Here is a 214,814-nt window from a genome sequence, read left to right as displayed (position 1 = left end):
CTTGAGCCAGGCTGCCCTGGATCACGACAGGCTGGGTGTGGGTCAGAGGAGGCAGCTTGGCTGGGAGACTGCCTGGAGACTGAACGAACCCTGGGCCCTGTGGACTGAGGACAGAGCTAGGTGGCACGGGTGGGGGGAGGGTGTCCCACTGAGGTGGCTAGAGATCAACTAGAACATGTGAGTATCTGAAACTGGAAAGGGAGTGAGTTCCTTGTCCCTGGAACTATGCAAGCAGAGAAAGATACTCCTGGTGCCGGACAGACAAGGAGATCCATCACAAGTGGGACCCCCAGTCTCTCCTAGCCCCTGACATCAGTAAGTCATGCCATCCTAAATACTGTCTTGCCCAGACTCCAGATATAGCCTGTCTGGCCACTCCTTCTGAGGGAGTAAAATTAGTGGTGCACTTTAGAAGGGGGGTGCCCTGGCTGGAAGAGGACTTGAGGCCCAAGTCCCAAGGGATCAGCCCATATATGCAGCTCTTTGTTCCCCTCCTAGAAGTGGCTGCTGTGGAAAATTACTCAGAGGAGGGGCGGCCAGGAGCTGTGGGGGTCTCCAAACCACATCTCCCCCACCACCCAAGTGGCCCTGCTCTGGGATCCACCCAGGGATCCAGAAGAACTTCTCTGGGAGAGCACAGAGGGATCTGGCTTCTTTCATCCTATCCCCCACCCCAGACCCTACCTACCACCCAAGCAGGAGACAAGCACCCAGGAGGCCTTGAGAATCTGGTGACTTCCCTAAAAATCCTAACATCCCTTCCCAGAGAGAGGATTGGGGAGAGGAGCGGGTGCTGAGGAAAGCCTCTAAAGATCACTTTTTCCAAAGTCAGAAAGTTGGTCTGGTTTTTCACCTGCTTGCTTTGTGACCTGGAACCCATTCACTTCACTTTTCTGAGTCTCAGCTACCGGATTGTAAAAGGAGAATAAACCTTCCTGCAGTCACTCTGCAGAGGCAGGTAAGGTGTGTTGGAGTCATCATCACAACAGACCTGCCTCACTATTCTTTCAGTGAGTTCACCATATATGTAAAGAGCATGATTCAACAAATATGCATGCCATAAACTGCAGGAGTGAGGGGAAAGAGAGTAAGGCAAGGTCAACAGACTTGCAGCCCACACTAGAAATGCCAATTGAAACTGAAGCCTGGGCAGCCCAGGTGGCTCAGAGGTTTAGCGCCGGCTTTAGCCCAGGGTGTGATCCTGGAGACCCGGGATCTGGGATCGAGTCCCACGTCTGGCTCCCTGCATGGGGCCGGCTTCTCCCTTTGCCTGTGTCTCTGCCTCTCTGTGTCTCTCATGAATAAATACAATCTTAAAAAACAAAGAAACCTGAAGCCTGGCGGAAGCCCCTCGGTGGGGCATAGTTGGGGTGAGGTGAGGTGTGTTTTAAATCTTTGCAATCAAAGAGACACAACTTTGTTTCTTTCACAGCCGCAGATTATCAGGGCAATTCTCTCTCTCTTTTTTTTTTTTAACCAGGGCAATTCTCAACATCAGAGTGGGGAAGGACGGGATGGAGGCGACAGTTCTTCAGGGAAACCTCTTGGTGGCTCCTCCCCCTAAAGAGCCTGAGACCCCCAAACAAGCCCCCCAGACCCCTCTTGGCTGGGATGATCCGAACCCACAGGAGTGCCAGGGCCCGGTGGTGGGCCCCTCTGCCCTGGAGTGCCCAGGAGGGGGGCAGGGGCCCCGGCCCGGCCAACAGTGATGCTGGCATGCTGTGCCTGCCCTGGCAACCATCTTTGAGCGCTTACCAGAATTAACCCAAGTATTCCTCCCAACAGTCCCAGGAGGACCGGGCTGCTATTCCCATTTTACAGATGAGAATACCGAGGCACGGGGAGGCAAGGCGACTTGCCCACGACCTCACGGCGCTGTTGCCCCTGATTTCGCCAGGGTCTGGGCTGCCGGAGGAGAGGCGCTGGCTCCTCACCCGGGCCGGGCAGCGGCCGAGACCCAGGGGAGTTGGGGCGAGGAGCCAGACAAGTCCCGCCCCCGCGGACCGCGGCGCAGCCAATGGGCGCCCGGCCCCGAGTGGGGTGACGCGGCGTCAGCGCGAAACTCCCGGGAGCCGGGCCCTGGGTCACATGCGCCGCGCCGGTTCGCCCCGGGGGGCGGGGTGGGGGCGGGCCCGCCTGCGGGCTGGCAGGGTCTCGGCCCCCGGGACCAGTCGGGCATGCTCTTTTCGGCCGGGCCTCCGGGACAGACACCTGGCTGGGAGCGCCGCCAGGTGGGCGTCCAGGCACGGGGGCGGGGCTGACCTGGGACGGCCCCGCCCCCTGCCCGCGGACCCCCGAGCCCTCTGCTCCTGCGACTGTGAGGCACGCCCACTTCCCAGAGGCGGGATTCGACCCAGGTCACCGGACTGGGACATAGGCGTACACGTCTCCCCCCTTGTTTCCCCAGACGTCAGGCATCTGTGGGCTCCGAGACATTTTGGGCAGGTGTCCAGCCCACAGGCGGGCTGGGCCTCTGCGGAGGCTTCTCATCTTGGCGTTGCTCAGGGGTGGGTAGAGGGAAAGGCATAGGGGTTGCCAGGGCTGTTGGCACGAGGCAAGGAGACTGGGCATAGCCAGCCTGGGCATTGCCTAGGAGAATACTGAGACCCCTCCTCATTCCAGGAGTCCCCCTCAACCCTGCCCGCCCCCATTTATCCTTCATTCTTGCAGTAGGTAAGCGAGGACCTGCCCAGGCTATGGCCCAGGAGGCCACATGGCATGGGGCCAGGCTGGAGCCTCACTTCCAACCTCTCTAGGCATAATGGAACCAGATCGCTGTTGACATGGATGATTCTGGTCCTAGATGACCCTGTATTCTCATTCCAGGTTGGCCTCTGCTGTGTGCTAGGCAAATATTTCTAGCCCTCTCTGAAGCTTCTTTGGATCAGCTCTGCCCAAAGAGCCTCACTCATGGTGGTCACCTCCAGGTTCATCAAAGAGTCGGTTCAATAGACCCTCCACCAAATATCTGGTAGGACCACCAGTTCAGCGCTGTGAGGGGAGAAGCTGACAGAAATGAAGAATGAGAGGGGACGTCTGTCCCCTGGGTGCTTACTGGGGTGAGGCCAGGTGTAGACTGAGGAGGAAGAGTCACAGAATGGGGTGGGTTGAATTAGTGGCAGGGAGAATAAGGCCCCCAGACATCACCTGACCTCCAGGGGCCAAATCCAAGTCTACGCGGGCTCTGATTTTGAATTGTCAAATGTAGAAGATTATACCTGAAGGCTAGATTTCTGGCTTTTCCTGAAAAATGGGAGTATTGAGCAACTGATCTCAACAATTGGGTGCCCCTTTAATTGGGGCCGTGAGCATCCCCACGTGTCCCCACCAGTCCCTGGGGACTACACCTCAACCACTTCACTCCTAATGAGTCTAATAAAAAGGCCCGTGGAGGCAGGTTTACCACCCTGATACCACTCTATGGATGGGAAAGTATACACCAGAGAGGTGCAGTGGCTTCTTCAGGGACCTGCAGGGAAGCCTGCCATCCCTGGTAGGGTGCTCTCAGGGTGGACGTGGAGGTGGGGAGGAGGTGGCACCTAGCAGAGGAGTCCACTCAGTTTCCAGAAACATCCCACTGACCCCCGAGTGCTGAGAGCAGAGATATTGCTTCCTCCAGACACGGACGGCCTGGGCTTAGAAGCCCTGGCCAGATTCCTCTGACGACAGGAACTGGCAGGGGCGCCTCTGATATAAACTGGAATTTCTGGGTAACTCCTGCCTATTCAGGTCCTCCTGTTCTGCCCACCTCTGGTCCCTGGGGACCCTAAAGAGACCCTTTTCTTGGGGGAAAAAAAAAGGTGGGTTCGAAGAAGTCTCCTCTTCAAGGTGCTTCAGTGTGGGACCAGCGAGCAGGGGGATGGTGAGCCGCGAGAAGAGTGTGCTGTTCCCACATTGCCCCCTCCAGATCTCTGCGGAAGGCAGCTATGGCCGGGAGGCAGCTCAGGCTCCGGTGAAAGGAGGCAAGCAAACAAAGGTTGATGAGGGGGCACTGAAAGAGGAATCCAGAAGCTTGTCTCTGTCCAAGTGTCCGCCCCTTAGTGTGCACTCTGGTCTCTGGCCCTCTCCAACCACACCCCAGTGACCATCTAATGCCTCCTCAGATTTTTTTTTTTTTTTTAGTTTTACTTTTAAGAGTTACAAACTCCACGGACTGAGCCAGCCAGGTGCCCCACCTCCTCAGCTTTCATCCTCCCTCTGCTAACATTCTGATTTTCCAGAGTGGATTCTGGAACTTTGCTAGAATTACTGAGAAAGCAGTACCCTCTCTCTGCTAGTGGAAAGTCAGCCTGGAGCTGCAGGAAGCCTTCAGTCAACCTTACAGAAGACCCAACCCAGAGAAAAAAGAGTCAAGACCTAGGAAGAGGCAGATTCCTAACCAAATCCCTAAGCACCTGGATCCAGCTATGCCTGAAGCTGACTATCAGAACTTTTCAGTTACAGGAGCCAAGAAACTCCTCTTTTTGTTTTTTAATTAAATCAAATGTCTTGGGGCAGCCCCAGTGGCGCAGCGGTTTAGCGCCACCTGCAGCCTGGGGTGTGATCTTGGAGACCAGGATGGACTCCCACATCCGGCTTCCTGTATGGGGCCCCTTTCTCCCTCTGCCTGTGTCTCTGCCTCTCTCTGTGTGTGTGTGTCTCTATGAATAAATAAAACAAAATCTTTAAAAAAAATCAAATGTCTTTCTACAACAACTAAAAAAGTTCCAACATGGCATCTCTAAAGAAGGAGCTTGGGCCACACACTATCTTTATCTTGGACAAAGAGTTTTTTTTTTTTTTTAATTTTTATTTATTTATGATAGTCACACACAGAGAGAGAGAGAGAGGCAGAGACACAGGCAGAGGGAGAAGCAGGCTCCATGCACCGGGAGCCTGACGTGGGATTCGATCCGGGTCTCCAGGATCGCACCCTGGGCCAAAGGCAGGCACTAAACTGCTGCGCCACCCAGGGATCCCTGGACAAAGAGTTCTTAACACTATGTAACTTTACTTCAGCATTTATCAAACTTCTTTCTCCACAGAACCCTTCCTTTTTAGGAACAGCTGTTAATGTACTAGGGAAACGCACCTTGGCAAGTGCCTGCCAGGGATCTTGAGGTCCCTCCCAGGAGGCTTGTCAGGTCAGATTGCCTCACCACCCTCCCCCTCCTTGCGCTGGCCTGCCCACTGCAACTCCATGCAGCTCAGTTTCTCTGGGCCTTGGCTGCTTCCCCCAGAGCCTCTCTGCCCTGCAAGCTCTGGATGAGGGCTCCAGTGCTTCCTGGCTGTAGCGTGTCCTTGATTCTGGGAACTGCACCAGGCTATGAGCTCTCTGAGGGTAGGACTTAAGCAGCCCCTCCCCCCCAGCAACAACCTGGCACGCAGGAGGCTCTCAGGAACATGTGCTGAACGTGGACACACTGTCCTGGCAAGTCCATGGTGGTTATCTGAGGGCCAAGCCACTCTCTGGGCAGGAACAGAGTTCAGGGCTCTTTGGACACCCACAGTGCCTTGCACAGGGCCAGGGGCAGAGAATGGGCTCAAGGATCCATGGCTTCTATCCACCCACACTGAGACCCCGGGGGTCTCCCACACTCAGAGGCCCACCCCCACACTCCCCCTGGTGTGGGAGCCTCCCTTTCATTCTGATTGGCCAGAAACAGGCAGAGCCTTCACAGAAGTCCCTAGAGCCCATTGAGGTAACTGACTCAAGGGAGCTAGGTGCTGCTGCTTCTGACCTGGGGTGGTGATGGTCCCAGTGTGGCTCCCAATCATGATCCCACCTGCCTCCTGTCTGTAGGCCGGTCACCCCCCTCCTGGGCTACCTTCCCACAGGGCTGTGTTCCCAATGGATGGGACGGCCCCCTTGCTGGCCTAGGAGGCCCAAAGTCTGAGTTGGAGAGCTGGCCCCTGGGCAAACTTAGGGAAAGTGGGTCTTCCCAGCTCTGTCAAGAGACACCTACACACGACAGGCTAGGTAGATGTCTCTGCAATGTTTCCAGGTTCACCTGGGAGCTTGATGAGCCCACTACACCTCAGGTCCATCCTCAAACTCCAGTACGTGTCGGGATAAAGGGCTCCCGGTCTCCACTAAGCCACTCAGAGAAGATGCAGGGGCCATGTGACCCCCACAATGCACCCCTCAAGGACGCCTATGCCTTCTGGCCGCCTGAGACCTCCAGCAAACTCAGGGTGGGCAGCTCCCAGGACAGGAGAAGAGGACAGAAACCTTTCTATTATTTATTTTAAAAATATTTTATTTGAGAGAACACACAAGTGGAGGGGCAGAGGAGAAGCAGACTCTTCACTAAGCAGGGAGCCCCACATGGGGTTCAATCCCAGGCCCCTGAGATCATGACCTGAGCCAAAGGGAGACATTTCAGCAACTGAGCCACCCAGGCACCCTATAAACCTTTTCATTTTTTTAAAGTTTATCTCCACACCCAATATGGGGCTCAAACTCATGACCCCAAGATTGAGTCGCATGTTACACAGACTGAGCGAGCCAGGCACCCCCAGAAAACTTTTTAAAAGGCAGAGGGGGATGGGCAGCCTGGGTGGCTCAGCGGTTTAGAGCCGCCTTCAGCCCAGGGCATAATCCTGGAGTCCTAGGATGGAGTCCCACGTTGGGCTCCCTGAATGGAGCCTGCTTCTCCCTCTGCCTGTATCTCTACACCTCTCTGTCTCTCTGTTTCTCATGAATAAATAAAATCTTTTTTTAAAAATTTTTTTATTTATGATAGTCACAGAGAGAGAGAGAGAGGGAGGCAGAGACATAGGCAGAGGGAGAAGCAGGCTCCATGCACCCAGGGATCCCAATAAATAAAATCTTTAAAAAATAATAATAATAAAAAAAAGAGGCAGAGGGGGGCACCTGGGTGGTTCAGTGGTTGAGTGTCTGCCTTGGGCTCAGGTCGTGATCCCGGGGTCCTGGGATCGAGTCCCACATCAGGCTCCCCCGCATGGAGCTTGCTTCTCCCTCTGCTTGTCTCTGCCTCTGTGTCTCTCATGAATAAATAAATACAATCTTTAAAAAAAAAAGAAAAAAAATTAAATTAAATTTTAAAAAAATGAAAGGGATCCTTGGGTGGCTCAGCAGTTTGGCACCTGCCTTCGGCCTAGGGCCTCATCCTGGAGTCCTGGGATCGAGTCCCACGTTGGGCTCCCTGCATGGAGCCTGCTTCTCCCTCTGCCCGTGTCTCTCATGAACAAATGAATAAAATCTTAAAAAAAAAATAAATAAAAATAAATGAAAAATAAAAGGCAGAGAAGTTTGGAGGGTGTGGGGACACAGGTGTGGGGATGAGTGTGGGGGTCACTGCTTTTTTAGGATGATGGAAATGCTCTAAAATTGTGGTGATGGTCATACAACTCTGTGAATAACTACAAACTACCTTGGGGCATCTGGGGGCCTCAGTCTGCTAAGCATCTGACTCTTCATCTCCGGTCAGGCCTCTCAGGGTTGTAAGTTCAAGCCCCACACTGTGCTCCGTGCTGGGTGTGGAGCCTACTTAAAGAGACAAAAAATAAAAATAAAAGCTACTTAAGGATATACTTTCAATGGGTGCATTGTATGCTTATGTGACTCATAGCTCGATAAAGCCATTCCTAAAAGTGCGAGGTGGCAAGGTGGTTCTTAGAGCAGCAGCTCTCAAATTCAGTGCCCAGCACAAGCTGTACAGATGATTTGGAGGATGCTCAGCCATGTTTGGGGAGCCCAGATGAGGGGGGCTGAGGCAGTGGCGCAGGCCTGCTTGCTTGAGGCCTGGGATGCTTTGGGTGGGGCTGAGTGCCTGGGAGCCTGGATGAGACAGAAGAACCACAGGCCCTGGGAGAGCTCTCAGGCAGGCCATGGCAGGCTTCCAGTGGCTACAACCAACACCCCCAAAACAGGATGGCCAACCCGGGATAGGCATGGGGATTTCTCTCTAGCCCAGACTCCTGTGGCCAGCCAAGGGGCTGCTCAGGCTGCCTGGTGGGGCGGGGAGGGTGGGGGGGACAGGGGGAGCAAGCTTCCCAAGCTGCCCCGAGGCAGCCCCTGCTTAGAGCGAGCAGGTGGCCAGACCTGGCAGGCCCTTTGGACAGTCACAGCCCCTTCCACAGAGATCACAGAGCAACAGTTTGCTTGTTGGTTTATTTATTGTGGAGTATTTTACATGCAAGAACCCAAACTAGAGAGACAATATCCGGAAGGAGAGCCAGTGGGTGGATGGATGTACTCAACCTCGAGTTCACTGACCCACCCTCCAGAACAGGCTCTGCCCGCAGAAACGCACAACAGTGACGAACACCAGACTCCTGGGACAGCAGGACGACAGACACAACACATTTCTCTTTGCGATAGCCCCCAACGATCCTGAGACCCTCACAAATTAAGTGCAAACTTTAGGAAATAAATATCCCCCCCCCGCCCCGTCCTCCAGGAGAGCCTGGAGATTTTACACACAGAAGGAGTGTTAACTCTGGGGTTGACAGCTTCCCCAGGGGCTGGTGGCTGCAGGGAAAGCCAGGCTTGGACCCCCACGGACAGGAAGGGTGGGAGGTGGGCACTGGGAGAGGCAGGTACCACATCAGGAGTCTTCTGGGTGCGTACACACCCTGAGCCAATTGTGGGGAAGCTGGCTGTTCCCCAGGGGGATGGAGAGAGTCCGAACAGCCCGGGGAGGAGGAGGACAGGCTCACAGTGGGCCGGCTGAGAACACAGGACCCGGCACAGTGCTCTTCCCCAGCTAGCCCACGGCCCCCCTCCAACCATCCAGAAGGCAAGGCCTGACCGAGTTAGAAACACATCTATGTGGAGGCAAAGTGGGGTGGGTGGCAGGAAGGAAGAGGAGGAGCAGGAGTGTAGGAGGCCGCAGCTGTCCGCCCCATGACACTGGAGGAGTGCCTGTTGCCACTGGGCCATCGGGAGCCCGGGCCGCCCCTCTTGCGGCTGGGGGCTTGAGTGACGGTACAGGCCCACGGCTCCCCAGGCCCCCTGGCTCCAGCCCCTGGGTGCGCAGGGGAAGGGCAGTGAGCCAAAGCAGGCAGCATGGTCACCCACCCCGATGGGGCTGACGAACAGAAAGACAGGACGACAACAGACGAACAGGCACCTTCCCTCTGGCCCAGGCCAGCAACAAGCCATGTCTGCTCAAGAAGCCCTCATTCTGTGCATGCTGATGAGCAGGGGGGGAGTCACCCCTCGGCCTGGCCCTTGGCCTGCTCGGGCCTGGGCAGGGGGGGTGGTCCTGGACAGGGACTGCTCCAGCGCAGGCTGCCCACCAGCCCACCAGTGCCCTGGGTCACTGCTGCCCACTGGCCACAGAGGCAGGCTGGAAGCAATGGATAGTTTTCTCATCTTTGCACACAATGAACACAGAAAAGGTTCAACACGTCCCCAAGAAAATATTTTGACAAAATAAATATTTTAACCTATAATCAGGTATAATTAGTGCTTATAAGGAATCCCAGCAATAATTTAGTGTAATTAAGTACATACTGTATCTGTGATTTCTAACACTTGCGGAAAGGCTGGTGGCTTGTGAGGGGCTCATTCTCCGGGGGCACAGGCACTGGCCAGCTTTCCTGCCAGAGCTCCACTCTCATCACAGAGCAGGAGCCTGGGGGCTGTGCTCTCCACATGGAAGGGAGCCAGCAGTCCTGGGGCCCAGGGTGCCTGTGGCCTCAGGACAGGAAGGGCTGGGCAGCACCCCCTTACGCCCACCTGGACCCCCACTTGGCTTTCTGTGCCGGCCTGAAGCAAGCCTCATCTCAGCTTCCAGGTAGGGGCAGATGGCCTCTGGACCTAATGTGTGGGTAAGTGGGAGGGGCAGCTCCAGGTCGGGAAGGCAGGTGACACTTCCCTCCATGGGCCAGTGCCTTCCTGCCAGCCCACAGCGTCCAACACCACCCGCCACCCAGGGATGGCCGGGCCTCTCCAAGCCCTGCCTGGAGTTGGGGGGCAGCTCTTGCCCATGGGTAGTAAGAACAGCCATGCTGAGGTCTCCCCAGGCAGACACAGGCTTCAGTTTCACTCACTGCCAGGAGCCTCCTCTCCCCTCACATCTCTGCTCTCATGGGAACTTGCCCTTCCACAAGGCAGGGAGGCTGACTCTTCCCTCAGAGGATGCTGGGCTCGGCTGCTCTGGTGCCATGGCTGCCACAGGACTGCCCCAAGACCCAGCTACAAAGGTGGGCCCCTGGCCCTCACAAATATTCCAGACTGTGCCAAAGGGCTAAGAGCTGGAATACAGCTGGGTACAGCTGGCCCATCCCAGCCACCTTCTCTGCTCATGTTAAGCCAGCTGCCTTCAGATGTTTGAACATCCCAGCAGGCCTCAGGGTGCCCTGCCTGTGAGCAATGTTGAGAAGAGAGGTGCACATCAGCTGTGCGCCAGGGTTGGCGGTGGGGGGGGAGTGGAGGCATGGCACCCACTGCAGGGGGCAGGCAGGGCTGGAGTCAGGCTGGCTGACCTCTGATCTCTGAGGAGCTTCCTGCATGTCCTCTGAACTGGAGTGTGACATCCCCAGCTGGTCCTGCCAGACAGGCCCCCAGCCAGACCCGAGGCTCCTCTCACGGGGGAGCCACTGCATGAGACTGAGCCTGGGGTTCTGGGCCAGGTGGCACTTCGCTCCCCATCAGGGGTGTCCAGGCCTGGTCCCAAGTGCTGCTCCCAGAGCCTGAGGCACTGGTGTCAGCCAGTGTCAAGCCCCGCCTCTCCTCCCTGCTCTGGCTGCTAGGCTGTAAGGGCTGACCACACTATGGCTCACGAACATGTCTGGCCCAGACACCTGGGCAGTGCATACTGGGTCACTGACCCGGGCCCTGGGGACTCAGGGGCTGGCTCGAAGCAGCTGCAACAATGTTTTCCTTCTTTGGGGCAACCGTAGAACAGCGGTGGGTCAGGCTGGACCCGGGCTGGTGCCAAGCCTCGAGCACCTTGCCCACGGCCAGGAGACACACCAGTGACAGGAGCAGGTGTGCTCAGCCCCAGGCTCTGTTAGCTTTCCGGGTCAGCTTGGAGAGAGGATAGAAATTGGTGGCCAAGAAGGGTTTGGGCAGTGGGGAGGAGGGCAGGCTTTTGGGATGGTCTGTGGAAGAAGTTGAGACCCACTCCCTGGGGCAATGCGGGGCCCTTGGTGTCACTCTGGCCCCTGAGTCATTGACTGTCCCAGGACTGTGCAGAGACATCTGCTTCTGGGCCCTGGAGATAGAGGTGCAGAGGCTACCACAGGCCAGGCCAAGCCCCGAGCACAGCACACTCACACACCCACCAAGCCTCCCCACGCAAGCCAGAGAAGTTCTTCCCCAAGCAGGGCCCTCCACAGACAGGGACAACTATGTGGGGGCAGTGTGCAGTGGGCACGCGGCAGTTTGGTTTACGGTAGTGTATCTGCATGAGCTAACCCGTGCGCCTTGGGACCACCATCCACATGTTGTGCACTGTCCTTGCAACCGTCCTTGGCTCTCCGTCCTCACACCAGGAGCCCACAGGTGCATTGGAGACCCCTTGGTCCCAGACTCCACCGGTGAGCCAGCTTGGGTGGGGGCCTGGGCTAGCAGCCAAGCAATGGGGAGAGGGTCAAGAGGATGAGAAGCCTCACACATGGGCACCCACAGAGCCTTCTAAAGTGCCGAGCACGCCAAGTGCCACCAGGTGACACGCGTCAGGGAGCAGCATTCCAGGGAGGGAGACCAAGCCCATAGGTACAGACAAGCCCTTTCTGGAACAGGGGGACAGGCCCATCCAAGAAGACCTGGAGAGCCAGGCAGGGGTGGGGCATGTGGGGGAAGGGCTGGGGTTTGACCCCCTTCTCTGCAGGTGGGGGACTGGAGAAAAGATAGTCCAGGTGTCTTCTCAGGAAATGGTCCCTTGGGGACTGCCCTGCCTGAGGCTGGGTCCTGTGGCCTGCTCTTCTGGGGAGAACATGTAGGCAGAGTGGGCCTGAGGGCAGGAGGGGCGGGGGAGGGAGGAGAGCCTCTGGCTGCGGTGGTGCTGACCCACCACTCAGAGAGAAGGTGGCTAAAGCTGGTCCTGACTAGTGGGACACCTGGGAGCAAACAGGGGGGCATTTCCATGGAGACACAGCAGCACAGGACCGAGTGGGAGGACTCCAGGACTGGAGATGGGAGGGGTGGCCAGTGCCTCGCGTGGACTGGGGGGGAACAGGAGATGACCTGCCGTCTGGGGAGCCGAACCGCAGACCAGCTCACAGGGCAAAGAGGGCGTCCTCTGACCGTTCTGGCTTCTTCCGGCTGGAGGGGTTTGAGGCTGGGGCCGGGGCCTCCCCTGGGGGCGAGGGGAGGCTGGGGACCATTTCAGCAGCTTTGGCTCTTTCTTCGAGGAACTTATCGAATTCTGCAATACAAAACCCAGGCAAGGACCAGGATTGGTTAGGCCTACAGTGAGGCTCCGAGGCTCCAACAACATCCCACCTGTTCCCCTAGAGCCCCCTTCACTCGTGCCAACAGGGATTGACCCCTGGGGTGAGTTCCCACCCTTACCACCCTAGCCTGGGCTGTCTACCAGGGAAGGAGGCAGGGGGGGCAGCCAGCCAGAGCCGGGACTGCTTGAAGGCCCAGCCTTGACTCCCTCCTCTGCCTGCCTCTGGGGCAAGCAGGAAGCCTGGCTGCCAGTGGGTGGTGGAGGGGGAAGAGGTAGTTAGGATTCCTGGCCCACCTCCAGCTTGGCACTTTTCTGTTCTCCAGATCAGCACTGGGGCAGGGCTGGGAAAGCTGGAGGGGCAAGTTCCTACTTCAATTTGACAGAAAACATCCCCCCACGGCCTCTCATCCCTCAAGCCCAGTTCTGCCAGTGGAGGGGGTCTGAGCAGATGGTCTGGCAATGCCGAGGAGAGTGGGGTGGGGATGGGGGTCAGACAGGAGCAGAGGGTGGGAGGTTGGGGCTGCCAGGCAGAAGTAATGGGGGGGGGCTGTAAAGGTGCTGGCCAGGTCATACCTTCACTTGTGACTCCCTCCTCCAGGTCATCGCCCTTCTGTGGGAGGAGCAGAGGGAGCAGCATTAGGGCCCTGCCCTGGTGGCACTGCCTGAGCAAAGCCTCCCATTCCCCATTCCCCAAGTTCTGTGATAGTAAAATACTGCTTGTCTTGTTAGACACACAGAAAACTTTGTTTTTCAAAAAGAAAAAAAAAAAAAAAAAAAAACCAAAACCCCAAACTGAGTAGTTCTAGGCTTTGATTCTCCAGGAAGGCCAGAAAGAAAAATCCAAAAAAAGGCACAGCTTGATCTCTGCGTTGGGCTACAGCAGAACCACAGCAGGCCTTGGCCCTGCTGTTGACATTCTCCCAGAACAAGGGCCACAAGGAGGTGGAGCCCGAAGCATGCCCAGGGCCCCTCAAGGGTTCCTCCACTCAGCAGCCACTCAGATCTGCAAATCCACAGTCCATCCCAGCAGTTGGGAACTGCATGAGGCCTGGAAGGGACAGAGCCATGAAGCCTAGGGCACAGGGCTGATATAGGTGGTATTTGGCGGTAGAGTCTGTCCCGCCAGGAGCCATGTCCTGCAGGCCAGGGGAGCCCAGATTCCATCACCTGCTGCCAGTTTCTGAGAAGCCATGGAAGCTCTGAGAGCTCTTACCAACGCAGTGGATAAGACTTGATTTGTTTGGAGAATGCAGTGGTCACTGGGAACCCAATGCACAGTGACAGGGAAGTAGACCAGGCCTTGGGCTTGGCCAGGAGACCTGGTTTCCTTCCTGGCTCTGCCAGTGACCTGCTGCTGCTCAGCCTTCCTGGATGGGCTCCCCCTACCCGCCTTGTGAGGTGAGAGCCTTGGTCCTTCCTGCTTTGCTTCTTTCTGTGAGAGAAGCTATTTCTTTTCCAGGCATTCCCTTGGGAAACGCATAATGGGGCATTTTCCTCCTCCTCTGGCATGGCAGCTGGGTGTCTGCCTTGCTGGGCAGTGAGTGTCTTCAGAAAGCTTGGCCTTGTGGAGAGGTGGCCCTTTGTGGAGCTGTATCTTAGTGTAGGAGGGGGCCAAGTCAGCAGCCCTCTGGCAGCCAGGACAACCCTGTGGTTAAGGATGGTCTGTTCTGGGGACAGGGTCCCCTGAAGAGGTGACAGCTAGGAACAAGAGATGAGGTGTCTCCAGGACTAAGGGAGAATCTGCCTAGCCCATGACCTTGGGTGAGCTACTTCCCCTCCCAGAGTGTATTTTGTCATCAGCCCCCTGGCCAACAACCTCCACTCTGCCTCCCATACAGCAGCTGCCAGTGAAAGTGCTTTGTAAGCAGCAGAGGGAGGGACCAGCCATGCAGCCCTCCTTTCTTGGGACCTGCTGCCATTTGGAGATGCATGATGTCCTCACCTTCCTGTCCTAGCTCTGTGGATAAAGACAATAGTCTCTAGGGCAAGGGTTCTTTTAAATGCAAGATACCAGGAGATACTAGGGAAGCGGGAATGACAGTAAATTAAAAAAGAAAACCAAAACCAAAACAGCTGACTCTGTATAATTTCACAATGAAAAGGGGAAAAAAAATAAAAATAAACCCCAATAAGATCTCAAAAACCCAAAGCAAAAAAACCCAAGCACACACACACACACCTGCTACAGAAAAGTCATTGGGGACAAGTGTGTGCTCCGGAGCTGGCCAGAGCCCCGCCTGCCAAGGCCTCAGGTGGCCAGGACTCAGGGACTGTGCCGGAAGCAGGTGCTCCGGGGCGAGCAGGAGGGCTGGCAAGCCTGCAGCAGGCCACTCTCGTCCGCCACCCCATGGGGGAGCAGCCCACGGCCCGGGCCCGTCCAGAAGCACTCTGCCTCGCCACACCCCGCACACAAAAGAGAAAAGTCAAGTCTCACCAGGTCCGTCCTGAGCCACACCTCAATGTCGTCCATGACAGAGGGCTGCGCAACGGGGATCTATGGAGGCGGCAAGCGGCGGGCCAGGCAGCCCCACAGCCAGGCGGGGGGAGACAGAACACCGAACAAAGTAAATCATCAAAAGCAACCCCAAAACGAAACCAAAACGTACACAGAGCAAACAAAAAACAAAAACGCATTGGCACAGCAGGCGCGGGCAACATCAGGCAGCCACATATGAAATGGCAGGTGAGGGAAGCAATGAGGTGGCCGGTTCTAGGAAGCAGGGCTGACCGGCAGGTGCGGGGCGGGGAGGGGAGGGCAGCGGTACACGTTCTTGAAATGGATAACTTTTTGACCACTCTCAGCCCGAGGCTGCCCTGCTCCTCCAACTTCATCAGGTTAGTACCCCTGCCTACCGGCCAGTCAGGCCTCAGCCCTGGGGGCAACCAGAGGAGACACCAGCACCCACCCCCCTCTGCCTGCAACAATGTCGTTGGGAGGCCAGGGGGCAGTCGGCCTGGGGCAGGGGTGCAGGTGGCCAGGAGGGCACTGCAAGTGTTTCCGACCGTGTCCCGGTGCATCTCTGAGTGGGAGGAGGGGAGCGCTGGGGCCTGGGTGGGGCCTGGCTGACAGCAGACAGGCCCAGCTCACCGCCAGCACAAATGGGCAGAAGCTAGAGCTTTGATGACCAAAGCGACAGCGGGATTTTAGTGGTGTTTGTCTCTTCGGGGGAGAATCATGAAGCGGGCCTGGAACTTGGTGGCTCCTTTACTCTCACCCCGTCTTCCCAGCTCTCAATGGCTGGTTGGGCTTTGGGAGCCAAAGAAAATGAGTTTGGGAAGAGAATGGAGAACTGGGCAGCAGTGGCCACAGGTTTGTGTGTGTGTGAGTAGGTCCTGAGCAAACGACGACACGCCTCATGGGCAATGAGCGGTCTCTATGCCTGGCCCACCCGTGCCAACACTTTGGGGGCAGTGATTCTGAAACTTGCATTTGGCTCGGACACAATAGTGGCTCACGAGTCCACTATTTCCAGAGAATACATTAGCACTGTGTCTATAGCTGGTTCCCCCCAACATCACAATCTAGGGTAAGAATCCAGTTAAAATAAGCAATGAGAGGACTGCCTTAGCATTTGCCAAATCTCAAAAATAACATGACCTTAACAAAGGAAAAGAACAAAGATTTCCCATGGCTAGCCCTGCCTTGACGGGACAAGCTGGTCCTAGACACGGAAACCTGCTGACGGAGTTCGGGGCGTGAGGTAGTGAGGACTCCTAAGCCTGCCCGAGCCTACTGAGCAGGTGTCTGTGATCCTACAGGAGCTCTGCGTGGGTGCACGCATACACACTCACACACACACCTGGCGGGGCTGGCAGCCCCCTTGCTCCAATTACCTGGAGTAGCTTCACGTGCATCGTGCCTAACTACAGACCCAGCACGGGCCACCCACAGGCATCTTCATAAAGGTGCAAGCCCAACCTTGATCAGGTTGGGAAGATTCTATCTACACTGTCATTTTATTTCTTTGACTCCCTGGGAACTTAATGCTGAAACGAAAAAAATGTCAAGGAGTTCAAATCACCCTGAGAGGACTCCTAGGGACAAGGAACATGTGAGTCTCCCTCTGGAGTGCACAGATGCCTGACATGCATGTGCTAACGGCACCCAAAGCAGTACCCACCACCCCCATCAAAAAAAAAAAAAAAAAAAGCACAGTAGGGTACACAGGGCGTGACCTGCTAATTTTATGCTTGCTGGCAGGGCTTCTTCTTCTTTTTTTTTTTTTTAAGATTTTATTCATGAGAGAGAGAGAGAAAAAGAGAGGCAGAGACCTAGGCAGAGGGAGAAGCAGGCTCCATACAAGGAGCCTGACGTGGGACTTGATCCTTGATCCCGGGATCATGCCCTGAGCCAAAGGCAGATGCTCAACCGTTGAGCCACCCAGCTGTCCCCAGGGCTTCTGTCTTGACATGTTCCCAGGACAGCAGATGCCAATTTTCATTATCTTGATGCTTATATAAGGCAGAATGCCTGGCCTCTGAGACGATGCATGCCACACCAAGTTCTCAGAAACAAAGCCTGGAAAGTTAGCGGCATCTCTAAACAGAAAATATGCCCAAACAGACTTGTTGGGAGCGTGTGCTGGGCTTTTTTATACCTACCCAGCTTTAGTCTATCAAGGAAATGGAGGTTCAAGGGGCAGAGCTTTCCATCATGTGGCAGGAGCTTGAAAAAAAGCCATGAAGGGGTCATGGACCTTAAACCTTCAGACTTGGTTTATAATGTTCTTGTTCAATAGTAAGCCCCTCAAGGCTGGGTATCACGCACCAGTTTTCTTTTTTGAGGATTAATCTTGAAAGCCAGCACACTCAGAAAATAAACATTGACATCTGAGAAACTCATCTCCTCAAAAAATATTTCCCAAAAGCTGGATCATGGAACACTTTTCTTCCTTCTCCTAGACCTCTCCAAATAAGTAGTGTGTTTATGGCAGGGCATCCTCCGGGTGAAACCAGGAGCCAGGGCGCTGGGCAATAGGGTCACTCGGGCTGGGGTTGTCAGATCACTTTTCGAGCAAATCGTTTTTCTCTGGACTTGCTTCTTTACATGAGAGCCCTGAAGTCTCTGTTATCCTAAGAAGCCTCTGCCTTCAGGCAGAGCAGGGATGGGGACAGGGGTTGGGTAATTCCTGGCCTCTGTTCCATTCTCTGTGCAACAGGGTGATGGCTAGGTCATATTTAGTTTTTGCCACTCAGAACTCCCAATCCCTTAACTTCCAGGTGAGGGTTTCTGTTTTCCAATTTTGAAGCCCAGAGATATGGTCCATTACTGGCAAGGACTCCTGGCATTGACTCCTTCCAGTAAGAAAGGCACTTGGCTTCAGGACAGGAACCTCCATGGAGCTAGGGAGAGAGCTAACAGTAAAGCTTATATAACACAGGGCAAGGGTTGACTTGGTTGCGGTTGGACACAATACCTTAGCTATATAAACCTCCCGCCCTGGTGTATCAATGCTTTGAGTACACCACCAGGGTAAAGTTCCTTCTAACGATGCGGGTGCTACCAGAAACAGACTAAACACGCACACTGTTCTCCAAACAGGAACTGCAGAAACTGGGGAGGGAGGAAGAGGAAGCTCCCGCATTCATGCTGACGGAAGGGAAGGGAGAGGCCTTGGCCAGGGAAGAGGGCAATGGACTCTGTCACTGCCCCGTGGCTTTGGGCACGTCACCAGGCCCCTGAGAGGCCTCAGTGTTCTCATCCATCAAATGAGGACTTGCCCAGCTGATCCCTAAGAGACTGTGGCCTCTGCCACACCTTGGTTTTAGCATCTTCTTAGGCAATGATCCAAAGCAGAAGGCTGGTCCAAGGGTCTGAAGAGGAGGGTGTGGGGGGACGGGGACAGAAAGAAAAAGATATGAAGACAGAAAAATAAAGAAGCTAGCACGGGGCCACCCTCCCGTAAAGACCAGCGCCCACCAGGCTGGCTCAGCTGAGGCAATGGGGAGACACGCCCTGCCCATCTTCAGAGTCCAAAGAGAAACCGGCATACGGAGTGCCAGAAGTGTCAGATCTTGCCATGGGTGCTGGGGGAGCTGTGTGCTGACCCTTGCTGGGCTGCAGGTGGGGGCAAGGTGGCACCGCCCGCCCGGCTGCAGCCAGTGCTATAGTGGCTTCAGGCATGCCGTGTCTGGGGGTTCTCCAGGCCTGAGTAGGGCACCCCTTGGGTCCCAGGTCCAAACCTGGGCTTTGGCAGCAGCACACTACTACCAACCTAGTGTTGCTCCTCCTCTTGTTGAGGATTACATTTGTTCCTTGCAGAGTATCCTGACTGCACTCTGCATGCATATGGAGAGGCCAGGGGTGGGGGGAACGGGGTGGGGCAAGCAGCGAACCACGAAACGTGCAGTCTCCAGGCAGGCTGGTGCACAATGCCTCTCAGGGTTCTTCTTGATGGATAATGAATCTGGGATTGTTGGAAATCTTGACACCCAGAGTCCCAGGTGAACAAAGAGCTGTCTCCCATAGTCCCAAATCCACAAGGAAAGCTTAAGAGTCTAATTTACAACGCAACATGAATAGTATTTGAAAAGCTATGGTGTGTTACTTCTAGAGAATTGTGAAATCCTTCCTACGATATGTGCCGCTGCCACCCAAACTTGAGGAGCCATCTAGAAGCCCTTCAGTCTCACTCAATAGCACAAAAAGTTTCCAAGTAAAGAATTTGTACTCGGGGGTTTGGAAAGACTCAGGGTTTCTACACTATGGGAAATAAGGCAAAGCAATTAATACACACTGTTTAAAAGGAAGAAAAAAAAACACTGCAGTCAGGCAGGTGAGATATCAGGTTAGCTGTTAGTTGGGCTTGTTTCTGGGAAGTTAGAGATTGGAGCTCTAGTGGGGACAGGGCGGAGGAGAGTGGCTCTCATGTGGGCAGAGGCAGGTGCCACGACCAGCTGCCAAGGCCACACTCAGGGCAGTTGGTATGAGCAGTATCCTTTTTTGCAGGATTAATAGGCACAAGGACACATGGCTAGATCCTTCCAATTTGGAACTGGCATGGACATGACCTCCAGGAGCCCTGCTCTAAGGCCATCCTACACCATGTGGACCAGAGTCCCAGCCTGTCCCTGAAGAAGTAAATGAGGGCTCCAGGCATCCTAGGTCTCTAAGAATGGCCTCAAGGCCTAGTGCAGAAACAGCAGCATGGAGTGCCTGCTGCTGTGACCTGAGTGTGGCTGTGCAAAGGTCCCTCACTCTAAGCTGGGGTGGCAGATACCCCCACCCCCCACCCCCTTGGTTCTGATGGTTCTGTGTGGCTGGTGTCCTTGCACACTGGCCACACCTTGTTCATGCAGATTATCCCTGCTGAGCTGCCTACAGTCTTAGACTTGCTGGCCTGTCTGAACACTCCTCCCCTGGCCACAACCTGGCACCATTTCCTGGGCTCAGTTATGCTTCCTCCCCGGTTATGTGTCTAGTGTCTGCCCGGCTTCACCCCAGAGGCTGACGCTTCACTGCTTTTATCATATCTTCTGTGCATCCCCTGCTGTTCCAGCCCTACCACATACGCACGCACAGACCTTTGGTCTCTATGTTAGAGGTGCTTGGGGAGGGCTGTGGCTTCATTAGAAATGAAATCATCCCTTCAAGGCAAGCAGCCTGGAACGAGGTCACCCTCTCTCTCTACCAGACTCAGGGCTACCTGATCATATGAGGCAGGAGAGGCCCTCTCAGGTCTCTGTGGCAGAAAAGCTTCACTCCATGAGAACTGTGTTTATGACATTAAACTCCCCTGGCTTTGTCTTCTCTTTATTCTGTTCCTATTGTGTTTGTTTCTTTAGGGTGTCTCAAATTCTTCTGGGAGACGTATAACACCATTATAAAGACCCATCAGCCTAGGACTGCCGAATTCATAGGCTGGAGGGGGCTTCCCCAACCAATCAGATGCTTTTGAATCTGTTCTCTTAGAAACGTCCCCTCCAAAGCAAAAGCCACAGTAACTTGTGCTCTATCCTGGAAAAATGAATACTGCTGAGAGCTCCAGAGACAGTAAAAGGAGGGAAGGGGCCCTCCCCTCACTCCCACAAATGTCCCAGACCCTTAAGGCTTGAGGCACAGACCTCAGCAGAAAATCAGAGGAGGTGTTTCTGGGGCTGGAGGCCTGTGGCTTAAGGAGATTGCACAAATTCAGGAGGGGAAAATTTGGTGCCCAGTCAAAAGGAAAGAATGGCCTTGTACTGTCTGACTCACAAGGGCTCAGCAGGTGACATAGGGAAGCACTGGGGTGAACGGGGGACTCGGCTCAGCTGGTGACCTCTCACCATTCCTTGGGTTATGAGCCAGCTGTCTATGGGCTCCAGGTCAGAGTCCCCACCTTTACCTCTCTTCTGGGCCGAGGACAGAAAAGTCCCAGAAAGAAAAGTCACAGCAAGACCCAGGATAAAGAAAGCAACAGTATATATCATGGAAATAGAAAAGCCACTGTTGAGAGTTGATCTGTTATCAGGTAAGGGGATGGTGGCCCGCTGCCCCCTCCCCCCTCCAGCGTGCCCCCCTTACCTGCTTGAAAAAGAGAAGTTTAGTAATCAAGAGTCCCAACAGGGGACCATATACTTATGCCAACTGTTTTGTACACTTGGAAAATCTCCGTGAGGTCACAGAAAGTTGACCACGGCTGCTTCTCCTGATTAGGGCTCTTGGGATTGGCAAAGGCCATTTTTCAAAGAGCCAGCTTTTACGAAGTCATTTCTACTCTGTTCCTAACTTATTTCTGCTTGTTTCCTCCTTCTCAGTTACCTGTGTGTTTCTTTATCCAAACTCTTAACTTGAACACTGAGTTTAGGTAAGTCACCCTTTTTCAAATGATAAAAAACATTTAAAGTTAAGACTTCTGATGTGGTTGCACTGTGCAGGTGTGGCTATACTGTCTTCTCCCCTTTACTGTGTTCTCCGTTTCTCCTTTGGCCCAGTTTTCATTTCCAGGTCAGCAAAGTTTAGGATATGGAACACCGTGAACTGAAATACTGGCCTGAGGATGCATGTGGGTAAGTGTGTGTGTGCACAGATATACTGAGACACAGAGACACACACAGAGAGATCTACATATACTCTCACACAGACACAGACACACACACACACACACACACAAACACACAGACAACACAAACCCTGCTTCCCCTCTGCCCCCCGCCCCCATTGAGCAGTAAACATGAAAGCAATCTGCCTACCATCAGGTGGAAAACATGCTGGAGTCATCAAGATCTTTGCAAACAGGGAGATGGGCCAAGCCACACACCCAAAGGGTGAAGGGCGGGACCCTGGCCACCTCTCCTGTGCTTGGATCCAGGCCTAGGCACTGATAAGAGAGGTGCAGTAGGACACACCCTGGCATGGATGGGGACAGGCCCTGGAGGCACAGTGGGAAGCAAACCAGGTCCTCCTGGCTGAGGAACGGAGCTGCAGGCCAGGTCAGGTTGGGCCAGGAGGAGGTAATGCCATCTGGAAGGGTGCTGGGGGGCCCTCCTAATGCCCTCTCTGAGTTCAGCAGGAGACATCCCAAGTACTGCGAGGAACAGAGCCGTGGTGACCACTGTGTAGATTTTGGGAGTCCCAGTGCCAGGGGTAGAAAGGCAGGGTGCTGAGACCCAGGGCAGTTGGGCTGGCTCTTCTGTGCCCCCTAGTGGCCAGTGCAGAGGGCCACACAGTCCTCCACCCAAGTCTGAGCCAGGACAGAGGAGCAAGTTCCTTCCCCAGGCCAGTCTTCTGGAAACCAGGCTGTGGCACTACTGCCAGTCAGGCCCATTTGGACAAGGGCTGCAGGAGGCCAAAAACTGTTGTTCTGGAAGCAGACCTCCCTGTCCAGTGGGCAGGTGAGTACTGCTCCTTTCTAGCCCAGCTGGGGGACCCTGGGAGGAGGTCCAGCTGTTCTGGGGGCCACTATCCCCAGAGCCCTCCCCCTACCCCGTCACTGCAAACAGACACTCATTCACACCCTGCCACACACATTTTTTAGCGAAAAGGGGGACGGTCCCATGAGAAGTATTAAGACACAAATCCTTTCCCCTGCAGTGACCTGAAACCTCACGGAATGCACAGCCGCAATCTGGGCCTCTAACAAGCAGTACCCGCCACTTCAAAGCCCCTTTGCCTTCAGCCTTGCTCCTTACCGAGCTGCCCAGAACACCCTCCTGGCTTCTACCCGCAGCTCCCTCCACCTCTCCAGCCCCAGATACCCAGCCAAATCCTGGCCACCCACTGCCTGCTAGTGGCTTGGTACTGCTTCCCTAGGCCCACCACAGATGCTCAGCTCACACGCTACTCAGATGATCATTTCCCTTCCCTGAACAGATCAGTGTTTTGTCAGAGCACTGCCCAGCCCCAGGGCAACATAATGTCTGAGGAGAGACTCTATCTGGCCGTAGGAGACCTCTGCCCTGAGAGCTCGGGGCCCCCAAAGTAGGAAGACAAGGGGCTCTGGAGCTGGACCTCCCAGGACAAATCCCTGCTTGCTGTCTGCAGGGACACTGGTGCCGAGAGCATACTGCCAACTCTCTGGGCCTATCTCTCTGGGGTTCACAGGCAAGATGACTGGGCAACACTCGAGGGGTGGGGTGAGGACTCACAGAGGCAATACAGCGCTCTCATGGCAGTCTTCTCCAGTGGACCCTGCCCTCCATGCAATCCACCGTCTCCTTTACTACCCAGGCAGCTTTACCGCACAGGCTGACTTTCCCTCCAGAGGACTCCAGGCAGAAAAACAGGCTTAAAAACCTACCACTTCAGAGCTCTGTTTCCGACTGTCTAGTGCAGACGCCAGTCCTCCGACAGCCTGAGGGTCCTCGTAGGTTACCCTGGAGACAAGCAGCACAAACCGTCAGTTCCCTGCAGGGGCCCCAGGGAAAGGGGTGGTGACCTATAATCACTTTCTAGCCCTGGCACCTGCCTCAAGCGTACTTGGAAGAACAGTTCCTGAAACCTTGGCATTTAATGGCTCAAGCTGTTGTCTGACTGCAACCAAAGCCAGGAGGCCAGGGTTCCAGCACAGGATGTCAAAAGTGCCCTGAAAACTGCAAATAATATTAATTCTTATTCTAAAAGCAGCAGCCTCAGTGACATTTGATAAGGGAGATAGTCTCATGGTCTGGGGTTGGGGTCTGTCACTAACAGCCTGTCACTAACAGACCCCAACTACGGAGGTTCTCTTCCTCTGTGTTCTGACCCCTTTTGCTATATCCATGTTAAAAGCAACTTGTGCTGGTAAAGAGTGACTGGAGCCTTGGGTTTCTGGTCAACCCATTGATGCCTGAGTGTGGGAACTCCAAGGTGAATGCCTCAAGATGCTGGGCCCCAGGGAAAGGCAGGAAAGTGTTCTTTGCTTGCCTTAAGGTTGAACAAACAGCTCAAAGCATGTTCATGTGTCTCCCTGAGATGCAGAGCATTGTCTATTTTGGGATCAATGTCCCCAATATCATATGGCTCATCCTGGCCAGGGCTGCCATCAGGGAAGTCTCTGCCCACATGCTAGCACAGGAAAACCATGCTGATGAGAACAAATTCATACCCTGTCTGGCTGTACCCCCTAGCTCCCAGCCATCTTTAGCAGCAGTACAGGGAGCAAAGAAAATGCAGAGTGCTCTCTCATGACTGACAGGAGAAATCCAACTACAATCAACCCCAAGGCGGGGGGTGGGGATGGTGTGTGTGGGGTTTGGTGTTCATTCAAAATCTCTGTCTGCCAAGTCCTCAAAGACATATTTCTATGTTCTTGGCAGCCCTGGACCTCGTAAATAAAAGGCGTCTTTGTGTTGGCCTGTGACCAGGCCTGGATCAATCCTCCCCCAATGTCTTCCAAGAGCTGCTGAAATGGTCCCCACATACGTCTTGCGTTGTTCGGCCAAGGAGTTCCCTCTTGTCTGGGCAAACATGTCAAAGCCATCACGGGGATTACACTGCTGGAGTGAACTGAGGGTACCACTGACGCTCTCAGTCCCCAAGTCTGTGGTAACAAAACAAATGAGGGGAGGATGAGAATAAAATGTGGCCCATGGACCTCACCGAGCATCCCCAAGTTCGGAAGCCAGTGGGCACATTATTGGGGGAGGTTGGGCAGCAGGGACACAGGCTTCTCCTCAGCAACCCTACGTGCAGGAAGAGTCACGCTGGGGCCCAGATGGGGGCCAGAACAGCCACGGGCCCCTCCCAACCCCAAGCTGCTCAAGGTGAGCAAGAGTCATTATGAATGAAAGGAAGATGAATGAAAGGGAGATGGCAGCAAAGAGGGACGGACCTGGGGCCGGTGCCCCTGCAGATTTCCCACAACAGTCTTATCAGAATGTTCCTCACTAATGCAGTCAAACTTCTAAGGGCCCAGGTCATGTATTTACTTGGCACCCACTACGTTCAGAGCTTGATCGTGAGCAGACCAAACTGAATCTGATGTGGTCCCTGGCCTCAAGGAATGTATCGAGTAGGTGGGAAACAGACAGACACCACCAGTACCTGGCCTGAGAGTACTGGAAGAGACTCACAACTGACCTCAGAGTGGGGCCTGAAGGACCAGGAGGACTCTTCTATGAGAAGGGGGAGGGACAGGTAACTTGCAGGCACAGAGAAGTGAAGTGAGCAAAGCTCATGGAAACACTGATGAATGACAAGTCTGGAAAGGCAGGTGGGAGGTGGGGTGGTGGGGATGAAAATCCTCAAATGCCAGGTCAAGGAGCTGATGGAAAGGATACTAGACCCTTTAACTGTAAGATTTATTTCCTTATTTTTAGGGACAAAGCGTTTGTGCATGCACATGCGGTGGGAGGAGGGGCAGTGGGGGGGAGAGAGAGAATCTTAAGGAGGCTCCACACCCAGCACAGAGCCTGACTCAGGGCTCGATCTCATGCCTCTGCAATCATGAGCGGAGCTGAAATCAAGAGCTGGACGCTTAGCCAACTGCACCACCCAGGCAACACTAGACCTTTATTTAAGAAGGCAGGCAACAGAATTCAATTTGACTTTCGGGTATCAAATCTGGTGGCCATATGCTGGATGGATTGAAAGCAGAGAAATCTGTTCCAAAAGAAACAGTGGCTACAGATCCATGAGATGCCAAGAAGCCAAAATTATAGCAACTGACAAGCCACTAAATAAAAGCCTGATTCAACTGAAATGGAATGAAGGTATAAAAATAAATGTTAAGAAAAAAAAAAAAAAGGAAAACAGAAAAGCAAGGTAGAAAGAATTTTGTGAGGGCCATGCGTTATTATTTCAATATTCTAATTTTATTTAATATGAACTGGTATCATCTGCTATATATGTAACATCTAGAATCATATACACACTTGCAAAGGGAAATGTGGAAAAGAGGTGAGTTTCTTTTCACTGGTTTCAGACACTGGAGTACTTTAGGTTGATATTAGTTCAAGGAAAGCAAATAGATCAGTGCCATCACTTCCTGCTCCCAAGCCCATGGCAAACATTACCAATCAGCCACAGACTCATCTTCTAAGCCCTAATGTGGCTTCATCATCCTTCTTAGACCTGTGTCCCAATGAGCTGAAACCTATTTGCCATCCTTGGCCTTGTTTATATCGGGAAAACAACCACTTCAACCACATGGAATGTTCCAGATAAAACATAGCAGCTACCTTTCTTTAAAAGCAACCAACTTCTAGTTCCTTGGAACTCCCCCTCCCCCTTCTTTCCAACACAGGCTTATATTTTAAGTTTAGGGACAGAAGTCATCAATGAAAGGTGGTACAATTGGCAGATCTGAGAAATACACTTTCCCATAGATTCCTCAAAAGGCTCTCTTTGGGCTTTCCAACACAGAGAGAGAAAGGGGCCCTCAGTCCAGGACGTGGCCTGCAGAGAAGGCCCCTGATACCTGTGAGACACTTACCCAAGCCCGCAAGCTGAGAGGAGAGAGAAGATGGGGGTGCCGTGTTGCCCACCATTGGGCTCACCACGGCTGGAGACCCTGGCCCCAGGTCTATTAAGTTGTCTTCGGTCACTTCGTTCAGTACCTGCCAGCACATGAGACAGCAGTGAGCCCCAGAGTGCCTGTGTTGGGCTCCTGGGTAAAAGCCAGCGGGCCCTGTGCAGGATGCCTGAGGAAAAGCACCAACACTGCAGCAGTCCAGGAACACGGCAGTTCTCCCTGTCGAGACTTTAGGGGTCCACGGTGGCCTGGGTGTTAGCAAGCCCCTGCCTACTGCTTCCCCCACCTAAAGGTGGTGGGGCTGAAGCAGTCACAGGACAGTTGCTGCCCCAAGAGCTGGGAACTTGGGGTTCGGTTGCCACCCTCCCACCAGGAATGTGCCTGCTAGCTCTTTGGCTGTATCCCATGAACCAGAGCTTGCTCTTTCATTACCTAAGTATTTTTTTTTTTTTTTTACAGTAAACTCAACTCCTAACATGGGACTTGAACTCATGACCCTGAGATCAAGTCACCTGCTCTACAGACTGAGCCAGCCAGGTGTCCTTAATGATCCATACATTTAAGCTTGAGTTAGAAGACCTAGAGGTGAGACCACACTGAGGTAGGTCTCCTAGCACCCACAGATGAGAGAATGCTAAAGGAATACTTACTCCATTACTGGCATTTTGAACCGATCGGCCTGACCTGTATCGTTCAAACCTAACAGGGGAAGGAAAGCAGTTAGTAAGGAGAGGGATGATGTGGCACAGTCATACTCACTGCTCCTGTGACAAGCTTCTGTGGACCGAGGGCCCTGTGAGGCCAGTAGACACTGAGGCTCCAGAAAAGGAAACCAAGGGGGGGCCATTTGGGGGACTAGATTCCCCCCCCCACAACAACTTCACTGCACCTTCCTCTGTGGGTGCTCCCCTGGCAGAGGATCAGCCTCTAGGCTCACCCCAGAGCATACTGAGGTAAAAGAGGAAGGTGTTGGCTGGCACATCCAGGAGGCCACTATAAGTATTCCCAGCTGTCCCCTCCCACTCTGGGTTTAGAGTGCTCCTCTTGCTTGTAGAGCCAGAGGCTGGGACTACCATTCAGATATCTGCAAAGCCAGGCAAGAAGTACAGCCCCCTCCCTATTTCACAGAGCTGTGCTAAGAGTGATTAGCCTGTGTCACTGAAAGGCCCCCACCCAGCTCAATCTGCTGGAGGAACGGGGCTAGGGCACACACAGGGCAGAGAGAGCTAGAGGAAGAAGGCGGACACAGGCCCCTGGCCTGCCCAAGACTCCTCTGCAGCTGTGGATAGGACCTGGCTTGGAGCAACACAGAGAGCGTCTACTCTCCTGTACCCAAATCCCTCTCCCACCAGATAGGGAATACAAGAGCAATGGTAAGGCATGCGTGTGGCTGCCCTTGCATTTCAAAGTTCCAAAATGCCATGGGCAAAGAAGTAGCTAAGAGACTTTCTCCAGCTAGAGGCTGGAGAAACCAGCCTTTACTGAAGTCTGCTGGGGTCAATGCCTGGTGAGTAGTGATTCCCCAGGAGAGACAATCTGGTTAGGTGATGTGTGTCCCCTGTGGTGTCAAGAAACACCTGTGTTTTTATGAGTCACGCCCTAGAAAGAGAAGGAGAATATTAACACACTTGAGAAGTTTCTAATCCTGGAGTACCCTTCCCACACCGTCTTGGAGGGACAATTAAACTTGTCAAAAATGCTCAAGCTAGAAAATTTGTGCTAAGGCCGGGTGTGGCAAACTTGGGAAAATGCTCACATTAGCCCGTCTTCCCATCCTAGGAGGGGCTGAAACAGGTTTAACAGGTGAAAGGCCAAGCCTATTTAAAATGGAGAAACTGGAATCACATGGCAAAATCAAGAGGTCTCGAGCTGGGAATCTGGGAATCGAGGCACCCCAGATCTGCTCCTAATCTCCAATGGACACATAGGGCCCCTGGTGGCTCCACATCCTTACTGCAGAGGTTTCTTTGTCTGCTGGAGAGACACAGGACCACCCATCCCTACTCCACAGCTGAAGCTGAGACAAGGCCCGGGGTCCTAACACCCACAGTGAAATCACCCTCTAAGCCCCCAGGGACAAGAGTCTATCACACTGACATTAACTGATGCCAGATCATCATGCTGGGAGTCAGCACAGGCACCAGGGCCCCAAGTCTCCGAGGGCCAAGGGCCTCAGACTTAGGAGAAGGTTGGCCTGCTCCGGGTGCTTTCTGGTGCCTTTGCTGGGAGAAGCCCAAGGCACATGCACCGGAGTGAGTCCATGGGAGCCGTGCCTGCCATTACCTCCTATTGACAACTTCTTCCCCAGGGGAGGCTTTGGAAAAGGAAAAGAATTTTCAAGTTGGTTACCTCAAATCCAAAAATGATTTGGCTGTAGAAAGAACTCAAATGAACGTGTGCGTGTGTCTGTGTGTGTGTTTCCCTAAGCAGCAGCATCCGGCACTTATACCCTGCCTTCTTCAGAATACTCTAGACACACTGACATTTGCAAAGGGAGGGAAACATCTTTTTTCTTTTTTTAAAGATGGGAAAGAGGAAATCTTTTTTTCCTTAGTAGAGATTTTTTTTCTCCTTTAATCCTTTTCAAACTCAAAGGATCTTCAAAGGAGCAGGTGCAAACCCCTGGGCCCTCCCTCTTGACGGCCTGGGGGAAGTGGAAAAGGCAGGGCAGCCAGAGGCTTGCAAAGGGCAGAGCCTAATTCTGCCTGTCGCCTTCCTGCTGCTCGGTTCCCAGGAGAATGAGAAGCATTTTCCCTGTCAGCCGGGAACAAATTAGCATCTCTGATGAGCATTTTCCAACTCTCCTCTCCCTTTCCCCATTGTTTAAGAGAGAAATCCTACGGTGGGCATGAGTCCCTGGGAGGAATGAGAAAGGACCTCGGCCCCACCTCTCGTAGCGGAGGAAGACGTTGTTGAGGTCATCGTTGACATGAAGCAGCTCCTCGGTGACCTCCTCATTGGACACGCGAGAGATGAGCTCCACGATGCGCTGCTGCATGGCCCGGCAGGTCCTGTTCAGCTCCTAGGGAACACACACGCCTCTGGCTAGCCTGCTGGGGACGTTTTTTTGTCATATTCCACTTCTTTGGCAAATCGTAAGCCAACTCTTAAAAGTCACAAAAGGAGTGCATGCTTGTCCAGAAAGCTGGACATGGGTGAGATGCAAAGTACAAGGCCCCTCTCTCACTGCTTCCTGCTGCCCCAGAGGAAGTCAGCTCTTTTTCAACACACAGAGAAGCGTCCATAGCTATGTACACTCATATGCGTATTGGTACATGTTTGTACAGAATGTTCTTTACATCTAAGAATAGGATTCTTTGCAGCTTGCTTTTTTTCCCTCTTCAACACAATACTCTCAACCACCCTTCCCGCAATGCCTCGTACACCAGCCCCCACCCCTCTGTGCATGGATCAGAGTGTCTCACCGTGCTTCTATTATTGGGCATTTGGCTTGAGGCCTTTTTTTGGCCAACCCAAACAATGCAGCAAGGAACATTCGTACACACACAGGCTCCTGCGTTTGTGCCAGTACTTCCAGAGGACAAGCTCTTAGAAGTGGAATTTCTGGGTGAAAGCATATGTGGTCATTTAGAATACAGGCTGGTAATTGGTAATGGCAGAAGACCCTCCAAAAGATGACAGCAATTCATTTATGCTCCCAGCAACCGAGAGTGTACTTTATGACCACATTTTGGTACATCTTGGTGGCATGTCTGACACACTCAGCAAGCTCTGACATGTCTCCCAGGCTGGCCTAAGAGGACTCTGATGAACCCCCAGTCACCACTGGAGCCCTTTCCACCCTTGGGAGGATTGTCTCCCTGCAGACAGACCCTTACCACTTTATGGCCTGGCATTTGCAGGCTTCCCCGGCTCCAGATGGCAGCCTGACTCATACTCTCATTGAAACTTGCTTGTGGAGCTCCCTTAACTACCTGCCAGGGCTTCTTGCCACCCTATATGCCAAACTGGCACTGTAGCACCCCTGACTACCAGAACAGCTTGGGGAAAAAGCTCCAAGCCCCAATGGGGGTGAAGCAAAGAGGAGATGCTCTCCCCATCCACCTGGATACCAGAAGCCACTGATGACTCAGTGAATGAAGGGGATGAAGGGACAGAGCAGAGATCCTTCTTTCTCACAGTTCAGCCCTAAGACCACTTCCTTGTGAAATGTTTCTGGTAGATGTAACTGCTCTAGACACTGTACACATACATGACCTCTTTTCAGCTCTCTATTTTGTCTCATAATCCAGCTGGCTTGGCTAGAATTAGGTTTCCCCTCCCACTAGATCATAAACTCCACAAGGGAGGTGCCATCACTTCTTGCCCCAGGAATGCCCCCAAGCCCTACAGTAGGCCACACACAGGGAAAAGGCCCAGTCATCACCTGCAGGGTCAACCACAGAGGTGGCTAAACGCACACCAAGGAATCCTGGTGCCCAACAGTGCCCTGCAATACTGCGCTCACCACACAGGGCCATTACAGCTGGGCTCCTTATCTGCCTCCCCCTCTATACTGGGGCTCCTTAAGGGCAGAGCTGGCATCTCTCGTCCCTGTTTCTGCAGTATCCATGACTGACACTTAGGAGATACTCCCTAAATGCTTTGGAGAGAATTAATGAATGAAGGTAAGTTGCATTTCTTCCATCCACATCTTATCCAAGGTACCTAAACAATGTTCCCTTACACAGTTGCATGCACACCCACATACACATGCACAAACACCCCTCCTTCATCACCGGAGGACAGTGAGTGTCCTGGGCTTGATCCTGCAGGTAAGAGCCACGGAGGGATCTTGACAGACCTGCCCATTCCAGAAAAAGTAGATCATGACCAATCAGACAACAAGTGTGGACACTACTTCTGCCGTCACTCCTCCCCTGGCTGCTCAGCCTGTGGGAGGCTCCTTCCCCAAGAGCAGGGGCAGCTGAGGAAAGCAGCCCGACCCACATGGGTCAGCCCAGAATCACCCCACCACAACAGTAGCTGTCAAGACAGAAGGTTTCTAGATTTAGGCAGCTGCATCCAAAATAGTCTGGTGTTCACCGGAAGCAAAAAAGCTTCACTGGCGATTCTCTGGATTGCTGGGCCCTGTCTATCTGGTTATGGAAATACCAGGCTTGTCCTGGTTCTACCCTGTTGCTGGCCCTCTGCACAGCCAGAATGCTGCTGTCAAGTCTCTCTTGGCCATAGGGACAGTATCTGGACCTTCTAGTTTTTTCTATGAACAGATTCCCACTCTTGATTCTCCCAGGACTCCCATTCTGGGTTGGAGAGAACGCAGGGTGATCCTGGAAGGAGAGGGCTGCCAGCAAATCATAGGATAGTCACAATTCTCTCCCTACCCCTGACCTGGTGCCTCCAGGTACCAGCTGTGCCCTGGCCACATCAGCCCCGGTGGAGACTAGAATCCCAACCAGCAGGTGTCACAGAGAAGGGGAGCTCAGAAGCAGGCTGAGGCTGGAGGAAGAAGGATGGAGACCTTAAATCTACAGTGCTCTGAATCCTTGGTCATGCAAACCACCAGCTCCCCACCACTGTCCTTGCTCAGTATCTAGACCACCTTAGCCTTCTTCCTGACCCTCTCTCCACTCAGGTCATGATCCCAGAGTTCTGGGACAGAGAACTGAGGCTTAGGGACTAGGGCTCTCTGCTAAGCAGGGAGCCTGCTTCTTCTTTTCTGACTGTCCCCCTGTGTGTTCACGCACTCTCTCCCTGCAAATAAATAAATATATTTTTAAATTAAAAAAATAACAAATACCAAAAATTAATTGCATAGAACATCATATCCAGTAGAGAGTGAAATATCTCGAAATCTCCACTCTCCACCATTCTGAACAGCTCATACCCCAGGCCAGCCATGAGAGGGATATTTGGGAGCCGGCCTAGAACTTGGAGCCTGGCCAGAACTCTGTGATGGATTGCCACAATAACGGCCATGGGTGCTGGTAGACACTCACAGGTCAAATCCAGTCACTGGAGGGACAGTCATAGTACACAGGAAAGCCAAAGGCCCAGCAGAAACCCTAATTACAGAAACAAGCTATGCTCATGAGTGAAGGCTAAAATGAAAAACGAAACACAAAAGCCCACACAAATGAACTCATGAAAAAAGCAATCACATTAGATCATGGGAAGGATTCCAACAGCCAGGACTGAAGTGAACAATGCAAAAAATCGTAGTATTTATGATACATTGTTAGAGTGCAGGGAGCACCTGTGCTTAGGGCAAGTAAGGGAGCATGGATTTGGATTAACTTTAGAAGGCCAACGCCCATTAACAAAAAAAAAAACAAAAAACAAAAAACAAAACAAAACAAAAACGACATTTGGCCATTCTTGGACAGCAGATCTTGCTTAGTGCTTTGGAAGACACACTGGCAACCAGCCAAAATGTGTGGGAACAGAAGAATGGGAAAAACAGCCTGGGGACACAGGAGGCTGGGTAGTGGACAGCAGGAAGAGGCATGGTGCCTGTCTCTCTGCAGGCTGCCACGATGATCCCTTCCTGGGCCACTCTGAGTGTCACTCTCTCTTCCTGGATGTGCATGTGTCTCGTACAGATGAGACAGACCAGCACTCAAAGTGTCTGCAAAAAAAACTCTGATGAGCAAAAGGATCTTGAGCCCTGGCTACAGGCCACTCCTTCCCACCTCAGCCAGGCCCGGGTCAGGGAAGTGTGGCCTGTCTGGTGTTCGTGACCAAACAGCAAGCCCTGGTTCCCTAGGGCTGGGGAGGCTAAGGTTAGAGGTCAGTGACTTCCTATCCAAACTGCAGGCCAATTCTAAGATGGAAAGAGGTCCTAGGCCACCCTGGCAGAAGCTGGCAGCATCAACTCCCAGGGCCATACGCCTTTTCCAAACATACTTCAGACTTTCTAGAATAGCAGATGGCCTCAGGTACTAGCTCTTACTGCTCAGGAACCCTGAGAAGTCAGCCCTCTGCCTGCCATGTTCCTCTGCTCCTCTTCCATCAAAACAAATTCCTACTCATCCTTCAAGGTCCTGGAATGTTTCCCCACCTCAATGTTCAATCACAAAATTTTCAAATGTAAAGAAAAGATTTTAAAATATTATGGTAGATCCCATGTACCCAATATGATTCCACCTACCATTAACATTTTACAATGCTAGCTTACCATGCAGCTACCCAGCTATCCAACTCTTTGTCCCCCCCAGAATATTTCCTGGGGACTCCCCTCAACCTCTACCTCTTCAAGACTGCCACAGCACTCTGGACATACCTCTACTCATTGCTGCTGCCCCAGGTCACCAGTGCTCCTCCAGCAGAGCCTCTGGCTTATCTTCAATAAATGATGATGAGCCCTTACGCCCCCACCCCAATCAGTGGAAGGCTGGAAAGAAAGAGTAAGATGCATGGAAGTCCCCCAGAGTCAAAGGAAAACCAAACCAGATCCCTCAGAAGACTGCAGGGAGTGTCTCAAAAACATGGCTCCAAATGTCCAAAGCACCAGAACCACTAGCCAGGAAAGGGGAGGGGGCTGCATTCAGTCTCCCCCAGGAGCCCAGGCCCTTCTGGATGCTGGGAACCAAGTGGCAGCCAGCCAGCCAGCAGCCATATCTAGATCCGCTCTCCAGTCCTCCAGCACCCTCTGGGCCTATCTCTCCCTGGGTAGGAAAAGGGGGATCATTCTGCAGAGGGCCAGTGAGGTGCCTCCATGGCATGGGGTTAGGGACACCCCACCCTATGGCAGCCAGGGCAGCTATGCTTTTATCTCTTTTAAACATTGCAGTTCTCTGTAGAATTTTATTTGTGGGGAAAAGGGTCGCACTACTTTACAGAAATGTTTGGAAAGTGCCAGATGATTTCTGCTAGCTCTAACATTATGACTTCAGCGTGGAGGAAGAATGAGACCCCAGGGCACAGAATGTGGTGAGCTCACGGACTATAAGCACCAGAAACATCTGTTTTGTCCTTGCACTTGCTACCTCTTCCCCACAGCCTTTAGCTGGGGCACTGGGTGAGATGACCTCCAATCCCATAGGCACAGCCTCACATGCTCTGATCCCAGAGGGTCATCCAGGGGACTGTAAAAAAAGTTTTGCTTAAACTTTGCTTAAACTTGTCTGGCCTAGAGTTTCCAAATCAAGGATATCCCAGGGTGTCTGCCGAAAGTTTTACCATCTCCTTCCTTCAAGCTTTAAAGTTACCTTTTTTTTTTTTTTAAAGATTTTATTTTAAATAATCTCTACACCCAACATGGGACTCGAACTTATAACCCCAAGATCAAGAGTCTCACATTCCACTGAATGAGCCAGCCAGATGCCCCTAAGTCATCTTCTTAAAAACAAAAAAATCAAACAGTGAGAAAAAAGATAACAAAGAGGAGAGGAGGACCAGAGTGTTGAGATTTTGCCACCAAACACCAGCTGGCTGCCTGCAAGACCTCCATGGGGTTACCCGCAGCCAGATCCATGGTGGGTGCAGTTGGGAGACCTTCCTCAGCCTACCTCCTCCTCTAAACCAGCCACACAGAGCGACTTTCTTCTGGTCCTGAGTCATGAAGGCACACTGCTTACCCCAGTCATCCTTCCCACTGTGCAACAGCCAGGACAGGCATTTCCTACATGCTGAAGATTTCGGCTTTGGCCTCCTCCTAGGTCTAATGGTTCTCAACAGAGGGGAAGAACAGCTGGTTAGCGTTCTTTGTACAAAAGCCCTCCACCGATCAGAACATATTAAAATATCCTCTTTCCATCTAATTAATCCCAATGCCTTTATCTTTTCTTCAAGGGACATTCTCATCCCCACTTCGCAAAACAATCTTTTAATCATGCTTACAGGTTTCCTCTGAACCTTCTCCAAGATCTAAGGAACACAGAATAAGGTCCTGAAGATCTGCTTTCTATAGCTGCAAAGGAATGGGGAAGGAGAAGAAACTCTTTGTGGAAGAGAAGTGGGAATAAGAAAGCTAAACATGTAGAATAAACTAGATTTCTCTAGAGAAAATGGTCCTGGACATCCCTGTTGAAACGAGATGCGAGAAGCAAGAGGGGATATACCATCTGCTACTTGAAGAAACAATGTGGAGGAGAGCTTCTTTTATTATCTGATGGGTGGCCATGCAGGAATGCCCAATTTTGGCATCACTGGATTAATTAAAAGTTACTATTATTTGAAGACAAAGCTCAAGAGGCTAATTTAGGAGAGTACTGGACAACAGCCTCAAGATCTTTCAAGACTTCCAAAACTGGATTCACAGGCTGAAGACATAGATGCAGTCTCAAATTTCAGGCCTGATCTCAAATGCCCACACACAGGAGAGGAAAGATATGGCTTACTAGCCCCATGAGAAAAAAATGAAAGGTTTTAGGTTGATGGAAGCTCTTGATTTTTGTGGCCTCCTGCTGAGAACTGCCAGGTCATCCAAAAAGGTGGGCTGCCAACATAGACTTAGCCCGTGGCAGGCTTATAGCAGTCTTCAAATATTTAAGGACCTACCTTGTGAAAGAGGACTTTGTCTGGTTCTTTTGTTAAAGACAAACCAGGGTAGCAGTTATAGGAAGACAGACTTTAGCTTGCTGTATAGAAGGATGTACCAATAATAATCACAGGAGCTCCAACCTCTGTATGAGCTGCCTGCGCCTGGCACTGTACCAGCCACCCCAAATGGACATTTTTAAAAAAATATTTTATTTATTTATTTTAAGAGAGAGAGTGAGCATGAGCAAGAGGATGGGGAGGGGGAGAGGGAGAGAGGGAATCTCAAACAGACTCTGCCAAGTGCAGGGTCCTATGCAGGGCTTAATCTCATGACCCTGAGACCATGACCTGAGCCGAAATCAAGAGTTGGATGCTTAACTAACTGAGCCACACAGGCACCCCTCAAATGGATGATTTCCATCCTTCCAAGGTGAGTGTGATCACTCTGGGCTGCCCAGTTATCACCCAGCCCATCAGTTGTTGGGCCTGGATGTGAACCCAGAGGTTCTTTCTGCCCTCTTTTGGTGCTTCATAAAGTCTAACCAGGACGTGCATTTCTTTTTGTTTTTTTAAAAGATTTTACTTATTTGAGAGTGAGCCAGAAAGCCTGAGCAGGGTGAGAGGTAGAGGGAGAAAAAGACCCTGTACTGAGCAGGGAGCCTGATGCGGAGCTCAGTCCCAGGACTCCTGAATCATGACCTGAGCCAAAGGCAGATACTTAACCAACTGAGCCACCTAGGTGCCCACAGGACAGGCATTTGGAAAGGGAAGTGCTTCCATGGGCTGAAACAGCCTGTCATGACAAGAAAATGCTAAGTAAAATGAGGTGAGCACACCAGGTAACATGCTGTAGACGGAATCTGAACACGTGTGGAGCTGGACTAGTTGCCTAGGTCTGTCCCAGCTCAGGGAATGGAGGGTTCCGCCTGGCACACAGCATTCCCTCTGGGCACCCTGCCTCAGTTTTCCTCAGGGTCTACAGCTAAGCGGACAGCACAGCACAAGGAGTAGCTCTCCAGCGCCACACCTGAGAGTGCTCTGCGAGGCCCAGGAAGCAATGGGGACATGACCACCTATGATAGTGGTCCGCCACACCGGTGCATCCTGGAGCTGACACCTCCAATTTCCTCTCCTTGCGTTCCTTCCACCTCCTACCCAGCAATTTACACTCGAGTCGGGAGCAGCTTCTGTTGGCGTGAACATTTGGGCTGGTGACAAACAGGTTTATTTCCATGGCCCTGGCCAGCGTGGTGAACTCTGGACAGCTTCTACCCCGAGCAATCTGGCTGCCCTCCAGCTCAACCAAGGGGTTCTTGGGGCACATTCTAATCCCATCGCTTTCTAAGCAGCTTGTATCATCTTCCCATGTGGAAGTCTCGCTGTTTGGGATGGCCCCAGCCCTTGGGAGCCCCTGCTCAGCTGGCCTCCCGCTGGCCAGGAAGACGAGGAGGGAAGATGTCAGAGATGATGGAGGAGCAAGGCCAGGAGCCAGCAGGGCCGTGGCCGTTCACACAGAGCTGCCTGATTCCTGAATCTCCCGTGCTGAAAGGCCAGCCTCCTACTGGCACCCAGAACCATTCTTTCTCTGTTTGATTTATAAGATACCAGGGAGGGCTGGTAGGCTTGGAGTTAGAACAAAACAGAGGGAAGGAAAACGTCATGGGAAGCAACCTATTTTTGAAAACTGTGAGCTGACGCCAGGAGATTAGGTTCTGTTTGTCTTGGCTGATGGGCTTGTTTAAACACATACACACACACACATACACACACATGCACACACACACACAGAGTATGCTTGCTGTCTGGGTCTGCTCTGGCTGTCTGGAAGCATGCTGGCTTTGTTCAGCCCACCCCCTCCTGCCAGGAGCTCAGCTCTGTCCACTGCAAACCCCCTGTCAGCAGGAATTCTGATGCTGACACAGCACAAAGCTGCCTCAAGAGGCCCTCTCAGTTTCTGGATTGTTTCTGGACTGATCTGATTCCTACGTAGCAGCTAATGTCTGGAAGAACTCCCCCTGCAGGCTGGGAACAGGGGTCAGTGGTGCATTAACAGGATGCTGAGTCCCCTAAAGTGTGGCACTTGGGCGCTAGACCCTGCTGAGCAGAGGCAAGACTGGCCTGCTGCAGGTGTTAAGAGTGAGGTCTGGAAAAAAAAAAAAAAGAGTGAGGTCTGGGAGAGGACACTCCGGGCTCCTTATTTGGGCTGGCTGAGGGTACTCAGCTTGGCTTTAAGAGCAACCTGACATCATGGCTTCATGGAGATGAGCTGTTTCCTGTCTGCCTCCTGCACTGGGTTAGGGGCTCCTTTAGAGCCCGACCACACTCCATGTACCTCTGCTTCGCTCTGGGTCAGACCCAGGGCAGGTCTCCACCCACCCTCATTCCTAAGAAGGAAGAGGGCATAACAAGAAGCATTCTGGGACCAGGCATGGTCACTTTGGCTATGTGCAGTGTGTAAGGCTGCGGTCATCAGAGTCGGGCCCTCATAGGCTGCAAGTGTATGCCAATAGCAGGGTGGGAAGTATGGCACTTGGGGGACCGAGACTGAGGACTGTGAATGCCAGACAAGAAGAGCAGCAGCAGGCACATGGCAGTGAGGCACTCTCGCCAGCTCGCCAAGCCAGTCTGGCTCCTGACCTGTTTACTCAAGCATCTTGCCTTCTGCTGAAGAGATCTGGCACTTGCAGCTTATAGCATCCTTTCTCCACCCCCCCAGAAGGTCACTGCTTCTAAAGGCAGTGCTGCTGCCACTCTCTACACATGCCAAAGTCATCTGAGACTGCTATGGGGGAGATCTGGTTGCTAGCTCTCTATCTGGCTGGCCAGGATCCCTGACTCTGGTCTGAGGGTGACCCCATAGGCCAACCCTGCTCCCGGGCCCCTTTCTGCCGTGCCTCCCAGATCTGCAAGGCATCCAGGGTGTGCAGAGGCCTCATAATATGGCCAACCCCAGCCTGGAATCTTCAGTATCCAAGAAAAGAAAAGCTTCTACTTCCTCTCTCAGGACCATCTTGGGGGGTAAAGTGTGGCCACAAGGTCTCCTGCATGCAGGAAAGGTTGACGAGGTCCTGTCATAAATGTTTATGACATAGTGTTGAGAAAGCAAATTGATATGCAAAACTGTACAGATAATAGGACCTCAATTACATTCGAAATGAAAACAAACATGGAAAAAAGTCTGAAAGAAAATGCATCCAAACTTCCACAGTAGTTATCTATTTCTGGGTGCTGGAATCCAAGAAAATGAGTATTTTCTTCTTTATACTTCCTTTTGCTTTTGATAGGCAGGCGTTCTGCAACTGGCCTTTTATAATCAGGGAGAAAAAAAATGTTACAAAGGAAAATAAACAAGAGGGCCTGGTACTGGCTTCTGACCGGTCCCAGGACGCATGAGGCTGAGTGCGAGCCTACAGGGCTCCGGGCCCCACTCCTGCCTCACTGCTGTATCCCCAGGTCCACAGCTTCCACAGGATGAGCATCCCCCATCCCCTCACCTGCAGCAACTCCAGATCAGATGAGTCCTCCTGCCCGGGGACCATTTCTGTTAACATCTCGGACATGACTTTTGTGTTTCCTCGAACAACGTCCAGTTCACTCCGAAGCCTGGCAATCTGTTGGGCGGGGAAGTGAGGAGGAAAGCAGGGAGCAAAGGGTCAATCAAGCTGCACCTGTCTGGTGACAGTCTCATTCACTGCAACATCAAGGTTACGCCTCTAAATGCTCATCTCTAAATGCTTGGCATTAGAAGGCTTATTGTCTAACTCTGGTCTGTGTGTGAGGGTGAGGGAGAGAAGAGAATAGGGCAGCAAGGCCCACCCTACGGGGTGTTGGTTACCAAGAGTTTGTCACAAGTGAATCTGCCAGGAAAGAGTGCTGGGTCTGACATGGACAGAGCTGGTTTGTGGCTCAGCCCTCCCACCACAGAAACTTGAGTGGGGAGTTCATCTCTCTGGCCTCCATCCCTACTTGAACTTTCAAGTGAAAGTGATAGAGCATGTGATCTCCAAGGGCCCTTCCGGGCTGGGGTCTTCATCGGGAACCTCATCATTACAGATGCTGGCCCCAGGGATTTATATTCAAAGCACTATGGTCCTCAGAGGGGCTGGCCTGTGTTCCCTGGACTTCTCTGGTGTGGCAAGAATGAGGGAGAGGGACAAGAGAAGACCTGGGGGAGCTCCCCTCCCACCCCAGCTCCCTACCTGCTCATCCATCAGAGCTCCCCAAAGCCTGGGCCTGGGCCATCTTTCCTGCGGTAGGGACACCATAAGGGATAGATCTTAACCTATCTGAGCCCCAGTCTCCTCAGGTACAGAGAGGGGAAAACGATGCCTACACCTCAGGGTTGCTAGGAATAACTGAAGTGAAGACCCTGCACAGTGCTGGCACCCATGCACCTAGGACTCACCCAATCCCTTTCCTAGTAAATATCCAGAGAGCTGGATTTTGTTATGGCTCTCAATTGCATTTTGACCTGGCTCAAATGACACCTTTTGTCCTCACTGAAGCCTTTTCTGACTCTCCCCTCCCCCTTCTCCGAGGCAGAAACAAGCAGCCCACACACCCCATCCTGTCCCACCTGCCCTGGGGCAAGGACTCTGCTGAGTCCAAGTAGGGACTCTCAGCACAGGGATAGGGACAGGAGGCCTCAATAAATCTGTGCTGGATAGACAAACAGACAAATGGTCAATGAGGGCATTGGGTTAGGTCCCGAGAGACTCTTTTCCCTCTGGTTCTGCCTGGTGAACTCTCAAGTCTTAGACAGAAGAGGTTTCTGGCCCTGGAAGCTCAGGGATGCGACAGAGACCACATGGGCCCAGAAGCCCTTGGGGTCCTCTAGGCTGGGCTGGGTTCCTACTGGCTGTTTCCATCTTCCCCCAGGGGCAGTACCCATGCCTTCTCACCCATTCTAGACCCTTCTGGAGGTCTAGACCATTCTGGCTGCTGGGAGGGCTCTTCCGAGCTCCCATGCAACTGAAGAAGAGTCAGTGGAGGGTCTCAGGGACAGTACAACTCCAAACATGTCAGACTTCCCCTTGAGCAGAAAGGGGGACATTGCTGCCCCTGGAAGCAGAGCTCACAGCCTCTGGAGACCTTCTTCCCCAGGGCTTCCCTTCTGGGGACAGGTCCTGGCCGTTATGAATAATGAGAAAGGGCAGAAAGGGCGAATGAAGCCCACAGTTATGCACCTCCTCAGGGCCAGCAGAGAACGGAAACGTGAGCAGCCCTGGCACAACACTTCTTCATTGACCCTTCCGTTTAAATAAGTTTCTGTAACCCTGACATTGTCACAAATATTAATTAAGGATTTAAAATATATAATCACCAGAACAGGTTTTTTTCCCCCCTAAATGTGGTCAATTCTCAAATCTCAACTACTGGAAATTCTATATAGATTCATCTAAATACTTGACTCTGTGACTCGTCTATAAAAATCTAGTTTGGGGTTAAAACGGCATTGGCCTCTCAGGAAATAACTCGGGGAAGGTAGGCAGTGTTCGAAATAAAGGCAGGAAGGGCGCTTCCTAAGGGCCTCCCGCATCCTGGCCTCTGCCTCCACGTCACCTTGCTGCTCGCGTCACCAGCCTCTGATGGCTGCAGCTCCTGTCAGGATCAATCCAAACCTCTCCGCGTGACTCACAAGGCTGTTCACAATGCAACTCCATCGCTGTGCTTTGGCCTCACCCTTTGTCTCTTAGATCCCACACCTGTACTGATCCTCCAAACCCTCCACCTGCTGTTCCCTTGAACACCTCCCTCCTCCACGCCTCTGGCCCCAGGCCTTCTCAGACAGGCCTCCCTCACCAGCTTCAAGAGCCTCAGCAGCCAGGTCAACCCTCCAGGCAGTACTCAACTCCTGGCTCTTGCTCCTGCAACTCTGCCACCACTGTGCGGACTGTCTCTGTCTCCCCAGTACACGGAGAGCCCTTGGAATGGGGCCTAGGCCCTTCTGTCTGTGCGCCGCTGACACCCTAGCACAGTGCCTGGTCAGGGAAGGTCTCCATATGTCTCCAGAAAGGGTGAACGAGGACAGTCAGCCAACTTGCCTCTGGCCCAGAAGTATGCAAGTACCTGTTCTGAATTGGCCATGATGGGGCCAGTCACGCTCAGAGCCGGGGCCTGTGGAGCAGAGGAGTATGGAGCAGGAGAAGGTGAAGAGTAGGAGCTGGCACTCGTCCTCTGTTGCGACTGGGACCTGGGCATGGTTGTGGCTGGATCCACTTCAGGGACACTCTGGCATGGCAACAACATAAGTCCTCCATTCACTTGGGCTGTCTGTGCAGCTGGGCCTGGCCCCTACCCCAGCCCGGGCAGCACTTCCTGCCACAGCAGCAGGCAGAGGCTCTACTTCTAACCTGTGAGGCTCGAGGAATCCCTCTGCCCCCTCTGCACCCAGTCTCTCCATCCATGAAGGGCGCAACCAAGGGCTCCTCCCTCTACTTACCTCACAGACTATGAAGGCCCTTCAGAAAGGCAGCACTGAGGGCACTCTGGGAGAGCTTTGGCCAGGGTTCCCATTAACAAGACCACCTCAGAATCTGAGCGGAGGGGGCCCGCTATGAAGTTTTGCTCATCATGAATCCCTATTTGGTACCAGAAGATTATATTTTGGCCTTATGAGTAGACTAATATAAATAGTAATTATGCAATTTACCGAATGTTCTTTGTAATTATAGACACAACAACACTGTTCTGGGTCGTTATTAGATGAATAAAACAGGTTACATTGATTCCACAAAGCATAGTAAGTGGTTTGGAAGGATCATAATGAGAATAATGCTTTGCAAAGTATAATTTCTGGTGCTTTCCCTCTGAGCATCTCAGATAGCCTCTTGAACGTTAACTGTGATCCATGCAAGAGACCTGCATAGATATTCTGGATTTCTTGTCCCCATTTCAGAGATAGGCAGATGGGGCCAGCAGGCAGTGTGTGCTGGGACAAGGTACGTCTCCCAGATCCTGAAGCTTCCTGGCTCTCCCTCGGGGCCAGGGGCTGATTCCCAGCCAATAGAGATACTAGTTTCCAGGATGAAGAGTGTCCATCGCTGCATGCTTTTCATTTGGAAGGATAGAGCTGTCCCACCTGGTAAAAGCTTCCATGGTAGGCCCCTAAATGGGCCTTCCCTGGTCTTTGAATTCCAAGGCCGGCAGGGTTCAAGGATGTCTGGATATTGCTGAACACTCATAGCTCAAATAAAATTTAGATCTATTTGACAGTCGAAAAAAACAAAAGCTGCCCTTTGCTCCACGGTCAGTGACATCATCTAGCTCTTCTGTGTTACCAACACTGAGGTGCTCTGGTGCTCTCAGAGGAAGATGCCAGCACCCCCACACCACATTCCTGGGGCCTCTGAAAAGCAGGTGTAGTGGCCCTCATGGGATAGATGGCTCCACCCAAGCAGCCATTTCCACAAAAATGTCGGAACTGATCCCTCTATTATATCCTTCCACAGTCAGATGAAAACAGGGGTGGGGGGAGGGGGACGGGACACTGCTGCCACTTAATCACCAGTCAACCAGCTGTCTCACTCCTGCATTCCCCCTTGTTATTAAAAAGAAATGCCCTCAAGCTTTAAGAAAGCGTGATGACAAGCTGAATAATTCAAATAGAGCAGCAGAAGGGTGGTGGCAGTGGCTTGCCCGTTCTGCAATAGGTCTTTCTAGAAAATGCCAGCTGTAAGCTTACCCGCTGTGGTGTGTGTATGGGAGACAGAGCGTCCAAGTCTGCCATGGGAAACTCGACCCCTTTCCTCTTCAGTTCCTCATATATATGCACAACGCCAGTGAGGTCAGGGCTGCTTCGGAAGGCATCAGCCCATGCCTGTGAGCAAAGAGAGGGCCTGTTAGGAAGCATTTCTCACCAAAGGGAGCCCAGGTGCTCTCTCAGAGGCCAATGCTCTCTGACACTCGAATGCATATCGCGCTGGCCAAACCCACTCTACTCCCGTTCCCCTCACCAGCTCTGCCACGATGCGACTGGTGAAATGTGTGTTTTCAATGGTGCCCTTGAGCATGAACAAAAACACAAAACTTAATCCAGCATGTAGGATTTCCTTGGAGAAGATACGGAGAAATAACACCTAAGCACTGTGGTGCATCCTAAAATGCAGGCAATCACCTGATCACCAGGAAACCAATTCCTTATGATGCTCAGCCGAAGGGCACGAAGACATGGTCTCGTTGCTGCACCCGCAGGACACCACGGGGACCAGAGAGCCACGGCTCTGCTCCATTGAGCTCTCAGGGGCAGAGGCAGGAGCCGTAGGCAAATCGAGCAGAAAGGAAAGGTGAAATTGATGTGTCACGGAAAATAAAGGCTAACATGGGGTTTCCTCGGTGGATAGGAGTGTGCAAAGGCAAAAACTGGAAAGGCCCAGCCAGAGAGGTGAGATGAGGGAGGCCCAGGGGCAGGAGAGCCCAAGCTGCCCACAGTGTCACCGCACATGTGCCCACATGGGAAAAGTAACTGGAGAGCATGGCCACTGAAGTCCCTTCAATGAACACACCATGCAGGGAGGAAAAGAACAAACATTTAATAGATTGTCACTTTTCATGAATTCATGAAACTCAAAATTTTTTAAAAAAATATTTTGTTCTTTGGAAGTGACAAAATCTTTAGAAAGAAAAGAAAAGAAAGAAAAGAAAAGAAAAGAGAAGAAAGAAAAAGATCTCTAAAGGGTTCCTCACCAAATGAAGCTCGTCTCTTCAGAACCATCCTGTTACCATATACATACCCAGAGGAGGAGGCACTGTGTCTGGCGCCCACAGTTCTAGTGCCAATTCTGCTGTTGTCACAAGCCTTTGACTGCCTCCCTGGCTCTAGTCATGCGTTCCAACCAATCCTGAGGCAGCCACGGAAACTCTATCTCTAACCAACAGACCCATTTGAAGTTAAAAGGTCAGTTTCCAAAAAGCTTTGCCCGTTCCGACTGATGTGTCCTGCCACAGACATTCCTGTCAGCCAGGCTTCCTTGATCCACTCATTTGATCTGCACACTCAGGGATTTAATGCCTGCTTGAGGCCGGCCTCTCTTGGCCAACACTTCTTCTGGATGCTGAGTAGGGCCCAAGGTGCCTGCAGAGGGCTGTCTGGAATGCCAGCTGGAGAGCAGCAGCCCCGAGGCCTGCCCCCCTGGGGAATGCCCCAGAGCCCTGTTCCCTACCAGCTGCTTCGGTTGCCACCACCGGATTAAAAATCCAGCTGAGTCTTGGGAGACTAGCTTCAAAATGCAGCTCGCATGTTCGTTTAGGGTCTGAGAGCAGGTTTACAGCCTGCTGTGGGAGGCTGGGGAGAAAAAAGCATCACAGTAGTTCCCTGGTTGCTATGAGAGGAAGAATAACTCCAGAGGACCACTTTTCATTTATTCTGCTCTCCATCTCAGCCAGATCTGAGATAGAAAGAATGGGGATTAAAGAGCCATCACTGTGCTCTCCAGGCAGTGGATACTTCTTGGGGCACCTGCCCCAACAGCAAGCCAACAGACCCCCCTTCTCCTGTATTATGTCTTCTGTGGCAGCAGGAGGGAAATACACATCCCAAGTTGGGCCAGACAGCTTCCCCTCCTCCCTGGAGCTTGGCCCTGAGCTTGGGGAAAGCTGGGCCCCCCTCTTTGGGTAGGTGACGCTGTCCTCTATAGATGCAGGCACTGTGAGGCAGCTGCATGCCCACTGGGGATTGAGGAGCAGAGACAGCCTATGTTGTTGGAAGGTATAGCCGGTGTGCTGAGAGGTACAGCCAAGAGAAGATGTGGAGGGCTTTCCTGATCCCTTCTGTCCCTTTCCCCAGGTCCAGTTACACCCAGGATCCTGGGAAGCCCATCCTTGTCATGACAAACTGTCCTCTACCTAGGCAAGCTGGAATTGGCATTTGTTATCTGCAACCAAGCAGTCTTGGCTAATCTACTCCCTTCCCGATTGTTACTATTTCAACCCCTGTATGGGACCCCTGAGCAGTCAGGGTGAGGTGGCTGTTAACAGAGCATATGTTCATGGCAGCATCCTCTACCGAAAAAGATTCTGATGCCAATGGGGAGCAGGGTGCGGGGGGCGGGGGGGCACCTTTAAAGGAACAGTCCTAGGGACACCTGGGTGGCTCAGCTATTTAGCTCCTGCCTTCAGCTCAGGGCATAATCCTGGAGTCCCAGGATCGAGTCCCACATCAGGCTCCCTGCATGGAGCCTGCTTCTTCCTCTGCCTGTGTCTCTGCCTCTCTCTCTCTCTCTCTCTCTCTCTCTGTGTCTCTCATGAATAAATAAATAAAATCTTAAAAATAAAATAAAATAAAATGGAACAATCCTATATGGAACAGTCCTAAATGGAAACACAGAATTGGGATAAATCCAGAGACGCTGTGCTTCTCTCATCTTCCTGGCACAATGCCCAAATACCTGTGTTCCAGTCTTTTCCCCACTAGGTCATACCTTTGAAGGCACACATTGAGTCCCGCCCTTGCACAGAGAAGGCAGTCAGTCATCAATTGTCAAGTTAGATTGAATTCAGACCTCACAGTTGCTAAGCATCTTTATTGCCCTACTTTGGAGAACACAGGAAGATGGCCAGTTAAGCTGTCCCCAGACTGAGGTGACAGTGACAAAGCAGGAGCCCCTCTGGACAGCTGACCCAGCTGAGATTTGAGAATCTGCTCTAGGGGAGAGATGGCAAACGTCAGGAAGTGTGGTTCACTCTGGGTCCCCAACCTAAAACCAGGGAGCCATAGGGGTGGTGCCGGCAGGCTGCCCTACGGGAAAGTAAAGTGACACAGCAGTGCTGGCACTCTCTGAAGGACCTCTGTCACAGGGCCTGGCTGACTAATAACAGAGTGACCACCTCACTGCTCTTTATGTAACCCTCCTTTTTTCCAAGCATGTCTCCAGTGTTAAGGGGCTGAAAGACTCAGATGAAGGTCTAATAGGGAGAGAAAAAGGAGAATTTCCTGTTTTCTCCTTACTCCTTGGGATTGAACACCAAACCCCAGACTGACACATTATACTAACACGAATCCTATCCTATTTGCTTCTATTTCCCTCAAATTTTCACAAAGTTTTAAATCATCAAATTTCAGATTGATGAATGACTGCTGACTTAGATTATGGGTTCCATTCTTTGGCTCCTGCCATGTTCTGCTTATGCCCCTGGACCAGATTTCCTAGTCCCAGTGACAGGGTCTCCAGGGAGCTTGCCAGTCCACACAGAACCTGGCCAAAGACCAGGACACCAGGTCTCTAACACCTTTCAAGAATACAACACCTCCAGCTCCTCCTGCCCCCACCCCCATCTCAATCAGCTCACTTTCCTCAGTGGAAAGAAAAACCTTCAGTGGAAATAGGGTATTTTTAGACTCTACTGCTAGGAGGCAGGTTAAGAGGCAAGGGGGAGGGAGGCAGGAGAGGCATGACCACCATGAGGTTACCCTACCAGGATGGTATCATATCTGTTTCTGAAAACAACTGCAAGCTGAAAGCTGAAGGATGGCACAGAGTACAAGTGTTCTTGTCTCCTCAACAAATGGGACTTCACATGAAGAAACAGAAAGGCACACAGCTAAAGGCCAGCCAGGGAGCAGGTGAGACGCAGAGCAGGGGCAAAGGTGGCAGGCACTTCAAAGGCTGGGAGGGAGAAAGTGGGCAAGCTGCTCACCAGGCTGCCCTGCTCTCAACGTCTCTTTTCTCTTGCTGCCAGAGAGACCAGCTCCCTTCCTGAAGGACAAACTCCTGCGCAGGGAAACCCACTGGGCCCTCAGACCTGAGTCAAGTAAATGCTTCCAACTGCCCTTCCTCACAGCTTGTGTGCTAGGCTCGGGCTGGGGGAGGAGGGCAGTCTTCCCCAGATGTTCTGAAGCACAGGGCCTCTGGAGTACACAAGCCTAAGGGTGTCTCTTTTGGGCAGTCTGGGGGAGATGGGGCGGCTATGGATGGCTAGAGCACAGCCAAAGGATCCAGATGCTTCCAAGAGAGGAGGGATGGAATGTGTGGACAAGGGATAGGCATCCACTGATTCTCTTCAGAGAATCCCCTAGAGGGCTGCTGATGGCAAACATGTGCCAGTGGAAATGGCCAAGGCCCCTGTGTGGCCAATCTCAGGCTGACAATGCCTTGGATCAGCATCCCAGGAAAGCAATCAGAAGGCACGGTGGGCTAGAAGCCAGGAGGACATGCAAGGACAAGCATCCATTTCCCTCTAGGCACAGAGAGACCTGTCAGAAAAGCTGGTATGGAGACAGACCCCCTCTCTGCTCTTACCATAAGGGAGTAAAATCAAAGGGACAGTGAGCTCAGGCCGATGCCTGGTAATCAGAGCCACAGGTCCCACCTTTAAAGGAGCTCCAACCATGTTTCTTGGGCCAGAGATGGGGGTAAGGGTGGGGAGTGCTTCTCTAATTCCTTGGCCTTAAAATATTTGAGGCTGCCCCTCAAATATTCCAAAGCCAGTTCAAATCCTCCCTGGGTAGGCCCTGGCCCTCTATCAGCTGCAAGCCTGTTTCTCCAAAAAATCACCAACTCCCCAGGGGCAGGGCTGGGACTGGCCTGGTTCCACTTCCTGGCAGCTGGGATCCGAAGAGCACCGAGAAGTATCTGGATGACGAGGATTATGAGGAAGAAGCTGCCATGGCTCTGGCACCCATACATTTAACTGAACCTCTTTTCAGTCTAGCTGCATTTCTCTGATGGCCTGCTGCCTATTCACAGGCTGGCAGGAGGGCCAGGGATCTGTCGCCTCCATCCTCACTCTTGCATCATGGCAGGAATAGCTCCTGCCCTCCCCAGGGGAGTATCAGACTCTTAGGGGAGCCCGCCCAGTTCTTAAAAGTATATTCAACAGGTAAATAAAATCATCCGCTTTCTCCAAAGAGTTAAGAACAGGTTGACAAGATGTAATATGTCCACATACTCATCAGATGAGCTTTCACGAGGATGCGTTGGTGAAAATGTTATGCAACTAAAGTTTTTGTGCGCTGGCAGGAAAGAATGGCAGGTCCTCACTGGTGTAACCAATAAACTGGAGCTTGGCCATGCCCCACCACCCAGCAATTCCACTCCCAGCTATGCGGCTGACCCACATGAAACCACTAATATTTTACCATTATTCACCAACAAAGATGGCAGTGTCATGTATCTGAATTAATACAGATCTAACAGAAATGAATACACATGCTCACCACAAGACACCTCCTAGATGTTCACAGCAGCATTTTTTATAATGGCTTCAAACTGGGAACACCAAGTCCTGAGCATCAGTAGGAAGGATAAACAAACCATGGCACATTCACCCAGAGGGACCTGGGCACAGTGATGTGAACAAGGGGAATGGAAAGCCTATGGCCATACCCAGTGATGACGTGAGGCCTGGAAACAAGGTGCGGCCAGACACACAGACATAACAGAGTGCTCATTGCAGAGTCCACACAGGGCAAGTTCAAGAACAGGAAAAATCCATCCCAGCTGTGAGGCGAGGTGATCCCCCCAGGAGATGGGGGGCTCTTTGGGTGCAGGTCATATTCTGCTTGATGACACAGGGGCTGGTTTAGATGGGTATATTTGGTTTGTAAAATCTTATCACATTGTACATGTGAGTTTAATGTGTGATCTCCTGTACATATATTAGAATTCAATAAAAAGGAAAGAAAAGGCTGAACATCCTATTTGTTCTTTTGTCCAGCCCATTACAGAAGCCATCTGCCAACTCAGAATGCTATCAGCTTTATACTGTTGGGTGGCCATGACCAAAGACAAAAGTTCTTCAGGAAGTTTCAAAACCTGGAGAGGAGAACCCTCCCCGGGCAGGTAAGCAAGGCTACCCAGAACTACCCTTATCCAAAGCTCTTGGTGTTTTCCCAGCCGGACCAGGTGACTGTCCAGTGCATCCTGGTGGGACAGGCCAATCTCAGGCTGACAATGCCTGTGGGACAAGGAGCCTGCAAGGCCCTCAGGGGCCCATCCTGCTCCAGCCCCTGCAGGGGGGCACACATGCTGCTGCCATAGGGGGTAGGAGTAGTTCTCACAACATGGGTACCAACCACTGCAGCCACCATGGGCTGATCTCAGACTCCAGACTGGGAGTAGGGAGCAGGGACACAGGTCTCCACTTTACAGATAAAGAGGTAGAAGCCCAGGGAAGTTAAAATACCTGCTGAAATTACATAGCTGGGAGAAGCAGTGCTGAGAGTAGGCAGTGACCCTGACAGGACAACCATAGCCAGTACACAAGGCTCTCCGTGCCTTCAGCCAGGGAGCCCCCCAGCCAACAGGGGCAGGGCAGATCACAAGCCTAGCCATGGCCGTGCTTGACAGGGGTGGCCAACCACCCACTGGGCCTGGCCCCAGGAAGTGCTCCTTCCAGGGGGAGGAGGAGGTGGTTTGTATCTGTGTGTGTGTGTGTGTGTGTGTGTGTGTGTGTGTGTGTGTGAGAGAGAGAGAGAGAGAGAGAGAGAGAGAGGAAAAGAGGGAGAGACACTGAGACACTCCAGGTTTGTACCCGTGTGTGTGTGTGTGTGTGTGTGTGAGAGAGAGAGAGAGAGAGAGAGAGTGGGTGGGGGCGGGGGGAGAGACATGGAGACACACCAGGTGGGCAGAATGGATAGGGACCACCTAAGGAAACATGGAGGGGCTCTGCTATCACCCATACTCTTCCCCTTAGAGCTTCAGCAAACTACACCCACCCATTTGTTAAGAAAAGCAAATTATTGAACACCTACTCTACACAGCAACTGCTCTAGACCCCAGGGATATAACATCCCTGGACTCTCAGGGAACTCAGAGTGAGGCAAATGACAGAACAGAAGTGGAGAAGACCACAAAAGAAGGTGAAAGGAGAGAGGGAATACTGTAAATCTAGGGGTAGGGAGGTCTCTGGGGGCTGTTGGAATGATGGAGAGGTTTCTCAGATAGAGGACCTAGGAAAGAATAGACAGAGTGAGCTGAGCCCTTGGTAAAGGCCACAACTTTCCTTTCCAGCCTCAGGCGCCACCACCACCTCGAAAGCCCCTATGCTCAGTCCTGATACAGTGCCTTCTGCCTACCCCCTGCCCCACTCCTTGGCGCCTAGGCTCTAGCTGCCCTCCACCATAGGACCACTGTGCTGGTTGACATGTATCACCAGGGGGCTCCATCTGCAGACACCCAGCTCAGAAATGTTCCCCACTGCCTATAGGACAGAGCACCAACTGTCAGTACAAGCCCTTGACCATCCCTCTGGCCTCATCTTCTAGCCCCAGACATTCTTAATTACACAAAATGGTTTTAAAGAATCCTTTTCTGGGGCGCCTGGGTGGCTCAGTCCTTTAAGCATCTGCCTTTGGCTCAGGTCATGATCCCAGTATCCTGGGATCAAGCCCCATGTCAGGCTCCCTTCTCCTGGAGAGCCTGCTTCTCCCTCTGCTCCCCATTCCTGCTGTCACTACCTCTGTCTCTTTCTCTCAAATAAACAAAAACAAAAACAAAAACAAAAAAAAATTTTTTTTTTTTTTTTTAAAAAGCATCTTCTCTTCAAGAGGTGCAGCTTCATTTCCTGACTCTTGAGGCTGGACTCCCTTCTAACAAACAGAATAGGACAGAAAAGATGATGCATAATCTCTCAGACTCAGTCCCCAGAGGCATTGCAGTTTCTCTCCCACTCTCTTTTGGACTGCCTGCTTTAGGGAAAACCTGCTGCCATGTTATAAGGACACTCAAGAGTCTACACAGCAAAAAACCCAGGCCTCCTACCAATAGTCAGCAAGGAACTGGGGCTTCCTGCCAACAGCCCTGTGGCGAGCCACCTGGACGTGGCTCCTCCAGCTCATCGAGCTTGCAGATGAGGCAATTCTGGCTGACGTCTTGCCCACAACCTCCTGAGAGCTCCTGAGCCAGAAGCACTCACTTAAGCTGCTCCTGAATTCCTGACCCACAGAAACAAGGAAGTCATAAACATTTGTTGTGTGAAGCCTCTAAGTTTTGGGGTAATTTGTTACACAGCCATTAAAAATGAACAAATCCCGAATGTGTCAACTGCTGTCTCTGATGCACATGCTAGTCCCTTTGCCTGTGCTACTTCTCACACTCTGACCTTTCCATGCTAGTCCCTTTGCCTGTGCTACTTCTCACACTCTGACCTTTCCATCAAGCTTCTTACCTCCAGGGTCCAGCAGAAATGTCATCTCCTCAGTGAATCACTCCTTAACACCGTCTCCCTGGATCCCACCCCCACCTGCTGCCAAGCTGGCCCTGACCCTATGCCTTGCCAGCCCTGCAAATGGCTCTAGCACAGTCATTCCTACTCCACACTGTCCCTGATGGCTCAGAGGCCTGTGGGGGGGGGGCAATAGAGAGCCAGGCACCCAGAAAACCAGTGAAGGCTCTCTCAACTGGCTTGAGAGCTCCCTCTCAGGCTTTTATTCCAGTGGGATGAGCATAGAAACATAAGCATTTTGCAACAGCTATTTAAACCCAGGAGGGCCTCCATTCTTCCCTCCAAATGATGGGAAAGCACGAGGACCCACTGCTAAGGGGCCCCATCTCAGTGGGTCCCAACAAACTAGACAAGGGGAGCTTACCTACCTGAATCAGAGCAAGCACCTTGTCCTGCACAATGGTGGGAGGGTTGTTCTTGGGAGAGATGATTTTGACCAGGACGCTGTCAATGAAATCCCGGTTGGCCACGAGAATGTGGAAGCGGTGGCCACAGTTCTTCACACACGTCTCCAGCACCTAAGGAGAGGGGAGAGGAAGGAGGGGTCACCACAATGGCAGCTGAGTTTCCACCCTGACCCCACCTCTTCCTTCTTCCACATGGTTCCACCATCTCTTCCAGAGTCACACTGGGATGGCATTGCATCCCTTCACTCTAATTCAGGCATCCCTTGCTGACTAAAGTCGCCTGTGCCTGCACAATAATCAGGCAATTAGTTGGTAATTGAGGCACCAGTTTTGCATGAGAAGGATGCTGGTGTTTTAATGAGATCAAAATGACTGAGCGGTCCCTGAAAATTAGCATTTTAACTCCTCTCTCCCGGCTTCTGGGTGTGAGACGTTAGCCAGTGGGACTCAGACTCTGACACAGAGAGGGCTGCTGTGACAGCCTGAATTGCCCCGTGAATTATTGGCCTTTGTATATGAGTAAGCAAACACACACACACTCACCTTGACACATACACACACACGAACACGTCCCACACAACCCTGCCTCTGCAACTAATATTGGAAATGACTAAGGATTTTCTTCTCTTAATAAATGGTTTGTGGGCCTCAGCTGCCAGTCAGCTTCAAGGTCCATGTTCACACACTCTGCTCGCTCCTCCCTTGTCTAGAAAAATGAAGTAGGCAGGCCTTAGCCACTCAAAAGCACAGCACATGTGGGTTCTGGCCAGATGGCCAGTGTGGGCTTGAATCTCAGCTCTGCCACTTCCTCCCTAAATGGCCCAGGACCAGCTGTCTGAACCTCAGCTTCCTCATCCGTGAAGTGGGCACATGAGTGCCCCCTTGTGGGACCCCAGTAAGGATAAGAAAGTATATTTGAGGCACCTAGCACACTGTCCTGCATGGCGTTGCAGGGCAGTAAATGAGGACTATGATGATATGATTGCCATCTAGGAGGCCGCTGTACACACCCAAGGAAAGGGAAAGGGGAGAGGCCCCCTGGAATTCAGGGGTATCAACTGGAGGGTCTCTCCAGCCTTGAACACAGGTTTCTGAACTTCTCAGCACTCTGTAAACCAACCCATACAATGACCTGGCCCTTCCCACACCAGCATACCCCAGTGCCACAGTCAACTAGTGGGCAATGTCTCCTTGGAATGTGACCAACAACAGGGGACATTTCTGACTGCCTGAGTATTTTCAGTGACCCAAACAACTGACCACTGGTTGTCTTATGCAGGGCTGGGTTCCTACAAGGAGGTATTACCTTGCCAAAGCATGGCAATCAGGAAAGGACCACACTCTTAACGCTAATGGAAAGTGGACTACAAGCCAGCACCATGCAGGAGCCTCCACATTATGTACCATTTCATTCCAGTCTCACAACAAATTAATTCTCTTTAAATAGATCGACCTTCTCTGGACCCCTTGTCTCCTCACCCACAATGAGGCCACAGGGCCACCCCCCCTCCCCAGGTCTCCTCCAAGATCAGCTGGGAGTTCCCTCAGATGACAGGCAACATGTGCCAGATTTCTTGTTCTTCATCTGCTCCTGGAACTAGCCCTGTAAGGTGGATATTATCCCATTTTAGAGTAACAAAGCTGAGGCCTGGAGATGTGACTAATTTCACTGAGGAGGCCACAGCTGGCATGTGCGCCCTGCCTGGCAGCCACAGAGCCAGGCAGTACGGTTCCTTTCCCCACCGCCAGCCTGTACTGTGGGAGGTTCCAGGTTCTACTTGGCTCGCCAAGGGAGACCTTGAAGCTCAGTGTCCTCAGGTCACCAAGGTTTTCCTCAGCCAAGAGGACATTCTCTTAGCCTCTGCATGTGCCTGATTCCAGGTGACCACAAGGCAACCAGCATTCACTCTCACAGTGACCACAGGTGCTGCAGAGAGGATCCAGAGGGGTTCTTCTTGCTCTCTGGGAACTCACAGTTTCCCTTCTTTCTAGGATTCTCTAAAACCCTCTCCTAACTTTGCCTATGCAGGCATTGGGCTGCTAGGGTCAAGGCATGTGGCAGGAAGAATGGTTTATTTTGAGGAGCCAGTGGGAAAGGGAAAGGCAGGAGGAAAAAAGGCATGGTGAGAAAAAACATGGGAAAAAGAAGAGGAGGAAGGCCAACATGGCAGGGCAGCTGTGGCTCTGCCATCATGCTCAGGGCAACAGTGGGCCAGGACACCCAACTCACTTTTGGGGAGCACATCCTGACATCTTCCAAGATGGCAGACTTTAAAGTCAGCAGGGCCCTCCCTGGCTGGCAACGGCTATTTAGCCACTTCAGGGACTCTGCCAAAAATGCCATTGGTAAGTCGGCTCCTATAGGTTCTAGGGCATGAAACACACAGCAGCTTTTTTCCAGCAGTCAAAGCCCATGGGGTACAAAAGGTGCCTCTAAGCAATCAGATATGGCCATTTCAAGTCAATACACTGAGGCCCAAGCAGAGAGCCTCTCCAGAACTCCGACAAACTCCTGTTTGGGGTAATATTAATATCTTTGTGAAAGTCCCACAAGAAACAAGAGGAATGAGAGCAACTAATAGAACAAACGAAGACAAAGACAGAGAAGCCATAAAAGTAGACATAAGACCAGACAATGTGCACCAGGCTGGAGCCTTTGGTGTAGGGACAAGGGATCTGCAGCTGTCAGAAGTCTCCCAAAGGCATCTCTGGATTTGCAAAGACCTGACTACATCAACAAACAAGCAAACAAAAAACAGGAATAAATTTAACCAAAGAGGTGAAAGATCTGTACCCTGAAAATTATAAGACACTGATGAGAGAAATTAAAGGAGCCACAAATAAATGGAAAGATATCTCATGTTCATGGATTAGAAGAATTAATATTATTAAAATGTCCATACTCCCCAAAGCTATCTACAGATTTCACAGAAATAGGAGAAATGATTCTAAAATTCATATGGAACCAGAAAAGACCCTGAATAGCCAAAGCAATCTTGAGATAGAAGAATAAAGGTGGAGACATCATACTTCCTGATTTCAAACCATATTACAGAGGTATAATAATCATAACAGTAAAAAAAAATCATAACAGTATGGTACTGGCAAAAAAAAAAAAAAACAATGGAACAGAATTGAGAGTCCAGAAATAAACACATACGTACATATATGGTCCACTAATATTTGATAAGAGAGGTATGACAATTCAATGGGGGAAAGGACAGTCTCTTTTACAAACAAGTGTTGGGACAACTGGATAATCACACAGAGAAGAATAGAACTGCACTCCTATCTTACACCACTCACAAAAATTAACTCAAAATGGACTAAAGACTTAAATTTAAGACCCTAAACTGTAAAACTGCCAAAAGATGACACAGGAAAAAAATGTCTTGATATTAGTCTTGACAAAGATTTTTTGGATGTGAAACCAAAAGCAAAGGCAACAAAAATGAAAATAAACAAGTGGAACTATGTCAAACTAAAAAAGTTTTGCACAGCAGAAGAAACAATCAGCAAAATAAAAAGGCACTCTACAGAATGAGAAAAAATATTTGCAAACCATGTATCTAATAAGGGGTTAATATCAAAAATATATAAGGACCTTAAACAACTCAAGAGCAAAAAAACTATCCCCAAACAAACCAAAAACCTAAAACCAATCCAATTACAAGTAGGCAAAGGTGGGGCATCTGGCTGGCTCAGTCAGAGCATTCGACTCTTGATCGTGGGGTCATGAGTTTGAGCCCCAAGATGGGTGTAGAAATTTCTAAAAATAAACTTTAAAAAATGGGCAAAGGACTTTAAACAGACATGTTTTCAAGGAAGATGCACAAATGGCCAACAGGCACATGAAAAGATGTTCAACATCACTAATCATCAGGGAAATGCAAATCAAAACCACAATAAGGGATCACTTCACACTTGTTAGAATGGCTATTATTAAAAAGACAAGAGACAAGTGTTGGCAAGGATGTGGAGAAAAGGGAATCCTTGTGCACTGTTGGTGGGAATGTAAATTGGTGCAGCCACTATGGAAAACACTATGGAAGCTCCTAAAAAATTAAAAACGGGCTCCTAAAACAAAACAACATAAAACAAACAAACAAACAAACAAACAAACAAAAACCATGATCCAGCAATCCCACTCTTGGGTATATATCTAAAAGAAATGAAAACAGGGTATCAAAGAGGTATCTGTATCCCTATGTTCACTGTGGCTTTATTCACATAGCCAAGACATGGAAATAGAAGTATCCACTGATGGATAAATGTATAAGATGTCTGATATTTCTTTATCCATGTACACACACACACACACACACACACACACTGAAATAATATTCAGCCATAAAAAGGAAGGAAATCCTGCCTTTTGCGACAACATGGATGGACCTTGAGGTCATTACACTAATTGAAATGAGTCAAATACAGAAAAACAGATACCCAATATGTCACTTAAATGTGGAATCTAAAAAAGCTGAACGCGTAGCAACAGAGAGTAGAATGGTAACTGTAGGAGAGGGGAAATGGGGAAATGTTGGTCAGAAGGTATGAGTTCCCAGCTACAAGGTAAGTAAGCTCTAGGGAGCTAATGTACAGTAGTGTGACTGCAATTAACACTGTAGTATATACTTGACAGTTAAGATATTAGATCTTTTTTTAAAATATTAATTTTAGAGAGAAAGTGAGTGAATGTTTTGAGAAAGAGAGAGAGAGAGAGAGAGAGAGAGAGAGAGAAAGCCTAAGCATGTGCATGTGCGCACAAACCAAGGGAGGGGCAGAGGGAGAGAGAGAAAGAATCCTCAGGCAGACTCCCCTCTGCATGGGGAGCCTGACACAGGGCTTAATCCTAGGACCCTAAGATCCTGACCTGAGCAGAAATCAATAGCTAGACGCTCAACTGAGCCACCCAGGAGTCCCAAGAAATTAGATCTTAAATGCTCTCCCCTCCTTCCCCAACAAAGGTAATCATGTGAGGGGATAGAGGGATTTCCCGACCTTATGGTGGTAATCATTTTGCAATATATGTGTGTATCATCACATTGTATATCTTAAACTTACATATGTTATATGTCAGTATCTCAACAAAGTTGTTGGAATAATAGTAATAATAGCAATAAACCTAACCACCAGGAAAGGCTCAATGATGTTCACCATTTTCTTTCAGAAGGAAGTAAAAACAGAGACCACTTAAGAAAGATTTCCAGGGGCGCCTGAGTGGCTCAGTGGTTTAGCGCCACCTTCAGCTCAGGTTGTGATCCTGGAGACCCGGGATCGAGTCCCACATGGGGCTCCCTGCATGGAGCCTGCTTCTTCTCTGCCTGTGTCCCTGCCTCTCTCTGTGTCTCTCATGAATAAATAAATAAAATTAAAAAAAAAAAAAAAAAGAAAAAGAAAGATTTCAATTCTTGGGGGCCTGGGTAGCTTAGTCAGTTAAACGTCAGACTCTTGGGTTTAGCTCAGGTTGTGATCTCAGGGTCGTGAAATCGAGGCCCACATTGAGCTCCATACTCAGTGTAGAATCTGCTTGAGATTCTCTCCCCCTCCCCCCATTCCCATGTGCACTTGCTCTCAGTCTTTCTAAACTAAATAAATAAAATCTTAAAAAAGAAAAAAGAAAGATTCCATCCAACCAACATGGTTCCCATGAAGTTGGGTGTATAAAGGGGTATGTTTTAGATAACAGGAAAATGCCCTGATATGTTAGTGTTCATTCCCTGGTGATTTCAGTTACTGAAATCAATTCCTTTTGGGCATCACTCTGGGTTTACTAAATGCCATGGATCAAATTCTGAGAAAAAAACCTGAAAGCTTTCAAGTCACTATACCTCAGCTGGTCTTTTTTTTTTTTCTTTATTATTCAAACCCCAATTCCCTGGCAGAGAAGGATCTCAAAATAAGTCTTGGGTTTTCACTTGGGTGAAGAATCCAAACAGTTTCTCTGCTTTAAAAGGAAACATGTTATAGCTGTTTTGGATAAACAACAAACTACTGAAACCTGCAGAGAAGCCCACTGCTGACCTGTTGCAGCTTCCACTATAAGAACTCACCGTGGCCCCGATTTTGCCATATCTGAGTAACTGTTAGCTTTCCAGACAGAAATAACCCTCGGAGCAGTTGTCCCTTTGAGTTTCTTGACATTTTAAGAAAGGGCAAAAATCTGGTCTGTTTCTTCCTGAAAGGAGTCACTAGGCTGGCTTTTTCCAGAACCCCTGCACCAATGACTGCTTTGACTCCATAATCCACAGCTGGACACTCTGAGAACCCCCAGGCCTCTCTCCGCATTGATGGGATGATGAAATCAGTCTGGGAAGGTTACTGTAAGCAATCACTTTAACACCAGAAAAGCTCAGCACAGTCCCAGGCAGGTTCGGGGTGGATGGTAGCAGGTTTGTAAGGAGAGACCAGACACCTAGGAAGGCAGCTAGTATGGCTGTGTCACAGAAGGCCATCCACAGGCAGGCCTTTGACTTCTCTGCTCTGGGCTTCTGTATTAGTCAGTGCTGCCCATGCCTGATCTTCTGCTGGTATGTACCAGCTTGCAGCCCATCCCCTCACTTCAGGGGAAAGCAGGAAAACCCAAAGGCACTGTGGGAAGGCTCTGCTACACTCTGCTGGTGCTTGCACCAAACCGTCCACAGGCCGTGGCTGCTGGAGGCTGTGCCGAGTGGACAGAGGGAAGGCCCTGCCTCTGGGAGTGGGGCAAGGCTGTGAATGTGGATTTCCTCAGCTGCTCTGCCCCCACCCTAACCCCGAGGGCAGCACTCACTGTTAATGCCAGCATGACCTCTCTGTAGTTCCGGTTCCCATTAAGCCGCTTCTTCAGGGCCCGAATGGCATCCTTTGGCCTAGAGAGAAGGACATATTAAAATCCTCACAAGTTCCACTCGGGGCTCTTACCTTACACATTACTCCTATTTGTGTGAACCAGCACATACACAAGGCCATCTGTTATACACAAGATTCTAGGTGGCCATGTTTAGAAGCATAAAAGGCTGCAGACAAAAAAAAATCTTCATCATTGTGAAGCAGGTTAACCTTTAAAAAATTTTTTTTAAGTTTTGTTTTTATTTCTAGTAATCTCTACACCCAACATGGAGCTCGAACTCATGACTCTGAGAGCAAGAGTCACAGGCTCTTCCAACTGAGCTAGCCAGGTGCCCTAAAACAAGTTAATTTAAATCACGCTTATCCACGCAATTGAACACTACATAGCTGTGAGAAAGGATAAAGACACTCCTTACACACCAATATGGAGCAAACTCAAAGAAATGTGAATAGAGTTGTGTGCAGAACAGTGCATAAAGTATGCTACTCTTTGGCTTATAGAAGGACAACATACATACACACATAGTACACATGTTAGCAGAGGGAAGAGCATCTCTGGAAGGAGCCCCAAGAAGCTGGTAACTTTGGCTGCCCCTTAGGAGAGGAATTGGGTGGCAGAGAGGAGCAAGTGAGGTTTTTCACTGGGCTGCTTTTGGCAGGCCTTTTGCATTTGCATCACATGCAAATATCTTTTATTCAGAATGATAACTAAGCCACTGGTGTGGGGGTACACTGAAGAAACAACAGACAGACATAGAAGAAAGAATGGCCAGCTCCTTGCTGAGGCCTGGATGTTCAGCTCCTCCTCAGTTCCATGGAACCCCTTTTTGCCCTGAGAAAACTTAATTAAGTCTCCCCAAAACCCAAAGAATTGTGTTTTTAGGTAGTGAAGCTAATGTAGATTCCCAGAGGCATGTTCATAAGCTGACTGTTTGGGACCTGGAACTCGTTCTTCCTTAAATACCAGTTAGGGTGGGGAGTCAGGGTCCTCAACCAGCCCTCTAGAAGCATCTAGTAGGTGCAGCTCTTGGGTCTAACAAATCATTTAGTTTATTCTAAGCCAGGATCCAACAAAGCTGTGGCACTCATGTCTACCTCTGGCAGGAAACCCCTGCTCCCTGATGCCCCCAGTCCAGCTGCAGGCTGGCCCTCTGCTATCACCAGTGGGCTCCAGCCTTCCCCTGACCAACATATCAGTCTATCTGGGTCTTTCAAAGGCTGACGATTTGTAAGTCAGGGACCTCCTATTCCTCCAGCTCTGAAACATTTATGATCTCTTTACCAAAGGGAAAAGTCCTTTCAAGTACGTGTGAAGAATCTGGGGGGAGGGAGGGTAGATACTCTGCTAATCAGTCTAACCTAGACAAAAATACACAGAAGCAAACTAAGGCTTCCAGAAGACATTTAAATCACCCTGGGTCACCTAGTTCCCATCCCCAACATGAAACGTGGCTGCTTGCATGAATTCTTGGTTTCTGAGCCCAAAGGCTGATGGGACGAGGCTCTCTGGGGAACGGGTCCCTGCCAAGCATGTTTGCAGAATGGCTGCAGTTTCCAAACAGAGATGCTGATTTCTGCAAATATGGGACTTGACAAGCTCCTGGCTTTCAGGACTGTTTGTGGACTTGAGCTGGTGAAGGTCAGTGGCTGCTGGCCAAGAGCGTGGATTGACTTCCTCTCTCTCAAAGGCTCTGCCCAGCCACGGTCAGCCGCGACCCACGGCTGCTATCCCTCTCAATCCAGTTTCGTCCCTCTCCTCTTGAACTTCCAGGGAGCAGAAAAATGGGAACAGCCTCCGAGGGCTGCAATCACTTAGAGCTCACAGAGCAGAGAGTGCACAGAGCTCTCCCAGTGTGGGGGTGATGGTGGTGGTGGAAAATCAGAGAGTCAGCAGGCTCCTGGGTTAGAGTTAAAATGGAAATTCATCGGCGGGAAGTACTGCCTCAGAGTGACTGGGTGAGCACAAAAGCAAGTATTTATCTCTCTCCCCGGGGGAGAAGCTTCAGAAAGGAGGATCAAAGTCATGTCAGAGGAATTGCAAAGTTTCCAGCAGCAGCAGCAGCAGCAGCAGCAGATTAGACAGCAAGGAGCTGGAAACAGGGGGAAAAGGAGAGAAGGAAGAGTCAAGAGCCAAGATGGAGCAGGGAGAAGGAGCAGGAGGGGAAGGGGCCCTGTGAGATGCCCCACTGTCTGGCAGCTTTCAGCAGAAAGCTCAGCACCCCAGGCCTCAGGATCTGGCCTCTGGGCCATCCCCAGCCTCCCCAAGGTCTCCCTCACCCCAGACTCCTGAGAACCTTGCTTTCTAGTCATACTTGAACTCATCTTGTCCTGTGCCCCAGAACTGCTGCTTCTGAGCCGCTTTCTCCTCATTCCCTCCGAGAAGGATATGGCTGCTCCTCCTCCACCACCCCGGGACTCTTCCTCTTCCTTCCCTTTTCTCTGCTGCTACCTTGGTCTGTTGCAGTTATGGGGTGCTCACTCCTCCACACGCCCCCTCCTCCAGCTTAGAGACTGGGCACAAACATTCCAGGAGCAAGGGAAGGTCCATAGGTGGTCATGAAAATGAGCCAGGTCAGCTGATCCTTCTGGAGATACACATCAGAATCACCTGGGGAGCACGTGCCAAATCCACACACCTGGGCCTTAACTAGGAAGGTGCGGGCAAGGCATGGCAAACCGGTTCTAAAACATTGCCGGGAGCAGCAAGGGTGGCTCAGCGGTTTAGCGCCGCCTTCAGCCGGGGTGTGATCCTGGAGACCTGGGATTGAGTCCCACGTCAAGCTTCCTGCATGGAGTCTGCTTCTCTCTCTGCCTGTGTCTCTGCCTCTCTCTGTGTGTCTCTCATGAATAAATAAATAAAATCTTAAAAAAAAACAATAATCACTGGTTATTAATGACCAACGATTCAAGGTATGAGGGATGGCCACGCAAGGCCTTAGGATGGAGGGCATCTCAGCCTTGGACATTTCAGGGAAAGCCCAAGGAGGGACCTATGGGGCAGTTCACCCAATCTGCACCCACCAGGACCACAACCTCCCAGAGGTGAAGCTCTGAATGACTAAGTGTAGGCAGAGCTTTGATGGCTGCAGCCAGGTCAACCTGTGCTTGCATCCTGCCTCTGCCCTTCCTAGACACACTGTGAGACCTCTGGCAAGCGACCAAACCTCTCTGGACCTGTTTCCTCAACATGGGCTGCCCCTACCTTCTAGGGCTGTTGCAGGGCACTGCACAAGCTGGTACAAGCCAGGGCTCCCGTGGCGGCCCAGTATACAAACGGCAAGCACTCAGAGAATGGCAGATAGGGTCAGGGCCATCAGCCCACAGAGGTCATCACCAAGGACTGGACAGATAACACTACCGATGAAAGTGGTGAAGGAAGTCACGTGCAGTTTAAGTCCTTACCACGCAAGTCTTTTTTTTTTTTTTTTTAAGATTTTATTTATTCATGAGAGACACAGAGAGAGAGAGAGGCAGAGACACAGGCAATAGGAGAAGCAGACTCCATGCAGGGAGCCCAACGTGGGACTCGATTCTGGGTCTCCAGGATCAAACTGCTGAGCCACCTGGGATGCCCAACTATGCAAGTCTTTAATGGATAAAGAGCAAATCCCTATGTAGAACACAGACTGGATACATACATAGGCAGACACTTCATAACTATTTACTACTTTAATCCTTACAACGAGCCTATGTGATAGGCAATATTGGTACCCACACTTTGTAAATGAGGACACCGAGGTACAGGGACACATGGCAAGGGAGCAGAGAGCCTAGAATTCTGGTTCCAGGCTCCATGCCCCTAATCCCACTATACTCCTGTTCCTATGTACATGTTGCACACCCTGCCCACCAGCCCAGATGTCCACCTTCCCCCTCTGACATCCACCCACCTCACCTGGCTGATGCCCCCATATGCTGCAAGACTCCACTTGGATGTCACCTCTTCTCAGAAGTCTTTGCTGCTGACAGTCCCAGAGCCAGCCAGCTGCTGTTGCTCTGGGCCCTCTGAGAGGCAGCTTCTCTTGGCACGCTGTGTTATGATTATGTTCTGCATTCCCCATCAGACAGAGTCCGTTAAGGACTTCCTTCTCTATTCTTATTTACCAAACGCTTGTCAAGAGTCAATTACGTGTACACTGTGCTTGGTGTTGGTATAAAATGGTGCGTGAGACAGAGTTCTGCCCTCACGGAGTGCACAGTTGAGGGGGCGCTGTCGGGGGAGATGGCCACTCTCACAAACATCACACCGACATGTACATTTACACGGTGACAGTTGTGGTATAATAGAGGGTACTGTGAAATCACATGGGGGGGATCTGTCCCAATCAGGAAGAGAGGGGTGTCAGGGAAATGAGATTCAAAGTGAATTCCAGTGAGTGACAGAACTGATCAGTGAAAGGGAGAGCTGAGAGGGAAAGAGAAGGATCCAGGACGAAAGCCCTAAAGCAGGAATGAGTTGAAGGGGTGCTGGACCATTAGCTGAACTTGGGAGTTTCTCTCCTGCTTAAGAAGAGATTTGACAATCACCTCACTGTAGAAGCCAAGATAGAAAATCGCCAGGCGTCCTTGAAGGGGTCTCATTCAAAACCCAAGGACCCAGAGCTTGGGCCACTTTAGGAAGAAGGTGAGTAAGTGCTGGGAAAGGAAGGTGACCCACCTCCTAGACCCTGGGAGGTGGAAGCTCCACTTTAATACATATTCGTACATCCCCACATCCGTGGAGAATTGCAAATGGGGTATAGGAAGCATGGAAAGTCCAAGGAACTGAAAGATCAATGGGGCTGGAGGACGATGACAAGGGGAGAGGGCCCCAAGGGGAGCAGCAGAGGGACCAGGTTACCACACAGGATCCACTGAGGATTTGGACCCTGAAAGAAGGCTCCTTAGCAAGGAGCAACTTGATGAGTTTCTAAGAGGCGGTCAGTGGACAAAAGGAAAAGGGGAAATGGTAGAGAGACAACTTGGAGGATACAGCCTGACTCTAGGGATGCCAGAGGAATAAGGCTCTTTACCCCTGACCTGAACCACCATTCCAAATACTCCCTCCCCAAGTAGCACTTCCTCCTCACTCTCCCTGTTCCCCAGATGGCTTGTGTCCCCAACACACTGCCCTTTCACCCTCTCATCTATATATCACCTTCTCTTCCTGCCCTACTGAGGCCCAGCCCAAAGCCTCCCCCTGTGTCTGCTGCAATGGGCACACACCTTGGCCACGGCCTGTCCAGTGCCACCGGCTGAGCCCCTCAAGAGCAGCCAGGGAGCACCTTGGCATTTTAGAACCAGCTGCATCTCCATCTGTGGGGTCAATTAATGTGGCTGGACAACTGGAGAAAGGAGGGCATGAGAGGGGGACATGAGAAAGAAAGGACCCCAGTGACTCTAACATCGGAAACGCACAGCCCCGAACAGCTCTCGACCCGGCTGTGTGCCAGGCACCAAGGTGACCACCTACACTGAGAGGCAATATGCCATCTTTGAGGGAAGATGTCCAAACTTAAACCTCCAGGGCAGGCCCCTGCCCCTAGCTCCATATCCCTCTGCTCCTGGACAGGCAGCATCCCACCTGGGGCCTAGCAGGCAGCTCAGAGCTGACCTTCTGATCTCTGCCCCTCAGCCTGCTCCCTCCCTGCGATACCTCAGCCCTAAACACTGCAGTCCTCCTGACTCTTCTCTGCTCTCACACCCATGTCCACCTCTGCAAACCCCATTGGCTCAACCTTCTAAACTATTCTGAAGCTGATCATTCCTCTCTCCCTCCTCTACTGTCATCCAAGTCGAAACTGCCATCATCCCACATCTCCTAACTGGCTTCCCTCTTTCTACCCTCTGCCCTTCCCATCCCAGGCCAGGCCATTCCAAACACGGAAGCCAGGTGATCTCTTTAAAATGAACCTTAGACTTCGGGCGCCTGGGTTACTCAGTGGGCTGGGTGTCTGCCTTCAGCTTGGGTTGTGATCCCAAGGTCCTAGGAGCGAGCCCTGTATGAGGCTCTCTGTTCAGTGGGGGAGCCTGCTTTTCTCCCTCTGCCCCGCCCCCTGGTCATGCTCTCTCTCTCAAATAAATAAATAAAATCTTTAAATAAATAAAATGAGCATTAGATCATGCCCCTCTCTGCTGAAATCTCCTCCCAAGTCAAGGCCAGAGCCCTCCAAAAATAATTAAAATGAGCATTAGATCATGCCCCTCTCTGCTGAAATCTCCTCCCCTCCAAGTCAAGGCCAGAGCCCTCCATTGTTTTTGGATGGGGACATGTCTGACCCCTCCTCACTCTCTCCACTCTGGCCCCTAGAGCCTCTTGCTAGTCCTCAAACATACCACCCCGCCATCTGTCCCAGGACTGCTGTGCTTGCTGTTCCCTCTGCCTGGAAGGTTCTTCCCTGGTGTCATCCTCACACCTCACCCCCTCATCTCTTTCAAATCATTCTTCAATGTCACCTTCTTAAGTGAGGCTTTCCTTGACTCCTCCACTTAAAATTGCTGACTCCCAGGGGCACCTGGGTGACTCAGTCGGATAAGTGGCTGACTCTGGATTTCAGCACAGGTCATGACCTCAGGATGTGAGATCGAGTCCCGTGTCAGGCTCTATGCTCAGTGCAGGGTCTACTCGGGATTTTCTCCTTCTGCCTTGAGCCTATGCATGCGCTCTCTAAATAAATAAATAAAATCTTTTAAAAATCCTGCTAACTTTCAGGCTTCACCCTCCGTAGCTTCACTTTGCTCCAGACTTGTCACCAGCTGACCATGTAACGTGACCACATAATGTAACACATAATAGCTTCAAGGGCATCTGTCCTGCTCCCTGCCATGCCCTGGGCTCGCACACTAGAGCCCAGCATGAGGTAGTCACTCAGTAAATATCCGTTCACTGAAGGCAGGACCAGCTCCAGATTGTACACAGCAAAGCTGCAAGTGCCAGCACCCAGATGCAAGCCCAGGGTTGCCAGAGTCCGGCCTGTCCTCCTTGGCACTCTGGGGATGGCTGGAGAGGGCTTGGCTACAGTAAATACTGTCCTGTGTGGTGTGGGCAGAGGGCTGAATACAGACAAATCTGGAAAAAATGTAAACAGGACGTAGCCGTAATGCACAAGAACCCACCCGGCAGTGCAGGGATATGAAAGGGATGGCCCCTGCCAGAGACACTTGCTGCTCTGTGCCTCACGTGGACCTTCTCCCTCTATGGACACCGTGGGGCCTCTCCCTCCTGCAGCTCCAGTCCAGCAAAGCAGGACGGAGATAGCCTCAAGTTGGTGAAGGGGAGGCAGAGTCAGGGAGGAGGGCAGGAGGAGGTGATGAGCACTGGGGGACCAAGTAACCAGGAGACTTCATTTTCACTGTGATTCAAAGCAGGTCATTACAAGAGGGCGTCACTGCTGTAAGCCAAGCACTGCTGTTGCAGTGGGACTGGGAGTGGGAGAGGGCAGCATGAGAAAAGATAATGAAGAATGTCCATTTATTAAATGCCAAAACAAACAGCCTGGAAACAAAACAGGAAGTAAAACACCACCACCCTAAAGCCCTGACAGGCTGTGAGTGACCCCCAGGAGCCAACCAGCTTTACGGGAGATGGCAGGGGTGGGGGTGGGGGGCACACATACCCTTCCTCTGTCTCGTTGATAATGTCACAAATCTCCATGTTCAGCGTCCAGTCCTCGCTTTGCAGGGAGCCATCTGTTGCCTTTTCTGTAAAGTCAGAGAGAAGATGGATTTACATTTCTCCCAGAATAAGGGGGCCCTGGCAGGAAACAGGAAGGGACCAGAACCACCATATTCTCCCCACCAAGCGGATGGGCTAAGCCAACAGAGCAGTTCTAGGGGTGCTGCATTCACAAGGGAACATCCAGAGAGAGAAAGAGAGAGAGAGAGAGAGATCTGGCCCTGAGTTTTGCAAGATGAAAAGTTCTGGAGGTTGGCTGCATGACTGTGCAAATGTCCCTAACACTTAAAAAATGGCTAAGATGGCAATTTTTCTGTTATGTGTATTTTCACACAATTAAAATTTTCAAAAATTAAATTTAAAAAACCCTACAACTCCCTTAAGGTAGGCATTATTCCCCTCCACATTTAAAAGGAAGGAAACAGGCTCAGAAAGGTTGGTTATTTGGCCAGGATCTCATCATCTGATTGAAGCTTACTAGCATTCAGTCTCAGGTTGGTCTGTCTCTAAAGCCTAGACAGCTGCATGACACTGCCCCGCCTGCCGGCAAAGCTGGACTTCGGATCTGAAGTTATAGCTCAGACAAATTCTAACCCTGCCCTGTCCTAACTGTACACTTTATGAGAGGGTTAACATCACCACCATTTTGTTCCTATAACCCACACTTCCACTGCTACTCAAATAATAAAACAGATGACCTCCGCATATGCTGGAAGTGTCCTTGTTTTTTTTTTTACATAACATACTAGAACTCACACATCCAAATGAAGGCTGCATTTGTAAGCAGTGACAACATGCTCCAAAAATATAGCTGTTGCTCAAAACATTTGTGCAACAGCTTCGGTCTGCATTTAAAAGCCTCATTGTTTTAATTTTTGCTAAAAAAGACACATCCCCAACTTTTCCACCCCGTTTATTAATCAACCATAGTCCCCAGAGACTCCTGACCCCGCTGGAACAAGGAAACCCACCCACAAATGAGGAGGATCTGCCTCGGGCGAATGCTGGGCATGCAGCAGACTGGGCAGGGCACTGGGAGATTGGAGGAACCCTTCACCAAAGTCCACAATGGTGCCACGCTGGCAGGGCCAGAGGCAGTATTTGGGGGTGTGCCTACAACAAGAGGAGAGCACGTGCAGAGAGGGAGAAGAAGCCATGTCAGAGACTGTTCAAGGCAGACGGGACCCAGAGATGTTGCTCCCCTGCCCCATCCACTGCATGCATGTAGAAAACAGGGGCAACATCAGAAGAGCCACTTTGGGGTTGGGGGGTAGGGACAACAGCCATGGCGGGAAGGGGAGCGGTAGGGATAGGCCTTCAGGAAGAATGGCTCAAAGCCCCAGTGGGCTTGGCCAGGAGAAGCAAAGGCTAAAGGCAGAGGGTACAGGAAGCCTGGGGGGACAGGCACGAGGCAGCACTTGGGACAGACACAGCAGAATGCTCTCTTGGCACTGGGCTTCAGCCAGAGGCGGGGTGCTACAGCCAGCTTCCAGAGTGGGTAAGCGTGTGGGTGACAAGACTTGCGCCTCCAGCCCCTGCTCTCCCTGCCACACGCAGCTGTCCCTGCACAGCCCTCCCCTTCATGGTGTCCGGCCCCAGAAGAGGTGATGGCCAACGAGGTCACTGCACAGCAGGGGAGTGTCCGTGGCCACAAACACAGAGCACATCCTCATGATGAAGCCACTCTGCCTGCGGGTGTGGGCTTTCCACCCTTCTGAGCCAGCCAAGGGGACAGGCCATCTGGCCAAAGGGCCGTTCTGAGCTGGTCATCTGTCCCTGTCACAGCACCGGCTGCAACACGGCCTCACGAGGAAGAAAGTCTGTGACTGCACTTTGGTAGGGCCATAGGGACACTGTCTTGGGAGGCTTAATGGAGGAAATATTAAATCAATGAAACCTCATTTCCAAGTTCGGTTTAGCAGCAGAATCCATTAACCTTATATTCACCCGCTCCCTTCCTCCAATAATACCGGGAAGGGGTTCAAAGGCATGATAACTTATCCTCCGGGTAGCGCGTTCTATTCAATTACTGGGATTCTGAGTTTCCAAGCTAAAAGATATATACTCGTTTTGATTATAAAGAATCAACCCAAAAAAGAATGCTGCTTTCTTTTCATTTTGCTGGAAATGCCACATAAATACAACCGTGGGTATTTGGCTCCGCTGAAACAGATGAGGGAGGTAAGGCTGACAAAGGAGCTCAAATCAGTTCTGATTTTTCTCCCCTCATGAAAGAATTCCCAGCAATGGGAACAAAGTTGTATTTGCCCCTGGAACTGCAGCCACTCAATGCGGGCTTCCTCACTCCATCCGGTCCCAAGGCCAGAGGAAGCAAAATTCAATCTCATTTCTTTTGTCACGTAAATCGTCAAAACCTAAGATAAATCCTGGTGCAAGAGCAGAAACACAATGCTCCAGGGAGCAATGGGGCAAGTCATTCCCACCAGCCAGCCCTTGGGACAGATAAAGATCAAAACGCCAGTGACCCTGGCTGCAAAAGCTGACCTTTCAGAGTTCTCTGGTGAAATGCTAATGGCCAGGAGCTGCAGGACAGGACAGGACAGGGCAGGGCAGGGAGGGCAAGGCTGGGCTGAACAGAGCAGGGCACTGGCAGGGCTGGGCAGGGCTAGACTGGGCAGGGCTGGGCAAGGCAGCGCTGGGCTGGGCAGGGCAGGGCTAGGCTGGGCAGGTCTGGGCAGAGTAGGGCAAGGCAGGGCTAGGCAGGGCTAGACTGGACTGGACTGGGCAGGGCTGGGCAAGGCAGGGCTGGGCAGGGCTAGACTGGACTGGACTGGGCAGGGCTGGGCAAGGCAGGGTTGGGCTGGGCAGGGCAGGCTGAGCGGGGCTGGGCAGGGCTGGGCAGGGCTGGGCAGGGCTAGACTAGGCAGCACAAGGCAGGGTTGGGTAGGGCTGGGCAGGGCTGGGCAAGGCTAGACTAGGCAGGTCTGGGCAGGGCAGGCTGAGCAGAGCAAGGCAAGGCAGGGCAGGGCTGGGCAGGGCTGGGCAGGGCTGCACAGACAAGGCTCCCATTAAACCTTCAGTACAAGACAGTTAATGTTATCCTAATGCTGTTGCCATGGCATTCTCCCCATTCAGAAAAGGCTGCCTCCAGCGTGGAGGAGGCTGGGGATGCCCTGAAGCCTGGACCCTGCCGGCAGTAATAGCACTCTCTCAGGCCTAGTTTCTCTGTGCCCCCACCCCCACCCCTACAGCCTGAAATCCCAGGCAGTCCTGCTGGGAGGAGCCTCACAATCCAGTGGCATGGTTTCTTGGCTGCTGCTGTCTACACTTTGATGTTAAATATAGTGACTTCAGAGCAGCCAGCACCAGAAGGCAAGAGAGGGCTGGCTTCAGCATTTTGTATTCAGCAACATCCTTTCGGTGAGAATGGAGGAAAAAAATGGCCAAATTATCTACCTCCCCAACAATCAAGGGTGTGGGTAGGAGCCCAGAGGCACTGACACAAAGGAAGAACATTCAGGGCGGCTCTATGCCAGGTGTAGGGGAAGAAGCAAAGGGGCTTTAGGTGGGCAGGAAGCTCATCTGATAATATGCACCAATAATGGGAGATGAGCCTTCTGGATTACTATACGCTAGTGAGGCAGGTTGGCATATACCAGTCAGGTGGAAAGAAAAATCAATCCTGACATTCTACACAGAGCCATTATTGTCTATTGCTTCAAATTCCTAACATGCTTTGTGAATGTTAATTGCAGCTGCTCCTCTTCCACTGGAGAGACAAGAGAATGAATTCCAAATACTCATTCCTATTTTATAGGATGTCCTTTTCTCCAACAGCTGTCCCTACTCTTCTGTCACCCCTCTTCAAAGGAAGATAACAGGACAAGAAGGTATACAAAGTATGTCTGCTTAGCCTGTAGACTTTGTGAGGCAGCTTTCCCTGTAACTTAAGGCAAAACAAAACAAAAACAAAAACACCTCAGAGTCCCCATACCCTTTACTCAAGATTGGCAGAGCCTGAGATGTGCCATGCACTGCCCGTGCAGGTGGAGAGAGGGAGATGATTAAGACTCTACCTTAAGAGATCAGCATAATGGGAGAGGCAGATAGGCAGTTGGTTAAGAGACAATCCAGCCTGAGCAGTAACAGAGGAGAGCCACAGCTCTTTGGGGGGCTTGGATACCTGTGCCCTAGATACCGGTACACAGGAGCTCAGAGGAAATTAATGGCACCCCACATGCTTCTCTAAGCAGAACACAAAGGTGGGCAAGATATGCCAGGAAGAACCAGCCAGTGACTGTGTGAAGTCCCAGAGAAAGCTCCTAAGCCTCTGTCTCTCACTCCCCAACTAGAGAAGCACCAAGGGAAGGCATGACGTAGAGCAGTGCTTCCCAAATTGGCTGCAGGTTAGAATCACCAGGAAGCCTTTTTTTTTTTTTAACATTTGTTTATTTAGAGGGGTGTACAGAGGGAGCAAGAGAGAGAAACCCAAGCAGACTCCACACTGAGCACAGAGCCCAACATAGGCTCAATGTCATCACCCTGAGATCATGACCTGAGCCAAAAAGTTAAGAGTCAGACGCTTAACCAATTGCACCATCGAGCAGCCCTTCACCAGGAAGCTTTTTACAAGTATTCCTGCCTTTGAGCACCTGGGTGGCACAGTTAGTTAGGTATCATGATCCCAGAGTCCTGGGATTGAGGCCTATGTCAGGCTCCCTGCTTCTCCCTCTCCCTCTGCTGCTCACCCTGCATGTGCTCTCTTGCTGTTAAATAAATAAAATCTTAAAAAAAAAAAAAAAAAAAGAAGCATTCCTGCCTTGGTCCCATCCCATACCTTCTGATCAGAACCTCTAGGGCACAGGGCCAGTTGCTGACGTGTTCTAATAGCTCCCCAGTGGCTCAACATACACCTAGGGTTGAGAACACAGAGGAAAGGAGTAACACAAGTGGACTGCATGGCTATGAAGTGCCGGACCCTGGGGACAAGTAGAAGGCAAGACAGTCCAGTTTCCGCCCTCATGAAGTTCCTGGCCCACAGGAAGACAGGGAATCAAGTAACCCTGGTTCCAGTCCTGGCTCGGCCTCTGTGATGCTGAGCTCTCAGGACTATTTATGCCTGTTTCTTCTCTGAGCATTAGGTTTCCTGACAAATGAGCTATTGGGCCCAAATGATCTCTGATCCTCACCCTCCTCATCCCCCCAACCCCAACCCCACTCTGATGGCATGTTGGCCAATATATACTTTTTTTCTTTTTTGGCTTTTTTCACTTGGTATAACATTCTCAAGCCTTATCACGTTGTAGCAGGTGTCAAAATTTCATTCCTTTTAAAGGCTGAATAATATTGCATTGCGTGTATATATCACTTTTTGTTCATCTATTCACCTGTGGATGGATGCATGTTTGTTCACAACTTTTGGCTCCTGTGAATGCTGCTAGGAACATGGGTGTACAAAGATCTGTTTGAGTCCCTTCTATTTTTTTGGGTATATACCCAGAAGTGGAATTAGTAGATCATATGGTAATGCCATGTTTAGCTTTTTAAAAACTGCCAAACTGTGTTCCACAGAGGCTGCATCATCTTACATTCTCATCAGCAAGAGATAAGGGTTCCAACTTCTCTATATCCTTGCCAATACCTGTTATTTTATATCTCAGCATGGTTATGATGTGTACTTCCTAATGATATGGTGACACTGAGCACCTTTTCTTTTCTTTTTTTTTTTTTTCTGAGCACCTTTTCATATGTTTATTGGCCATCTATTTATCTTCTTTGGATGAATGTCTATTCAAGTCAATTTTTGAATTAGGTAGTCTTGCTAAATCTGTTTATTGATTCTGACAGGTTTTTTCCTCCCCATGAAATCTCCAGGGTTTTCTACATATAAGGGCATGTCATCTTATTATTGAATTCCAAAAGTTCTTTATATATTCTTTATATATATTCTTATATATTCCTTTATCAGATGTATATTTTACAAATATTTTCTCCCATTCTGTATGTTATCTTTTCACTCTCTTGATAATGTCCTTTGATGCACAAAAGTTCTTAATTTTGATTAAGTACAATTTATTTTTTTCTCTTGTTGCCTATGCTTTTGGTGTGATAGCCAAGAAATCACTGCTAAATCCAATACCATGACACTTTATCCCTGTGTTTTCTTCATTTTTTAAGAAAGATGTTATTTATTTATTTGTTTGTTTGAAAGAGAGAGACTGAGAGAGGGCACCAGTGGAAGGAGGGATAGGGAGAGAATCCTCAGACTCCCCACTGAGCATGGGGCCCAACTCTGGGCTCGATCCCACAACATGAGATCTGGACCTGAGCAGAAACCAAGACTTGGATGCTTAATCGAGTGAGCCTCCCAGGAACCCCTCCCTGTGTTTTCTTCTAAGACTTTTAGAGTTTTATCTCTACCCTTAGGTCTTTGATCTATTTGAATTTTCCTATGGAATAAGGTAAAGGTCCAACTTCATTCTTGTGTGTGTGGGTATCCAATTATCCCAGCACCATCTGTTGAAAAGACTGTCCTTTCCCCAATGAAAGGTCTTGGCACCCTTGTTGAAAATCAATTGACCGTATGTAAGAGGGGTAATTTCTGGGCTTTCTATTCTGTTCCATTGGTCTGTATCTGTCCTTATGCCAGTACCATACTGTTCACTGTTCTGATTACTGTGAGTTTTTGAAATCAGGAAGTGTGAGTCCTCCAACTGCCTTTCCTCTTCAAGATTGTTTTAACTATCTGAAATCCCTTGAGATTCCATAGAATTTTAGGATAAATTTTTCTATTTCTCAAAAAAATGTTGGTGGATTTTGATTGAGGCTACATTGAATCTGTAGATGACTTTAGGTATTCCTGTCATCTTAAAAATATTAAGTCTTCTATCCATGAATATGGGATGTCTTTCTATTTATTTATGTCTTCTTTAATTTCTCTCTGCAATGTTTTCAGTTTTCAGTGTACAAGACTTTTGCCTCTTTGGTAATTCCTAAAGATTTTATTCTTTTTGATGCTACTGTGAATGGAACTGTTTTCTTAATTTCCTTTCCAAATTGTTCATTGTATAGAAACAAATTATTTTTGACAGTTGATCTTGTACTCTTCTACTTCTGAATCTGTGTAAGATCTAACAGTTGGGTTTTTTTCATGAAATCTTTAGGGTTTTCTACACATAAGGTCATGTCATCTACAGAGACAATATTGCTTTTTCCTTTACCATTTGGTGTTTTTTAAATTTTTATTTATTATATTTTATTTTATTTTATTTAAGATTTATTTATTCATTCAGAGAGAGAGAGAGAGAGACACAGAGACACAGGCAGAGGGAGAAGCGGGCTCCATGCAGGAAGCCCGATGCAGGACTCGATCAGGGGTCTCCAGGATCACACCCTGGGCTGCAGGCGGCGCTAAACTGCTGCACCACCGGGGCTGCCCAGTTTTTTTGTTTTTTTTTTTAAAGTAGGTTTCCACACCCAGCATGGAGCCTAATGAAGGGCTTAAACTCACAACCATGAGATCAAGACCTGATGGGATGCCTGGGTGGCTCAATGGTTGAGAGTCTGTCTTTGGCTCAGGGCACTATTCCATGGTCCTGGGATCTAGTCCCATATCAGGCTCCCCACAGAGAGCCTGCTTCTCCCTTTGCCTGTGTGGGTGTCTCTCTCTGTGTGTCTCTCATGAATAATAAATAAAATCTAAAAAAAAAAAAAAAGACCTGAGCTGTGATCAGGGGCACGTGGGTGGCTCAGTGGTTGAGCATCTGCCTTCGGCTCAGGTTGTGATCCCAGGGTCCTGGGACTGAGTCCCACATTGGGCTCCCTGCAGGGAGCCTGATTCTCCCTCTCCTATGTTTCTGCCTCTCTCTGTGTGTCTCTCATGAATAAATAAATAAAGTCTTAAAAAAAAAGCTGTCATCAAGAGTTAGATGCTTAACCAACTGAGCCACCCAGGTACCTCATTTGGATGCCTTTTATTACTTTTTCCTCTCTAATTGCTCTGGCTAGAACTTCCAGTACTATGTTGAAGAGAAGTGGTGAAAGCAGGCATCCTTGGGCTAACATACACTTTTACAAAATCTGATCATACACTGTTAAGAGCAAACATAGCTAAAGAGAAGACTCACTTGAGTCCTCACTGCACTGAAAGTAGGTTATCTGCTGGGGGGAGGGGTGTGTGAAAGCAGGAACTACATCAGGATTGAGAGGACTCAGAAAGCCAAGGGGCCTTGTATCTCTGCTTCCAGCTCCAAGGAAATCACCTTAGACTTCCCTGGTTGGAAAGCCTCACACCAGTCAACCTGCCCATGCTTAGCTCCAATCCAATATCCTCTCCAGAGACTCCTTCTATACCATCTCCAGTTGATGCTCCGTGATAAGTTTTCCAGAACTTGAAGGCATGATCTATGCAAGGATTGAGCTTTCAAGATCATTCTAATACTATTCTAGGAGTTTCTTCCAGGGGTGCCTGGCTGGCTCAGTCGGAGAAGCATGCAACTCTTGATCTTGGGGTCATGAGTTCAAGTCCCATACTGGGTATAAAGGTGACTTAAGGTGTAAATAAAACTCAAAAAAAAAAAAAAAGTTCCTTCCAATCTTATTGGCTTAATGAGCCATGAGTATATTTTTGGCTCCATATTTAAACCTAAAGCTGCATGAAAGCAGAACATCTTCAGTTCCTCAGGAGGGTCCAATCTTATGCTGATGAGGGTCTACTAGAAATAAGATGATGATGGTAACCCTTCATAGGCCCCTGGGTGATAGGCATCAGGCAGCCTAGGTTCCCTGCTGTCCCTGTGTTCTCCCTTTGGACGCAGAAGCAGGAGGAGAGGACATCATGATGGAGAGTATGAACAGGGTCTAAACTCAGACTTTGGGGAGTCCTACTTCTGCCAATTACCATGTGACCCCAGGGCAGTAATTTGACCTGTCCAAGCCCTTCTGTCATCCGTAAAATGTGATCATAATAACAGCCCTTTCCTCACACAGTTGTTGTGAGACTAAACTAAACCACACACAACAAAGCACTTGACAGAGCCTCTAATACAGAGTTACATTCCTCCACAGGCCATGATAATCGCTGTTACTTTTATTATGACTACAGCTCCTGTGAGAGTCTGCCAAGGCTCCCCTGGCTTCCCTTCCTTCAGCATTCCTGTATCACCACTGCCACCTACAGGTGGCACAGCTATCCACAGGCTGTGCCCAGCCATTCCAGAGCCCTAGGATCATGTAAAATATCTCCAGCCTTTCTGAGTCCAGGTTCCTAAGCCTGGAGAGAGCTCCATGTCCAGAAGCCACAAAGGGCTCCCATTCCAGAAGGAAGCCCCCAAATAGCTTGGCCCATCTACAAGGTAAAGAAACAGCCAGAGCACAATTTCCTGAGGAATCCAAATGTTAAAACTCCAAGAGGTGTTAGAGCACGTCTGGTAAGAAGATTCCCCATGAATTGCTCAAAATAGATGTCACATTTCCTGGACCTCTGGAGATGGGGTATGGGGGGTAGGGGATGCATAGGGGGCACAATGTTGCAGCTAGCTTCCCACTGACAGCTTCTTGCCCTCAAAGCTAGCATTGAACAACTGATCTCAAGTCTTCAAGGAACTAGCTCCCCTTTCTTTCACAATTAATTAATTAATTAATTTATTTTTCAAAAAATGGAGAAGCAGAAGGGAGAATGGAAACTGAACTCTGCCAAGCACAACCTTCTGTTTGGGTCAGGTCCCTTACATTACCTTCTATAACCCTCCCTTCCCCTTCCTGGCAGGTTATCCCCATTCTAATAGGTAAAGAATATGAAGCTGAGATTGGTGACTGGCCCAGCAGTACACAGCTGGCAGATAAAAGCACTGCCAACCACATGACCCCCATCTTCCTGGAAGACCTAGACTTGGACTCAGACCCATCCCCAAAAAGAGGATGGTGTGGCAAGGAAGACCCTGGCCTCAAGAGCAGCCAGGTCCAGAGTTCTTGGATGCTGACCCCTCTGACTCTATAGACAGGGCTAAAAGATCTGGGGTCAGAAGGCTAAAACACAGTGCTGACAAAAGGTCAAGTCAAATTAGTTGCTGGATCGGCTTTCTCCCTTGTTCTTCTTTTCTTTTCCTTTTTTTTTTTTTTTTTTAAGATTTTTAAATTTATTTATTCATGAGAGAGAGAGAGAGAGACAGAGAAAGAGAGGCAGAAACACAGGCAGAAGGAGAAGCAGGCTCCATGCAGGGAGCCTGACATGGGACTCGATCCCTGGTCTCCAGGATCACACCCTGGGCTGAAGGCAGCGCTAAACCGCTGAGCCACTGGGGCTGCCCTTCTTTTCTTATTAATAAACTTTCAATACCGGCATAATTTTAGATGTACTGAAAAGTTGCAAAGATCATACAAAGGGTCCCCATATGCCCTTCTCTAGGTTTCTGCTCACGTTCACATCTTACATAACCACTGTTCATTTGTCAAAACTAAAAAAATTACCATTGGTGCAGAACCGTGAACTAAACTCCAGCCTTGACTCGGATTTCTCCAGTTTCTCCACTCACGCCCCTTCTTGTCCACGATCCAGCTTAGAATACCACACTGCCTTTAGTTGACCCTCTTTTTAGTCTTCTGTTTTCTTTAAAGACCAACAGATTCACCAAATCACGTACTTACTCTCCTGTCTGGAAAGCTCAATTCCAAAGGGCAGCTCTGTATGAGCCACAATTCCACACCCTGGCCTAATTAGGACACCACATCCTCCCACTCCCCAAACAAAGGAGTCCTTCAGGCCAGCCAAGCAACAGAGAAAATAGAAGCTTGTTAGCCACACAGGCCCGGGGCTGCTGATCCAAGTTCTTTTTTAACTGGAATTCCCTTGAGAGTGATCCACAGATTTAAAATGCATTTGGGGTGTGTTCTCTAGAAGCAGAGCCACTGGTTTGATGTATTCTCTTCTTTGTACTTACTGGAATATTTTCCGTGTGGAGTAAATGAGCGTGCAAGAGAGGAGCTGGGGGAAGACATGGATTTAGGGCCGGGATGGCACTGGGCAGCTGGGGGATGAGAGGTTTCTGCAGGGGCCAGGCCCAGGCCAGGAGAAGGGTGTGGCAGTGGGTCCGGCCTGGCCAGCCCAGCTGGCTGCTCTCTACCAGCCAGGCAGGTGGGCCAGTCCACTGGGCAGATAAAAGGGCCCCAGGGAGCTGCTGCTCAGGTTAGAGCTGCCTTAAAGCAGAGCTGATATGTTGCCAATCTCTTCTTCCCCAGACTGTCTCTAAGGGGGCTGTTCATCTTGCCCGTGTGCACTGTGCGAGCAGAGAGGCTTATGTGCAAATTTCACCGTGTGCTGCCCAGGCCTGGGCCCTTGCTCTAGCTACTCCTGATTACAGAGATGTACATACTCAGGAGAGATTGCATGCCAGTCCTTGGGGAGTGGGAACGTGCAAGGCCATCCAAGGCTTCCCAGTTTAAGTCAAATAATTGAGAGGCCTCTCCGTGCCAGAGGCTGTGGTAGAGTGGGACAGAAAAATAAGCAAGATGGAGCCCCTGCCCTTAAGGAGCTCACCAGGCAGGAGACCTGAAAACAAGCAGCCAGTACACAATATGATGTGATGAGTGTTTTAATGGAGGAGGGGGGGGGCGAGGAGAAAGACTGATGGGCAAGATGATGGAGGAATAGCTAATCATGCTAGAGAAGGGGGAGGAAGGCTCTGTGAAGGCTAGGGAAAAGACCCAGCAAAATGAAAGCAGAGTTTTGGAGGAGGAGAAGGGATCCTCGCAGCACCAGTGGGCAGTGCAGAGATGGGACGGCCTGCCAAGGCCACGATGGAAAAGGCTGGGATGTGGTGAAGGGAAGCAGGGAGAGGAGACCAGCTGGGAGAGCCCTTTCATTTTCTGTAAGGAGCCTGGGCTTTCTGCAGGAGGCAATGGACAGGGCTTTTCAACAGAAGAGACAAGAATATTTGCGTTTGACACAGATCACTCTGGTAACAGCGTGGGGGCTGTACTGGAGCAGAGAGACTACAGGCAGGAAGCAGGGCCAAGGCACCAGACCTGCTCCATGGAGAAGGGAGAACAGGACAGCCTCTGGTCAAGGGCATGGTCATGAATTTGATGTTCTAGGGGTCAGTCCTGGCTCATTTGATCGGGGGCAAGTTTCTTAAACTCTGTGAACTATACCTTAGTCATCCAGGAAATGGGCCAAACAGCTGTTCCTCCTCAACAGGATGGTCACAAAGATTAAAGGAACAAATGATGCAAAACATGAGATAGGGAACCTGGCACACAGTGAGCGTGTGAAAATATAAACTACAGTTTAGTTTTTAACACGTGCCTTAAGTGGACTGGACCTTGGGGAGGGCAGAAAGAGGGAGTGTCACTGTCTCCCAGGCTTTTACAGCAGCCTTCAGGCAGACAGTCAGGAGGCCACCCTAAGTCCCTCCCAGAGGGACCATGAAAGGGTTGCATTCTGTTGGCAAGGCACCAATCAGCCTAGGAGACCAGCCAGAGACCACAGGCATCACCCTGAGCCAAGCTAAAAAGCTGCCTCAAAGAGCGATTACAAAATTCCAAGCCGGGAGAAAGACTCCCCAAAGTTCCCCCAGGCTCACACCTGCTGTGCTCAGTAAAGCCTGAGTGCTTTGACTAACTCCTGCAAAGAGCTGTCCTTCAGAACTAGGTAAAGAGAAACACTCTCCTGGCCACCATCATAGCATTTGTAGTATTCAAAGGCATTTGTGGGGAGCAGTCAAAAGCAACCCATCAGAGTAAGGCTCAACTATTAGCTGATTTTCCCATCCGGAGGCCTCATCTTAGGAGGAAGAGCAGCTACTAAAAAAATAACCATGGTAAAACAGTAAAGTTAAATTCTTACTCAAAAATTAACACATTTTTAAAAGAATAATACCCACTGCTGGGAAGGCTGATGTGAAACCAGAACATCACATTATTGAATGTAGCATACATCTAAGACCTCTTTGTAGAAACAACTTGGGCCACAGATATCAAAGGATATGCTGTAAAGGTTCTTACCTTTGACCTAATAATCTCTTTAGGACCCTGCTGCTTAAAGAAACATTTCAAAGAAAAAAGCTACACAGCCCAGCAATTCCCCTCATAGATATACATACCCAAGAGACATGAAAATTATAATTAACACAAAAACTTGCACATGAACATTCATAGCAGGGTTATTCTAGCAGCCAAATAGTTGGAACCACCCAAACAGTGGATATCACTCAATGTAGTATGGTACATCCATACGATGGAATAGTATTTGGCAATACCAAAGAATGAAATTCTGATAAGTTCTCCAACACAGATGAACTTTGAAACCACTATGCCAAGTGAAAGAAGCCAAACACAGGAGGACAAATACTGTATGACTGCACTTATGCAAGATATCTAGAGTTGTCAAATTCATAGAGACAGAAAACAGGGGTGGTCGCCAGCAGGGAGTAGAATGGGGAGTTAGTGTTGAATGGGGACAGGGTTTCAGTTTGCCAAGATGAGAAAGTTCTGGACATGGATGGTGGAAGCATCTGTACAATGATATGAATGTACTTAGCATCTCTGAACTATACACTTGAAAATGGTTAAAATGGTAAAGTTTATGCTATATATATATATATTTTTTTAAAGATTTATTTATTCATTCAGAGAGAGCGTGAAAGAGGCAGAGACACAGGCAGAGGGAGAAGCAGGCTCCATGCAGGAAGCCCCATGTGGGACTCGACCCTGGGTCTCCAGGATCACACCCCTGGGCCGCAGGCAGCGCTAAACTGCTGCGCCACCAGGGCTACCCTATATATATATATTTTTAAATTTATTTATGATAGTCACAGAGAGAGAGAGAGAGAGGCAGAGACATAGGCAGAGGGAGAAGCAGGCTCCACGCACCAGGAGCCCGACACGGGACCCGATCCCGGGTCTCCAGGATCGCGCCCTGGGCCAAAGGCAGGCGCCAAACCGCTGCGCCACCCAGGGATCCCATGCTGTATATATTTTATCACAATATTTTTAATGGGAAAAAAAGACCACCGGTTGTATGATTCCATCTATACAAAATGTCCAAAAGAGGCAAATCTATACAGACAGGAAGTAGATCAGCAGTTGCTTAAGGTCGAGGGAGATGAGACGTGATCACTAATGGGTATGGGATGATGAAAATGTTCTAAAATTGGTAGTAGTGATGGCTGCACAACTCTGCAAATACACTAAAAACCATTGATTTGTACACTTTAAATGGGTGAATTGCACGGTATGCAAATTATATCTCACAAAAGCTGTTGAAAAAGGGGGAAAAGGTACACACAGGAGCACGTTCAATATAGTATTATTTAAAGTTCACAAAACTTCTCAAATATGATATGGCAAAATGATGGCTAAGTAAATTTTGGTATGTTTATCAACTCAAATGAATATTACACAGCCATTATTAATATAGAAACATTTTGTGAGGCATAAAGAAACCAAGACACAAAATTTTTTTTTTTTTTTAAAGGATGCACACAGATAATGCCTGGAAAAGAAACAGAAAAAAAATGAAAATAATCAGTGTTCAGTTGAGGCATTTGCCATAGAGGCAAATCTTTAAAAAATTTTTTCTGTTGTTACTGTTTTATTATTTTTATTTTTTTTTTTTGTTACTGTTTTATACACAAATAGGGATATCGTATTGCAGCAGACTAAGAAATAAAATGGCAAACTCGTAACCAAAACTAAAATCCAGCTATTTGAATTCTTCCATCAGAAAGAGCCAGGCACCAGGCAGAAGTCTGTCCTGAACAGAAGTAAGCCTTTTTTATTGACTCTAAAGACTATTTTCCCTGTGAATAAAAGCCCTCTTACCCTAGGATCTTCCAAAAGGCATTTTCATCCTGACCAGGCCTCCCTATTAATATTAACTCCCCTCACCCTCCAGTGGGTTACTCATGATTTGCTTTTTCACCACCTGGTATGGTCCCCAGCTAGTCAAGAAGGAGCAAACCAACAGCCAATCTGGGCTGGCATGGGGCGGTGGGGGGGGGGGGGGGGGGGAGGGAATGCGGACATAATATATACATGTGATTAGCATTCCAAAGACAAATACAACAGGGTTCTGAATCATCTGGGAAATTGCTCCTATCCATCAACATACAAAAATCAGGAATATCAACAGTGAGAACAAACAGGGAGATTACATTTAAATGTAACCATATTTAAATATGAAGAAGAGACCAGACACAGCATGTATTCCTACTTGTACAATATTCAGAGCTAAGAGACTTATCACACACAGGTTGTATAACTTATTAATGACGTGACTTTAAACAGTGGTTCTAACTGGGTCACCTTGAATAATACCAAACAAAGCTTGCCAAGGGAAACATGCAAATAAGATGATCATGTGGGGAATCCAGCAGGGAATGAGCATTTTCCTAGCATCTTGGAATTTTTATTATAGAAAAAGAAACATAGTATCTAGCTTCCTCAGCACTGAAGACACAGCATGATGGCACTTCATTCTTCAATAGAGGGGGGTCCAAAGGGAGAAATGAACCTGACTTTCCCCACACATCACACCAAGGCAAGCTGGTATAGGGACATAGTGGCAGTCACATTTACTCAAGAAAGCCTGAGCAACGGGTGCATAGTACCCACCACCCCATGCAGCACAAATCACACCACACAAGTCCCAGAGGCCCTGGAAAGAGGCCTCACTATCTCCCTCCCTCTCTGAGGCCAGGACCTGCAAGCACAGCACCCTTTTCCTTGAAGAAATTCCAACCTCTAGCAAGTGAAACCTTCCTAGAGTGCACACTGGTGCAAACCACTATTTGGCCTCTTGAGAATGGCCAAATAACGGTGGGAATCCTAAACTTTCAGTTGATGACTAGATATTTTACGATATTAGGAATTTTGGTTAATTTTTCTAGATGTGATAATGAAACTGTGGTGATACTTTTAAAAGTATCCTTATCCTTGCCTTATCCTTTAGGAATACACATGTAGGCATTTATAGGTGAAATTATATGATGTCCGGGGTTCACCGCAAGATAATCCAGGAAAGGAGATGGGATGGGGGGAGGCCGGTATGGATGACCTGAAACATCCGTGGGTTGGTAATTGTTGAAATTTGCTGATAAACACATGCAAATCATCCTAACGGTCTCTTTTTGTACATGGTGGAACTCTTCTATAATAGAAAGAAAAAAAATATTCAGTAGGAAAGGCATGAAACCATTCATAACTTTGACCGAGCAATACCCCCCTAAGGAAATAAGTAAGGGGGAGGGGAGAGCTGATTCTGCAAAGTTGCCTAATTGCAGAAAAACTCTGTTACTCCCAACAAATGAGAGGATGGCTGAGCAACGAGGGTATATCAGTAAGGCAAAAATGCTACGTGGCTTTTTAAGATGATAAATACTTTGGCCTAGTCGCTAAGTGGAAATCGGTATAGGAATACTAAGTGAAAAACAAGGCAGCATAACGTATTATGTGCATACTAATCACCACAAGGTAAAATGCATGCTCGCATAATGGAAAGGGTCCAAAGAGAACACAGGAGGCTCCCTCCTTTCTTTAACTTCCAGTTTCCCTGCCTCCTCTTTCCCAGGCCCTGACACACACACACACACACACACACACACACACACACACACACATGCACGCACACCAGCTGAATTAATTGTGCTCTTCTGGGACCTGCGGTCCTCGCTTACTGACTCTCCTCTAGCCCCTATCACCATGTAGTGACTCCTTCTGGACCCTGCCTTCCCCAGTAGACCTGGAATTCTAACAGCACACAGTAGGTAGTCAATAAGTGCTTGTCCATCGCGATAGAATATCTATCACTGCCCTCTGTGTCTTAAGCTTTGTTTTGTTTTTCTACAGAGCTATTCATAACCCCAGCAACCCTTCAGGAAAGGCATTCCTCAGTGACTACCAGAGAACAAAGCTTCCATTTCTGATTCACAAAGTGCTTCTGCAATTGTGGGCTTGTGGAGAGAGGGGAGGCAAAACAAAATCAAGTGACTTCCGGTCTGGAGCCTCGCTGGACCACAGAGAAAAGCCTCATTTTGTTTTGCAAGGCCGCCAGGAGTCTCATTGGTGTGGTTCCTAATACGAAGTCCGGAGAGACTCCCCAAGTACAGCTTGGGAGAACAGGCCTTTCCTCGGCCACTTGAAAGGGGACTACTACGTGGCTGCTCTCGCTGGCTGGCACAGCAGCAAAGGGCAAGAGCAAGAGCACAGCCGGGAAACATAAAAGCCGTGGCCCACTCAGCAGCCCCAGGCTGGGAGGATGAGAACTGTCCACCCCGGCTGGAGATGGCACTTGAGTTGAAAGGGCTCCGCAGGCGGTTGCCCGGCCAGCCCCACGACCTTCCAGGGCTGGCTCCCACCCAGTTGGAGTGTTTCTCCATCCCTTCTGCTCAGAGCTGCTTTGAGCAGAAGGCTCTGGAGGAAATAGTTTGATGTGGATATTCAAGAACATTGGGAAGAAATCCATAGAAGGTCATTTTTCATAGCAGTGGTTCTTGACTCTTTTTGGATAAAATGTTAGAGGAAGAATATATTCCCTCTGAGAATCTGGTAAGACCTTTCCAGAAAAAGTGCACACACATACACAATTCTGCACAACAGGCTGGACCAGGTCGGATGCCACTCCGACCCTAGAGTGTCTCAGGAGCTTTAGCAGCTGCTGTTAATAAGAATGCTTTAGAAAGCTAACTACCACATGAATTTCCACAACAGCAAGGTGGCTGTGATGTGTGAGGGGCCTTTAGAAAGCTGGATGGAGTGAGCAGCTGTCTGGGAGGACCCTGTGGCTTCATGAAGAACACCAGGAGAGATACACAGAGCCCATGCCTGGGCACACAGAGTAAGGTGACATATAGCTAAGACCCTCCACGCTGGATCTTCAGAAATGAGACTGTACAGCCTGACATCCTCAAGGCCTGTGGACCATGAGACAGCCTCTTTTTATTGGACTGGGGTGTTGATACTCTTACTCATTGTTCAGTGTCATTTTACTGAGGGTTTCTTAAATGCTCCAGAAAGTGGGGTACAGAGAATTGCCAACACACAACTCTAATTCATTTTCCTAATTCCAGCCAAAAAAATTGGCCCAGGTGGTCCTGGGGAATGACCAGGCCAGCAGTCATGAGACTGCTGTGAACATGCAAGAAAAGGTGGTCCAGGCATATGACTTCAAACTTGGCAATGGCCAGGAGGGCTGGGGAGAGCTGCCATAGCAGACACACACCTGGCAGGCCCCTCTTGACACTCTGAGGCCCCTCTGGGCTCCTAGGGTTCCCAGGGACTAATTATATCCGCTGTCCCTAACCTTAATCCTTCCTAGCAGCAGCTCATCAATATGCCACAAAAGTTTTCATCGCTCGGTGTCCTGTTCCAGCTCTTATGACAATGCAATGAGTCAATTTACTTTCTTCTTACTTAGTATTAAAAATATATTTTTTTATTTTTATTTTTATTTTTTTAAAGATTTTATTTATTTATTCATGATAGACATAGGGAGAGAGGCAGAGACACAGGCAGAGGGAGAAGCAGGCTCCATGCAGGGAGCCCGACATAGGACTGGATCCCAGGTCTCCAGGATCACACCCTGGGCCAAAGGCAGGTGCTGAACCGCTGAGCCACCCACGGATCCCAGTATTAAAATATATTTAAAGAATATATCCTGCCTACTTCCAAAAGGAATTTAAGGTAATTTTTAATAATAATTTATACCCAGGGCAAAAAAATAAAAGATTAGAAATCACTTGGAATAAAAAAAATGAATTTTTTACCAAGCACTGGAGAAATGAGGCAGTAATTACAATTAGACAGTATATCAGGGCCTGGCTTCCTGGTAGCCTAGGCAAGAAGGGAAAGTCAAAGAGTTCCACAGTCTTTGCTCTAATTAAAGGCAGACTAGCCGACATTCCACTAGGGAAGATGGTAACTGTTTTTGCTGATACTAAGTTCTGAGATGAAATTATTGCAGTCATCCTTATATGAAGGAATAATGAAGAGCAGAATACCAATTGTCTTCAACAACAGTTTTACATAAAATACAAAATGTGAGGGTCTGCCGCGGAAACAAGATGACAAAGGGGACGTCATCGTTCGGAAAGCGTCGCAATAAGAGGTACACGTTGTGCCACCGCTGTGGCTCTAAGGCCTACCACCTTCAGAAGTCCACCTGCGGCAAGTGTGGCTACCCTGCCAAGCGGAAGAGAAAGTATAACTGGAGTGTCAAGGCTAAAAGACGGAATACCACTGGGACCGGTAGAATGAGGCACCTAAAAATTGTATACCGCAGATTCAGGCATGGATTCTGTGAAGGAGCGACACCTAAGTCCAAGAGGACAGCTGTTGCAGTATCCAGTTCATCTTAAGGATTTCAACGATTAGTCAAAATAAACGTTCTGGTTTAAAAAAAAATAAAATACAAAATGTTCTTCCGATAACTTAAGTCTGGTGCTGAGTACCCTTCATAATCTGTCTGTGACTTTCCCAGCTTCATTTCCTCCCATCCCCACAAGGAACTATCCATTTCAATCCAATAGGCTTCTCATTCCCAGAAGACATCCAACATTCTTCTTACTTTTACTCACCCTAAACTCTTGTGTTTGTTTTTTTCTAAATAGGCTCCGTGCCCAATATGGGGCTTGGACTCAGAACCATGAGATCAAGAGTCGCATGCTCTATTAACTGAGCCAGCCAAGCGCTCTTACCCTAAACTCTTTAGATCCTGCCTCTTGTGCAAAGATTTCCCCCATTCTCTCCATCAAATAAGTCTCCTATCACACTTTCCCCACCCTGCTATCACAGCAGGGTGGAGCACCATAGGAGGAGACACAAAGGTGTGGGCCTGGAGGGCAGGGTCTTTGTGGAGTCAGGTTGATCTGAACTCAAATCTGACGCTATTTATTGGCTGTGACTGTGCACAAGTAACTAGCCCTCTCTGAGCCTCAGTTTCCAAGTCTATAGAACAGAAATACTGACACCTACAGCTTACAAAGCTTTGTATGAACTAAATGAACACCTATAAAGGCCTGCATAGGACCTGGCACACAGCAGCCCTCGGGATGAGGAGGGGTGGCCATGGCTGCTTTTGTAGAGACTCGGGTTTCTGTCTTCTTTCCAGCATTAGGAGAGGAGCTCCTTGAAGGCAACATAGAGAAGCATCTCCCCAAATGTCTTCCACATAAAAGGACCTCAATAACTGTTTTTTGGAAGTCTGTTTAGAATTACATCAGAGATCCTGATACGCGGTGGACTGGTGCCAGACTCAGGTCCAAACAAACACAAAGCTCCTAACTCCTAGGACACACCTTATCCACGCAATGCTGCCAGACCCGTGAGGGTCTCAAGCACTCTGACCTCCTACTGCCCACAGCGAAAACCCTCTTCTCCATCAGAAAGTCATTCTTATCATACAGGTCTCCAAATACCCATGCAAATCCCATTATTACAACCTGAAGTGGCCGCCTTATCCAAAGATCCTATTTGAGGAGAGCTGCTGTGTATTTAATTGTTATGAATGTATAGCGCTGACCAATGCCTTGATGAACTAGAGATAAAATCTATCAGCCCTTGATGGCTAATTTGGTATAACATGAATACTGTGAGTTCTAATAACTCACAGGAGACTACTCTAGCACTTATAAGCTATATGTCTTCCACACTCATAAAACAACCATAATTACCTTTCATGGGTGAGATGTTCTAGTAATTCCTAAGCGACTTAACCCTAGAAAGTCTATGGAAAAAGCGAATTCTAAGAATTTTGTTTCCAAAGCAGAAGACCAAGAACATGTGGGTCCACTTCTTAACAAACATGCCAGAAAGCAGACATCCTGGGGTTATATACACTGCAGTAATGCTCTCTCTTGACAGCAAACAGTATAGAACTGTGTCAAAAACGACTCTGAATTTTCTATTTTGGAAGTTCCTTTCAGAAGCAGTGTGGCTCTGCTGTGGGGGCAAAACCAGGCCTCCCTGGAGCAGGCAAGGGTGGAAGGGCAGGGGGCACACTTCAGAACCAGACAGACCTGTATGTAAAGTTTACTTAAAAATATTGGGATCACTGGGACACCTTGATGGCTCAGCAGTTGAGTATCTGCGTTCAGCTCTGAGTGTGATCCCGGGGTCCCAGGATTGAGGCCCACATCAGGCCTCCTGCAAGGAGCCTGTTTCTCCCTCTGCCTGTGTCTCTGCTTCTCTCTATCTCTCATGAATAAATAAATAATATCTTTTAAAAAAATATTGGGATGCGGGGGGGCGTCTGGGTGGCTCAGTTAAGCATCTGCCTTTGGCTCAGGTCATCATCCCAGGTCCTGGGATCAGGGTCCCTGCTGAGAATGAGGAGCTTCTCCCCTTTCCCTCTCCCTCTACACCCTGCTTGTGCTCTGTCTCTCTCACGCTCTCTCTCAAATAAATAAAATCTTTAAAAAATATAGTGGGATGGGGCACCTGGGTGACACAAAGCAGACTCTTGGTTTCAGCTCAGGTCATGATCTTAGGGTCTTGGGAACCAGCCCTGCATCAGGCTCTGTGATCAGAATGTCAAGATTCTCTCTCCCTCCCTCAGCCCCTCCCGCTCGTTCTTGCTCTCTCAAATAAATAAATCTTAAAAAAAAAAAAAAAAACTAGGATAAGTTGCTTAACCTTTTTGGGCTTCAGTGCTCTCACATATAAAATGGGGATAACAGTATTAATGAATGCAGAAATGATTCTCACATTGTATTGTGCATCAGAATCACTCGGAGAGTTTGCTAAAAATACAGATACGTGAGTCCCATCCCCAAAGATTCTGTTTCGGTGCGTCTGATGCGGGGCCCAGAAATCTGTGGGGATTTAAATTATTTTTCATTTTTAATTACACAATATGTAAATACATTTCCCCCTTGTAAAATATTAAAACATTACCTTATCAGTTATGATTGCATTCAGCTGCAAGCAATTAAAAAAACTAACAGTCGCTTAAACAGATGGGGGGTTATTTTTCTCATGGAACAAGAAGAAATCTAGAAGCAGGCAGTACAGAGCTGGAGCAGCCACTCGAGGATTACACGAAAGACCTGGGATCTTTTTGTTTTCTTGCTCTGCATCCCTGGCCTGGGGCTTCCACGCTTATAAATGTGAGACAGAGGCAGAAGACACAAGGGCCAAGGGCTTTGCCATTTTATCTTTGAAGGGGCACTCTCCCTAGGAGCTTCTACCTCTACCTCATAGGCCAGAACTCTGGCCATTCTTAGCTGTCAGGGAGACTGGCTAAGAGAATGTTTTAGCTAGGCACACTGCCACCCCAAACAAAATCAAGCTTCTGTGAGTAAAGAAGTTAGGCATGGGTGTTAGATAGGAAATGAGTGGTGTCTACTATGATTATAATACCTAGGTCCACGTCCCTTTGACCCCGTTTCCCATTGTCCCAGTGTCAAACAAACAACCACTCATCCTTTTTCCTCCCCCAAAAAGTCACCCAGAGAAACCTAATCTCATTTGCTACAGCCATATCTCAAGTTTGGCTTTGCTCAGCATACAGCACTGGGGTGTGGTGCTTGTTGTAAAAATCAAATCCAGGGGCGTCTGGGTGGCTCAGTGGGTTAAATGTCATATTCTTGATTTTGGCCCAGGTCATGATCTCAGGGCCATAGGATTGAGCCCCACATTGAGCTCCGTGCTTAGCACAGAGTTGGCTTAAGATTCTTTCCCTCTCCCTCTGCCACTCATGCACTCTCCCTTGCTCAACTCTCAAGTAAATAAATAAATCTTAAAAAAAAAAAAAAAAGTATACAGCTATGCAAAAGAAGAAAAGCCTGGAAGGCTAGTTCTAATTGGTAACAGCAGGCAACACCTTATTGGTGAGAGTAATTATGTTTTTATTCCATTTGGCACTTTGTGGGGGTGGGATGGTAACTTTCCAAAAATTTCTACAGACATTTAGTTTTTCATAACCAGATTTATGACTTTTTAAAAAACTTTATTTATTTATTTATTTGAGAGAGAGCATGAGCGAGGGGAGAGGCAGATGGAGAGGGAGAGGTAGAGGTAGACTTCCCTGCTGATCAGGTAGCCCAACGTGGGATCATGACCTGAGCAGACACCGAACTGAGCCACACAGGTGCTCCCAGATTTATGATTTTTATTTATTTTTTTTTAAAAAGATTTTATTTATTTATTCATGAGAGACACAGAGAAAGAGAGACGCAGAGACACAGGCAGAGGGAGAAGCAGGCTCCTCGTAGAGAGCCCAATGTGAAACTCGAACCCAGAGCTCTCAGATCACACCTTGAGCTGAAGGCAGACAATCACTGAGCCACCCAGGCATCCCCAGATTTATGATTTTAAAAAAATGTGTCAACCCATACAGTCACCAAGAATCATAAAATAACTTCTGGAAGGCCTTTGGTGGGTCAGCTCATCTAACTCTATGCTATATCCATCCTCTCCGGTCTTTGTGTAAAATTAAATGGCAAATAAGGACTTTAGCCAAAGCAAGGGCATGACCATGTGTGTAGGACATCATGACAAGGCCGCTGGCTTTAATGGTAGCATTTTAACAATCCACAACTGTTCTGATTTAACAGGGGAAAATACTCCAGAATGAAATACGGGATCAAGGTGCCTGTGACTTCCTAATCGAGAAACTGAAAAGAGAAATGCAGGGTCATTACTCAGCCGCCGTGCTGCACTCAGCTATCCTGCACATAGCAATTAGGGTGGAACTTGAGGTGCCACACACACTGCATACAAAGCCGGCCACCCTCTGGGAGGAACCAAAAGGCTCAAGACCCCACAGCATGGCAAGCATCCAGCTAGTAAGAAAAGTTTTTCCAATCAGGGTATGTTCTTCGCAAACCCCTGCCTGCAATTTCCTCAGGAAGCCTGTGGCTATCAAACGAGCAAGCTAATAAATATATTAATAGGCAAGATCTGCAAGTTGGATGCTGTTCACTTTGGGGAGGCAGCAGAACTGTGAGTCGGATCTGGGGAGGTAAACTTCACACCTAAGGCTCTATTCTCTACTCATCTTTTCCACTCAAACGAATGCTTATGGCCTGCTGGCAATAAACAGCTGTGGCTGGGTTCTTCTGAAACAAAGCTACCCCAGTGACTGAGGACGCCCTGATTTAAATTGAGTTTGCTGCATTCTGGGTCTCTTCCTCCACATCTGATGGCAGAAGTGACCTCTTTCTAGTCAATAGACCCAGGCTTCCTGCACTGTGCCTTCCAATGCCCCTGTCACGGTGCCTGCTTTGGGAACACTGGAGAGAGCCTTGGAAGCCACAATCCTGGTCCCAGGGACTTAGGGCATGGCCTTCCCTTGCTAGATCTGCAAGGGCTCCCATGCAAAACTGAATCCTGTGTCTGACCACACCATCTCAAAGTGTGCAGTGATGGTGCCCTAAAACTCCAAGTGCCTTAGGTCAAAAATGATGAAGAGCAGCCAGCAAATCAACATAGAAGTATCCAACCTTGGTAGGAATTAAAGAAAGGGAAATTTATTTATTTATTTATTTATTTATTTATTTTAAAGATCTAATTTTTATTTTATTTTATTTATGATAGGCACAAAGTGAGAGAGAGAGAAGCAGAGACGCAGGCAGAGGGAGAAGCAGGCTCCATGCACCGGAAGCCCGACGTGGGATTCGATCCCGGGTCTCCAGGATCACGCCCTGGGCCAAAGGCAGGTGCTAAACCGCTGCACCACCCAGGGATCCCAAGAAAGGGAAATTTAGACGAAATGTCCTTTCCCTGCCACTTTAGCAAATTCTGAGAAGTCCCTCTCATGCAGCAGGCCTAACTGGTCTCCCGGAATCCCTTTCTGCCTCTACATAGCAGCCAGAGTGACCTTTCTAGAGTACAAACCCTGTCATGTCACCAGCCTGCTTAAAGCCCAGCCACTTTATGGTTTCCTTCTGCTGTTCGGGTGAAGTTTGCAGTCTGTCACCAGGCCTTGCTGATTCCTGCCCTGCCTTCCTCGCCAGCCCATCACAGAGCACCCTCCCTGTCCTCTGGCCTCAGCTCCTCCAGGCCTATGCTCATTAGCAGCTCTGGGGCATTTGCACATTCTGTTCCCTCTGCCTGGATTTCTAGGTCAGTGTCTCCACATCGTCCCCATTTGCTTCCCCTCAGTTAATGTTCAACACCTTGAGAACATGGCCTAAAAAAAAAAAAAAAAATCTTGAGGAAGTCTTCCCCACCCCCACTCCACATACCTGTCCTTCCATCCCAACTTTATTGGGACCAGGTGCGGCTGGGTCCCAATAAACACTGATCAAATAAAAAGCAGTACAAATTTCTTGGAGTAAGAATCTTAAAAATGAGCATACCCTTTGACATGCTAATTCTCTTTAAAGGAATTTATTACAAGTAAATAATCTAGGGGCGCCAGGCTGGCTCAGTTAGTTGAGCATGTGACTCTTGATCTCAGGGTTGTGAGTTCGAGCCCCACACTGGGCACAGAGCTTAGTTACTCAGACAAAAAATAAATAAAAATTTAAAAATAAATACAAAAAAAAACCCTCGTCCATAAAATTATTTTAAAAATAATAACCTAAAACGCAAAGATTTAAGCCCTACCATGTTTATTGCTGAGTTATTTATAACAGCAAGGACAAAAAAACCCAGAAACAATCTAAATGTTCAACATTAAGGGAATAGTAAATTATAATATATCCATAACAGGGAACATTATGTAGTCACTGTAAAATGATACTTATAAGCTGTGTTTTAATTAAAAATGCTGATTATATGTTAAGTGAAGGAAAAAAAACAGGGCACATAATTGTATTTACAGTATAAGTTCTGCAAAGAGAAATGCATTAACAATACAAGAAGGAAATATGCCAAAATGCATATAAGTAGTGACTTCTGGGTAGTAGGATAATGAATATTTTTCTATCTCTCTATATTTCTTCATGCTTTTAAATTTTCTGGGGAGGAGGAATGCCTGGGTGGCTCAGTGATTGAGCATCTGCCTTCAGTTCAGGTCATGGTCCCAGGGTCTGGGGATCGAATCGCACATCAGGTTCCCCCACAGGGAGCCTGCTTCTTCCTCTGCCTAGGTCTCTGCTTCTTTCTGTGTTGCTCATGAATAAATAAATACTTTAAAAAATTTTATTTTTCCCAGTGGGGTAAAGATGTAAGAGCCTAAATTCAACCTCTCCAATTCCCCCAACTTGCTCGAAAAGCAGCCTTAAACCATGCAGGGTCAGCTAGAGTGAATACCCCTCTTGTCTGCTGCGGTGCTGACCTCCCATGACTCTTCACTCAGAGTCTCCTGACCCACAGCATGTTTTGACAAATATTAGGGAAGCCGAAGGAGGGCTGAGGCCATTGGTCCTTGCACCCCAAAGATAAAGGAGAGCAATGCCTGGCAGATTGTCCCTACTCCGGTAGAACACATTCTCAGAGTTATCTGGTCATTCAAAGCAGACTGTTCAACAGGACCTCCTCCTCCCACAGAGATGCCTAATTTATTGTTCTACTTTTAGAACAAACGTTCTGCTATATAATCCCCTCCAAGGAATACCAGAATTTTTACTGTATTACTTTGAAAAGAGTCAACCAACAAGGAAATGGCAGCCTGGATGTCAACATCCACCCCTGGTCAATGCATGGCATCTGGTCCCATCACATGTGGAATCAGGGATCTGGATGGTGAGGGCCAACGATCATTAGCCAGTGGGGTCTGGTATACACCAACCAAATGAAACAAAGATTCTTTCCTGATTTTTGTGTCACCATCGTGGGAGGGCCTATCCCAGTGATGAAAGAGCCCAAAGCACACAGGCTCTGCATCACTGGCTGGTGTCATGGGCTCTCAGCTCACTGGCAGCTTTCTGAGGCTGACAAACTGCCCGGCATTGACACGCAGCCCACATGCTGCAGTGTCTTTTCCTGCAGGCTGTAGGAATGGGAGAGTGCAAGGATGAATGGCACTAAATAATGCAGGGGTGAGCACCACTCACTCAGGAGCATAACAAAGGACATTTGAGAGAGCTGCTGGGTGGAGGGGGCATGTGTAAAGGTTAACACTCCACACCAGGCTCCAAATCATAGCTCTTAAGTTTAAGGCAGTTCCCACACCAGTCCCCTTCATGTCTCACCAATTCACCTACATCTGGCACTGCTTATTAAAGAATGACACTCCATTCCCGATAAGGTCTCCACCCTTATCCACACAAAGGCAGGGCCACAGGCTGGGTACGTCTGCTTTCAGGGGGCTCTCTCAAGAACACAGTGCCACCAAGAGCAGAGACCATCTCCGTATTACTCCCTCACCCAAGTCACCCTCTTCCATAGCAGCATGGTATCATGGAAAGAGCACCCAGGATTGGCAGATAGAAATAAAAGGGAGGCAGATTCCAGATAAAATGAAGAAAGGCCTTGCTGTTGAATTGGAGAAGAGGCCAACTGTGGTATGAGCTGGGTGTGAGGCAATCAGCTTGCCATCACTGAAAATATACAAGTCTAGGATGGTACTACTTGGCAGGATGTTCTAGAAGGGATGACTGCTTTGCCAGACATGTTGCCCTTGATAACCCACAGGGCTCCTTCTACCTCTGAGACCCTGGGTGCCTTTGATTCCAATGAAGGCTCAAAGCTGCCTTCTTCACTTACAACATAACGTTGACAACAACCATGCCCCTGACTAGATGTTCCGCACAATAGATGCCTGCCAGGAGAGACATCAGGGAAGTCAAGGAGCCACTCTTCCCTTCACTAGGGAGTGGAGGGCAGACTGGCCTGAGACTCAAAGCAGCCAGGAGGTTGCAAATCTCTCCAGATTCCACTTCTACCCACATATACGTGAATGCACAGGGACTCATTCTAGGAGATAGATAACTAAAACACCATCAACTAATCTTCTTGATTTCTTATAATATTCTAGGTGTCATATCTCCTTACTTTAGTTAACCCTTGCCATAACACTAACATGGAGACTTGTTATTCTCACCTGGGAGGTGAGGCTCAGAGAAGCAAAGGGATTTGTCCAGACATAGCAAGCAGCAGGATCTGGACCAGAATCCATCTCTGTGCAACTTCTAAACCCAAGCACTGCCCCAGTAAGTTTTAATGCAGTTACTTACAAATGGGAGGAAAAGGATAAAATGAAGAACCCTGATATGCAGACAGCTTCTAAATGATTTGTTTTCACCCAAAACATAGAAGTATCTTCTGTTTGGGGGCACCTGGCTGGCTCAATCATTAGAGCACTGGAGCTGATCTTGGACTCATGAGTTAGGACCCCACATTGGGTATAGAGATTACTTAAATAAACGTTTAAAAAAAAGAAGTATCGTCCATCTGAGTTAAACCCTTCCCTAGGCGTGCAAAGTAAGGCCAGCCCTCTCTGGGGGGACTGTTCAGTCCTTAAAACTGCCTTCCTGTTGGTGTTGAGACAGATACCAGGTAAATGCTGGCAGCTGGGCGGAGGCCCCTGAGAAAGGCTAACAGCTCACAGCCTCATATCACCACACTGCACTTCTGGCAGACCTCAGAGGAGCCCCTCCCCCCCCAGCTTCCTAACACCCCCTTGGTGCCCTTCCCATTATGCCACACACCAAGTGCCCTCCGAACAACTGAAGGTTGAAGGAAAATCAGAGAGAGCACAGAGTCCATGGTGGGGCCTCTGAGTCAGTGAGACAACTTAATTTTCTTCTCCCAGGGAGGGTTATTTCTTTCTTTCATTTTTTTAAAGATGTATTTATTTTCAGAGGTGTCCAGGTGGTTCAGTGGTTGGACATCTGCCTTTGGCTCAGATCATAATCCCGGGGTCCTGTATCGAGTCCTGCATTGGGGTCTCCGCAGGGAGCCTGCTTCTCCCTCTCCCTATGTCTCTGCTTCTCTTGCTCTGCCTCTCATGAATAAAAAAATAAAATCTTAAAAAAAAAGATATATTTAAGTAATCTCTACACCCAATATGGGGCTCAAACTCACAACCCTGAGATTAGAAGTCCCATCCTCTTGCAACTGAGCCAGCCAGGCACCCCAGGGAAGGCTATTTCTTAATGACCAACCAGTGAGCAAGAATGCTGAAGAGGGGCAAGAATTCATTAATTAGTACTAATTCTTTTTGAAGTCTGTTTTATGCCTAGCCCTGGGAGAGGCATCATGAGAAACAGGCCCTCTAGGTAATTAAAATCCAGTTTGGAAACCATTGTATAATCCCTAAAGAATCAATGGATCTAGGCAGTGATCAACAGTAGCTGCGAACATTGCAAAGAGACAACCTGATTCCAGGAGCGGGGGGGGGGGGGGGGCGGTGTTTGGATATGCAGCACTTCCGAAGTAGTCTTGTCAAAAAATTAAACCTGAATCAGGGGATCCCTGGGTGGCGCAGCGGTTTGGCGCCTGCCTTTGGCCCAGGGCGCGATCCTGGAGACCCGGGATCGAATCCCACGTCGGGCTCCCAGTGCATGGGGCCTGCTTCTCCCTCTGCCTATGTCTCTGCCTCTCTCTCTCTCTGTGTGTGACTATCATAAATAAAAATTAAAAAAAAAAAAAAATTAAAAAATTAAACCTGAATCAGACCGTATATTCAACTTCCAGTTTACATGAAATATGGAAAACAGAAACATGTGAACATGTTCAACAATTCCATGGAGATACAATCAGCAAAATCCAAGCTATGGGAAACTCCATAGGACAAATGACTTGGTTTCTTCCACAAATAAATTGCAACGAAATAAATATAGAGGAGGAGCAAATAGATCAAAAGAGAGATAAAACACATCATACCAACTAACTGCAATGTTGGACCTTATTAGATCCTATTCAAACAAACTTAAAAAAAAAAAAAAAAAAAAAAAAAAAAGACAGTCCGACTCTTGGTTTCAGCTTGGATCTGGTCCTGAGGTGGAGCCCGGAGTCCCTGGGGCTCCATGCTCAGCAGGGAGTCTCTCCCTCTGCCCCTCTCCCACTCATGAACTCACTTTCTTTCACTCTTTAAAATAAATAAGTGAATCTTTTTTTTAAAAAGACATTATGAGACAACTGGAAATTTGAATACTAACTGAATATGCAATCTTCAGGAATATTGATTTTTTTGTACAGTAATGGTATTATGGTTGTTTTTAAAAAGAGTTCATTTCCTTTTCAAGATACATACACACTGAAATATATGACTGAACGAATCTGATTTGAGGGATTTACTCCAAAAATTATGGACCAGGAGGGGAAGTAGATAGGCATACTAACATAATATCATGGACTATGAGTTGAGAATTGTTGAAGTTATATATAGAAAAGGTAAGTGGAGGTTCATTATATTATTGTATTTTTGTATGTGTTTGAAATTTTCTATTTACTTTTTATAAATTCAGGGGAACCTGGCTGGCTCAGTTGGAGGAGTACACGACTCTCGATCTCGGGGTTCTGAGTTTGGGACCCACGCTGGGTGCAGAGATAACTTAAAATTAAAATCTTAAAAAATAAACAGTAAACCCAGATTTGATGGTAAGATTGATACATTAAATATTCTCAGAGAAAAGTTAAAGTTACAGGGCATAGATCATAAATTTCATGGACATTTAGGTAAGTCTGAGACATTCAGACTCAGTAAATATTTATTTAGGGCCTATTACATCATGGGCTCTGCAGCAAGCAATTTTCATCAGCTGTGTAATCTCTGTACCTTGTCTTCCTCCTCTATAAAATAGGGACATTAAGAATTCTGCTTCAGGGCAGCCCGGGTAGCTCAGTGGTTTAGCGCCATCTTCACCCCAGGGTGTGATCCTGGGAACCCGGGGTCAAGTCCCACGTTGGGCTCCCTGCATGGAGCCTGTTTCTTCCTCTGCCTGTGTCTCTGCCTCTCTCTTTCTCTGTGTCTCTCATGAATAAATAAATAAAATCTTAAAAAAAAAAAAAGAATTCTGCTTCATCTGGTCGTTACTAAGATGAGATGAATTTATTATACATATCAAGCCCTAAGAATAGTGCCTGGCCCACAGCAAATAATACTCAATAAATGGTAGCTTTATCTAATGCTACGTAATAAATAGTATTACCCATTATATAGCTGAGGAAATTGAAGCTCAGAAAAGGTACCTTGTCCAGAAGGTCATGCTGCCAAGAAGAGGTAGAGTCTAGATTTCAGAAGCAGGGCTTCTGGCTGGCCTCCTATGAGCATGCCATTGACAAGAAAGAGCCCTGTGACTCCCAGAGAATGTGGAGAATGAAAGTGTCAAGGGAAAAAATGAGCTCTTTGAACAAAGACTAGAAATAAAGTGAGGCTGAAAGAAGTAAGGAAGAAAAACACTCAAGACCCCCAGAAATGCCATTCTGATAAAGTTCGGGGTAAATTCTTCTTCTAATTAAAGACTAGTCTCCACAGCTGTCATTGGGGTGACCTCACTAATTCAAATAAATAGCCACAGGGTTTCAGAGGGAACAATTTTAACTCTGCTTTCCATAATAAGGATTCTGGATTATAGCCCAAAGCTTTAGCTAGTTAAGTGTGTGGGTCAGTCTCATAAATTGTTTTCTTGGCTGAATCCCAAGAAAGCCAGGCTGTCATTTCAGCAATGAGGTGATAGGTTTTGCATTCCTACCCAAAAAGGAGGGAGGTTTCTCCTCGGAGCTTGCAAATCATACCTGTAAGATCTAGCCACTAGGATTCTCAACCTGCCCCTAAAATTGTTCTAGTGATTATTTTCTGGTGGGGTTAACTGCACCATTAAATACGGCTATTCAGACAGGATACCCCAAAACACACTCCCACCCTACCCCACAGAAGACCACTTCTCCAGTAAACAGGTGGACGGACATAGGTCATCTCAGTAGCAAAGCCTTGTATGTTTGTGCCACAACTCCCACCACAGCATGCTAAGCACCCTGGGGGAGAGCCACAGGCCCCCAGAGTTCCTGTTCTGATCTGGGCGATTCTGCTGTTGGTATGCTTGAGGGGGCACTGCTGACAAGCAAGTTCTAGAGGCCTCTGTGATGGTATAGGTCTAAACATGCCATTCAAGTTCCTCGCTCGTCCCTGATGGCTACAGACAACTCACTTATCTGCTTGGCTTCTGTGTTTATGAAGTTGGATAAAGGAGAACCTCATGGCACCGTAAAAATGAAACACATATGTGAAGTCAGACAAAATGTTGACTACTGATGATTATGCTGACTCTCATAAGTCAGAACCAGACCAGATCTTTCAGAGTAGGGATTTTGAGCCAGTGGGTCACCTCGGAGGGCATCCCTCTGTTCCTTGCCTGTGGGTCTGGAATCTGTCTGCCCCAGAGGCAATACGGAACAATGCGACCAGCCAGGCAGTGAGTTAGCCAGGTCTGGGTTTGACTTCTTCCTCTGCCACACTAACTTCATTTTCCATTCTGAGCAATTTTACAGTTGAAATGGATAAATAAGTCCTGTCCACTCCTGTCTTGGCTGATAGGAAAACAAAAATCCACAGATAACCTGTGAACCACATTTTGCCTTTGAGTTTCAGCCCCTTTTCACTCAAATTTAGCACAAAAGCGCTGATGTGAACGTTTTTATGTGAATTTTCTTCCCCACCCTGCTGTTCCCATTATTTCTTTCCAGTGCAGGTGCTGATGAGCACTAACAAGCTCCTAAAATGAGAAGCAGGAAGAAGGCAGGAGATGCGGACAAAAGAGTATAAGGAAAATATGCAACATGCATCATCAGCCTCTATAAAACGAGGACTGGCTTAAAACAGACCAAGGTAAGTACCACATGACCTTGGTGTGCCTGACCCAAGCTCAGCATGTTCTTTTTCACGGGGTTGCAGAGAAAGTTTCTTTTTTTTTTTTTTTAAAGAGGGAGCAAGTGACTGCAGGTGGGGGGGGGTGGGGCGTGCAGAAGGAGATGGAGAGAGATAATTTTTTCTAAAGATTTTATTTATTTATTCATGAGAGAGACACACAGAGAGAGAGAGAGAGAGAGAGAGGGAGAGAGAGAGAGGCAGAGACACAGGCAGAGGGAGAAGCAGGCTCCATGCAGGGAGACTGACCTAGGACTCGATCCCGGGTCTCCAGGATCACCCCCTGGGCTGAAGGCAGCGCTAAACTGTTGAGCCACCCGGGCTGCCCGGAGAGAGATAATCTTTTTTTTTTTTTTTTTAAGATTTTTTATTTATTCATGACGGACAGAGAGAGAGTGGCAGAGACGTAGGCAGAGGGAGAAGCAGCCTCCATGCAGAGAGCCCAATGTGGGACTCAATCCCAGGTCCCTGGAATCACACCCTGGGCCGAAGGCGGCACTAAACCGCTGAGCCACCCAGGCTGCCCCGAGAGAGATAATCTTAAGCAGGTTCCAAGTGGGGCTCAATCTTACAACTGATATCATGACCTGTGCTGAAATTAAGAATTGGATGCTTAACTGATTAAGCCACCTTGGCAACCGATAGCAAGTTTCAATAAAGAGCCACAGTGACAGTGGAGGTCTTGGGCACTGTGAGACCTGTACTCAAACTCTTGGCTCTGCAATTTATCTACCCCAAGACCTCAGGCAAGTTACTTCATCCTGTTGGGTTTTTTCCAAAAGATTTATTTATTTGAGAGAGAGTGTGTATGGGAAAAGAGGGGCAAAGGGAGAGGCAGACAGAGAATCTCAAGCAGACTCCCGGCTGAGCATGGAGCAGGACGCAGGGCTCCATCCCACAACCCATGAGATCATGACCTGAGCCAAAAACGGAGTCAGATTCTTAACTGAATGAGCTACCCAAGCACCCCTAATTCATCTTGGTTTTAAGCCTCTGTCATTTCCTTGGTAAAATGGGGAAGAGTAACTAAAACTTTGCAAGATTGCTATGAGAATCAGAAATAATATCTGAAAAAAAAAAAAAGAAATAATATCTGTATTTAAAGGATGTCTAATATAATAACTACTGTGTATTAAAACTTATGTGCTGATACATGGTCTCATTTCAACCTTAAAACTACCCTATGAGGAAGCTACTACTGTCCCCATTTATTTATTTGATGGAGAAAGCACAAGTAGGCAGAGTGGCAGGCAGAGGGAAAGGGAGAAGCAGGCTCCCTGCTGAGCAGAGAGCTGATGTGGAGCTCCATCCCAGGACCCTGGGGTCATGACCTGAGCTGAAGGCAGATGCTCAACCAACTGAGCCACCTGGGCACCACTGCCCCTATTTTTAAAGGCGAGGACACTGAGGCTCAGACTAAGTAATGTACCCCCAAGACACAGAAGGTGAATGCTGGGGCTGAGGAAGGGTCCTGGGATTGTCTGCTCCCCCAGGCTGTGCTCTTATCCACAGTTCCTGGTGCCTGGCAGGTTGTAAACAAGATATAGCCAGTAAGACCTTTCACAGGCCCTACTCACAACAGTCCTGGATGAGGTTATCGTCATTTCTACTGTACAAGCAACAAGGCTGGGGCTGAGATAGCTCAGACAGTGCAAGAGAAAGCCTTTATCTTAGAGACATATACTCCACTGTTTATGGATAAAATTATATGAGGTCTGGAATCTCAGAATAATGGCGTGGGGGAGGCAGTTAGATTAAACAAGATCGGATGGGCCAGATGTTGAGAACTGTTGGAGCAGAGTCATGGGTACATAGAAGTTCATTCTACTGTTTTCCCTATTCCCATTTATGCTTGAAAATTTCCACAACAAAAAGTACAAAGAAAAAAAAAATCACCTCATTTCCTAGAGAATGTGAAAGGCAGAGGTAGGTGGGTCTCAAACTGAAGTATGTTGTGTGTGTCCCCAAACTGAGTCCTTTCCAACCCACTGTAATAATCACTTTAAAAGGGACAGGCATCGCTCGAGAGCCCCAGTGCTGCAGATCTGAATTGGGGAGCTCCAAGAGGCAGGTAGTCCCCGCTGAAGGTCAAAGAGTGGCAGCCCAAGCTGCTGTGCAGGGGCAAGGGCAGGGGAGCCCTACTTCCTGGTGAGTCCAGAAAAGGCCTCGGAAAAGAAGCAGGACCAGGGCGTGGAGAGCATATGGATGATCTGAAGGAGAACAGAGGATTAAGGAAGAGAGGAAGGAGCAGGGAGTGGCTCAGGCCACCCGCTCAGCTCTCTTGGTGGTTGATCCCACAGCCACAGTCTCCCTTCCTACAGCTACAGCCCGCCATCCACCACTACCCCAACATGGTCTTCCCCAAACAAAAATCTGATCACATGCTCCCCCTGCACATGAAAAACCTCTCTGAACTCCCCCATTAACTCCAGATAATGTCTGTTCTCCTCAACCTGATTCTCAGGGTGACTGTCATTTACCAGCTCTCACTGCTGCCTCCGCCCTCTCCAGGTCCTTATGCAGACAGCAGAGCCTGGGGTCTAGCTGCCCTCCCAACAGTACCTTTTCTCTAATGTCCCCTCTTCCTAGTATACCCCAACCCCTCTTTATAAGCTCCTGCAGGAGACCAGCTCAGATGTCACCCCTTCAAGCTGCCCAGCACAGCCCTGTTATCAGGACACCCCCAGGCTGTACTGGTTTGTGAGCCTGCCTCTTGATGAGAATGCGGGCTCCACAGGAGGGAGAGGACACCACTCTCATTGCTGTATCATTGCATCAATACAGTAGGTGATCAATACAAGGTGGCTATCATCACTAGATGGGTCTTAAAAACCATGGCCCCTGGGCAGATAGGCAGAGGTTATGCCAGCCATCACAGTGCCTGGCACAAAGTGGCTTCTGGAAGTTGCTGCCCAGGGCCCAGACAGGAGAAGACAGCAGGACACTGAGCAGAGAGCCCCTGCCTGACCTTGGCTGAGATAGCCTTGCTGTGGTGCCCTTCATGTGTCTGTAAAGCCCATGGCTGCAGGAGGTTTATTTAGTGCCTAAAAATGCTGTAACGGTTTCCTTCTAAAGGTTCCAGATGAATGGAAAGTGATAACGACAGTTTGACACTCCCCTTACCTCCATGGCTGCAAACTGAAAGAATATTTATGATCCGTGGGCTCAGAGATTTGGTGTCTTAGAAGCCAAGAAAGGTCACAAGATGAACTGACGCAGACCATCTGCTCCTGGGTGGGGACAGACATTCCTGTATTCAGTAATTCCCCCCAGTGCACCAGGCACCTGCTTTTCTTGCGAAAAGCCGGGAGCCGACACCACGATTTTTATTTAACTTGGAATAAAACCGACGTCTCCTACAAGGAGGGGTAAAAAGCTGAACACAAACATGTCGACTCTCAGGGAACTGAGGAACCTTCTGGCAGGGTAACCAGAGACCTCCACACAGGGCCCACAGCCCTCTCAGGAAAAGGGTACTTGTGCTCTCCATATTAAATTCTTAGCGACAAGGCTTAACGGAGAAGAACAAATGCTCCTGGAGATGTTTGCATGATTGCGAACGGAGAAAAACTCGTCAGGGGCTAGCGCTAGAGGAGCTTCCCTCCTCCTACATTTTTCATGGGCCTGCTGCTCCTGCAATTCCCAACACCACGCTTCTGACATTACAGCAGATGCTGCCTGCCTGCCGCCGCCGCCGCCACACTAATCCTTCATCCTTGGGGGCCAATGGAAATGTATGATTTCCCATTAATCAGGGCCATGGACACCAAAATAGCTCATCTGACCTTTGCAAATACCAAAGGGTGGATTTAAAGCAGAAACCAGCAAAAGAGAATGCAAAAGTCTTTAGCTTTCCTTTCAAAGATGATTTTATATCATTAACCAAGAAACAGACTGCCTCTAGGACCAACAAGGTTAAAAATTGGGTAGAAACTGTCACATCGGAAGTGAGGCAGCTACCACTGTTTCAATATATATACATACACATACACACACACACACAGACACACACATTCCTTGGTGAATTATTTAACATATATTAAAAATATATATGGCTCAGAAATCTCTTGGATTGAAAACAATGTCAAACTGGGAACTAGCAGTTCTCTGAGAGAAGACCCACACAAGGAAACAAACACGGATTTCAATTCCCCACACCAGTTGGACTCCATGAGACAATAAAAAGCTAACACTGCTACGACCCACAGATCTGCTATTGATGAAAAGACAGACCCTCTCTTAGGAGAGCCACATTACAGCTCATCAAATTCATTATTAAGCTTCATAACATACATACCCACTTTCTCTCTATTTATAGGCCTGTAAATCCAAATTGGTGGTTGATATTTTAGGCACAAAAGTGACCCCTTAATATTTCATGGGGATTTTCTTTGCATCACTAGCATTCAGCACCACATAAAATTGGATCTCAAGTAATCTTCGTGAAATCCAGGACCCTGGGTTTCTCCACGTAAAAGAAGTAATTACAGAAAACTTGAGGAACAGAGAGAAGAAGGAAAGCCATTCACAGAAGCCTGCCACAACCCTAATTCAATTTTTTTATAGCAGCTTTATTGAGATATAATTCACATACCATAAAATTCACCCTTTGAGGTGGTACAATTCAATGGGTTTTGGTATATTCATAGAGTTGTGCAACCATTACCACCATCTAATTCCAGAATATTCTCCTCAACCCCAAAACAAATACTATACCCATGAGCACTCGGTGCCCACTCCCTCCCTCATCCCAGGCCCCCACAACCACTAATCTGCTTTCTCTCTGTATAAATTGGCCTACCCTGGACATTTCATGTAAGTGGAATCATGTAACATGCAGCCTTTTATGTCTGGCTACTGTTACTTACCATAATATTTTACCTAATTCAATTTTTATTAGCACTTTGTTCCTTCCTATCTTAATTTTTATACACTTAAAGCATAATCTTTTGCTAACTTTGTAAAGTCAAGCCCAGGTTCTTGCTGAACAATGAGTTGCTGACCCTTAGCTGGCCCAGAAGCTGAAGGAAGCCTGTTTGGTCTCTAAATGTGAGCTGACCGTATTGGTCTACTTTTATTTATTTTTAAAGATTTTTATTTATTTTTTTATAATAAATTTATTTTTTATTGGTGTTCAATTTGCCAACATACAGAATAACACCCAGTGCTCACCCGTCAAGTGACCCCCTCAGTGCCCGTCACCCATTTACCCCCACCCCCCGCCCTCCTCCCCTTCCACCACCCTTAGTTCGTTTCCCAGAGTTAGGAGTCTTTATGTTCTGTATCCCTTTCTGATATTTCCCACACATTTATTCATGACAGACACAGAGGGAGTGAGCAGCAGAGACACAGGCAGAAGGAGAAGCAGGCTCCACGGAGGGAGCCCGATGTGGGACTCGACCCTTGGTCTTCAGGATCAGGCCCTGGGCTGAAGGTGGCGCTGAACTGCTGAGCCATCCGGGTTGCCTCTGCCCAGATACTTTCTATTAAAAGTAGACCTGGGCAGCCCCACATCGGGCTCCCTCCGTGGAGCCTGTTTCTTCTTCTGCCTGTGTCTCTGCTGCTCACTCGCTCTCTCTCTCTCTCTCTCTCTCTCTGTCTGTCATGAATAAATAAATAAATTCTTAAAAAAAAAAAAAAAAAAAGAAGGTACCTGGGGGTTAGGAAGATACTGAATAGCCAGCCTACCAGCCCTCAGGAACCACACACACTAGATACAATCTGTGGCAGAGAACAGTAAAGAATTCAAGAACACATGTTAAATAGGAAGAGCTAGCCACCATCCACTGAAGTGTTTTGCAACTGCTATGGGTGAGAGTGTATGTGCACTAATCCCCTGCCCAACACTCCCTGAAATTCCTATGTTGAATGTGACTATAACTGAAGGCAGGTCTTTAAAGAAACGATAAAGGTAAAATGAAGCCACTAGAGTGGGCCCTAATTCAAATTGGTGTCCTTATAAGAGGAAATTTGGACACACCAAGAGATACCAGGGATGTGGACAGAGTTGGGCCATGTGAGGACACAGCAAGAAGGCAGACATCTGTGAGCCAAGGAGAGGCCTGAAGAGAAAGCAGGGACACCTGGGTGGTTCAGCGGTTAAGTGTCTGCCTTCAGCCCAGGGCGCGATCCTGGGGTCCTGGGATTGAGTCTCACATCGGGCTCCCTGCATGGAGCCTGCTTCTCTCTCTGCCTGTGTCTCCACCTCTCTCTCTGTGTCGCTCATGAATAAATAAATAAAATATTTAAAAAAAAAAAAAGAATCACATGCTCCACTGACCAAGCCAGCCAGGAGCCCTCCCAGAAACATTTCTGATGTAGGGAAAGACCATTTAGGGAGTTAAGGGCTTTATATGCATTATCCAACTTGAACCAAGACAAATGTAGTAGTCATAACCAAGGAAACTGAGGCGCAGAGACATTAAATGCCTGTATCCTGGCACTACACCTTTATCTTTCATTAAGTTCCCCAATCTAACAATTTCATTTTGAAAGACCAGCTGAAGTTGATCTGCCAATTTCAGTTTAGTGAAGTAAATTCTATGCATTGATCTTTCATTGAAACTGGCAGCATTGGGCACTCTGGATACCAACATGAATGCCTCCTGGTCCCTACCTAGGAGGAGGTGTAGAGCCCAGCAGGGGAAGGCCACAGCTCTCCAGGGCCACTGCCAGCCCTACTGCCAGCCCATACGGAGCTTTGAACAAAGGAGAAAAAGGCTCCCCATTCTCAGAGCAGGAGCAGCCCCAGATCACAACCTGCACAGCAGCCCTGTTTCTCTCTCTGCCGTTCACACTCTCTGCTCTTGCTAAGATGAGAGGAGCAGAGGATAGAGAGTGATGGAGCATTTGGTTCTCTTTCCCTTGCTGGCCACACAACCTCCCTCCCATACTCCTCTGGACCAAAGCCAGCCAGGCCACGGGATGTGGGCATACTGATGTTGGGGGCAGGGCTGGAGTACAGAGCCAGGCCTATTCACAGTGGGTAGTGGGCAATGCCAGAAAGTGACAGTGCCAAGCAGGGGTCAAAATGCCAGAGGGAGCCACATAAGGAACAGACTGTCCCAAAGATCAGGTGAATGGGGAGCTGGAGCCAGGAAGCCAAAGCAGGCCAAAGCCAAGAGAACATCAGAGCCCCACAGAGGACCTGGCTCTGACACTCTCTGATATCACTAGGACCCTCCCTGCAGGCTTCATGCCATCCATTTCTCACCCAGGTGCCTTCTATCCTAGATAGTTGCCCTTCTCATCTGCCGCTCCGGGTCCCCATGCCCCACCTCTTCCCAATGGTAGATGCTTTCTAGAGTGGAGAGTGGCAGCTGTGGAACGCTGGCCAGGAAGACCCAGCTCACCAGCAACACTGCCTGAACATCTAGAATAGCAGGGAACAATGTAAGGAACGGCACATCCTGACACGTCAGTTCTAACAAGAGCCTGTCCTGGCCCACAGGGGCTCACCGCTGAGTATGAGAATAGATGCTACAAAGCACCCCTTCCCACAGCTTAGAGTCACACAGGATAAACACATAACATATACACGCATGCATGCACACACATGCACACAAACCTAGTCTATAACGTGACCTGTGCCACGATGGATCTATGAAAAACGTAATTGGAGAAATCAGGACATCTGGGATGAAGACGACAGTTGCTCTGCAATCATTGGCCACATCTTAGTGAGTGTGGCACTTGAGCCACACCTTGCAGGTGACCATGAAAGCAAGAGAGGCAGAAAGGAGAATCATTCTGGAGGAGGCAAGGGCAAAAGCAAAGGCTCAGAGACAGGCAGCGTGCCTCAAAAATGGGCACCACCTGGGCTAGCCAGAACCTGGCGGAGCTCTTCCCAAAGAGTGGGATGGACCTCCAGTGCGTGACTTTAAGTAAGCCAGGGATTGAATCAGTCCTCTTTTTTTTTTTTTTTTAAAGATTTTATTTACTTATTCATGAGAGACAGAGAGAGAGAGGCAGGCTCCATGCAGGGAGCCCGACGGGGGACTCGATACTGGGTCTCCAGGATTACGCCCTAGGCTGTAGGCAGCACTTAACCGCTGAGCCACCAGGGCTGCCCTGAATCAGTCCTCTTGAGATTCTTGTGCTTCTGCCCTATTTCGGTTATTCAACGCTACGAAAGCTCCCTGTTCTAACAAGGAGTGGGCCTCAGCTGGGAGCCTTAGGACGGCAACAGGACCCAGCTAGAATAATCTTGTTTTGATCTCACAGTACTTGTTTATTCTTATTATTTTTTGTTAGTTTGGATTACTGCCAAGTGAAACTGGTTTTCAATTTATAGTAGTGATAAAGCTCCTTTAAAAGCAAATTTGCCGGAGGAAAAAAGTGACTGGATTAAAAAAAAAAACAAAACCTATTCTATAAATAGCAGCATAGGTGACTCCTGGATATATGAGAATCATGAACGTGGCCCCCAGGAGTTCATGGAAACCATCTGTGTCTGGGAAACCCCAGGCCAGAGTCTGGACATGCAAGAAAGGGCAGGAGGAGAAGCTGCAGTTGCTTTTTCCAAGCGACCAACAGACTTGAAAGGCCCATCAGGAAAGAGGTCCTAGTTCATCTTTGCCTCCAGGGGAGGATCTCTGGGATGGCGTCTCTTGGGATCTGCTTGGAGCCAACGGGTAAGCAGGGCAAGTGCTTATGGCAAACCTAGGCTCACCTCCCAGCTCTGTCACTTACTCCCTGGGAGGGCTCTGGCATGTGACTCTGCCTCGCTATAAATCAAAGAAAATCACACCACTGCCTTAGAGGTTGCTGCAAGGAGAATGACCAGCAACCTTCAATAAATGGCAGTTCCTCCGTACCCGCTCCCTTTCTAGCTCCCTGGCAGGGACCCAAATCTTCAATCCAGACTTTGACAGTGTTCCTCAGATTTGAAGGAAATAGAATTCTCCTCCTCTGTTCTGCCTCTAATTAGAGGATGTGCAAAACGCCTGACTTTAGTTTATTGTATCAGGTTAGCAACTTGGAGAGAGACCCTGTGGATTCTCAAGGCAAGCATGTCACCAGTTATGTGCAGGGACTGTTGAGTGTGGGCATCAAAGTGGCTACCCTGGAGCGGCAAGTGAGAGATGTGGTCCCTTCATGGCTGGCAGGCAGGCAGGGCAAAGAAGGGGAGGTACTGATATACTTCGTATGAAAGCCAACTAAAAAATGCTGACCATAAGGGCTCTTGCGAGCAAACCCTTCAACAAGAAAAGTAAAGGTCCTTTCTGGCCTGATAGAAGGCAGAGGGAGGCCAAGGAGGCAGGAAGAACAGAGTGTCTCTGCAGCTCAGCCAGCAGGCCCATTCTGTGCATTTCCATATAACGTGGCGCTCAGGAAGGAGTCAGCCAAAGGCCGCAAGCTTTAATGCACACGTCTCAGAGCTGGTTTTCTTCTACGAAGCACAGACCACCAACCAAATGCCTCTGCCCTCCTCAGACATGTAGAAATGCAGGAGATACCCAGCACTGATGAGGGTGCAGGGAAAAGAGCAACTCAGGCTCTGCTGCTGAGAGTCTATGCATAACACCTTTTGCCAGTCTGGCAGGCTCTATCAAAGCTTCAGATGCTTCTAGAGTCTGACCCAGGTTTTTACTTCTGGGAATCTAAACCAAATAAATATATAAGTGTACAAAGATACGGTGCTACAGCATTGTTTATAAGGACAAAAACCTACTGCCTCCTAGTAGGAGCATGGCTGGATAAATTGTATATCCATTCTATGGAGCGCTATGCATAATAAAGTACATCTGAATATGCTGCTGTGGAAAGAGCTCCAAAATATACAATGGCATGACAAAAGCAAGCTGGAGAATGAAACCTAGAGTAGGATCCCATTGTACAAAAGAAACTTCACAGCACAAGGACCACACACTAAGCAGCCAAACAGGGTTACCTTTGGGGAGCCGAGTGGGGGTGGCAAAGTGCGGACCTGTGCTTCATACAGAATACACTTCTTACTAAGTTTTTTTTTTTTTCTTCTTCTTCTTACTAAGTTTTAAACAAGAATGAGCACATGGGTCAATGCCCATTCACTGAAACGCAAACAAACAAACAGCACTGGAAAACAAAGAGCAGGCAGTCCCTGGGCTGGAGGAGCGGTGGAGACCAGGGAAGGCCACCCCGAGGCGCCACTTCCTCCCCTGAGTACACTACAGGAAGGCTGGGAGGGTGTGTGTGCCTTTCCCAAAGGCAGCCTCCCACCTCCACGATGGACCTGCAGTGGGGCTTCTGGGAAACTATAGTCAAAAGGCTGCTCCCCCTCCCCTTACCCGCCTCCATCCTGTCCCTGGTGGGACACGTATCATACATGCCCTGAGGCACGTACCATCTCACCCCCTTCTTCCTAAATCTAGCAAGTTTGAAACCAAGAAGCCCTTGGGATATTCCTCCAACAAAAGCACACATTTGATGAAGTTCAACAACAGGCCCAATGGCTTGTTCTCTCCTATCCCTTCTCTTTCTTTTGGGCCAGCTCTTCTCATCCTTCAAAACCAGGTTCAGGAAAGGTTTCTCAGGAACCTTCCTTCTGTGCTCCTCTGAGTCTCCCCTGGGCCTGTCCCCACTTCTACTGTGGATTCCCCTGGGCACTGAAGTGACGTGTTTATCTCCCTCTCAGTGGAAATTTGCTGAGGGGGGTAACTGCATCTCACCAGCACCAAGCAGGGCAGGCACTCAGAGACACTAGGGGCTGTCCCACTTCCCCTTACCCCATCACACTGCAACCTGACTGTACCCAGGGCAGCGAGTTTCCCCCCAAGATAGGAGGTATCTTCTTCTGGAGGACATGCGTTCACTAGGGACCAACATAATGCTACTAGCCCACTGAGGGCTCTGATTTCCACTGTCACTGAATCCAACAAGGGACCCCTCAGGTCCCTCTGGTCCACCACTGCCTCTAAATCCAGGAAGCAAGGTGGCCACCAACAAAGCAGTTTTGTCTAACAACAACCATATAGGATCATTTAGCAAATACAGCTTGCTGAAAAATGAACATACTCCCCATGGTACTGATGTTTCTACCTTACTCCAGATACACATCCTTCACTTAGGCTCTGCACAATCCCAGATTTATGTGGGTACTTAGTGATAGACCCCCTCAAAAAAGTGTACAACCACCTCACACCTATTAGGATGGCTACTATCAATACAACAACATCAGCAAGGCTGTGGGGACACTGGAGCCATCGGGTGCCATTAGTGGGAATGTAAAACAGTGAGCCACTGTGGGAAATAATATCAAGGCTCCTCAAAAAAAATAAAATAGGGAACCCTGGGTGGTGCAGCAGTTTGGCACCTGCCTTTGGCCCAGGGCGTGATCCTGGAAACCCAGGATCGAATCCCACATCGGGCTCCCAGTGCATGGAGCCTGCTTCTCCCTCTGCCTGTGTCTCTGCCTCTCTCTCTCTGTGTGACTATCATTTAAAAAATAATAATAATAAAATTTAAAAAAATAAAAATAAAAAAATAAAAAATAAAATAGTGGTAACATATCCAGCAATTCTACTTCTTGATATATACTCAAAATAAAAAGGAAGGACACAAATACCTGCACACCCATGTTCATAGCAGCATTATCTACAGATGGATGAATGGAACAAATGTGGTCTATCCATACAACAGAACATTATTCAGCCTCAAAAAGGAAAAAAATTATGAGGTGCCTGGGTGGCTCAGCGTCCAACTCTTAATTTTGGATTGTCATGATCTCAGGGTTGTGGGATCAAGCCCCACATCGAGCCCCACATACGGCTCTGTGCTCAGCAGAGATTCTGGTTGAGATTCTCTCTCTCTCCCTCCCCCTACTCACATGCCTTCTCCCTCCCTCCCTCCCTCTCTCTCAAATAAATAAGTCTTATTCTGACACATGCTCCAAGACAGATGAATCTTCATTATGTCAAGTGAAATAAGCTGGTCACAAAAGGACAAATGCTGTATGATTCTATTCATAAGGGGTACTTACAGACAGCGATGCCAGGGAATGGGGGGGCTCGGGGGGAAATGGAAGTTGTTCAGTTGGTACAGTATTTCAATTTGGCAGGATGAAAAAAGTTCTGGAGTTTGTGTTAGTGATGGCTGCACAATAATGCGAATGTACCTGAACTATACACTTAAAAATGGCTAAGATGATAAATTTTGTTGTTATGTGTATTTTACCACAATTTTTTTAAGATTTACTTATTTACTGTGGGAGGGGAGGGGCAGAGGGAGAGGGAGAGAGAGAATCTTAAGCAGACTCTCCACTGAGCATGGAGCCCAAAGTAGGGCTTGATCCCAGGACCCCAAGATCATGATCTGAGCAGAAATCAAAGAGTCGGAGGCTCAACCAACTGAGCCACACGGGCACCCGTATTTCACTACAAATTTTTTTTAAGTATGCAAAGAGTTGTTCTGTGCCCTTGAGAGTGAATTACTCAGAAACAGCAACTTGGCTTCAGAAGTCCTCCTAAAAACTGCTGGAGACAAGCAGGCAGGCCATGTTCCCCGGCCCCAGCAGGATGAAGAACAGTCCCCCAAAGGGACTCACCATTTATCTGGGTAACAGAAAAGGTCCCAAACAAGGATTAACATGGGGACAGAGGCCTAACATCACCTGGCCTCAAACCAGGAGAAGAATCCCACCTGCCAGCATACGCACAAATAGGGCATAGAGCCAGCCAATTCCTGATCCACTGAGCTGCTCCCACCTTCACCCACCACCACTTGAGCCTGATAGAGGCACTAGGAAGCACATAGGCTGTTGACCTCATGGGTTTTCGGACCTGTAGGCTGTGAGATTCTGAGAAAGTCACCACAGGGATGAAAATGCTCAGCTTACAAGGTCAAGAGAGTTGAAAGGCCCCAGCAAAGTTCCTGGCTCATACAGGTGCTGTGTGCACATCAGTTCCCTTCCCTTCTATCTAGGCCACATGAGGACGCCTCCCTTTGAGCCAGGACACCAAGCTCCCCTCGGGGTAGGTCTAGAACATCATTCATCTCGGAATTCAAAATCCCACCCCACTCTTAGTGGTGCCCTGACATAAAGAGGCACGTAATTATTAAATACATATGAAATACAAGTGCCATGGCAGTTCAGTGGGAACTGGGCCAGCTTTGAGGCAGTGGGAAGACCTAAGTTAGGTCTTGAGCAAGAGAGAAGCAGTGCCACACAGAGGAAGGAGCATGAGGAGCGCAGAGGCCACACACAGAGGTCTGGTAGAGAGTCAACAGGAAGCAGCCGGCCCTATCAGTGAAGCCTTGAATGCCAGGCTGTGTTTATACTTTGTTCACAAGGAGACTGGAGTTCCAGGATGGTTCTGGTAGATCTGTCCCAAGCTGAGTGGTGGCCAGGTACAAACAGAGAAAGAATGAAGGAGACCGCTGGAAGGGATCTGCAATGGCCCAGGCAGGGGCAGGACTGGACTAAGTTAGAGGCCCTGTAAGTGAGAGGGGAAACAAAGCCTAAAGACGTTATCAAGAAAAACAAACAAACAAATCCCCTCCCACTGACAAAGCTCTGCAGCCAAGAGAGGCCTCCAGAACAGCCATCACAGTCTGGCTCTCCAGTCCATCTGCTCGGCCCTTCCGGACCTCCCTTCCTTTTGCTCTTGCTCCCTGGAGCAATCTGCCTTTATGTTCAAAAGTATTTATGAAATTGAAATGAGTGTATCTCATGGGCACCTTGTCAGAAACGTGCCATTACGAGTGACATTTTCGGGTGTCAGAGTTAGTCTCTTTCGTCTGTTGGTAGATCCAATTTGCCCAGTTGACAAGTGAGAAGACTGTGACACCAATAATTATAGAAACAAACCCAACCCAGTATCTGGAAATCAAGCTGTTCTCTCCATGTCTTCCCTCACACTCAACAGATAATACGGTGGCCCACTGGCAGAGGGCCCTCACTTCTCAAACCACAGCAGCTCACGGGGACCAGCAGAACCCCAAACCACATGACCTTTCAAGCCAGCAGCTGGAGAAAAGAATGCATGACTTCACAGGACTAAAGGGAGAAAGCAGAAGATTTCTTCAAAATACCACTGGGGTTCAAACAAAAGAGCACACACTGTACAACTCCACAGGTAGAACTCATCTCTGGTGAAGGACTTCAGATCAGTGGCTATCTCTGCAAGGGATTGTAGGGGAGAGCTGACTGGGTAGGGCAGAGAGAACCTTCTGGGGTGACAGCGAAAGTCTTTATCTTAGCAGGAGTGTGGGTTACAACTGTGGATGCATTTGCACGAATGGTAACAATTAAGATTTGTGCAGTTCATCATAAGTAAATTGTATCTCAAGAAAAAATGTGTGAGAAAATGTGTGTGAGTACACACGTAATACATAAAATTAAAAAACCACACACACATATATAAATTGGATTCAAAAGTAAGTAGAATCTTCTATGAAGGCTAAAGGTCTTACTTTAGAAAAACTAAAGGCCACTTTGATTCAGGCCTTAACCTCTAGGCATGGAAATGAACTCGAAGACTCTTGGTCAATCCACACTCTCCAAATAAATGACTCAAGAGGCAGGATGTGACTACCCACAGTCACCCAGCCAATCAGCCACAGAGTGCTGACCAATCCGAGGCCTCCCAAATGCCAGCCTGAGATTCATTTGTCTGCTCTGGACTGGTGCCAGAAAAAGCCGAAACAATACCAAAAGTGATTTTATGAACTAATTTCATTTCAATCTTCAAACCTAGAGCTAAATAGTCACCCCCACAAAATTATGTGAGTGTAATTAACTTTCAGACAATAAAAAAATATTTGCCTTCATGAGTCTAGGTCAAGAACTGCCCCTTCTGGGTGAACTTGGCTGGCTCAGTACGTGGAGCATATGACTGTTGATCTTGGGGTTGTGAGCTTGAGCCCCACACTGGATGCAGAGATTATTAAAAATAAAATCTTAGGGGGCTGCCTGAGTGGCTCAGCCGTTGAGCATCTGCCTTTGGCTCAGGCCATGATTCTGGTGTCTAGGATTCAGTCCCACATCTGCTCCCTGCTCAGCGGGGAGTCTCCTTCTCCATCTCCCCCACCCACCCCGTTCGTGCCTTCTCTTCCCCTATCTCCCTCACTCAAATAAATAATTTTTTTAAGATTTTATTTACTTATTCATGAGAGACACACACACACAGAGAGAGAGAGAAAGAGAGAGAGAGAGAGAGGCAGAGACACAGGCAAAGGGAGAAGTGGGCTCCATGTAGGGAGCCCGACATGGGACTCGATCCTGGGACTCCAGGATCACGCCCTGGGCCAAAGGCAGGGGCTAAACCGCTGAGCCACCCAGGGATCCCCAAATAAATAAAATCTAAAAAAAATAAAGTTACTTGGCTTAGTGGTAAGTGCATTTTTAAAAAAGGTACTTTCCTTAAATTTCAAGGAACACTGTAGGTTACAACAGCTGTTGGGAGGGAAGGACCTTTCCCACTTTCTTTTTAAGAGCAGATGGGTGGGATGGGCAGCCTAGGTGCCTCAGCGGTTTTAGCGCCTGCCTTTGGCCCACAGTGTGATCCTGGGGTCCCGGGATCGAGTCCCACATCAGGCTCCCTGCAGGGACCCTGCTTCTCCCTCTGCCTGTGTTTCTCTCCTCTCTGTGTCTCTCATGAATAAATAAACAAAATCTTAAAAAAAAAAAAAAATAAGAGCAGATGGGTGGGGTGACTGGGTTGCTCAGTGGTCGAACGTCTGCCTTCGCCTCGGGTTGTGATCCTGAGGTCCTGGGATCGAGTCCCCCATCGGGCTCCCCGCAGGGAGCCTGCTTCTCTGTGTGTCTCTCATAAATGAATAAATGAAATCTTTAAAAAAATTTTTAACATAAAATCTTAGGGGAAAAAAAAGAACTGCCCCTTCATCAAATGGCAAGCTGCTACTTCTTTCCTTAGCCTCCCTGCCTATATACAAATATCCTTAATTGGGCAGGGGGTCTGGGTTAAGAGGAAAGACGTGCCCCCAGTTTTAACACTAAAGCACTGTGGGACCTTGGCAAGTCACCTCAGGGGATATAATAAGAAATATATATTTGATCTTTGTCCCTAGTTCCTGGCACACAACTCCTAAAATCCTTGGACTCCCCAGAGTGCTAAGAGGGTCTTTTGTATGCTGATGGATGGCTGCTGGCTGGGGCCCCTAGATACCTTCCCAATGGGAGCCAACGGGAGCCGGACACCAGAGGATTGGGAACTTTCAGCCTCCACTCTACTTCTCCAATCTCCAGGATGAGAGAGAGGCTGGAGAATAAATTAATCACCAACAGCCAATGATTTAATCAGTTATGTCTACGTAATGGGTTCAAGGAGCTTCCAAATTAGTGAACATACTGAGGTCTTGGGAGGGTGGTGCACCCAGAGAGGGCATGGAAGCTCTGCGCCCCCTCGCCTCATACCTTACCCCGTACATCTCTTCCATTTGGCTGTTCCTGAGCTCTATCCTTTATAATAAACTCATAAATATAAGTAAAGTGTTTCCCTGTGTTTTGTAAGCTTTCCTAGTCAATTCTTGAATCTGAGGGGGGCATCATAGGAACCCCCAATTTACAGCCAGCTGGTGTGAAGTACAGGTGGCAACGTGGAACTAGGGACTAGAGTCTGAACTGGGGACAAGTCTTGTAGGACTGAGCCCTTAACGAGCAGGGTCTGCAACAACTCCAGGTAGTTAGATCAAATTGAATTGAATTGGTATCAGAATCAGTTACTGTCAGAAACCACCACCCCACCCCACCCCACCCCCACGCACTTGGTGTCAGAAGTGTTGTCAGAGTAAAAATATCACAGGCCGAACCCCTGGGCCTCAGCTTCCTCACCTGTAAAAATTAGGGGGTTGGACCAAAAGCTGCTAATGTCCTAGCTTGAATTCAGTGAGTCCTTGAATTGCTGGTTTAAGAATTTCCAGAGTTAACACGAGGGATTCTCACTCTCTGGAAGCCACTAGCAAATTCTGCTTTCCAACGCCAAGCACCATCATATCTCAGGCCTCATTTCCTATTTTGACTAATGACGTGCCAAAACTGTGTGATTTCTCCTTTGAGAAGTGGCAAAAAAACTCAACAGTGTCCTATTACAGGGCCCCGTCCTTGTCCCCAGCTCTCAAAGATGTACAGCCCAATTCTCTGAGATGAAGGAATCGGTCTCTCTCCATTACACTCAGTTTTTAAGCCAAAACCTGAAACAGAATTTTTGACATGCCTTCCAGACTACAAGGCTGGTGCTTCATGAATGATTAAAACAGCAGCTGGTAATGTCTTAAAAGCAAGTTGGTCAGTTAGACAACTTAACATCTGTTTAAATCCCCTCTTCCCCCCCCTTCCAAGACCATAGTTACAAACCAAATCCAAAGAAAGTAAATACACCAGTATATATGGGTCTTCCATGAACAAGGAAAGAGCCTCTCTGAGTTCTAAGAAAGCATATCCTTTAACGGAACTCTCAGAAAATGTGGTGGGAGGATGAGGACACTTGTGTGCTGAATCACATGAGAACTGACCAGGTGAAGATTTTCTAACATGAGGGCACATCTGAATTGGGGGCAACTCCTGCCAGATTTTCAGCCACCGAGATTATTCGGGGGTTCGTTCATGCAATTCCACAAATAATTCCTGAGATCTCCAGCTTAGTGATTATGAGCACAGGCTCTTGCATCCACAGACCTGGGTTCAAGTCCTTGCTCTGCCATTTCTTATACACAGACCTCAGGGAAAGTACTTTAGTCTCTAAGCCTGAGTTCCCTGCTCTAGAAAATGTGAGTGATGGCATCTGCCTCACAGAGCTGCTGTGAGAATGAAAGGAAATGATGCATGTCGGTACTTAGCCCAGTTCCTGGTGAAGAATCATGCTGACTAGTACCACTGGTGTCACTGTTCTGGTCTTGAAGGCACGTGTTAGGCTCTCTGGAAAAATCAGGACATGATGCCATAGGCAACAACAGAAAAAACAGACAAACTGGACTTCATCAAAATTTAAAAATTTCCTGTCTCTGAGGACCCAATCAACAGAGTAAAAAGGCAACACAGAGAATGGGAGAAAATTATTTGCAAATCATGTAGCTGCTAATTAACATCTAACAAATGGGGAGAGCTCCTAAGACTCAACAATAACCATCACAAAAACCAACTCGATTGGGGCACCTGGGTAGCTCAGTGGTTGAGCATCTGCCTTTAGCTCAGGTCATATGTAATTCTGGGGTCCTGGGATCAAGTCCTGCATCGGGCTCCCCACAGGGAGCTTGCCTCTCCCTCTACCAGTGTCTCTGCCTTTGTGTCTCTCGTGAATAAATAAATAAAACCTAAAAAAAAAAAAAAAAAAAAAAAAAAAGCCACCCAATTAAAAACCGGGCAAAGGACTTGAACCTACATTCCTTCAAAGATATACAAATGGCCAATAAGCACATGAAAAGATGCTCACTGTCACTAATGATGAGGGAAACAAATGCAAATCAAAAACACAATGAAATATCACTTCATGCACACAATGGCTACCACAAAGAAAGAAGTCACTAGCAAGTTCTGGTGAAGACGCAGATATTGGGGCCCTACGCACTGCTAGGGAGACTGTAAAATGGTACAACTGCTGTGGAAAATAGTATGGTTGTTCTTCAAAATAGTAATAAGAGAATTCCCATGATCCACTATTTCCACCTCAGGGTATGTATTCAAAACACCTGAGAGAAGGGATGAGAATGGCTATCTGCACACCCACATTCACAGTGGTATTATTCACAACAGCCAACACAAGTGCCCAAAGATGGATGAATGGACAAATAAAAAAGGAGATTCTGAAATGTGCTCCCATGTAAATGTATCTTAAAGATATTATGCTAAGTAAAAGAAGTCAGTTATAAAAAAGACACACACTGTGTGATTCCACTTATATGAGGGAGGGCACCTCAAGTGGTCAAATTCAGAGAGTCAAAGTAGAATGGTTGTTGCCAGGGGTTGGAGGTGAGGAGAAATAGGAGCTATCATTTAATGCATACAGTTTCGGTTAGGCAAAATGAAGAAAGTTCTGGAGATGCATGATGGTGATGGCTGCACACCAATGTGAATGTGCTTTTATGTCACTGAACTTTAAAATGGACAGAAGGGTTAATTTTGGGCTATGTATATTTTACCACAGTTTTTAGAAGGAAATCAATAAATAAGTACAAATAAAGACAGGTGTCCTCATGGAACGTTTAGTCTAGATGATACATGGAAAGAGCTATAACATAATACCATGTTTTTTTTGTTTTATTTTTTAAGATTCTATTTATTTATTCATGAGAGAGAGGCAGAGACACAGGCAGACACAGGCAGAGGGAGAAGCAGGCTCCGGCATGGAGCCCCATGTGGGACTCGAGCCCCACCAGGATCATGACCTGAGCCGAAGGCAGATGCTCAACCCCTGAGCTACCCAGGTGCCCCGCATAATACCATGTTTTGCTCTTATGCACGGTGTCTCATCGATCCTCTGAACAACCTGGTAAGATGTGACAGAGCAAGTATTCTCGTCACATACACACCCCTTCTCTGTTTACAGATCAGGAAGTGAGTAGTACAACAGTTAATGAACCCACACAGGGCAGTCAGGACAGAGATAGAGACAGGACCAACTCCAATTCAAAACAAAAAGTGCCAAATGTTAGAAGGGAACAAAGAGAGGGCAGTGGGCATCCCAACTGCTCTAGAATTCCTTGATGGAACTTCTGCTAGCTTCATGGAATTCCCACATGGAATCAGTTAAGGCCCCTTCTTGTCTAAATGGAAACAGACCATGCTTCCTGTCTGCCAAGGCAAGGGGAAGGAAAGCCCTACAGCTAGACTCCCTGGATATGAAATAGGGCTCAGCCTACCTGAACTACTGAACCTTGGGGAAGTTTCTTAGTTCCCTTAAGCCATTTCTTTGCTAGATAAGAATACCACTGACTTGGTGGAGTTTTCAGAGGAAAAAAAAAGATTTTAATGAGTTAATGTGTATGACAGGAGGTCTGGAGAATGCTAAAGGATCAGTAAATGACGGCCAATATTTTGAGCTTTGAAAGATACTAAAAAGTAAGATTGATAGAAAGGAACCTTTGGAGTGAGCAACCGTGCAGTGTATCTGCCACATTCTGTGACAGTCACAAGGAAGTAGAAAGTATGCATCCTGCCCTGGGGAGCCTCTGGCCTCATACAGGAGGTAAGGCAATAAACAAGACATAAAATAAATAACCTCAGGAAACTGTACCAGGCAGGAAGAAAGCAATCAACAGGTTTGAATATAGTAGTTGAATGCAGGACACTGTGCTAGGGACTTGACATACATTCTCTCATTTAATTTTCATAAAAACCTGGGAAGTTAAGAAATTTTCTATTTTATAGGTGAGGGAAGAGCCAACAGTGATAACCAAACGCTGTGAGTTCAAAGAAGAGATTCAGCACCATAAACAGGGTGGTCTAGGAAAGCTTTCTGGAGGAAGAGGCAGGTGCTGCCAGACACTGGGCATGCTCACTTGGATGGAAAAGATCAACAACATTCTTCTAGGTCAGGAGGATTGGTGAGAGCACTAAAATAGGTACCAAGTCTGAAAATGGTTTTTGAAAGGCCCCTCTCCAGGGCATCTGGGTGGCTCAGTTGGTTAGGCCTCTGCCTTCGGCTCAGAGCATGATTCCAGGATCCTTGGATCAAGCCCTGCATCATCCCACTCTCTGCTCAGTGAGGAGACTGCTTCTTCTCTCTCCTCCCTACTCTACCCCACCCCCCCACATCTCTCTTTCACTCTTGCTCTATCTCAAATAAATAAATAAAATATTTTTTTAAAATATTAAAGGCCTCATTCCTAGGCACAACAGGCTAGTCAGGGAAAAAAAAAAAAAAAAAGGCCTGAACATTATTTATAACTTCTCAGACTACTAGGTTAACCTAAAAATTCTAAGTGATTTATCTGCTAGGTCAAGAGCAACAACCCTTAACTGAAGCTCCTCTGGGTACTTTATATTCTCTTCTTCACTTTATATCTGTCCTCCTTCCCTCCCACCAAGAAAAAACAGGTAGATTACACAGAAATATGTTAAGAGAACTTATACAATATTGCATCTCCAAGAGAAAAGTAGGAGGTGAAATTAACAAGGATGGCACCCATTCCACTTATTATAAAAAACGAGAAGAATCTTCATGAGTTTAAGAGCATTTTATGGTGATTTTTTTTTCTCCTTTGCATTTTTTGTACATTTTTCAATATTTCCCACATGGACAGTGTTTTTTAAGAAACAGTTTTTTTTTTTTTTTTAAAGATTTTATTTATTTATTCATGAGAGACACAAAGAGAGGCACAGGCAGAGGGAGAGAAGCAGGCTCCCTGCATGGACGCAGGACTGTCCCTGACGCGGGACTCGATCCCAGGTCTCCAGGATCAGACCCTGGGCCGAAGGCGGCACCAAACCACCGAGCCACCCGGGCTGCCCAAGAAACAGTTCTATGAGAGTTTTTAGTATTCCAAATAGCCCACTCTAAGCAAGGTCACCCCCCTTCAGTAAAGCCCTTGGCATCTGTGCTCCTGTTCCTGCACATGGAAAGCAGGGCACAAGGAGCAGGCTGCCCCCGACCACGTGACCGGTGTTTCATAAGCTGTCCAGGCAGTTAAGGACAAATGCTCTCAGAACCCCAGGCCTCTTCCTCAGGTGGCCCGCCAACCTGCCTCAGCACTTCTCTCTGGTCAGGGGGCACATAGGAAGGGCTCCGTCCCGGACCTTTAAGGACTTGGCAGAGCCTGCTCCTGACTGCCCTGTAGGAACCCCTGCTCTGTGCGGATGGGGGCTTTGATGCGAAGAGAGAAGAATGACCTTTTGGTGACTCCCAAAAGGAAATCTCCCTGTCTCTGTAATGATATCCTTGCTACTCCCCTCCCTAGAAATACTTCCTGGCTCCTCAGGGCCACAAATGAAAGAACCCCAACTGTTTGGCCAACAGTTGAAGCCCCCCACCATCAGGCCTAACCCTACCTTTCCAGTCTCACCTTCCACCACCAATGCTTGCTAGCCAACAGACCTGGTCCTGTTATGCCCTCCCCCCACCCCCCTTAATTAGCCTTTGCTCAAGCTGCTTGCCATATCTGCCGAGAGTCCTCCAAGCTTCCTTCTCCATCCCTACCCATTGGTCAAAGCTCTGCTCAGCGGCAGCCACAGCCTCCTGAGTCTCCCTTTCTTCCTTCCCAAAATGCTCCTCCTCACTCCTCCCTTACAGAGGGCAGCACAGGATAACAGCACACCAATTCTGGAGCCAGCTCCCTTCCTGAATGTTGTGGGACCTTCTCTCTTTGCCTCAAGGCCCCTGTCTGCAAAATGGAGATCATATAGTACCTTATGGTATTCTTGTGGGGATTAAAGGACCGCAAGATCTAGAAAGCGCCTACTTCAGTCTCCACACTAAACGTTTAGGTATTGTTAACTCTTACTCCTGGAGTAGTGAGTAGTAATAACCCCTTCCAATCTCCACTCTCGTACTTCATTTATCTGTCCAATCTAATGCCCTGCTTTTTTTAAAAAATCATGTCTGATTTAGGTACCTGTCTTAGCTCCCTTACTAAACTGAGAATCCTGGTAAACACTTAGCTTAATATATACAGAGATGCAATACATAGCCACCAAATGAATGACGGATTTCTAAATAACCCCACTCATAGTCTGTCCAGAAGAAAATCCACATTTACTGCTTGAAGAAAGATAAAGAAGAGATTAAAGGGGCAGAACTTTTCATCTAGAGCAGTAGTTCTCAAAGTGTAGTCCCTGGACCAGCAGCAGCATCACTTGGGAACTTAGGAATGCAGAATGCTAGGTCCCAGCTTGTACTGAATCAGAAACTCCAACAGTAGGGCCCAGCAATCTGGTTTTTTGTTTTTTGTTTTAAGATTTTATTTATTTATTCCTGAGAGACACAGAGAGATAGAAAAGCAGAGACACAGGGAGAGGGAGAAGCAGGCTCCATGCAGGGAGCCCGATGTGGGACTCGATCTCAGGACTCCAGGATCACACCCTGAGCTGAAGGCAGACGCTCAGCTGCTGAGCCACCTAGGCGTCCCTCCAGCAATCTGTTTTAACAAGCCCTCCAGGTGATTCTGCTAACTCTGAACCATAAGGACCGCAGAACAAGAAGCAACACGGCAGCATAGAATTGAGCACTGGCTCAGGAGCAGATCCCTGGCTTAACCCTGGGACGAATCTCTGGCATAAGACCTTGCACCAGCCTAACTCCTCAGGGCTGCCTCCTGAGAAGCAACACAGGAGAACAGTAACACCCAGATCATTAAATACTTGTATTACGTGAGATCCCTGTACAGAATCTGCATACAGTAGGTGCTTAATAATTTTAAGCTCTTTTCAGTTGTCTTCCTGTGTATTGCACAGGGCTGTAAACACACAATAAAATGACCAAGGCAAAAGGGCCTGGCAAATAGTCAAGTGCAAGGGCAATCTGAGGGATAACTGATTATTCTGGCAACAGTCGGGCTGCAGAACACCTAGCATTCCCACAGCACTGGGAAGCAGTTTATATCTAACACGATCCAATCCACAAGCACAAAGTCTGCAACAGAGTATCTGCTTCTTAGCCTTTATAAAAGCTGAACCATGCAGAGAAGAGATGGTCCTCCCTGCACCCACCTCACCCCCCACAGTATTCCCATCAGAATTAACTAGCTACTGGCTAAAATTTTGAAATGAGTCCACACTTCACTCTTGGAAAGAAGGATAATCTGAAAACGTTTTCCAGCCAATACAAGGAACTGTCACCACTTGCAGAGCACCCTGGACCTCACTTGGGGGAACTCCTGACATTCCAACCCCCCGTGGTCACAGACAGGTTAGATGAAGACAGTAACCTTCTGAAATTTTTTTCAGAAGAGAAAACCCAGAAATAAAAATACAGACTTTTTCTTCTTCCACACTTCTTAGCCTCTCATCCTACTGCTCATTCTGCTCTAAATCATGCATTCTACTCGGGAACCACCTTTCAAAAGGACAGTGAGGATGGATACAAGAATACACAGCTAACTACATCAGACCATGGGCTTGGCTGCGTGTTCAACCAAATAGCCCAGGTTACAATGTCCTCGTGAGGCCCCAAGCATGAGAGAGAATAGTAATTACCCTACCCCTTTCCAACCTGCGCCCAGCAGAATGGCTCCCACAAAGCAGGTGAGCAGAAGAGCCATTCTGCCAAGAACCAGAGACGGGAAAACACACCATCAACTTCACAAGCGCATCCATGCAGCAGGTTTCAAGAAGCATGCCAGGACACTTCAGACACTCAAAGAGATGCAGAAATATGCCAGGAAAGAGATGAGAACTCCAGGTCTACACACTGACACCAGGCTCAACAAAGCGGTCTGGGAAAATGGAATAAGGAAAATCCTTAAAGAAAATGTAATGAAAATGAAGATCCACCACACAAGCTCTGTATGATCGTTACTTTGGGACCTGACACCACTTTAAAAAATCTACAGACAGTTAATGTGGATGAGAACCAACCAGACTGTCAAATAAAGATCTAAAACCACACACACACACACACAAATAATAAATAATAACCAAGCCTTGAGACTACAACCCTCATTTTTTTGCAGCTCTAGCACACCTTTGGTGAGCAGGGTACCCCTACAGAAGACTCCTGAGAGCACCTTTTAAGTATGTGTACCCCAGAGCCTGGTACCCACAGACACTCAAAACGTTGGGGGGATTGTTTAACTGCAAGCCCCATGCAGCTGTTGAGAGGTGTTATTTAACGAGTGGGTAAAATAAGGAGCAGAGAAACTAAAAGTTGGAGTCAGCTGAAGAATGTCATCTTTGATATCACATCCCCCTCCCCAAGAATAGGGCTTTATCCTGGGCCCACACCCAACCTGCCACTGTTCCCCAGTCACCTTTTCCACTCAGACTGGTGAACACAGATGTGCCCACGCCACCCTCCCTACCTCATGTACCTGTCCCCAGGCATGGGGCAACCTCTTCTCTGCCTGTGAATTCCCAGCCACCCTCGTGAGCAGCCCTTGGACTCCAGAAAGCCACTTCCATCTCCCCAGCTCTTCTGAATTCTTCTGGACTAAGTTCATTGACAATCCCCACTACTCAACTGAGCACTTAACTATGGAGTGGCCTTCGGTTAGTGATTATTCCAAGCATCTCTGCTCTCTCGACACCATAAATCCCTTGAGGACCAGGGCAGCTATGAAATGCCCACTCTCCCTTTTACCAGCTGAGCAGTGGCTTCACTCCTCTGAGGCTCAGTTTCCCCATCTCTAAAATGGGAAGGACAACAAAACTTACTCCACAGAGCAGCTGTAAGAAGCACGTAACATAGAACTGCTTTGTGCAAGCTATAGCTGCTGCTTCTACTCATCAGCCTTGTTGTTTTATTTCTGTATCCCTTCCGTCCTGTCAACCACCTGGCAAGACTTTTAAAAGAATAGTAACAATACTAAATGCCACGAAAATCACTTTTACACTTTGTCACGACAGTACAGAATATACAGAACCTCCTTCTATATAGAACCTCCTTCTATCCTCTAATCATTCATCTGAACTGTGATGTCCGCTGGGTCTTGCCTGTTGACCAATTGTCAATAAGGAGGCTTCATTCTCTTCATGGTCAATGTCTTGTCTAAGGGATGATAAATGCTGGGGGCTGTTCCTTCACAGGTCACAGATGGGCCAGCTGCCCCACGTATCCTTTCCAGACAGCACACTCAACCCTAACTTAACTATTCTGTTAACAATGACAGCTACAATTTAGTGAGCCCCTACTATGTCCCAGGCAACCATCATCCCACTTAATCTGTACTCCTCTGTGAGTATGAATCAATCTCTCCCTCTCAGCAAACTAAAGTTCAGAAGGGTCACACAATTTTCTAGGGTCACACGGCCCAAAAATGGGTAAGGCAAAACTCAACTCAGGCCTCCCTGACAGAAGCATCATGCTCTTTCTACTCACTACATACCCCTATGTCCTTAATATTTGTGTATTTTTAAATGTTCTTAACTTCTACCCCTCACCAGCTCCCCTGGCATTTCCTATTGTAAAGGAGACAGAAAAGAAAATAAATCCCCCAAGTTTACCAGCTCCTTCCAATAACTGTTTGGGATTCAATACTCAACTGAGAAATGAGGTTTTGGGAAAGAAAGAGCGCCTGAGGAAAGGACACGAGGAAGAAAATATAGATACACATGATAGTTCATAAAGGTGGGAAGACGTTCACCCAGGGCCCAGTGTCCATCATCTCTTATCAAAGACCTTACACCACAAAGAAAAGAAAGGCTCCCAAATGCCATTTAGCCAACAGGAGAGGCCTCAATCACTTCCCAGACCCCACTACAAGCTGACAAGTAAGCGGGAAAGTCGTAAGTAAAGCCGGATGTAAACAAATCACTGCTGCCTAAACCAGCCAAGCCCAGAAGGACACCAAAGGTCTTCAGTCATAAAAAGACGTTTTACCAGTCCTTCAACCAACCAGGAGGAGCCCAGTTTTAAAAGAAACCAATCAACATTCTTGGGTAATTACTTGGAGAAAGATCCTATCTTGGATGAAAAGACAAGCTGCTTTTTTTTTAGTAAAGAAATCCCACACAGCAGGGCCATTCTGGTGTTCATTCACCTAGCCTTGGGATTTCCTTACCCAGGATACCCGACATCTCTGGTGCTCTTTTCCAGGTGCCCAGAGCCCCCATATAGGATTAACAGACACTACGGACTGAGTACCCCTCTCTCTTTACACTGTCACTGAAAGACTTCAGCTTTGGGCATATTTAATATAAGAGAGCAGGAGCCAATGTGCGGAAACTATTATCAGATCTATCAAAACTTTAGAACTTGAAGGGACCTACCACACTTCACCTCCACACACACACAGGTCATTTGACAGACAGGGAAAACATCAAACCGGAAAGAGCAGTGACTTGCACAAGGTCATACAGGGAGAGTCACTGGCGAAGCCCCTACTGGATCCCCGGCTTCCTGATTCCCAGTCCAGGGCTCTTATCGTTAAAACACACAGCCTCCCTTCTCTCCCCGAGGCAGTGCAGGGATGCCGTCCCCCTGCCAAAATAATCACCCTCGGGGAACCCTTCCCCCCATCCCAGTCCCTCCTACAGCCTCGCTGAGCTGCAGCTCTAATTAGCAAGTCTCAGAGCAGGGAGTATTCTCTGGGAGGGTGCCCGGTCTGAGGGCTGCTGGTACTGAGGAGACGGACAAGGATGGAGGGAGAAGGGTGCGGGAGCCCTGGGTCCTGGCGGCAGTGGCTGCGAGACCGTCAGCCTGGACGCGGACGCACTCGGTGGCATCCCCAGCAGGCGAGGAGGCAAGCCGACCCCAGCAGCCCGCACCCCCTCTCTGAGCCGGGAGAGGCTGGGCCCGAATCCGGGAGGGCCGCACGGAGCATCTCCGAGTCCACGCTGGCCTTTGGGGCGCCTCCCGCCAGGGTGACACAGGCGCCGCGAGCAGAGGCCCGACGGCAAGGATGCCCGGGCGGCCCGCGGGGTGGCACCGGTGCCCGGCAGAGGCCCGCGGTCCTCACCAGCCCCGTCAGCCGCCGCCGTCGCCCACCCAGATGGCCCACCCTTCGCGCGGCCTTACCGAGGCACTGCCCCACCGGGGTGCTGAACGGGTTCCCCAGGAGGAACTCCATCTTGAGCGGACAGCACGGCAGCGGCCCGGGCCCCCCTGTCAGCCGCCCGGGTCCCCGCTGTCCCCGGTCGCGCTCCCGACCTGACTGACACTTGCCCCCGCCCCACCCTCCGAACGCCGAACGCCCGGCCCCTGACCCCACCCCTTGTCGCGTCCCCATTGGGCAGCGTCTGTCTAGCCCTTCTCCGGATTGGCCCTTACGCCTCCCTTGCGAAGCCCCGCCTACCCCGCGGCAGACGATTGGGCGGAGCGGCGAGCTAGGTCACAGGAATCTCCATCAGGCGTAGCGGCGCCTCCAAAGGCCCGCCTCCGAACGAGAGTCTGAGTGTTGTGATTCATCTATATATTGGTCAATCTAGCGAATCCTTACATTACTGGCCAGGAGACGAGTCAATCACTCAAGTGGGGGCGGGGGAGAGGCGGGACTACTGATATCCCTGCCCATAGACAGTGCTGATTGGAGAAACGTTTGTTTTTTCTACTGCGGGTTGGTCGTAAGAGTATTTCCCCGCCCAAGAAATACTGTCACGTGACCGTCAACTTTCACCCAGGATGTCTACTCGACGACTTCCCCTTAGCAACCGACTGGCGGAGCTTGGTTCCCTTAGTAACCGGGCGAAGCGTCGGCTTGCGTGGAAGCAGTCGGGTGGCAGGCGCTTGAGACGGTGAGACCTTGGAGCGGAGGCTGCGGGAGGACTAGCAGGGGCGGACTTAGCTCTTTCCTCCGGCCTTTTTCTCTGGGAATCGACCCGGCCCTCCTCACCTGTAGATGAGCACACAGTTCTCTGCCAGCCGCTTCACGGCTGCGCCGGGACCCTGGGCTTTCGGGCTTTGGATGAGAAGGAAATAATAAGGACGCCCCCGGGCCTCCTGGCCTGGTCCCTTTTATCGAAACAGAGGTACCCGGTCCACTGATGAGCTCATCACGTATTTAACCCTCAGATCCGACCTCTTGACTGTCATAAAATTGTTTCTGTTCTTTGTATTCTTCACCTGGTGCTCCATAAAGTATTTTGTTTTGGGATATAGCTACCCAAGTTTCATGCCTGTCTCTTCTCAGTAGCTCATGGTCCGACTTTGGACAATTTCCTTCCCCTCCCGGGCCTCAGTTTCTCTCTCTGGGAAATGGGGGAACTAGCACCCCTTTCTCCAGTGACTTCCAGAGCCGACATGGAATTAAGTAATGAAATTGTACTTAGTACCCAGCAAGCACTCAGTAAATCGTTGATTTTCTCTAAGTAATCCACTGCCAGCAGGGGCAATGTTTTTCTGATTCAATTGATCACAAGTTCTTGTTTCACAGGGCTGTCCTGGTTTTGTTTCTCGGTGAGGAGTCTGCTCTATTGGCAGTGGTGTAGAGCCCTCCACTGCTTTCCCCAACCGCTACCTCTGGGCTTCCCCAACACTGTTGTCAGGCAAGTCATCAGGAACCCAGATTGGGTGGTAAATTATTGACAAAAAGTCCCTTAGTGGAGGAGCGGTGGGGCCTTGGCCCTGCCTGGGAATAGCTGTGAGAAACCTCGTGGGTTGTGATAATGAAAATCCACAGTGCCCTGCATACGGTTGTGTCATGGTTAAGAAAATGGGCTCTGGAATCACATCTCCCTGCTTCTGCCATATGCCGTATCGATGTATGAAATTGGTATCTTACTTAACCTTCCTAACCTCATCTGGAAACTGCCAGTGATTAGTCCTACATATTAAAATCCTCGAGATCTCTCACAGCCACATCTTACCACTACCCTGCTCATGACTCTTGCTGTTCTCAGTACGACAGCCAGAGTGAGCCTCTTAAAAGTGAAAGCTGTTCACGTCACTGCCCTTATTAATTAAGCCCCAGGAGCTTCCCAGGAATCCGAAGGTGTTAAGATCCTGCAGGCCCCTCCAGCCGTGCTTCACTGCAGCCCAAATGGAACATGGCTCGTGCACTCCACCTCAGGGCCCTGGCTGTGCCCTTCACTCTTCCATCTTTCCTACTCACCCTTCAGATCTCAGCCCTGTCTCCCCTTGCCAGGCCAGGCACCCCTCACATATGATGTCCCAGTTCCCTACATCTACAAACTTGTCATGGTTTGTAATTAAATATTTGTACAATGATCTGATTCACGTCTGCAGAGGGGAGGAGGTCTGTTTTATTCCCGACACGTAGTAGCTATTCATTACACGTGTGTGGGCTGAATAAATGATCTTAAACAAATGTAGGAGGGAGGACTTATCCATTTTTACAGACAGTAAGTCAAGGGCTCAGAAAGGTGAGGTTCGTTGTCAGAGGATGCCCACCCAGGCTCCAAATCCTACCCTCGTGTGCTTAACAAAAAGCATGCCTAACGACTCTTCCACATTGAATAGTGATTGTGGGCTTGACAGAAGCAAGCCTGATCTGTCCCAGGTGCCAGGCCCCGATGAAGTGGGAGTGATGAGAAGTCAGTTACAGTTTTGAAATCGGAATTAAGAAGCATTTCCCAAAGCACCGCACTTTTCTTTGAGAAAGCACAAACACTTCGCAGGTAACATCTGCCAAATACCGCACGTTAAAATTTCCCCAAAGGCAAGTTGGTGTCAACCAACCTTGTCAGGTTATGGGAAATCTTAGAGAAAAAAGATTGTTTTAAAAGAGTGGGGAGATGGGGGGGAGGGGCGGCTGGAAACGTCTTTGGGAGTTGACTCCTTCCCTCTAAGAAGTTGGAGCCAATGTTGAGACTGGAGAGGGTGGGAGGATGGAGGGCCCAGGTGAGAAGGGGCGTGGGGGGGAGCGCTTGGGGCCAGGAGCAGGGTCCAAGGAGGCTGTGTCTCCTCAGGGGCAGAAGGAAGAGACTCACAATAGTTAAACGCACAAGGCCATTAGATCACAGACAGCCCAGAAATGGAAGATGCAGGTTTATATAAGCTGCGTCCAAGTGGATGGCGGGCAAGGAGGGCAGTGGCAGCCTCTAAGACCAGGTGGCAGGATTGCCAGGCCACCCCAGTTTGCAGTGGACACCATCAACCCAACACCAGCTGTCCCTCCAGTGGTGTTCAGTGGGATAATTCAGGGACTCCCCAGCATCAGGGAAGAGGCCTGGGTGGGGGACCAGGAGGGCAAAGGTAGATGGTGAAGCCAGTGGGGGGAGGGGGAATGGTGGCAAGAAACAGGAGGAAAGAAGGAAGGGCTGAACCTGGGAGCTTCCAAAAGAGTGCGACTTCCTGCAGGGTCCAGCCCTTCTGGATGCTCTCACTCTTAGGCTGGTAATGATGAGAATGAGGTCAGGGGTGCTCAGGCTTCCCAGGGCTGTGGCTCTGTCCAGCCAGGAACAGCAGCCCAAGGTCAGCCTGTGGCTAACCAGCTCCACAGATCTCCCATTTGCCTGCAGAATCTCAGCCAGATCCCTTTGGCCCCTTAGCAGCAGAAACCTCCAGGGGTCAGTTTAAGTAAAATAGAGTTTAATGTGAGAAGCCAGGAAATGCTCATAGGGCCTGGAATTAGGGACATGAGGAGCAGGGAAAGCCAGCAAAGACCATGTCAGTCTGTTGGCCCTTTTGTCTTATTTCTGGATCACCTCAGTTCCCAACTCTTTCTCTTCTCTGTCCATCTGCCTCATCGCCTCTTGTTCTCTCTGCTCAGCCACATGTCTGGATAGCCAGTGACCCCCACAGTTCCTCCCTAGCACCCACAGCCAGCTCTGATGGGACCTCCAGCCTGCTGTCCCCAAGTCCACATTTCTCAGGGGGTGGGGAACAGGGATGGCAGTTTGGGCAAGTGTCCGCCAATATCCACTCACTGAGCAGCTTGTGGTGAGATTGTGGGAGTCTCCCAGAGAAGGGGAGCTGCAGGTTGCTACACCTGGCCGGAGCTGCCAAGGATCCTGGTGGGGTTGGTGGCAAGACATTGAATAAGGCTGGGTCAGGAAAGCCAGAGGCCAAAGATGACGAGGGCCACAAGGAGCACTGAGTTCCAGGGGATCCCTGGGTGGCTCAGCAGTTTCGCACCTGCCTTTGGCCCAGGGTGCGGTCCTGGAGTCCCGGGATCGAGTCCTGCATCGGGCTCCCGGCATGGAGCCTGCTTCTCCCTCCTCCTGTGTCTCTGCTTCTCTCTCTCTCTCTCTCTCTCTCTCATGAATAAATAAATAAATCTTAAAAAAAAAAAAAAAAAGGAGCACTGAGTTCCAGGGGCCAAAGAGACCAGCGAGGACACGGGGGGTGGAGGGGTGCACCCCTGCAGATGGGTGCCAGGCAGCAGGACAAGGGTAGACTTGGTGCAAAAGTACTAGCCCCCAGGTGTAGTGCACCCAAGGAGTGGGAGGGGGCAGCTCCACAAATACCTTAAAGAGACCCCAGCCAGACTCTGTCCTCCGACTAAGGGAGAAGCAGAAGCAGACTGGGGAAGAGGAACATGGTGGGAATTTTTTTTTTTTTTTTTTTTTTAGGGAAAATGCACCGGCTGTACAACTCACTGGAGCCAAGGGTGATGGATGAGGACATGCTCAAGCTGGCTGTGGGAGAACAAGGCCCTCGGGAGGAGGCTGGGCAGCTGGCCAGGCAGGAGGGCATCCTCTTCAAGGATGTCCTGTCACTGCGGCTGGACTTCCAGAGTATGTATGTTGGGCTGGGATGGGGGCACCAAGCAGGACAGCAGCCCCACTCCTGGCCTCTCTGCCCCAGAACTCCACACAGGGCCCATGATCTCAGGACCAGCATCAGCATCTGGGCCTGCCTGGGTTAGAAGGCATAGGAAGGGGACACCTGGGTGGCTCAGTGTTTGAGTGTCTGCCTTCAGCTCAGGGCGTGATCCCAGGATCCTGGGATCAAGTCCCACATCGGGCTCCCCAAAGGGAGCCTGCTTCTCTCTATGTCTCTGCCTCTCTGTGTCTCTCACAAATAAATAAAATAAAAATATTTTTAAAAAAATAAAAGGTTTGGCACAGAGTGTTTTTATTTATTATTTTTATTTTATTTTTTAGAAGATTTTATTTATTCATGAGAGAGGCAGAGACACAGGTAGAGGAAGAAAGAGCCTCCCTGTGGGGAACTCAATGAGGGGCTCAATCCCAAGATGCTGGGTTCACGATCTGAACCAAAGGCAGACGCTCAACTACTGAGCCACTCAGGTGCCCTGCAAAGTGTTTTAAAGCTTAGTACTGCATATCATTAGCATTTGAATATCTACAACACACCTGATCCTGAATAATAGAAAAAGAGATACAGTTCCCCCCTCCAAATCTAAGTGAACCCAAAGGCCACACTGTTTCCATCAGACTCCATGTGGATTCCTTGGCATGGGGTCCCTGGCAGGTGGAACCCAGGAGGGTGGCCCCATGCAGCTCAGAAGAAGCCATGGGGAGGAGGAGGATAGGCACTGGGGCAGGAAGCAGGAGAGGTATGTCAGGAGCAGCAGGACAGCCTAGTGGGAAGATATGGCCCAGGACCAGGTAGGTCCTTAGTGCCGGGTGTCCCCATCTGTAAAATGGGAAGATTACAGTCCATGTCTCAAGTGTTGGTTGGAAGGAAAAAATGAGGCAACATGTGCGTAGTGCCTGGCTCATTCAAGAAGGCCAGTGAGTCAGAATGGAGGGGGTGCAAGAGGAAGCAAGAAGGGTGGGTAGGCCCCTGCAGAGTCACCTGGGCTGATGTGCAGTCCTGCTCTGTCCTGGGTTTCTACACTGGCCTGCTGGGTCTTCCCATAGACAAGGAGGAACAGCGGTCTGCATCAGACCATGGGGCATGGCAGTGGGCAAGGCAGAAATGGCCCTGGCCCAAGCCTCACAAAACCCACAGGCCTCCCCGGAGCACAGTCTCCATGGCCAAGCCGCCAGAGCAGGGAGGGACCCGCCAGAGCAGGGAGGGACCCGGGGCCTCAGCCACCTCAGTGGTGGGAGGGTTAAAGGAATTGCAGAATAGCTGTCACCAGCAGGGGCTTTCACCTCCTTTTGCTAAACCCCTCCCACCTCTAAGGTTCATTCCACCGGTTTTTATCAAATGCCTATTATATGCCAGGTGCTGTTCTAGGCACTAGTGAACGGAAAGGACAAAAAAACCCTGTCCTCCTGGAACTGATGTTCAGGTGATGGGAAAAATAAGGAAAATAATAGCATGTGCTGAAGGTGATATGTGCTGTGGAGGAAAATCAAGAAGATCAAAGGGGTGAGAGTGGGCTTCCATGTTTTATTGGGTGGTCAGAGGCCTCATCAAGAAAGTGACAAATGAGCAAAGACTAGAAGGAAGTGAGCGAAAGGGCCACGTGGAGATCTGGGGAGAGCATTCCAGGCAGAGGGAGCTGCCAGTGCCAAGGCCCTGAGGCAGACAGTCCTGTATGGAGACTGGTCAGAGAGGTGGTAGGGTCAGCTAGCATCAGCTGTGGGGCCAAGAGACAGTGTTTGGCTTTTATAGTGAGATGAGAACCTTTGGAGGGTACTGGGCAGAAGGACAGGATAGGATCTAGGTTTCCACAAGATCCCACTGGCTGTAGGAGGATAAGAGTGTGTGGCCCCAGGGCCGGAGCAGGGAGACTAGTGAGACAGTCACCACTGTGGTCCAGGCAGCAATGACAATGGGCTGAGACCATGTCTATGTTGAAGAATAAATGGACTCTCTGGGCAGTGCTGTCCTGCTGGTAACTCACTTACAGCTGTCAGATACATCCAGGTTTTTGTTGTGCTGTGTTGGCTTTTCCACTTGAACTGCTGATGCCTCAGGAAAAGCCAGCACATAGGTCTGCAAGGAAGAGCACCTAGAGTGAGGGAGCCACCCAAGTGAGTGGCATCTACAGGAAGTAAGCCATAGCCAAGAGCTGTCACTCTGAAACCAGGGCCAGAAAGCCTCCTGGAAAATCCAGACAGGGAAGGGAGCATAGGTGGAGACAGTAGCTGGTATCATTCCGGGAAATCTGGCCTCAGAGAGTTAGGAACAGACACCAGTCCCATGTGACCCTGGGAACCCAGCAGAGGCAGGACCCTGGGTCAGACTAATGCTGTCCACCATTCCAAGACCTGGACCTGGCTTGAGGAGGGTGGGGAGGAAGGGTGCCTGACCTCAACACCCCATTGCAAACCCTGCTCTTCTGAATGAATATTGAAACTACTGCCCCAAATGTGTGGTTATTAAGAGTATTTTTTTAAAGATTTTATTTATTTATTCATGAGAGACACAGAGACATAGGCAAAGGGAAAAGCAGGCTCCCTGTGGGGAGCCCAATGCAGGACTCGATCCTGGGACTCCAGGATCACAACCTGAGCCGAAGGCAGATGCTCAACCACTGAGCCACCCAGGCACCCCTGTTCCAGTTTTTTTAATAATGATATTCTAATTTTATGAGTTTTAGAAATCATTACAGAAGCAAATATAGAAAAAGGGGACATATAAACAACAGGGCTGTTACGGCTCCTAGAAAAAACTGGGGATAAATTTAGGCCTCTAAAATTTTACATACAGAGTGTATAGTTATTTATACTTAAGTATAGTTCAGAACTCCTCTGGCTGTCAGAAGCGGAAACCAAACTCAGCCTGGCAAAAGGAATGAGTTGGCTGTGTGCCTATGAAGGTGGCCTTTAGGGACCACAGATCAGGTGCTTCAGCGACACCAGGAACCTGCCTCTCTTTTGTTTTTTTTTGTTGTTTTTTTTTTTTAATTTTTACTTATTTATGATAGTCACACAGAGAGAGAGAGAGAGAGGCAGAGACACAGGCAGAGGGAGAAGCAGGCTCCATGCACCAGGAGCCCGATGTGGGATTTGATCCCGGGTCTCCAGGATCGCGCCCTGGGCCAAAGGCAGGCACCAAACCACAGAGCCACCCAGGGATCCCCTGCCTCTCTTTTGGATGGGTGATTTATCCCACTCCCCATATATGGACATTTGCCCCCCCCCCCCCATTTTTCTACCTGTCATGTGCCTATAGGTATTTCTTTGGGCAACATACACAAATGTGTCTTTACAGACTCTGAATAGAGAAATTTTTCAGAGTCAAAGGACATGGAAAGTAAATATTTCAGGAAAATTGGCCAAATTGCCCTCCCAAATGACTGACCTAATTGATTGACACTCACCAACAGCACACAAGGGGTGGGTGATACAGGTATGCACCCTGCAGACTTTATTGTATTTGTCACACTAGAAGGAAGGGCACTATCTGTGACCTGTGTCTGGAGGTGTTACAGTCTCCTGGGCAGCACCCAGGCTACACAGAAGCAGCAGGACTGATTCTCATGCCCTGACAGATCCAGTCCACCTTCATAAGGACCCTGTGACACCCATCCCCCCATAGACCTGTAATGTCCTGCTGTGGTCCCAGCCAGCAGCCCTGATCTCTGTCCTCTGTGCATCAATAAAGAGACTCTTGGGCGTTTGGCCCACATCTCCAGGGCACGGTGGTAGAATTGTGGGGTCTTGTACATCGGCTGCCTGGATTCCCCAGTGCATTGGCATTAAACTCTACCCTAACCTGAGGCTGGAACCAGCCAAGGCACCTGCTCCAATTGTTTCAGACATCCTCCGCATAGACAGCCTCTGGGAGTTTGAGAACTTGACAAAGCTCCAGTTGGACAACAACATCATTGAGAAGATCGAGGGCCTGGAGCAACTTGTACACCTGGTCTGGCTGGGTAAGGGCCCTTCCTACATGTGTGTCCACCCTCATCCAAGGGGACACCTGACCAAGGTTAATTGTCTCACAGGCAATTTTCTGCTGCCGGCTCAGCATCAGCCAGGGTGCAGCAGAATGTCCAATTGACTGGAAAAAAGAAAGCCACTCTTTTTTAAAAGCCTGGGGCCTTTGCTGGGCAGAGCCAGCAAAGATGTGCTGGGACACATCACCAGGTGAGAACATTCTGACCCACCTGCCAAACCTCCCCAGCTGGGAGAGGGTCAGGGAAGCAGCCTTGGACTCCTTCTAGTTACTCTAGACTTAGATTGGCAGACAGCTGTAGGCCCTGCCAGCAGTGGGGGGTGGGGGGAGAGGGGGAGGGCAGAGCAAACCAGAAACAATCATCATAGCTACTAGTGAGCTTGGAGCACCTGCTAAGCATAGGCCTTTATGCTTTCCGTGTGAGGCCTGTTAATCCACACAGCATCTCCAGTGTAGGGATGAGCAGAGAGACCACAGTGAGTAATGGGAGCATCAGGCTCCCAGCTGAGCCCAGTCTCCTAGAGCTCTGGCCCACGGCTCTGGCCTCACAGGGTTCTGATGAACAGGAAGAGAGGGCTGGCCAGAGAGCTCTTTACACTGTTGTCTGATTTGGCCCTCAGAGCAATTCTTTTTTTTTTTTTTAATTTTTATTTATTTATGATAGTCACAGAGAGAGAAAGAGAGAGGCAGAGACATAGGCAGAGGGAGAAGCAGGCTCCATGCACCGGAAGCCCGATGTGGGATTCGATCCCGGGTCTCCAGGATCGCGCCCTGGGCCAAAGGCAGGCGCCAAACCGCTGCGCCACCCAGGGATCCCCCTCAGAGCAATTCTGACAGGTGAGCGTTACACTCCCAAAGTGCAGAAGACAAAATGAGACTCTGCGAGGCCAAGGCACTTACCCAAAAGCTCCAGCAGAGCAGGCGTGCAAGCCCATGTCTGCCTGACCCCAGAGCCCACACTCCCTCCCACTCATGAGCAGCCTGCAGCATTGGTGCACCTCCCAATTTGCCAAAATACTCTCATCTACGGTGGTTCTGACAGTCACCAGCCCACAGCAGCCGCATGGACAGGATTACGTTGCCATTTCTCAGATGCAGCAGAGGATGCTGGGAGGCTGATGGGCCTGATGGAGTCATAGGCTACAGGCAGCAGAGGTGGCCTACAGCCAGGTCTTCTGACAGCTAAGTCCTTGTGGCATCCAGCACCCATTAATGCTGAATCTGGGTGTGACAGCGCACCTGCATTGCCAGGAGTCTTTGTCTTTATAGATGAAGGGAAATGATACTGGATCAGCCCAGACCCTGAGCCATGATTCTTCTAGAAAGCCTTCTGGGTTCCAGCTATCTGAATGTCATGCTTTCAGATGACAGCTACTAGGCCCCACTGTCTCTGATGTAAAGTGAGTGCCATAGCTCCTGTAATACCTAGGGTTCCGTAGGCATGAGAGAGTGGAGGGGAAATTTCTAGTAAGAGGTCGGGTGATTCCCCTCAAAGAGTGAGAGGCTGGCCTTTGTCCAGCCATAGTCCCAGTCACCTAGGGACCCAATGACAGCAGGAAGGTCTGGGTCCCTGAGGTGCAGGGGGGCAGGAGAGACAGTGCCTCAGGGTTCAGCCCAGCCCCCAGCTCATGCGAGGCCCTGCTGGTGGCCCACCATGTCAGCTGTCTGAGGGCTGAGGCTGTGCTGGAGCTAGCTAGCACTGGCTCTCCAAAGCTTATGATGCACATCTCATCCCAGCCGTGCATTCAGAGATGTCAGGCTGCTAGCTTGAAATTGGCCACGATGGGAGGATTTACACCACAGAAATGGGTGAGCACTGCAATTCATGGCCTCCCCGGCTTGGCCCACCAACCCCCTTATTAGACCTTTACCAGCATTCAGCCAGTTCCAGTGGGGCAGGGCCAGCCTTCCCAGAACAGAACTGGCTGCATGGTGGGAAGGGGAATGGGCAGCCTTGGCATATGGCAGACCCCGGCTCAAAGCCTAGCTCTGGCCATGTACTGATTTTACACCCATTCCTACAGCCCTCTGAACCTCAGAGGGTTCTTTATGTGTCGGGTGATCTCGGGCATATACTACCAGGCCCCTTGAACCTTGGTTTCCTCATGCATCAAACGTAAACGATGAAACCCTTGTGGGAGTTAAATAAGGTGATGGACTTAAGAGAGAAAGGGATGGGAAGTTAGCATTAGTCTCAACTTTCAGCAGGTGAGCGTCCTCTGGTAGGCCAGGGGGGCTGAATTCAGATGTGGATAAATGGACTTCCCAAACCACTGTTTAAGATTTTATTTTTTATTCATGAGAGACACAGAGGCAGGCTCCCTGCAGGGAGCCCGATGTGGGACTCCATCCCTGGACCCTGGGATCATACCCTGAGCTGAAGGCAGATGCTCAACTGCTGAGCCATCCAGGTGTTCCCAAACCACCGTTTAAATGTGATGGCATGCAGCTATCACGTGCAAATTTCAAAGCTTATGAAAAATTTCCAGTTTAGCCCTGGATAGAGTTGCAGCTCCAGGCTCAACCGACCCCTAAACCCACAGTGGGGGACAAAGCAAATTTTGTTCCCCGGAATGTGAACCTCGGGCTAGAGAGGGCCTAGTGTCTCAGTGGGGATTCGGAGTTGGGGTTTTGGAGGCCCCCAGGTGAGCTGTGATGCAGCTGGAAGATCCTGGCCTGCTATGTGTCCAGGAAGGAGCCCTGGATGAACTCTGGCACCACTGTTAGCTGTGTGGCTTTGAGCAAATCACTGAGCCTGTCTGTGCGTCAGTTTCCCTATAATCAAATGGGAAGAGAAATTCCAGACTGCCACTCAGGGTTATTGTCGGAGGACATACTCATAAGCACCTGATAAACTGGTAAATGCTAAGCAGACAGGCAATATTATTTTTTAAAATTTTTTTTTAATTTTTATTTATTTATGATAGTCACAGAGAGAGAGAGAGAGAGAGAGGCAGAGACATAGGCAGAGGGAGAAGCAAGCTCCATGCACCGGGAGCCCGACGTGGGATTCGATCCCGGCTCTCCAGGATCGCGCCCTGGGTCGAAGGCAGGCGCCAAACTGCTGCATCACCCAGGGATCCCCAATATTATTTTTTTTAAGATTTTATTAAATGGAGAAAGGAGTGAGGCAGAGGGAGAGAGTCTCCAGCAGACTCTGAGTCGAGCCCAGAGCCTGATGTGGTGCTCAATCCCACCACCCCAAGATCATGACCTAAGCCAAAAACAAGAGTCTGACGCTTAGCTGACTGAGCCACCCAGCACCCCAGGAGGTATTATTATTAAAATGCCCATAGGTTTGAGGGAAGGAGGCCCTCCAAACAGTCTCCTCCCACTCCAAGATGTACCGTTTTGGACCTGCCATTCAGCATTTCCATCCAAAACAACCACAGAGCACAAACATGAGTGTTTGCCCATCTGCGCCCAGCCAGGGAGATGAGTGGCAGAAACAGGAGGGGGCAGTCATAGTTGGAAACCATAGGAAAGAATTCATGCCCGGCTTCTAGAAAACCATAAGTAGTCAGACAGTGAGTCAGTTCCTGGCCTGTCAGCTTGCCGCTGTCTCCTAGAGCATGGTAGCCCACTGGGTTTGTTTCACGACAGTCCACCCTCCAGACCCTCATAGCCCTCTTCCTTCCAGACCTGTCTTTCAACAACATTGAGGCCATTGAGGGGCTGGACACGCTGGTGAACCTCGAAGACCTAAGCTTGTTCAACAACCGGATCTCCAAGATTGACTCTCTGGATGCCCTCGTCAAGCTGCAGGTGTTGTCGCTGGGCAACAACCAGATCGGCAACATGATGAATGTGAGTTCTCGGGCACAGCTAGTGCTGGAGACCAGAGTGGCCGCTCCTGCTGGCCTCCTGACCCGGAGCAGAGGGTGGGGCCGGGCACTATAGGTCATCGGAGGAGCTGGGCTGTGGGAGGAGGGTCCGTGGCCAGGGGAAATGGAGACTCGGCCTTCCAGATCACCTCCTTCTCCTAGAAAAGCCAGCAATCCAGATTATTACACAAAGAGATTTGATAGTGTTTAAACACCATGCTTCCCCTGTGCTTAGCCCACCAGTGGATTGCCAGGTCATATGTCTGCCTCTTCCCCTGAGCCCCACACTCATATAACAGACACTTGCTGAGGTGAGAACCTAGTGGATGTGGGGCACTTGGCCTGAGCTCAAAGGTACAGAGACAAACGGAGACTGGTCCCTTTGGGGGTGCTGACCACATACCCACAGAACCAAGATATGAGGTGACAGCCTGTGGCATTGGCATTGTGGGGGAAGGCAGGCTGCACATCCTGAGAGCAGGTGACCTGGGGCTGGGATGTGCTCTCCCCCTCTCTCCCACGGCTCTCAGAGACCTCCGGGTCCCCTGGCTGCTACTCTTTCTCATACCCCATCTATATATTTTCACCGCACTTACCCCCAGACCGTCATGGTTTTACTGACTTTCTAGAACATTCCTGTTCCTTGGCCCTAGAATGTGAAGCCTTTTTTTTTTTTTAAAGATTTTATTTATTTATTCATGAAAGACACACAGAGAGAGAGGCAGAGACACAGGCAGAGGGAGAAGCAGGCTCTATACAGGGAGCCCGATGTGGGACTCAATCCTGGGTCTCCAGGATCATACCCTGGGCTGAAGGCAGCGCTAAACCGCTGAGCCACCCAGGCTGCCCCAAGAATGTGAAGCCTTGATGCAAGGGTAGGGACCATGTGAGCTTTGTTCCCGCTGTATCCCACAGCCTAGCACCTGCCTGAGACCCGTATGTGCTTAATAGCATTTGCAGAACAAATACATATGTGACTGAGAGAAACTCCTTATAAAAAGCGTGCTAGATTTCTTCTCCGTCTTTTGCATAGTACAGCATCTGGGTGTTCAGAAGATGCTGCCAAGTGAAATACCAGCTATGTTATTGACTCCACTGTCCCCCCACCCCGTCCCACTTTACTAAAACAGAGTACAGGAAGAATAAATGGTAGGTAGCGAATGTCCCTCTGTCACCCAGTGAATCCAAGGTTACTGGATGGGGTTCCATTTAATTTAAGAGATCTGGCCCTTGCACAGGGTTTCCAAGGAAAAGGCACGCCGACTCTGACCAGTAGTTAACCACCACCACCACCACCATTTACTGAGCAGGTGAGAGGCCCACCTTTAAATGCTTTCCAGAGCAAATTTCCTTTGGTCTCTCAACACCTATGACACCCATTATAGAACCCTTGTACCCATGTTACAGATGAGGAAACAGGCTCACACGTTAGGCAACTTGCCCAGGGTCCCACAGCTAGCCTGGATCAGGACGGCCGTCCAGCCCGCTCCTCGCTCGGCACTCCACCCAGTGCTTGCCAGTGTCGTGGCCAGGCTGCGGACGCTGGCCGAGGGATGAGGGGAGAGGTCACCAGGGCTGTTTTCGGCTTTGCAGCACCCAGGAAAACAGGCTGCTCTCCCCTCTTCTTCTCAGATCATCTACCTGCGGCGGTTCAAGGACCTGCGGACGCTCAGCCTCTCTGGGAACCCCATCGCAGAGTCAGAGGATTACAAGATGTTCGTCTGTGCCTACCTTCCTGACCTCGTGTACCTGGACTTCCACCGTATCGACGACCACATGGCAAGTGTCTCCCTCCGGGCCTCCCCGGTCTGGGTCAGTCTTCAGGCCTCCCACCCCCACCCCAGGCTTGGGGGCGTGGAGGCCGGGCCTCCTGTGCACACAGGGGAGCTGATGCCTCTGTGGGTAGATTCCTGAGGCTGGCAGTTCCGGACCTGCTCACAGGTGGCCAGGCCCTCCCTGGGTTGCTTCCCGGCACCCCCGCCCCCCTGCTGCCATCCTGCACTGTCTGATTTTCTGGATGCAGAAGTTGGGGAGGGGAGGGCCAGCAGTTAGCCAGCATGAGCGGCTCTCTGCAGAGCCAGGACTCGTCCCTACCCCAGAGCAGCAGTAACCACTGACTGTGGTCCTGCACTTACCTGCCACACACAGGCTGCTATTTCACGTTGCTGTCGCCATGGCCCATGAGGCAGGCCAGCTCTCACCCTCAGCTTGCCACCCAAGGGTCTACACAGTGACGTGCCTCGCTGGGAGCTCACGGCCCAGGGTGGTGGGACCCAGAGCTGGTGCCAGACAGAGCTGGTGAAGGCCTTGCCTCTGGCCGCTGCCGGGTCTGGCCCCTGCCCCCTCTTTCCCATGCCCCTGCTGTGAGCTGCCTCCTGTGGCTTGCTTCTTGCCCCACAGTGTGATCAGTTTATGGGCTTTCCCCACCAGAAGGAAAGAACCTGGCCCAATATGTGAGGCCTTGGTGGTTGGAACAGATGTCCCTCCATGTTGGGTGCTATGGAGACAGAGGACTGTTTGACCTGCCTGCTCCTTCTCACCAGAAGCTGGTGCCTTTCCTGAGAGAAGGGAGCCTGTGCTTGGGAGCATTGAGGTGATGGGGAGCACTCTGGGGAGCCCAGCAGAAGCTGGGAGGACTGGCCAACAGATCTCAGTGCTGACCCTGCCCGGCCTGGACCTCGGAACAGAGCATGGTGCCCAGGTGGACTGTGCCACCTTCCAGATGTGGGGCCCTCTGCTTGCCAGGGCTTCCTTGGGAGGTCCACAGGGATAGGGTGGGGTGGGAGAGTTGCCTCTCCTTGGACTCAAACTCTAATACTCTCAAGTATTTTTTTTCCCATTTATACAATAATTTGAAAGTCAGCATAGGCTCCAGTGCTGGGAATAGGCCAGAGAGCTGTTGAGGTGTGTTTCAAAGCTCATTATAGAACCAGGGGACAACTTAACACTGCACAGTTCTGAAGGCATTCTTTCCTTGGACCCCAAAAGTTTCCATAAAGGGCAGATAGCTGAGTCTGGGCATCCCTTTTACAATTCAGAGACTCAGCTCGAAGCATCAAGATAAATAATAAGTAAGAGGATATCAGAGTAGATTTGTGCAAAGTGGGGGCACATGAAACACCCCTGTCACATTACTTCCTGCCCTCGGGCTGGCCACAACCTGGCCGGAGCCCCTGGCCTCTTGGTGCTGTAGGGCTTGGGCAGCAGGACAGCTGGGCCCGGGCATAGCCCAACCAGGAGAGGGTCCAGGCTGTCTCCCAGGTCTCCGGCTGGAGTCCTGGATGGCTCACCTCAGTGGGACTGTGGGAGGACAGAGGTCCAAAAAGCAAGCTCTTGAGGTGCCTCTCAGCTCTATGGAGCTCTTCTTGAGGGCTCCCCCTGTTTTCATCAGGCCACTTTTAAGTTGAGGCCCTGGCCTCTGCCTGGAGGCTGGCAGTCCCGCCTCAAAGAGCAGAGGACTGTCCCTGCCAACCACGTGGAATGGAAAGGGTAGTGAGCTTGCAGGCTTTGTGTGTGTGTGGGGGGGGCGGGGGGACAGGAAACAGGGTGGGGGCCAAGGCAGCAGGGCCATGTTGGGGTTTAGGGCTTATCCCGGTCAAGGTGGAGGCCTGTGGGGAGACCTGAGCAATTTCCGGAAGAATTTGTGATGTGGTGAGCAGTTCAGGGCCCTGTGAGTGGTGTGGAGAACAGAGGGAGAGATGTGGGACTGCAGGGAGGCAGGGGGAGGCAGAGGGCAGGGCTGTGGGAATGGGAAGGAGAGGAGGGCTCAGATACTTGAGGCTTTTAAATTTTTTAATTTCTGGGGATTCCTGAGTGGCTTAGCGGTTTAGCACCTGCCTTCGGCCCAGGGCATGGTCCTGGAGTCCCGGAATCGAGTCCCACATTGGGCTCCCTGCATGGAGCCTGCTTCTCCCTGCTTCTCTGCCTATTTCTCTGCCTCTCTCTCTCTCTCTGTCTCTCATGAATAAATAAAAATCTTTAAAAATTTTTTTAAATTTCCTTATTAAAGGATAAGTATGTAAGAAAACAATATAAGCACATAGCTGCATGAATAATAGATCTTTAGAAGATGTCACCTCTGCAATATAAACCATTTGCAGCCAAAGCCCAAGGCACAAAACTAGAATGATCCATATACTGCCATCATGTTCAGAAGTGAGGCTGGGAGGGGCTTCAGGCAGCACAGGACAGTGGAAAGAAAGCTCAGGATCTGGAATCAGACCGGACCCCAAGGAAGTACCTACCTTCCTTTGTGGCACCAACATACAGGAAAAAGAGACAATTACATCATCCCACAAATATGTGAAAATGCCAGGAGGCAAGGACACAGGCTGAGATGTGTAAGATGAGGGATGGTGGTTTGGGGGTGGCTTCCCCAAGGAAGTGGTTCTGAGCCAGGATCTGTAGGAAGAGCGGGATTTGGGTGGTGAAGGAATGGCCTGGGCAGGAGGTAGAGCACATGCAAAGGCCTGTGACAGGAGACAGCACGATGAGGGGGCTGGTGCCCAGAGCTCAGAGAGCTAGAGAGGGTGGCAGGCAGGGCCTCACAAGCCATGCTGGGTGCTTGTCATTACCCTACACCCAAGAGGAAGTCATACAAGGTAAGCAAGGGACTGACAAGATTGGGTTTGCATTTAACAGAGATTGCTCTGGCTTTTTGCCAGGGGAGCAGTGGACAGACTAGGTGGGAGGGTAGGATGCATGGGGGAGCCTGGCTAGGAGGCTGAGGCGGGGTCCCGGCCAGACAGGATGGTGAGACGTGAGCAGGAGCCAGCATGGACAGGCCTGGGCACAGCTGGGGTCTGATGGGCAGGGAAGGGTCCAGGCTATCTCCTGGGTCTCCAGCTGGGGGTGCTGAATGGCTGGAGGGCTTCCCACCTCAGTGGGACCACAGAGGTCCATCTTGGACATGGTGAGTTGGCGGTGCTCTCCAGGCAGCAGGGGGAGAGAAGCCTTCAGAAGCTCACTTCTGGCTCTCAGAGGTAGAGTCTGGGCTGAAGGTAAAGACCAGAGTGTCGTCTGAGGGTGGAGCAATCAGATGTGCTTGCACTTGATGCCTTAGTACAGTTGAGATCTCCTGGGGTAGTAGAGTGAGCCAGAAAGGGTGAAGACTGAGCCCCAGGGGCTCCAGCAGTCCCTGGTGGGTGGAAGGGTGTGAGCAGGAGGGGTAGGAGGAGAGCCAGGAGGTGGCAGGCCACAGGGCCAAGGTCCGAGGCCCGTGTGACCAGGTAACCGCCTTTACTGTCTCTCTCTAACAGCCAGAACAGCTGCTATGGAGAGCTGGGGGCACACATCCCTGGGCCCCTGCTCCAGGCCATGCCCCACACATCCTCCATCTGCCTGTGCTGCCTTCTCCCATCCTCTCGGTCCTCCCTAACCTTTAGACTCAGAAAACTTGGAAAAGGCCATGAGGAAGCAAGCCATCCTTGTCCACACAGCCTTCACCAGAGGGCTGTCCACTGCCCCGCATACATACTAGTGGGGCCACAGGACGGCAGAGGCCGGTGTGGCCGGGGGGAGCAGATGTGCCCTGATAATGATGCCACTTCCCACGCCCCCATCAGAAAGAGATGGCGGAGAGTAAGCACCAGTACAGCATCGATGAGCTGAAGCACCGAGAGAACCTGATTCAGTCCCGGCTGGAGGATGAGCAGGCCCAGCAGGAGGAGCTGGAGAAGCACAAGGTACTGTGCTGGGCAGAGCCTGCCAACCCCCTCTCCCTGCCCTGGTTCCAGGGTGCCGGCCACAGGCTGTGGGGCCAGTTTGATGAAAGTCTGTGGGGCCTGGGCCCCCAGATCCTGTCTTGATTGAAAAGGTATGCCACGTGGCATCTCCTGGCTCTGGTGGAGCATGTCCATCATCCACAGGACAGCGCCCTGTCCCCGCCTCACTCTGCTGGCCACCTGCCTGCAGAGCCAGCTCTGTGTCAGCCTGGACATCACCTGTCTCATCTCCACACCAGCGTGCCGAGTTCCAGCACGAGGGCCTGGGGAAACGATCCGATAGGGCTGCTCCTTAAAACCTCTGGCATTTCCACTGCAGCCAGGAAGGTTCAGGTCCTTTCTCAACACAGCCCCGGACCCATTCCTCCTCCCGTAGCCCACACCCCTTCCTCCAGCCCGACTGAGCCATGTGCAACCTTCAAGCATCCCCTCCTCCACTCTCTGCCGAGTGTCCAGTGACCCCAGTGCCCGTGCAGGGCCCTGCCCGCTGAGCCCCAGCCAGGGCCCAAGACGTGAATCAGAGTCCCCTGAGCGCTGCCGTGTTTCTGATTGTAGGCTGCGTTTGTCGAGCACCTGAATGGTTCCTTCCTGTTTGACAGCATGTACACCGAGGACGTGGAGGGCAACAAGCTGGCCTACCTGCCTGGCATCAGCGAGCTCCTTCAGGCATATCCTTCCAAGTTCATGTCCAAGTCCTCTAGCAGAGCCGGGGCCCCACACCACTAGCCTGCAAGGGGCAGGTCCCCCTCTGCTCGGGCCTCAGTTTCCCCATTTTCCCCAAACCCTAGAGCATAAAACCTCTCCTTCACAGCAACAGACCCAAGAGGCAGTGAAGCACTGGGTCAGCTGAGCGGCATGGGGAAATGCTGTCCAGATTTCAGGGGACATGCTGAGTCTCTGATCAGCATGGCACATGGTCTGCTGTGCTTGACAAGCCAGGCTGTCAAGAGGGAAAATTGAAGTGTGTAACTATGGCACTTATCCTTAGTTAAGTATTTACTTAACTATTTACTTGTTTTGCTGTGTGCTCCTGGTACAGTGTTTATAATTTCCCGACCACCCAGGAGATGGGTACTGTGATCCCACTTTATAGTTAGGGAAGCTAGACTTAAGGTGACTTGTCCAAAGTCATGCAGTTAGAAGCTGGGATTTGAGCCCTTGTCTGTGAGGCTAAGAGCCTGCATCCTTTCCCCCATTCAGCTAGTGCCCAGAGGATGTCCTTGGCACTTGTCATCATGGCTCCAGACACAATAGTGCCACCATCACTGATTAGAAAGAAATTCTCTTAAAAACCCAGTATTTTAGAAAAGGTGGGAGAGGGACAGGGAAGATGTGAGGCTAAGCAGAAGGTGACGAGCCAGGGCTCTGGGCCAGCTAGATGGGCTCCCAGCCTGGCTCTGCCACCCACTGGCTGGACGAGCGGAGCTCATATCTGGGCTGTAGTGCCTGCCTGACCTCAAGGACTCCGTGCTGCAGGTGAGGTAGCCGAGGCCCTAGACAGGTAAAGTGGCTTCCCAGGGAAAAGCAGCAACAGAGCCAGGACTTGAACCTGGATCTCTCTGCTTCAAGCCTATGGTCCCCGGACCTCCACAGGCTCCCCTCGGTGCCCTGCAGCCACTGAGCAGGAAGACAGACCCCCAACACCCAACAAAGGTGCCCCCTAGAGAATATGCCAGAGACAGAAATAAAACCACTCGGCTCCCAGCCCCTCCCGGGCCCTTGTAGATCCCCCAGGATGCCAGCCAGCTTCCTTCCCTGAGGCCAGTCCCATTCCTGAATCCTTCAGGCTGGGGATGGAGATGCCCCAGCACAGCATTAGACTCCGAATCTCAACTCCCAGCCCTGCGCCAGGAGCTACCAGCACCTCCATCTCTTATCCTGCCGGCGGCCTGCCCCGAGAAAGCCAGCAGTCTCCTTAATGGCCACTCACCTACAAGGACAAGTTCGTCATCATCTGCCTGAATATTTTCGAATATGGCCTGAAACAGCAGGAGAAGCGGAAATTGGAGCTTGATACGTTCAATGAGTGTGTCCAGGAGGCCATCCAAGAAAACCAGGAGCAGGGCAAACACAGGATTGCCAAGTTTGAGGAGAAACACTTGCTGGTAGGCTCTGGCCCTCCCTGTCCTCTCCCTGCCCCCCTGCTCCGGATGCTGATGCCGCCCCATGGGCCCGGCCCCACTGGTGGGGCTACACGCCATCTACCTCTCTTCACCCCTAAGACCAATAGTCATTGTCCCCATTTGCCAGCAATCACACAGCTCAGTGGCAGACATGAGCTTTAGCTTTCTACTGGTGTGACCAGCCACGACTCCAGCACCATGCTGGGGCTGAGCCCAGGGTGAGGCCTGTGCGTCTCCTTCACCTAAAACACCCTTGGGGTTCAAGGTAGTAGCACCATTACTATTAACAATATTATCTTTGCCACTCTTGTTACAACAGTGACAATAACCACTACTTCTCTTTCGTTCATTCATCCACTTAGCAGACATTTTCTGAGCCACTGCTCCGTACCCGGCCTAGGAAGCCAGACCCCTGCTGGACATGGCTCCTGCCCTTAGCGAGCTCCCACCTGGTATAGGGGGGCAGACCTAGGCCCTCCCCACTGCGGTAGTCAGCACTCTACTGGAGGGGGGCCCAGGGAGTCTGGAGGGTTCCCAGAGGGACCTTAACTCAGGCTGAGGCTCAAAGGACAAGGACAGATGGGCTGGGGATAGGAGATAACAGCATTCCACTTGACAGAGTGGGCCTGTGGGGTTCAGGAGCTGCCAAACCCAGGCCACTTGGCCCAGGCCAAGCAGTGCTCGGCGAGACTTGTTTCTTTTAGTTACCATTATTATTATTGTTAATGTTATTTTAGAGAGAGAAAGCAGGTGCAGGCATGCACAGGGTGATGAGCAAAGGGAGAGAGAGAATCTTAAGCCAGCTCTGCACCCACCAGCACAGAGCCCACCATGGGGCTTAGTCTCACAGCCCTGAGGTCATGACCTGAGCCAAAATCAAGAGTCAGACACTTAACCAAATGAGCTCCCCAGGTCCCCCCATTTAGCGTTATTTTTCAAGACCGATTCTTAACTTATTCTAAATTAAATAACAGATCTTTGTGAGACTATAAGGAAAGCTATGGACCTTTCTCCTAAAAAAACCGTCCACACACACCAAGTCTGAGCACCTGCCTGCAGTGTCAGGGGCTTCAAGGAACCCATAGTCTCCTATGGTTGGGAAGTCTTAATTGTGGGTCTTTTGTTTTGTTTTGTTTTGTTGGGAACTCTTAGTTTTAAAGTCAAGCAGAGGGATGCCTGGGTGGCTCAGTGGTTGAGCATCTGCCTTCAGCTCAGGGTGTGATCCTCAGGGTCCTGGGATCAAGTCCTGCATCGGGCTCACTGCAGGAAGCCCACTTTTCCTCTGCCTGTGGCTCTGCCTCTCTGTGTGTGTCTCTCATGAATAAATAAATAAAATCTTTAAAAAAAATGAAATCAAGCAGACACAATGTTTAAAGTCCAGCTCCTATAGAAGTCCAGTTCCTGGCTGGCGATGGGCTCCCAGGTGCTTCCCGGCCCTCCTCAGGCCCTCCTCAGTCTCCAGTCTCTGTTCTTGTCTCCTTGGCCTCACAGTCCATGTGATTTAACCCTCAGGACCCTCCTCCGCAGGTGATGTGGAGGGGTGTTATTGCATTCAACTGAGAGTTCAAGCCTGTCAGCAGAGGAACACATTTGGCTCACATGTGTGTTTTGTTTGGCCTGCAGAGGGTTTTAAAACGTTTTGAACATCCTGCTGACATTAAAAATGGGCAGATTCCAAAGAAGAATTGTGGTTGCCAGCTTCTCTGGAGGCAGCTGTCCCCTCTGGACAAGCCACATTTCCAGTCCCCTGGTCCCTGTCTGGCACATCCTCCCTGACATCTATCTGGTCCCTATAACCACTGGATTCGGGAGGTGTGGACGCCAGCCAGCTGGTTTCTCCTGGCCCCTCAGCAACAAATCCTCCCCTGGAGAAGCAGGACATGGGCCAGGCTACCGCCAGTGTTGTGCTCCTGCTGGCACCAAGCCTGACTCCCTAACGTGCTGGGTGTAGGTCTTCAGAGCCCCTGAGGCACTGGCCCCTCCCAGATGACTGCTCCTCTTCTGGAGTCTACAGGGACCCTACAAGGTGCTGACACCCCAGCCCAAGGGGGCGCAGCCTGGCACTGGGATTTTCCTGGGCTCCCCATGTGCCTCTAGTGCTCAGCCCAAGTTGAGCTCGCTCTCTGACTTGGAAGCTCGCAGGACCCCATGAGCCAGAGACCCCAGTTCTCTCTCCTCTCAGGGCCTCTCTAAGCGTGTCCTGTACTGCCCCTCCCCCAGCCCCCACTGGCCCAGGGTGCCCTCAGCGCCCCCCTCCAGGTGCCTAGGGGGGCACGGCTTGGGGTCAGAATGCTCATGTCAACCCCTGGCTGTGACTCTGCTACCCTGCGTTTCCTCACTAGAGAAATGGGGGTAACCGCCTCGTAAGACTGTGGTGGGGAGACAGCGGGGAGCAGAGCCAGGGCAGAATTGTGACCAGCAGGCTGTGTGGTCGGAGTCCCTGGACAGGCAGTACATGCATAAGCATGGGCGCAGAGTGACCGCCGTAGACGGGGAATACGGTCGGTCTGCCTCTAGTCTCCATGCGTGTGTGCGTGCGTGTGTGCGTGCACAATGAAAGTGTAGCATGCACTGTTCTGCACTTTGCTGCTTTAATCCATGCAACTTAGAGATCCTTCCAAAACTTGCTTCCTTTTTTATTAGCTTTAAACTCTCTCACTGTGTAGATGAGCCATGACTTATGAAGCCAGTCCCTGTTGACGGACAATTTGTTTTTTTCCCAATCTTTTGCTCTTCCAAACGGTGTTGCAATGGGTGAGTTGGTGCAAGTTTGATCTGCAGGTCGAAAGTCCTAGAAGTAGAACCGTGCATGGCTACTTTTGCTAGTCATTGCTCGGGTGTGCTCTACAGAGGTTGTAGTTTCTGCAGCCCTGCCTGCCCCCAGTCAAACTGGTATTCTCAAGCTTCCTCATGTTTGCCATTCTGGCACACTTGGGGTGTGTATTTTCTCCTAAGTGAGGGCAAGCATTGCATGTTTTGTAAACGTCTGTGTTTCTTATACTGTATAAGAACTATTTGTTCTTATAATATGCCCTAACCCATTTTTTACATTTGGTTTTTGGTCTATATCTCTTTCTATTAAAAAAAAATCATTACTTTGTAGGAGCCCTTTATAGATTGAGAAGTTAGCTCTGGGTCAGTGAAATGAGTTGGAAATATGTTTCCCACTTTGTTGTTTATCTTGTCATTTTTCTGTCTAGGGTGCTTTTGCCACTCAGAATTTTAAAACTTTTATGGAGTATAATTTTTTAAGTTGTTTTTTTTTTAAGATTTTATTTATTTAATCATGAGACACAGAGAGAGAGAGAGAGAGAGGCAGAGGCACAGGCAGAGGGAGAAGCAGGCTCCATGCAGGGAGCCAGATGTGGGACTCGATCCCGGGTCCCCAGGATCATGCCCTGGACTGAAGATGGTGCTAGACCGCTGAGCCACCCAGGCTGCCCTATGGAGTATAATTTATCAAGTCTTTTTTCTGGTTATACTTAGAAAGGACTTCACTTGAGATTATTTCTTAAAATCCACTCATTTTTCTTTCTGGTACTTTTATGGCTTTACTTTATACATTTAAGTCTTCCCTCTGTGGGAAATACATTTTCATGTAAGGTTCAAGGTAGGGATTGAACCTGATTTTTCTCCCTATGAGGTAGCCAAGATTATAAATATTCTTCACACTGAATTGTGGCAAGTTACTCTGTCCTGCTTCCCAACTAATACCATATATCAACAGAAACAAGTTGGTGGTGCATCTGGTAGTAAAGCCCCCAGGACGTTTGCCAGTGAATGGCTGGAATTCAGTGCCAGGCTTGGGCCCCAGGGTACTTTCCAACCCATGAGCACCCTCTCATTACAAACAGTCCAGCTCTGGAGTGTTCCATGGGCCCAACTGGTTTCCTAACAACTATACCTTTATTCCAGTGTCCCTCTACCTGTACCTGCCATGGGCCTTTGATTGGAGACTCTGCTAGCCAAGCCCCTGCTGAGCCCAGAGCTCATACCTAATCTCCAGGACTCTGTGACACACACACTTCTCTCCCCCTTTACGTGAGGAAACCAAAGCTTAGAGAATGAAGGTAGCACACTCCAGGTCACACTGCTTATAAGTTACCCAGACGGGATTCAGATTCAGGTTCACCTGACCCTGAAGCCACTGCTTCTTCCACCCAGCCCAGCCACATCTAATGAAAACCAGAGTTAACAAACCAGTGCCAGCATTTGTGCTGCCTCCAGGCACAGGGAGGGGAAGCAGCTTCTGCAAGCTCACAGAGCCAACAAGTGGCAGAGCTGACACTTGAACTTGGACAGCCCAACCCCAGAGTCTAAGTTCTCACCCACAAAGCCAACTGTCGCCTGTCATTAACTAACTACACTTGGTCATGGATTCCTATAGCACAGGCTTTTGTTTCCAGAGTCTAAATGCCATTCGAGATGAGTCTGAACTGACCAACTTCGAGATGAAGATAGTGGAATATGGCAAGGACATCACGGAGCTGTTCAACGTGCTCATGACACTGGAGATGCAATTGGTAGAGCAGCTGGAGGTGAGGCTGAGTCCCTGGGGCTCAGATGTGGCGTGATCATGCCCTACCAGGCCCGTTTGCAGGAACATGGTGATTCAGCTGCCAAATCATACCCGAGCTGGAGCCTTCCCGAGTGCTCCTCTGCTGGAAATGTCCAGTGCGACTCAGCATGGCAGACTAAAGCTTTCTTTGCTCATCAGCCCGGTGTTTTCTTTTTTTTTTTTTTTTTTTTTTTCCGGTGTTTTCTTTTAATATTGCTTTTAATATATTCCAATTGTTCAGATTGTGATTCTTGTGCAGCATGCGAGCTGAGCTCATTCCTCTGGAATGCACCCCCTAAGAGCCACAGCAGGGAGAGGTTTTTTTATTAGACCCAAGAAGCTGTCTGGGTGCTTGAGAAACATAGTAGGCCCCCTGCTCTAGGATGGAACAAAGGCTCCTCCGCATTGCAGCCTGTATTTGCCACATCTCAGGGCCATGCGAGGAGCCTGCGATTCAGCACAAAGTCGTGGCAGGGCAGCATGCTGCTATCTAGAAGTCCTTATAGCCTGAGTGACTTGTGTTCATGAGGCAGCTAAGGCTGGGAGTCTGAAGGGCCGTGATGAATTGAACCTCATTGGATGCTGCCGTGGCTGGGCCGAGAGATAGCGCCTAATCAATTCCTCACATGTCAAGTGACACCTCCGACATGGATAGATCTCCCCATCACGGCACAGGGCAGATGCTTGCTCCACACTGGGGAATGCTCGAGTGCTGCAAAAAGCAGCTCATGGAGCATCAGGGGAGGCTCAGGCGGCAGTTCCCCGCTGTTAAATGCAGGGAGGGTCCTTTTCCAACAGCCAGAAATTCCCCAGAACCTGTGCATGGTCAGGCATACTAGTATTACCAGTGACTGGAAAGCTGTTAGGTGCAGTCATGCTTTTCAAAGGACTCTATTTTTATTCATCACAACAGTGTTTACACATATTTGAAAAATGTGCAGCTCGGTCTGCAGAGAGTCCTCAGGCTCCTGTAGATTCTCGATGCCCTTCGTGTACCCTGAGGCCCCCTGGGTCCATGGTAGATCAGAGGCATGACCCATCCTGGGGGCTCACAGGGGAGCAGGCCTAACCATCACATCTGCCATGGCTCCCTCACTCAAGTCTCATTCAGGCCTGGGTGCCCAGCTAAGCACTGGGATGCAGCCCCGTGGGGTACATCAGAGGGAGGTAGAAAGCCATCATGCAGCTGCACTTGTGGTGAGTGGTTGGGGGTAATGGCCAGCATTACTGAGGCACCTTGCAAAGCATTTTGGGTGAAGTAAGTAACACATTTAAATTTCACTACTCCAGGGACACCTGGGTGGCTCAGGGGTTGAGTGTCTGCCTTCGGCTCAGGGCATGATCCTGGGGTCAGGGATCAAGTCCCGTGTAGGGCTCCTTGTGGGGAACCTGCTTCTCCAACTCTTCCTGTGTCTCTGCCTCTCTCTGTGCCTCTCATAAATAAATAAAACCTTAAAAATTAAAAAAATAAATAAATTTCACAACTCCATGAGACAGCTACTACAAAGGAAACCCATTTCATAGATGAGGATGTTGAGGCCCAAGGAAGTTACACACAGTGGTGGAGCTGGCATAGTGATCCACATGGTGTGGCTCTTAGCAATTTTCTCCCTTGTTCCTCCAGAGGTGATGGATACATGCCACTAAGAAGCCCAAAGGAGGGAGGTTAGCTCTGTGTGTGGATGAGGGGGGTTGTCGGAGGGTGAGACCAGAACAAGTATTCCTGGCGGAGGGCCCAGCATGTGCAAAGGCCTGGACGAAGCTTTGCACTGAACCTTTGAAGGGTGGTGAGTAAGATGAAGTGGCTGAGAGTGACACAGCCATGAGAAAGAGGTCAGGAGAGAAGGCCAGTTCATAGACATCTACCTGGGAAGGTTAAGGTGGTTGGTCTTTACCCTGAAGGTCTGGGATTAGAGGAGGCACCTGCTAAGTTCTAAGGAACACCTTTTGCTCTGATGCTAGGTCAGTCAGGTTCATGTCTAGGTATTCAGGCTAACTGTGTTCTTTGTCGTTTCCAGGAGACTATAAACATGTTTGAAAGGAACATCATTGACTTGGTGGCACTCTTTATTGAAAATGTGCAAAGCCTATATCCTTTCCTTGATGACCCTCCATGGGGAGGCGCTCCCAGCCTGCCCCGGGGGGGGGGGGGGGAAGCAGGGGGTGGGGGGGGGTTATCCTGGCCCACACCAGGGGAGCCAGGGGAGGCGCTTGCATTTTTAACAAAAGGCAGAGAAGGGTACAGCTCTTTCATGAACTAAACAGGATGCAAATAAGTGTAGTCCCTTTCCAGGTGGCCACCTTTGGGGTCACACCTACCCCCTCCCACTGCCACCAATGTCCTAAACATGTTGGCAGAGATGGGTAAAAAGCCAGTGCTCTATAATCATACTTCACTTTTTCCCAGCAATACCTGAGCCCAGCTGATTTACAGAGAGAGATCTATACTTGCATCAGGATGATATCAGACCCATCATAGGATCCCATTTGGTGGGACCCTCCACCTTTGAGACCAGAGGAATGTAAAACTTCCAGTTTTTCACTGAGGAAAAAGTTCACCTTCAAAAGATGGAGATTTGGCAACCGCTTGGAATGTTCATAGAATGTTCCACAGGGTCTGAGGGAGTTTCCCGACCCTCAGAACAATGATGCCTTTTTAAAGTAAAGGTTTGGATGCCTAGACTGGCTGCTGCGTGGGGCCCTGTTTGCAGTAGAAGCCCTGACATATTTGTTCTCAAATGAGTGATCATGGGGATGTGGGAGGCCACACCCCAGAATCCCTGTAGACCTCCTGGGTTACAAGAACACACGCCCCAGGAGTAGGGCCACATCCATGTTGCAGACACTGACAAATCCTTTATAGTGAGATTGTCGGGGTGAGGAGCCAACATTTGGGTCCTGACCAACCCTTCTGCTACCTGAATTCAGGGCCCTGCCTGGGGGCTGGGAGGGGGCAAACTACTGTGCTGTACCCCAGAAGTAACCTCCTGGTCCTGCCTCCCTGGCCCACATCCCTGCAAGGGGACAGAAGTTATGGAGGCAATAAGTAAGCAGAGGCCAGGGTCCCCTGAGAACCCGAGTGTGGACCTGAGGGACAAGGCAGAAAAGTGGGGAGGACAGCCAGGCAGAAGAGGCAGCCTGTGCAAAGGCCCTGAGGATGTGTCAGAGAGATTCTAAGACGAGGCCTTTAGGCCACAGTAGAGAGTCAGAAGCCCGGGAGAGTGGTGAGCATGGGAGGGATGAGGTCCAGTCTAGGTACGTGTTTAAGAGCACACTGGCTGCTGTGGGGAGAAAGGGCTAGAGCTGGGAGACCAGGTCTCGGTTCGCTGTCCAGTCAGGAGGCGGTGGGAGGGAGAGATGTGGAGGATTGAGGGGCTCTGAGGGGACAGGGCACCAAGGGTCAGCCATGGGCAGTGTGGTGTTGGTGCATGAGGGGTGGACCGGAGTGGTCCTGGGGCTTCCTGTATGTGGATGGCAGGCTGTGAAGGTGGTGAAGCCCTGGCACCTGCGGGTGGACCCTTCTGCCTTTCAGCGGCCCAGCCCTCGGAGGGTCTGCAGGGGCACCTACTCCACCCCTGGCCTTTGCTTAACTTGGCCACACGATGGCTCAGTGCCGGGACCTGGAGAACCACCACCACGAGAAGCTCCTGGAGATCTCCATCAATACTCTCGAGAAGATACTGAAGGGTGATGTCGATGAGGACCTGCCTGATGACTTGCGCCCGGTGAGCACTGTAGGCGGGGCTCGGTCCCCAGTGGGCCGGGTGGTGGGCAGGGTTGGGGGGGGCAAGGCGGGCCGCTGAGGGACAGACAGATGGAAGAACAAAGTCCCCGGGCCCCACCTCCCGTGGCTCTAGTAAGCCTGAAAGCTTCCTGGAGCCTCAGTTTCCTCACCTGCAAAAGGGACAATGACCTCCTTTGCACAGTGCTTGGCAGATGAAATAGGCCAACAAGCTAACACCTGGTGGGCACTCAGTGGGGCCCATCTAAAGAGGGGCTCATGATAATTGAGTTGTTTCAACTTACCAACAGGTTAGTTCCCCAAAGTCTTTTTTTTTTTTTTTAAGATTTTATTTATTCAGGAGACACACACACACACACACACACACACACACACACACACAGAGGCAGAGACACAGGCAGAGGGAGAAGCAGGCTCCATGCAGGGAGCCCAGTGTGGGACTTGATCCCGGTCTCCAGGATCAAGCCCTGGGCCAAAGTCGGCGCTAAACTGCTTGCCCCCACCCCCAAAGTCTTTCTGTGGGGCTTCTGGCAGCCTCTGAGAGAGGCAGCTGCAAACACAGGTTAAGTTCTGAGACTTCACAGGCAGGTCTTCCTGAATGTCTGATAGGCAGCATTACTAGGTTGTTGGAACAGCGGGAGAACCATTTGATTGGCCCATTGCTTCCCACCTTCCACCAGCCCATCCAGGGGTGGGTAGTCCCACAGCAGCAGGGGCCGAGCTCCTGAGGCTGCTCACCGGGGAGGCTGTCCGGGTCTCCTGCATCAGGGTCCAGTGGGGGTGCAGTGGGGTTGTATGTCATGTCTCTAGGGAGGGGCACAGGCCAGATACTTGTCGGGAGCCTTCCTTCCTTCATCACTCATTCCACTCCCCATTTCTCAGCTTCTCTCACCTCCATGTTAGCACCAGACCAAGCCATGTTGTCCTTTCCCTGGACCACTGTCTCCTTACATCCCTTCTATAGGCTGTTCTCCACGCAGCAGCCAGAGATCCTTGGGATCCAAACCTCATCCTTCTGTGACTTTGTACCACACAGTAATGGCCTCCTGTGACCCTTGGATTAAGCACTTCACTTTACTGTAGTCCACCAGACCCTCGAGCCTGGCTTCTTCCCCTCGCCCCAGCCTCGGAGCCCTTCCCCAGGCTCCCAGGCTTGCTCCTTTCATTTGATATTCCACCTAGCAGACAGTCCCCTTCCCTCTGGTCTCCGGGTGTCTCGGTCTTCCTTGTTTGGCTCTCAGCCCAAATGGCAGCTCTTCGGAGAGGCCTTCCCTCATCACTTTCCTGGGAAACCACCATCTCTCTATCACACACACCATTTATCGTTGTCAGGGCATTATTAAAATTACAAGCTATCATGTGTGTGTTGATTTGCTCTATGACTCTTCACACTAAATCCAGGCTCATGGGGAAGGCCGAGATGGCCTCTTCACCACCATGTACCTCGCCGGTGCCAGCAGTGGTGCATGGTACAGCCACAGGGCAACCCAAGTGCCAGGAGTTCATGAAGCCCCACTTGTCAGGTTCTGGCTAAGTCTGGCAGACAGAGACCAGCAGTCCTGTCTGGGGGCTGAGACAGGCACCCAGGGCAGCAGCTTGTTGGCAGGGCCACTGTGTTGCCAGCCCTCCCTCCCTAAACACCTGTCAAATGCTCTTACTAACCAGACACAAGGAGCGGTCACTCCCCCTGAGCCCTGAAATCAGATGTCCCCCAAGAGCCCACTCTGTTAGACCCCAGATGGACCATCGAGGAGTCATGGAGCTCCCTCATGGCACAGTTTCCAGGTCTGTGACACTTAGTGGGCACAGGATTAAAACACCCCTCCCTAATAACCGGGACACAGAAAAATATGGACCCCGAAACTCTGGCAGGCAAGCAGGCTGGACTGGTGCTTCCGGTGGCGAGCCCTCTCTCCTGCCAGGATGACAATGCCTGGCACCATCTGACACCTGTTTCTGTAGCTTCAGGAAGGTTCAGTACCCACTGACTGGGTTGAGGCTGACCACAGTGGCTAGAAACATGGAGCTCCACTCCCTGCAGGCTTGCCATTGTCAAGGCAATGAAGCCTGATGCTCACATATTATCTCCCCCAAAGGGCCCTACAAAGGTGGTACTGTTATCATTCACAATTTACAGATGAGAAAATAGGGTAAGACTTTGTCTCAGAGAAGTCTGTTAAACTGCCCAAGATGACACCATTTGAGAGGACCAGAGTCTGAATTGAGACTCCAGCCTGAGAGATGCCGAGCCTGTGCCCCTCATTGTAGACGATAAGCTGGCGTTTGCCGGCATTCTGGGTTGGCTCATGGCCCCAGGCACTAAGATAATGGGGCTCTGCCTTGGGCTTTCTGGCAGGACTGGTGTTGAGTGCTACCCTCGAGGCCTCATGAGGGCGGCCAGCAAAGCCACTGTACGCCCTGCCCTCTGCAGGCCAGGGAGAGCTTTGGCCTTTGGGAAATGCCTGCAGTTGCATGGAGAGACATCACCAGAACCTTAATACTGTGGTGTAGGTCTCCTTAGTTATTAAGTAGGCTCCATGTCCAGCATGGAGCCCAATGCAGGGCTTGAACCCCCAACTCAGATCAAGACCTGAGCTGAGGGATGCCTGGGTGGCTCAGTGGTTGAGCACCTCCCTTCGGCTCAGGTCATGATTTCAGGGTCCTGGGATCAAGTCCCGCATCAGGTTCCCTGCAGGGAGCCTGCTTCTCCCTCTGCCTATGTCTCTGCCTCTCTCTGTGTCTCTCATAAATAAATAAAATCTTAAAAAAAAAAAAGACAGGCTGAGATCAAGAGTCGGACACTTAACTGACCAAACCACCCAGGCGCCCTAAGTTCTCCTTACACTGAAGCAACAAAGCAGGATATTGTTCTTGGGGCGGGGCAGAGTGGGGGATGCCCTGATTGTAAAAGTAGTAACAACAACAAATAACTAGCATTTACTGAGGGCCTCCTGAGGGCTGTCTGAGAAGCACCGGACACATATTTGCTCTTTTAATTTTTACATCAACACAGTAAAATAGGTACCATTATGGTTCCCTTTTACAGACAAGAAAACTGAGGCACAGAGACCAGAGTAACCCTCACAAGGACACACAGTGTAGGAGTGGTAGAGCTGTGATGTGAACACAGGTGGTTTGACTCAGAGGTCTCACTCATCTGAGTGAATAGGGCCCTCAGTGAAGAAAAAGTCTGGTTTCTCTTATCTGATTATCAATGAGCAGATCTCGATAAAAAAAAAGTCCCACTGAGGAGACTCTTTAAAAGTCCTCTCATTCAGTTGAGTGATTATGATCAGCTCATGCCACAGTTCTGGCCAAATCTGTCTCTTTGAAGTCCTTCCCTGCTTTGGAAGGCAGAGCAGAAGGCACGGGCTCAAGGAGAAAGCCTGGCGCTGGCAGCGAGGGAGGGAGTGGGAGAGGCGCTGGCAGCCACAGCTGCCATGGTAAGGTCAGTGTGGCCGCAGGCGTGGCTGCCACTCCCCCCCACTGGGGCTCAGAGCCATGAGCCTCATGCCGCAGTGAGCAGCGTGCAGGGGGCCAGGGGTCAGACTTACTCCCGGGGTGCTCTGAACAGCCATGTGGCCGTCCAGCTGCGATGGCAGAGCCAGCGCTCAGGCCCAGAGCACAGAGAGGACCTGCAAGTCCCCAGAGTCTGCTCAGGTGACGGTGGACGTGACCCAGGCCAGCAGTCTGTACACAGAGTGGCTGCGGACCTTAAGGCTCCCCCTTGGGCGGGAGCACTGGCAGCACAGGTCCCTGTCTCATCAGCTGAGCAAGGGTGGGATCTCTGCTTGTTTCTCTGTGGTGACGTGGGGTTCAGTGTCACCAGGTGCCCTGGGCAGGTGTGACAGAATGATCTGATCCCATGGGGGCATGGGGCAGCAACTGGGGGCCTAGCATGGTGGCAGTCCTGGGGAGGGGCACCAGCTGTGCCCTTCTCAAAAGGCATCCCAGCCCAAGAAGTTGCTTGGAAATAAATGTGCCTTGAGGGCTGTGTCTTCACCTCTGTGAAGTCCAGCAAGTGACTCAGAGCAGGGGGGTGGCTCGGGAGCCAGGAACTTAGGAAAGCCACTATGACCCTTTTTTTAAAATGAAGAACCAGGACCACCTGGTGATGAGTGGATGTGGCTGTGGCTACCTCTACATCACCAGGACGCACTCCAGAGTAGGCTGCCTGGAGCTCACGGGCAGGCAGGCTATACACGTCTGCGAGCCCTTCCCAGAGTCTGGCCCAGGACCTTCTTGCACAGAAGAAGATTAATGACTTCTTGTCATTTCTCCCATGTGGTCGTGCTTGCTGGCCCCCGGGGTGCCCATTCCCTGCGTCAGCTAGCCTGGCTTTTCTACATGGGATTCTGTGCAAAAACCACCATCCCACAGGCATTACCCTGAAAAGAAGTCTGTGGCCAAATAAACTGGAAAACCAAGAGAGACAAAGTTAAAAGAGTTTATACGTTCCAGAGCCTTCTCATTTTTGTGCCCTGTAAAATTCAGAAGGGGCCTCAGTATGCAAGTCTTTCGCAAATGTATTTGACCAAAGGAAACTTTACAGAAAGAGTAATATCTCAAGATTCCATAGAACAGAGCAGCCAGGGTGGCTCAGCAGTTTAGCGCCACCTTTAGCCCAGAGCGTGATCCTGGAGACCTGGGATCGAATCCTGCATCAGGCTCCCTGCATGGAGCCTACTTCTCCCTCTGCCTTTGTCTCTGCCCCCCCACTCTCTCTCATGAATAAATAAAATCTTAAAAAAAAAAAAAAAAGATTCCATAGAACACATTTTGGAGACTATTAAGTTAATCACTACTATACTAAAGAAAGAAACCAAGTATTTATCTGCTTGCAATCCTCTCTACAATGTAGAACATTCAGGTCCTTTGCCTCACACAAAGTACCTTTCTTCAAAGTGTAAGCAGCCTTGCTCTGCTCTGGGAGGTGATTCCACTTGATTTCCAACTGTGCCAGGTACACCACAGCTATTGTGCAGACACCCGGAACCCAGCCAGGCCTGGTAGAGGGCGGTCATTTTCAACTAATTTTTACAAGGTTGGGAACAAGATGGCAGGAGACCCCAAGTATAATCCAAAGTTCAATGTGGTTAATGGGAGGGGAGAGGTTAATGAGATTTTTTGTTGTTTTATTTTAAAGATTTTACTTATTTATTCATGAGAGACACACAGAGAGAGGCAGAGACATGGGCAGAGCGAGAAGCAGGCTCCATGTAGGAAGCCCGATGCAGGACTCAATCCCAGGACCCCAGGATCACGCCCTGAGCCAAAGCCAGATGCTCAATGGCTGAGCCACCCAGTCGTCCCAAGGGAGAAGTTACTGTTAACAGAGAAAGACAGGGTGGGGTGAGTGGTCATAGCTTCACAGCGCCTTCTGGCCTCAGAGCAGCCTCGAGACCCTCAGCCAGCCTCACACTTACCACCCGACGGGCAGGTTTCAGGCAAATCAGACTTTTTTTTTTTAAAGATTTATTTATTTATTCATTCAGAGAGAGCGAGAGAGAGGCAGAGACACAGGCAGAGGGAGAAGCAGGCTCCATGCAGGAAGCCCGACGTGGGACTCGATCCCGGGTCTCCAGGATCACACCCTGGGCTGCAGATGGCGCTAAACCGCTGCGCCACCGGGGCTGCCCAGGCAAATCAGACTTGAGGGCAAGCAGGAGAGAACCACTGTGGGAACAGCCACCTGCCTTGGCCCTGAAGAAAAGACACTCCCAACTTAGTATTGCAAAGCCAATGCCTGGGTGGGCCCCTTCCCCATAGGGCCTGCTGCAGCTCAGGTCTGGGAGGCGTCTCTAGAAGATGAGCGGTAAGAAACATGCTCTGACACAAAAGTGGGCTCTCCATGGGGGCCTGGCAGCTGCCTCCACCCACAAGGAGACATTCAGCTGTGCCCTTTCTCTTCAGCCCTCTGACCTGGTGCCCAGGGGTGGGGAACAAGACACACACGCATGCCCATTTGATTTTTCTTGCTCACCAGCTTTTTGTTGACAAAGATACGATCTTTAATGCTGTTGGGGCATCGCATGACATCCACCTCCTGAAGATCGACAATCGAGAAGATGAGCTGGTAACCAGGGCCAACTCTTGGTGTACGCACTTAGTAGACACGGTGAGTGAGCGCTACCCTGCTCCAGCAGGCCACCAGCCATGGAGAGTGGGAAGCTTCCCCTGGTGGCCAGTATTCTTGGTGATAAGAAATAAAGTAAAATTAAGGAGGGTAGAATTGCCCGCCAAAGACAGTGTTGACCCTCCAGACTTTAGAACCCACATGCTAACCCACCCTAACTCCCCCTCAAAGACATAGATGCTTAGAACGTGGAGACTTCACAGTACATGAGGGACACGACTATGCAGATTTCACAGACCGACTTCCTTTTCCCCCCAGACTGGACTAGGTGAGAGCATATAAGCCAACTGTCTGACTTAAGGCTTTGGTTTCAACCCCTTAGATCCACAAGAATGAGATCATGAGGAATCGCAGGCGAGTCAAGGAGATCAATCAGTACATTGACCACATGCAGAATGAACTGGACAGCCTAGAATGCAGTGACGTCATAGATTAGGGCCATGTGGCCCAGCCAGTCCTGGGAACACAGCCCTCGGCCCCTGCAGCCCGTGCACATGCCACTCACATCCCTGACCACCTCACGAGCATCACTGGGACTTTCTCAACCCACGACACCTACCCACCCTCAGCACCATTCTTTCCCCGCCCCTGGGAAAACTTAAACACGTAGAGAAAAATAAAAGACTATGTCATCTTTTCTCCATTCTTTTTTAAGATTTATTTATTTTAGAGCGAGCGCAAGTGGGGGGAGGAACAGAGGGAGAGAAGCAGGCTCCCCACTGAACACGGAACCCAATGGGAGCTTGATCTCACGACCCCGAGAACATGACCAGAGCTGAAATGAGGAGTCGGTTGCTTAACTAACTGAGCCATCCAGGTGCCCCATGTTTTCTCCATTAAAAAAAAAAAAAAAAAAAAAAAAAAAAAAAAAAATTCCTGTTCACGTGTATGCAGGAGAAAATCTAGGATGATCAGTTGGTCTTGCAACTGGCCAGTCCACCAAGAGCAGCTTCCAAGGTGGCTGCCAGTGGGCTAGACTCTTGGCTACAGCCTAATGCCAGCTGTATGTCCAGAACAGACTGCTGGCAGTAGGCAGAGGAGACCGACGTGGACTGAGCCTTTCTCTCCGCTGCGTGCTGAGGGGGGACACGAGAGAGGCCACAGGCCCCAGCATCACCAAGGCGGAGGCTGTGGCTCCCTGTGTCTTTAAGTTTGGGTGCAGGGGCCAGAGGACCCTCTGGAGGTTAACAACACAAGCTGGGTCTCCCCTGTCACCTCTGTAGCCTGAGCTTCATCTGTGAAGTGGGGATGTGACAGGACCTCCTCCGAGCAAGTCAGGGCTTCAGGGAGAGCATATGGAAGGTGTGGAAAAGCACCTGGCATGTAACCAGGGCTCGATGAAGGGGATGATACCATTTCATCACTCGGAGTGCCAGGACAGGCGGCTCAGAAAGCCTTTTCTGCCTGAACTCTCAGACTCTTCCTGCTTCCCTTGCACTGGGCCCTGGCACCAGTAGACTGCACCTGCCACCCAGGGTGGAGCGAGTGTCCATGTCGGGAGGATACAAGTCAGGCGGCCTTGCCCTGCCTGCCTGGGCTTTTAACCCACAAACAATACATGCTTTCTATCTTCAAGAGTTATTTCTTCTAAAATACTAGAACAAATAGAAATAACTGGCTTAGAACAAAAAGAACTCACTTTCAGAAGAAGACTGTTTGATTAAAAAAACAGGGAGAAAAAAAAGTCTTTAGGCTGAGGGCCACAGAGTTGTCTGTTGATATGATTTCCCCAACTGTGTGAGGTTCCCAGCTCCAGGCAGCAGGGAGAAGACCATGCCATGGGAGGTAAGCCGTCTGGCCCTGGTGAAGCCCAGACGTAGCAAGAGGAATGGAGGTATGAGTGAAAACAGGGCTCCACGCGTTTCCAGGGCAGAGAATATTTTTAATAAAATATTTTTAATAAAATCAGCTTGAGAGAAAGTCACTCATATGCTTGGCCCGCTTGCTCACTCGCTGCCAGCTGGGGTAGGGGCACCTGGGTTGGACTCGAGCTGACTTTGACAGGCATTCTGGGTCCCAGGGGCATTTCAGAGTACCACCGAGCTGGCCCTCTCACCCCCACAGTCTGGGGGGGGGCGTGCAGTGGCCATGTAGCCTCCATCCTGCTGGGCCAGGCCTCACTGCTGCAGGAGCTTGTGCTTTACCGTGGTGCTCTCAGAGCAGAGGTGGATGAAGAGGGTGCCGGCGGCCGTGCGTGCCCGCAGCTCCTGCAGCTCATAGTCATGGGCCCACTCGATGTTGCCCCACTTCTGGATCTGAGGGGAGGACAAGACATGCTGGGTAGCTGCCAAGTGCCTGGCTGCCTACCTGCCAGAGCCACATTCTGTCCCTGTAGCCAGGCTGAGGGGACTGGGCTCCAATCTTGCCAAAACACGAGACCCACACAGGCGAGGCAGCAGGTGAGAATGTTCGGGTGGACAGAGCAGGCTGATGGGGCACAGATGGCTTGGGAGGGGGCCAGTTGAGGCCCAGGGGCACCCAAACTGCTGGGTGGGCCCAGCCCCCAAACCACACATGCATCTCCCCAGAGGGGGCACAACCTGCATGTCGTCTTCCTCCCACAAAGAGGCTGTTGTGAGGCCGCCTGCAAAATGTCATCCTCTACAAGCTGCCTCCCCAGGCTGGGCTGCACATGCCCCTCGTGTGGGTGGGATAAATAAATCAACTGAGGCCACATGGCTGCTTTAGTTCTGACTACCCAGGGGGCTGCAGTATTAAAGCAAGCTGTGCTGGGCATGCAGGAGCAGGCTCGTGGACTCTCTCCAGAGCTCCAGCGACTGGAGGGACGAGCCCCAGACTCACAAGGCGGCTGTCCAGATGGCAGTGTGACTCCAACCAGAACCTGCTGGCTCCTCCCCGCCTGAGGCCCAGCTGCCCCAGCCCATCCGGGCACACACCACACAAGCTACCGGCCTTTCTGGCCAGTCCCATCTCAATATGGACAACTGTGATCTGCCAACTGAGAAGCACTTTATATTTTCAGAGGACAGGTAAGTCCCTGCTTTGTGGTGGGTCAAACCTGAAGGTCAGAGAGTGATGGCCTGGCTCGGGGCCCGGGGTCAAACGTGGAGCCCCGCCTGGAGAGGTTTCCTGGCTCTCCGCCTCCCTGGCCCTCATACCCCCATAAATCACCCTCTGCCTGTTTCATCGTTTCTAGCTAGTCTCTTTTGTGGTAGAGAAACAGTTTTTTCCCCTGGCATTTTTCTGAGCAGATGACTAGACGGACTCGGGAAATAATGTCATTACAAAACGGTTTTCATCATGCTAGGAGCCGACGTGTAATAGCAATTAACCTTCTGAGGGTGGAGAAGAAACAGAAAAAAGACTGCGGAGAATGCCATAATTCTCAGAGCTAAAAAATGCAAATGACAGTATAGCAAAACCGTATTAATTTCAAACCCACTAAATGGAAACTTCTGTACAGACAGCAGCCACCCATGCTCTCCATTGGCCAGATGACCCGCAGTGTGAGTCAGGGTGCCAAGGCTTATTAGCTCAGCCTCCTTGTGGAGGGAATGAAAGCTGCACACGGCTCCGTGTCAGTGGGGCCGCTGTGCAGGTGTGCCAAGCAGATGATCCTGATCTGCCTACGCACCTCGATCTAGAGCCGCCCAGCCCTGGCTCCAAACTCTGCTCCAGCATTTTCCGGGGGTGTGACCTGTGCCTCACGTTCCCCCTGTGTAAAATGAGGTAACGACAGCCCCCACCTGGCCAGTTGTTCAGAAGAGAGGAGGCGAGGAGGGGAGAGCTAAGCATGCTGGAACGCCATGGCAGATGTGCTACTGTTTTGCTCTATTACGGTTTCCTCACAATACTTTCATTGGCCCTTAATTTTGGTTTCTGGATGTACATGAAAGTCACAAGAGGCCAAATCTACATAAAAGCATTTTAGAGGGGCTAGCTACCTCACCCCATTCCACCCCCTGCCCTTGGGCTGCTGGCTACACCTCACCTGGTATTCCTCCTCCAGGCGGGACAGTAGCACAGCCTGCTCCACCGTCAGGTGCAGGTCCATCAGGCCCAAGGTCAGGACCATGGACTTGAGCTGGGTCACTACAAACTCAATCCCTGCCGGGACACAAGCCAAATGAGGATCCAGGGCCCCCCCACTCCAAAACAGGGCAGTTGCCAGATCTACTCTCGGTGAGTTCCTGCAGCCCCAGAGAGGTACAAGTGCCAGGTGGCGGACAATGGTCACAGGGGACATGTGCTTTCTGGCTGGCACTGGATCCATTCCCCATTCTTCTCAAAGAGCATTTGGATTTCCACTGGGGGTGTGATCCCTCTTCTGCACCTGCCCAGGGTGAGCACATGACCTGAACAGGGCCAGAGGACTCCACCCCTTGGTCCAGTGACTGGTTCCCAGATGGGCATGTGACTTGAGCCAGGCCAATGAGCCTTGAAGTCAAGACACCTGGAGAAGAGATAGCCAACTTCCTCCTGGGAGGGTGAGAGCCTGCTGTCCTCCTTGGACTGAGTAGAAGGGTTAGCTAGCATCAGAGCCACCCCCTAGAGTGCTCCTGTGACACTCTGGGCTTCCAGGGCCCATGCCCATCAGGCCACCTCCGGGCCCACACAACACAGTATACATACCTTGTAGGGCCCACATGTTATAAGATGCCAGGTGACTGATGAGCACTTCTCGAGTCCTGGCTGGGATGCTGGGCCCCATTATGCTGGTAGAAGAGCCGATCTCCACATCATATCTGAAAGGAAAAGGCTTCAGCATGTCCCTATCGTGCCATGTGGCCCAGCTTTTGCCTGGAAGCAAAGTCCTCAACTGTTGAGCATGCATATGCTCCGTGAAGGCTAGTCTTAGGAATTCTGGGAGCAGCTGCTGTGGTCAGTGGCCTCCTGACCTAATCATTTCGTGTCACTCCAGAGCTCTGCACTCATCACCCCATGTAGATGCCTGAAATTCTGACTCGTTTGCCTAGAATCTCTTTCAGAAGCATGGGATGCTTGTTTTTTGTATCTTTTAAGAATTTTTTTCATATTTGAGACCACAAAAGATTTCTTTAAAAGGTTATTTTCCTGGGGCACCTGAGTGGCTCAGTCAGTTAAGCATCTAACTTGATTTCAACTCAGGTCATGATCTCAGGATGGTGAGATCAAGCCCCGTGTCAGGCTCCTCACTGGGCGTGGAGGTTGCTTAAGATTCTTTCTCTTTTTCTTTCTCTCTCCTTCTGTCTCTCCCCCTCCCTCTCTAAAAAATTTAAAAATAAATTAAAAAAACAAAACTTATACTCCTTGAGGTGCCTGGGTGGCTCAGTTGGTTACACATCTGACTGGATTTCAGCTCAGGTCAAGATGTCAGGGTTGTGAGACTGAGCCCTGCATCGGGCTCTGCACGGGGCATGGAGCATGCTTAAGAGTATCTCTCTCTCTCATTGGTGAGGATTTGGAGAAAGGGAAACCCTCTTATACTGCTAGAGGGAATGCAAGCTAGTATAGCCACTCTGGAAAACAGTATGGAACTTCCTCAAAAAGCTGAAAATAGAGCTCCCCTATGACCCAGCAATTACACTACTAGGTATTTACCCCAAAGATACAAATATAGTGATCCCAAGGGGCACCTGCATCCTAATGTTTATAGCAGCAATGTCCACAATAGCCATACTATGGAAAGAGCCCAGATGTCCAACAACAGATGAATGGATAAAGAGGATGTGGTGTATATATATACACAATGGAATATACACTCAGCCATCAAAAAATGAAATCTTGCCATTTGCAATGACATGGATGGAACCAGAGGGTATTATGCTAAGTGAAATAAGTCAATCAGAGAAAGACAATTATCATATGATCTCACTCATAGTGGAATTTAAGAAACAGGATCATAGGGGAAGGGAGGGAAAAATAAAACAAGACAAAATCAGAGAGGGAGACAAGCCAGAAGAGACTCAACCATAGGATACTAACTGAGGGTTGCTGGAGGAGAGGAGGTAGGGGGATGGGGTCACTGGGTGACAAGCATTAAAGAAAGGACATGATGTAATGAGCACTGGGTTTTATAAGACTGATGAATCACTGATTTCTACCTCTGAAACTAGCAATTCAATATGTTAATTGAATTTAAATTAAAAAAAGATTCTCCCCTCCTCTGCCCCTTCCCTCTCTTAAAAAATTATATTCTTTACAATAGTATTTTTTTAAAAGATTTTATTTATTTATTCATGAAATACACAGAGAGAGAGGTAGAGACATAGGCAGAGGGAGAAGCAGGCTCCCTGCGGGAACCTGGAATCAGGACCTGAGCCAAAGGCAGACGTTCAACCACTGAGCCACCCAGGTGCCCCTACAATAGTATTTTTTAAAATATTTTTTTTTAAGTAATCTCTGCACCCAAGACGGGGCTCGAACCCACAATCCCGAGATCAAGAGTTGCACACCCTATGGACTGAGCCAGCCAGGCACCCCAAATTTTCCTTACAATAATCTTTGCATGTGTCCTGTACCATTCAATCATTTTTTCAAATATTTATCAAGCCTATACGGTATACAAGCCTTTGTTCTTGGTCTGGGACATAAGCTGGCTTCAGAAGCGATACATTTTCAAGAGCAATAATAACTATATAAAAGACAAGAAAAGCAATTTTTTTTCATTTTTTTTTCCTACGTAGCTCATTTTTCCTGTTGGTTTAGAAACACTCTTTCTGAAATTACTCATAGTACAAACAGAACACAGTAAATGGCCAAGTTGTTCTGTAAACTCTTAAGGATGAGAATCCAAGTGCCATGGAAAGTGGACAATTTTGTTCTAGAGCAGAGATCTCCAGGCACCTACACTATTACTACATTTCATTAGACTCTGAAATGATACCACATCTTCACAGCTCTTATACAGTATCGTCATTGTTACATTTTATTTGATCCTTTAGTGCACTGGCTGAGCCTTTTACTCTAAAACCCAAGGATATCTGGCACACTGTGGGCACTCAGGGAAACAAATGTGTACAGATGAGAAGGGCAGGTATCACTTTTGTGAAAAATGCCATGCCAGACTACTCTGTGTAAGCTTATGAAATACTACAGTCAAGGTAGTACCAAGGTAGCAGCCCTTCCAAACTCCCTTGGAATGAAATGAAATTGAATTTATTTTGCCACCACATCAATAGTTTGTTCAATTTTGCACAAAAGAATCTTTTTGCAAAGGAAAAATACTGGGTATCATCAATGCCTAAAAGCCTTATGTCTATAGGATAAATGTTACTGGACTTATCCTCACATGTATACATATCATGTTTGGGATTTAGTTTAATAGTACAACTGTGACAGTGACTGATGATAACTGCCCAGATCTGTGCCTTTACCGTGTGCCAAGTAGGATGATAGGCATCACTTAGTTTATGTTTGACCACAAGCTGAGAAGCAGGGATTATGAGGCCCACTCAGACAAGGGAGCTCAGAGAGCTGAAGGCACTAGCCTCAGGTCACACAGTCTCCATCCCTATACTCAGCACTGTATGCAATGATAGCAGGTACTTGGTGCCTGGTGGTTGACACTAATTTTGAGGAGCACTTTTTCCCAAGGTGTCCAGCCCTAGCCTTCAACATCCAGGAGGTACTGAATCCCATGGATGCTCTGAACTCAGAAAGTCAATTAGCTGAGGGCTTCTGTGGTCCAGTGTGACCCCTGACCTCACCAGCCTGCCTGCCCAACACTGGGGGATTGTGCATCTTACCTTTTCTCGGCCCATTCTATGATTGGGTCCCACTCGTTCTTTTGCAGTTCTACTAATGTCGCTGGTTCCTCCACCCTGTAGCTAATTCATTGTAAAAATAACCTTCATTAATAAAAAAGTATAATTTCTTCATTCAGTGACAGACTGAAAAAATATAAAAGGCGAGAGCAGCAAAAAGACTTCTCAACTTCTCCCACCCAGCCCTACAAGTATTTCCCTAAAGCAGTAGATCTCAAAGGGTAGCCACGAGTCCATTGGCAGATCATCCGCCTGGGAACTTGTTAGAAATGCCTGATCCCAGGTCCCACCCCAAACCTATGGAAAGCAGAACCTCTGGGGGTGGAGACCAGCAATCTGTGCTTTAACAAGCCCTCCAGGGGATTCTAATGCAAGCCTGAATTGGTGAACCATCATCTTAAATGTCCCCAGTCGTTTGACAGGTCAAGGCTTGTAGATCAATGCCATTCTAATAACCAATACTGCACCCCTAGATCCATACCCACCTGATCCTAGGATGCTGTGCCAGCTCAGTCACTGCATCCCTACCTCCCCTGAACCCTCCCAAGAGACTGTGCCCCTGGCCACAAATGCCTGTGAGCATCTCATGAGCCCGCATGGCTACAGATACAGCTGCTGGCGTGGATGCCTGATACCACCTGATGCCAGACTGTGCTACTTGTTTTGACAGAGACATAGAAATGGGAGTCACCTATGGAGAGTGAGAGCCAAGGCCTCAGTGGATGAGAAGCCAAGTGGGTACCATGGAAAGCCACACTGTGGTGTGAGCAGAAGGAAGAAGGGAGGTCATGGGTGTGCAGGAAAATGGACTACTGAGATGAGTGGGATGTGGGGCAGCTCAGGATTCTAGAGCACCTGGGCCCGCAGACATGTGCTGCTCAACTACGTCTGCTGTTTTTCGAGCCTTCCTTCAATATCACTGACTATTTAGCTAAAGAACTTAGACATGTGGGTAGAATTCAGAAGTGGAAGGAGCCAGCTCCTGACATCAACAAGTAACTATCTGTGTGTGCAAGCTGACGAGTGAGGACAATTATGCCTACGTGAGAATGGACAGAAGTCCAAGATTGGAGGCCCCACTGGGGGTTGCCAATTGACCCCATTGGTCCTGGAGCCTGTAAGAGCTGCATATACTACCACCCCACCCCAGCCCTGACCCAGGTACAGTTGTCAGGCTGCAGGAAAGGAGTGCCCAGTGCTCTGACACTGTGGCAGCCTGAGGAGCCTTCTCTCCCAGGGATACACAGGGCAGCTAAGTAGTGATGTCAAGCAGACCGCCTCCCTGCCCTGGGAGATAAAGGAGAAGGGTCTGCCTCTTCTTCCACTGATAAGGGTCTGGGCAAATGAGGCAAACAGCCCCAGGGACCCACTCACTGCAAGGGGAATGCCCATCTAAATGTCAATTACCAGATGGTGTCGGTGTCAAGAAACTTCACAGCCGCCCGGATCAGCTGGTCCTTGTTCCTCTGGGTAGGGTTGTCTAAAGATGTGTTGCACAACGTGGTCTGAATCAAGAGGCAAAAAGCCCTGTCACCACCACTGGGCACAGGCAAAAGCACTGCATTCCAGACAAATACTGCCTCCAACCCACACCAACACCCAGGGAGTGCTGAAACCAAACCAAAGCCCCTGACTCCAGGCATCTATACCACCTCAGCTGTAGCACATCTACTGAGCGCGTGCAACAGCCAGGCTCTGTGCCAAACGCTGTGTGTGACAGCCCATGGGCCCTAGGGATTCTCACAATGCCTCAGTATTAATGAACCGCCCCCAGGTTTCATGCTCTCCACTACCAGGCTCTGCTGTATTTCATTTAATCCTCATGACACCCTTTGGAATAGCTACTATTATTACAACCATTTCAGAGATGTAGAAACCGAGGCTCAGAGAGGTCAGTTACTAGACCTAAGCTACCCTTTGGTTTCCTGATCACCGTACAGAGCAGAATGAGCCAAACCAGAAGAAGGGTGACTTTGCCAGCTAGGATCCTTAGGTACTATGACAATTAGTTAGTAGTATGTCATAGTACAATTAGGTATTATGACAAAAGTAGTCATGTCACGCTAATTTCATCAGACAGCCAAAGGAGCAGGCTAGCCCGGTGGCAAGGTATGAAGACGCTGAGGACATCCGCCTGGGTCTGTATGTCAAGGCCAAGCACAGGAATGACCAGGACGACAACTCCGTTTCCAGGGTTGACTGAGTGCTAGCTCTATGCCAAGAACCACGCCAAAGACTTTCCAGGCATCACATTATCCCATCCTGACCACCGTGCTCACCTCTCGCAGATGGAGACACGGGACTGAGAAGGTGACAGTCTGGAGCCTGCAGAGCCTGGACCCGAAGAGTTTAGCCAGCCCCTTCCCCGGCCTGCTTCAGTGCCTCAGTGAGCCACCTGTATGTGGGATGGGGCACCAGCTTCAAGGGCAGCTGTCTCACCTCACCCACCTGGCCCCGTGGGTTCCTGCACTCAACGAATACTGCATGCCATCTGAACCTCGGGCCAGGGCCGGCTATGGACTAGCAAGAGAGATGTGGCCCTGCCCTTCTGTGCTCACAGGGTGGTGGAAGAGACAGACTATGAGCGTGCAAGCATAAAATGGACAAATACAAATTGCATAAGTGCTGGCAAAACAAATGAACAGGTGTCATAAAAGAAAATAAGAGAGCTAGGCGGACAGGGAAGGTGACACCTATCCTGAGACCAGAGGAGGAACCAGCCATCCAGTATGGCGTTCTGAGCAGGGGAACTATGGGGGCCAAGCCAGGAGCGGAATGGACAGCATGTTCAAGGAGGCAAGTATGGCAGGAGTCCACCCCCGAGGGCCTTATCTGAATTTGGAAAGGAGTTGCAATTTTTGCCAGGTACCCTAGGAAGCCAGCGGCAGGCATCGGGGTATAGGTTCATGAACTTGTTACCAGGTGCATGGTGTAGAACTTGATGGTGTCCTGCTGGGAGTCCCATTCAGTGGCCACTGCAATGGCCAGGGCCTCGCTGGGGACAGTAAAGAGCTTGGCTTGGGGAGTTTTCAGCTTCCTGTGGTCCAGGTTTATCTCAAAGCCACCTTGAAAGATCAGATGAAAACCTCTCAGGGATTGTTAAGTGGAATCGAGTGACCATTCCTATATTTAGCTACTTGAATGGGTACAGACAAAGACAACTGTGAGTCCCTTCATGGAGGGCTTACAGAAACCCATCCAACAAAAGCACGAAGGGTAATCTCACCGCTGAAACTGGCTAGAGATGAAAAATGTTTCTATCCATTCACAGAATAAAAAAAAAAAAAGAAAGAAAGAAAAAGAGGCAGTCAAAATTTCAGACACTCACCTTCACCCTGTGTGATGCTGACATTCTGATAAAACCTCTTCCTTTCTGTAAAAGAGATTTTTCAAAAAGGCAGTTTTAAAATAACATCGAGACAGCTCAGGAAATGACAAGACCAGCTTGTGTCATTACTGCTAATGCTGATTGATTGGCTTGATTTTCATATCACTATTCAAGGTCTGCCCTGCTCTACGCAACATCAGCAGCAGCTCCTGATTAAAGCTGAGAGGAGGAGGGCATTTGCTCTCCAGGGATGAGGGGGGCCTGGGACACACTGGTCATGCTCCCGTTGGCCCCGGAGCCCAGGCACAGTCTGATCGCAAAGCATCTGGAAGCTGCAGGCCATCTGACACAACAGATTTTTCTAGCATCTTCTGCATTAACTTCTAAGCAGGCTCCCCACCCATACCACCCCCATCAGCACTGCCCCCACGCCAGTACAACATATGCCAGTTCAAAGATAGTGTCTGAATGTGATAAAGCCAGTGTGGACATGCGTGTACACGTGTGTGGCATACAGGAGGTAAGCAGAGATCCCAGGAGCATCTCTCATCCTCTCTATCCAATTAATTACCCTAATTAGCCAGCATGCCTGTGTATTCAGCAGGAACTCCAAACATTTCCTTTAAGGGGAAAATATGTGTCCTGTGATATCTGAAAATACCCTGACTAAAACCTTAAATGAAAATGGAAACAAATTCCCCCTCTTCTACTTGGAGGGCTTAACACTGAGAGTGCCTCATTAAGAATTATGCAGGTCATAATTATAAAGAACAGGTCACATTTTGAAAGCTAAAGACCATAACCCAGTTATAACATTTGTGATGAACACAAAACCTTGACTCATTCACTTGTTGTTCTGTCACATATTCACTGGGTACTAAAAGCCTTCAGAGTCCCTGATTGAAAGTTACTTGTTGGAAATAATGATGCAACATGAGGAGGAGGAGGAAGAGGAGATTTATTCATTTTTAATGCTTTAAAAAAAGCCCAAAGAACAAAAACCAAGCTTAAGTTAAAATTAATTCAAGCAGACTATGAAAATCAGGAGAACTTTGTTTGTGTGTGGGGGGAAGGCTGGTGGAGGGAGGGCGTCTGGTCTCCAAACGTGGTATTTTTAGGTTTTCCACATCACATCAGTTTTTTTCACCGATCTCATGCTCTGTCATTGATGCTCTCACAAAGAGGACCACAAATTCCATTTCCACAGCTGTGCTTTACTCAACGAAGGCCCAAAGTGCTTTTTGACAAAAAAGTTGCATGTCTACCATGTGCCAGGTACCATTCTAGGTACATGGGATAAAACAGTGAATAAAAATGACAAAAATTGCTGTCTTTATGGAGTTTAAATACTTAAAAAGGTGATAGGATCTGGCCACCAAGATGATGCTGTATTATTATAGTGTGAGTTACTACCTTTATCTGAAATTGTAATAGTGATTCACACATTTGACATCAAAATGGAAACTATGCCACCCTGGTGCTTTCGAATGCCCCTAGTTCACATCTGGAGGCCTCTTGGGTCTGTCTGGAGGCCTTGACTGAGGCACTTAGACGACATCCAGTATGTTCTCCAATGCGTGAACTGGGCAACAGGTCTAAAGCAGGAAGTGGGAAGAGCTCTGAAAGCTGACTCATCATCACTGGGGGAAGGATCTGCTCCCATCAGCAGGAAGTGCCAGTGGAGAGCATTCTAGCACATAGCTCGAAGCAGCCCTGGGAAATGGGCCCAAGAGACCTGGTCTCAGGGCAGAAACTGACAGCACAGGCTGAACCTAAAGATGCCAGAGCAGTGAAGTTTCCCACGAGGAAGGTTTTTTTTTTTCTTTCCTCTGCTTTGCTGGCCAGGCCTTGGTTCCTCTGTCCTGGCCAGGTCCCCCTCTGTGTCTGATTAAGAAGAAAATACTGAGGGGCACCTGGGTGGCTCAGTCAGTTAAGTGTCTACCTTCGGCTGAGGTCATGATCTCGGGGTTCTGGAATCAGGCCCTGTGTTGGGCTTCCAGCTCCCCGCCTCTCCCTTTGCCCCCCCACCTCGTGCACTCTCTCAAATAAATAGATAAAATCTTTTAAAAAATTAAGAAGAAAGAACTGGAAGAGAGTGGGAAAGATAGAAGGGAAAGGATGGGTCAACCAAAATTGCTCAAAACAGCAGTAAACCATGCAGAAAGAGAGGAAGCCCCAGGCCAAAGGAGCACAAAAGTTACAGGGCCCCAGAAGAGGGCAGGCCCACATGCAGCATTTTTTAGATAGGTGCTCTCCCAAATGCAACGGACACATGGAGGGGCAAACTTCAGTCTTGGAGCAAACATTGGTGAGTACTAACCCTGTTCCTGGAAGTGGGTTAAGTCCTGGGAATCAGAATCAAAGCTTGCTTGTGCCCTCGAGGCACTTCCTGTCTGCTGGGAAGGTAAACACTGAACCAGCCAAACAATAAAGTAACTGATGGCCAAAGTATGGGGAATACTGGAAACACACACCAGGAATGACTAATCTCATCATGGGGCAAAGGAAGACCTTCCAGTGGTCAGATTTCATCTGAGACATGGACTGGCAAGAGTCAGCCCATCTGCACTGACGGATTAGTTTTTTGGAGGGGTGGGTGTGTGTAAGGACTTTCTAGCGGAAGAAATAGCTTATACGAAGGTCCTCAGCCTCATGAGAACATAAGAGTTTGGAGAACTGGAAAAAAAAAAAAAAGGTCAGAATGACAAGACTGTCTAGAGAGGATGGTTAGAGATGCCCAGAGAGGGTGGTAAGGGCCAGATCTGGGGGATGGGGCTGGTGAGGTCACAGTATGGAGGCAGAGGGAGCCAAGTTAGGGGTTTACAGGCAAACAAGGGCAGGAAAATTCACTTGGTGGAATCCATGCCCCCCAACAATGTTCTTCACCTGGGCCTTCAAATGCCTAGGTTCACAGAAGATAAATCATGAGACCAGGAACCTCTGAAGCACCCGTGTTCAAAATGAACACCAGAGTAGCTGACAGCAACAGGACCCTCATCTTTAAGGATGATATTAACAGCCTAGCCTTGTAGGGTCACACAGAACTCGGGTCTATTCTGACTATGAACCGTTCCCTTTACAGAACATCTGTTTCCGTGGCCACAAGAAAACAGGCTATTTAAGCAGAGAATAAAAACCCAATCATGTGGTAAATGGTGAACTGGAAATTAATGCCCATCAGGCCCCATTTTCCTATGAGGTCACTTCATAAGAAAAAAGAGACACGATGTTTTCTGTGTCACTTCCCTTACATTCCTCCTCCTGTCTCAGGTGTCACAGACCAGTGAGTGATCTTTCTACCAGCCTCAATTTTCCTCTAGCCTTTGCTTTGGAAAGGTTCAAAGCCTCAGAACTACAACTCCCACAGTGCACCAGAACAGAGGAAGTGCCCTCTCAGGGCAGTCTCAACACCTTTATCTTTTTAAACAGTGCCATCTGGCGGACCTTAAGCCTTAAAGCTAAATTTGACTTCAGGCATCTCTCCATCCATAATCCTAGGGCGGCTCCAACCGTTTTCAGGTATCAAAATTCTTCAGACCAACTATTTAAGAACTCTTACAACTCAATGATAAAAAGACAACCCAATTAAAAACTGGTCAAAGAGGGACGCCTGGGGGCAGCCTGGTGGCTCAACAGTTTAGTGCCGTCTTCAGTCCAGGGCCTGATCCTGGAGACCTGGGATAGAATCCCACGTTGGGCTCCCTGTGTGGAGCCTGCTTCTCCTTCTGCCTAAGTCTCTGTCTCTCTCTCTCTCTGTGTCTCTCATGAATAAATAATTTTTTTTTTTTTTTAAAGGGACGCCTGGATGGCTTAGTGGTTGAACATCTGCCTTTGGCTCAGAGCATGATCCCAGGGTGCCAGGATCGGGTCCCGCATTGGGTTTTCTGCATGGAGCCTGCTTCTCCCTCTGCCTGTGTTGCTGCCTCTGTGTGTGTCTCTCATGAATAAATAAATAAAAACTTTAAAAAATAAATATAAATCAAAACTGGCCAAAGAATCTGAAGAGATTTCTCCAAAGAAAATATACAAAATAAGCACATGAAAAGATTCTGGATGTCATCATCATCAGGGGAACGTAAAACAAAACCAGGAGAAACCACTTCACACCCACTAGGATGGCTATAATAATAATAATAATAATAATAATAATAATAATAATAATAAAACAACCACAGATAACAAGTGTTGGCAAGGATGTGGATAAGCTGCGACCTCCATACACTAGTGGTGGAAATGTAAACTGCTGCAGCCATCTTGGAAAAGTGTGGTAGTTCTTCAAAAAGTCCGTTACCATGTGACCACCAATTCTACTCTTTGATATATTATCTATGAGAAATGAAAACATATGCCCAAACAAAAAACAACAGAAAACTTATGCCCACATAAAAACTTGTATACAAATGTTTACAGCAGCATTCAGAATAGCCAAAAGAGGGAAAACAACCCAAATGTTCATCAGTGGATGAATGGATAAGTAAGATGTGATACAGCCATACAATGGAAAATGACTCAGCTATGAAAAACAACAGAGTACTGATACATGCTAGAACTCAAATAAACCTTGAAAAGACTAAATGTAAAAAAGCCAGCCAGAAAGGACCACATTCCATTTACGAAATCTCCAAACTAGAGCAATCTACAGAGACAGAAAGTAAAACAGTGGTTGTCTAGGGCCAGAGGGATAGGGAGGGAAGTAGGTGAGAGCTAAAGGGTACAGGGCTTCTTTTGGGGTGACAAAATGTTCTAGAACTGTGGTGATGGTTGTACAATGCTGTAAGTATACTAAAAACTGCTGAATTATACACTTTTTAAGTGAATGAATTATAAGTGAATTGAATCTCAATAAAGCTGTTTAAAAAATTCTTCAGGGCAAATGCATCTGCCATAGCAATTAATGTAAATGAGCTAAATAACTAAATCGTTCTTTCCAAATTGCTCTAGCATCATGAGGAGGGGTTGGTCAACTTCTCCCATAAGGAGCCAGAGTAAATATTTTAGGCTTGGCAGTCATATGGTCTCTGTTGCAACTAGTTAACTCTGTAGTTAAAGTAGCCTTAGATTATATATAAATGAATGAGCATGGCTGTGTTCCCATAAAACTTTATTTACAAAAACAGGTAGCAGGCTGGGCTCTATCTACAGTCTCCCTCAACCTAACACAACCCCTCTATGCAGACAAGCCAAGTAATGCCTCTGAGGTGTTAGAGACTCTGAGAAGCTAAACGACTTGGCCAGGTGACAATCTGTAAACAGAGGAGACAAGACTTCCAGCCTTGACTTCACTGGGTGTTAGTCAGCCAAACATGCAGCCTCTCCAGAACAGCTTCCTCTCTAAACACCTGTTGGATCTCTAACAAATGGTATAGAGCTGGACCACCACATACCCTCAATACAGGTCTCCTTGCTACAAATCTCCAACACCCCAGTTACCCTTTCCCAAACTCCTCCTCTCCTGACAACCTTCAATGGCATGGCCATTCCTAAAGAGCCAAGTTCAATCAGCTTGCCAGAGTCTTCATGGAGAAGGCCCCCACTTGGGTTTAATATTCCACCATTCCAAAGACTCACAATGGTAATATCTTTGCAGTGCGCTTATAGGCCTGGTTTCATACACCTCCCTCCCCCTGGGCTTCATTCTTTCATTCCTATTCTTTTTCATGTTTGACTATCTACCATGTGCCAGGTACTTCCAAGGGCCTAAACTAGTAATGTCTGCAGTAGAAAGAAAGCAGAGATGGTAGATCAGGTGCCACCATAATGAGAAGTGGCATCCACTAATCTAAATGAACCCTCTGCCTGTGCCAATTTAAGTGAACTCCTGTACATGTCCCCTTTGCTCATGTTGTATCTTCTTGGAATGTTGTAAAGGAAACTGTTTTCCTTTACACATTCACACAGACACTCTCCACTCCAAATATGTGGCGGTTTTGCCACCAATCAACCCTGTGACATCAGCTGGGTGTCCTACAATTCAATTAAGTTCTGATAATATCTGCCTGGAGGAGGCATCGAATCCACAAATGGAGGGCTCAGTCCCACAAGACTGCATTTTCCCACTCCCTTCAGATGCCAACTGCAGGCCCAGGTCGTTTCCGGTGCTTCTGACCAACGGGCTATGAACCAGAGGTTCCCTGGATCCCTCTTCAGGTTTGATGAATTTGCCAGAGCAGCTCGTAGAACTCAGAAAGAGATTTTACCTAGTAGACTACAAGCTTATTATAAAAGGATACAATTCAGGAACAGCCACATGAAGAAATGCAGGGCAAAGTATAGGGAAAGGGTATGGAGCTTCCCTGCCTCTCCGGGCATGCTACTCTTCCAGCACCTTCATGTGTTCACTAACCCTGAAGCTCTCTGAACCCCCCCAGTTCAGGGATCTTACAGAGGCTTCATTATAATAAGCATGATTGATTAAATCACAGGCCATTAATCCATCTCTCCAGCCCTTCTCCCCTCCCCCGAGGTCAGAGGGTGGGGCTGAAAGTACCCAACCTCTAACCTTGTGGTTGGTTCCCCTAGCAACCAGCCCCCATCCTCAGGGGCTTTCCAAAAGCCACCTCATTAACATAATCTCAGGTGTGGCTGAAAGGGGTTTATGAATAAGACACTACTTTCAACTTTCTATCTCTGGAGTTATTTTAAGACAAAAGGCCAAATATTATAACAAAAGCCTCTTCCATAGCTCTTATTGGTTAGTAAATTATGAGGGTTTTAAGAGATGTGTGCCAGGAACTAGACGGGTCGCCAAATATAGACAGTTGACCCTTGAACACCACGGGTTGGCACCGCCAAGATCAGCTTATACCTGGATTTTCTAGAGTATAGCAAACGTTATTTCCTTTTCTTCTTGATCTCTTACTAAAGATTCTAATTTTCTAAATTACGTTTTCTTTTATCTAGCCAACGTAAGAATACTTATGCGTTAGTCAACTGCTATTGGTAAACCTTCTGGCCCAGCAGTAGGTTATTAGTAATTAAGTTTTGGGGGAGTCAAAAGTTATATGTGAATTTTCAATGGTGGGGAGGTGGGAGTGGTGCCTCTACCCTTATATTGTTGAAGAGTCAACTGTATATGTCTTCTTATAACAATATCACACATGACCTTCCTTCTTCCTCTTTCTTGGCCCTTTGGCTTGGACCCTGACAGGTGAAACCTCAGCTCCTGCTGCATCTAGCTCTCTCCCCCATGTATAAAAAATTATGAAACTTAACAGAAGGACCTTCAGAGGCAACACAGTCCTTCAACTCAGGGAGGAAAATGAGGCCCAAAGAAAGTAGTCACGTACTCAGGACCACGCAGTATCTCAGAGGGTCAGTCAGCATTAGACCATATAGATCTACTTCTGCCACAATGTCAAACTACCTGTAGAATTCTACATTTTCTTTTCTTTTCTTTTCTTTTTTTTTTGAATTCTACATTTTCTAAAGCAAGCAATGTTAAAGCAAGGTCGCTCACACCCTGCTGTCACCTCTGAACTTGTTCTGGCCACCCAACACTCTTCCTCCTCCTCTCAACTGAACTCCAACTCATCTGTCAAGGCTCAGCTGAAATGTCCTTTCATCCAAGACCCTTTCTAGACCCTCGGAACCCCCAGATGGGAGTAGGTGCTTCTTTATGTTCTCACAGATTCTTTGTAATTCCTTTATACTGAATATTATACGTTATTGTTCAAAAAGACTATTATAACCTATACTCGACAATGATCATTAGGTAGGGACCACACCTGCCTTGAAGACCATCATGCCTCCAGCTCTCAGCACAGAAAAACTAAATGAAAAGCGTGTTGTTACTCTTTACTCATTTCAAGAAGCGACTCCCACTCTTACTCTAAAACCTCTCCCCAGAAGCAGTGAACGAGTCACCACCTTCTTGTAGGCCTTATCACTCAGAAGAAGAGAAAGGAGGCACGAGGGTCAACTCCTTAGCAGAAACGGCAGGGATTGTGGTAGGGCAATGGGAGGGAGGGACAGGAAACCCGAAGGGAAATGGGCCAGGAGGTAAACTGAATGCCCCGGTTCCAAGACCCTTCTGTGCCCAGCCGTGGGGACAGAGAAAACAGGCCCACCGTTGCCCTCCACAAACTACCCACTGAGCCTGCTCTGTGACCTTGGTGTAGTCCAGATGGAGAACCCGAATCTCCCTGCCTGAAAACGAGAATGCCATCCGCTTTCCTTGCTGGAAAGGAAAACCATAAGCTTTAAGAAAGGCTGCACGTGCCAAACGGCAATTACTGTGTCGTGCAGTGACGCGCTGTGTGCCCTCGGGGGGTCGGTCTGCCCTTGCCTGGGCTTCTATTTTCCCTGATCTGTTGCAGGACCCGATCAAAGCGCGTTACCTCACGAGCCTGAGCTGTGCCTCAGTTACCCCGCCCTGCACAGCTGGAATCCCTCAGCCCACCTTTGCCCCACTCGAGCCCTGGGCGAAAGAGAATGTGCCCTCGCCTCCCTCACCTGTTGGGGGCGCGTAGGCCCGGGCAGGGGCCTGGGGGGTTGGCCCCGGCCGCGCCGGGGCGGCGAGGGCACCCCGGGGCTGGGTCAGGAGGCGGCACCCGGCGTCTCGCAGCCGGAGGCAGCTCCTCCACATCGCGCCTGAGAGCCTGGGGGGACGAGAGCAGGAAACAGAGCGAAGGGATCCCCAAGCCGCACGCTGGGGTTGTACGGAAACCTCTCACCACCTCCCCAGAGCCCTCAGCCTCCCCCTGGACGCCGCCATCTTCCGCATGACACCAGCGGCGCGCCGTCGCTCCAGCGCGCCTCCAGCGCACACCCACAGTCAATCAGCATCACAAACGCACCTCGCCCCGCCCCCTCCACGCCGCGCCTCGGGAAGAAGACTACAAGTCCCAGAGGGCCCCTCGCGCGCCCCGCCACGTGTTTTCCCCGCCCGCCAATGGGTGGAAGCGCCGCGTGAGCCTGTTCCCGCCCCCCCGGCGCGCCTGAGCCAATCCAAAGGGTGGTGTGTGTGCGAGGGCAAGTGGGGAGGGGGACTCAGCTCAGGACAGGGAGGCCCTGCTCGCAGGTCCCGGGGTCCCGGTGGCAGCCGGAGCGCTTGGTCCGCAGGCAGCGGGCGGGTGGTCCCCCTCCGCCCCCACCCCGCGCGTGCGCGCCCCGGCCCCTCCCTCCCTGCCACCCCCCTCGGCTCCCGCGCGGCGGCGGCGGCGGTTCCTCTCCCCCTCCCCCCAGCCCTGGCTCCGGGGGACCCCGCGATGCCGGTCCGCACCGAGTGTCCCCCGCCGGCCGGTGCCTCGGCCGCCTCCGCGGCCTCGCTCATCCCGCCGCCGCCCATCAACACCCAGCAGCCCGGCGTGGCCACCAGCCTGCTCTACAGCGGCTCCAAGTTCCGCGGCCACCAGAAGAGCAAGGGGAACTCGTACGACGTAGAGGTGGTGCTGCAGGTGAGCGCCGGGCCGGGCCGGGCTGGGGCCCGAGGGCCTCCTCGCGGCGCTCACGGGCCGTGCCCGCCCCCGGCTCCTCGAGCCCGCAGCCGCGGACCAGGCCCTCGCCGCCGGGCCTCCTGCACCAGGCGCTTCACCCCCCGGGACCTGCCCAGCTGGTGTCTCACACTCTCCAAGCCCAACCCTGACCTGCCCCTCACACCGGAGCCTGTCGTGAGCAGCTCCTGGCAGACCCTGAACACTCTCCCAGACTCGAAGCCCGTGACCGGCCTGCCTGGGATCCGGAAGCCCCCACCCCACCCCACCCCCGTCACTGGCCACCCTCAGACCTCAGTCCTTCTTCCCCAGGACCTGTCGCCCGGAGAGCAGCCCTCCCTTCAGTCCCTCCCACACCCTGAAGAACTCTCCATTGGTCTCTCCTGACTCGGGACCTTACCCTTGGCTGGGCCCGCGTCAAATTATCCCAGACCTGAGACAATCCTCCCCTCCCCTTTGCTCAGTCTCAGGGATCCTCAAACCTTGGGGCCCTCCTCCCAGGATTTATTCCTTGGGAGAGTCTAGGCAGTTCCCTCGGACCTGGGAGCACACTTCCTCCGTTAGCTCCTGAGCTTGAGAGCCCCCAACCCACAACTGATTCCTAGCCTTTGGTACTCCCTCAAAACCAGGCACTCACATTCTGGGTGCTGCTGGGTGGAGTTCCTCCTAGTTTGTTGGGATCTTGCCTCCTGCCCCCCCACCCCCACCCCAGTCTCTTCCTGGCCCAGGTGCCGGCAGCCCCAAGTCCTGCTCTAGGCTTCTCATGGTCCTTACCTCCATTCTCTGGCCACCTCCAGGTCCCAGTTTCCCTGGCCTGTCTACCCATACCTCCCCAACCTATACCTTCATCTTCCTCCTTGGCTCCAGGGGACTCTCTTTCTGCATTCTAAACTTTTATCTACACAGCCAGGGCTTCCTCCTGGTCTCTGATACCCATGTGCTGGGAAATTGAACTCACCCAGTATTATCTCTCTCAGGGTATTTCCTTGCTGTCTGTATACCTACCCCCCCCCCCACCTCTCCTCCCCCCCAGTTTGACCTGGATTTCTAAGTACCTGCTGCTAGCCCCTGATAGCTTTGGAGTTACAGCTTTCCCTACTCTGGCCATTTTCTGCACCTCACCCCTCTCGGGCAAATAGTAACACACTTGACATTTTTTCCTAGCCAGAGATCAACAGTAGTTGATAATCCTTTTTCTCTCCTTTCCCCACAAAACCATTCCTGTGTAGCTACCCCTGCCTGCCTCAGGACCGACCCATTTTTCTCCTCCCTTTGCCTTTTTATCCCTTAGCCTGATGCCCCACCTTCTAGGTTCTTCCCCAAAGCCTTTCCGCATCTGCCTCCTTGAAAGGCTTTACAGAAGCTCTGAGGACCCGTGTGCCACCTTACCGCTCCCATGTGTGAGGATAGGAATGCGAGATATGTCTTTGCCTTATGTGCCTGTGGCTCTTTAAAACTGTTAAATCTTGAACAGCCTCTCTTCTGAGCAAGTAGATCTCCTACCCAAAAGACGATGGGGATTCATTTTCTTTTCTGCTAACAGCAGAGCATCATTAGCCTCTTTTTTTCTTACTGTTTTGCCGGAATCAATAGTTTGATCTTTTTTCGGTTGGGAAAAACTGCATCTTTGTGTTAATTGTATCTTTGGCCTATAAACCTCACTTTCTCTCATGAGCCACGGTATTTATTAAAAGTGGAAAACTATTGTGACTGATTCATTTGGCTCATAATTATATGCATAATGTGGTGATACCTCTTCTCTTAAAATGTGAGAATTTAGTGTGAAGGAAAAGCCCCCACCCCCCCGTTTTTGGGCAACAAATCATTAAATTCTGGAGGTGAGATCCTTGGTGGGGGTCATGTTTGGAATGATCTTCAATTTGTGCCCATTGTGTAATTTGATGGTTTCTGATGTGGTAGGGGATTCCTGCCAGGGTCACTAAGTGTCAAAGGGAAGTCATCTTTGGTTTCTTCAGCACCCCCCACCTCCACCCCGTGTTTTGTCATTGGTGTGTTGTTTCTGAAGTCTTGTCAGCTGGCCATTTCCTTGTGAGCCAATAGAAGTGGTGATTGAGCTGGTGCATGATTGATCTCAGGGTAGCCCAGAGCAGAAACCTGGCTGATGGCTTGAAGCCACTTCAGGAGGATGTCTGATGGTGGGAGGTGGGAGCCACGGTCATGCCCAGGAATGCTGCCCTACATCTGGATTGGTGAGCTGTTTGTCCATCATTGAGACAGTGGCATGTAAATTGCCCCATTGTTGCCCTGGTTTTTCAGCCAGGACTAGTTTCTTGGATTCAGCCTTCTTAGAATACTTATGCCTTTTATACCTCAGCCTCTTTCCTGCTTCTTTCTTTCTTTCTTTCTTTCTTTCTTTCTTTCTTTCTTTCTTTCTTTCTTTCTTTCTTTCTTTTTTTTATAACAGCTGTATTGAGATATAATTCATGTACCATACAATTCACCCATCTAAGGTGTTTTTAATGTATTTACAGAGTTCAGTAGCATAACTGCAATCTAATTTTAGCACACTTTCATCACCCCAAAGAGGAGCCCTACCCCTTAGCTATCACCCTCTCAACTCTAGGCAACTACTAAATTTATTTTCCTTAAGATTGGCTTATTCTGGCCACTTCATATAAAGGGAATCATACAATATGTGACCTTTTGTGTCTAGCTTCTGTCACTGAGCATCATGTTTCCAAGGTTTGCCATGACACATGCCGTAGCATGTATTCGATATTTCGATCTTTTTTGTTGTTGCATAATAATCCATTGTATGGATATACAGCATTTTATTTATTTGATGCATTTATTTGAGCATTTGATTAATATTTGGGTGGTTTCTACTTTTTGGCTATCGCGAGTAACAAAGCCGTGAACATTCCTGTATGAGCTTTTATGTGGACACGTCTTCATTTCTCTTGGGTGCATACCTAGGAGTGGAATGCTGGGTCTCATGGCAACTCTATGTTTACCATTTTGAGGAACTGCCAGACCAGTTTCCAAAGTGCCTACCCCATTTTTCACTCCCACCAGCAGTATATGAGGGTTCCAGTTTCTCCACAGCTTTGTTGACAATTGCACATTATCATCCATCGCTTTGATTGTAGTCATGCTAGTGGGTGTGAAGCAGTTTCTCATGGTGGTTTTGATTGGAATCTCCTTAATGACTAATGACGTTGCACATCTTTTTGTGGGCTTTTTGGAGCACTTTCTTTTTTTGAAATTCCAGCTTAGAGTTCCCCAAACCTTTGTGAGATTCCAGCTGGGTTTTCCTTGTTGCTCTTGTTACTGTAACTACTCTGTTTCTCCTCTGCCATCCATGGAGCCAAGACTAGAGTGAAGGCCAGGGTCACTGTGAAGGGGTACTAGAAAGAGCAGCTGTTGGACACAGCTGTGCTGTGAGACTTCCTTGCTCAACATTTGCCTTGTTTTCTTTCTCATCGAGATGCTGGCCTGGCTTTCAGTTAAAGTTCTCTGCATTGTAGTGTATTGAGTTTACAGACCGTCATCAAGAGCAGTTTGGGCAGAATGAGAGACACACATGGTTGAATGGAGGCCAAATTGAAATCCTGAATCTTGAGCATGTGATAATCTATGCAAAATGTTCGCCAACTTCCAGTTCAGTTTTTAATCTTATTAGCAGGTATCCTGGCCACCTGATACCTTTTCCAGCAGCTGTGAAACCCCAAACTATATTGAATTCAGTGAAAATTGCATACCTGAAATTTAAGGCCTCAGGTTAGAGCTGTGTGTCTTTTAATAAAAGTTCTTTGCTGAACCATGTTAGTGCAGATTAGCCACTCTAGATAACATCCAATGTCAAGGCCAGCAGATGAGGATATTTGAAATGCTTTGGCAGTTTTTACATGGAGTACCTTTGTCACCAGCACCAAACTGTGGGAGCATTTCAGCTTCACTGAAGCCCATTTGCCTTGGTGCTGACCTCATCTGGCTGACTGTGTTCATTACAGTTTTTAAAGATTGCCATAGCATTTGATTGATGATGAAATGAAAGTAGTTAAGCCCCCAAATCTGATAAATACCTAAAAAAAAAATACCTAAAAAAACTTTCCTAGCTGCTTAAAATGAGATCTCACTTAACATTAAAATCTCAATGTGCCACAGTACCATTGTACTTTGGTTTGCTCTCATTCCAGGGGTTTGCTTTGTAAGTGAGCTCAATTACCATGAAATCTGAAAATCTGCGCAGGATCCATCTGTATAGATTTGGGTGAAATGTAGTAGTTCGGGTGCACTCAGCTGCAAGTAACTATACCATTTCAAAATAGTTTAAAGAATGAGTGAACCCAGCATCTCAGATTACAAGAAGCTTGGAGGTGGCTTGGTTCCAGATTGGCTCATTCATGGGCCTATTTCCTTCCATGTTTCTCTGCTGCCATCCTTGGCATTTCCTGACCTGTTTGTCCTCATGGTCTCTAGATGGCTGCCATGGGACTGGGCACTGTGTGCAGATACTGCCACCGCCAGGGAAAGAAAGAGAGCCTCATCGAAAGTCAGCATCTTTCCCAGAAACACCCAGGAGACTTACACACATATCTGATTGGTCAGAACTGTGTCACTCACCCCTAAACTGATGACTCACAAGGGGAAAGGGCACATGTTTGCCTTAGACTCATCAGGGCTGACCAGGTCTTGTGAGGGCAGAGTGGGTGCCAGAACAGGATCTGGGCCCTGGCAGCATGGAAAAGTAGGAAATTGGTTGCTGGGTAGGTACTCAGAGCAGTGTCTCAGCAATCCATAATTGGTGGATACAAAGCCTCAGAATCTCCCATGCCTGTTACCCCTGCTTATTTTAGCCTTCTAATTCTTACATCAAGAAATAGAAGCATTGGTATATAAAATGGGAAGAGGGGGCATTTATGATGTGTTCTGATCTGGGGTCAGCATTTTTGTTCATAACTGAAATCTTTGCCAGAGCAGTCTTCATAAGATGCCTTTCCTGAATATGCTGCCCAATTCATAAAGAAATAATGCAAGATTGTGCCTAGTGTAAATGTTGGGGAAAAGTATACTTCTTGGACCAGTGGGAGTACCTGTATTGAGTGGGCTCGCTGTTCCAGAAAGGCACTTTGGTCTCAAGATAGTCTGCTGAAGGAGGTTGAGAGGGTCCTGGGATCAGATTACTTCATCTGAACAGGTCCGTGGGGAGGGAGGACTCACGGAGATCTCAAAGCCGGTGAGCCCTGGCTCTGCTCAGCGGGCACCAACCTCCTGGCCTCCCTTACCCCACCTGGCCTCAAAGGAGTGCCTCTGACCGCCAGATGCATGGATTTCCACAGCACCCCCAGCTTGTCGCCCAGTGGTTCCTCTGTTTGTAATAAGACTGTGTGTCCTTTCTTTCCAGCATGTGGACACGGGGAATTCTTACCTTTGTGGGTACCTGAAGATAAAAGGTCTTACTGAGGTAAGCACTCCTTCCCATGAACTAGAACCAGACAGTGGGCTGCACGCGGGGCATTCTCAGGGTGTAAAGGGCCAGCCTCGTTCACCCTGAGGCCCAATTAAAGCGCCCTGTGAAGTGTTGTTATTGTACCACACACACGAAGCATGCAGTTTTGATGTGTCCTGTTGGAAAGTATACAGATGCACAAATCTTTAAAGTTTATAAATAAGTCACAGTGTTCCCAACACTATTGATTTTACTTTTAATCCTCGGTGGAAAAGAAAAATAGAGTAGGAATATGGCTACCCGTTGTCATAAGTTTAATGGTTTCTGAGATAAGCATTAAACCTTCCAGACCCAAGGTCTTTGGCATTCCTTATACCCCTGAGCTCACTGGAACAATAAAAAGTGATCATCCAGTTTCTAACAGACATAGCTGCTATGGAAATGTAGAGTGATTTCCTTTCTTTGAACCAACTTTTTAAATCGCAGAACTCCTGGGAATATGGAAAGCAAGAGTGAGCATCCTTTCTTTCCTTGCTAGTGAGTAAACAGGAAGAGGAAGGATGGGACTGAGCTGGCCGCCTAACTCCACCGTGAGGGCCTGGGCTTGAGCTAGCTACAGTGCCCTGTTGGCCTGATCAGCCTTCACTGTCTCGATGGCCCAGTTCCATGGAGCCATGGAAAGGGCTAGAGTGACATCCTTGCTCTGCCCCTTATTGGTGCTTTCATTTCTCTTTCCTCCTCTGTAAATGAGAATGAAAAATACCTAATACATGTAGTAAGCACAGCACAACACATAGCGTTGCCGAATCACTATGTTGTACACCTGAAACTCATGTAATGGTGTGTGTCAGCTCTACTTGGATAATAATTAAAGTAAAATAAACCTGTGCTGTCTACTCCAGGCACCTGTCCTAGACAGGGAAGAAACAATGTAAGAGCAAGAGGCGGACTCTAATGTGATACAAATCAAGGCATCCTAAGGCATTTATCATCCTCTGTCTTGAAACAATTGTTTCCCTCTCTTTGATTTGCTCTGGTTCTCCCACTTCTCTATATTAGAAGCTTGAGAGTTTCCTAGTTTGTTGAGATGAAAAGGCAACCTGTTCCTCACCTCTAGAAACTTAGCCCATGGAGTTAGGGGAAGAAAATATAAGCAAAGTGAAGGATTCCAGCCTTTGAATTTGCGGTAGTAGAAAATAAACAGAATATACTCAACTCATAGGCAGCCAGATGCATTTACTGAGTGCAGAACATAAACATTTAGCTTCATAAGGAAACTAACAAATTCTGTCCTGTGGAATGCTACCACTGACTCTAAAACTAGCCACTCTGGCAATAGGAAGCTGCATGAAAATGGTAAGTAGCATTAAGAATCCCCAAATGACGTCCAGCATCCAGAACTTCTGCAAAGTTTCATCAGGAGCAAGTAACCCTACCAGACAGAAGCTCCTCTGAGTCACGAGCTGCCAGGCTCCCTGAGGAAGGGTGGGGGGCACTTAGGTTCATGACTGGAATGAGGAGACCACCCTCCTGGCCAGTCGTTCCTGTCTGCGCATGGCTGCCCCAGACTGGTCTGCTCCGTGATGAGCAGCAGGCTCAGGTATGGTGTTTTTTTTTGTTTTGTTTTGTTTTGTTTTGTTTTTAAGATTTTATTTATTTATTCATGAGAGAGAGGGAGAGACACAGGCAGAGGGAGAAGTAGGCTCCCTGCAGGGAACCTGATGTGGAGCTTGATCCCAGGACCCTGAGCCAAAGGCAGACGCTCAACCACTGAGCCACCTAGGTGCCCCTAGCAATGGTACATTTAATCTAAAGGAGGCTGTGTTTCTGAGCTTCCTAGGGCCTGCTCACTCCTCAAGATTCTTTGAATTTTATCTTTTTTAGCCACCTTTTTTAGTAGCTGTCCTGAGATAGTTGACATACTATGCAATCCACCTATTTAATACGTACGATTCGTTGGTTTTTAGTGCAGTCACGGCACTGAACAACTGTCTTAAACACTTTTTAAATTCTAAATCCGACATGTGGGCACTGTACAGTCACTAAAATGCCAAAAAGAGTGATGATTCTCTGAATGACCTTGTTATCTATGTTATAAAATACAGCTGTTCGGGATCCCTGGGTGGCTCAAGGTGTGATCCCGGAGTCGCAGGATCAAGTCCCACATCGGGCTTCCTGCGTGGAGCCTGCTTCTCCCTCTGCTTATGTCTCTACCTCTGTGTGTGTGTGTGTGTGTGACTCATGAATCAGTAAATGGAATCTTTAAAAAAATAAAAAATAAAATACAGCTATTTGTGCTTGTTTGCTTTTCCATGTATAGTTGTGAAAACATAACATGTGATTTATTTTAATAAAACCATTTAAATGGTTGGGTTTTAGCCCTAGTCTCCCTCGTGCAGATAGTATAGAAAATGAACTATTAAATTGGAGGTCATTTGTCTCTTGGCTACCTCACATTCACAAATGAGCACAGTTTTTAGAGTTTATATGCCTTCTGGAAATGAAATCCCAGGGTTGTGAAGAATGGGTGTCAGGTAACATTTCCTTTGCAGTTCTGAGGCAGCCACCGATGGAGAGAAGGGTCATTTCTAGGGAGGCCCTGCAGCTGGCAGAGGGCCTAGGAGCCCAGCCTTTAGGGAGTCATGGCCAGACCCTTCACTCACTCACTAGATTGATTTGGAAGCTTCTGCCAAGCTTCTGCTGGACCTGTCTGAACCAAGGAGATAGGTCACACTAACCAAACTCACCGAGACTGATGTATACACAGGAGTGCTCGTTTGCTCATTTCTAAACTGAGGCACATGCATGTTCCAGAAGTTCCCTCTGACTCAGTAGCCAATTGGTGTTAATCCCTCACGAGGTGGGTCTACCTGGAAAGCCAGACCCATCAAGCCAGGGAGCTTTGGTGGGCCTAGAATCCTTGTGAGGAGTGGTTTGACCACCTAAATGCCTGCTAGTATAGGTAGACCCGCCTGTAGGAAGCCCTTGCCTGCTTTCGAGGTGGAGGGTTGCTGCTCCGTCTCTTCCTATCTGACTCGTATTTTTGATGTTCCTCCCACAGACAGAATTTTCCCTTTGGCTCTAAAAATTACTGCCAGTTTGCCTGTAGCCAAGTGCTTGAATTTCCTGGTCCTGCCCTGAGAGATATTTCATCTTTTTGGTAACTACTGTACCTAATTGATGCTCATTCATCAGGCAATATTTATTTTATTTTAAATCTCAGAGTTTGGGGGTACTCTGCAGTCACCTTGATATGTTGCCTGAAACATTTTCAACGCAGAAACAATTTATTAGGAAAATTGCAATTTGAACCATAAGTATTTACTTTGTATCATAAGAGGACCACTTTATCATTTTCTTCCTTTATCTCTTTTTTGTGGAAGTTTTAAAAATATATTAAAGCTCAAACTTCAGAAAAATCAATATGTACAGCTTTCCATTTAAAATCTCAAGCCAGGAGCCGCCTGGGTGGCTCAGTCGGTTAATCATGTGCCCTTGGCTCAGGTCATTATCTCTGTTGGGGTCCTGGGATCAAGCCCAGAGTGGAGGTCCCTGCTCAGAGAGTTGGCTCCTTTCTTTCCCTGTGTGTGCATATGCGCTCTCTCTCTCTCTCTCTCTCTCTCTCACATAAATGAATAAAATCTTTTAAAGATAAATAAAATCTCAAGTTGATGCTAATATAGAACTTTCTCCATTAGTAATTCTTCCTAAAACAGATGAGTATAATTTAGTTTATACCTTTATTTTATTTTATTTATTTTTTAAAGATTTTATATGAGAAGGAGGGAGAGAGAGAGAGAGCACAAGCGAGCATATGAATGGGGGGAGGGACAGAAGGAGAAGCAGACTCCAAGCTGAGCAGGGAGCCCTATGCGGGACCGGATCACAGGACCCCGTGATCATGATCTGAGCCGAAAGCACACACTTAACCGACTGAGCCACCCAGACACCCCTATTTTATTTTATTTTATTTTATTTTATTTTATTTTATTTTATTTTATTTTATTTTATTTTATTTTATTTATTTTAGATTTTATTTTTAAGTAATCTCTACACCCCAACATGGGGCTCGGACTCACGAGTCATGTTCTACGGACTGAGCCAGCCAGATGCCCCTAGTTTATAGCTTTAAAATCAAGTCTCCATTTAGGAAATCTCCCCCCTTTAATTTCTTCACTCTGTATACATAAATATCTGTACAAGGAACCCAGGCCCCTTGTTGGGGGAAGGGGTTGTGGTTTGGTGGGAAGGGTGCTGTGTATTTCAGAGTTCACTGTCAAGACAACAGACAGCCTTAGTGGTGCGTAGTGAAGCAGGCTCCTTCAGTCCACTATGGTGCCAGTGACTGTGCTGTTTCCCGGGAGCTGCTGAATCAGTGCGGCGGTGTTTCTTAGGGACATCCCCAGCTACGTGGCAGGTCAAGCTGAAAGAAGTAGCAAAGCCATTGGAGCAGATTTATTTTAAACATGGGTAGGTGTTTGATGCAGAATAAGAGGGGCTTATGTAGTACCTGAAGAAGAAAGTGTTACCTCTGTGGTCCCAGGGACATTAGCACTGTAATTTATGGTTTGCCAGGCCTGTGACCATCATTACCATGCTTCCAGGAAACACCAGGGGCTGGCAGGCTGGACTGAGGGTTTGTTTGATTGGTTGGTCAGTTAGTTGGTTTTTTACAAATGAAAAAAATGGAGACCTCTTACAATGTTAACTTTTTCTTCCATTAGTCCCCCCCCCCCCCCCAGAAATCTTGGGTGCCTCCTTATCAGTAGATGAACAAGTAGCAAATAAAATTGACAAGTGTTTTAAACACCCAATTAGGATGACAGCTTATTTTTCCCCCCATAGCATTTGGTTCTGCTGTTGTGATTTTCCATCACAGACATGATTCACATATATTTTCCATAGTATAGATAGTATAGATTGCCTTAGTTCATATGGTTAAATTAAAGGTACCTATATATCAAGGTATTCTGCAAAAAAAAAAAAAAAAAAAAAAAAAAAACCAAAACAAAAACAACCCACCCCTGGAAACCTGAAAAATGGGCACAAAAGGGACAAATGACTGAACTGGTTTGAGAACCACGGGCCAGATCATGGCATGGGGGAGACTTAGCTGTGAATGTTGTGATTTTGTAGCCTCTTTGAGTGTTTTCCTTAGAAAGTAACATCTACTTAGTTACTACCTGCTTTGTATCCTAGAATACTCAGAATTTACTTGTCCAAGTTCTTTCTTGAGTAATCAGTACATAGCAAGTGAAGTCATAGAAGGGTTTTGACAAAGTCCAAGAGACTCTCTGGGCACCTCCAATTCAGGTAAATCCGCAGCCATTGGCAGATCACTGGACCTAACTCCATTTGGGTCATTGCTTAGCAGTGTGATCATTTTTTCAAAGTCCTGGGAAAAAGTTAAAGCAAGGTTGATTTTTCCTTTAAGAAAGGTCAAAACTCCCATTCAACATCTTATTTTGATATCTGGGTTTTTACCATAGGAGTATCCAACCCTTACAACCTTCTTTGAAGGAGAAATAATCAGCAAAAAACACCCTTTCTTAACACGGAAGTGGGATGCAGATGAAGACGTTGATCGGAAACACTGGGTGAGTAGATATTTGGTCTGCTCCAGGCTACCCAGGTGTTGCTGAGGAGCCAAGGAACTTAGCTCTTGGGGTCTCCTTACTGTCCTGAGCTTTAGGGGTCTCCTCACTGTCCCCCTGTCCTGTCCTGTCCACCTGTCCACTGTTCTTTTCTCATCTCCTCTTTATGGGGGAACCCTGTGAAACATACAGCTATGGCCTCTGTCTTTAGGGTTGCCATGAGGTAGAGATGCAGTTTCTGGACAGCTGCTTCTCCTGCCAGCATCTCTGTGTTGGGAGAGCCAGGGGGGCTGCCCACTCAACTCCTGACCGACAAACACAGTCTCAACTTAAGCATCATCAGGATGCCATTGAGAACTCCAGTCCCCCCACTTTTACCTGTGAAGTGTGGAATGTATTCTCACTCACCAGTAGTGAACACTTTGAGACAACTTAGAGATGCTATCCTCAAGTCATTTCATTGGCTTTCACACGAGTTTATGTTTTCAAAAATCCATTTCTCAAGCTGCCATAATAGTCTTCTGGTGTAGTTGGCCATGGCAATGATGAATTTTGGCTTTATTTTATTTTTTATATTTTTTTAGTTGCTTTTTAAAAAGATTTATTTGAAAGAGAAAGAGAGAGGAAGTGAACACACAGAGGGAGAGGGAGAATCAGACTCCCCACTGAGTAGAGAGCCCAATGCAGGGCTCAATCCCAGGACCCCGAGATCATGACCTGAGCCAAAGGCAGACGCTTGACCAACTGAGACACCCAGGTGCCCCAGTTCTTTAGTTTTTTTGAGATTTTGTTTTTAAATAATCTCTACCCCCAATATGGGGCTCAAACCTACAGCACTGAGATCAAGAGTTGCCTGTTCCACTGACTGAGACTGCAGGCGCCCCAATGAATTTTGGTGTAACACCGAGAAAGTCCAATGTGCTCACCCTCTAAACCCACCTAGACTCTAGAACTCCTCATGCTTCCCCCTGCCACTCTCACCTGGCTGTTCAAGCTGTCAGAAGAGTTCAAGCTCTCAGGAGAGTCAGCCTGACCTTTGAAGCTTTGAAGCCGGGCATGACTTCTCCTCTCCAGCTATGGAAGTTCTAGATGGCATTTTCTTCCAAAAGAAGGCTGTTTCATCTATATTGAAAATCTGTTGTTGAGTGCAGCCACCTTCATTCGTTATCTGAGCTCCGTCTTCTGGAGAACTTGCTGCAGCTTCTGCATCAGCACTTCTGGTAGTAGTCCTTGGAGAGAACTCCCTACCACAGACCCTTGTCTTACTTAACCTCACTGAAGATTAGCCACTTTGCTTCTTCATATTTTCTACTTGAGATAGGGAAGGAACATCTTTCAAATGCTAAGTTTCAATTAAATTTAAACTTGAGTTTTTAAAACCATTTTTTGAAAGCTACGTGTTTTGCCAATTGTATCAAATGGACGCTGAAAGTAAGTCATTTGTGCTTGTATAATATGAGGGAATGAACAAGGTCTGAATCTCTTAGGATACTCAGTTGGGAAACCTGAGGGGAGCCTGAGTGGTGCATAGTGGTGCTGGTATCAGAAAGCAGAGTTGGGAGGCACCTGGGTGGCTCTGCCAGTTATGTGTCTACCTTTGGCTCAGGTCATGATCCAGGGGTTGGGATCAGGGAGCCTGTTTCTGCCTGTCCCCCTGCTTGTGCTCTCTCACCCTCTCTCACTTATGTTCTTTCTCTCTCAAATAAAATCTTTAAAAATTAAAAAAAATTTTTTTTTTTTTTAAAAGGAAAGCAAGCAGAGTTGAAGGGCTCCCAGCTGCCATCTGGTCCATCCTGCCCAATGTTGGCTCTTCCCACACAGCTCAGTTCTGCAAAAAAAAGCAGGGTCTTTGAGACTCAATGAAAAGTCAGTTCTAAGCTAGATTTGCTGCAACTTAAATACCTGGAAACCAACTGTTCGTTTTCCATACTTCCATAAGAACACTGGGAAATAGCTGGATCTCCTCTGTTAGGCTGAACTGAAATATTTTGAGTGACAGCAGGACAAGGAAGGCCACCCTTGATGTGGTGGGATGAAGAGCTGGGCTTCTGGGCCCTTCCTCACCTAGCAATCCAGTCACCTTCGCAGAACTCAGCTTCTCATAACTTTCCCAGCCCACTCCAGAGTCCCAGAATCCCATGTGGGGCTCCTGGAGCTCTATATAACAGGAAACATCTCTACAGGAGCTCTTGGGTAACCAGGTGCATTGTTAATGAGTAATAATATTTTGAAAAGAATCTTTTATTCTGAGAAGTAGGTCTTAATGTTGGGCTTGAAATATTCAGTCAACCATGTTGTAAACAGATATGCTGTCATCCAGGCATTTATAGAGAAAGGGCAGAGTAAATTTAGCATAATTCTTATGGGTCCTAAGATTTTCAGAATAATAAAGGAGCATTGGCTTCAACTTCAAGTCACCAGCTGCATGAGCCTCAGCAGGAGAGTCAGCCTGACCTTTGAAGCTTTGAAGCCGGGCATTGACTTCTCCTCTCCAGCTATGGAAGTTCTAGATGGCATTTTCTTCCAAAAGAAGGCTGTTTCATTTATATTGAAAATCTGTTGTTGAGTGCAGCCACCTTCTTTCGTTATCTGAGCTCCGTCTTCTGGAGAACTTGCTGCAGCTTCTGCATCAGCACTTGCTGCTTGACCTTTCACTTTGATGGTATGGAGACGGCTTCTTTCCTTAAACCGCTGGAACCAACCTCTGCTAGCTTCAGACTTTCTCCTGCAGCTTCCTCACCTCCCAGCCTTCACAGAAGGGAAGGGAGTCAGGGCCTGGCTCTGGGTTAGGCTTTAGCTTCAGGGAGTGTTGGGGTTGGTTAGGCCTTCTCTCCAGAACACTAAACCTTTCTCCACATCCAAGACTGCTTTGTTCTCATCCGTGTGCTCCCTGGAGTGGCACTTACCCTTTCCTTCAAGAACTTCTCCTCTGCCTTCCCAGCTTAGCTGTTTGGTGCCAGAGGCCTCGCTTTCAGCCTGTCTCAGCTTCTGAGATGCCTACCTCACTAAGCTCAATCATGTCTAGCTTTTGGTTTCAGGGGTGAGAGACATGTGACTCCTCCTTTCACTCCAACCTGTCGAAGCCATGGTAGGGATATTAATTGGCCTCATTTCAATATTGTGTCCCAGCGACTAGAAAGGGCCAAAAGAGAAGGTGAGAGGTGGGGGATGGCCAGTCAGTGGAACAGTCAGAATACATACAATATTTACCAATGAACTTTGCTGTCTTATATGGGTGCAGTCTGTGGCATCCCAAAACAATTATGTTAGTAACATCAAAGATCACTGATCACAGATCACCATAACATATATAATTATAATGGAAGAGTTTGAAATGTTGCAAGGATTACCAAAATGGGACACAGAGACATGAGGTGAGCCGATGCTGTTGGAAAAATGGTGCCAATCTACTTAACTTGACACAGGGTTGCCCCGAACCTTCAGTTTATTAAAAAAAATTCAATATCTGGAGGTACCTGGGTTGGTTAAGCATCCAACTCTTGGTTTTTGCTCAGGTTGTGATCTCAGGGTCCTGAGCTCCAGCCTCACTGGGCTTCATGCTCAGAGTGGAGTCTGTTCTCTCCCTCTCCCCCCGCCTTCCCCCAAATAAATAAATAAATCTTTTTAAAAACTCCAATATCTGCAAAGAGCAATAAAGTAACACACAATAAGACCAGGACTGCCTATAATTTAGAATCAGGGACATTGTTTTTCACTCTCAAGTTTTCCTGAGTGATATTTAAAGTTGGTATCACGGTGGTACCCTAAGTCAAGATTCCATATACTTAATCCATTTAGAATAGAAATATATGTGACAAATTCTATGAGTTAATACCTCTGTACCTTAAATTTTATTTAAGATACTTTTTAATAAAATTAATATACTTTTTAAATATTTGAGTAAACAGAAGAGCAAAAGGAAAAAATTATATATAATAACAATACCCAAAGTTAAAACAGGTATTAACCTTTTTTTTTTTTTTTTCCATTTTCAAAAATAGGATCATGAAGCACAGTTTTATAACCTATTTCTGGTCTCCTTTTTAAAAAGAAATTAATAGGGCAGCCCGGGTGGCTCAGCGGTTTAGAGCCGCCTTCAGCCCAGGGTGGGATCCTGGAGACCCGGGATCGAGTCCCACATTGGGCTCCCTGCATGGAGCTTGCTTCTCCCTCTGCCTGTGTCTCTGCCTCTCTCTCTCTCTCTCTCTCTCTCTCTCTCTCTCTCTGTATTCTCATGAATAAAATATTTTTAAAAAAGAAAAGAAATTAATTATATATTACCCACTTCCTGTTTCTACTGACTGGCCCTAAGCCACGATACTATGTTAGGGCCACTGACTGGCCCTAAGCCAGTACATATACTATGTAAGAGGACCCAGCTTTAGTAAAGCCCTCTCATCCTTTTGTGTTGATTCACATATAAATATCTCACTGATCATTCCTGGCTTTGCTTGTGGTCAGGTGTCCTGAGACAAGGCCCCCGGAATAGCATCCATTCCCAACCTGGGGCCTTTCTCCGGACCACATTGACTTGGTAGGTATAGCCCCGTGGTGCCTCAGTTGGAGTCCAGGTCTGAGTTCACAGCCCAGTGGACACCTCAGGCTCCCTTCCCCCAATGCTCAGCCTTTACTGCTCCTGTGGGCCGCATCCAGCAGCTGTCACCTCTTTGCGAAGGTGGTTGCTGCTGGGCACAGAAGAAGGGCAGCTCTGATACCAGCCTCTCCCTCCCTTGATCAGTTCTCATGCTTTATTTTTTGCTTTCAGGGCAAGTTTCTGGCTTTTTATCAGTATGCAAAATCATTTAATTCAGATGACTTTGATTATGAAGAGCTGAAGAATGGGGATTATGTCTTCATGAGGTGGAAGGTAAGGTCCCAGCCCAGGTGGTCTTCTGGCTACGCCAGTGCCTGCCTTGTATCCCTGCCCCACCTGCTCTCCGTGCCCAGTGCTCATTACAGCTTGTCTCCATGTAGTGCCTTCACACACTTGTAAAAAGCCGGCACAGCTCCAGGCCACAGTGGCGAATTGCTGCCATGCCATACGGTTTCTGTTTGGAGAAACTGTTTGGTGGATAGCAGAGGAATTGGTGGCTGGGGGCGGGTGGTCACTGTCGGCACCTCTGACTCTCCATGTTGAGTCATCTCCAGTGTTCTGTGGACTCAGAAGAGAACCAGAGTCAGTCACCGTCATTTCCTACTCTCAGCCACGGGCCGAGGCCCCATGTGAGTGACTGTTGGTGCAGCGTGTCTTAGCCAAGGCTCCCTGCTTGTCTGGTTCCCTCCAGCAGGAAATGAGGAACCAGGAATGGAATTTGCGTTTTCCACTCACCAGCCCTCAAAGAGCTCCATCTGGCTGGACTCGCTAGATTGGCTTTGGGCTGACAAGTCTTTTGTGTTTCCCTATTTTGATAGTCTGGTGTTTGCTGTGTTGCAGCCACAGGCTAGCAAAATCGTGAAGCAGGTTTGTGAAATCATTTTGTGAATGGACACCCACTTCCAAGCCCTGGTTCCCTAGTTGGCAGGAAAAAGCTGTTTTATCTTGAAATCTTGCCAGCTTTCATACAGACGAATCATTTAGAGTAGTTATTCCCAGTCTTTTGTTTGTATGGCTAATAACTTGGGGAGGAGTGCGGGGGTCATCACTTATTTGCTTAGACACTGGCCAGGTACAGGAAGTAAGAGCTGAGTCCCGCCCTTGAGAGCTTGCCATCTACTGGGAAACGTGCCAGCTAATAAAGCCCTAAAGGAAGTATTCTCACAAGCTTCTAACTTTAAAATTAGTTTTAAAAACTACAATTTCAAAGGTTGAGGAAAGGGACAGAGAGTGTCTTAAAAAAAAAAAAAAAAAAAAAAAAAAAAACCAGTGGAGTTGTTTGGCCTCCAAAGACCTTTTCAGGGTGACTCACTGTGGGCTTGCAGTAGACCTCTCGGGGCCCTGGGGCCACTGACCTCATCTCGCTGGGAGAGTAGGTGCCCGGATGTGGCCTTTCAGCTTGGCCACAGCCAGAGATATAACAAGCTCGCCTCTTCCCAAGGTGCCTGAGCAAGAATAGTACCAATCTGATGGCAGATGATGAGGTATCTAGCTCTTTGAGGGGGTGTTACGGGGGCAAGTGGTGATTGACCTGCCCTCAGCATGCAGCGGCCTGCTGTTCTTGAGGTGATCAGGAACGTAGCACCAGTTCCTGGAGCGGAGCAGAAACTTCCTCTTCCTGTGTTGTTCTGTCTGTGGGCTCTGAAAGGTAGGTAGGTAGGTATCGATTCACTTAAGAGATGTATGGACCATAGGACCTTCTCTTCATTGCTGATCTTGGTGAGCTCAAGACACAGGCTTCTGTGTTAGTATCTAGAATTCTCTAGCAGCACACGAATGCTATTGACAGATGAGGTTGAAATGCAGATGTGCACCATCATCCCGCAAGTCTGGGTAAAGCCATATGACAATGAAACCTCAGAACCAGCTGAAGGCTATGGGGAGCCCCAGAAGTGGCTGGAGCACACTGTCTGTCACTGACCTCTCCCATCTGTGTGCAGGAACAGTTCCTGGTCCCAGACCACACGATCAAAGACATCAGTGGTGCTTCCTTTGCTGGGTTCTATTACATCTGCTTCCAGAAGTCGGCAGCCTCCATAGAGGGCTACTATTACCATAGGAGTTCAGAATGGTAAGACACCCCAGAGGCAAAGGAGATGGCTTGCTGCTGTGCCACCACCCCCCCTCCGGCTCTCCCTTCACTTGCCAAATCTAAAAGAAAACCTCTCCACCTGTCTCTGCATAGTTTTTATGCTCTATCTACATGTGGAGGGCCTGTTTGATCTCAGTTGCTCAAGGAGGGGCTCCTATCCCTAACCACAGATCAGAGTAAATAAGATGAAAACAAAGTGCTCGATAAAGGAACTCACTGCTAAAAAGCTTTCAGGAGGTTCTGTATCATCAGCAGTGTCTCTACCCAACCTTGGCTGCTCTTGTATTTCCTCCCAAATTTAATCAGTAACTACAATGTGAGATCCAACTATGGACAGGGCGAGTTTTGCTGTTAGCAGCCTTTCCAATTTTGTGGTCACATTCCTTAGATGCCAGCCCCACACGCATGCAGTCTCAGTCTGGTGACCAAGGGGCCCCTGTGGAGCTGGCGGTCCTGCCCTGTGTTCCGTTTGAGGTGAAGGACCGAGTGCCATCCCCTAAGTGCTAGCTTCTGTCACCTTTTTTGGGGACTCTGCTGCCACAGCACTGCTTCTCAAAATAACTTGCTATACCTGAAGAAGGAGCCATATTACCAAATACTTGATTTCCTTTCCGAATGTGGAAACACCATATTCCCTTCCACATTTTCCACACTTTGGTGATTTGTGAGTGATGCTACCCTGGGTTGACTCCAGTTCCTTGTTCAGTGGCAGCAAAATACTATCTGCAAACAAATGCCCTTGGGCTCAGCACAGTCTCCACTCCTCTGAGAGCCACAATTACTAGGGTTTCCATAATTGCTCTGTTTTCAAATGAGTTTTGAAAACCTGCTCTATCCTCTTTTTAAATAACAGCTTTATCGAGAGAATTAACATACCATATGATCCATTCATGTAAAGCATACAATTTGGTCGCCTTGAATATTCACAGTTCCGCGACCATCACTGCAATCATTTTTAAAATGCCCCCACCACCACGAGGAGAAACCCTGTACCCCTTAGCCTTCCACCCCAACTCCCCATCCCCTCCTAGCCCCAGGCAGCCACTAACTGATGTTCTGTGCAGACATGTTTATTCTGGATATTTTATATAAAGGGAACCACACACTACAAAGAGGCACTGCGTCTGGCTTCTTGCACTCTGTGTTGCTCTGAGGGTTTGACCATGTTGCAGGATGGATCAGCACTTTGTTTTTATTGCTAAATAAGTTTCTGTGATATGTATATACACTAGCCCCTCCTTATCCATGGTTTTACTTTCCGCGGTTTCGGTTATCTGCAGTCAGCCATAGCCCAGAAGCAGATGATCCCCCTTCTGACAGTGTCAGGAGGTTAGTGGTAGCCTAACACTCGGTCACACACCTACGTCAGTCACCTCACTCCACGTCATGCAGCCAGGTTCCCATCTCACACCCTACAGTGCAGGAAGGTATTTTGAGAGAGAGAGAGAGTGACCACATTCACAGAACGGTTATTATGGCATATTATTGTAACTTTTATTTTATCATTAATTATTATTATTAATCTCTTACTGTGCCTTACTTCTAAATTGTACTTTGTCATAGGTTTATGTACAGGAAAAAACATACCATATCTAGGGCTCAGTACTATCCACAGTTTTTGGCATTCACTGTGGGTACTTAGATGTATCCCCCATAGATGGGGGGACCACGGTGCCACATTTTATTTATCCCTTTACCAATTGATGGATATAATGTTCTCCCCTTCTGCCTTTTGTGACTAATGCTGCTGTGAACATGAGTGTTATGTGTTTGAGTTTCTGCTTCCAATTCCTCTGGGCCTCTACTCAGGAGTGGAATTGCAGGGTCATATGGTAATTCTGTAACATTTTAAGGACCCACCCAACTGTGTTCCACATTCCTGAGTGATGCACAAGGGTTCCAGTTTCTCCACATCCTCTCCAACGCTCGTTATGATGTCTTAATTATAGCTACTTTGGTGGGTATGATGTGGGGGTCTAGTGGCTTTGATTTATGTACTCAGATGGCTAACGCATGATCTTGATTTCTTTCTTTTTTTTTGTGGTGAAAAAGAAGCTGCTTTTCCCCCTGCTCCTCCTCACTCCCATGTGAAATGAGTAAGGGGAAAGCTAACATTTACCCTGTGAACACTGATTGTCCCTGGAGGTTATCATCCCCGTATGTGGATTGTCCTCGCCTCTGTTTCTCCTTCATCTGCTTAACTACTCAGAGCACTTATTATAGGGGCAAAAACAAACACCTAGTTCTGAGTCTAGTGTCATGTCTAGGGAGGTGAGAAGAGGATGATGAAGGGAACATAAACTCCGGGGTTAGGTAGGGAGTTTTTCCATGGTGTTTTTTTATTCCATGAGAAGTGGGGTGTGTCTGTGTTACCCATGAAGTCCCTGAGGACATTCCAGCCTGAGGGTCCCTGTCCCGGAGAAGCCAAGGTGCTAGACATTGGCGAGAGGTGGAGGGGGAGGAGGAGGCCTGGGGCTTCGGTCTACATCTTCTCCTAGAGCTTTCTCAGGCTCTCCTTTCACGGGACGTACCATGCTTACTTCATGGTCAGAACATGAAGCCTGAAAGCTTCATGAAAGCTGCCTGAAAGCAGCTCCTCTTATGCAGAGTTCCAGAGGATTAACCAAGAAATAGAAATAAAACCAGATTTGGTTCAGCCCAAGAGGTCTGCGATGCAGCTGTGTTCCAGTTGAAGCATGTGGCTTACCAGGTGCTCCGGTGACAGGGAGGGCTTTTTAGAACCTCTGTTTGGTTTTCAGGATGCTCAGACTGTCTCCTGTTTCTCTCTCTTCCCGCATTACAGGTATCAGTCACTCAATCTAACTCACGTTCCTGAACACAGCGCACCCATCTATGAATTCCGGTGACAGCGGTTCAGAGCAGGAACCAAATAAAACTGAACTTGGCAAAAAAGAACTTTGCCAAGAAAATTGTGTACCTGCCAGAACCAGGAGAACATGTGTTCCTGTGTCTTCACGAGCAGACTCACATCAGAAAGCATGAATGTTAACCCACAGAATCCAAGGAGCATGACCAACCAGCAGGGCAGGTGGAGGGAGTGTTCTCTGTTCTTCCTTCCTCTCTGCAGCAGTTTGGTCTTAATCTGTTTTTAAGCTACCTTAAATGCACTTTTCCTTCCTGCACAGCTAACTTCTGTATCACCGAAAGGCCCATTCCTTTCTCCATCCCCACCTCCAACTGAGTAGGTCAGCCCTCCGAGTCACCCTCAGCCTTGGTGCTCAGTGGTCTCTACCCAGGCCCCGGCCCTCTGCACCGCCCTCCCCCACCAAACCCCCACTTGCTTAGTCTGGTAGGTCAAGAAAAAGCAGAGCCCCAGCACATGTGTGCCCCCGCACCGAGCTCTGTGCAGGGAATCCAGGAGCTGCAGCAGCATCCGCCAATGAAATGGGAGGCAGAGGCTGCTTAACGGGGTCACCTGGCGCTGCCCAGCCCTGCAGTGTTCATGTCAAGCTAGTCAGTGGCTGGCAGGTTCCATGGGCCTGCCATCATCGGGGATCACTAAATTGAAGGCTTCCAGATCCCTGGCAGGAACAGGTTCCAATCCTGCTTTACTCAGCACGTTTGCTCCAAACTTTTGAACTTGAGGGCAATACTAAACTTAAAAAAAAAAAAAAAGAAAAAAAGAGTTTTTTTATTACAAAATTATTTTTATGGTCCCTTTAACAAGGACCCTATGGCAAATGCACAATTATTCAGAATTACATTTTATCGTTTTCACATTGAAAACAGCAAATGTTGACTTAGTAATTTTTATACCTATATCTATATGTAAATGTATATTTAATCAACCAGCAGTTTAAAACTAGTCATCCTGGTACAAAAGTTTTGCAGCATTGCATAAATTCTAGTGCTAAACTTGAGAGCTGTTTTTGGGGCCAGTTTAGCATTTGTACCTCCTCCTTTTGCTACTCAAAACAGCAGTGCTTCAAGGCGACCTTTTCCATCAAGCAGAAGGGGCCGTCATTCTCCTGAAACAGCGACTCTGAAATGTTGGGGCGGGGGAGGGGTGGGAACACGAACACGCTCGAATAACTCAAGGTGCACGTGCCAAAGTGTGTGTGTGGAAGTGTGTGTGGGGGGTGTGGCTTTTTTTGGGGGGGGGTGTTGGGTTTTTTTTTTTTAATGTTTTAAAAAGCTTACTAGATTGGCATCAGTTGTAGTCCACAGATACAAGCAGGGCTTTGGGGTTGGGGGGAGATCATCGCATTTGCTGGTGGTTTACAAGACTTGCTCAGCATACAGGAGGGAGAGCTGTAATGCACAGGAACAAAACAGGCTGAAAGCTGCGTATCCATGTGTGGTCTCAGAAAACATATGGCCCTTTGGTCTAGAAGAGCAGTAGGGAGATGCTGTATTCTTAAAAAGTGACTTTCCTTTTGACAACATACGTACGTTACTGAGACTGAATGTCAGGGAAAGGTTAAAGGAGAAATACTTGGGAACCTAGTCAGTGGGCTCTGGGACACCAAGGAATTGGTGTCCTAAGGCTTTGTACAGAGGTAAGGCCGACCCATCTAGTGAGGCCGGGCTCTCAGAGCCCCCAAAACATTGTCGTAGTGACAGCAGTGGAAACTTGATTCACATCCATTTGCAGAGATGAGTCAAATGTTTTCTCAATTCTGAAACTCAAGGCATCGGGATGGCTGGCTCTGGTCATGCAAGCCAATGGCACAGTACTGAGGAGACCACACTGGCACAGCCTCTAGTGTAGCTGGGAGACATCATGTGAGTGGAGGAGACAGTGGCTTTCCCAGGCCATCTGACCCATCCATCCATCCCATCCCCCCGCCCCCCCCCCCCCCCCCCGCATCCCCCCAGGTTCCCTTCTCACAGCATGCTCCTACACCTCTGCATTTTGCAAGCTCCTTGAAGGATATAGGCCCCACTGGGAACCTGAGGGGTGAGCTCACCCCCTGGAGCTCATCAGGGCTCCGTCTGTGTGGCTCTGGAGGTCAGTCGAGAGGGCAGGAAAGGACATCTGCAAACACTGCTGCCGTTCAGCTAGCCAGAAGGGCCAGGTTCTATCAGAATTTCTTCCTGGTGACAGGTTTTTAGCGAGGTAATAAAGTGTACCGGTTGCATTGGGGAAAATAAGTGATATCTTTGCTAGATCTTTTGGGCACCTCCGTGATAAAGATTTGTTTGCATAAAAATCTGCCTGGTTGAAGATAGGAACTTGAAGATAGGGACAGGATTACTTGTCCACCTCCCCTTAGTGATTCCCAAACAGGTAACATCAATCCTTTTCTTTCTCCAAGTCCCAGAGGAACTTTGGGGATCATCCCCATCTGGGGGATCTTCTTTCCTGAACCTTCTCAGTGGTTTACATGCCTCTGGTACTATGTGCAATAGTTTTGGTGGATGCTTGTATTCATCATTAACAAATCAGTGCAGGTTGTAGATTTTCTACCGTCTTCCTCCACCCCAAACAAACCGGCCATGAGGTAGGATCCTAGGGATTCGGCTGTGCTTTCCACTGCTCAGAAAGCTTCCATCCTGTGCTCCCAGCCTTGTCTCTCTCCTGTGCTGGAATCCTCCCTTCCCACCTGCCCATCCTTAGCAGTCCACAAGTAAGCAATGCCTAATACAAAGTAGAAAGTCCATTTGTGTGCTGGTTCTGTTGGTAACGTGGAAATCACAAACTCCAGGGGAGCAAAGGGGCTTTTCAATGTCTTTTGCTTTCAGAAACAGGGAATTTATATTCTAAGGCCTTGAATTGATTTTTTTCCTCATAAAATAGTCTGATAAGCTAATTTTTAAAAAGAAATGCCATTAAGTATGTTGCATTGTGGTTTAAAATTACTAACAAGTTCTGGGAAAGAAAACTTTGATTTTGAATCTTACGTGTTTTTAAAAATTAGGTTTGAATGGGCACAAAGTATGAATATTTTGTTTCTTTAGGGAGGACATGTGGAAAGGGTTTGAGGGTTTGGGATGGGAGAAGTATTTTGCAGAGCTATCAATGTCCAAATAATTTTTAAAAAATAATAAAGGTATTTAAGCAGTGACTTTGTCCTATTTCTAAATGAAAACCATTCTGTGAGAAGAGAGCATGGTGTCAGCCACTTGGCACTGACATCTGAGCTCCATTTTGCTAATTTCTACATTTCTTTAAAAATGTGGAAGGTTTTTTCCCCAATTTTTTATTTTTACATGTGTTCAGGATTTAGTTAACACACAGAAAATCCACAAACAGAGCTGTCTGCTCCCGGCTTCTCAGGTTTGGTGCCGGCGCAGGCAGTATAGATGGGGCCTGGTCCTCAGAGGAGATGCCTGAACCCCAAAGCACTCGGGTTCCCGAACAACGCGATGTCCTGAAGCCAGCTGTTGGTGCCAAGTCCAGGCCTTTGACTTCCCTGCACGCATCCTGTGGCCGAGGGCCCTAGCCCAGCCCAGAACGTCTGGTTCTGATTTTGACAAACCACCCTGCCTGGTGTGCCAGAACACCTTGGCTCTCTTGCTGTCGTGTGAGGTTTCCGGTACCACCTCCCTAAGCAGGGCCAAGGAGCACAGCCAGAAATACCATGTGAATTTTCGAGAAACTACAGTGCCGAAAAGCTTTAACGTTAAGCGAGTCGAAAGGCTAAGGGAACTTAACATCCATGTCGGGGCAATGTTCCCTTTGTGTATAAAGTATCTCTGAGTCCTGTTGTTTGAACAACAATAATAAACTCCTTTCTCCCAAGGACGAGGACGTGTGAAGAAAGGCATAGGCTGTTGAGAAGGCTGAACTTCTGTAGTTGAAGATCCCATTCACTGGTGGTTTTGTAGGGGGAGAAAGCTGTGGGATGCCTGGGCTCTCACTCCCAAAACTGTTTAAGTCCTCATGGGACCTTCCATGCACCAGCCAAATGCTCTGCGCCTGGAGAGCGGGAGGAACAATCTTTACACAGGTCGGAGAGTGGAGGGTTCTATGAGGTGTTCCTGAAGAACTTTCAAAACTATAGCAATGCCCCACACGTGTAACAGGTCATTTTTGCCACATAATCCTCCCACTATATTTGCCGAGGCTTGCCATGTACAACGTGCCATTCTGAATATTGGGACAGAAACACACGATGCTCCCAGGCCTCAAGGAACTAATGGTCTGGAATAGAGTGGAAATTGGCATTCTGATCCCCACAGTTGGCAAGACCCTCTTTCGTATCTCAGTGTTAGAGCCTCACTTGTAAACCTTAGTTGGCTTTGCTTTTAAGCCATCCATGGAAACGGTGGAAAATGCATGGATTGTGTTAAGCGTGAAATCCACTGCAGGACAGGACAAAGGGGAAATTATAAATATCAATGCTGTCTGCATCGATCTCAACTGCACCTGAGGAGGAAAGCATTAAAACTCACTGTGACACAGAAAAGTACCTGAAAATTGGATTGCAATTGAGCAGCTTTTTCTTCTAGATTTTTCTTCCAAACATCTAAAGATTGAAATGCCCTATTTGCACATAGCAAGCAAAACATTTGTAGGCTTTTCATTTATAGAGAAGCTTAGGCTGAAATTCAAGTTCATTTTGCCATGGTTTCTTGCCCTGATTTTTCAGCTTGCTTCATCATTCACAGCATTGGTCAATAAATAACCCCCTCCCCTCCACGCTTTCTGGAACTGGCCCTGACTGGGAGCAGTGTTTCTCAAACCTGTTTGCACAGGGGTGCCTGGGGGGCTCAGTTAAGCGTCTGCCTTCAGCTCAGGTCATGATCCCAGCATCCTGGGATTGAGCCCCAAGTCGGGCTCCCCGCTCAGCAGTGGGGGTCTGCTTCTCCTTCTGCCCCTCCCCTCCCCGTTCATGTTCTGGCACACTCTGCTCTCTCTTTGTCCCTCTCAAAAAAAGTAAATAGCCTTTAAACAAACAACTGGTTGACATTAGCATCACTTAATTCACTTAAAATCCTTTTGTCCAGCAGAACCCCTGACCTGTTCTGTCACGACTTCCTGAGCACCTTCACGTTCCCAGGTGATTCCAGTGTGCAGGTTGAGTGTGCCACAGAAATGAGAGAAAGTCTTTAAGGCTTTCAACCTTGTGATGTCAATTTTCTGAATGTGGTTCCCCTCTGTGTGGAGGCAACACAGGTAAATAGTGTCACAACATTTTTTTTTTTTTTAAATCCATGAGAACCACAGAGAGAGAGGCAGAGGCAGAGGGATAGGCAGGCTCCGTGCAGAGAGCCCGATGTGGGACTCCATTCCGGGTCTCCAGGATCCTGCCCTGGGCTGAAGGCAGCACTAAACCACTGAGCCACCCAGGCTGCCCTCATCACAACATTTGAATAGCAAATACCAGCCTGTCATGTGCGCGTGGACAGAGCCAGTGAAGATTTCACTCCATCTAGAAACTCAAGCACTGGAAAAATAAAGAGAAGGGGCGACGATATCATTTCCTATGTCCGCCCTCATCTTTTTTTTTTTTTTTAAGAAATTTATTTTTTTTAAATTTTTATTTATTTATGATAGTCACACAGAGAGAGAGAGAGAGGCAGAGTCACAGGCAGAGGGAGAAGCAGGCTCCATGCACCGGGAGCCCGACATGGGATTCAATCCCGGGTCTCCAGGATTGTGCCCTGGGCCAAAGGCAGGCGCTAAACCGCTGCGCCACCCAGGGATCCCTCCGTCCTCATCTTCATCAGGGCTTTCGTTCATTGGCAAACAGTGCTGACCACCACTTACTTGGTGTAACCACCACTCTGTGTGCCTGGGATGCATCCTTGTACAATAAATTCCAAGGATGGCCTGTGTTCTTGGGGGGAGAGATACATAACAATCACATAATAAAGAGCTCGTATAATGTCAGATGTGATATTAAATTCCAGCCTTACAGGAAAGGAAAAAGCAGAGCCAGGAAGGACTGGGAGTGCCAGCTGGGGGAAAGAATGTGGGCTGCAATTGTTAAAAAATATGGTCAGGTTGGGCCCCACTGAGCAGGTGACATTTGAGCAAAGGCCTGGGGGGCAGGGGCGATGAGCCAAGCAGATGTGTAAGGATGAATGTTCCAGGCAGAAGGAACAGCCCAAGCAGAGGTCTCAAGGGAGTGAGCCAGCTGTACTAGAGAATCAACAAGGAGCTGAGTAGGAGGAGATGAGGGCAGAGGTGACAAGAGCATGGCCATGGCGGGGGGTGGGGGGTGGGGGGGGTATGTAGGTGAGTCAGCCCCTGTGGGACCTCGTGGATCGTTGTCATGATAAGGATTTTGGCTTTTTCTTAGGAGTCGCTGGAGGATGTGAGCAGAGGAGGGACATGATCCGGCTTAGGTTTTAAAAGGGATTTTGCAGACTGGTGGGCAGACTGAAGGGGCAAATGTGCAAGCAGAGACAGTGGTGAGGAGGTCACTGCAGACCTAGGAGAGGCAGTGCTGCCACAGCAGAGAAGTGGATATATATTTTGAAGGTAGAGTCAAAAGGATTTGCTGATAGACTGGATGTGAAATGTAACAGTAAGAGAGCAGTTCAAGGTGATTCCAAGATTTTCCAAAGGATGGAGTGGCCACCGTGTAGTTAAAGTTACCATGTCATTTGTTCCCGTGGCATTTTATTATCTTTTATTTATTTAAAGTTTTATTTATTTAAGTAATCTCTACACCCAACGTGTAGAGAACTAGGCTCCAACTAGTGACCCCGAAATCAAGAGTCACATGCTCTTCAGTCTGAACCAGCCAGGCGCCCCCCTCCATGGGATTTTAATTTACAGAGATGACTGAGTGAAGAGAGAAAGGCCAATGCCATTGAAAGGGTTTTATTATATTTCCCAGGAGGAGGGGGCATGCCCTGTCACACAGGGCCACATGGCGAGCTCCAGGTTTGAGCTAGGAGGTAGAAGGAGCGAGATGAAAGCCAAGACCAAGAGTCTTTGTTGGGGTTTCCGAGGGAATGGTTAGTCCCGGACCTGGCAAAGAATTTAGGATTGGCCAGCTTTAATAACTCCAGATGGGCATGAGGCCATCCCTAGCTGTCTGGTACCCAGCCCTGGGGTATTTGGAGAGCAGGATATTGGCTTGGTGTGTGAGTGATTGATAAGGAGGTGGCTGGAGGCAGGGGTCTGTACCGGTTGTTTGCATACGAATGGCATACTGGGAAGTAGGGAGGCTTTGCTATCTTTAAGAATTGCCATGGGGCACCTGGGTGGCCCAGTCAGTTAAGCTTAAGCATCTGTCTTCGGCTGGGACCCTGATATCAGGGTCTGGAATCGAGTCCCACATCAGGCTCTGTACTCAGCAGAGTCTGCTTCTCCCTCACCCTCTTCCCTTCCCCCACTTGGGTTTCTCTCACTCTCTCACATAAAAAAAATCTTTTAAATAAATAAATAAATAAATAAATAAACAAACAAAATAGATTGTGTACGTATTAAAAACCACCAACACGCGCACTTTAAGTGGTGACTTGTATGGTAAGTGAATGATCTCTCGTATCTAAAGCTGTTATAAAACCTCATAAATAATAGATGCTTCTCAGTATCTAGATACACTCCTCTGAACTAGCAGGAAAGGGTCAGACCTCAGTGGCCCCTCCTATACCCCTTTCTCTGGAGCAGCCAGGACAGTGCTCTGCACTCGTAGAAACTCAGGAATATCCATATTTCCCCACAGAGGGCTTTTAAAGATTTTTTTTTTTAAGATTTTATTTATTTATCCATGAGAGACACAGAGAGAGAGGCAGAGACATAGGCAGAGGGAGAAGCAGGTTCCCCACAGGGAGCCCAATGTGGGACTCGATCCTAGGACCCCGGGATCATGATCTGAGCCAAAGGCGGACAATCACTGAGTCTCCTTAAAAGTCTCCTTAAACAATCACTGAGTGTTCCTTTTAAAGATGTTTTAATTTTCATTTATTTCAGAGAGAGAGCATGAGCAAGCAGGGGAAGAGACAGAGAGAGAGGGAAAGAATCTCAGGCAGACTCCATGCTGAGCACCGGGAGCCCTGACACAGGGCTCAATCACAGGATCCTGAGATCATGACCTAAGCTGAAGTCAAGAGTCCGATGCTTAACCAACTGAGCCACCCAGGAGCCCCGAGGCTGTACCATCTTTAAGCTGTGCCTCCTGCAATTGTCCTGGGCAGGGAGAGGGTCAAATGACAGGCTTCATTGGGGCCAGGTCTAGAAGGGGTAGCATTGCTTCTGCCCGTTCAGTGGCCACACCCAACTGCAAAGAGGGAAAGGTGGCCTAGCTGGGTGCCTGAGGGGACACGGAACTCAATTTGGTGAACAATGAGTCAGTCTGGGGTGCTAGAGCTGCAGGTGGAATAGGTCTGGAGGAAGAACAGGAGTTCTGCTTTGGATGCGGTTAAGTCTAAATAAATATGCATTAGACTTTCAAGTGGTGATGGATATGTGTGGATCTGCAACTCAGGAGAAAGTCTGGACTGGAGTTAAAAATATAAGAGCTCGGGACACCTGGGTGGCTCAGCAGTTGAGCACCTGCCTTCGGCTCAGGGAGTGATCCTAGAGTCCCAAGATGGAGTCCTGAGTTCCGCATTGGGCTCCCCGCAGGGAGCCTGCTTCTCCCTCTGCCTATGTCTCTGCCTCTCTCTTTCTGTGTCTCTCATGAATAAACAAATAAAATATTTAAGAAAAAAAATGTGAGAGCTGTCAGCATCTGAGTGCGGTACTTGAAACCATGAGATGCAATGAGCTCTCCAAAAGGGTGAGGGTAGACAGAGGGACCCTCCAACACAAAAGCTCATGCATAAGAGGAAGCATGGAGATGGAACAGTCAACGAGGCCAGAAGTGTGCAGCACATTGGTGTCCTAGAAGCCATATGACGGCAGTGCCTCCTGGAGGAGGGATCAACTATGGCCATAGTGCTTAGGGCTAACCATGGGGTACCGCTATGTGTAGTATTGTGGGCATTGTGTGTCATTTATACATCAATTAAAAATAAAAACATGAGCTCCTGGGTGGCCAGTGGTTTTGTGAGGGACAAATTTATTTTATTTTTAAAGATTTTATTTATTTATTTGAAAGAGAGAGAGCATGAGCAGGGGGAGAGAGAAGGAGCAGCAGACTCCCAGCTGAGCAAGAAGCCCGATGCAGGGCGCGATCCCAGGACTCTGGGATCATGACCTGAGCTGAAGGCAGATGCTTAACTGACAGAACCACCCCGGTGCCCCTATTTTATTTTTAATTGAAGTATAAATGACACAATGCTCACAATACTACATTAAATTGAGGTGTATGACATGGTGATTTGACAAGTCTATGTTATTCTGTGCTCACTACTACACAAACACTATTACAATATTCCCTGTGCTGTTTCATCCCCGTGACTTATAATTATTCCATTGGGGGGGCGAATTATTTTATGCTATCATATATAATGACTTCTTTTTATTGTGGTAAAATATAAAATATATAAAACTTACCACTTTGGCCACTTTTAAGTATACAATTCAGTGGCATTAAGTACATTCACAATGTTGGGCAACCATCACCACTATCCATTGTTGGAATTTCCTCATCATCCCAAACAGAGATTCTGTACTCATGAAACAAAGCCTCTCCCCACTCCCTCCTTCTCAGTCCCTGGTAACCTCTAATCAATCTACTTTCTGTGGCTATGAATTTGACAGCTCTGAATATAAGTGGAATCGTATAGTATTTGTCCTTTTATACTGGTTCATTTCATGTAATGTGTCAGAATTTCCTTCTTTTTAAGGTTAAACAATCTGGGATGCCTGGGTGGTTCAGTGGTTGAGTGTCTGCCTTTGGCTCAGGTGGTGATCCCAGGGTTCTGGAATTGAGTCCCACACTGGGCTCTCCATAGGGAGCCTGCTTCTCCCTCTGCCTATGTCTCTGCCTCTCTGTGTCTCTCATGAATAATTTTTTTTTTTAAAAAGGTTAAGCAATCCTTCAGACCACATTTTGTTTATTCATTCATTTGTCAATGGACATTTGGGTTACTTCTACTTTTTGGCTACTGTGAATCATGCTGCTATGAACAAAGGCCTGTGAGTATCTCTTTGAGACTCAACTTTCAATTCTTTTAGTAGATAGCTAATATCTACCCAGGAGGCAAATCACTGGATCACATGGTAATTTTATTTTTCATTTTTTTGAGGAAACTCCATACTATTTTCTATCGTGGCTGTGCCACTCCAGTGGCACACAAGAGTTTCACTTTCTCCACACCCTTATCAACACTCATTATTTTCTGTTGGTTTTATATATATGAGGCATTTTAATGAGTGTGAAGTGATATCTTACAGTGTTTTTTAATTGTATTTATTTATTTGAGAGAGAGAGAGAGACAGCGAGAGAGCACATGAGTGGGAGGAAAGGGAGAAGCAGACTCCTCACTGAGCAGGGAGCCCAACTTGGGGCTTGATCCCAAGACCCTGGGATTGTGACTTGAGCCAAAGACAGATGTTTAACTGACTGAGCCACCCAGGCGCCCCATTGTTGGTTTTGATATACATTTCACTAATGACCAGTGATGTGAAACATTTTCTCATGAGCTTGTTGGCCATTTGTAGATCTTCACTGGAGAAATGTCTATTCAGGTCCTTTGTACATTTCAAAAATTGGGTTATTTTGTTATTGACTTTTAGGACTTTTTTCTATATTCTAGATATTAACCCTTTGTCGGGTATGTGAGTTGCAAATATTTTCTCCCATGTCATGGATTGCCTCTTTACTCTGTATCTTTTGATGGGCAGATCAAATATTTCTACAGTTCTAGTAGCAGCCTCTCCAGAATTCTGTAAACTCTATTTCAAAGATTCCTCAAATGACATGAACAAACAAGCTTTGGATTGTCACGTTTAGGTTTGGAGAATTGAGACCTTGCAAGCAGAAACGGCCAGTTGCCCAGAGAATGCCTGATATTTGGGTTGTTTCTTTTGGCTTCTGAAGTAGGAATGATTCTCATATAACTTATGAAGAAACTGAGGCCCTTGGGGATTGTGACAACTACAGAGATGCCAAGACTCTTGGGAGGTGAATCATAGTTCAGAACACTTGTTTTCCCAAGTGTAAACTGGCAGTGAAGCTTGGTGGGAAATGAAGCCCAGTGAGCCACGTCACATTGAATTTTGGAGGCAGAGAAGATTTGGAGACAACTCTTGGGCCAGGACTCTTACAGGCCTCCACAATGGTGTGGACTTGTGTAGGTCCCAAAAGGCTTTCACAGAATCTTCTTTAAACCTCACTGAAACCTTTACGTGGATATATTCTTATCCATAGTCTACTATGTTATGTTATCTGCAGTCACTGGACTTGGAACTGAAAGCTTTGCTCTCAAATCTCAGCCCTCCCATTGAATGGCTTGAGCCACCAGACCAGGCACTTTGCATGGCTTGTAATCTTGCTTTGTAAAAGGTGGATAAAAATTGCAAGCTCAAAGCTTATGAAAGTCCCTCTCTAGTTCAGAGCCTGGTACATAATAAACATTCATTTTTTAAAGATTTAAAAAAATTTTTGCATGTGTATGCATGAGAGAGAGAAAGAGAGAGAGAGAGAACAAGCAGAGGAGAAGACTCCTTGCTGAACAGGAAGCCCGATGTGGGATCTTGGTAGGACCCTGAGATCTTGACCTGAGCTGAGGGCAGATGCTTAACCGACTGAGCCACCCAGGCGCCCCATAATAAACATTCAATAAGTGTGGCTGGGATCTGAGGAGGATGTGAGATCCACAGAGGAAAAAATCACTCACAATGGCTCTAGCATTCAAGAAGAACTTGTGAGCAAACAGTGTGCCTGGTGCACATTTTCATAGCAACTGCATTTTCCCATTTTTAAGATACAGAAACAGATTCAGAGAGGTTAAGCTATTTAACCAAGCTCACACTTTATGAACCTCAGATTTGAACACAGTCATTTCCAAGGACCCACTCTCTACCCCCAACTTTTTACTAAAAACACGCAGAAAAGTTGAAAGAGTAACTCAATACAAACCTACACACTGTTAACACAGGGCCACGTTAGCATGCTTTCTTTAAATGTATACATAGCTGGATCTACTTAAAGATACAAACATTAATGTCCTTTAACCCTG

The 214,814-nt window shown here is 49.0% G+C and overlaps 5 protein-coding genes across 19 annotated transcripts; 3 read left to right on the top strand and 2 right to left on the bottom strand.

Moving 5' to 3' along the window:
• Positions 1–8,102: 8,102 nt before the first annotated feature.
• On the bottom strand, positions 8,103–127,066 carry TOM1L2 (target of myb1 like 2 membrane trafficking protein). Of its 7 annotated transcripts, XM_035716905.2 has the most exons (17): positions 126,911–127,061; positions 71,517–71,592; positions 66,660–66,744; positions 59,006–59,084; positions 52,195–52,344; positions 43,350–43,484; positions 41,735–41,896; positions 39,160–39,276; positions 29,110–29,243; positions 26,872–26,920; positions 26,183–26,306; positions 24,172–24,289; positions 23,069–23,144; positions 20,616–20,681; positions 14,785–14,844; positions 12,924–12,960; positions 8,103–12,323 (listed from the first exon to the last, which is right to left on the bottom strand). In XM_035716905.2, the coding sequence occupies exons 3-17, from the start codon at positions 66,695–66,697 to the stop codon at positions 12,175–12,177; spliced, it is 1,494 nt and encodes a 497-aa protein (XP_035572798.1). In that variant the 5' UTR covers positions 66,698–66,744; positions 71,517–71,592; positions 126,911–127,061; the 3' UTR covers positions 8,103–12,174. The 7 variants fall into 7 exon arrangements, with proteins under 7 accessions (XP_035572798.1, XP_025283926.1, XP_025283927.1 ...); XM_025428141.3 differs by lacking the exon at positions 71,517–71,592 and having other exon boundaries at positions 126,911–127,066; XM_025428142.3 differs by lacking the exon at positions 71,517–71,592 and having other exon boundaries at positions 20,616–20,678; positions 126,911–127,066.
• Positions 85,696–86,043, top strand: LOC112647249 (60S ribosomal protein L37-like). The gene has a single exon (XM_035716908.2). The coding sequence runs from the start codon at positions 85,735–85,737 to the stop codon at positions 86,026–86,028; it is 294 nt and encodes a 97-aa protein (XP_035572801.1). The 5' UTR covers positions 85,696–85,734; the 3' UTR covers positions 86,029–86,043.
• A 405-nt stretch (positions 127,067–127,471) lies between the features above and the next one.
• On the top strand, positions 127,472–162,305 carry DRC3 (dynein regulatory complex subunit 3). 9 transcript variants are annotated; one of them, XR_007410796.1, is made up of 14 exons: positions 127,472–127,626; positions 128,265–128,376; positions 131,365–131,529; positions 135,417–135,533; positions 139,197–139,363; positions 141,013–141,159; positions 144,945–145,064; positions 145,659–145,771; positions 147,034–147,208; positions 151,633–151,764; positions 153,803–153,871; positions 155,384–155,509; positions 161,022–161,341; positions 161,513–161,644. XR_007410796.1 is itself a non-coding variant. In XM_049110275.1 (14 exons), exons 3-14 carry the CDS (start codon positions 131,370–131,372, stop codon positions 162,096–162,098), a joined length of 1,572 nt encoding a protein of 523 aa, XP_048966232.1. In that variant the 5' UTR covers positions 127,472–127,626; positions 128,265–128,376; positions 131,365–131,369; the 3' UTR covers positions 162,099–162,305. The 9 variants fall into 9 exon arrangements, 8 of the variants coding, with proteins under 8 accessions (XP_048966232.1, XP_048966236.1, XP_048966237.1 ...); XM_049110275.1 differs by lacking the exon at positions 161,022–161,341 and adding an exon at positions 161,985–162,305 and having other exon boundaries at positions 141,013–141,163; positions 144,949–145,064; XM_049110274.1 differs by lacking the exon at positions 161,022–161,341 and adding an exon at positions 161,985–162,305 and having other exon boundaries at positions 127,473–127,626.
• A 1,218-nt stretch (positions 162,306–163,523) lies between these two features.
• On the bottom strand, positions 163,524–181,442 carry ATPAF2 (ATP synthase mitochondrial F1 complex assembly factor 2). The gene is made up of 8 exons (XM_025428155.3): positions 181,148–181,442; positions 172,697–172,741; positions 172,288–172,433; positions 170,776–170,873; positions 169,351–169,431; positions 166,256–166,368; positions 165,615–165,730; positions 163,524–163,917 (listed from the first exon to the last, which is right to left on the bottom strand). Exons 1-8 carry the CDS (start codon positions 181,278–181,280, stop codon positions 163,780–163,782), a joined length of 870 nt encoding a protein of 289 aa, XP_025283940.1. The 5' UTR covers positions 181,281–181,442; the 3' UTR covers positions 163,524–163,779.
• Positions 181,421–205,849, top strand: GID4 (GID complex subunit 4 homolog; the record flags this gene model as incomplete). Its single annotated transcript, XM_025428156.3, has 7 exons — positions 181,421–181,603; positions 181,996–182,091; positions 187,496–187,555; positions 193,030–193,137; positions 197,900–198,001; positions 199,669–199,799; positions 202,624–205,849. Coding segments are annotated over 7 exons (744 nt in total), but the record flags the coding sequence as incomplete, so codon positions are not given.
• Between the last annotated feature and the right edge of the window lie 8,965 nt (positions 205,850–214,814).

Source organism: Canis lupus, chromosome 5 (genome assembly GCF_003254725.2).
Source record: "Canis lupus dingo isolate Sandy chromosome 5, ASM325472v2, whole genome shotgun sequence".
NCBI lineage: Eukaryota > Metazoa > Chordata > Mammalia > Carnivora > Canidae > Canis > Canis lupus.
Note: the sequence above shows the minus strand (reverse complement) of the source record. Positions and strands in the feature narration are given on the sequence as shown.

What these genes read in the sequence shown, in the direction of transcription:
- ATPAF2 (XM_025428155.3), bottom strand. Translation starts at nt 181,280, where the DNA reads ATGTGGAGGAGCTGCCTCCGGCTGCGAGACGCCGGGTGCCGCCTCCTG. An exon ending in AGTTCTACACCATGCACCTG is followed by an intron (nt 170,874 to 172,287) that starts GTAACAAGTTCA and finishes CTCTTGATTCAG; the next exon opens with ACCACGTTGTGCAACACATC. An exon ending in ATAGAATGGGCCGAGAAAAG is followed by an intron (nt 166,369 to 169,350) that starts GTAAGATGCACA and finishes TTTTCCTTTCAG; the next exon opens with ATATGATGTGGAGATCGGCT.
- DRC3 (XM_049110275.1), top strand. Translation starts at nt 131,370, where the DNA reads ATGCACCGGCTGTACAACTCACTGGAGCCAAGGGTGATGGATGAGGAC. An exon ending in TGTACACCTGGTCTGGCTGG is followed by an intron (nt 135,534 to 139,196) that starts GTAAGGGCCCTT and finishes TCTTCCTTCCAG; the next exon opens with ACCTGTCTTTCAACAACATT. An exon ending in TTGAGGAGAAACACTTGCTG is followed by an intron (nt 147,209 to 151,632) that starts GTAGGCTCTGGC and finishes TTTTGTTTCCAG; the next exon opens with AGTCTAAATGCCATTCGAGA.
- LOC112647249 (XM_035716908.2), top strand. Translation starts at nt 85,735, where the DNA reads ATGACAAAGGGGACGTCATCGTTCGGAAAGCGTCGCAATAAGAGGTAC.
- TOM1L2 (XM_025428141.3), bottom strand. Translation starts at nt 126,962, where the DNA reads ATGGAGTTCCTCCTGGGGAACCCGTTCAGCACCCCGGTGGGGCAGTGC. An exon ending in AGGTCATGCTGGCATTAACA is followed by an intron (nt 52,345 to 59,005) that starts GTGAGTGCTGCC and finishes CCCTCTCCTTAG; the next exon opens with GTGCTGGAGACGTGTGTGAA. An exon ending in TTGGCCGAACAACGCAAGAC is followed by an intron (nt 23,145 to 24,171) that starts GTATGTGGGGAC and finishes GCTTGTCTCCAG; the next exon opens with GGTAACCTACGAGGACCCTC.